Source organism: Coenobita brevimanus, chromosome 48 (genome assembly GCF_032717465.1).
Source record: "Coenobita brevimanus isolate Jiangsu-jjx chromosome 48, ASM3271746v2, whole genome shotgun sequence".
Taxonomy (NCBI): domain Eukaryota; kingdom Metazoa; phylum Arthropoda; class Malacostraca; order Decapoda; family Coenobitidae; genus Coenobita; species Coenobita brevimanus.
Genome location: NC_137001.1, coordinates 390,001 through 675,000, shown reverse-complemented (window position 1 = coordinate 675,000; position 285,000 = coordinate 390,001). Strand labels below are relative to the sequence as shown.

At 43.0% G+C, this 285,000-nt stretch overlaps 2 protein-coding genes across 2 annotated transcripts in view; both read right to left on the bottom strand.

The window, feature by feature from the left end:
* Nucleotides 1-61,937, bottom strand: part of LOC145399245 (potassium channel subfamily T member 2-like) — a 340,618-nt gene extending 278,681 nt beyond the window's left edge. The window contains exons 1-2 of the mRNA XM_080271933.1: nucleotides 61,786-61,937; nucleotides 905-984 (exon numbers count right to left, since the gene is read on the bottom strand). Of these exons, the coding sequence (XP_080128059.1) occupies nucleotides 905-984; nucleotides 61,786-61,937 (232 nt within the window). The remainder of the gene's footprint in view (nucleotides 1-904; nucleotides 985-61,785) is intronic.
* A 53,423-nt stretch (nucleotides 61,938-115,360) lies between these two features.
* LOC145399244 (putative neural-cadherin 2) lies at nucleotides 115,361-250,409 on the bottom strand. The gene is made up of 28 exons (XM_080271932.1): nucleotides 250,109-250,409; nucleotides 224,047-224,229; nucleotides 204,148-204,263; nucleotides 202,002-202,166; nucleotides 181,883-182,020; nucleotides 179,436-180,219; nucleotides 169,198-169,431; nucleotides 168,432-168,607; nucleotides 168,134-168,280; nucleotides 167,101-167,277; nucleotides 166,234-166,633; nucleotides 161,136-161,338; nucleotides 156,977-157,140; nucleotides 152,538-152,706; nucleotides 150,711-150,926; nucleotides 147,877-148,014; nucleotides 145,771-145,901; nucleotides 144,403-144,766; nucleotides 137,989-138,222; nucleotides 137,567-137,905; nucleotides 137,117-137,459; nucleotides 133,369-133,567; nucleotides 132,897-133,129; nucleotides 132,114-132,302; nucleotides 131,916-131,981; nucleotides 129,948-130,070; nucleotides 115,720-115,887; nucleotides 115,361-115,512 (listed from the first exon to the last, which is right to left on the bottom strand). The coding sequence occupies exons 1-28, from the start codon at nucleotides 250,407-250,409 to the stop codon at nucleotides 115,361-115,363; spliced, it is 6,252 nt and encodes a 2,083-aa protein (XP_080128058.1).
* Nucleotides 250,410-285,000: the final 34,591 nt, after the last annotated feature.

The window sequence follows — 285,000 nt, the reverse complement described above, 5'->3', positions numbered from 1 at the left end:
GGTAGGTAGGTAGGTACAGAGGTTTATGGTGGATGCTCTGCTCACATCTAAAAGGCATGAGTGCTTGAACACTGACTGGAATGCAAGACTGTGGCATGGTTGCTGTTCTTACAATTGTATCGTGATGATGGCTCCATACTGAGGTAATTGTAGCTGTAGTTGTGGTAGTAGTAACAGCTGCAGTAACAATAGCAGTAGCAGCACTAGTAGTGGAAGCAGCAGCAGTCTTGAAGTGGCAGCAGCAATCACTTGGCTTGAGAAGATGCAACAAGAACTTCTGCAGTTACTTACCAAGCTTACGTTCTGAGGCAAAACTTGGTTCGTCACCTCTGGAAAGCATCTCGCAACACCATAACGTACTGCGCTACACCATACCACACCATCCTACCGCGACACACCATAACCTCCCCTCTTTATAATCAAATCATACCATGACATCACACAATGTAATATTTTGATGAATTTACATATGTTACGAGACAGGCAGACAGTGACTGAAAGAGTGATACAAAACTGAAATACCACCAAACTACACCATACTACAGTATCTCTTTCCTCCCTATGGGCCCAGCAGACTCCATGTGGTGGCACCGATACAGCCGGGATGGCATTGATACAGCCGGGGGTTCTGCTGCCCAGTTATACAAATGTTCCTCAACTCCCTCCATATCTTTCAAAAGAAGGGTGCTGGATTGCTGGAGAATGGAATCTTCAACATGCAGCCCACCACGTTCACGTTTCAAATGGAACTGGGCCTGTAACAATAAATACTACTACTACTACGAGAGATAGGCTGACTGACTGCCAAACAAAACTGAAATCCCACCACATCACACCACACTACATTATCCCTCTCTTCCCTAATCAAACCACACTACACCATCACACCAACACCAACACTTACTTGATCTCTGGTTCTTCACAAAGTACAGGTGCAGTCTCTCCTTAAAGGTGTTCTCATTCACGTAATACTCAACCCGCACTCTGCAAGAAGAAAAAAGAAAGGTAAGTTAATGCATAGTTAGGGGAAAGTTAGAGTAATGAGGAGACACTACAATAGATGTCAGACGTTTGTTGAAAAATAGTGAAGAATGAGAGGTAGTGAAAACGGTTAGTGGTAGTGGAGTGCTAAGAAAAGACAAGAAAGTTAATGTGTGTGTATATATATATATATATATATATATATATATATATATATATATATATATATATATATATATATATATATATACATATATATATATATATATATATATATATATATATATATATATATATATATATATATATATATATATATATAATCCTTGTAAGACCTGGACGCCCAAATCCGGACACCCCAAGTCCCGGACATTTTGGGCTCAGGTCCTTGGACACTAAAAATGGCCGTTGTGACGGCACGCTAGTCGCCATGGCTGCCCATGTGCTCGCCTTTGTGGTGGTGCCCCACCTGCTGCAAGCCCTGTTGTTCCTCTGCTGCCTCTTACTTGTGTGTGTGACAAAGGCCCGACAAGTGGAACTGAGTGGTTCTGCCTCTGGAGAAGAAGAGGGAGATACTGGAGAAGGTGGACACGGGATGGTCGACGTCCCACATCCTCCAAGAATTCAACCTGGCTCGCTCTACAATACTGTACCTTGTTTGATATAAAGAAATCTCGGGACAAACTCACTCAGTACATGGCAGACCTCGCATCAGAGACCAAACGCAACATGCAGAGGAGGATTATGTACCTTCCCAGGTTTGCTGAAGTCAACCGCTCCACGCTGATTTGGTATCGTCAACACCGTGCTGCTGGTGTGCTGGTGCGTGGTATGGAGCTGAAGGCTGCTGCTGAAAAGTTTGCAAGGTTACATGACACCCCAGACTTCAAGGCATCTGAAGGGTGGCTCTTCACTTTCAAGTTACGACATGGATTTACCAACCGTAAGGCCCATGGTGAGGCTTTGGATGCCAATGAGGAGGGAGCAGAAGAGTTTTGGCAGAAGATGAAGGGTTTGATCGACAGGGAGGGCCTTGCTCTTGATCAAGGTTACAACGCTAACGAAACTGATCTATTCTATCGCTCGCTGCCAATGAACACCCTAGCAGAGGAGACGGAGTAGCGTGTACCTGGACGCAAGCTCTCCGAGCAGCGGACATCTGCTTTGTGTTGTGCCAATGCTAATGGCATGCATTGGCTCAAGCCCGTTATTGCTGGCCATGCAAAGCAGCCTCGGTGCCTTCGTGGGTTGATGGATGTCCTACCTGTCGTTTGGTACCGTTCTGTAAAGACTTGGTTCACAGCCAAGATCTTCAAAGACTGGTTTCACAAGCACTTCGTCAAGGAGGTCATCCATTATCAGATGAAAACACTGGGAATCCCACACAGCCAGGTAAAGGCTCTCCTTCTTCTGGACAGTGCATCTGGGCATCTGTCCGACAAGAAGTTGATCACTGAGAATGGCAGCATTAGGTGCCTGTTTTTGCCACCTAATACTACTGCTCTCATCCAACTGATGGACCAAGGAGTGATCACGGCTACAAGGAAATTATACTGTCGGAAGTACCTGGATGAGGTGATGGTTGTTCTTGAGGAGGAGGGGGAGCACTGGGAGGGATGGGACATGTCAAGCCAGCGAACTGTGGAAAACCTTTGCCACTACAACCGGGCCAGTGCATGGAGGGAAATCCCTCTCAAAACTCTGGAAGTGGTTGGTCTCGTCTGCTTCTCAGAGTTGATGTGGTGCACGACTTTCTGGGTTTTGACGTGGATGACTTCCATGTGCGTTTTTGTGCGGCTGGCTTTGAGGTGGATGTGGACAAAGTGCATGAATTGTCGGAGATGACAAGGGTGATCCTGGGTATCACATTATGTCTGATATCGAGGTCACATCTTCAGCTGCAGGTACAAGTACCCAGCTGGAAGATTCCAATGAGGACAGCGAGGATAATGAGGATTCCTCTCAGCGTGCCACTACTCCAGCCATCCCCAAGCTGAGCACACTCCGGGAGCACGTAGAGTTCATTCTGGACTACCTTGAGCACCAGGAATGTGACCGGGAGATGGGGCCACTGGGACTTGTGGAGGAAGTGCGTGCTTTTAGGCAGCGCATCATCAATCGCCAGAATCGACGTTCCTTACGTCAATCAACCACTGACACCTTCTTCAGGTCAATGACCCCCGCCTTGCCAAGCCCTGGCTCCACACCACTGCCTCACCAAGACAAGCCTTCCACCTCCGAGCTACAGCCCAGCACATTGGCCACGGTGGAGTCTCCTCTGGACGTGAGCTTGCGGCTATCTTTAGAGTCGTCTGCAGTGGGTAGCCCATAACCACATCCCAGCGACGTGCCCCTCAGCCGCCTACAACACTTACTCTCCGACTCTGACATTGAATAAACAGCAAAAACTTGCCACTAGACCACATAGGAATTTACAGTGTTGTGCAGTGTTAAGTAATTAGAATTCAGAGTGCAACGGATTAAGTGCAGAGTGCGACACTGGCGAGTTTCAAGTGCAGTGCAAGTAAGAACAGAGTGTGCAGTGTTAAGAAAATTAGAATTCAGAGTGCAAAGGATTAAGCCCAATGCAAAACTGGATTACTGTACATGCTTCAAGTGCACCTTCACCATTATCAGAGCCTGAGAGGAGACTGGTTAATCTTCACGATGGTCACAGATATGTCGTATGAACCCTGTACCTTACTAAATACTGTATTTTCCAAAGGCACTTCTAATTCCTCATTCTCTGGTTCCTTTTCATTTGTTTCATGGTTTCTGTCCCTTATTTGTGTGCACAGGGTCTTAAATAGGTGCTGTGCATGTCTGGTAAGGAGTTATTTAGGTGGCTTTCAAAGTTAGGTGGGGTTAAGGTCCATAAGTACCTGTCCAGTGGGCATTTTCCCAAGACCCAGACAAGACCAAGTCCTGGACATGCCATTAACTTTATTACGTCAGATCTTGGAGGGATTACTGTATGTATATACATATATATATATATATATATTGTTACGGTTTGCGCCAGCCCGGGGCTATTACAAAAAGACAACAAGTCAGCCTTAGATGATCGGCCTCCACTGCGTTGCAAAAATAACGCAGACCCCGGCACTGACACTCCGCAAACTAGAGAAAAACTGCACAACGGAAGTACTTACTTAAGAACGCAACACTCTGTACTTTGATAATAAAACGGAAGAGCCTACCTATAGATCTAGCCTACTATCGCCACTACCGGAAGTAATACCGCCCGAGACAGTATACAGGAACACCTCCCACTTACTTCCAGTGGTGACGACTTTCTACTTAACCCGTGTCCAAGGGGGAACGCAGTTGACGGCTCACGATAGTTCTCACTAGCCTTGTGCAAGTAGATGGGATTAGAATGTGTAGGGGTTAGGGTGTGTGTGTGTATGTACGTGTGTTGGGGAACGTTAATTAAGGCAGCGAGAGACTACGGTGAGCCAGACTGGCCCTCCAAAGACAACACGGTTACAAAAACAAAATAAAATAACTACTTCTCTCAGTCAGCAACAAAAGAATAAAAATAAACTTAAATGAAAACGCCAGCTCGGCAGAAAAATGACTGGGGAGAGAGAGAGAGTGTACAAGCACCCGATACTAAAGCTGGCTGGGAAGAGACTGGCCTACTGCTAGGCTCGTGTTCAGCCAAGCGCGAACGCATGAATCAAATTAATTAATAAGAACTTAAATTCGTGCCCCTCTCTCTCTACAATAAATTGGTACTTCTAATGCAAGCAAAACATCATTAAATATACTGGTAGCTCACATAAGACAATCAAAATAATCAAATGCATTCTCAGCATGGTATTAAATAAAATTGCCCTCAGTGGCAGGAACGAAAGAAACAAAAGAACTTGTAGCACTCGCTAATATAAACTCCGCGAATGACACGGATACATACTGCATAATCCCCCTAGCCCAGCTGTAACGGCTGCATCCGTGGGAACGGAAAGGCGGACAGCGTAACACGCCCTTCCCCAAGGGAAAATTTTGAGCCCTGGATCAAAATTTTCGAATCAAGACCCTGACCCCTCCCTGGATAAACAATCAGCAATTACGTTATCAATCCCCTTAATATGCCTAACTTCTAAATTGTACTCCTGCAAAAGCAAACTCCAGCGGGTCAAACGCTGGTTTTTGAATTTAAACTTGTTCAAAAACTGCAGGGGATGATGGTCTGAATAAATCTTGATCACAGGGCCAAAAGGGGGCAGGTAGGCAGCAAAGTGTTGTAGGGCCAGGATAATCGCTAATAACTCCTGCTCTATGACGGAATAGTTCTTCTGGGCTCTATTAAACTTCTTTGAGAAGTATGATATGGGATGTTCAACCTGGCCCTCATCTGGCTGCATCAACACTGCTCCTACCCCTACTCGGCTAGCATCAACTGCCAGCACAAAAGGTTTGTCAAAATCTGGTGCACGCAATATAGGGTGGTGGCACAGCAGAGACTTAACCGTAATAAAAGCTTGCTCACACTCGGCTGTCCACTGCCACTTCTTATCCTTGCGCAATAAGTCAGTAAGAGGGGCAAGCACTGTGGAGTAATTCCCAATGAATCTTCGGTAATAGCCGATCATGCCCAAAAATCGCTGGAGGGCACGGCGACACTGGGGTGCTGCAAAGTTGGAAATGGCATCCACCTTAGCCCGAGGTGGAGCCACTTGCCCATGTCCTACAACAAATCCAAGGTACTGGACCTTAGCACGTACGAACTCGCACTTGTCTAAGTTGACTACTAAGCCAGCTTCCTCCAACCGCTTAATGAGCATTTCCACATGATCAAGGTGCTCCTCCCACTTGGTGTCATACACAATGACATCATCGATGTAAACGACACAATTGGGTATGCCATCCACCACTTTATCCATAAGCCTCTGGAAAGTGGCTGGAGCATTCTTCAGTCCATAAGGCATCACCTGGCACTGATATACTGCACCACTGACAACAAAGCTAGCCACTTGTTTAGCCCGTTCCGTCAGCGGGACCTGCCAGTATCCTTTTACTAAGTCAAGTTTGGTGATATAAGTGGCATTTCCCACCTTGTCCACGGAGTCATCGACCCGAGGCAAGGGATAAGCATCGGTCTTAGACAGTGAGTTAACCTTCCGGAAGTCCACACACAACCTAACCTTCCCATCTGGCTTCGGCTGCAAGGTAACTGGTGAACTCCACTCACTGAAACTCCTCTTAATCAATCCATGGTCCAACATATACTTGATCTCATTATCGAGAGCTTTCTGTCTGATAGGGTTGATGCGGTAAGGAGCTAATTTTACAGGCTTACTATCCCCAACATCAATGTCATGAGTAGCCCAAGTTGTCAATCCCGGTGAATCTCCAAAAACTTTCGGATGTTTCCATAATCTGTTGCACAGCTCTTCTCGCTTTACTGGATCAAGGTGTCGCAATTTCTCCACCAGAGCTGCATAACCATTGCCCTCCCATAGGTCAGCTGGTAACATCTCACCACGACTAAACACTTCCTCCTGCTCCTCCAACTCACTACCAACCACCAAAACTACAGGAGCGCTCTTATCCCTGGTTCCCTCAACGTCCACTCCAAAGTCACCTTCCAGGAACTGTGGCTGTAACCCTGGTCCACCACTCACATCACCGGCACCAACAGCTCCCTCCACAGCACGTTCCCTTGATGCCACGTCCTCCCTTCCCCGTCCTTCACATCCCAGGTGAGAGACATCAGCAGTCATCCCACAATGAGAATCAACTGGGCGGTAGTATGGCTTCAACATATTAATGTGGCACAACTGAGTACTCTTCCGCCTGTCTGGGGTAACAATTAGATAGTCAAGTTCCCCAACTTTCTTCTTCACAATATAAGGACCACTGAATCTAGCTGCCAGAGGTTTTCCTTGCATGGGCAGCAGTGCCAAAACTTCATCTCCTTGCTTAAACTCACGACTTCTGACCTTCTTATCATAATGAGCCTTCATTTTCGCTTGAGCCCCGATTAGATGGTCACGGGCAAGCTCTAAGCGCCAATGCAGTCTCTCCCGAGTGCGGCAGACATAGTCAAGCATGGATTCCTGGTTGCCAGATTTGTTGTTACTCCAGGCCTCTCGCACCACATCCAAAGGACCACGAACTCTGTGCCCAAACACTAACTCATTGGGTGAAAACCCTAACGACTCAGTTGGTACCTCTCTCACTGCAAACATAACAAAAGGGTACCGCTAGGTCCCAATCCTTTCCACTATCATAGCAGAAGGTGCGCAGCATGGTCTTTAAGGTCTGATGATGCCTCTCCAGGGCACCTTGTGACTGCGGATGGTAGGCACTGGACAAAATGTGTTTGATGCCCAACTCTGTCATTGTCTGCTTAAACAAATTAGATGTAAAATTCACTCCACGGTCTGACTGCAACTCCTTGGGCAGGCCAAAATGAGTAAAGAACAGGATAAGTTGCTTGACTACTGACTTCGCCTGCATGCTTCTGATTGGTATAGCCTCTGGGTATCGCGTTGTAACATCCATTATGGTTAACAAATACTTGTTTCCAGCAGAAGTAGGAGGTAAAGGGCCCACGATATCAATGATTACCCGGGTAAACGGAGGTGCAACTGCAGGAGTGGGAGTCAAAGGGGCCACAGGAAGAACTTGATTAGGCTTGCCCACTATCTGACACGTGTGACAGCTCTTGATGTACGCAGCAACTTGTCCCGGCATACTTGGCCACCAAAAATTATATCTTAAGCGCTGCACTGTTTTTCTGTTTCCCAAGTGACCTGCTAAAGGTCCCTCATGTGCTAACTGTATTAACGGCACCCTATACTGCACAGGCACCACCACCTGCACTAACTCACCCACTCCTCCATCCACCGTGGCGCCAGTGGGCGTCCATCGGCGATGTAAAACATTGTCTTTAATCAGGAACTCCTCCTTACCACACTCCATACTTCTTTCTTCCCCTACTCGAGCAAACAAGGGCTTTAATGTTACATCCTCCTGTTGCTTCACCCTCAATTCTGCTGATCCAACACCCGCCAGCTCTACTGAGGACTGAGATAAGGGGCTGGCCGGGACACTGGATTGCGAAGGGCGATCAATCTCAGCGTCACCTCTAGTACACTCGACAGGGGGAGGAATGTCAGACTCCACACTGACATCATCACCTCTACCCTCAACAGTGACACTCTGTTCCTCAGGCGCGTTTGACGGTGGTCCTGCATCCCTGCAGTCGACCCCAGCGTCCTGAAATTCTTCTAATTCAGTCGGTGGGCTGGGTTCAGTCTCCACACAGACACACTCAGCACCACCTCTAGTGTCCTGAGTGGGAAGTGGGGCGGCGCCCATGCACGCATTCCCACTCTCCTCACCCACTACAGCAACACTCTGCTCACTAGGTTCCTCCATTGGTGGCCCTGCCTCATCACAGTCGACCCCAAGAACCTGTGACTTCACCAGTTCTTCCTCCCGGGCTGCAACCTGTGCCATAGATCGGGAACATGGCTTCCACTTCTGCATCAACTTCAATACCAATTTCTGGGGCGTCAAAACACTTCTCTGCCACAACAACTGGTGGGGGAAGAGATGGAAATACTTTCTCCCCAGCCAGGTCGTTCCCCAGCAGAAAATCAATCCCCTCTACTGGCATTACATCAGCAACAGCTACTTGAGCTGCAGCCTGAACAATGGGGCAATCGAGTTCCACATGAACATAATCATAGTATTCATCTGAGTTCATGCCCCTACACAGCACATACTTCCCTGAGTTTACAGGCCCTCCAGTCACGTTTCTGCACACAGACTGTTGTGCACAGGTATCACGAGCCACAGTAACTGGATAACTGATCCCATGAATTTTCACTGTGCCGTGACACATAAAAGGTTTACACCAGTCTAGGGACGATTTCTGAGGCAGTTCATCCGGAGGTGGCGTAGCATGTTGGGTAACTTTTTCAGCCTGAGCTGGCAGCGAGCACAGCCGGCTGCACTCCAGCTTTCCACAGACTTCTCCCTCACCGTTACCACTCTCCCAACTCCTCTCGTTCACCTGACTCGAACCTATAACTAGTGCCACTGGTTTGGCATTTTGGGAGGCCTTCCACTTAGGACAGTTAGGCTTGATGTGCCCACTCTGTTTGCAAAAGTAACAAACTAGCTTCGAACTGGATACAGGGCTCTTTCTCCCTGAATTCTTTTTCTCCTCTGAACTTCCCTTGGACTGATTCACGGGAGATTTATCCCAGGCAGGGCCACTCACAGTCCTCTCCCTGGAATACTGAAAATTAGCATACTTGACCCCCATACTCCGCAAGGCAAACACCCGGTCATCAGCCCACGTCGCTGCTTCCTTCACGGTCTTAAATCTCTTCTCCCTAATTTTAACACCAATTTCTTTGTCAGCCATGTTGGTAAAATGTTCCATCAAAAACAGTTCACGCACCTCGTTATACGAAGTGGCGCTCTCACTCAGCAACCACTCGTCTAACCTCTCCTCCAGATACCTAGCGTAGGCCATATAGGTGTCAGCAGGCCTTTTTCCGAGCACCACGGAACAACAACCGATAAGCCTCTGGTCTAAGTTCATATGCCTTCAGGATGGCTGTTTTAAATTCATCATAATCATCTACATCCTCAGGGCTCAACCTATTATACACTTCCAAAGCTTTTCCCTTCAGCACATTAGATACCAACCCCACCCAGCGCTGCCTTGGCCACTCAAACTCCCTAGCCTTCTTTTCAAATCTAACAAACCATTCTGTCACCTTCAACTCATCAAATGCTGGCACTAATTTTAGACTCCTTGAGAACCAACTCTCCCTATCCTCTGCACGGCCTGAGGTTTGGGTATCTGAAGTTGGTCTATTAGCAGTCAGCTCCAAGCGAGTCTTCTCCAGCTCAAATCGCATTTTTTCACTCTGCAACTCCATCTCCCTCTCTTCTTTTGCACGCTGCATTTCCCTCTCTTCTTTTTCACGCTGCATCTCCCTCTCTTCTTTTGCATGCTGCATTTCCATCTCCAACTTTTTCAACTCCAACTGCAACTGAGCCTCCGGTGACAAGGCTCCAGGGTATATGGGAGTGGAATGAACAACTCCAGGGAAAGCACTAGACATACCTGGGGGAACTGCTCTAAACTGGCTCGGCGGCATCATAGATGGTAATAGTGGGGTAGCGAAACGAGGCATTTCAGCACCATAGTCAAACTCAGGGCTCACACGGGGAGTACCTTTGCTATGTGCCTCTCGTTGTTCCATATCCACAGGTGACTCAGCACGTACGCGATCTGGTGTAGACACGCGTGACTCCATGGCGACAAATCAATGGCAGTACTAAATAATGAAATACTAGTGCTGACTGAGAAACTACAAAACACATCAACTTCACCTCAAAGCACAGAGAACGCCAAGGTAACGATATCCTAGCAAGAAGAAGGCACTGTTAGGATATCCTGATGCGAGGTCGCCACTGTTACGGTTTGCGCTAGCCCGGGGCTATTACAAAAAGACAACAAGTCAGCCTTAGATGATCGGCCTCCACTGCGTTGCAAAAATAACGCAGACCCCGGCACTGACACTCCGCAAACTAGAGAAAAACTGCACAACGGAAGTACTTACTTAAGAACGCAACACTCTGTACTTTGATAATAAAACGGAAGAGCCTACCTATAGATCTAGCCTACTATCGCCACTACCGGAAGTAATACCGCCCGAGACAGTATACAGGAACACCTCCCACTTACTTCCGGTGGTGACGACTTTCTACTTAACCCGTGTCCAAGGGGGAACGCAGTTGACGGCTCACGATAGTTCTCACTAGCCTTGTGCAAGTAGACGGGATTAGAATGTGTAGGGGTTAGGGTGTGTGTGTGTATGTACGTGTGTTGGGGAACGTTAATTAAGGCAGCGAGAGACTACGGTGAGCCAGACTGGCCCTCCAAAGACAACACGGTTACAAAAACAAAATAAAATAACTACTTCCCTCAGTCAGCAACAAAAGAATAAAAATAAACTTAAATGAAAACGCCAGCTCGGCAGAAAAAAGAGAGAGTGTACAAACACCCGATACTAAAGCTGGCTGGGAAGAGACTGGCCTACTGCTAGGCTCGTGTTCAGCCAAGCGCGAACGCATGAATCAAATTAATTAATAAGAACTTAAATTCGTGCCCCTCTCTCTCTACAATAAATTGGTACTTCTAATGCAAGCAAAACATCATTAAATATGCTGGTAGCTCACATAAGACAATCAAAATAATCAAATGCATTCTCAGCATGGTATTAAATAAAATTGCCCTCAGTGGCAGGAACGAAAGAAACAAAAGAACTTGTAGCACTCGCTAATATAAACTCCGCGAATGACACGGATACATACTGCATAATCCCCCTAGCCCAGCTGTAACGGCTGCATCCGTGGGAACGGAAAGGCGGACAGCATAACAATATATATATATATATATATATATATATATATATATATATATATATATATATATATATATATATATATATTACATCATCTCATCTCATCTCATCTCATCCAATCAGCCGTTTGAGTGTCCACTGCAGGATCGGCCTATCCAGACCGAAGTCGGGACAATACAGCCAATGTATCTCTACCAAGTGGCTTAGGCTGTCTGGTAGAGATTGTACGTAGGGTGAGAAGTGTTTGTAAATGTAATTGTAGTGTTGGAGTGGCTCTGGATGTGTGTGTAGTCTGTGAACCAAGTGTAGTCGGCCCGCGCAAGCCGACTGGGTGCAAGCATACTTTTTAGTATGCGACACTGGTTCAACCACAGCACCTCTTATGTCCACCAATGCAGTACGTGGGCAGAAGAACACTCCCAAAGTTTATTACCCTGGCGGGGCGCGAACCCTCGTTCTTCAGTGTATGAAAACGCACACTTTGCCATATACTATATATATATATATATATATATATATATACAGTAAGCTCCCACAGTGTGCGAGTGGATGGGCTGTCCTGGTCCTTGCTTACTGTGAAATTGTGCACTGTGAATACATAATCTTATGGGAAAAATTACATATGGGTGGTACAGTACCCCCTCATACCTTGACACTTTTTGACCCATAGAGACATAGTAAAGGGAAAATTCTTCAGACATATACTACAGATGTAGCTACAATAACAAAACTATGGTCGGTCACCTCAACAACAGTAGACAACAAGCTTGATGGACTTAAAGAACCGGGGTTCCGAGGCGTGGCAACACTTACAGTGCCACCCCCCCCCCCGCCGCACCAACACTTCCATCCTCAGACTCCTCCTGAGCACCTTCCTCACAAGCCTCTAACTCAGTCACTTTGGCCAAAAACCCCTTGAAGTCTAATGATGACGCAACTGACATTGCATCCTCTTCATCCTCTACAGGAACAGGATCGGATCATGTACTTGGTCCCTCACTTTCACTTTCTTGAGGCCGCTGTGTGTACCTTGATATAAGCGTCTGCCTCCTCCTGTTAATTTCTTGCCTGTGCCTGTCTGTGTAGACACAGAAGGCTTTGTCGATACTAATGAGAACCTCCTCCATTCTTTGTTGGCTGATTTTGTGTTCCTTCATTTCTTCTTTGAGCTTAGCCACAGCTGCAAGGATCTTGCCTATCCTTGACAAAGACAGTTCTGTGCTGCCCTCCATCACACTAGAATGTCCAGGAATTTCTGCACATCTAGATCACGACTGATGTCATGATGGACATACTGTGTGGGCATGGGGATCTCATACTCAGGGAAAATCGAATTTTTGTGCCATTCCTTGCCTCGGCCTCGCGTATTGTGGGATAAACTCACGCAATCAAGAATTTTAGTTATTATTTTTGGTCACTCACTTCTTATGCAATTCGCGCACTATGAGCTCGTGCACTACAGGAGCTGTCAGTACATTCAGGTGTATATATATATATATATATATATATATATATTTTGCCAGACGCCTCAATCCCGTGCGAGGTGGCCACAAACAAATCGCCTCCACGTCGCCCTGTCCCCCGCCATTTCACTGCCCTGCTCCCAACTCACCCCCCCCTCTCTCATATACCTCTCCACCCCATCCCTCCATCTCATCCTCGGCCTCCCCCTCCCTCTCCCCCCTCCACCTCACTCACATACACTCTCCTCATCAGTCTCTCACCTTCCATCCTCTCCACATGGCCAAACCACCTCAATGTGTTCCTCATAACTCTTCCTATCACATCCACACCACAATGCTCCTTTATATCCTCATTTGTCAGCCTGTCTTTCCATGTGACTCCACAGGCTCCTCTTAAATAACTCATTTCCACTGCTCTCACTCTTGACTTGTGTCCTTCCAACAACGTCCAAGCTTCACTTCCATACGTTAGAGTTGGTATCACAATACTGTCATGTAGTAACTTATTCACTTCCATGCTCACTTCCCTGTTTCTTTTCACTGCTTTCAAGGAACCAGCAACCTTCCTTCCTTGTACTCTTTCAAGCACTTCACCCTCCAAACTTCCATCCTTATTCATTACACTACCCAAGTACTTGAACATACTCAGATTTTCCATTTCTGCACCATCCAACCTCACTGTACAATCACTGACTTCACTTCTCTCAAAGACCATAACTTTACTCTTCCCTACATTCACCTTTAGATTCCGTTTCTTACATACTCTCCCAAACTCATCCACCAAGCCTTGCAGCTCCCCTTCGTCTTCACTCAACAACATAGTATCATCCTAAAACAACAGTACAGGGAGTTTCCAAACACTACCCTCTCTTACCAGGGCCACTCCAACATCCACTACCCTACCTTGTACCTCTTTTATTACCCCATCTATGTACAGATTGAACAGCCATGGAGACACACCTGGTAACACATCCCTGTTTCAACCCAACCTTCAAAGAGAAAAATTCACTCAGTTCACTATCCACACGCACTGCAGCTTTAGCACCATCATACATACTCTTCACAGCATTCAACAACTCCCATCTACTCCATATATTCTTAATACTTTCCACAATCCTTGTCTATCCACCCTGTCAAATGCTTTCTCCAAATCCATGAAAGCCACATACAACTTCTTTCCCTTCTCTAGAAACTTTTCCACTAAAGATCTAAGAATGATTATCTGATCTACACAACCTCTCCCCTTCCTAAAGCCTCCCTGTTCTTCTCCAACTAATTCCTCTGTTCTTTCCCTAACTCTGTCAATAAGTATCCTACCATATACTTTTCCTATTACACTAAGAAGACAAATGCCCCTATGATTACCACACACTCCTTTTTCCTCTTTTCCTTTGTACATGGGAATAATTATACCTGACTTCCCTCCTCCCAGGCCAATCTGCACATCTTCCACATCCATTCTACTACTATCTCTCCCCCATGCTTCAGCATTTCACCACACACTCCATCAATTCCTGGGGCTTTCCCCAATTTGACTTTCTTCATTGTTTCCACAACTTCTATCCTACTGATTTCTTCCTGTCTTGTCACCTCCCTCCTTCTCTCAGCCATCCCCCAGCCACTTATACTCGCATTCCTTCCATCTTCTACATTCAACAGTTCCTTAGTGTTCTCTCCATCTGCTCACTTTTTCTCCCTTCTCCACTAGTATTCAACCATTTTTATCTTTCACTCCCCTGCTAACTTCACTGCCACCCTGTCTTACTCTCTTCACCTCTTTCCAGAACATTTTCTTACAGTCCCTCCATTTTACACTCAAATTCCTTCCAAATTCCTCATCGACTCTCTTCTTACTCTCTCTTATTAATCTTTTCACCTCTCTCTTCTTTTCTACATATAACTCTCTCTTCCGCCTCTCAACTTCTTTCACGCCCCTATTTCTCATACTTTCATTGTATGCTTTCTTCTTTTGTGCCACAGCCTGTCTCCCTCGTCATTCCACCACACTGTTCCTTGCACCCCCCTTCGTCTTCTCTTCACCCCACAGACCACATTACATGCTGCATATATTTCTTCTGTGAATATCCTGCACACACCTTCCACGTCCCCCATCTGCTCCAATTCATATTTACCTAATCGTTCCACTACTTCTCTCTTATATATATATATATATATATATATATATATATATATATATATATATATATATATATATATATATATATATCATCATCATCTGCCGTTGAGTGTCCACTACAGGACCAGCCTTCCTACCGAAGCAGGGACGATACAGCCAATGTATCTCTACCCAGTGGCTTAGGCTGTCTGGTAGAGACTGTATGTACAGTAGGATGTCTGGTAGAGACTGTATGTACAGTAGGGTGAAAAGTGCTTCTGAGTGTGATTGTAATGCTGGAGTGGCTTTGGATGTGTGTGTAGTCTGTGAACCAACTGTAATCGACCTGCCTTAAGCCGACTGGGTGTAAGCATACTAGTATACGACACTGGTTCAACCACAGCACCCCTTATGTCAGCCAAAGCAGTAAGTGGCTCAGTGAACGCTTCTCAAAGTTTTTACAACTCTGGTGGGAGGCGAACCCGCCCCCACCAGCGTGCAAGACGCACACTGTACCACAGAGGCTCTCTCTCTCTCCAGTAATACTTCGATAAACAATACCCTTAGATGCGATTCCCCGGCTTTACAATGGGGGTAGAAATTGCACCATACCCTGCCTAACGATGACCAAACCCCGGTTAAACGATGGGTTTTGATTTTTCTTACCAATTTTGATTATATTTTAGACTAACATTGTGTGTTTAGGTTGATTTATAAACTGTTTTTAGACTTTGACTAATGTATTTTAACCATAGGTCGGGTGAATATCATCATTTGGGGGTACAGTTTACTAAGCTTGATTTTTTCCAGACTTATATTTGATGATATTCAGATGTGATTTGTTGGTTTTATTGATTTATTGACAGGTGTTTGGCTTAGATTAGCTTTCTTGACAGCTTTTAGGACATTTAGATTGCCTTTACACCTGATTTTGGGCTCATCTGGGTGGGGTTTGGACTTGGTTTGGGGGGAAACCCAAGGCTGGTAAACAGCCCACATTGAAATACATGTTAAAACTACCTCGATATACAATACCCCGCCTAATGATGGGGTATTACCTAACCAGTTAGATAATTAAACCAGGGTATGCCTCTGTGTGTGTGTGTGTGTGTGTGTGTCTATATATATATATATATATATATATATATATATATATATATATATATATATATACACAGTATATATCAATATATATCATATATATATATATATATATATATATATATATATATATATATATATATATATATATATATATATATATATATATATATATATATACACACACAGTATATATCACTGATTCTCAAACTATGGGTCACAACCCAAAAGTAGGTTGTGAGGGGAATATTGATGGATCGCAGGGACATTGAATAGGTTTAATGCTTTCAATGTATGTTATTTACTTAACTGAAATTGTAATTATCCTCATTACACTATTAGCATATTCATATTCATAAGGGAAGGACGGGAAGAAGGAGTATTTGTAAGGAGAGTGGAAAGGTTACAAGAGGATGAGAAAAAGGCAGAATATAAAAGTGGAGAAACAATTGGGCAAATATGAAATGGAACAGATGGGGGACGTGGAAGGTGTGTGCAGGATATTTACAGAAGAAATATGTGCAGCATGTGATGTAGTGTGTGGGATGAAGAGAAGACAGAGGGGTGTGCAAGGAACAGCATGGTGGAATGAAGAGGTGAGACAGGCTGTGGTACAAAAGGAGAAAGCATACAATGAGTGGATGAGAAATAGGGGTGTGGAAGAAGTTGAGAGGCGGAAGAGAGAGTTATATGTAGAAGGAAAGAGAGAGGTGAAAAGATTATTAAGAGAGAGTAAGAGGAGAGCGGATGAGGAATTTGGAAGGAACTTCAGTGTAAACTGGAGGGACTGTAAGAAAATGTTCTGGAAAGAAGTGAAAAGAGTAAGACAGGGTGGAAATGAAGTTAGCAGGGGAGTGAAAGATAAAAATGGTAGATTACTAGTGGAGAAGGGAGAAAAAGCGAGCAGATGGAGAGAACACTTTAAGGAATTGTTGAACATGGAAGTGAAGCGAATATAAGTGGCTGAGGAATGGCTGGGAGAAGGAGGGAGGTGAGAAGACAGGAAGAAATCAGTAGGATAGAAGTTGTGGAAGCAATGAAGAAAGTTAAATTGGGAAAAGACCCAGGAATTGATGGACTGTGTGGTGAAATGCTGAAGTATGGGGGAGAGATAGTAGTAGAATTGATGTGGAAAATGTGCAGATTGGCCTGGGAGGAAGGTACAGTCCTGGAGGATTGGAAGTCAGGTATAATTATTCCTTTGTACAAAGGAAAAGGGGAAAAAGAAGTATTTGGTAATCATGCGGGCATCTGTCTTCTTAGTGTAATAGGAAAAGTATACGGTAGGATACTTATTGGTAGAGTTAGAGAAGGAATAGAGAAATTAGTTGGAGAAGAACAGGGAGGCTTTAGGAAGGGAAGAGGTTGTGTAGATCAGATATTCATTCTTAGATCTTTAGTGGAAAAGTTTCTAGAGAAGGGAAAGAAGTTGTATGTGGCTTTCTTGGATTTGGAGAAAGCATATGACAGAGTGGATAGACAAGGATTGTGGACAGCATTAAGAATATATGGAGTAGATGGGAAATTGTTGAATGCTGTGAAGAGTATGTATGATGGTGCTAAGGCTGCAGTGCGTGTGGATGGTGAACTGAGTGAATTTTTCTCTTTGAAGGTTGGGTTGAAACAGGGATGTGCCATGTCTCCATGGTTGTTCAATCTGTACAAGGATGGGGTAATAAAAGAGGTACAAGGTAGGGTAGTGGATGTTGGAGTGGCCCAGGTGAGAGAGGGTAGTGTTTGGAAACTCCCTGTACTGTTGTTTGCAGATGATACAGTGTTGTTGAGTGGAGACGAAGGAGAGCTGCAAGGCTTGGTGGATGAGTTTGGGAGAGTGTGTAAGAAACGGAATCTAAAGGTGAATGTAGGGAAGAGCAAAGTGGTGGTCTTTGAGAGAGGTGATGTCAGTGAATGTACAGCGAGGTTGGATGATGAAGAAATGGAAAATGTGAGTACGTTTAAGTACTTGGGTAATGTGATGAGTAGGGATGGAGGTTTGGAGGGTGAAGTGCTTGAATGGGTACAGCAGGGAAGAAAGGTTGCTGGTTCCTTGAAAGCAGTGATAAGAAGCAGGGAAGTGAGCATGGAAGTGAAAAAGTTACTACATGACAGTATTGTGATACCAACTCTAACGTATGGAAGTGAAGCTTGGACGTTGCTGGAAGGACACAAGTCAAGAGTGAGAGCAGTGGAAATGAGTTATTTAAGAGGAGCCTGCGGAGTCACATGGAGAGACAGGCTGACAAATGAGGATAATTATAAAGAAGCATTGTGGTGTGGATGTGGATGTGATAGGAAGTGTTAGGAGGAATACACTGAGGTAGTTTGGCCATGTGGAGAGGATGGAGGGTGAAAGACTGACGAAGAGAGTTTATGTGAGTGAGGTGGAGGGGAGAAGAGGGAGGGGGAGGCCGAGGATGAGATGGAGGGATGGGGTGGATAGGTATATGAGAGAGGGGTGTGTGAGTTGGGAGCAGGGCAGTGAAATGGCGGGTGACAGGGCAACGTGGAGGCGATTTGTTTGTGACCATCCCTAACGGGATTTCGGCCTGGCAATAGATAGATAGATAATAACTACGACAGGCTATATACCAGTTATACTCTCTCTCTGTACCCTGTGGGTCGCAAAGTCTTGAAATATTCCAAATAGGGTCATACACTAAAAAGTTTGAGAATCACTGGTATACTGATTACAGTTCGCTCGCCTAGTGCACGAGCTCATTGTATGCGAATCACATTGTGCATGAGTGACCAAAAATCATATTCAGAAACTTTGAATGCGCGGATTTACCTCACGGAACGCGAGGCAGAGGCAAGGAATGGCTCAAGAATGCCATTTTCCATTAGTACATGACCCATCCCCACACACACGTCCATCATCACGTGTCGTCATGTTGATATGCAGAAATTCCCAGGGCACTCCACTGCGCAGCTTGGGGTAGGAGGCAGTGGGCGTGCCATTAGAGACAACGCTCTTGCACAGTTCAGATCCGCTCTCTCAAGCTAACCTGTCGTGTACAATGTGTGGCATTTTTTTGTTGCTCCATCCTGGCCTTTACTTCGCTGCACCATGCCTCCAGCCCCAAGAGTTAAGAAACTTCTGACACACGCAACCAAGTCAGAGAATATCAAGATGAATGAGGAGGGACAAGGAAACACCACTATCAGGAGAGCCATGGGACTGGCTGAATCAACAGTGAGGACTGTTTGGAAGAAACGTGATGCCATCAGGGCACTTGTGAAGACATATGGTGCATCTGAGCTTGACAGCCATTCCCGGATGGGAAATCGTGCGATGATACTTATGGAACGGTATCTTGCCACCTAAATTATGAGAAAGGAGAAGGAAGGTGTACCACTGAATGGCAGATTTATTCAGAACCAAGCCCAGCTATTTTACAAGGCGGCATCTCGCAAGTTAAATGTGGAAAAACCTTTCAAGGCATTGGTTGGATGGCTGCACTGATTTTTGAAATGCAAGGAACTCCATCACATCAAACTGTCTGGTGAACGTGCCTCTGCCAACAAGCTGGCCGCGAGAAAGTATCATGCGATATTTAGAGCACTAACTGAAGAAGGACAGTACACCAAGGACCAAATCTACAACATCAACGAAACATCGTTTTACTACAAGGCCATGCCCAAAGCGACTTACATCGCTAGAAAACAGAAACAAGCCCCTGGTCAAAAGCTCCAGAAGTGTAAGATGACAGTAATTTTCACTGTTAACTTGCCTGGGAGCCACAAGATGAGGCCAGTTATTGCACACACAGCTTCACACCCAAGGTACTACAAAAACCTTACGAACATGGACACAAGTGGTGTGTACTGGTACAAATCAGCAAATGGTTGGATGACCAGGAACATTATGGCAGACCGGTTTTCGAAGCACCGCATCCCCGATGCCAGAGCCAAGTGTCGGGAACTTGGCATTCCATTTAAGATGCTCCTTGTGCTGGACAATGCACCAAGTCACCATCCATACCTAGAAGATCTGTACAAGGATGGTCGGATTGTGTTTCTGACATACTGGACGATGTCACTCATGCAGCCGCTGGATCAAGAACTGATCGCCACTGTCAAGCACTTCTATCGCAAGCAACTATACGACTACCTACGCAGGAAGACTGACACAGAAGAAGAGCTTCATGCCCAACAAGATCACAACGAAGACCTCAATGAGGCAGGTGCTCCCATATCATCTCCGCCAGCGGCTGTATCCCAACCCGCCACACCTGACATGACTGTTGAGGCATTTTGGTGTTGCTTCACAGTGAAGGATGCAGTTAACTTTCTCATACAAGCCTGGCACCAAATTACACCTGCAACGGTCAACCATGCATGGCGACTGCTCATGCCTCACTTATGCCCGGAGCATGAGACGGCCATTCAAGCACTGGCCGAGGCTGAGGCAGCAACACTGATAGCACCACAAGCTGTACCAGGTTTTCAGGAAGTTACGTTGGTGGACATACGAGAAGTGCACGCTGCTACTGAGGAACAGCCTCCCGAGGAAGTCTTACAATGGATAGACAAGGCTGACACAGAGCCCGACGCCAGGCAGAGTCAAGCTGAGGAGCCTAGTGTGATGGAGGGCAGGACAGAGCTGTGTATGTCAAGAATAAGCAAGATCCTTGCTGCCGTGGATAAGCTCAAGGAAGAGGTAAAGGAACATGAAGTGAGCAACCTAAGAATGGAGGAGGTTCTCGGTGATATCAACAAACTCTTCCATTTCTACACAGATAGGCACAGGCAAAAAATAAACAGGAGAAGACAGACGCTAATAACAAGTTACACACAGTGGGCTCAAGTTAGTGACAGTGCAGAACCAGCGACATCACCTGATCCTATTCCTGTTGAGGATGAAGAGGATGCAATGTCAGATGTGTCAGCATTGGACTTTGAGGGGTTTATGGCCGAAGTGAGTGAGTTAGAGGCTCCTGGGGAAGGTGCTCAAGAGGAGTCTGTGGAGGGAAGTGTTGGTGCGGTGGGAGGTGCAGCAGAGGGTGCGGCGCTGTAAGTGTTGCCGTGCCCCAGAACCCCTGTTATTTAAGACCATCAGGCCTGTTCTCTACTGTTGTTAAGGTGACTGCCCATATTTCTGTTATTCTAGCTATATCTGTAGTGCAACGTCTGAAAAATTAAAATCTTTATTATGTCTCTAAGGGCCAAAAAAGGTCCAGGTATGAGGGGGTACCGCCTCATGTAATTTTTCCCATAAGATTATGTATTCTCAGTGCACGAATTCACACTGTGCGAGGTCGTGGACCGCCCAATCTCTCGCACAGTGCAAGCGAACTGTGTATATATATATATATATATATATATATATATATACAGTGGACTCGCCTACTGCGTGAGCCCAGAGTGCGCGAATCGCACTGTACGCAAGTGACCAAAAATCATAACCAAAAACCTTGAATGTGCGAGTTTACCTCACAGAACGCAAGGCAGAGGCAAGGAGTGGTTCAAAAACGCCACTATCCATTAGTGCGTGATCCCCCCACACACACACAATGCACCAATAGTGACCTAGAGGGTCATGGGAAAGTGCTCAAGAGGTGTTTACAGTAAGATCTCATCAATAACAACATCGACAATAACGTTTTCGGCAATAACAGTAAGTTAGAAGAGATACCCAGTTTCTATAATAATGACAGGTATTTCGCAATTACCAAGTTGTTATACTGCCAATACGTCCATAACAAGATGAGGAATGAAACAGACAAGCAAGAAGAGATGAAGGAAATTGCCAAAAATGTGAGCAGTAGCGAGGAGGAGAGGGAGGATCCTCCTCTCCCCACCTCCCCTGACTCACCCACCTCCATCCCCTCCTCCTCCACTGCCCCACCTGACTCACCAGCCGCCTCCCCCTTCACCTCCGTAGCCCCACCTGACTTACCTGCTTCACCTGGCATACCTGCAACCCCCACCATAATGACTGTTGCTGCATTCTGGAAGAAATGTAACATTCGACATAAATTTCTTCGTCAAAGCCTGGAATACTCGTAATACGACGCTGGCATCCGTTAAACAAGCGTGGTGCAGCTAGGGTGGCGTCGGGGGCACTCTAAGTGTGTTGCTGTGGCTCGAAACCCCTGTTATTTAAGTCCATGAGTCCTGTTGTCTACTGTTGTTAAGGTGGCTGCCCATATTTTTGTTATTGTCTATATCTGTAGTACAATGTCTGAGAAATGTGACCTTTATTATGTCTCCAATGGCCAAAAATTGTCCAGGTATGAGGGGGTATCGGCCATACGTTATTTTTCCCATAAGATTATGTATTCTCTGCGCAGGTTCACAGTGCACGAGGACCAGGACCGCCCAATCTCTCGTGTACTGTGCGAGCTCACTGTATACACACACACACACACACACACACACACACACACACGCACACGTGTGTGCACGCGAGCGCGCGATTAACAGAAACACATTACTGCCCACATAATACACCATCACATGACATGCCACACATTACCCTCTCTCTCTCTCGAAAGCCAAGCATCAAAGAAAATGGATACCGGTATGTGTACGGGGTACCGATAGCAGGAGTATGATCTTTTGTAAATTATCCTTCCGTGTCCAATTTTGGAGAGAGAGAGAGAGAGAGAGAGAGAGAGTGTGTACTAGTAAGAAGCAAATATGTTAGGCACCATAAGTTCAAAATCAAGGAGGCACTCAAGGAGAAAGGTTGAGAACGGTCTCTCTCTCTCTCTCTCTCTCTCTCTCTACCTACTACCTACCTAGGAACACACACACACACACACACACACACACACACACACCGCTTGCTGGCTCAATGGTAGCATTCTCGCTCGCCATCTGGCGGACAGGAGTTCGCGCCTCGCTCAGGTTGCGAAAAAGTTTCACTGACGAAGTGGGTGGTTACTGTCCCCCTTGAGCAAGGGGACGGATGTGTGCATATGTGTAGGTCACAGCCTTGCCCTTAGATCGGACTATATGAGGTCTCAGCTCCCTTCCGGGAGGGTAAAAGCTGACGATCACGACCATCAAGTGATCCTGACCAACCCAGTGATTTGCACACACACACACACACACACACACACACACACACACACACACACAAAAGGATAAAGGTAGAAAGCAGGATGATGATTTCTACCAAGAACTGGTTGAAATGGAGACTTACAATAAACAGGTGGAACGAGTAAACAGACTAGAGATGGCTATTCAGAATAAGATTGATAAAATTAAGCAACAGACGCACTTGCAAAATGAAGGAATAGAAAAATTAGGAAAGGAAGTCAACAAGAAAGACACAACAATAAATGAGCTGACACTAGAAGTGGGCTCACATAGGAGGAAAATTAGTGAGATGGCAAGTACAGTAGTCAACCACGAGAGTATTATGGAAGAGTTCAAAAATGATACAGAGACAATTAGGCAAGTAAGCAGTCTGATAGACCAGAGCAGTGATACTGAGAAGATAACACAGGTGAATGAAGCTGTGCAAAGCTACAAAAATGATGTGAAAACCACGTATGCTGAAATGGTGAAAGTAAAGAAAGACTTAGAAACAAGGGTGGAGGAAAAAAGCATTAAAAAGGAAGTGAAAAGAATAATCTAAAACAATCCTAAATTAATCAGAAATTCAGCAGATATCAACATATCTATAGTAATCACTGGTATAGAAGAGGAAGAAGTAAGAAACAAGATCTCAAGAGACAAAAAGGTGATGGCAAATGTAATGAGCATACTGAAGGAAGTATCAGAGGAAATCTGTAGTAAAGACATAGAGGAACAAAACGGTTAGGGAAATATGAGAGAAACAAGTCAAGGCCTCTAAAGGTAACCTTCCAGAATGTAAACACTGTGGAGGAGATACTAAAAAATGCAAATAATCTTGTGGAAAAAGAGGAGTTGAAAAATGTATGGATAAAAAGATGCCTAACAAAAGAGGAACTGGATTTGCTGGAAGAGAAGAGAGAGGAAACAAAAACAAAAAATGAGGGAAGATCAGAAGAGGAGAATACATTTTTCAAACAAAGTAATTGAATTGCAGGTAGGAAAGTGGTACGTAAACGGGTGGGAATAAAAAGGAGGAAGGTAGTAGAACCAAGTCATGACAAGTATATAAATAAGATGATTAAGTTGATGTACTCAAATGTGGATGGAATGGTATCTAAATTATTAGACATGAATGATTATATCAGAGAAAATGAATCACATTTAATATGCCTAACTGAAACAAAATTAACGCCAAGGATATAATGACATCCTAAACTTAGAGGAATACAATATATGGAGAAGAGATAGGACCTTAAAAAATGGAGGAGGAATTATAAAATTAACAAAGAAAAATCTAAAAGTCAAAGAAATAGAACTAGATATACCCTCACAAGTAGAACTGATTGCAGTAGAGATCAATACATCTGAAGGGAGAGTAATTGTAGCCAATTTGTACAAGCCACCCAGATCATACACATGGGAAAGAGGCGAATATGAGGATCTGGCTTAGAGTACAATTCGGAGTTTAAGATCATTACTACATAAAATGGAAGAGAAATCGGAAAGAATTATACTAACTGGAGATTTCAATACAAATATAAATTGGAATACTCTAGATATAATAAGCCAAGAAAGCTGTTGAGACCAAAAGCTCCTGGATCTCGTGCAGGAGTTTTTCCTAACGCAACGTGTAAGGGACAGCACCAGAAAAAGAGGACTCGATGTACCCTCAGTGCTAGATCTAATAATTACTAGGCAAGAAAACGAATACTGACAATTTATTATATCACCCTCCATTCAGCAAAAGCGGCCATGCAGTACTAAATTGCAACTTCAGGATTGCATATGACATAGTTAACAGCAATGAAAGTTACAAAAAGAGCCTAACTATAAAAAGGGACTCTATCATGACCTAAAGAAGTACTTCTTAGAAATTGATTGGGAAAAGGAGCTTAGAGGACAAGATATAAATACTATATATAAAAAATTCTGTGAACTTTATGAAATAGGAGTCCAGAAGTACATCCCACAGCACAAAGAAGCAGAAAAGAAAATAAAGGAATGGTTCAATACAGAATGTAAAAAATCAAAAGAGAAACGAGATTTGCTGTGGAATAGATACAGAAGACACAATAGTGAAAGGGCATATAACAACTATAAACAGGCAAGAAACGATTATACAAGAATAACGAGGGAAGCCCAAAAACGGTTTGAGGAGGATATAATAAATAAAAGTAGTGATAACCGAAGCTGTTTTACAGCTACATCAGAAGCAAAACCAAAGTAAAAGATAAAATACAATCCATTACGGATGAAGGAATCACCTTAACACGAGAGAAGGATATTTGTGAAGCACTAAATAAGAATTTCCAATCAGTTTTTACAGAAGAAAAAAATTTTGAGAGGGATTATGTGGAACATGCATGTCCACAGATACTACCAGATATACAAATATCAGAAAAAGTAATACAGGAGGAGTTAAGTAGATTAGACAAAGGAAAAGCAAATGGTCCTGATGAAATTTCATGTTGGGTGCTACGAGAATGTGCAAAGGAGTTAAGTAAATCATTATCTTTAATTTTCAAGAAATCCTTGAGACGAGGTAAACTACCTGATATTTGGAAGAAAGCAAACATCGTTCCCTTATTCAAGAAAGGGAATAGACAAAATCCACTCAACTACCGACCAGTATCACTGACCAGTGTTGTAAGCAAGGTATTAGAAAAGCTTATAAGAAAAGCGTGGGTAAATAATCTAGAAGAACACAATATGATAACAGAAAGACAGTTTGGTTTCTGAAAAGGAAAATCATGTGTCACTAAGCTGTTGAGCTACTATGACAGAGTAACAGACACATTACTAAAAAAAGAAGGATGGGTGGACAGTATCTATTTACATTTCAAGAAAGCATTTGACAGATTACCGCACCAAAGACTTTTATGGAAACTACCATCAAGGAGGAATCTGAGGCAAACTGTATTGTTGGATGCAAGATTTCCTCAGAAAAAAAACGAGAACAGTACTAAGGGGAAATTACTCATCATGGAGAGAAGTGACTCGCGGAGTTCCACAGGGCTCAGTGCTGGCACCAATCATGTTTTTAGTGTATATAAATGATATAAATAGTAACACTGGAAATGAAAGTTATCTAAATATGTTTGCTGATGATGCAAAAATACAAAGGAGAATTACGAACACAGACTCTTGTAAAGAGCTACAAGAATTCAATAAACTTCATGAATGGAGCAATACATGGCAAATGGAATTCAATGTGGACAAGTGTCATGTAATCAAGTTTGGTAAAAGTGGAAAAAGACCTGATTGGGATTATAAGTTTGGAAATAAAACCCTACAGACATCAGAAAGAGAGAAAGACCTAGGTGTGATTATCAATAACAGACTATCTCCGGCTGACCACATCAGTGAGAAGGTACGGAACATGTTTACACTGCTTGCAAATATGAGAATAGCATTCACATACATAAATGAAGACATGCTAAGAAGGATAATGACATCATTCATCAGACCAACCCTGGAATATGCATCAGTAGTCTGAAATCCTCATCTCAAAAAACACATAGACAAGACTGAAAAAGTACAAAGGGCCGCTACAAGATGGATACCAAGCTTAAGGGATCTAAGCTACAAGGAAAGACTAAAAAAACTGAATCTACCAACACTACAGGAGAGAAGGAAAAGAGGTGACATGATTATGCTATATAAATGCATATCAGGGAAGGAGAAAATAGACATAAATGATTACATAACCTATGGGGATGCATCAGCAAGAGGACACTGCAAAAAACTGCATAAAAAAAGAGGCGATAAAGACGTAAGGAAATTTAGTTTCCCAGATAGAGCAACTGATCAATGGAATGTACTGCCGAATGAAATAGTTTGTGCAAAACAATTCACAAATTTAAGGATATGTACGATAAAAATGGTTTAAGACACGGGACAGTACGAGCTTGACTCATTCCTGTAAAGATACAATTAGGTAAGAACAATTAGGTAAGAACACACACACACACACACACACACACACACACACACACACACACACACACACACACACACACACACACACACACACTCTGAGAGAGAGAGAGAGAGAGAGAGAGAGAGAGAGAGAGAGAGAGAGAATTATTTCCTTTCAATGTAAGGTATTTCTTTTGCGTGAAGTCCTCTTCCTTCGTTTCACTCCCGTGCTCACCTTCATGCACTCTCTCACTATTCACTTTCTCTCACTCCCTCACTTTCACTCGCTTACTTTCTGTCACTTTCACTTTCATTCGCCCACCTTCTCTCGCTCCCTGTTTTATTCGCTCATTTCTCTCTCTCCATCACTTTGCATTCGCCCACTTTTTCTCTCTCCCTCACTTTCATTCGCTTACTTTCTCACTCCGTCATTTAACTCTCATTCACTCATTTTCTCTCACTTCCTCACTTAAATTCAATAATTTTTTTCCACTCCCTCACTTCCATTCGCCTACTTTCTCACTCCCTCACCTTCATTCACTCCTTTCTCTCACTCGCTCACTTTCATCCGTTCACTTCTCTCACGTCCTCATTTTCTATCAATTGCTCACTTTCACTCACTCACTTGCCTACTTTAACTCAATAACATTCTTTCCCTTTATCCACAAGATCAACCACATTCACTCATTTACTTGGCCATTTCCCTGTGTTTGCTCTCTCTCTCTCTCTCTCTCTCTCTCTCTCTCTCTCTCTCAACCCTGTAATTTTCCAACATATATAATGGCCTTAGAGTTTATTTCTGTCTTGCTCACAACACAGTAAAAGCATTTACACAATTACACAATAACGGTTTGTAGTTGTGGATGAAAGGGTGGGAAGGGTGAGGATTGTACGAAGGAAGGAAGGAAGAGAGAGAGAGAGAGAGAGAGAGAGAGAGAGAGAGAGAGAGAGAGAGAGAGAGAGAGAGAGAGAGAGAGAGAGAGCACTGATCAGAAAACACACACACACACACACACACACACACACACACACACGATGAACGTATAACACCCACACAGAGATAAGCACACTAACTATTACCCCTTCACACACACACACACACACACACACACACACACACACACACACACACACACAATGAACGTATAATACCCACACAGAAATTAGCAGACATGAACTATTCACCCCCCTCCCACACACACACAGTCCCGGCTGAAGAACTGCACTATCGATTCCACAACAGAAGAAGCACCGTATTATCACAAATATTCCTACTAATGTACTGGTAATATCGCCTAAGAATATTCAATGTTGAGTCCAGCATAATAAATACCGTAATACAAGTGGACACATTCAGAGAGTAGAAAAAAAAAAATGCAACGCTTTGAGATTCTTGCGCATTCACCCTTCATATTATTCGTGTATTTGGAGTTAGTTAAATGCAATAAATAGTAGCACAGTATCCAACACGATATTACAGTACACGGTTACGATAATACAACAGTGTTAATAATATCAGTATTAACCCCTCAATCCAATAACGTACTTATTTATTTTATTCTTGTCATTTCCAGATCATTCCATTCAGCTTATTGAGACATCAGGCTATGAAGGGGTACATGGCGACTACTTCCAATCCCGTCATTAAAAATGGTCTTTACACAGCCGCATAAAATCGTTAAAAATTAGCAAAAATAAACAGAAAATTCGTCAAGGGATGTTTAAGGTTAATATTTCTACGACTGTGATATTATCCTCTGACAAAATTGAAGCTTGACTGCAACAGCAAATTACTCCATAGGTAGCTAACTCGAAAACGATTTACGTAACCTTTTTCAATAGTGCTTTTCATCAGAAGTACTTTCACTTCCTGCTCCTCCTCCTCTGTTTCCTCTGCTTCTTCTTCTTCTTCTTCTGCTACTTCTCCTTCTCCTCCTCTTCCTCCTCCTGCTCCTCCTCCTCCTCCTGTTTCCTCTGCTTTCTCTTCCTCCTGCTCCTCTTCCTCTTCCTCCTTCAGAGTACTCGTATTCTGAGTTGTGGAATATATAACGAAGAAAAAGAAAAAGAATATCTATCCTGATATTTCCCTTCGAGTATTATTGAATAAACTATGATTAATAACAGTATAGGACAAATTCTAATAGTACAAAATAACAGGTCACAAAATAAGTACAGGATGTAATATATACAGGACAAGACATAATACAACGGAAAAAAAAAGTCACTGCTATGACGGTCGGAACGTGGGGGTGGGTGTGAGCTCAAAGGTAAACCCCACTGAACATACTTTATCCACAAAATATACAACATTTACCTAGAATCATATGCCGTCTGAATCAAATATATTAAAGATATAAAACTAAAGTCAGAAGAAGACCAACAGTCAGAAAATAGGAAAGAATATTCAGATGTTCATAATCTTAAGGTCAATAAACAATAACCTGAAAAATTATATCAAAGAAAAAAATCATTTAATAAAAATCGCCTTTAAATCGCTGTATATACGTCACAGGAAAGACAAATCAAATAACTAGTCCTTTTTTTTTGTGTGTGTGCTCGTTTTGCTTGCTCCGACTCCCAATAGATGCAACACGAAAGTACAAGGTGGTCCAGCTATTGTGCGCCCCTATCGTGTATGCTGCGGGAACTGATCAGCCTGCAAGTGTAGGGGCGCGGACATTTTGGCTAATTCGTTAGGTCAGTAATCAGACATGGAATCAATTGACGTTAAACACACACACACACACACACACACACACACACACACACACACACACACACACACACACACACACACACACACACACACACACACACACACACACACACACACACACACACTCACACACACACACACACACACACACACACACACACACACACACACACACACACACACACACACACACACACACACACACACACACACACACACACACACACACACACACACACACACACACACACACACACACACACACACACACACACACACACACACACACACACACACACACACACACACACACACACACACACACACACACACACACACACACACACACACACACACACACACACACACACACACACACACACACACACACACACACACACACACACACACACACACACACACACACACACACACACACACACACACACACACACACACACACACACACACACACACACACACACACACACACACACACACACACACACACACACACACACACACACACACACACACACACACACACACACACACACACACACACACACACACACACACACACACACACACACACGCTGGTGCAGTGGTAACGTTCTCGCTTGCCAACTGGTGGACGGGAGTTCGCGCCTCGCTCAGGTTGTGAAAAGTTTCACTGATGAGGTGGGTGGTTACTGTCCCCCTTGAGCAAGGGGATGGGTGTGTGTGTGTGAAGGTCACAGCCTTGCCCTTAGATCGGACTATATGAGCTCTCAGCTACCTTCCGGGAGGGTAAAAAGCTGACGATCACGACCACCAAGTGATCCTGACCGACCCGGTGAATTACACACACACACACACACACACACGAAAAAGGAGTTACTGGATGTAGAAATACTAGAGGGTTGACTCTATTACCTGGCATTAGCACATTAGGCTAGTCACGAAGAAGTAATATAAGAAGGATGTACTGTCTGTAAATCCTCTTTTCCTACCACTGAGAGACACAAAAAGGATGAAAAGCTCCGCAAATGAAGGAGGCCGAGCTACAGTACAGTACCGTAATATTGACTAAGCCGTCCCCCCAACACACGAGAACTGGGAGGCGTATTACCTGTACCACCCCGCAGGAAAAGAAACAAAAATCGTACTCACCACCACCGCCATCTTCAAATGTATCGTCCTGTCAGCTTACCTGAAATAAAGAAAAATAAATAATGGTTACAGATTAAATATAACTTGATCTTATAACCATAAAACTAAACATCCTTTACTACTTTTTTATCCTTTTTATTTTAAACTTTTTTAACATTATCAGTTTATCTCACGTAGCTTCGTGGCTGAAAATTATAAAGCTCCAGTTGTACTAATTTTCACGGCACTTCTTCGTGACCAGCATTATATTCTAGTGTTACATTTTGCTACAAATCAGCATTCAAGATGGACAGATGACAATTTTGGGCCTGCTTAAATTAAGAAGAGTAGAGGTTCGCAACATATCTTTCTCGGCGATTGATTCTGACATTAACACGTTAGTATTATCCTTTGTTAGCTACTGCTGCATATATACCACAAAGGGAAGAAAATCTCCATCAGTTTAGTGAATCAACTAAACAGCAACAAAAACAGAAGACTTCCGAAAGGTAAGGTGTACTACGCAAAATAAATCGCTAAGGAAGGGGTGCTAGGAAGTCTGCGCCACCTACAATACGGACGGACCTCAATCTCCAGACGAATTAGTACACACACACACACAAACACACACACACACACACACACACACACACACACACACACACACACACACACACACACACACACACATTCTCTCTCTCTCTCTCTCTCTCTCTCCAAACCATTATCTTGTCAACTTGTCTTTCGTTAACATACAGATTAAAAGCCCAGGGTGATCTGAACGAAAGAACATGATTCTGGTGTTTATCTTGGTCCTGAGAGAGAGAGAGAGAGAGAGAGAGAGAGAGAGAGAGAGAGACAGACAGACAGAGACAGAGACAGACAGACAGACAGACAGACAGAATCCCCATCAATGTTTGGTTTTCGTAATGGACTCGACCACTAGAACAGCTGCTGACATAAAGGTAGATATAAAGATTGATAGATACAAATACATAGTGACGGACAGATAGACATATAGATAGGTAGACGGATGGACAGACAGGCCTAGAGAACACACAGATAAATGGACAGACGAACAGACAGATGGACATGAAAAAGAATATAAAACCTGCAGATGAAAAGATAGGGTGCTAGACTGGCAGCAAGAGAGATACGTATATAACAGATACAGAGTTAAGTAGGTACATAGATAAACTTGATATATACCTGGGCATATACACATGGAAGCTTAGGAATGAAAACTATGGATCGATAAATAGACAGGTAGACAAACAGATAAAATATAGGTATAAATTTGATGCAGTATGATCTATATATTGATTCATGGCCAAAGTGACATGGAAAATACAGACCAACACAGACAAATAGACAGGTAGATAGATAAATGTCCCGTGACAAGCAGACAAATAAGACTGACTGATCAGATAAAACTGGTTTATGTATATTACCTTGTTGAAAGTATGTAGATAATTCGAGAGAGGGTGACGGATATATGAGTCGATATATAAACGAGTGTCTGCATCCTACCTCATCTCATCCAAGGGTGGGAAATACTGTCTGCACGCTGATATTTCGAGTGCCGTGTTTGTAATGATGGAATAGTATCAATCCCGTAACTTTACTCGGGCGTAAAATTGCCATCTCTCCATTTAGAATGCTGAACTCGTAAAATATAACGATGTAAATTAATATAATAAATAATCCAAGGTTCGTATGTTTCGTCTGGACAACCATCGTGCTACATCAACAAATCCCCGAGGTGTGATTGGCCGCGGTGGTTGCCAAGGTGAAGCTTTCTAAACACGTCGTGACGAAATTGGTTCTCGTGGAGTTCGATGTGTGGTCTTGTATATGGTCGAATTATAAGTCGTTAGCAAAGACTGACTCTCTCTCTCTCTCTCTCTCTTATCCAGTCTTTCGTGTATCCACCCCCCCCCCTCTCGTAACAGCGGTGACAAGGTTGGAGGCGCCCGTCTGTCTGGCCACACACTGATATTGGGTACAACAACGGCAATACAGGGCCAACATCAGCCCTCTCATGGTGGCCATAACTCTTATTACAGCTAACTCCAAACAGTTTTGGCGAGCTGAGTCATAGCACTCTGAACGCTAACCTCTTCATTTTATCTTTCTGTTCTGATTAAATGGAAAAAAATGTAATCTTAACTCCAAAATAAATTACTCTGCAATACCTATACTTAAAAAAAATTGTAGCAAAAAATGGTTTGCTGTTCTTGAGTCAACCATCCAAGAGACAATAATCGGGTCTCTCTCTCTCTCTCTCTCTCTCTCACACACACACACACACACACACACACACACACAGGGTAGTCCATATATAACGTCCCTCTTCCATTTCCCTGGATAGTTTCTCACGTGTTGCAGAGACCGCTCAGTGGGCCTTATCAACGTCAACCCTAAATCACTTCTTTATTTCCTACTCCCACTGCCACACCCAAGTCCACACCAACAGACTGAACCGCCCCCAGAACACATAAGATAAGGCCAGGTGAACTTATAGTGAAGAGCTAATTACAGACACCCTATATATATAATCGTATGAGTAAGTACAGAAATATCCATATTAAAGCAAGACACTACACTAAATGTAAGATGACTCAGAAAACTCGCAAGGAATCACAGGACCAACTCTCTACCTGTCCATCATATGCTAAGAGTGTTAGACATCATGAAATCATATTAAAACACACACACACACACACACACACACACACACACACACACACACACACACACACACACACACACACACACACACACACTTAATCCAATATAATAGCAAAATTTTTAATAAACGGAATCGACATTTAACCCCAAACTCAACTAAATTCCTTACCTTGACACCATGTTATTACTGTTGCAACTGTCGCTGTTTTTGACGCCAGGGACGCCAGAAGATATCAGCCACAGCGACTCATCGTTCTTGTCATTCTCGTTCTTCTCGTCCTCGTCGTCTGTGTCAAGGGAGGCGACATCCGAGGGCTGGTCCTGTCCGTGGCCTCGAGGAACGTGGGACGCCACATTGGAAATTTCATACGTTCCGCCATCGCCAGGGGAGGCCGTGACAGTGACCTGGCCCAGGTGGGGAACTCTGTATGTTTTTGGATTCTTGCGGCGAACCATGGGGCGTAGACTTGCCCTAATTTCTTGAGCGCTAACTATAATCTGGGAGGAATATTGCCTGTTTCTGCAGACGCACAATATTAAGAGTAAGTGTCCGTGTGTTTCTTTGACTTCCTGGAGTTTGCTTTTCACTGGGAGGAATACTTATTTAAACTGGATGACTGTACAAGCTGTCTCAGTCTGTCGTCGCCCTTTTTGATGAGACCTAGCTTTAATTACGGAAGAATGCCTCTTGTGTTTTCTTTAATTTCTTGAAATGTTATATATTTAAGTTGTCGCATGCTTTTCTTCAGATTTGGCCCTGATGGGGAATTCTGTATATATATATTTTTTTACTATTTTTGCCGAACCATTGCACAGATTCGCTCTCATTTCTGACGAGCTAGCTTTACCTGACGGAATGTTTGCTGTGTCTTTAATTTCTTGTGAATTAAGAATATATCGTGGTGACCTTTCTACACTCTTGCTTACTTTCTCTGAGATGGCTTCAATTATACAGCAACAGTTGTCGTAGTTGATGTGTAGTTACGAGTGAAACTGCATTAATTTGAGAGGATTGCTTACTGTTTTCATTAATTTCTTAGCACATTCTGTTTGTTTTTTTAATTTCCTAAGGACTGTCAATAACATGGGTGGAATATTGCTTACTTTCATTCAGGGTCATCATCATCATCATAAGGTATTGGTATATTTCTTGACACCAGGTACAGGCGACCTCATTCATATTAATCAAATTCTTTTACTTTCCTCAACAGCATTTTCAAAAATTCTCTCGTATGATTTCCTTTTGTCAAACACATACGCACATTTTTTTTTTCTTCTATGCAATTATTTTTTACTGCGAAGAATAACTTATTTTCAAAATCACCATCACAACAATATACCCTTCCCCTCTCTCAATCCATCCGACACTCTCCGTCTCCTTTAATTACCTTCATATTTTTGTTTATATACAACTGCGTACATGTAAAAGCAAGAAATATTTATGTAAAAGACATTTCTCGACAATTTGGTCTCTCTCTCTCTCTCTCTCTCTCTCTCTCTCTCTCTCTCTCTCTCTCTCTCTCTCTCTCAAACAAACAAACAAAATCCCCATAAGAGAGAGTAACGCACTTTGGGGTCACTCCCTATATCTCCGTCGCTAAAGACAAAGCGACACACACACACACACACACACACACACACACACACACACACACGCTCACAATCACATTCGTCCACACATGTAGGCTAGATAACTATGCACTTAACTGCCTCTCTCTCTCTCTCTCTCGCCAAGCACCCAGGATCTATAATGAAGCTAAAACATCGTATATTTATTACTTTCAACTCGACACCATTCAATTCTGATTTTATAGCTGGACATGTCAGTCCTTAATGTCTATATTGGATGTTATTAACGGTGACAAGTGTTTTGTTGTGGTAAGAGGGAAAATTAAGCTTATTATTAAGATTAAAAATGTTAGTACTATCGGAGCTTGAATTAGTTGTGTTGGTGGTAATCAATGTACTGTGATGGCAGCAGCAGCAACAATAACAACAATAATAGTAAGAACATTAATAATAACAATACTGATAATAATCACTCATTCATTCCTCACCTAATCCTGTGGTGCTCCATGAGGAGGGTAGATGCCCGGGGACAGGCAAGTTGGTTCTAACATTTAAGATGAGAGCGACCAGCCTCACTCATCCCTGTGGCAATACTTGAGCAATAAACCCCAACCATCCCTTGGATATAAACCTGCACTGACTCAATCCGATTGGAGTGCCTTTATTACCCACTAAACCACCTGGCGTCAAAATTTGGTTATATGGTTACAACAGAGCGTCGTAAATGGTCTCCTGGGTTACAGGAAACCATTTGGCAGCAATACACAGAGTGGATGATGGGCGCCCTACAAAAAATAATAATAATAATAATAATAATAATAATAATAAAATTCCGGCACTGAGAATACTAATAAATTCAGTCCTAATAATAGTTCGAATTTTAACTGCAGCCTAATCATACCAGTATATGTGTCTCTGTTAACAGCATCCATTACAGGTATGTTTGAAAAACAGACTTGCATCGTGTCCACTGGATATACGGCATATATAATTGCAGGTCGTGGGCGTTAGCGGGGGAGAGAGAGAGAGAGAGAGAGAGAGAGAGAGAGAGAGAGAGAGAGAGAGAGAGAGAGAGAGAGAGCAAACATTAGTCACCATTAGGTCTGACGAGATTACTTAATAACAAAAACAACAACAACAATAATAATAATAATAAAAAAGAAATAATAATAATAATAATAATAATAATAATAATAATAATAATAATAATAATAATAATAATAATAATAATAAACATTAACAACTAATAAAGTTATAACAATAATAGTAAAATAATAACAAAATAACAGCAGTAGTAGTAGTAGTAGTAGTAGTAGTAGTTGTTGTTGTTGTTGTTGTTGTTGTTGTTGTTGTTGTAAAGTAATAATATTAATACTACTGCTACTACTACTACTACTACTACTACTACTATTATTATTATTATTATTATTATTATTATCATTATTGTTATGAACGATAATAGCCTAATAATAATAATAATAATAATAATAATAATAATAATAATAATAATAATAATATTCAGTAAAGCAATTATAATGCTGATGAGGCCCAGATCCTATTGAATAACAGAATGTGATGCGATTGGGTCTACCTTTTAATCCGCCATATGATACAGGAAACAATGTTAATCCCTAAAGCCTGTTACTGCTTGGTGATTCAGTTAATGGTACCCCCCCCCCCTCATTCTGACACTTTATATTATGTCCACCATGGCCTTAGCAAGGCCCTGCTTTGTGCCCTCTCTCTCTCTCTCTCTCTCTCCTTCATCTTAACTCTGACACTTTCCACCATGGCCTTAGCAAGGCCCTTCTTTGTTCTCTCTCTCTCTCTCTCTCCTTCATCTTAACTCTGACACGTTTGTGTCTACTATGGCCTTATGAAGCACCTTTATTCTCTCTCTCTCTCTCTCTCCTTCCTCATGTCTCTGACACTTGACACTTTTATATGTATACTATGGCATTATGAAGCACCTTTATTCTCTCTCTCTCCTTCCTCTTATCTGACACTTTATATATATATATATATATATATATATATATATATATATATATATATATATATATATATATATATATATATGTCACCACTTCGGCGCTAACACCCACCTTCCATACTAGATACGTGCTAGGGCTGTCTCATACAGGACTGATGTACTGGTATTAACGAGGGTACTTTTATGACATGTCGGCGGGTCATCCTGTATATAGATCAGAAAAGTCTGCTTTTTAAGAAATTCAAATCCTTAAATTGTTCCCTGACCCAGCTGGGAGTCGAACCTGGATCCATTAGGACTGCAGGCCGCCTCTCTACCGATTCTGCCACCGCCTCCCCCGTATGCATACTATGGCCTTATGAAGCACCTTTATTCTCTCTCTCTCTCTCTCTCCTGCTCTCCGTGTATTCACCTTATCACTGACACTTTATATAATACCTACTGTACTACAGGGACTTATGAATCTCTCTCTCTCTCTCTCTCTCTCTCTCTCTCTCTCTGTACTACATTCACAGCTACTAGAAACTAACCTCGCCTCCGGCAAGACGATACCCTATTTTCCCTATTTTCTCATTCTGATATCTGGCTATTCTTCTCTCGTCTTTATTGTTCTTTGATATATCCTCTACTCATTGTTCTTAATCACCCTTTTCTTGCTAGGAGCTTGTTTCATTTTGGTGTCGCGTCTTTTTCAACATATTTCTTACTCATTTTTACCTTCCTCATTATCTCCTCTTGCTAATTTTCTCCTTTCGCTAACATTTAATTCCTGATACACTCCAGTACTCTGTTTCAGCAACGCCAGACAATTTCATCCGCTGGGAGTGGGTCACGGGAGCCTCGGGGTAGTTACAGAGGTCACTGGCGACGAGGGGTGATTAGGGTGCGACACGGAACATGGGACAGGAAAAAGGAAGGACGAAAATTCGAGAATTTAAAAGGCAGGAAAATAGAGGAGAAATGGGAAGGAAGGAGGGAAAGCACTGTAAAGGGAGGAGATGGAAAAAGTAAGAAAAGAGAAAAAAGATTTTGATAGTAAGGTCTGAATATGGTGAAGAAGGAGGGAAGGCCATCATCATCATCATCATCATCATCAATCTTCATTATTAATACCACCACCACCACCACCACCACCACCACCACCACCACCACCATCATCATCATCATCATCATCAATCTTCCTTATCAACACTACCACCACCAACACTATAATCATCATCAGTCTTCCTTATTAATACCACCACCACCACCATCATCATCGTCATCATCATCATCATCATCATCAATCTTCCTTATCAACACTACCACCACCAACACTATAATCATCATCAGTCTTCCTTATTAATACCACCATCACCACCACCACCATCATCATCATCATCATCAGTCTTCCTTATCAACACCACCACCACCACCACCATCATCATGATTATAATTTTCACTTGTAATACATCCATGAAGGGAGACAAAAATAAAATGGGAAAGAAGGGTGAGATGAAAAAAATAAAGCAACGAAAGGAAGGAGAAAGAAAAGGATTCAAAATAGACAGGAAAAAAAGCGGAATGATATGAAGGAAGGAACTTGGAAAATGATAGAAAAAGGGGAAGAGAAAACGAGGGGAATGAAGAAGAAAAGGCGAAAGAAAAGGTGACGGAAGGGGAAAAGGAGGAAAGGCAAAAAGAAGTACATGGCATGATTATAAACAGGTCAGAGGAGAGTTAGAAAACAATACAAATGATAAGGTTACATAACTGTACCTGAGAGAGAGAGAGAAAGAGAGAGAGAGAGATTACAAGGGGTTCAGAAAGGGTTTGGAAATTTGCTCTCTCTCTCTCTCTCCCTCCCTCTCTCTCCCTCCCTCCCTCTCTCTCTCTAATACCCTGTGTGCTGGCTTCACTTCTCACTAATGATCTATTTTTCTTCCCTCAAATTTCCGGGGATTGAGAGAATGTGTGTGTGTGTGTGTGTGTGTGTGTGTGTGTGTGTGTGTGTGTGTGTGTGTGTGTGTGTGTGTGTGTGTGTGTGTGTGTGTGTGTGTGTGTGTGTGTGTGTGTGTGTGTGTGTGTGTGTGTGTGTGTGTGTGTGTGTGTGTGTGTGTGTGTGTGTGTGTGTGTGTGTGTGTGTGTGTGTGTGTGTGTGTGTGTGTGTGTGTGTGTGTGTGTGTGTGTGTGTGTGTGTGTGTGTGTGTGTGTGTGTGTGTGTGTGTGTGTGTGTGTGTGTGTGTGTGTGTGTGTGTGTGTGTGTGTGTGTGTGTGTGTGTGTGTGTGTGTGTGTGTGTGTGTGTGTGTGTGTGTGTGTGTGTGTGTGTGTGTGTGTGTGTGTGTGTGTGTGTGTGTGTGTGTGTGTGTGTGTGTGTGTGTGTGTGTGTGTGTGTGTGTGTGTGTGTGTGTGTGTGTGTGTGTGTGTGTGTGTGTGTGTGTGTGTGTGTGTGTGTGTGTGTGTGTGTGTGTGTGTGTGTGTGTGTGTGTGTGTGTGTGTGTGTGTGTGTGTGTGTGTGTGTGTGTGTGTGTGTGTGTGTGTGTGTGTGTGTGTGTGTGTGTGTGTGTGTGTGTGTGTGTGTGTGTGTGTGTGTGTGTGTGTGTGTGTGTGTGTGTGTGTGTGTGTGTGTGTGTGTGTGTGTGTGTGTGTGTGTGTGTGTGTGTGTGTGTGTGTGTGTGTGTGTGTGTGTGTGTGTGTGTGTGTGTGTGTGTGTGTGTGTGTGTGTGTGTGTGTGTGTGTGTGTGTGTGTGTGTGTGTGTGTGAGGTAGCTGTTGTTTGGTAGTGGTGGTGGTGGTGGCTGTGGCGGTGGGAGCTTTAGTGGTAGTTGCAGTAGTGAGAGGTGGTATTGGTGGTAGTTTACGTGGACTCCGGATCCGCCCGGATAAGACACCACGTGAAGGCGTCCCTCTCCAGCACCTACGTTCCTTGATAGCATTACACGGTCGAAAATCCATCAATCATCATTTGAGGATCGACCCTATGAAGGCTGTCACTCCGGCCGGGACACTCTAAAACTATCCCTCCAGGCGCCTGACTTTCCCTATCTGTGCTGTTTACTTATCCCCTAATTCTACTGACTATCAAAAATTCTTCGACTATCTTACTTCTACGATGGAACACATTCTATCCATTTCTCCTTTCTCTGAAATCTCCATTCTTGGAGATTTCAATGTTCACCACCACCTTTGGCTCTCCTCTCCTTTCACGGATCCACCTGGTGAACAAGCCTACATCTTTTCTATCCTTAATGACCTAGAGCAGCTTGTACAGCACCCTACCCGTATCCCTGACCGCCTTGGAGAGAGCTCCAACATACTTGACCTCTTCCTCACAACTAATCCTTCTGCTTACTCTGTTAATCTTTTCTCTCCGTTGGGCTCCTCCGATCACAACCTTATTACCTTAACCTGTCCTATCACTCCGGTACGGCCTGTGGACCCTCCAGTGAAACGTCGTCTGTGGCATTTTGGAGCCGCGGACTGGGAGGCCCTCAGGCAGTACTTCTTTGATTTTCCCTGGAATGATTATTGCTTCCATGGCCGTGAGACATCTGAGTGTGCCTTGCGCATTACGGAGGTTATTCTCTCGGGCATGGAAGCATACATTCCTTTCTCATATCCTTTGACTAATGCAAGAAAGCCTTGGTTTAATCACGCTTGTTCTAATGCTGTCCGCAACAAGGAGAGGGCCTACAAAAGGTACCGGAGCCAACCCACCCCTGAATCACACCATCTTTACGTTTCTGCCCGGAATCGTGCTAAGTCTGTTCTTCGCTCTACTAAAAATAATTTCATCCATACTAAATGCTCTCAACTCTCCGACTCGAATTCTTCCCGCTCCTTCTGGCATCTTGCCAAAAATCTTTCTAACAACTTTACCTCATCATCCTTCCCTCCTCTTTTCTACTCTGATGGTTCTGTAGCTATTTCTTCTACTGATAAAGCAGATCTCTTCGCACAGACTTTCTCCTCCAATTCTACCTTAGACGATTCCGGTGCTGTTCCTCCATCACTTCCCCCTCTGACTTCCTCATGGCTGACATTAAAATTTCTTCAGTTGATGTACTTTCTGCCATCACTGGCCTCAGTACTAACAAGGCATATGGGCCTGATGGGGTCCCTCCTGTTGTTCTCAAGAACTGTGCTTCTGTGCTTACATCCTGCCTAGGCAAACTCTTTCGCCTTTGTCTGTCAACTTGTACCTTTCCTTCTTGCTGGAAGTTTGCTCTCATTCAGCCAGTCCCAAAGAAGGGTGACCACTCCAAACCCTCCAACTATCGTCCAATTGCTTTAACGTCCTGTATTTCAAAAGTTTTCGAGTCAATTCTTAATAGAAAAATTTTAAGGCATCTTTCCTATCACAACCTTCTTTCCGATCGTCAGTATGGGTTCCGTCAGGGACGCTCCACTGGCGATCTTCTCACCTACCTTTCAGACTCCTGGTCATCCTCCTTTAGGGACTTTGGCGAAAGCTTTGCCATTGCACTTGACATCTCAAAGGCTTTCGATCGAGTCTGGCATAAATCTTTAATTTCCAAACTGCCCTCCTACGGTTTCTATCCTTCTATCTGTGCCTTCATCGCTAGCTTCCTTTCTGGTCGTTCTATAGCCGCTGTTGTAGACGGCCATCGTTCTTCTCCTAGATCTATCAACAGTGGTGTTCCTCAGGGCTCTGTCCTATCACCAACTCTCTTCCTTTTATTCATCAATGATCTTCTAAGCTGTACATCTAACCCTATCCACTCATACGCTGACGACTCCACCCTTCACCTTTCCATTCGGTTCCCGCAACGCCCATCCCAACAGTTACTTCAACAAGCAAGGGATGAGGCTGTGGCACACCTAATGTCTGATTTGGCTCGTATCTCTGACTGGGGTAAAAATAATATGGTTGTCTTTAATGCATCTAAGACTCAGTTCTTACACCTATCAACCCGACAAAATCTTCCACAGGTATACCCACTAATGTTTAATAATATTCAGCTTAATCCTGCATCATCCTTGAACATGCTTGGGGTTTCATTTACTCGGGACTTATCTTGGAAATATCATATTACATCTCTTGTAAAATCTGCTTCCAAGAGATTGGGTGTGCTAAGCCGACTCCGCACTTTCTTCACCTCTGCACAATTGTTGACTCTATACAGGGGTTTTATCCGCCCCTGTGTGGAGTACAACTCTCATGTGTGGGGAGGCTCCCCACATACAGCTCTTCTCAATAGGGTGGAGGCAAAGGCTTTTCGTCTCATTAACTCTCCTCCTCTTACTGACTCCCTTCAACCTCTGTCTCTTCGCCGCACTGTTGCATCTTTATCTCTTTTCTATCGCTACTTTAATGGTCACTGCTCCTCTGAACTGTCTGCTTGCATTCCTCCACCTCTACGACGGGCGCGTAGCACCCGTCTGGCAGCAAACTCTCATCCTTTTTCTGTCCAACTCTCTAATGCAAGAGTTAACCGTTACTCCCAGTCTTTCATTTATGCAACAGGTCAGCTCTGGAACTGTCTCCCTCTGTCTGTATTTCCTGCTGCCTATGACCTCCAGTCTTTCAAACGCAGTGTGTCCAGGCATCTCAAAATGATCGGATCTTAAATTTGGCTCTATATTGTATTTTGTTTTTCTCTTGGAGGGAACTGTTACTGCGGGCTCATGGCCTTTGGTTCGTTCTTCCTCGCATAAAAAAAAAAAAAAAAAAAAAAAAAACACAACTTCACACGTCACCACTGCACAAATAACTTTACGTACAGTAACTCAGTTTACTCCTAACTGCAACACACCTTCGCATGTCACCACTCCATAAATAACTTTACACATAACCCAGTTTACAAATTTGTACGGGAAGAGCAAAGAGGAGTAAGGCGCCCTCGTTACCATGGGAACTACCATCTTTGTTTACAGTTCCTGAATGGCCGCGTTTGGCGTACGGAGTTCAATGTTAAGTTCAGAACCTGATTTAAATAATCAGGGGCAACATGATCATTATGGATCGTGTTCGAGGGGAATGTTTTGAATTATACAGAATCGCATATCATACGCACGAATTAAATGAGAAACAAGTCATTGGACTGAAAGGGCTCACTTCTGCACCACGTTGATGTATTTTATGCTACGATCTGGTTACGTCCTGACCATCTATTCGGCTCAGGCCTTGCATATCGAAGACATATTTTAGTTGCTTTTTTAGTACCATTCTTGCTCCCTCCTGACGATTTCATTCAGCCGTATTGAGACTTTCCGAACTGGGAGGGTTAGACATGGCCGTCCTGAAATGCCTGCCTGAGATATATTCCTGTTCTAGCTGTTGTTGTTTTTGTTGTGGTACCAGGCCCATCTGAAACCTAGACCCAGTGTTAGAATGAAGCTGCTATCCTCTTGCAGTCGACCATCCTCCTTTCGGGGGAATAACATAGCCCAAGACAGCAAGAATAAAGAACAGCAATCTTCCACTGACTCGAACGTAATACCCCTCTCAGTGCAATGACTTCTTACATTACAGTAGTCTATTACGAGACGACTGTGGGAAGTGAGTAAATGGAGCTGTTTCACACACACACACACACACACACACACACACACACACACACACACACACACACACACACAGGCAGGCAGAATTAGGGTACAGGTGAAGGACGAGAGAGAGAGAGAGAGACGTAAAACTGTTCGTTCCTTGTTTGCACAGTTCCATTACACAAGTATGTGGGAAGCTGTGTGACACTATCTCTTGCCCGTAGGAGCTCTGCCGGGCCTCAGGGAAAGGGATGTCTATTCAAGGCCAGAAGTAAAATGCATAAACACACACACACACACACACACACACACACACACACACACACACACACACACACAGCCTAGTAGTCGTATTGCAAAACAAGGACGAAAAATTGCAAAAGAAAAATTTATTCACGCACGTAATACAAAACGAATGAATAAATTAGTCTTGTGAGCTGCCAAGGCCTTCCACCCCCGTTTATCTATCTATCTGTTTATCTATCTGCCTCTGTGTGTCAATCTCCACGCTCTGTGTTCATTCCTGTCTATCCATCCATCGAGCTGTCTGTAATTTGTGAATCTGTTTTTCTATTTATCTATCCGTTTCATTCTCTATCCATCTATATCTTGTGGTTTGTCTTTTTGTCTTCTGCCTATGACTATTTTTCGTCCTTTCAGTGTATCTACCTGTTTACATATCCATCTATTCGTCCATCTGTTTATCTGCCTATCTGTTTACTTCTCTTTCTCACACTATGCATATGTTCCTCGAGTTTCCTCTTTTCCAAAACACATCATGCATTCCTCACATTCGCTATCCCAAATTTTCCAGCTAAATACACATAAGTTTCAGAATTTTCCCCATTACATCAACGACCACTTTCTCCAGTGTTATCTACCTATCTATAGCCAGACGACTTAATCCCGTAAGGGGTAGTAGCCACATACAAACTGCCTCCATGTCGCCCTGTCCCCTACCATTTCGCTCTCCTCCCACAAATACCCACCCACCCCACTCTCATATGCCTCTCTACTCCATCCCATCTCATCCCCGGTTTCCCTCACCCTCCTCCATCTCACTCTCACTCTTCTAGTTAGTCTCTCACTCTCCATCCTCTCCGTATGGCCAAACTATTAAGCTGTATTATATATGCTTACCACAACACCCACGCCTCACACAGTACAGTACTGGATACAGTGATGGCCTCATGTTGGTGAAAAAGTTGGCTTCATGACACGGGTCGTATTTTTGTCGCGTAAGAAGGCTCCCTAACACCTCTTCCTAAGCGATTTATTTTTGGCTATGGCTGGGTGATATCCTTTTGTACGTTATTTATGCAGAGTTTGTCGATGTTCAAGGCTTTACATTATACGGAATAGGGTAGTAAGGTGTAACACGCAAAATAAATCGCATAAGAAAAGGTTGTAGAGAGCGTCCTTAATCGAGGAACACGTCACAATGGGTTTTTTTGCAGTCTTCGTAACACTTCATTTTTCGCGATTTATACTGCACCTCAATATCCTCTTGTACAAGTATATTACTGATGAGTACAAGGAAATAACATGCACAAGAACGCCGAGTTGCAGTGAGGATAATAAATCGTTAAGAAGTTACAAACAATGTGATTTATATCTTTCCAGAACTCTCACATACCACTGCCAGACTCTTTTTTTTTTTTTTACATAGATTTTTTCCATTCCATTTTTCAATATGCAAAAATTCTTCTATAAATGTCGCCTATCGTAACGTTCTTTGAGGTGGGCCGCGGTAATTTATTTATTTATTTATTTTTTTACCAAAAACATTATACAGTTTCTCCTTGTTTTCAGCTATTGCATATTATTATTATTATTATTATTATTATTATCATTATTATCATTATTATTATTATTATTATTATTATTATTATTATTATTATCATTATTATTATTATTATTATTATTATTATTATTCTATCTATCTGTCTATCTATCTATTGCCAGACGCCTCAATCCCGTTTGGGCTGGCCACAAACAAACCGCCTCCACGTTGTCCTGTCCCCCGCCATTTCACTGCCCTGCTCCCAGCTCACACCCCTGTCTCTCATATACCTCTCCACCCCATCCCTCCATCTTATCCTCGGCCTCCCCCTCCCTCTTCCCCCCTCCACCTCACTCACATACACTCTCTTCGTCAGTCTTTCACCCTCCATCCTCTCCACATGGCCAAACCACCTATTAATTTATTATTATTATTATTAATTTATTATTATTATTATTAATTTATTATTATTATTATTATCATTATTATTAACATTATTTTATTATTATTATTGTTATTATTATTAATATTATTATTATTATTATTATTATTACGATGATCCCTGACCCCTTTCAGCACAGTTGATGGCGAAGGGATGTCACACTGGAGGGGAATGATTTAACTGGTAACCAAGGGAACTCATTCATACACTATAACTAAGGTTCAGTAAACGCCAAGCAACTGCAACTTGGTAGTCAAGCTGTGTGTGACCCAGTTCCATCACATGAAAGCAAACCAACGATAGTTATGTGGAAAAAGGTGCAATATATGACGGAAAAAATTTCTCTTGTACTTGTCACTTCTGCTGGTTAATATTCCAAAGCTGAAAGAGGCTTGGTATGTTTTTCGAAGACTCCAAAGTAGGAAAAGGCCTGGCACGTTCCCCTCTCCATAGATCCACAAATCCACCTCATACATTTCCCTTCCCTCCTCACACTAAAACATCCAAGTTGAGAGGCTTCATAAGTTTTTCTGTCCACAGATACAAAATTTCTTGTCAAATTTCACCCTTTGTGCTGTTCATTTCCTTGGTCTCGCTCATATTTCTAGGCTGGGAAAGGTTTGGCATGTTTCCCTGTCCACAGATGACTCTCTCTGATTTGGTGCTTCTGGGAGGAAAGTGACGGACACGCCATAACTGTGAGGCAGACGCAGTGGAATGGTAGGCGTACTTTTGACCCTGACTGTATATTACTCCCTGGGGTGTTGTACAAACTTCACTCACTAGTTGTAACTCTTTTTTTTTTCAATGCTCTCTGCTTCACACCGCCAAAACACTGTTATATTCTAATTTAGAGCACTTTTCACGTTACATAATTCACTTTCCTTCTTTTCATTTGCCTACAAAACACGACAATTCTCCCTCCACAGACGGGATAAAATAGTATCACAAAACCATGCTGAAAAAAAATATATATGTATATATAAACAGACCGCAAATTTTTCCCGAATTTTCGCGGGAATTTTAAAGATTACGAAATAAACCCCTTCATACAAGAGAACGTAATTTTTTCTCATCATGCGAGACTATTTTATTCAGCACAGGAGAGCCACGTAAATGTGAGAGAGGGTAAAGTAATGCTATAGCTAACCCCTCCATTTCCAAAGTCTTCCCTGAGCTGAGTAAAATCGTCTGGAGGTAGCGAGAGAGACAAAGTTAAAAAAAAAAATCATCTGATAAAAGGAATTCAAGAATGAAGGAGAAAATACGCCACCGCAATGAAGGATTTAAAGGAAGGAAAATTAGTGATAGAGCCAGCATTCTCTCTCACTCTCTAGCCTTCCCGCACAACAGTCCCCCTCTCACTCCCACCACATACTAACAGCGTGTCCCTTCCAAGTTCCAGCCTCTCTTTCCTTCCCTCTCCCTCCCCCCCTCCACTCCTCCCTTTCTCTCCCCCTCACCTCACCTACTTCGCCCCCCCCCCCTCTCTCTCTATAACGTTATTGTTCGTTTACCACCACGCACAATGCATAGTTTTTGTCCTTCCCTCATCGCTCTGGTAAACTATTGGGATCATGAATAATGCCAGGGGACATTTTTCTGGGGAGAGAGAGAGAGAGAGAGAGAGAGAGAGAGAGAGAAGGGGTATTCATTTACCGATAATATTTTTTCTATTCCTTGATCTCTCTCTCTCTCTCTCTCTTTCCTTCCTCCCTGCCTCCCTGACGTTCCGCATTGAAGGTGGATGGTGTAGGTATACCAGATACACCATTTATACCCGTCAATACCACCTATGCCACTCGCACATATGTCGTACTGTATGTATACCACTTTCATATCAATTACAATCCATGTTATTTATGTGTCATACTATTATTATACCACTTTCGTACCAGCTTTACCAGTCCATGTCACGTAAAGTATTGACATACCAGTCTCTACCAGTTACAGTCTCAGTCACTTTACCATCACACCACTTACTGTTATACCACTCATACAACGGCATATTACTTGTGCAACTGTTATATTTTGCTTATATTAATATTATACCTTCATATCGTTGTCATAATTATCCTTTCCGACGTTATACCAGTTATACCAGGCGCTGATGTCTCATATCACTCATACCATATCAAGTTATTATTAGCAGCTATACTCACCAGTTATACCAACCCGCTATACCACATGCCAGTAATCATACCACTTTCATGCAATATATGTGACTGCCATACTTGTTACAACACAGTCATGCTATTATCATACCAGTTTCACAGCAATAAACTGAGTTATACCACCGTAAACCCGTTATACCAGCTCTTACCACATATACCACAATGCTAAAACCAAACTCCTTCACTATAATGTATTAAAATCTGCTTCTGTCTGTCCACTTGTTTTCATTCCCCTCGAGAAACTTTTATTTCTTTATATATTAACCGGTACTTAGTAAGGCCTAGAGGGTTTGATGCAGCCTTAAAGCACCATCAACACAACAGGCTTTTCCTAGTTTGAATAAAATCGTCTGATGTAAGAAAGAAATTAAAGATTGCCAACATTCCCAGGGGAATGTAAGATGGTCTCCACAGAGCTACGGTACACCTTACAAACTTAGGTGCAAATAGACATGATGACTGATGAATACAGAAAAAGTAGGATTACAAAATTTATGTGTGTGGTTGATCGTTGACCTCCAAAAGCCTAGTTGATAATAATAATCATCCATCTATCTATTGCCACACTGCTTAATCCCATAAACAAACCGCCTCCATGTCGCACTGTCTCCCGCCATTTCACTGCCCTGCTCTCAGCTCACATCCCCCTCTCATGTTATAATAATAATAATAATAATAATGACGAGTGACGTTGCCGATGATAATAATAATAATAATAATAATAATAATAATAATAATAATAATAATAATACATCATCCTGACCTCCTTTCCCACTCTTGGGCAGGGTGAGGAGCAGCAACGTCCTGACAGCCCCAGTCTGTCCAATCCAATGGGCCACGCTTCCATTCAAGCCCCCGGAATCCTGGCTATATCTGATACACCAAAAACATTCGCCACATTCTGTAGCTTCACATGAACGTATCCGATAGAGTCAATCCGGATGATGTCATGTTAAAAAGGGATACCAAATCCCTGATCAGGCACTCCTCACAACATTTATCCAGCCAACTCGATCTCTTGTCAGACCCCTAGTTTCATCGACTTCCATACCTCTTCCTCACACACACATCCACCATATCCCTTCACCTTCTCATTGGCCTACCTCGCCTCCTCCCTCCTTCAAATTCGCTCAGGTATACCTTTTTCACCATTCTGTTGTTATCCACTCTCTCCACATGACCATACCATCCCAGTACACTCACTGCGATTCTGGTGTCCACAGACTTCCTCACTCTGCATCTTTCACGAATCACATTATTTCGTATCCTATCCACTCTCTGTACTCCACATACATTCCTCAGCAGTCCCATCTCCATTGCTCTTACTCCTGACTTATCACTTTCATGCCACACCACAGTCTCACATTCATATGTTAAGTTGGCACTATCACTCCCTCATGTAAGCCTCGCGCAGCTGCAACACTCAAGCCTCTGTTTATTATCAAGGCCTTCATAGCACCAGCTACTTTTCTTCCTTGTGTCACTCTACTTTCCACTTCTTTTGCACATTTTCCTCTCTTTTCCATCACTGTACCAAAGTATTTGAACTCCCTCACCAATTTCAGTCTCTCTCCATTCACTGTAACATCACACTGGGAGTCACCTCTTCTCTCAATAACCATCACTTTACTCTTTTCTACATTTACTCTCAAGGCACGATGCTCACAGACATCAGCAAAACCCTGCACTAGTCTACCAAGTTCTTGTCCGGTATTTACAAGTAGTACTGCATACAACAAATTTGAGATATTCCACCCATCACCATTCATTACCAACGTCATTCCTCTCTCCATTACTCCTGTTTTTACTTCTCTCATCACCCCATTCCATATATACAGTATATTGGACAACTATGGGGACAACACACAACCTTGTTGAACGCCCACACTGATCATGAACCATTCACTTAGATGCTCATTTACCCATATACATGCCTAACTACCATCATAAAAACTCTTGACGGCACCTACCACCTTCTCATTTACACCGTACATGCGCAAAACCTTCCACACCCTTCCTCTGTCTACTCTGTCGTACACTTTTTCCAGATCCATGAATACCGTAAACACCTTATAGTCCTTCTCACAAGCCTTCACCACTATCTGTCTTACTGCAAATATTTGATCCACACATCCTCTGTCACTCCTAAAGTCACTCTGTTCATCACTCACTAGGACTTCTGATACCTTACTTTCTCTATAATAATTCTTCCATATACCTTCTCTACCACACTCAATAACCTTATGTCACGATAATTCTTGCACTCACTTTGCTCACCTTTATTTCTGTGCAGGGGTACAATCATCACAATCTTTTTCCACTCTGCTGGCACAGTTTCACTCATCCATGCCTTCTTACATATCTCCAACAAGCACTTCATTCTGCTCTCCCCACTACGCTTAATCATCTCTACATACACCTCATCAACCCTAGCTGCTTTCTCATTTTTCAGTCCCCTCACAGTGTTCTTTAGCCTTGCGAGTGTCACGTTTCCTGGCACTGCATTCCTTCTCTGTACACCTCCAAAACCAATCATGTTTAAAGCGGCCCTGCTCTCTCTATTCCCATTCATCAGGCTTTCAATATATTCTTTCCATCTGGTCCTTACTTCACCCCATGGGTTAATAATATACCACTATATCCTTCATACTTTCCTTCACACTTTCACATTTCTTTCCGCTGTCACTTCTACATTTCCGCACCTCTTGCCAGAATAACTTCCTATTTTCAGAATAATTTGCGTTCACTTGTCATCCTAGATCGTCATTTACCTCCTTTTCTCCTCCTCACTAGTCTCTTTACGTACTTCTTGTTCTCAGTATATTCGGTTCTTATTTCAACTGAACCCCTGTCCTGTACAGGAATTGGTGTCTAAGAGAATTTACCCACGAAACAATTGTGCCATGTCTGAAGTGAACTGGTGAGGAACTGAAGGAGCAGGACCGATGTGAAAAGTGTTTGGAGGAAAGAAAGAAAAAAAAAAGAAACCAGTAAATATAGTAGCCTACGTTTTCACTGTGATGTTTGCAAAAAAACAAAAAACAAAAAACAAAAAAAAGTCAGGATTCAAAAGGTCAGTCTCTTCATTCACCCGATGTAGTGCTACCTTTAGGTGACTACACTAAGTGACACACCTAATGGTTTCGTGTAACTCAGGAAACCATTTACAACGCTGGGTGGCAACCATATAACCAAAATATCGGGATGATGTGATGCCAACTATGGTGCCCCTGTTAACTAGGTGGAGTCACACAAATGCAGCGTCCGTCCAGGAACCAAACCTTTACCCTCTTCCCAACGCCTCTCTGTGGCGAGGCCCTATCCACCGCAAGGGAACGTCAACTCGCTAAGCGGGTCGGCACTGCAGGACGACTGCTTGTCTACGCTGATGGGCCTGCCAGACAGACCGGGGTTGTTCTACTATTAATTCGGTTTGTATTTGCTTAGTTAATGGCCAAGCATCTTCAATTAGACGATAAATTTGACTTCTAACCAAAAATAAATGGAATTTAAACAACCATGACTTAGTATTCAAGTTGCTAAGGGAGCTCAGTTCCGTCAAATGAAACCCAAGGGTACAGCAGGGAAGGCAGGTTGCTGGTTCACTGAAAGCAGTGTTGAGAAATAGGGAGGTGAGTATGGAAGTTAAGAAGTCACTGCATGATAGTATTGTGATCCCTACCCTGACGTATGGAAGTGAGGCGTGGACCTTGCAAGAGGGAAACAAGTCAAGAGTGAGAGCAGTGGAAATGAGTTACTTGAGAGGAGCATGTGGAGTGACATGGAGGGACAGGTCGACGAATGAAGAAGTGAAGGAACGCTGTGGGGTGGATGTGGATGTGGTTGAGAAGATTAGGAGAAATACACTGAGGTGGTTTGGACATGTGGAGAGAATGGAGAAAGAAAGACTGACTAAGAGGGTGTATGTAGGTGAGGTGGAGGCAGGGAGAGGGAGGGGTAGACCGAGGATGAGGTGGAGGGATGGAGTTGAGAGGTATATGAGGGAGGGGGACTGAGTTGGGGGGAGGATAGTCACTTGGTGGGTGACAGAGCGAATTGTAGGCGATCTGTTTGCACCCATTGCGGGATTAGGGCGTCGGGCTATAGATAGATATATTCCGACCGAAATGATACGCAGCCGAATTAGCGTTTTAAAATTATAAACTGATAAGACACGTTACACTTATCCTGATGATTGATAAGTCGGTGCAGGAGGAGGAATTTGAAAGATGAGTATAATGTGAATAAATGAAAGAAAAAAAGTACAACACAGTATACAAAAAAACGGTGTTATACAGGATACTTGCTATGACAAATAAGAATGCATATATCTGGCAAATACAAGGATTAATAAATCTGAGAAAATTTTGAAGGATACACTGAAAATCATACGAAAAGAAACCCATCGTTCAGACGTGTCTATACTATTTTTGACAAAGAAAAAAAAAAAAAATGTACATGGATACTTTACCATTCATCCGGGCTTCTAATATAGGTGACTTACCTGAAAAGAAGAAAGCTTTTATTAGTGATGGACATTTTTCTATGATATAGTTTTCCTGTAGATGATACACCACCACCACCACCACCACCACCAACAACAACAACAACAACAACAACTACGACAAGATCAAAGGCAACCACAATAACAGCAGCAACAGCAGCAGAAACAGCAACAGTTGTTTGTTTTCCTGATGTAATAATTCCATTCAAACAAAAACTAATAAGACCATAACTTAGTTTATACCTAACAGTGTGTAAAGCCTATGTCACTATATCTTGTAAAGCCATTATCTAGTAATGTGTAAGGCCTACGTGCCAATTCTAGTTTTGGTAAACAGGTGTCATTTAAAAAACTGTAATAACCACATGTCTATGACCCAGTAAGGGCAGCCGGAGTTCTCCCCTGCAGCCTCAGTGTGAAGCTGTTCTCGTAGTGACACCTGTGTTCTTGACCAAATAAACACCCATTAATTTGTACTGGGCCTTGGACTCACCTGTAATGGAAGTGACTGGTATGTGCTGATAATGGAATTACTACTACTGCTGCCACCACTACTACTACTACAAAAAAAAAAAAAAAAAAAAAAAATCAGATTCCTATGGTTCAGTATCTGTTGACTATAATCATCCGACCCTAACTGGTTGGTGGAGGATTAGTGCCCCTCCCTGTAGAACAATTAACTCTAAGCCCTTGGCCACCCCGTTTGGGATGCATGGCGTCTGGCAATGAATGAAAAAATGAATATATATATATATATATATATATATATATATATATATATATATATATATATATATATATATATATATATATATATATATATATATATATATATATATATATATAGTATATTAGAAATGTCACAACCATGACGAGTTATTGTGACAGTATTAACACCAACCCTTACAAACCCTCTCAGGTGATAAACTGTCTGGCGCTAACCGAAATAAGTAACTAAAGAAAATGTGGCCATGAGACACTATAGACTTACTCAAGGCTAAATAAAATAAATAGTCTGTTAGTGGCAGGAATATAATGATGGAACTGTCCTGGCCATCGGAGAGGTTAATGACGACCACGCTAACACTCTCAGGACTTCATGACTCACGCTTCGCTGAATCGCCTGCTATTAGCTGAAGTAAGAGACAAGAGTCTAGTTCCTAACAATCGAAGGCTCAGACGATATGTGAGTGATGGTGAGCGAAAAATCTAGTTATTTACCCTGTTACGATCGGGGCAGATCTCGTGGTGTATTCTACCTAAAATCAGACGGTTTTATTAAACTGAGGGTTACGTCATAGAAGCCTGAATGTTAAAGAGATTGAATATGTAACACACACACACACACACACACACAGCCTTGCCCTTAGATCGGACTATATGAGCTCTCAGCTCCCTTCCGGGAGGGTAAAATGCTGACGATCACGACCATCAAGTGATCCTGACCGACCCGGTGAATTACACCTTGAGCAAACCCTTATAACATCAACATTTCTACACAACTACCCTTTAAAAATGACAGAAAACGGTTAACAAAAATCAAAGAGAATGGGTACATTGCATCAAGGTATAACTAAAGCAACGATAAATGAGACGTGTATGGGAGAAGTAATATAGACGACAAAAATCAGGTGTGTAGGGGCCCAGGGCTAGGCTTCTCAGTCCAGACAACCCCTAGCAAAGGTACTTAACCCCGGATAGGTAACCATTTTTTGTTACTATATTAGGTAACGTGGGGTATGACGTATTCCACGGAAGAAAAAAAAAAAACTTCCGTTTGAGATATTTCAAAATGCTTCAATACAGAAGTAATTCAACCCCTTATCTTTAAACAGGGCCAGAAAAAATTAAGTTTAGTTGAAAAAATATATATACTTTTTAAAATTTATACAAAAATAATCATATATTAGGTATACAAATTTTAAAATTAAATCTTGCAAAACTGAAAAATAATATCATGATTCCTTAGGTGGTCTGCAGTATACCGATGTTGGGACCTTCTGTATACAAAAGGAGAAAGACAGCAAATTAAAATAAAAAAAATCACAAGAGGGCTCAACTGAGGTTACATTATCGGTAATTTGGGGTCTAACATACCCCAATGGCTCTATAGTGCAAAATCAGAGCCAGGTACAGCCATGACCCTATCATCCCCATGAAGAGCATCACTAGGCAGGAAGGTAATGAGACGGACAGATCTGTACACCTTATGCTCATATTTTTAAAAATTTAATTTCGTGGACTAGGGTTTCTGAGACCCTACGTTACCTATCTAGGGTTGAAGTGAGCATACAGGATAGAACTAGAACGAATGGTTTCAAACTAGAAAAATTCCGTTTCAGTAAGGAAATAGGTAGAAATTGGTTTGGTAATAGAATAGTAGACGAATGGAATAAGCTACCTAGTAAAGTAGTTGCTGCCTCTTCCATTGAGAGTTTCAAGCATAGGCTAGATAAGCATATGACTAATAAGGGGTGGATATAGAAAAAAAAATCTTATAACCAATAATTCATAAACTTTTCTTTTCAGGTTACACTATGATAGTCTCTATTCTCCTTTCACACTTTCCTGTAAAATGTCCACGCCAGTTTTTCTATACGGCGTGGTGTTCTTTCTGACTTTTTCCTGCCGGCTTCCGCTGGAGGGTTTGGAGGGCGGGGGAGAGCCTTCTTCTTTGCTATCCTTATCTCATTCTAGTAGTTCAGTTACTCTTCTAGGAGCTGCCTAGCACGGGCCAACCGGCCTACTGCAGTTATCCTCTCTTCTTATGTTCGTACGGAATCCACTGCCTTTATCCAGATAATTTCCTTCAGCTCAGGATATACTGTATATTCCGAGGCGCAGCGGTTAGGTACAGGGTCCTAATACAAGTGCCATTTGCAGATTTCGTAACACTTCTTCCTCGGCGATTTGTTCAGCAAATTGCGTCAGTATCCTCTTGTACGTTATTGACCTACATTATGCCTGTATTACAACGACATAAGTAACAAGTAGTTCAAGGGTGGGGTGTACTGTATATAATAAATCGCTCACGCAATGGGACTCATCGGGCCCTCAGCCTTGTTTAATCCAAGACTTAAGAAATCCGCCTGAAGGTCGCAAGAATATATTAAGGAAAATCATCACCGAACAGATACGATTAATTCTCCTCTACGTTAAAAAAAAAAAAAAAAAAAAACTAGCAAAGGATTGTCACCCCATTCTAAGAAGCGAGGCCAGACTGGAGGGTTCATTTGACTAGTAACCAAGGAGACGCATCCTACTCATTATCAAGGCTCATTAAATTTCATGCAACCACGACTTACTGTAGTGAGTGAATTTTTCTCTTTGAAGGTTGGGTTGAAACAGGGATGTGTCATGTCTCCATGGTTGTTCAATCTGTACATGGATGGGGTAATAAAAGAGGTACAAGGTAGGGTAGTGGATGTTGGAGTGGCCCTGGTGAGAGAGGAGAGTGTTTGGAAACTCCCTGTACTGTTGTTTGCAGATGATACTGTGTTGTTGAGTGAAGACGAAGGGGAGCTGCAAGGCTAGGTGGATGAGTATGGCAGTGTGTGTAAGAAACGGAATCTAAAGGTGAATGTAGGGAAGAGTAAAGTGATGGTCTTTGAGAGAGGTGAAGTCAGTGAATGTACAGCGAGGTTGGATGGTGAGGAATTGGAAAATGTGAGTACGTTTAAGTACTTGGGTAGTGTGATGAGTAAGGATGGAGGTTTGGAGGGTGAAGTGCTTGAAAGGGTACAGCAGGGAAGAAAGGTTGCTGGTTCCTTGAAAGCAGTGATAAGAAGCAGGGAAGTGAGCATGGAAGTGAAAAAGTTACATGACAGTATTGTGATACCGGTACCAACTCTAACGTATGGAAGTGAAGCTTGGACGTTGCTGGAAGGACACAAGTCAAGAGTGAGAGCAGTGGAAATGAGTTATTTAAGAGGAGCCTGTGGAGTCACAAGGAGAGACAGGCTGACAAATGAGGATATAAAGGATCATTGTGGTGTGGATGTGGATGTGATAGGAAGCGTTAGGAGGAACACACTGAGGTGGTTTGGCCATGTGGAGAGGATGGAGGGTGAAAGACTGGAGAAGAGAGTGTATGTGAATGAGGTGGAGGGGGGGAGAGGGAGGGGGAGGCCGAGGATGAGATGGAGGGATGGGGTGGAGAGGTATATGAGAGAGGGGGGTGTGAGTTGGGAGCAAGGCAGTGAAATGGCGGGGGACAGGGCGACGTGGAGGCGATTTGTTTGTGGCCACCCCGAACGGGATTCAGGCGTCTGGCAATATAGACGACTTAGCATTCAAGTTATGAATGGCCCAGTTCTCCCAGATGAAAACAGACTACTGGGGACTCAAGCTGAATAAAACTGTCTCTTCTGGAATAATATAGACAAAAGTGCTTACGTTTGTGCAGTTATACCTGATTTTTTTTTTTGAGCTATATGTTCATTAAGTGGACCTGAAATTGAAAAAGTCTGTCTTTCACGAAGAAGCAATGAATGGGAAATAGTTGTTAGGGAAATTAGGGTCAATAATTTTTTTTTTTCTTTTGTAAACTGCAGTCATGTGTGTAGTTTTACATACATACATGAATACGTACTATACACACAGATACATACAGACATACATACATGTGAAGAGAAATTAGCACAAACTGAGACATCCATGAACACACACACACACACACACACACACACACACACACACACACACACACACACACACTCGAGTACATTCTCTCTCTCTCTCTCTCTCTCTCTCTCTCTCTCTCTCTCTCTCTCTCTCTCTCTCAGTAGTGCTTGAGGACACTTACTCTGTTGGTCTTTCATTCTGAATGCTTATATCGGTGAATGCATTAAGTCTCTCTCTCTCTCTCTCTCTCTCTCTCTCTCCCTAATAACCAACACACATATACGGCAGCTAAATTGTCGGTCATTATGCCTGAGTCTAATTTTCTGAGTGACATCGTTTTTACCCAATTAGCTGCCTAATTGCCTCATATCAGATAAATGGTATAATTACCACACGTCTAAGTACTTGGTTATTTGCCTGCGTGTGTGTGTGTGTGTGTGTGTGTGTGTGTGTGTGTGTGTGTGTGTGTGTGTGTGTGTGTGTGTGTGTGTGTGTGTGTGTGTGTGTGTGTGTGTGTGTGTGTGTGTGTGTGTGTGTGTGTAAGTGTATTTTGCTTGTAAAAAGACATAAGTCTAATACTGTCGCTTAAAAAGACTGCATAATATTTCATGATTATGTTTCTCGTGAAGAATAATTATACTGATGATGACGATGATGATGATGATGATGATGATGATGATGTGAGATTTGAATGAGGAGTGCAAGAGGGTGAAGTAGTGAATGTGTTCAACAGTGCGAAGGTAAGGTGGAATAACATACTAGACTTGTCCCGACGATCAAAGGGTTTATTTGACGTATGAACACTGTCAGGCTCCTATGACTCACTCAGCTGGGTCAAATCGTCTGGCGTCAGCTGAGATAAACCTTCCTTATGCCTGTGAGTGGGTTGCGAGAAGGGCTTCAATGCTGGTAAATGCACAAGTACGAGAAAATACGCTACAGGGTACGAAGATACTCTCTCTCTCTCTCTCTCCGGGGCGCCATAAAGGAAGCGATAGCATCATTATCAGAAGCCGTCTCTCTCTCTCTCTCTCTCTCTCTCTCTCCTTCGACCGCTTTTTTCTCCTCAACACTTGATACGGTACATCATTTTGGCAATATCTTTGCCTAAAACTGCCATCTTTCTATCTTCAATGCTGAGCCGCAACAAGGTAACACTAAAATATGATGGCAATTATGAGGCAGTGCTGAGGCAAGTATGTTATGCAGCAGCTTTGGTTTTTCTAATAAACGTGAAATAATCTGCAATATAACTACATTCTGTGCCATGTTAAGGTGAAAGACCTACAGCGTCCACTTCCAGTAGCGCCAGAAGCAGTCCACGATGGGGGAGAGGGAGGCAATGTACAGCCAGTGAGAGTCAAAGTACAGATCGTTAAGATATCTACTTATCTACCTAAGTCTACGTATCTCTATCTATATTTATTCATAACTGTACACAGATCGATCAACAGACAGAAAGACATAGCTAAAAATATACACCGTATATGCAACTGATATCAGAGCTAAACTGTAGGTTCAGGTGTAAGAGGGACACCTCCCGTATGTTCGAAGGACCGTGTGAAATAATATATAAAAGATGGAATAGGGAGGAAGGCAGAGGTTATGGTGTGAAGATTACACATTCAAACAACAACTGGAGGCTATTCTAACATGTGGCCAACCTTGGAAGGAGTTCCCCGGGGAACGATGAATCAGAAATAGAGGGTAATTAAGATTCTAAATCACCCTCGTATTTATCATGACATTCTTGGCCATATAAGTTGTGGCTACCCCCAAAACTAACATACCGTCTTCATTTGCATCAACTGGGCAGATTATGGTATACTCATGCTATTGCGAAGAATAATATACCGTAGCATATGCACTGAAATCTGCTGTTAGTGCTGCGTAGCATATCTGGGATGTGTTCACGACAATACATAGGAAGGAGGGGAAAAACCCCATACTGCCTCCCACTCAAAATTCAGGAGGTGCAACTGACCCCCTGGCCTTCCCATCCCCACAGCCGGTGCCCTTTCCAATTTTTAAATGTTTCAGACTATGGACATTGCCTTAACATCGTGTTCTGCGTGGCCCACTAGTTCTCATTCATGCCTTACACCCTCACATGTCACCACTTCGGCTGACACCTACCCACCACACGTAATAAAGGCAAGGGTTGTGCCATTCAGGATTGGTGCATGATATCAGCAGGATAGTTTTTATGACATGTTACCACATGGACGCTACTGCCTACCGTCCATACCGAATCCATGGTAGGCTTGTCTCAGTCGGGCCTGATACTCTCGTATTAGCGACGATGTTTATATGACTTGTCGAAAGGCCTTGTGGAAGATCTGTAAACATTGATTCGATATTACGAAATTCATATGATCAAACTGTTCCAGGTCTAGGGCTGGATTCACGCTTGTGTCTATTCAGGTTGCTAACAATTACTTCTCTAATCATCTGGCTACTACCTATCCCTATAAATACCTCAAACAGATATGTAGTTTGTACACACCTTGCGATCCGTCCTACGTAACGATTCCTGTGACGTTTTTTCTCCTACCTGGAATGAAAGAAAAAAAGTGTTAGTACTTTATCAAGTGGCTATACTTTTAACACAATATTTCCAATACTTGTGTTTATCTGTTTCTCTCTCTCTCTCCTCTCTCTCTCTCTCTCTCTCTGGCTCCCCTTTGTTAAGCTGTGACTACAGATAGGAAGAAAAAATGGTATTTATCTGTTCTCCGATCTCTAACATTTTCATTTCTCACTTTCACTCTTCTATGGACACCTCTATCTTTATTACTTTCACACGTTCTCTCTCCCTTTTTTCTTTCACGAAGTACCATTGTTTCTTATCTCTTTCTCATTTTCTCTTTTTCAGTCATAGACGTTCTGACTTTCGTTTCCTCTCGCACTTCTCTTTTCTCCCTTACTTTCCCTCCTCCCTGTCAACCTCTCCGTTCTTCTGTGTCTCGCACCTTTCTCATGTCTCTTTAATTCTCTTCTTTTTCGCACACACACACACACACACACACACACACACACACACACACACACACGCCCGTTAGTTTCCTCTCATATTCTCCCTGACTTTGCTTTTCGTTTTCCAGTCGTCTTAATTTTTACACTTTTTTCGTTTCCCTCCCTCCCACACTTTTTTTTTTCCCAGCTATAGCGCGTTTAAACCTGACAAATATCCCCAGCCTCTTTCAGCTCAACTGATGGCCAAGTGTAGTCAGACTGGAGGGTTGGTGTAACTAGTAATTAAGGAGATTCATTTCCAGCTAATATATAATACTCGTCGAATCCCTTGCCATCAGGACGTAGCATTCAAGCTGTCTGTGACCCAGTTCCGTCAGATAAAAAAACGCCAACAACCAACTAGGGGCTCTCTTAGAAGACTAACTGATCCACCGCGATATCAGTGGAGTGAATGGCGCCGTGTTGACACATTCATTAAGAAAATTGTAATTCATTGTACACACACATACAAAATCTCTCTCTCTCTCTGGCGCTCCCATGTTTGTCACGGCTACAAACACAAAGAAAAATCCAGTGTTTGTCTTTTGCCCGGATCTCTCTCTCTCTCTCTCTCTCTCTCTCTCTCTCTGGGGGGCGCGGTAGCACAGTGGTAGCGCGCTGAGCTTGTGATCGGGAGGTCGCAAGTTCGAGCCTCGCCCGGGCTACCGTTGCCGGGTGGGGTAGCTCCCTCCTGTAACCCAGCGGGGCTATATGGCCTTAGTTGCCTAGCTCGGGGAATTCATTTCTCCATTCTCACTCTCTCTCTCTCTCTCTCTCTCAAAACAGGATACAGAGTCAATCTATCCAATCGACCTTAAGGGTGAAGATGCATCCCATTAAGCCGATATGAGGCCCATATTGGTGACTATGTCAGGAATCAGTACCACCATCGCCTGAGAGAGAGACAGACAGACAGACAGAGTCGCACCTACTCGCAATAACCCCTATTCTGTTCTTGTTTCTCTCTCTGTCTCTCTCTGTCTCTCTGTCTCTCTCTGTCTGTCTCTCTCTCTCTCTCTCACTTCAGTAATCTTAATCCTGTCCTTAGATGCCGAACACTTGCAGTCTCTGACATTTACCTACTAATCCCATTGCAATACTTTCCATAGCACTTCTTCGTGACAAACACCTTATTCCATTAATCGAATTGCAATTCTGGAAAAGCACTCTCCATCCTTCAGCACTAATGAAAGTCCTACACCCATTCCACAGCACCTCTTCGTGATTATCAAATATCCCAATTATCCCACTGTAATTAGGGAAGTCTCCATCCATCTAACCTGCCGAAAATACTACATTCTTTCCATAACACTTCTTCATGACTAGCACTTCTAAGATTACCCTCCTGTTCTAGCTAGATGGCAGAATGAAACTATACTAGGGCTCTATATCATTTCCAAAGCACCTCCTCGTGACTAGAATGTTTTTCACTCCAGCTTGGCCTAAAATTTTCCTTTCTACATCTTGAATAGCGAGTTGAAAGAAAAGATTGATACTAGATTATGGTGCTAATCACAAATAAGTGCAATGGGAAGTATGCGCACGCACACACACACACACACACACACACACACACACACACACACACAGGAAGACAGAAAAACACAATAATAAACTCTCTCTCTCTCTCTCTCTCTCCCCTACCTTAGCGTATCCAGGGCGGGCAGGAGTACGTGCGTAGAATCCACCTCGGAGTCGGACAAGCGAGGCACTCCGGACCATTTGCCTTTTCCATCTTCCTCCAGTACCTCCCCGCCAGAGCTGTCCACACTGTGTCTGGGGATTTGTTCCTCCATCTGCTCTCCCTCCTCCACCGTCTCCTCCCCCTTCTCCAAAGCCTCCTCCTTTTCCTCTGCCATGCTTTTTTCCATGTCATCAGAGGCAATCCTTTTCCATCTTATTAGTCTTCTCGCGACTACACTTGGGCTACGTAATTGGGTGGGATGGGCTAGAGCCTCCAGAATGGGCGTGGGTTTCCAGTATTCTCCGCCCGAGCCCTTTCCTCGCCCTCCTCCCCTCCCCCCACTCTCGGTGAGGGGGGTGGTGGAGGAGGAGGTGTGGGAGGAACGCCCAGTGGAGGAAGAATCACCCCCTCCCCCTCCTCCTCCTCCTCCGCCATACCCATGTTCACTCATCATACACACTTCATTCTGTATAACACCTGCGTAATTTTCACCTTTATCTCAACACTTCACGTTCTTTTTATTTATAACTATTTTCTTTTTCTATTTCCTCTTTAATATAGTTTCTTAATTTTTAACCTATACTTAAATGTCTCTTAATAATTTTCTTTCATATTTCTTTTACCTCACGTGCACATTTTTGTCTTCGCTAATTCTTTGTCTGTAACTGTACCTTTCCTTTTATTCCTTGATTAATACCTTTCTTTCTAGGTAGGTTTAATTATTCATTCTTCCGCGAGGCTTAATACCGTTCTTTTTAACGTATTAGGTCCTTATTTTCAGAGCCAAATAACACCAAGCTTCGGTTTCACCTCACAGTGTTCACCCTATCTTAATTGTACGTTTCACCGCTACGTAACCCCTGCCTTCTTGATTTCCGGGTCGTACAAAGGAACACGCAATGCAACACAACACGGAAAGAAAGACCTCCCCTTCTTCCCAGTATACGGGTCACAACAACTATATTATATTCTGATTATGCTTTTTTCTTATACAGCACCGGTAAGTAATAACAATGTACAGCTGAAACAATAGCACATTTTGGGTACACACACATTTCCTAATAGATTCACAGTGTATACAATTATGATTTTGATTTCCGTTCACCTTGAGTATATTTTACCTTTGCAAATAGCTTGGCACGGTTTACAATAATGTAATTTTGATTTTCGCTCAACTTGACGATATTTCGCTTCTCGTTAATGTATCAATTTATATACAGCATGTAAGAAATTCCACACATCTTTCATGACAGGCAATATATTAAATTATCTCCTGGGCAGTTCATATTACCCGGTACTTTTACTTATCATGTTCGTGACCACTTATGTCCATTATTTTTCTGCACGAACATACAGTTGTGCTATAAACCTGAGACCTGAAAGGGGGAAAATCAACTCACGAATATTTTGAAGCTAAACACTACTGCTGCATAAGTCTTACATTCTAACAGTGAGCAGTGGGTTTGATAGTGCCATGAAGCCCACTATTCTAATGGTTCTCTTTTTCATACCGTATAAGGGTCTGGTTAGTACTTGGATGGGTGACCGCCTGGGAACACCAGATGCTGTTGGCATCCCTACGTGTCAAGTGGGGTTGGTGGAGGATTAGTGCCCCTCCCTGTAAAACAATTAACTCGAAGCCCTTGGCCACCCCGTTTGGGATACATGGCGTCTGGCAATGAATGAATGAATGAAATAATCCTTATATCCTCTACATCATCTCTCCTCTCCATTGTTCGCCGTTTCGCTTCTTCCTCACCTGTCCGTATACCTTTGTTGCAAGTTAAAAATTTTCTGAATATTTTGAACACTGAAGCGATGAAAGATGGGAAAATAACTTTTGTGAATTACTGCCGCTGAGTGAGTGAGTAAGAGTAAATGAAATCCAATTGCCAGACAGCAAAGATCACATGGCACTATGTTATGATTTGAAGGTATAGCAAGGAGTAGGCAAGACACGGCAGAGGATAGTTAGAAGCTAAAGAGGGGAACTTAGATTAGGTGAAGGAGACGGAGCGTCAGTGGGAAGTCCTTAAACTAGTCACGTCATGAAACCAAATGTCTAGCCTGATAGGAGCTGACGGAAACGAAATGCCGGAGGGAAACATGGATATTATCAAGGAGAGGTAGAGCACAAGAAAAGAGAACAGTAAGTAAAGTTGAGAGGCCAAAAACCCCCTTTCGGTCGCCTCTTACGACAAGCAGGGATACTGGGGGAGTATTCTTCCCCCCTCCCCAGGGGGATTACTGTTGTTGAGGAATACGGTAAGTGTTTTTTTTTTCCTTGTATTAAATGTAGTACTTTCTAGCAGCTTCTATACATGAGTCTTCTCTAACATGAATTAAAATGGTCTACATATATACACACTACACTATTTCTACTTTAAGTTGGCCTGCAATTGCCATTTCCCCATCTTGAACACTGAGCAAAAGCTATAAATTAACATAAGATTATTACCCTAGTCACGAAGAAGTGCTGTGTAAGGCATGCAGAGCAGTAGCATTCTTTGGCTGCCAACAAGCTACGTGAAATAAGCTGCCAAATGGACAAAAATCTAGGCATAGTTTAGTTGAAAGATCTATAGTATTTGCGGAAACAACAAATACCATCGCCATCGTCCTCTCTTCCTTGTCCTTGGCTTCTTCCTCCACCTCCTCCTCCTGCTCCTCCTCCTCCTCTTCCTCCTCCTCCTCCTCCTCCTCTTCCTCCTCCTCCTCCTTCTCCTCTTCCTCTTCCTCCTCCTGCTACTAATACTGCTAAGCTGTTGACGACGACGACAACGACGACGATGATGATGATGATAACTGTAGCTGAGAGAGAGAGAGAGAAGGATAATGAGGAACCAAGAAAGAAATGAAGGAAAGAGAGGAAAATGTAAGGAAAAAGGGAAGGAATAAGGAGGGAAGCGAGCAAAGAGCAGGGTAGGAAAAGAGAAGGAAAATGACACGGATGAGGGAGAAAGGGACGATGAAGAAGAAAGAGAAACAGGAACAGCACAGAGGGAAAGGAGAGAAAGTGGGAGAAGACGAAAGGAGGAAGAAATTATAGGGGGAAATGGGAAGACAGGAAAATAAGGTTGGAGGCAAAGAAGTAAGGAAGAAGATAAAAGATGGAAGAGGAAGAGCAGCAAGGTGGAAATGGAGGAAGGGTAGGAAAGGAGGAGAACTAGGGAGGAGGAACGGGAAGGAAAGAGTGGGAGAAAGAAAAGCATGCAGAGGAAGGAAAAGGAAGAAGGTAGGGAGCGCGAAAGGAATGGAGGAGGGGAAGGAGGTAGAGATGGAGGAAGGGAGGGAGGAAGGTACGATGAGGAGGACACGGAGGAGGAGGAGGAGGAGGAAGGAAGGGAGTGGTGAGGAATAGGTAAAGTGAGAGAAGGAAAGAAGGACGAAAGAAGGCAGGAAAGGAGGAAGGGAAGGAAAAAATAAAATGAATGTATTTCAGAGAGGGACAGTAAGGCAGGAGAGTAAGAGGAAGGAGTTGAGGGAGAAAAGGAGAGAAAGAGAGGGAATATATCCCCCAGTAAACCTATCACATTCTTACCCTCACCTCTCTCTCTCTCTCTCTCTCTCTCTCTCTCTGACAGTGTAGTATTGATTGCAACCACCACTCACACACACACACACACACACACACACACACACACACACACACACACACACACACACACACACACACACACACACACACATATGCCTCTTCTCACAGACTCATACGAATTTCTCTCACAAACACTTTATACTCCATACTACAAAACAGCAAGAGGTCGTAAGCACTGGGAAAGAAGAAATGTATTACTCCATATCTGACCACTTGTTGTAGTAACTTGGCTGTAATAAACACATAATGGTATAACTCTGTGCTTATATTAATATGAACTCAGTGGACTACAGGCCAAACCTGCCCCTTCTTCTGCAATCCACCATCCTCCTTTCAATTGAGAGGGTCACTGAGGGAAGTCTGTGCAGCCGGGCAGCTCCAACCCACGGTCGTATAGGCACAACAATATGATAGCATCCTTTTCTAGCATCAATGAGGGATATTTCTTACCCCATACAGCTCGAATGGTTGAACTTAAGTTGCATAAAATTGTCTGTAGATGGAAGGAACAAAACAGATGCAACAGTACTTGGTGCGGAAGCTTCAGGGCCATTTAGTTAGTACCTTCGCTGTGGTGTGGCGTAGTGTGGTGTGGTGTGAGAGAGAATTTTTATTTGGCGAGGCGTGGTGTGGTGTGGGAGGGAAATATTGTTTGATGTGGTGTGGCGTGGTGTAGTGTGGGAGGGTAATATCGCTTAGTGTGATGTGGTGCTGTGTGTTAAGAAGCATCCGCAAATCGTAAGAGAATATAAGCTGGACAGAGCCACTCATGGAAATTCTCTCTCAGCCAAAACTGTCATCGTAGCCAGGAGATAAAAGGGCAGGGTGGGCAGGAAGAGTGTCCCAACACCAGTGACAAGAATTATTATGGGAAATTACTGCACGTGGATGAAAGGCAACATTGCGGCGAAGAGGCGGAAACTAAATAGATGTAGTGAGGAAATGAGATACGAGTAGGTTAACGGTGTGTGTGTGTGTGTGTGTGTGTGTGTGTGTGTGTGTGTGTGTGTGTGTGTGTGTGTGTGTGTGTGTGTGTGTGTGTGTGTGTGTGTGTGTGTGTGTGTGTGCACTACGGAGGCTTGTGTACGTATATGCTTGTGTATGTATAAGTGTTTGTTTAACGAACCACACACTTCACCTACCTTCTAGTTTATTCCTGTCTGTATACGTTCATGTGTGCGTATTTGATCGTGTACATCTGTGTGCATACACGTAACTGGTACTACGTGTCTCCTACTCGATACAATTAGGCCAATTTAGAGAGAGAGAGAGAGAGAGAGAGAGAGAGAGAGAGAGAGAGAGAGAGAGAGAGAGAGAGAGCAAACCTCACACATTGTGAGAGCTAGTTAAACAGATGGTCATTAGAGAGTAAAAGAGCAAGCAAATGGTAACGAAATGGAAAAAGAACGAGAGAGAGAGAGAGAGAGAGAGAGAGAGAGAGAGAGAGAGAGAGAGAGAGAGAGGAAGGGGGGAGAGCAAACTTCAAAACAATTCACGAAAAACCATGTACCACACACCAAGACTCTCTAAAAATTGCCACCATTTCAATTAAAAGTAATGGTGCCACATGTTAGCATAGAAGTGAGGCGTATTTTACCTTTATATATGCTTCCCTCTGATTACTGGTAGGTAAGGACGCCCACCTTCCACTCACTGGTACCGTCGTCTTCAGGTGCTAAAGCGACAAGCCGAATGATTTCCCGTAACCCAGGAGTGAATTTACAAGGTTCGGTGGTTACCATATAACAAAAACAAACGAGGTGTCCTGTTGCTTAAGGGGATATCCAGCTGACTGCGTTCCTGAGGGGTTTACATCCAAGGGATGGTTGGGGTTTACTGCTTAAATTATGTCACTCAGGGAATATGAAGGCTGGTCACTCTCGTCGTCGCCTAGTCTCCCGTCCTCTTTTCTCACTGAACGAGGAACAACAACATTCATCTGCATTTCATTCATGGTAACTCTCTCTCTCTCTCTCTCTCTCTCTCTCTCTCTCTCTCTCTCTCTCTCTCTTTCACACACACTACGCCTTCCAAAACACACCCAGACACACACATACGGCACCTAAAACACACACACACACACACACACACACACACACACACACACACACACACACACACACACACACACACACCTCAGCCTGCCAACTATTGATTACAGTACCTAGTAGAGAATGGGAAGCTGCCTGTGGTGCGTAGTGTAGTGTAGTGTAGTGGCTGGTGGGGGTGTGGTGACTGGTACTGGTGTGGCGTCAGTGGTAGTGGCGGTAACAGTGGTAGCAATGGTAGTAGTGGTCATGCAAGTTTGTGATAGTAACAGTACCAGTGACGGTGGTAGTGGTTACGGCCGTAGTAGTGGTGGTGGCATGTTTGTGGTAGTGATAGTGGTAGTGGCAGTGGTAGTGGTAGTGGTAGTAGTTGTGACTGTAGCAGTGGTGGCTCAGGAAAACCAAAGCCAGCATAATTAGCAATTCGCAAATCCGAGAAAACTTGCAACAATCAGCAACGCATTAGCGTGTGTGTGTGTGTGTGTGTGTGTGTGTGTGTGTGTGTGTGTGTGTGTGTGTGTGTGTGTGTGTGTGAGAGAGAGAGAGAGAGAGAGAGAGAGAGAGAGAGAGAGAGAGAGAGAGAGAGCACTGGGACCAAGGAAGTCACAGGCAATGTATATTAATGAAGCACAAATGAAGGCATGCATAGGCAAAACACACACACACACACACACACACACACACACACACACACACACACACACACACACACACACACACACACACACACACACACACACACACGCACACACACACACAAAACCAAGAAAAAAAAACATTAAATTATATCATCAATGTTTGTAGGGAATTAGCTTGTAAGTACTTAAGAATAACTGGTTAATAATAAGTTATTTGCTCATGGATAATACTGTATATTACACTGCTCATGTAGAGGGGAAAAAAACCATTGTTAAATATACAGCAACTAGACAGATGGACTGGGATAGTAGGATATAAATACCTCAGATATAATGCACCCTATATATACTGTAATTCAGATGTTAAGAAGAGATGGGCAACACAAACTCTCTCATTATTTAATGATAATGGTTATATGGACAACCAAAATTTAAAACGTGACTCAGATATTTTTGTTATGTGGAAAGATGAACTAGGATATAATTCAGAAAGCAAGAAGCGAGAAGATATATATATATATATATAACCTATGTAATTCTAGACAATTATTAGCTATGTGGACAACCAAAATTAAACAGAAAGAAAAGCATAAATGCCTCAGTGTTACAAAACATACTATTGTAAGAGAGAAAATTAGAACAGTGCACAGGAGTAACCTGAAATTATGGGGGCACTGAGAGAGAGAGAGAGAGAGAGAGAGAGAGAGAGAGAGAGAGAGAGAGAGAGAGAGTCCATTTAACTCACACCCACCTCACTAATGAAGGAAAACCGTCAGTGAGGGAGAGAACAAGAGCTTTAAACCTCTCTCATTCGGACCCTGCCAAGGGAGTAAGAGTGAGAGAGAAAGCGGTGAGGGAGGGATAATAGTGAGGTAAGAGTGACGGGAGTTGGGCGGAAAGTGGTGAGAGAGTGAGAGTTAGACAGGAGTGATAAGAGATATAGTATATATATGGGTGTGAAAGGTTAAAGTGAAATTACGTGGTGAGAGGATACAGAAATGAGAGAGGTGAGGGTGGGATTGTGTTGAGGTGAAAATGGCAGTGACTGGTGATGGAAGGACGGCATAATGAAGAACTGGAACGAAGGAATAACGAGAATTAGCGCCAAGCCATAATCTGGTTATATGGCACTAAGGCTGGCGCTGAAGTGGTCTTGGCGTGAAAGTGGTGTAAGGTAGAAAGGGTGAACGTCAGTGGGAAGTCCTTAACCAATTCCTGTCATGAAACCAAATGTCTAACCTGCTAGGAGTAGGCGGAAAATAAAGACCAGAAGAAACACGGAAATAACAAGGAGAGGTAGGTCAGAAGAGGAAGAGAGTAAGGAGAGAAGGATGGAAGACATAAAAAGCCCCTTTTAGTCGCCTCTTACGACAACTAGGGATACAGGGGAAGAATTCTTTCCCCTCCCTCCTCCCCAGGGGGAACTGACTGGTGAGACAAAGGGTGAGAGTTACAGTGATTGATAGTGTGAAAATGGCATATAAACTTATATAAGAGGTACAAAAGTGGTACGAGTGAACGTTGAAAGTGTAGTGGCGAGAGAGAGGGAGGGAGACAGTGACAAGCATACGGTGAAAGCAGTGGGGAGAAGGAGAATGAGAGCGAGGCTGAGTAGGAAAAGAGAGAGTTAGAGTGAGGTACGGCGATGAGAGAGAGAGAGAGAGAGAGAGAGAGAGAGAGAGAGAGAGAGAGAGAGAGAGGGAGGGGGGTCAGGAATGAGTATCGCTTTGTTATTTAGCACAACTAAGCACGGATTCTCTCTCTTTCTCTCTCTCTCTCTCTCTCTCTCTCTCTCTCTCTCAAAGTACCCACGCAACCAATACCTGCCACCATCAATTACCAGGTAGCATACAACTGGTCATTATCTCCCATCTACCGTACCATAGGGAGAATTATTGTAGTTTAGATATTGGCTAGAGTATTATTCACCTGGGAATGAGTTATTCGCCTGAGAGTGCTAAGAGTGAGAGAGAGAGAGAGAGAGAGAGAGAGAGAGAGAGAGAGAGAGAGAGAAATGAATTGCGATGAGCTGTATTGAATCCCAAGCATCTATGAGTTATGAGTCGACTACAGATACTCTCTCTCTCTCTCTCTCTCTCTCTCTCTCTCTCTCTCTCTCTCTCTCTCTCTCTATCTATCTATCTATCTGTCTGTCTCTTATACAAAGGAAGTTAAAGAAGACATTAGGATTAAAAGAACGAATTATGGTACTGGAAGAGAATCATTGAAAAGGGTGGCTTGTGTGAGTGCATGAGAGAGAGAGAGAGAGAGAGAGAGAGAGAGAGAGAGAGAGAGAGAGAGAGAGAGAGAGAGAGAGAGAGGGAGAGATGGGGGAAGGGAATAGGAAATGAGAAAAGGAAAGAGAGGAAAATGAATAAGAGAACAGGGTTAGAGGAAAAGGATGCTTGGGTGAGAGAGAGAGAGAGAGAGAGAGAGAGAGAGAGAGAGAGAGAGAGAGAGAGAGTGATTATAAAATGAGACAGGGAGAAAACTAAACATAAGAGTGTGAGGGGCGGAAAAAGGGACGATGGGGAGGGGGGGGGAGGAGAAGCCAGAGAATGAGAGGAAGAAGACTGGGAGCGAAGGAGGGAAAAAGGGAGACGCGAGGAGAGACAGATTGGAGAGAAAGAAAATTGAGATAATATTACCGATGTGAAGGAGGAAAGCGAAAGAGGGAGAGGAACATAAACTGAGTGCTTTTGTCTGTGTCCAGTTTGTAAAGTCATCTCTCTCTCTCTCTCTCTCTCTCTCTCTCTCTCCTTTGTGTATTGATTTTGCCTGCCTCGTGCACTGGAAAGAGAGAGAGAGAGAGAGAGAGAGAGAGAGAGAGAGAGAGAGAGAGAGAGAGAGAGAGAGGGGAGGGGGGGGATGGGGACGGGAGATGGTGCGTTAACGACTGTTTCCTGTAATTCTCGTCACGTAGTTTGTGACAGAAGTTTTTTTTCTAATATTGTACCTCGTCAGTTACTCATATTCCACAGCTGGTAACAATACCGATGGTGGCATGTCATAATTTTGCGCCATAGATGATATTTTGTGATACGATGCGTTATGGAGGAACGTGATGGAAGTGCCTCAAGTGTGATATAAGCACACTGTAATAGTAGGGAAAATTTTTGTGCCGGACTGTATGTAATTCATTCATTCATTGCCAGACGCCATGTATCCCAAACGGGGTGGCCAAGGCTTAGAGTTAATTGTTTTACAGGGAGGGGCACTAATCCTCCACCAACCCCACTTGACACGTAATTAGTTACATGTGATGGAGGGGGTCCCTAGGGCTGTATGGCTTTCCCTCCGTAAGACCTGGTAACATCTTCCTCCATTATATATATGTTGAGTATTGGTAAGGAAAAATATAGGTAATTTACTGGTCAGTCTGTCTCACTATGTGTCTGTCAGAGCGTCTTCTTCACCCACGGTCTGATATCTTGTATACGCAATGAGCAAACGGCTAACGTTATATAAGACGTAAAATATTGGCACTAGATATGGACTCCTACATCCCGTGTGAGACTAAAGTGTGAATTACTTGTTGCATACCGATGTTAATTGAAAGTCTGTACTTCCTTCCTTGAAATCGTTGATATATCTTTCATTTCATGTCATTCTTCATAATTCCAGGTGATTTTATGTAGCTTAGAACACATTGCCTAGTGGGGGAGGGGTTAATAACTGCAACACACTCCCCTCCGCTTCAAAATGTATCTCCTAATAGGATGAAAAGTGTCCTGAGTACAAGAACATCAAAGATACAATACGTAAGTCTGCCCTGCTTAGTGTACGGGGGTAGAGGGGTGCGGATTACAGGTTATTTTATACGCTTAAAGGAAGGTCAGTAATTAACAGGGCTGGAACCAGGGTGGATATGTGGCTGAGTACTGTTGTGACCATGCAAATGGAACGAAACTTCTGTAACGGTGCGGGGGGGGGGGTATCCTGGTTGTGTGTGTGTGTGTGTGTATGAGAGAGAGAGAGAGAGAGAGAGAGAGAGAGAGAGAGAGAGAGAGAGAGAGACTGCAAACCCGTGAGTGTTTGTTAACATCCTCATAGTCCTACAATTCACTCTTGGCCTGATTTACGTGTGTGTTGTTAGCTTCGGTCCTAAAGAATGGTAACTATACAGTACAAGCACTCTCTCTCTCTCTCTCTCTCTCTCTCTCTCTCTCTCTCTCTCTCTCTCTCTCTCGTCTTATTCGTTAATCTATTTATATCTCTAGCCATCAATACTACGGTATCTATTTACCTACCTATGTCTACCTCTCGTTCGGCCTATCTATCTATTTATCTATCAATCTATCACCCTACCTACCCATCTGTCAATCAATCTATCCACCTTTCAATCTATCTATCTATCTATTCCTCCTTTTCCTCTCCTTCTCTCCGTCTTAAGCCAAAAGTAATATATAAGAGAGAAGGGAGGGAGGAGAGGCAAGGGAGAGATGGGAGGGAGGGAGGGGAAGGAAAGAAGGGTGGGAGGGCGGGGAAGGAGAGAGGGAATGAAGGGAGGGGAGGGAGGAGAAGGGGTTGAGGGTGGGACGGATGTGTAAGAAGGGAGAAAGGGAAAGGAGGGAGGGAGTACTGAGTGAATGAGGGAGGGAGGGAGAGGAGGGAGGAAGGAAAAGGAAGGAGGAAAGGTAGGGAGGAGGAGAAAAACGGAAGAACTGAAGAGAGGGAAGGGAGAGGGAGGGTGCGAGTCTGGCTGAAAGAGGGGGAGAGGAGAGAGAGGAGGGGAGGAAAGAAAAAGTGATGGGAGAGAGTAGACGAGCATGGAGAGGGAGGAATGGAGGAAGGAGAGAGAAGAGAGAGAGAGGAAGGGCGCAGAATAGAGAAGTAGGAGTAGAATAAAGGATGGAACGGACAAGTAGGAATTTAAAAAATGGAGGGAAAATAGAAAAATTAAATAAAGGAAAGAATAAGCCAAGAAACCATTTACAACGCTGGGTGGTAACCATATAACCAAACCATATGTGCTCCCTACGTGTCAAGTGGGTTGGTGGAGGGTTAGTGCCCCTCCCTGTAAAACAAGTAACTCAGAGTTAAATGGCCACCCTGTACGGGATTATGGCGTCTGGCAATAGATAGATAGATAGATAGAAAGAATGAGCAGAGACACCGAAAGAGGTAAAAGAAAACTGCATGGGATGGAATGAAAAGGTACTGAGAGAGAGAGAGAGAGAGAGAGAGAGAGAGAGAGAGAGAGAGAGAGAGAGAGAGAGAGAGAGAGAGAGAGAGAGAGAGAGAGAGAGAGAGAGAGAGAGAGAGAGAATCTATTGCAACAGGATGCTGCATATTTCAGTGTGTTGGATCTGTCACTCATTCTCTCTGCCAGCATGCTGATGTGTGTGTGTGTGTGTGTGTGTGTGTGTGTGTGTGTGTGTGTGTGTGTGTGTGGTGTGTGTGTGGTGTGTGTGTGTGTGTGTGTGTGTGTGTGTGAGAGGGATATATATATATATACTTGTAGAGAGAGAGAGAGAGAGAGAGAGAGAGAGAGAGAGAGAGAGAGAGAGATGGGTTAATAACAGCATGCACACTTATAATAATAAATACTCAAAGACAGACTAAATCAGAACGATACTGAGCTATGGATCAGATAGAGTAAAGAAATAAACCCATGCTAGAGGATGCAGGGTACAGCTGGCAGGTGGCGTGATGGGGCTAATGCAGTGGAGGGGCAGGGGGGGCCAGGGGTGAGTGGGCGAGGTACATTGCGAAAGAAAAATCTGACTAATAATTCGTCTCTTTTGCTTGTGCATTTCCTCTGGTGGCTAATATTCCTAAGCTGATAGAGGGTAGGTGTGCCTCTATGCACCTAAGTACAAAAGTCCACCTAATATTTCATCACTTGACACTTTACTTGGGTTGGCTAATATTCTGAGAGAGGCTTGCTACGTTTTTCTTTGATATGATGCGTCAGGAAGGAGAGCAATGGGCGTATCGTAAGCGTGAACTACAAGCACTGAAATAAGCTAACTTTTGTGTCTGACTGTAGAAATGGGTACAACTGAATACAAAAGGAATGTAGCAAGCATCAGAACTAATGGACCTTTTGTGACTGTTACAGAGAATATGACTATGATATGCATTGTAGGTGTTTAGTAAAAGGATAGTAAAGCAAGAAGAAAGGTGTAGTGCAGGGTGAGGTAGAGTGAGGCAACGGTGGGATACGGATGAGGCAGGATTGTGCAAGGTACTGAGAGACTGACTAGAAGAGAATTGAATGCAGGGAAAAGGCACCGTTGTGTAGAGGTGAGGAAAGAGTGAGACGAGAACTGAAGCAGGGTGAGTCACGATAAGAAAGAAAGGAAAGGGTGAGACAGAGTGAGCTAAGGTGAGAGAATGACACATACAGGGATGAGGCAGGGCGACGTACAGGGAGCCAGGGTGTGGCAGGGTAAGACAAGAAATGAAAATGATATGGATGAAATACTGCAGGGTAGCATAAGACAGGGTGAGGCAGGATGAAGCAATATGAGTAAGTGAGGCAGGTAGGGATGAGGCAAGGCAGGGTAGGGTGAGGCAGGATGACCCAGGGTGAAGCAAGATGAGGAAATGAGGCAGGGCTTAGTGGCAGGTGACCCTATAATTAGGACATGATGAGGCAGGTATCATGCAGGATGCGTCTAATTGGGCCAGACAATTCACTCGGGGATGTACAAACCTACATAATAATGAACAAAAAACAACAAAATGATTAATAATGATTAAGATAATCATAATAATAATAATAATAATACCGGTAATTAATAATAATAATAATAATAATAATAATAATAATAATAATAAATACAGGTAATAATAACAATAATAATAATAATAATAATAATAATAATAATCCATCCATCCATCATCCAGTCCTACATTACCCCATAAGGAGCATAGGAGCCCGGGGCTAGGCAGTTGGTCCCAACATTTAAGATGAGAGTGACCAGCCTCACTCATCCCTGAGTGGCATTACATGAGCAATCAACCCCAACCACCCCTTGGATATAAACCTTCACTGGCTCAATCCGACTGGAGCGCAATAATTACCCATTTAACCACCAAGTGCCAAAATTTGGTTATATGGTTACCACATAATAATAATAATAATAATAATAATAATAATAATAATAACAGTAATAATAATAATAATAATAATAATAATAAATACCGGTAATAATAATAATAATAATAATAATAATAATAATAATAATAATATTATTATTATTATTATTATTATTATTATTATTATTATTATTATTATTATTATTATTATTATTATTATTATTATTATTATTATTATTATTATTATTATTAATAATCCATCCATCCATCATTCACCCCTATGTTGCCCTATGCGGAGCGTAGGAGGCCGGGGCTTGGTAAGTTGGTCCTGACATTTAGGATGAGAGTGACCAGCCTCACTCATCCCTGAGTGAGCAATAAACCCCAACCATCCCTTGGATATAAACATACACAGGCTCAATCCGACTGGAGCGCCTTAATTACCCACTAAACCACCAGGCGCCATAATTTGGTTGTATGGTTACCACCCAGCGTAGCAAATGGTTTCCTGGTGTACAGGAAACCATTTGGCTTGTCACTCAGTGTAGAGTCACCTACAGGCAGAAGGAAGAGGAAAGAATGAAGGAATGAAAGACAGAAGAGGGAGTGTAAAGTCACCTGTAGGCAGAAGGACAAGGAAAGAATGAAGGAAAGAAAAATAGAAGAAGATGGAAGGAAAGAAGGATGGAGGAGAGGACAGGGCAGACACCCGAGAGCAGCACTACATTGAGTGAGTGGATGGTGAGCTCCCCCACCTACCACGCAGTAAACCACCAGGCGCCATAATTTGGTTGTATGTTTACCACCCAGCGTAGCAAATAGTTTCCTGGTGTATAGGAAACCATTTGGCTTGTCACTCAGTGCAGAGTAATCCATGGGCTGAAAGAAAAGGAAAGAATGAAGGAAAGAAAGACAGAAGAGGGAGGAAGGAAGAGAGGAAATGGAAGACACCCAAAGCAACACTACATCGAGTGAGTGGATGGTGAGCGCCCTCACCTAACAAAAAATACAATAATAATAATAATAATAATAATAATAATAATAATAATAATAATGGCAAACATCTAATATTCCCATATATAATACAGTCACAAATAATTCGCCTTCAATATAAAATCCTTGTATTCTGACGCAGCTTTCGAGTCCAGTCATGCACTCCGTAGCACCTCTCCCTTAGCGATTTATAAGGCAGATTACCTACTGACTTCATCTTAATAATGACAGTTTACATTAGCAACATACAGAAGGATATTAACGTGTTAGTGCAGATCAAATCGCTAAAGTAGTGATGTTACGGAGTCTCCAAAGCCACTTAGAATACTACTACGACTCCTGATCCTTTGCCTCTTCATACAACTTCTTCGTGACTAGCATCACATCCCAGCTACTCTAGTCCATTCACTTTAACCTGACTGAGATATCTGTCTAATGGCTTACTTCCAGTAGCTCAATAACACGATAATAGGGATCTTCATCCTTTCAACAGCACTTCTTCGTGACTCGCACCATATTCGAATATTAATCTTCTGCTATAGGTCGGTAATCATGGCGGAGATAAGCATACTTTACGCCTGTACTCTTTCCATCATTAAACTTGATCAAGAGTTTAGTACTTTTTTCATTTGAATAGCACTTCTTCGTGACTAGCACCATGTTCTAGTCTCTCCTCTATAGCACTGCATTCAAGGAGATATGCAAATTTTACGCATGGTTAAAAATGAACACCACAGCCCTTCATGACGAGCACCATGATCTCCTGTTAACCTCTTGTCGCAGCTCGGCAATCACGGAGACGCTCAGCTTTTAAGCCAAGTTAACGTGGACAGCATATACCAGCAGCCATATTTATTTACTGAGCTTTTGAAAGGCCCCTGGTAGTGAAGGGGTTAATGAATTCCGTTTGTAACCCTCCAGTGGGTGTTGGAGCCTTCACGTAGTGTCACCGATATGGCCTTGCGGTGAAGCCCGGTTATTCAAACGCCCATCAGTCCCCTCCCTGTCCCCTGACAAGTGGATGGTCCACTGGGTTCACGTTCAGGATGAGCCTGGCGTTGCATCTACTGTTATTAACCTCTCCAGTTCCAAACGTTTCTCCAAGGTTCAATAAAACCGTCTGATGGAAGCAAATTATATAATAAACACCACGTCATTATATCTAGGAAGTTAATGTCTTCAATCCCATCACAAACTTCTCACTGTATTCCTGCGATATCAGGACGATTTTAAAACAAGAAGATTTTATGCAACTGTGGTCAATCCTCTCGCAGGGAACGGTCGGAAACCATGTAATTTTAATCCCTCCACTACAGTATCCCAAAATAATACAATCGTCTGGCAGCAGAAAAATTAGATTATATGTGCTCGATATAATCGTCCGGAATCAGTACGATTAAATCAAGAGGCACGTCATGGTGCTGAGGGAGCGAGAGAGAAGGACTATACACTGTGTCTGTCTGCGGAGCGAGAGAGAGCGTCCGTGCGTCTTACACTGTGGTTATTGCGTCACTGACAGTCTGCCTCACCCCTGCCTCTGCTTCACGCCTCTCCTTTGTCCCGCCTTACCATGATTCTGCTTCACTCCTGATTCTGCCTCACCCCTGATTCTGCCTCACCCCAACCTTGCCTCACATCTCTTCTTGGTCCTGGCTTACCCTGCCTCTGCCTCACAACTCTCTTTTGTCATGACTTACCCGAATTGTAGCCTTGTCTTACCATCCTGCCTCACCTCTGCCCTGCTTCACCCCTACCCTATCTCACATCTCTCCTTTGTCCTGTCATATCCCCTTTCCAACTCTGCCTTATCCTGCCTTTCCAACCATGCCTCACCCCCCTTTCTTGCACTGCCTTACCTCTGATTCTGCCTCAATCATCCCCTCCATTAAGCTGCCTTACCCAGCTGCTACTTTATCCCTTTCGGCCACTAACTCCCACATTACACTCGTGTTTATCCGTTTATATACCAGCCTAGCCTTGCCTACCCCTTCCTTCCTCACCCCCTTTCTGTCCTGGCTTACTCCCTTCCTAACCTGCCTTAACCCTCTTGCCTCTCGTACCCTGCCTTACCCAGCTGCTGCCTTACCCCTGTCCTCGGCCTACCACCAATAGTGCATTTGTTCTTATATATTAAACCTGCTTCAGTATTACATCTCTTCTGCCTTACTCTCTCCCTGCCTCATCCTTCTGTCTTAACACTCCTATTCCACCATGCCTTACCTACCTCCTGCCTTACCCTCTCCTCTACCCTCCGCTCATCTGTTCCTGAATCACCTCTTCTGTCTTACCCTCCTCTGCCTCACTCTTCTGCCTTACCCTCCCCTGCCTCACTCTTCTGTCTTACCCTCCCCTGCCTCACTCTTCTGCCTTACCCTGCCTCACCCTTCTGCCTTACCAACCCGTCTCACAATTCTGCCATACCCTCCCCAGCCTCACCCTTCTGCCTAACAGCTCTTTCTTTTCCCAGAATACCTTTCTCCTCTGCCTACCACCGTTAGTGCATTAAATTTCTCTCCGATTCACCCCTCTTTTGCCTTCCTATCTCCATCCACCTCTCTCTTCTGCCTTGCTACCTCCACCTACCCCTCACTTCTGCCTTCCTATCTCAACTACCCCTCTCCTCTGCCTTTCCGTCACCCTCTCTTACCATGCCGTGCCCAAATATTGCCTCAGCATTGTTTTACCTTCGTCATGCCCTCTCAGTTTCTCCTCTCCTTGTTAACTTCAGTCTTCATTCACTGTCAGCTTCCTTTTATTTTCCTTCTCCCCCCCCTCTCTCCCTGTGTATGTGTGTGTGTGTGTGTGTGTGTGTGTGTGTGTGTGTGTGTGTGTGTATTTCTCTCTCTAACATTAGGTTAACGTGGCCGAATAGCGGCATAAATATCACTCTGCTCGCTCGGGCACGTTACACATCGCCGGCTTGGACACTTGCTTTTTAATATCGAACACGGGTACACTGTTGGCCGATTCTACAACCAATGAATGTTTCAATATACCGCAAAACCTTTTCCAACCTTCCCCAGTATCAGTGCGAACATTCCGTGTCGAGCGATCGCGAATACAAGGCAATGTAAAGGGTCCTTGATGTGTGTTATACTCTTCTGCAACGCTTACTGAGAGAGAGAGAGAGAGAGAGAGAGAGAGAGAGAGAGAGAGAGAGAGAGAGAGAGAGAGAGAGAGAGAGAGGAGAAAAGCAATTCAGTTGTTCATGAATAACAATATTATCAAAAATAATGATAATAATAATAATGATAATAATAATAATAATAATAATAATAATAATAATAATAATAGGAGGAGAAGGAGGAGGAGGAGAAATGGGGAATACATAACAGTATCGCGAAAGAGGAATCGTTAATGAGCAGGGACGAAACGAAAAATAAGTAGCGAAAATACCCAAAATTTTACCAAATGAAACACACACACACACACACACACACACACACACACACACACACACACACACACACCGCTCGCTGGTGCAGTGGTAACGCTCTCGCTTGCCAACTGGTGGACGGGAGTTCGCGCCTCGCTCAGGTTGTGAAAAGTTTCACTGACGAAGTGGGTGGTTACTGTCCCCCTTGAGCAAGGGGACGGGTGTGTGCGTCTGTGAAGGTCACAGCCTTGCCCTTAGATCGGACTATATGAGCTCTCAGCTCCCTTCCGGGAGGGTAAAAGCTGACGATCACGACCATCAAGTGATCCTGACCGACCCGGTGAATTACACACACACAAACTAATAAATAAATGAACAATACGTTAATAAATATAAGTAGAATTAACGCAGTAGAAAATTGCATCTCGGCAAGTGAAAGGTCAGAGGCTCTGAATTTATCTATATTTTCCTATTCCTCCGGCAGGAAATGGCCCGTCCAGTTTGTATTTCATTTTTTTTTTTTTTTTTGAGCAGTCATGGGTCTTTTTCGCAGATTTTTTTTTTTCGTTTTTTTTTTTAAGCAATGCCATCCGTCTTTTTTCCGCAGCAATATATATTTTACCTTACTTGGATAGACTACAAACAGGATTTCAACACGATGAAAAGTATGTTGGTATACGTCAGACAAATATTTTGGTATAAAACAGAAATTATGTTGGTATATAACAGAAGAATATGCTAGTGTATAAATCACTTACTACGACTGACTGACAAGGATAACATCCAACGAACATCCCCTTAGAGTCAGGTAGACAACCGTCGTATTAACAATTTAGGTCCTTGTTTCAGTTCTATCCGGGAATTAGCTGGGGGGATGTGACATTCGTGGTTAGCAAAGGATCTGAAGCCGGGACCTCTCGACTACGGTCCCACTGCGCTACCAATTACGCCACCGCCATCACAAGAGTTAAATAAGACGCTGATATCCAGGCTGGTTCGAAAATAGCGCTCCAGTAGAATTTCACCTGGTAGTATCGTACGTGTTGCGGGGGCGGCCCAGTCTGCTGAGGTGGGCGTGAATGCGGCAGTGGGAGCAGGAAGTGAATAAATGATACAGGGTAGACACTGCTAACGGGAGATGTGACGGCGGAGTGCACCACCGCGTAGGTTGAGAAATGATATTGCGATACGGTACACAAAAGTGCCACTGCAATCATTCTACAATTACCGTACATTATTCGATACTATTAAATGATATTTCCTTTTGTTTTAATGCTGACTTTCTTCACTTAGCAGAGTTTCTCGTTCTAAGATGTATAAATGATAAAAATACGCATCATTTATTAAACGATTTATGAAGATTGTCTCACCGCCATCAAGGTCCAAGGAGAGAAGGTCTCTTCGTGCGCACATTCTGATGACGTCAGGTGGGAGATAAACGGGCGGCCGAAGGTGACTTCCGTTTTCTTTTAGGGTATACTGCTTTTTACTGAGGTAATATAATGTTATACAGCTTCGCCCCCAGAACTTTCAGCTGATCATATTATGGTTAAAATGTTTTCATTGTATAATTAACATTTCTACTAGTTAATGGGGATGTAACAGTTAACGAGAGAGAGAGAGAGAGAGAGAGAGAGAGAGAGAGAGAGAGAGAGAGAGAGAGAGAGTGTATAAAATAATGTTTTTTAAAGGAAGGGAGTGAGGGTATAGCTGAGAGGATAGATAGGCAGATATGAGGGAAGAGTGAGAGAAAATGGAGGAAAAGAAAAACGGGGGGGCAAGATGGAGGGATGGAGAGGAAGGGATGGATGGGCAGAGGAAGGAAAGTAGGTAATTGACTGAGGGATAGAAAGATTGAGGGAACGGGTGAGGGAAATTGGAGGGAGAGGAAAGTAGGAGTAGAAGTGGGAGAGAAGGACAGCTAGTGGAGGGAGGGAGGCATTAAGAAGAGGAGATGGAGGAAAACCTTGAGGGAAAGTTGGTAGAAGGAAAAGAAAAAATGGAGAACGAGGAAGGGAAAGAAGGGATGCGGTTACGGGAGAGTGGAGGGATTCGCTAGAAGGATAGATAGTTGGATGGAAGGAGTGAGGGAGGGAATACTTAAGGGATGGAGGGAGTGGATGAATGGAAAGAATTAGGGAGCAGCGAAGGGCGGCAGGGAGTGAAGGAATGGAGAGAATGATGGATGAGTGGAGGGAGAGAGGGTATAACGGAGGGAGGGAGAGAATGCATAGAAGGATGAAGGAATAAGTTAGGGAGTAATGGAGTGAAGGAATAGTGGAAGGAGGGAGGGAGCAGTGGAATATATATAAAGAGTGAGGGAGTGATGGAGGAAAGGAAAGAGAGAATGGAGGGAATAAAAGAAAGAGGGAGTACTGAAGGAAAAGGAGGAGGGAATAGAGGATGTGAGAGAAAGCAGTAACTGAGGGAAGGGTGGACTACTCCGGAGAGATGAGGAAATGGAGAGAGTGAGAAAGAAAGTGAAGAGAGAGAAGAAGGGGAATGAGGGATAAAACAGCAAAATGTAGACTGCAGACACGGGCTTCCTCTGTGTTAACCAGGTCTTGTCTCTTACACAGCTGGACCCATTTCTTTCTAGTGTCTTCATCTTGAGGGAACCTGAAGAATTTGATGTCACTGTCTTTTCTGCTGACTGAATAGCATCCAAATACTGCATAGTTAAGTGGCATCTTTCTGATAACTGTCCTAGTAGGAGATAAATATATGGGAACACCGAGCTCTCCACCATTGCGGACTAGGGAAACTAAGTGACTGAGTGAGTGGAGTGAGTAGCTGTCTCCCACGTGACGTCATGCGCCAACCAGGTTGAATTCTCGCCCGGGCTGGACAGACCTTCTATCCTTGGACCTTGACCGTCATCACCATAAGACCTGAACCGAATGAAAATTGTGTGGTGTTAGCAACAGTTCACTAATAATAGCGCCTCCATAATGAAACTTAATATCCCAATAAACTGTATGTCTTCTATCTATCTATCTATCTATTGCCAGACGCCTCAATCCCGTTTGGGGTGGCCACAAACAAATCGCCTCCAAGTCGCCCTGTCCCCCGCCATTTCACCACCCTGCTCCCAACTCACACCCCCCTCTCTCATATACCTCTCCACCCCATCCCTCCATCTCATCCTCGGTCTCCCCCTCCCTCTTCCACCCTCCACCTCACTCACATACACTCTCTTCGTCAGTCTTTCACCCTCCATCCTCTCCACATGGCCAAACCACCTCAGTGTGTTCCTCACAACGCTCCCTATCACATCCACATCAACACCACAACGCTCCTTTATATCCTCATTCGTCAGCCTGTCTCTCCACGTGACTCCACAAGCTCCTCTTAAATAACTCATTTCCACTGCTCTCACTCTTGACTTGTGTCCTTCCAACAACGTCCAAGCTTCACTTCCGTACGTTAGAGTTGGTATCACAATACTGTCATGTAGTAACTTTTTTACTTCCATGCTCACTTCCTGTTTCTTATCACTGCTTTCAAGGAACCAGCAACCTTTCTTCCCTGCTGTACCCTTTCAAGCACTTCACCCTCCAAACCTCCATCCTTACTCATCACACTACCCAAATACTTAAACGTACTCACATTTTCCAATTCCTCACCATCCAACCTCACTATACATTCACTGACTTCACCTCTCTCAAAGACCATCACTTTACTCTTCCCTACATTCACCTTTAGGTTCCGTTTCTTACACACTCTCTCAAACTCATCCACCAAGCCTTGCAGCTCCCCTTCATCTTCACTCAACAACACAGTATCATCTGCAAACAACAGTACAGGGAGTTTCCAAACACTATCCTCTCTCACCAGGGCCACTCCAACATCCACTACCCTACCTTGTACCTCTTTTATTACCCCATCCATGTACAGATTGAACAACCATGGAGACATGACACATCCCTGTTTCAAACCAACTTTCAAAGAGAAAAATTCACTTAGTTCACCATCCACACGCACTGCAGCCTTAGCACCATCATACATACTCTTCACAGCATTCAACAACTTCCCATCTACTCCATATATTCTTAACACTTTCCACAATCCTTGTCTATCCACCCTGTCATATGCTTTCTCCAAATCCATGAAAGCCGCATACAACTTCTTTCCCTTCTCTAGAAACTTTTCCACTAAAGATCTAAGAATGAATATCTGATCTACACAACCTCTTCCCTTCCTAAAGCCTCCTGTTCTTCTCCAACTAATTTCTCTGTTCTTTCTCTAACTCTGTCTATAAGTATCCTACCATACACTTTTCCTATTATACTAAGAAGACAAATGCCCCTATGATTACCACACACTTCTTTTTCCCCTTTTCCTTTGTACAAGGGAATAATTATACCTGACTTCCAATCCTCCGGGACTCTACCTTCCTCCCAGGCCAATCTGCACATCTTCCACATCCATTCTACTACTATCTCTTCCCCATGCTTCAGCATCTCACCACACACTCCATCAATTCCTGGGGCTTTCCCCGATTTAACTTTCTTCATTGCTTCCACAACCTCTATCCTACTGATTTCTACCTGTCTTCTCACCTCCCTCCTTCTCCCAGCCATTCCCCAGCCACTTATACTCGCATTACTTCCATCCTCTACGTTCAACAATTCCTTAAAGTGTTCTCTCCATCTGCTCACTTTTTCTCCCTTCTCCACTAGTAATCTACCATGTTTATCTTTCACTCCCCTGCTAACTTCACTTCCACCCTGTCTTACTCTTTTCACTTCTCTCCAGAACATTTTCTTACAGTCCCTCCACTTTACACTCAAATTCCTTCCAAATTCCTGATCCACTCTCTTCTTACTCTCTCTTACTAATCTTTTCACCTCTCTCTTCCTTTCCACATATAACTCTCTCTTCTGCCTGTCTTCTACGTTATATTTTCCATATCACTATACTGTATATAGTAAACACATTTTTTAAGCTTCATGACGATTCATTTCAATTAAAGAAAAGTCTTTCGGATTTCAAGGGCAAATTTAGGATGTTCTATTCCCTCCAGTTACAAATAATCTATCCAAGAATTAGGACAATGAGACAAAAAATAAATGAAAATGATATCCCCGGGCTAAATGGTTTATGCAGCTCAGTGATCGAGTTACTGAAGGACATAAATACTGACGAAGAGAGTGTATATGAGTAAGGTGGAGGGTGGAAGAGGGAGGGGGAGACCGAGGATGAGATGGAGGGATGGGGTGGAGAGGTATATGAGAGAGGGGGGTGTGAGTTGGGAGCAGGGCAGTGAAATGGCGGGGGACAGGGCGACTTGGAGGCGATTTGTTTGTGGCCACCCCAAACGGGATTGAGGCGTCTGGCAATAGATAGATAGATAGATAAATACCCCTCCAGTTCTAATTGCTACAAAAGCTAAATCATATATAGAGTCCGTTGGTTGAACAATATAAAGGATGAAAGACTACATACAACGGAGGGGTTCAAAGCATAACGAGAATTATAATTGGTTTTGTTAAGACAGGCATAATTCTAACTGCTCTCCATTTTAACATAGGATGGGGAGTGCGGTGTTCTCTCTCTCTCTCTCTCTCTCTCTCTCTCTCTCTTTAACCTTGCCTTTGCACCATCCAGTCAGCCAATTAGGGGCGATACAGAAGACGCGTATGAGTCATGTCTCGGACTAGCTGCTCTCTCTCTCTCTCTCTCTCTCTCTCTCTCTCATTTATTACCTCCGCTAAGGAAGTTATGTTTTACCCAGCGGTGGTTTGTCTGTCTGTCTTCCTGTCTGTTAGCAGGATTACTCTAAAAGTTATGAAAGGATTTTGATGAAATCTTGTGGATGGGTGGGCCGTGGGCCAAGGAAGGAATGAATACATTTTGGGCAGGATCCGGATCCGGAGTATCCCTTACAATATCTCCAAAAGTGCCCAATGAATTTCAATGAAATTTTGTGGAAAGGTGGGCCAAGGATCAAGAAAAAATTGATTAAATTTGGAGGCAGATCCGGACCCGGACCCGGATCCTATATCCACGGGTCCGAATCCGGACTCTTTTTCATGGCAATGGCATTGACGGAGGTATACGCTCTGTGGGAGCTTTCTAGTTCATGTCTGGATTCTATAATCTCACACTACGTCAATCCCTCGCCTGCATCTCTCTCTCTCTCTCTCTCTCTCTCTCTCTCTCTCTCTCTCTCTCTCTCTCTCTCTTTTACCCTGGCCTATTCTCTCACTATCTCAAACTCTCACTCACTTTCATCCTGCTTCAACACTCACAGATTTCCCCTGAGTGATGCGCTGACACTGTCCCTGAAAGAAGGAAGGAATGAAGGATGGAGCAAGGGAAGGAAATGGGGGAATGAATGAGTGACTAATGGAGGGAAGGAGGAACGGAAGGGAAGGGAAGAAAAAAGAAAGCAGGTACAAGAAAGAAAAAAAAGATGTATGCATGCTAAATAAAAGGGAGGATGGAGGGAAGAATGAAAGGAGGGGATGGAATGTCGAAGACCAACTGGGATAAAAGTAGAAAGCAAAGTAAAATGAAGGAATGCAATACACGTGGAATAAGGAAGGGAAGGAAGAAGTGAGGAATGGAAGGAAGACTAGAAGAAAGAAAAACTAGAGGTGAAAAAAGGAAGAAGGGATGACGGGAAAAGGTATTAAACATTTAGGGAAGGAAGGAGGGGAAGGAAGGAGAGGAATGAGGGAAGGAAGGAAGGAAGGAAGGAAGGAAGGAAGGAAGGAATGATGGATGGATGGAAGAAAAAACGAATGGAGGGAAGGAAGGAAGGACGGAAGGAAGGAAGGAAAGAAGGAAGGAAGGAAGGAAGGAAAGAAGGAAGGAAGGAAGGAAGGAAAGAAGGAAGGAAGGAAGGAAGGAAAGAAGGAAGGAAGGAAGGAGGGAAGAAAGGAAGGAAGGAGGAAATCAGTAACTGAAGGATTCTGTTGTTTTTCCCTACCTATTCTCTCTTATTTTCCTCCCATTTCACTGTTTCTTCCCCCTCCCCCCCTCTCTCTCTCTAACAAGCCGGATAAGAGCTTCTACCACAGCCTTTGTGTATGATACTGTGAGTACTCTAAAGCTTGTTTCGTAATTAGCTACTTGTGTCTCGTTTCAGGGTGAGAGAGAGAGAGAGAGAGAGAGAGAGAGAGAGAGAGAATTTATACTCGTGATCATTAATACTATTACCCCTTCAAAATTTCGCCCTCTAAATTAGATAATTACTAAATATTATGATTTGACTGAATGGCTTCATGAACTCGATATAAAATGAAACTGATCAATTATTTTTCTGAGGAACAAATAAATATATCGGTGTCCATTTCAAAGTTTAATCTGATTTTGCATTTTTATTAGTTGCAGGTGGGGGGAGGGAAGGCCTATCGTCCCCTCACTCGATGTAGTGCTGCCTTACTTGTACACCCATACTCTCATTGCTCGTGCCTTCATAACTCATTCTCGATTTCACATCACATTTATAATCATTCCCCGGTATTTCCGAAATAGTAACTTTTTTTTGTTTTTTTCGGAAATGCTGCGTCTCGGTAAAAACATAAGAACATAAGAAGAGAGGATAACTGCAGTAGGCCGGTTGGCCCATGCTAGGCAGCTCCTAGAAGAGTAACTGAACTACTAGAAAGAGATAAGGATAGCAAAGAAGAAGGCTCTCCCCCGCCCTCCAAACCCTCCAGCCGAAGCCGGCAGGAAAAAGTCAGAAAGAATACCACGCAGTATAGAAAAACTGGCGTGGACATTTTACAGGAAAGTGTGAAAGAAGAATAGAGACTATCATAGTGTAACCTGAAAAGAAAAAATTATGAATTAGTATTGGTAATAAGATTTTCTTTTTTCTATATCCACCCCTTATTTGTCATATGCTTATCTAGCCTATGCTTGAAACTCTCACTGGAAGAGGCAGCAACTACTTTACTAGGTAGCTTATTCCATTCGTCTACTACTCTATTACCAAACCAATTTCTACCTATTTCCTTACTGAAACGGAATTTTTCTAGTTTGAAACCATTATTTCTAGTTCTATCCTGTATGCTCACTTTAAGTACCTTGCTGATATCTTCGACTCAATATTAGTGAGTCAAGAAACAGCTGGTATTTAGCGCTGGCGATAACACGGCATTATGGTGAGATGATGGTGGTGACGGTGGTAGTGGTGACTGTGATGATGACGGTAGTTCCGGTGGTGGTGGTAATGGTGATTGTAGTGACTGTGGGTATGATGTAATTGTGGGAGTATTGCTCGTGGTTATGTGGCTGTGGCAGCAGTGGTGACAGTGGTAGCTGTGATTCCGTTTGTGGTAGCTGTGGCTGTAGTGGTAGCTGTGATGCCGGCTGTGGTAACTGTGGTACTGACGGGTTTGGTAGCGGCTGTGATTGTGGCAGAAGTAGTGATGGTGGTAGCTGTGGTGCCGGTTGTCGAAGCTGTGAGAAGGATGGCTGTGGTAGTAGTGGACAGTGGTGATAGTGGTAGCTGTGATATCGGTGGTAATAACTGTGGTAATGGAGGTTGTGGCAGCTGCGGTGACTGGTAAAAGTATTTGATGGTGATACCTGTGGTTTACGTTATAGTACCTGTGAAAATGACAACTGTGGTAGTAGTACTGATTGTGGTAGTAGTGATGGGGGTAGCTGTGGTGCCACTTGTACTAACTGTGATGATGACGGTTGTGGTAGTATTGCTGACTGTGGTGAAAATAGTAATGGTAGTAGGTGTGGTGACGGTTGTACTGGAATAACTGTGATAGTAATGGTTGTGGTAGGAGTAGTGATGATGGTAACTGTGGTAATGGTGACGGGTCAGAATTCTATAGTTCGAAAATGTGACCTATACAGCTGTGTAACGCTGTATGTAAGAATCAGAATACTGTGGTATGGAAAGGTGACGTTCACAGCTGTGTTATGCTGTGTGTATGGGTCAGAATGCTATGGTATGGAAAAGTGACCTAAAGCCGTGTAACGCTGTGTGTATGACAAGTCTCAAAAGTGTTCCGTGGCCCACCCCATAACCAGGCTTGCCCTTGGCCATCCCATTTTCAAACCCCTGGCTACACCGCTGTGACCGTAGGCTATAGCTGTGGTGTTAAGCCAGTGGGAGTTGTGGTGGAGGTGTGTGTGTTGGTAGTGGCATTCGTCGCTGTAGTGGTGACTGTGATACCTCACAATAATATATTAACACATTCACTACAATGAGGACTATGACAAACTGACAAAGGTAATCGTCTCCGTTTTATTTCGATGCGTTTTCTTCGAAGCGCCATGTTCGAAAACGGTAGCACTAAGACGTTATCTATTTCAAAAATCAGACGCCTTCAAGTAAAATTTTTTCATAAATTCATTTTTCCCCCTCTATCTTTCTATCTAGCAATAGCCAGACGCCTGAATCCCGTAAGGGTGACCGCAGACAAATCGCCTCCATGTCGCCCTGTCCCCTGATATTCTGCTGCCCTTCTCCAACTCACACACCCTCTTTCATATACCGCTCCACTCCATGCCCCCATTTCATCCTCGGTCTCCTCCTCCCTCTCCCTCCCCTCCGCCTCACTCTCCTAGGCAGTCTCTCACTCTCCATTCTCTTCAACGGGACAAACCACCTCACTGTATTTCCCTAACGCTTTCTATCACGTCCACATCCACACCATAACGCTCCTTCACTTCCTCATTTGCCAGTCTATCTCTCAAGTAATTCCACATGCACCTCTCAGATAATTCATTTTCACTGCTCTCATCCTTGACTTGTGTCCTTCTAACAAGGCCCAAGCTTCACTTCCATACTTCACCTAAAATTGCCCTCTCTCCATCTTGACGGTGAGCTGTAATTATAAATCAATACAGAATATGATGCTAGTTATTAAGAAGTGCTGTGGAAACAATGCAACACCGCAATACTGACTTTTTCTGCCAATGAACCACGTGAAATAAGCTTTAAAAAATTATCGATGAGTTACATATTGGCTTCATTAAACCCTTCGCGAAGCCGGAGAAAATCGTCTGGCAGCAGTAAGAACAGATCATAAAGACCCTGACTCAGTTGATTACAAAACGGTTATAAGTCTGGTACTGGAGAGGGACGCCTTCACGAGGAGGGATCGACACATTCCGGTGGTCGAACTGCCCGAGTACACAAAAAATCACCCAGATCCTTCCCTATCCCGCCACTCAGGTCCTTCCCTATCCCGCCACTCAGATCCTTCCTATCCCGCCACTCAGGTCCTTCCCTATCCCGCTACTCAGATCCTTCCCTATCCCGTTACTCAGATCCTTCCCTATCCCGCTACTCAGATCCTTCCCTATCCCGCCACTCAGATCCTTCCCTATCCCGCCACTCAGATCCTTCCCTATCCCGCCACTCAGATCCTTCCCTATCCCGCCACTCAGATCCTTCCCTATCCCGCCACTCAGATCCTTCCCTATCCCGCCACTCAGGTCCTTCCCTATCCCGCCACTCAGATCCTTCCCTATCCCGCCACTTAGGTCCTTCCCTATCCCGCCACTCAGGTCCTTCCCTATCCCGCCACTCAGATCCTTCCCTATCCCGCCACTCAGATCCTTCCTATCCCGCCACTCAGGTCCTTCCCTATCCCGCTACTCAGATCCTTCCCTATCCCGCCACTCAGATCCTTCCCTATCCCGCCACTCAGATCCTTCCCTATCCCGCTACTCAGATCCTTCCCTATCCCGCTACTCAGATCCTTCCCTATCCCGCTACTCAGGTCCTTCCCTATCCCGCTACTCAGGTCCTTCCCTATCCCTCTACTCAGGTCCTTCCCTATCCCGCTACTCAGATCCTTCCCTATCCCGCCAGAGGAGGATGTGTGTGTGATGGGGAATGCGCTGCTAATGATTAAAATATCGAAAAAAATAAAGTCACCAATGTAAGGGTTACGGTCGCTATAAAGGATAAAATTGAGAGCGCCAAGATTTGAAAATAAATAAATAAATTTCTGAAGCATGTGATGATGGTAAAAAATGTAATACGTTCTGTAACGCTGCTGACTCTTATGTAATGTGGGATGCAGGCTAATGGATCTACCAATGATGTGCGCTACAACACTGTATTTCTTTCTCCTCTCTCTCTCTCTCTCTCTCTCTCTCTCTCTCTCTCTCCAGTTCTCCGAAACTGGCAAAAAGACTTTCATCGAGTCAAATATTTCGTGGTATTGGAAATTTATGGGAACAATTGTTCAGAGAGAGAGAGAGAGAGAGAGAGAGAGAGAATCTAGCCTACTGCATATTATAATGGAATACCGTATATACCATACAGTACAGCGCAAACCCTATTCTCATTCTCCTCTTGTGATGCTTGCATTTTAACTCATATATTTCTAATGACACTATGAAGCTGAAGGGAAATTTAATATAATAATAATAATAATAATAATAATAATAATAATAATAATAATAATAAGGAAAGACTGTGATGACGATTATGCTGATGAATTAAGCTGGCGGTATATGGTAGTAGCACTGATGAGCAACGGTGGTGATAATTTTGTTACTGAGAAGGGACAGTTACTCACATAAATACCACTGTGGAAGACATATGGCATATGACACAGTATAGGAGGATATATATACATAAACACATAGACACAGATAAACCTACTGCGATATAGAGGTAAACGGAATTAAAGATGAACAATGAGGGCAGAATTTACCTTTATAGGCAGACAGACCTAAAGTTAGATAGGTAAGTAGACAGATCAAGAGACAGAGGGAAAGACAGAAAAAAATATACCGTATACGTATATGCAGTATATACATATTCGTATATCCTTACAGGCATGTAGGTATACAGACAAATATATAAATATTCACATATACCAATATAGATGTATGTTAAAAAAATAATCACGTAAGACTGAGATACTAAGTGATAAAGAATCATACACCACATCGTCGCGTCATCTGTGTGTGTGCGTAATAGTGTGTTGTGGTGTTAGGTTTACTGATGAGACAAGCAGGGTGATAAATGTGTGTGTGTGTGTGTGTGTGTGTGTGTGTGACCCAGATAGTTGTGCAAAATAGAGTTTGGTTTCGTGTTTTACTGAGTTCCATTTGGTTCAAGAAACACATTTCATGCCTCGTCTTTACCTACGTTCCCCCCCCCCCCTCTCTCTCTCAGCACCTCCTCCCCGCCTTCCTTCCTGTTTTTCACTTCCTCTTCTCTTTACTCTCTCTCTTATCTCATCTCCGCCATCCCTTTCTCGTTCTTCTCCTTCTTCTCTCCCCTACTGCTTACCTTCTTTCTCCCCTCCCTGTCTTCAGTCACCTCTTCCATCCCTTCTCTTCATGTCCTCCCTTCATCTTCCCTTCCTTCCTTCCTTCCTCCCATCCTTTCATTTTTCTTCCTTTCTCCCACCCTTTCTTCTTTCTTTCCTCCTGTCTGCTTTTCTTCCTTCCTTCCTGCCTTTCCTCCTCTCCTCACCTATTCCCTTTAACTGCATGACCCTCCCCCTCCCCCTCCCCAACCACTGGTTTCATGTTGTCTCTCACACTTCCCAATGTTTGCATAATTCTCTCTCTCTCTCTCTCTCTCTCTCTCTCTCTCTCTCTCACCCAAGCATCTTTACCTCTAACCCTGTTCTCTTATTCATTTTCCCGTCTTTCCTTTTCTCATTTCCTATCCTCTCCCCCCTCTCATTCCTCTTCTCATTTCTTATTCCCTCCCCTCCCTCTCTCTCCTCTTCTCTTTTCCTATCCCCTCCCCCCATCTCTCTCTCTCTCTCTCTCTCTCTCTCTCTCTCTCTCTCTCCACACACACACACACACACACACATTATATATATATATATATATATATATATATATATATATATATATATATATATATAAAATCTCCAAAGAGATATAAGCGAAATGGCATAGGTCCGAGACTGGAGGGAAGAGGAAGGAATGGAAGGCAGAGAGGAAAAGAATATATGGAGAGGAGAAAAGAATGACGGAAGGAGGGAAGGAAGATAGTGTGTGAAAAGAAGAGAAGGAGGGGTACAGTGGAAGCATGGAGGCGGGAGCACCCAAGGGGGGGGGGGCACGGGGCCAGGCCCCCCCTTAGCTCTGTGGGCCCTTTAAAAATTTATATATATTTTTATCGATAACAGCAAAACATGAAAAACTGGCAAGTACAAAGAGTAACACATGAGGCATCAGCTGCCTGATTGTTAACCTCCAGGTGACCTCCAGGTAATCATCGGATTACCTGACCTCGCCTCACTACCCCCCCCCCTTAGAAAATTCCTGGGTGCGCCCCGGGGGGGAGGGGAATGAAAAGAGTGAGAAAGGAAGAAATGGAAGAAAGGAGGAAGGTCGGGATAGCGTCGGGGAGGAGACGAGGCTTAGCCGTGGAGAACCTTCAATAAGTTTGGAGTAAGAAGTTAGAGAGAGAGAGAGAGAGAGAGAGATTTCAATACTAAAGTGGAACGTTCTAAACACACGCGCACGCAAACCCTCCTCTCTCTCTCTCTCTCTCTTTCTCTCTCTCTCTCTCTGTGCAAGTATTAACCATATACTTTTCAACCCAAGGGTAATTTGACCGATCCCATTAATTAACCAAAAATAAAAGGAAAGGAAATGACGATATAATGGATATATTGAAATTTTCTTTCATTTCCAAATCGCAAACCCCGAATGGCATAAGGGAAAGAATGAAAGAAACTAAGACTGGAAGAAGGAAAGAAAAAAAATAATGAAGGAGAAAGAAAGACGGAAAAAGGCAAAAAGAATGAACGAACGATTGAAAGGTCACCAGAGTTCACTTGAGGGCTGCGACGCCAGAGAGAGAGAGAGAGAGAGAGAGAATCATGTGACCAATATTGGCGCGCTGTAACCAAATCTCTCCTGCTCTCTTTCTCTCCCCATCTCCTCTACCCTTTGCAATTCTTATTACATCTTCACCCTCCTTTGCATCATCATCATCATCATCATTCTCTCTCTCTCTCCCTGGATGTGTGTGTGTGTGTGTTTTACAGAGAACAGTACATGAGTGTTTGTAAATAAATACTGCACGAGAGAGAGAGAATGGAGAAATGAATTCCCCGAGCTAGGCAACTAAGGCCATATAGCCCCGCTGGGTTACAGGAGGGCGCTACCCCTCCCGGCAACGGAAGCCCGGGCGAGGCTCGAACTTGCGACCTCCCGATCACAAGCTCAGCGCGCTACCACTGTGCTACTGCGCCCCCAGAGAGAGAGAGAGAGAGAGAGAGAGAGATCCACAGGGGCCTTGGGGTCTATGTTACGTGTGGATGGAAAAGAAAGAACGGCATGAACCAGGGGAGAGAAGGTGTGCAAGGAGGGACCGAAAGTAAGAAAAGATCAGGAGGGGGGGGAGAGGAAAATGAGTGATGGCTATAGAAAGAAGAGGAAAGGAACATATACGACAGGAAATCGAGAATGAAATGTGTGTATGGGGAGACAAAGGAAGAGGAAAGAAAAGGAAGCGAGAAAAGAGAAGGAAAGAGAGGAGAGAAATGTGATACGAAAAGAATCGAAACAAACGAAGAGGGATGAAAATGAGATAAAGGAAGGAGCACACAGGAAAAAATATATATAAAACGATATAGAACAAAGAAGGAAAGAAATTAGATAAGGGAGGAATGGGTAAATACAAGTTAATTATTAGTCCATGGGAAAGACGAATGTAAACAGAATATGAAGACAGGAGGACAGAAAACGGATAAAGTAAACAAACACAGAGGAGAGGTTAAGAAAGAAGAGAGGGGAAAAATACGAAGATATGAGGAGGAAAGAAAGAGGAAATTAAGACAACGAGAAAAAAAGGGAATGGAAGAAGGAAGAAATAAGAAATAAGTGAAAAGGCAAGGTAAAGGGGAAGAAAGGAAGGGAACTGGAGTGATAGAAAGAAAACGGAGAAAAGGAAAATGGGGAAGGACGCAAAACACTGAGGGAAGGGAAATGTGAAGAGGGTTAGAGTGTAGGAAAGGAAACAATAGGAGGGAAAGAAAAGAGATGGAACTGGAAATGGGCGGACGGACGAGATGGAGATGAGGAGAGGAAAAGAGAGAAAAGTATTGAGGGGAGAGGAAGAAAAATGAAAGAGAAAGAAGTGAGGAAGTACATTAACATCAAGGTACGAAGACAAAAGGAGAAAACAGAAGGAAGGAAAACTATAAAGATGAAACTAGAGAATAGGAAGGTTAAGAGGTGAGGAACAGAAAAAAACAAAAGGAAAAAAGAGGAAGGAAAAAGAGTTGAAGGGAAAACGTGAGTTAAAGAAAAGAGAATGTAAAGTCAGAGTGAGAAATATCAGTGAATGGAGGAAAAGAGGGAGGCAAAGAAAAGAGAGGAGAGAGAGAGAAAAGAGGGGGAACGTAGGATTCAGCAGGTAGGAGTCCCTATTGATCCTAGATCCTAGAGCCTACTACTGCAGGAGAGAGAGAGAGAGAGAGAGAGAGAGAGAGAGAGAGAGAGAGAGGAGGAGGAGTTAGGATGAAAAATTAGGAAGGTACTTGGTCCGTTAACTAGTCACGAATTCAGGTTACTGTCTTCAGGCATAGTAATTACAGCTGGCAGCAAAATCCCCCCATCCCCCCTCACTTTCTCTCCAAAGAAACCTTGCATCGTCCGTCTTACTGTACTAATCTTTTACCAGTAATGAATCCTCTCTCTCTCACTCTCCCTCTCTCTCTCTCTCTCTCTCTCTCTCTCTCTTTCCTGCCTAAATTTAATATACTATAGAAGAAGGGAAAATATCACCGTTTTCTCACATCTTCTATGTCTCTTTCTTTTACTACCATAGTCTTTGCTGTCTCCCATCTTTGAATACTTTCCATGAATATTGTGACTAAAAGAACTGCTTTACTAGAGAATGGTACATACTAAGGCGCAAATTTAAGGTTTTGTGTGTGTGTGTGTGTGTGTGTGTGTGTGTGTGTGTGTGTGTGTGTGAGAGAGAGAGAGAGAGAGAGAGAGAGAGAGAGAGAGAGAGAGAGAGAGAGAGAGAATGTGTAGTTCTGGTGTTGTGTGTGTGTGTGTGTGTGTGTGTGTGTGTGTGTGTGTGTGTGTGTGTGTGTGTGTGTGAGAGAGAGAGAGAGAGAGAGAGAGAGAGAGAGAGAGAGAGAGAGAGAGAGAGAGAGAATGTGTAGTTCTGGTGTTGTGTGTAGTTCTTTATGTGTGTGTGTGTGTGTGTGTGTGTGTGTGTGTGTGTGTGTGTGTTGTTGGTAGTTATTAATCATTCCAGTCAGTACGTGCACAACCAAGGACAAGCATCAATAATATCAACGCATACACTGCTTAAGACATGCTATTTATGCCTACACAGTTCCTTATTACCAAGGTGTATGTCGCTCCCAACTCAACAGGCTGCCATCTCTCCAACTCACACCTCCTTCACTCATATACTTCTCCACCCCATCCCTCCATCTCATCTTTGGTCTCCTTCTCCCCGTTGGTTCAAAAGAAATAAATTGTTCGCTCTGTGACTCTAATATTATATACATGAACGTGCCTAAGCTTTCATAATCGGCAAATAAATAAATAAATAATGCGTGTGGTGGACAGTTTCAATATATATGTGTGTGGTACTGAAGGGAGGCATCAGGTTCTGGCCTGCCCGGGCATACAAACGTCCCTCAACTCCTTCCCTATCCCACGAAAGGAGAATTCAGGGCCGCGGGCGAGGGACAACTTCAGCCTGCAGGCCACCGAGTTAACATTTCAGGTAAATATAGAGCCACATTACCACCACCACCAACAACAACAACAACCATGCGTGTTCTTTCTGTTCGTGTTATTTCCTGAGGCAAAAATTTCTGTTGGGACAGTGTTGCATGGAGTTCCGGGATCATGGCTGCACTCATCAGACCAGAACACTTACAATAAATGTTACTGGAGGATATTTTCAAACAATTCGTTCTCTGTTCAAAATGTGAATAGTGTACAAAAGACAAGCTGCTCATTCTGATCGGCTCTAAAAGGTGTACCACGAGTAAGCAAAAACAATAATGACAGTAACAATAATAAAATAATAATAATAATAATAATAATAATACCAGTGTTACATACCGTACCTCAACAGGGCAATCAGTGTCTTCCACCAACCTCGGAGGCGTTGTCTTACCTGTGGGAAAAGAAAGAATGAGTAATATAATAAGAGGTCATGTCAAGGAAAAGCTTACCATTCATATACAAGGGCAAAACACTCGGAAGGAAATATTTAACTCTATACAGGAACAAGGTATCGCATCTAGAAATAAAGACCCATAATAAAAATAACTACGCATCAGACCCTCCTAATGCACAAATTAACCAATGAATACAGCGAAACGATTATTTGTAACATACTACACTACTCTATTTTCACAAACAGATATAGATATAGACAAAGGTAAAGAGGCGAGGAGGAAGCATTCTACACCGTACAATCCCACGGACGTCCAAAAATATCTTGCTTTGTTTCAGCGTATAATATCGGAAGAAAGGCTGTTGCCATGGTAACATCTCCAACACAAATAGTGGAGAGAGAGAGAGAGAGAGAGAGAGAGAGAGAGAGAGAGAGAGAGAGAGAGAGAAAGAATTAGAGAATTACACCTAATGTTCTTCCTTAAAATTTATTTCTGCAAAGGTTGCAGTTTAAGGAAATTCTCTCTCTCTCTCTCTCTCTCTCCACGCTGACTCAGATGCCATAAATCTGAGCAAAGAAAAAGTATTCCGCAGCGGCTTTCGGTTCACCGATTAAAATGAGTTTCTGAAGAAGAGGAAAAAACTGCTACATGTTCAAGTGTGGTTGGAAATTTCTGAGAGAGAGAGAGAGAGAGAGATGGATTAATGGGTGAAGTATAGCCTCATCCATCTACTCATCTGTCAGTGGAATACAGCATCACCTGCCAACTCACCTGTCAGTGGGGTCAAGCCTGAAGCTAAGAAAGGAAGACCTCGACCCCCAGCCGGATATGGAAGCCTTAACCCTTGGCCTCAGGTCTCGGATGTCCCTGACCTCTATCACCTCCTCGGTGTCACTCCTAGCCATCGTGGAGGACGACCAAGAGGAGAGGAGGTGGAGGCGGAGGGCCGAGGTCTCCCTGATGCCGGGCCGGGATTGCAACCATTGACGAATAATCTTGATGGATTTGGATTCACTTCATCTTGTACTCTTATTATCAATGTATTTTAAATTGACTTGTACGATTAACTTTATTCCCTATTATTTACATTTTCAAGGAGCCAGTTTTCAGTCCCACTACGAATTACGTTAACAGGATTCAGTTCACTTCCCTCTTCGCCTCAAGCTCTCCATCGATGTTAGCTATTTGTAAATGATCTTTGCGATTAGTCTTGTCCTCCATTTTCCAAGCACCAATACTGAAGGCCCCTGATCACTGTACTGGATTACATAATTTATCTGCATGGATTAGGCTCCATTATAAGCGGTCGAAAAGATTATTTACATTTTTGTCAGGATGGTCGTTGTGGCGCAGAGTTTGGTAAAAATCCTGTGCTGAGTCCGTTGTAAATTGATATTAATGATTGTTTTTCAGCGGCAAACTTCCGTGCTTCTTTCTCGTTGAGCTGAGTCGGAGGGAAATGTTCCGACACAGTCGTGTTTCTGCTGCTGTTTCGATTTTCAATTCCAAATTCCTAAAACTGAGTTTTTCATTCAGCTCTGAAGATTCATGTGTCGTGTTTCCACATAATTATCTTATGGTTGACAAGTCGGTTTTAAACTGTACGGCTGACTCGTTTCTGAGATTCACTTAGTTGCTTTTGCTTGTTATTTTATTTATTCTTGGCTCGATGTTTTGCTTTCTTCCTTCCATAAAACACTATTGCGGTTAAGTTCTCTTTATCTTAATTAAATTGCGCAAGGTAACGGCACACCAGTTAAAAATACTAGGCTTGAGTTTCGCAATTTAAAAAAAAAAATAATGAATAAATAAACTTATGCTTTTCCATCATAAATTTCAGTAAATTTCAATCAATATGCCTAATAGTAAGACTAGTTATGACTGCGAAAACGAGTTAAGGTAGTGGTTTTAGTTGTAGCAGCAGCAGCAGCAGCAGCAGCAGCAGCAGCAGCAGTAGTAGTAGTAGTAGTAGTAATAGTATAAGCTGTAGTAGTAGAAGCAGTAGTAATAGTTGATGTTGTCGTGGTTGTGGTAGTTGTAATACTCGTGGCAATAATGGTAGTAATGGCAGTACTGTAGTGATAATACTTGTAGTGAAGTAGGTGTACTATTTATATTGTGGTACCTGACATTACAGTTGTAGTATTAGTAATAAGTTATAGAATCGAGCACACACACACACACACACACACACACACACACACACACACACACACACACACACACACACACACACACACACACACACACACACACACACACACACACACACACACACACACACACACACACACACACACACACACACACCAGAGTTGAGAATCGCGAGTCGCTAACGCACCACTTTCCCTCACCGTGTCCACGTCAGCACTGACTCACCCTAGCAGCTACGCCTACGCTGCCTGCTTGCCTCACCCCCTGCCTACCTCCCACCTCCTTACCACACTTTCCTGCCTAATTTCAAATCCTCCTTCACCCTCTCACATGCATTTCAAACCCCGACAAACTTATCTCGCTCCCTACCACACCATACCCTCCTATCTTATCCACAAACCATTATCTCACCTCCCACTATATCTTTCTGCCTTGCACAACCTGCCTCACCCCTATGCTGTGTCTGTCTGCCTCACCCCTATGCTGTGTCTGTCTGCCTCACCCGTATGCTGTGTCTGTCTGCCTCACCCTCTGCCTACCCTCCACTCACGTACCACAGCCTCCTGCCTAATTTCACACCCTTCTTCCTCACACTTTACCACGTATTTTCTACCGCTGCCTCACCCATACACAATCAGCCTGCCTGCCTCACACTCTTAACCTTTTTCCCCACAACTTCACCCCTACACTGCGGGCCTGCCTCACGCCCTGCCTAACCTTTTTTCCACAACATTCTACCTTACTCCTACATCCTGACTCTCCCTACACTACCTACTTGCCTGTCTGCCTGAACCCTTGCCTGGTCACATCTCACTACACGCCCGTGCCTCACTTCACGCCCCCTTCATAACGTTGAAGTTTACGTGGTGGATGTGCTATAACTGGATGGTGGAGGTGCCCGAGTATACAAACATCCGTCATCATTTTCCCTATCACCCCCAAAGAGGATGCTGAGCTGCAGGAGAAACTGCAACCTGTAGCCAACTGGGTTAACGTTCAGATGACCCTGCGGCTGCAACTACCACTCCAGTTCCCTTATTCTTACTACCTGCAGACGAGTTTATTCAGCCTAACCGATGCGTGTTGTAGTGCAAGGATGAGGGACACCTGTATCTAGTGCTTCGAGTGTGAAAAATCTGTCCTAAACTGAACAAGATCGCCTGAAGATAGCAAGACTTGTAGCAGTAGTATTTGTTGCTGTGGCCTCAGGTTCATCTGAATGCAAACCCAGTGGACTGCAGGCTGAAGTAACTCCTCCACTGCAGTTCACCATCCTCCCTTCGGGTGATAGGGAGAGGGGGGACGTTTGTACAATCGGGCAGTTGAGCCCCCGCTTGTACTGGTGATACCTTGTGAAGGCGTTCCACTCCAGCCATTGCACCGAAGCAAGAATGAAACAAAATACATCCTCAGACTGAAGGGTTAAAAGTCCCCCCCCCCCTCTCTCTCTCTCTCTCTCTCTCTCTCAGGTTAACGCCCTCTTCACCCTAACTCACAGACTTCCTGTCTCGTAGTCACATCTCCCTAAAGTCACATTCTCTCTCTCTCTCTCTCTCTCTCTCTCTCTCTCTCTCAAGGTTAACACCCTCTTCACCCTAACTCACAGACTTCGTGCCTCGAAATCACATCGTCCCCTTAAAGTCACATCATTCTCTCTCTCTCTCTCTCTCTCTCTCTCTCTGTCCTGCCTTCTGACCTACATTATCTCTTCTCATCTCCTTTCCGTGTCTCAGCGTCAGCCAGCCTGGCGCCACCATACGGTAACCTCACATATTCAGCCAATATTTTCTCCACTACTACCACCACCACCACAAAAATTATACCCTTCAACGAATATTATCCCCACCACCACCAGCACCATAAACACCATACCCTCCCACCACTAGCATGATCAACACCACTGTTATCATCATCAGTACCATCACTACCACCACCACCATATTTTTACCCTTCAATGTATTCTTCATTAATATTCGTTTAGTCTCCATCACCATCACTAGCATCACCACCATCACTAACACCATACTCTCCCCATCACTAGCATCACCACCATCATTAACACCATATTCTCCCCATCACTAGCATCACCGCCATCACTAACACCATACTCTCCCCATCACTAGCATCACCGCCATCACTAACACCATACTCTCCCCATCACTAGCATCACCGCCATCACTAACACCATACTCTCCCCATCACTAGCATCACCGCCATCACTAACACCATACTCTCCCCATCACTAGCATCATCAACACCACTTATATCACCAACATTAAGTCACCACTCCATCATCATCACCAAATTTTCTACCCTTATCCTATGCTCTCCATCACCACTGACATTATCACCACCGCCAGATTCTCGACCACCACCACCACCACCACCACTACCAACAACAACAACAACAACAACAACGTAGATATTAACGATTATAATAAGAGTAACAGATATATCACGAGACAAAAATTTGCTAGTGGAAAATTGCAGGAAAAAGTGCGTGAGAGAGAGAGAGAGAGAGAGAGAGAGAGAGAGAGAGAGAGAGAGAGAGAGAGAGAGAGAGAGAGAGAGAGAGAGAGAGAGAGAGAGAGAGAGAGAGAGGAAGGTAAATCAGGTAACGATGTCAGTGAGTGAAACTGAATGATAAGGCCTGAAAATATGAAACAAATAAGATATGGCTGGTCTAGCACTTTTTGAGGTACTGAGTGAAAACATCATATTATTGGGTATACGCTCTCATCATTTTAAATCGGCATTCTCATACAATAAATATAATGGTTATTGCTATAAATAAAATAATTCCTTAACCAAGTCAAGGCAGTTCATGACAAAGGACATTATATGGTTTGGGCAATTTCCACTCTACTGCACTTCCCCCCACCTCTCTCTCTCTCTCTCTCTCTCTCTCTCTCTCTCTCTCTCCAAATATATATATATATATATATATATATATATATATATATATATATATATATATATATATAAGAATTTGATATCCAATCCGATCTTGATGGATAACTGATGTAATTTTTCCAAGCTCCGGTAGGTACAGAGTGTCTGTCTTCCATATCTTGTAATCAGCACATCAGCAATGGACCCATGGCACCGTAACTTCCATAAAAGACAAATAAGGATGGAGATGACACCCGCCAGCATTTTCTTTCAATATATTTCTCCGAATTTTCGGACACTTCACGTGGCCATCATCAGGGTACATATGTGGGATCCTACCAAAGAGCAATACTCGTTGTACTACAACATATATGGATCTAAAGTTAATCATTTTCTATATACTGTATATATGTATTATTGAAATGAAGAACATGAAAAAAAATTATAAACTAACATAAACCAAACTTATCAAATCTATAGTCTTCGTATAGTATAAATAAAGACAAGAAAAGGAAACTACAGCAAAAATACACATATAAAATTAATACACAAAAGCAATGCACAAAAAATATAAAGCTCACCAATCGCAAAGTAAAGCCCCCAAGACACTAAGCTGAATAGAGCTCGTAAGGAACTGGTACAACTATGTCAAATGACAGGTCAGACATCGGCAACGGAACAAAGAGTAGTGAACACTGAAGCAGAAACAGAAACCTCATCAAACCACTAAGTATTGTTTACAATATTTAATTCCGGAACAAGCTTTTTAATTAACAGTTTTTCTCCCAATAATGCATCCCCATGAGTCCCAAACCTACCAATAATTTGAAAATCATTCAGCGTGAAAGGGTGATCATTGTTCAGTGAATGATCCCTAACAGCAGAGAAGGACATCTTATGCAAAAACTTTCCAGACCTGTAACTTTTCCCAATGTGCTCGAATACTCGTATTCGGAATGCCCTACTAGAGCACCCCACATACCTAGCCTGACAACTAGGACAAGTGAACTTGTAAACAATATTCGAGCACAGAGGGTCCGGCACACGATCCTTGAAGTTGAAAAAAGATCCTATTCTGAAATCGTTGGTAAAGATAATCCTAAAATTTACGGCAGGGAAACTATTTCTTAAAATGTTCAGAACTAACTTACGATACTCATAACTAATTTTACCATAAAATGGCATCTTAACATATTTCATCAACTTAGGTACATCACATTTCTTACTATAGTCCTGTGACAGCCTGTTGCTACGAAATTTCTTAAGAATACAGTCAAACAATTCTTGCTTATAGTTGTTACTTACAAAATAGCTTCTCAATTTACATATTTCCTCATGAAAAGTCATATAGCTGGAGCAGATATCATAGGCCCTATTTAGCAAGGTTTTGACTAAATTAATCTTATAGATTCGAGGGCAAAAACTAAACCAACTTAATCCAAGACCTGTGTATGTAGGTTTTCAATAGACCCCAGTAACTAACCCACTACCAGACTTTGTAATAAGAATGTCCAAAAATGACAGTGAACCATTATTTTCCTTTTCACACGTAAACCTTATGTTTTTATGCCTACTATTCAAATACTGGAAAAATCTACGGTTATCCTCCTCACATTTGAAAATTAGGAACGTGTCATCCACATATCTCCTATAATAAATAGGCCTAAAATCAATCGGACAATCCCTTAACCATTTAACCTCCTTATTACATAAAAAAGCATTAGCAAAAATTGGACCTAAGCTAGACCCCATGGTGACACCGTTAACCTGATTATATAATTTACTGTTAAAAAGAAAGCAAGATTCAGAAGTGGCAAATTTAAACAATCTCCTGATTAGCTCCTTACTTATATCGAAAAAGTCTGACGGTTTATAATTCTCCAAAATTATATCCAAAGTCTCATCAAGGGGTACATTTGTAAACAAAGATTCTACATCATAACTAGTTAATATATACTCTTTCGGTAACTTTAGTGCTAAAATTTCTCTAACAAAACTACTAGAATTCGAAACAGTGAACTCATTAGTCGTGAGTGGTATCACCAAAGGTTGTAGAAATTTAGCCAAGTTACAAACATGTTATGAATACGACACCATACCTAAGTTTCTGTATTTCAAGGTATACACTAAGGATTTCAACAAAAGTGGAATATATATATATATATATATATATATATATATATATATATATATATATATATATATATATATATATATATATATATATATATATATATATATATATATATATATTGTTGATTACGAAAAGGCTTTCGACTCAGTGGAGCACATAGCAATTATAAATTCATTGCGAGAACAAGGAGTGAATGAGAACATTGTAAAACTGCTCGAAAACATATATAAAGAGGGAACTGCTACAGTTAAATTACATAAGGACTCAGAGAAAATTAAGATTGAGAAGGGCGTGCGTCAGGGAGATACAATTTCACCAAAATTATTTACAGCATGCCTAGAAAGTATTTTCAGAAAGCTAGACTGGGTAAACAAAGGAGTGAAAATAGATGGAGAAAAGCTAAACCATTTAAGATTTGCAGATGACATTGTCTTAATCTCAGAAACAGCGGAGACATCGCAAGAAATGTTAAATGACCTGAACAGAGAAAGTCAAAGTAGGACTGAAGATGAACCGAAGTAAAACTAAAGTAATGTTTAATCCACAAACACCAAAGAGCGTTATCAGAATAAGCGATGAAATTCTTGAAGAAGTTAAGGAGTACAACTACTTGGGACAAATACTAAAATTAACGAACGATCATGATAGCGAAATAAAAAGACGCATTACAATTGGATGGAAAACTTTCGGTAAACATAGAGACATTATGAAAAGTAGCTTGCCAGTTTGTATGAAACAAAAGGTATATAACGAATGTATAATTCCAGCTATGACGCATGGTTGTGAGACCTGCAAACAGACAAAATCAATGGAAAATAAATTAATCCGTTCTCAGAGAGCAATGGAAAGGTCAATGTTGGGAATATCTTTACGAGAAAGGAAAAGATCAACTTGGGTGAGAATGCAGACTAAAGTCAAAGATATTATAGAAGTTATAAAAGAACAAAAATGGAGATGGGCAGGCCATATAGCAAGAATAAGAGATAACCGATGGAGTAAGAGGCTGACGGACTGGACACCAAGAGAATGTAAGTGTAGCAGAAAAAGGCCAGACAGGAGATGGAGAGGTGAGATAGACAAATTTGCAGGGAAAAGGTGGCAAAGATTGGCTCAGTCAGGGAATTCGTGGAAAAGTTTGAGGGAGGCCTTTGTTCAGCAGTGGACTAGTTATGACTGATGATTATATATATATATATATATATATATATATATATATATATATATATATATATATATCTATATCTATATCTATATCTATATCTATATCTATATCAATATATATATATATATATATATATATATATGTATATCTATATATATATCTATATATATATATCTATATCTATATATATCTATATATATATATCTATATCTATCTATCTATCTATATATCTATATATATCTATATATATATCTATCTATTGCCAAACGCCCTAATCCCATACGGGGTGGCCACAAACAAATCGCCTCCACGTCACCCTGTCCCCCGCCATTTCACTTCCTGCTCCCAGTTCACACACCCCTCTCTCATATACCTCTCCACTCCATTCCTCCATCTCATCCTTGGCCTTCCCCTCCCTCTCTTCCCTTCCACTTCACTCACATACAGTCTCCTCGTCAGTCTCTCACTCTCCATCGTCTCCACATGGCGAAACCACACCTCAATGTGTTTCTCCTAACTCTTCCTATCACATCCACATCCACACCACAACGCTCTTTCACATCCTCATTTGTCAGTCTGTCTCTCCAAGTAACTCCACATGCTCCTCTCAAATATCTCATTTCCACAGCACTCACTCTCGACTTGTGTCCCTCCAACAACGTCCAAGCTTCACTTCCATACGTTAGAGTTGGTATCACAATACTGTACTGTCATGTAATAACTTTTTCACTTCCTTGCTCACTTCCCTGTTTCTTTTCACTGCCATCAAGGAACCAGCAACTTTTCCTCCTTCTTGTACCCTTTCAAGCACTTCACCCTCCAATCTTCCATTTTTACTCATCACACTACCCAAGTACTTGAACGTACTCACATTTTCAATTTCCTCATCAGCCAACCTCGCTGTACATTCACTGACTTCACCTCTCTCGAAGACCATAACTTTACTCATCCCTACATTCACCTTTAGATTCTGTTTCTTACACACTTTCCCAAACTCATCCACCAAGCCTTGCAGCTCCCCATTGTCTTCACTTAACAACACAGTATCATCTGCAAACAACAGTACTGGGAGTTTCCAAACACTGCCCTCTCTCATTTGGGCCACTCCAGCATCCACTGCCCTACCTTGTACCTCTTTTATTACCCCATCCATATACAGATTGAACAACCATGGAGACATGACACATCCCTGTTTCAACCCAACCTTCAAAGAGAAAAACTCACTCAGTTCACTTTCCTCACGCACTGCAGCCCTAGCACCCTCATACATACTCATCACAGCATTCAACAACTTCCCATCTACTCCATATATTCTTAATACTTTCCGCAATCCTTGTCTATCCACCCTGTCATATGCTTTCTCCAAATCTATGAAGGCTGCATACAACTTCTTTCCCTTCTCTAGAACTTTTCCACTAAAGATCTAAGAATGAATATATGATCTACACAACCTCTTCCCTTCCTAAAACCTCCCTGTTCTTCTCTAACTAATTCATCTGTTCTTTCTCTAACTCTGTCAATAAGTATCTTACCATACACTTTTCCTGTTACACTAAGAAGACAAATGCCCCTATGATTAACACACACTTCTCTTTCCCCTTTCCCTTTGTACAAGGGAATAATTATACCTGACTTCCAATCCTCTGGGCTAATCTGCACATCTTTCACACTCATTCTACTACAATCTCTCCCCCATGTTTCAGCATTTCACCACACACTTGATCAATTCCTGGGGCTTTCCCCATTTTGACTTTCTTCATTGCTTCCACAACTGCCATCCAACTGATTTCTACCTGTCTTCTCACCGCGCTCCTCCTCCCAGCCATTCCCCAGCCACTTATACTCGCATTACTTTCATTTTCTATGTTCAACAATTTGTTAAAGTGTTCTCCCTGATCTGCTCACTTTTTCTCCCTTCTCAACTAGTAATCTACCATTTTTATCTTTCACTCCCCTACTAACTTCATTGCCACCCTGTCTGACTCTCTTCACTTCTTTCCAGAATATTTTCTTACATTCCCTCCACTTTACACTCAAATTCCTTCCAGATCATCCACTCTCTTCTTACTCTCTCTTACTAATCTTTTCACCTCTCTCTTCCTTTCTACATATAACTCTTCCGTCTCTCAACTTCTTCCACGCCCCTGTATCTCATCCATTCCTTATATGCTTTCTTCTTTTGTGCCACAGCCTGTCTCACCTCTTCATTCCACCATGCTGTTCCTTGCACCCCCGTTCGTCTTCTTTTCACCCCACACCACCTCACATGCTGCACATAGTTCTTCTGTGAATATCTTGCATACACCTTCCACGTCCCCCATCTGCTCTAATTCATGTTTCCCCAATCGTTCCTCTACTTCTGTCTTATATTCTGCCTTTTTCTCATCCTATTGTAACCTTTCCACTCTCCTTGCAACTACTCCTTCTTCCCGTCCTTCCCTTCTTCTATTTCTCCATCTTATTTGGGTCTTGATTCTAGCCACCACCAAGTAGTGGTCAGAAAGTCCACTCCCCCAACCTCTATAAACTCTTGCATCCATTACACTTCTTCGCATCTATTCATCCACACCCACATAATCAATCATTGCCTTCCTTTCATTCATTTCACCACCCACCCTTCTCATCACTCGCCATGTATATCTGTGGATCATTTTATGCCTGAAGAGGGTACTGGCTATCACCAACCCCCTCCCAGCACAAATGTCCACTAACGCACTGCCATTCTCATCTATCTCAGCAGGCACATCCCACTCACCAACTATTCCATCCACCTTCACATTCCCTACTTTACCATTCATATCACCGATCAAAAACACTCTCTCATTCCTTCCAAACTTTTCCATGCACACTTCCACATTTGTCCAGAACTCTTCTCTCACTCTGCTTGCACGATCTTGTGTTGGCGCATACACGCACACAATCGCCCACATTTGTATTCCAACTTTCAATCTTACCCACACAATCCTTGAGCCAACTGATCCATACTGTCTTATGCTCTTCTTCCATCTTTTACTCACAACTATACACACTCCTCCTTTTGCCCTCTCAGTCTCACCTACTCCTGCACATATACCCCATCCATACTCCCATTCTCTCACACTCTCACCTCACCATTTAGCTTCAGTTACTCCACATATATCAACTTTTGCACCCTCAAGCACCTGGACAATCTCTCTTTCACCTCATCATTCGCACGTCTTACATTGCATGTTGCAATTACCATGTCCTTTGTCTGGTCCTTTGTCGTCACCTTTTGGTCAGTCCTTGTCCGAGGCTTCTTGTTCGTCTTTTTAGTGTAATCATTTTTTTTTTTTTTTTAACTTTACCACACGGGCCCGGCAAGTCCACCTGTCATCTTACACTCCCACATTCTTGAGGAAAATAAGTTTTGTGCATTATGCAACACAAAGAATTGCTTCTCGATGTTTGACTACAAAATGTACTGTACACAAACAAATATCACGTATTTTAGGGTATTTAAGGAAGCTGTGTGGCTGCTCGCTGCAGCTTGTTCATTGACGATATTGTCAACCTAACTTAACCTAACTTGGTGGCTCCCACTCCCTAACTCCCTGAGGTTTACCCACCTGGGATTGCCATTAAACCTAACGTTGGGAGCCCCTAGTTCCTATCAAAACAAATCTTCTGACTAAACCTGTCCAAAACAAACTGTATTCATATGAGTAAGAAAACTGGAAGACATGCTCCCGTGAGGTCAAGTAGCCTGTTGTTATTATTTCTTTATGCTGTTACCTTTCGTGAAGAAACAAAATTATTACAATATTTAGTGTCGTATTATGAAATTCATTGGTTATCATACTGCACTTTTATGTATAAATATTGTCCGGACATGTATTACCAGCTTCGTTCATTTTTAATTCATAGGGATAATGTAACGCATTTTAGTTATCAGCTGGAAAAATAATTCGCGTTTTTCTTAACATCAGATATGGATGGCGTCAAAATACAGAACAGTGTCTTACTAAATATCTCTCAGGTTCACAAACATTTCAGTGTACCACAGTATATCAGGACATGGATCGTTTTCTCAGACATAACCTCGAACTTTTGAAAGAAAACGGCTATATTGTTTGCAGTCCAGGGGTGACATTCGCACACTCAAATAGTGCATGACCGCTCTCTCTCTCTCTCTCTCTCTCTCTCTGGGGGGCGCGGTAGAACAGTGGTAGCGCGCTGAGCTTGTGATCGGGAGGTCGCAAGTTCGAGCCTCGCCCGGGCTACCGTTGCCGGGAGGGGTAGCTCCCTCCTGTAACCCTAGCGGGGCTATATGGCCTTAGTTGCCTAGATCGGGGAATTCATTTCTTCATTTCTCTCTCTCGCTCTCTCTGTCTAGTATCAACTTTCGTCGGAAGTGACCAAACGGCGCAATACTTTTCCTCCTTGCACTTTATCGCTGACGGCTTTGCAAAAATACTGACCAATTCTTACTGGCAATATAGCTGTATTGTATTGCTGAATAAATGTGTGCAGACATATCAGGACAAATACTTATGAAGAGAGGAAATAACCAGCTGAGTTACAATGGATAGGGAAGCAAGAACACAGGTGAACTGGATGGGTACATTTTTGGTGCAGGTCTATGATGTAGAAGGCTGAATGACGTGAATTTAAAAGCTACAATGAAGATAAAACTGAGTGGAAGTTTTTACATAAAGTTGAGTCACCCTGGATGATAATGCGACATCAGATTTATCTTGATAATATTATAACGGACACTATTTCGACCTGTGTAAGTGATTATAATAATGACGTCAATAAAGAATTAGCCAAGTATGCATTTTTACACTTCAGTATGCCAACGTTGATCATGGCACAATGCTCAGTCGGAATCAGCGAGTTAGAGTGTCAAACTCAGTATAATAATATTTGCCATAGTGTACGCTCGACACTAGAAGTACTTTAATACATACTGTAGAGAGCGTCCATATTTTATTATTCTATATATCTATCTATTGCCAGACGCCTCAATCCCGTTTGGGGTGGCCACAAACAAATCGCCTCCAAGTCGCCCTGTCCCCCGCTATTTCACTGCCCTGCTCCCAACTCACACCCCCCTCGCTCATATACCTCTCCACCCCATCCCTCCATCTCATCCTCGGCTTCCCCCTCCCTCTTCCCCCCTCCACCTCACTCACATACACTCTCTTCGTCAGTCTTTCACCCTCCATCCTCTCTACATGGCCAAACCACCTCAGTGTGTTCCTCATAACGCTTCCTATCACATCCACATCCACATCCACACCACAACGCTCCTTTATATCCTCATTCGTCAGCCTGTCTCTCCATGTGACTCCACAGGCTCCTCTTAAAAAACTCATTTCCACTGCTCTCACTCTTGACTTGTGTCCTTCCAACAACGTCCAAGCTTCACTTCCATACGTTAGAGTTGGTATCACAATACTGTCATGTAGTAACTTTTTCACTTCCATGCTCACTTCCCTGTTTCTTATCACTGATTTCAAAGAACCAGCAACCTTTCTTCCCTGCTGTACCCTTTCAAGCACTTCACCCTCCAAACCTCCATCCTTACTCATCACACTACCCAAGTACTTAAACGTACTCACATTTTCCAATTCCTCACCATCCAACCTCGCTGTACATTCACTGACTTCACCTCTCTCAAAGACCATCACTTTACTCTTCCCTACATTCACCTTTAGATTCCGTTTCTTACACACTCTCCTAAACTCATCCACCAAGCCTTGCAGCTCCCCTTCGTCTTCACTCAACAACACAGTATCATCTGGAAACAACAGTACAGGGAGTTTCCAAACACTATCCTCTCTCATCAGGGCCACTCCAACATCCACTACCCTACCTTGTACCTCTTTTATTACCCCATCCATGTACAGATTGAACAACCATGGAGACATGACACATCCCTGTTTGAACCCAACTTTCAAAAAGAAAAATTCACTTAGTTCACCATCCACACGCACTGCAGCCTTCGCACCATCGTACATACTCTTCACAGCATTCAACAACTTCCCATCTACTCCATAATTATATTCTTAACACTTTCCACAATCCTTGTCTATCCACCCTGTCATATGCTTTCTCCAAATCCATGAAAGCCGCATGCAACTTCTTTCCCTTCTCTAGAAACTTTTCCACTAAAGATCTAAGAATGAATATCTGATCTACACAACCTCTTCCCTTCCTAAAGCCTCCCTGTTCTTCTCCAACTAATTTCTCTGTTCTTTCTCTCTGTCAGTAAGTATCCTACCATACACTTTTCCTATTATACTAAGAAGACAAATGCCCCTATGATTACCACACACTTCTTTTTCCCCTTTACCTTTGTACAAGGGAATAATTATACCTGACTTCCAATCCTCCGGGACTCTACCTTCCTCCCAGGCCAATCTGCACATCTTCCACAGCCATTGTACTACTATCTCTCCCCCATGCTTCAACATTTCACCACCCAGTCCATCAATTCCTGGGGCTTTCCCCAATTTAACATTCTTCATTGCTTCCACAACTTCTATCCTACTGATTTCTTCCTGTCTTCTCACCTCCCTCCTTCTCCAAGCCATTCCCCAGCCACTTATACTTATTATTATTATTCGTTATGCGTAATGTAACTCTCAAATGATTCAGGAAACATGTTATGGATCAAACATCGTATCGTATTAGCAGACCACCTCTCCGTTAGCTATAAATGTGGCATTTTTGATCTTAGTAACATACTTAAGTTAATAATACAAACTATATACTGAAAAAGATGAAAAAATGAATAAAACACAATATTTCAGTGTAATCAGGAAAATAAATCGCTTAAAGAGTGGTGCGAAGTCTCCCATGTCAGATCTAATGGATCACTGATGGAACAACACACAAAATGATGACCTATTACGATTAGACCATACCTGACATTTTTCACCCCCCCCCAAAAAAAAAAAGGAAAGAGGAAAACTTCGGAAGAGAATGTACTGATAGGAGCAGATGGATAAACTTTAATCTAAACATCATTATATGGTACTGACTGCAGACCAAGTGCACTCATTATGCGCCATTCCTTCTCATATCATCATCATCATCATCATCACCCTCTTCATTGTCCTCTTCCTCATCATCAGTATCATGATCATCACCATCACCCTCCTCCATCTCCTCTTCCTCCTCCTCCTCATCATCGTCATCATTATCACCCTCCTCCTTCTCATCATCATCATCATCATCCATTTAACTCTTCCTGCTGGTACATGAGTCTCATAGGATCCAAAAGCAGGAAGAGAAAAGCAGAGTAAAAGAATTAACGATTACCACCATCCCCAAGGGAGTGCAGGATGGTCTCCATGCAGCTACAATACACTGACACTTCTCTGCAAATTGCCGTGATCATTAATAAACTTACAAAACCAAGGCTCCGCAAATTTTCGTGTTTGTTTGGCTTGACCTTTGACCCCATTAACTTCGGATCAGGCCTATATCCCCAAATGGAAGCCGTGTCTGTGGCGTACATGCCCAGGGAACAATTGTACCAGGCTTAAACGGAATTTGTAAAGAAATGAAAAACCAAGACCAAACTGAAAGATGTTTGGGATAAAGAGGAAAGACGAGGAAACTGTACCAAGTTTAAAGTGAATTTGTAAAGATATGAAAAAACGACACCAAACTGAAGAATGTTTGGGATGAAGACGAAAGAACTGGGAACTGAACACTTACAGTCGGTCTCCAGCTTAGTGTACGAACATATATTAATCAACAGAGTGTCACGAATGATGGACCAAACATGCCCAAAAATGTTTACAGAAGCTTTTTCCCTCTCGTGAAGTGTCATGAATGTTGTCAAGTCTTTTGAAAATCGACTTAGACAACAACAGATTTAGTCTCGTCGTACATGTTCAGTATATCGTTGAAAAAGTCCAACAGATTTGTGAAACAAGAGCGATTTATTCTGAAAACCATGTTGTGCATCATTGATGAAATTGTTTCTTAGTGCTTCACAAACTTGCCTCTGATAATAGTTTCAAGCAATTTGCAAATCACTGATGATAAATTAAGTGGGTGGTAGTTTTTTTTATTGTGCTTGGTTGCCCTGTTTGAATACCGGCTTTACATTTGCAAGCTTCCATTCTTGTGGCAGATTACTGTTCTTTATTGAATAATTAAAAAGGTGAGAGGAAGGCTCTAATATTCCATTCTTTAGTTCCTTTAATACACGTGGAGATACTTTGTCTGGTCCTGGTGTTTTATTCTCTTTTAATTTGCTAATTGCAATAGTACATCACTATCACTAACTGTAATATTAATTCTATTCAACAGACATAATCTTCCCGCCTCAGAAACCTGTTAGGATTAATTGGATTCTGATCAGCATACTGGGATCGTCAGCAGCACAAACCTCGGCAATTCTCCCCCGAAAATGACGAAGTTCCTTTTTTTTTTATGTGACGAAGAAGGAACCAAAGGCCACGAACCCGCAATAACTGTTCCCTCCAAGAGAAAAACAAAACACAAGAGAGAGCCAAATTCAAGATCCGATCATTTCGAGATGCCTGGACACACTGCTTCAGAAAGACTGGAGATCATAGGAAGCAGGAGATACAGACAGAGGGAGACAGTTCCAGAGTTAACCTGCTGCATAAATGAAGGACTGGGAGTAACGGTTAACTCTTGCATTAGAGAGTTGGACAGAAAAGGGATGAGAGTTTGCTGCTAGACAGGTGTTACGCGCCCGTCGTAGAGGTGGAGGAATGCATGCAGACAGTTCAGAGGAGCAGTTTTTACAGCAAACGCCTCTCTAACGACCACTAAGAAGGACTTAATCCATCCTTTGCCAGTGCTGATACAATTTTTTGCCTGTAAAGTAAAAAAATGTTATATTATTGGTTTCAGACTTTTTGCACACTCGGACATCCTGTATTTATTTCTGTGTAAATGGTTTTCCGCGGCGCACAAGAAAGCGCCCTAACAGGAAAGGAATTAATGAAGGATATATGTAAAGAATCGGGATGTGTAGGCGGGAGGTTTCCTCAGTCTGACCAGTAGCTACCCAGCGTCTCTGGTCTCTAATTAGCTTATTTTATATGTTACGTGTTATGCTTCAAGTAAAACAAGGATTAAAACTATAACTGTACGAAGTGGAGCGAACAGTAGCTGCAACTCACCACGTCCGTCCCTGCACACGACTGACTCCCAGCTGCAGTGCACACACCATGAACCAAAGCAACCACACGCTCAGACCAATGTGTTTGACACACTTTGCTCGGTTTGTGTGTCAGAACCCTTAACGTTAGGGATAATATTAATTCAGTTGTAGCAGCACTGCAAAAAATTAGTACATACATTTAGCTTAAAAGTGCCATGTTACTCAGGAAAGTGGTCTTATCTCACGGACTACTGAATCATTTCTTTAACCTAAAAGCTTTACCTCTTTAATGTTAGTTTCTTCTTCTGAAGCTTATATGCATATATTTAAGAATACTGTCCGCATACTCTAACCCTCTCTTTCTAAAGTGATACAGCAGATTATTAAAATGCTTGAACATACGTAACTGAAGTAGTTTACTATTGCATACTGAGACTTTACTGTTTACAACAGGTTCATAGGTAAAGAAAAATGAGCACTTTAAAAATGTATTTTATATAGTCTATAAATGTATAAAAGTTAGTACATGAAGAGTTCAGGCTGATGATACAATAGGAAGTTAAGTAATTTGTGAGTTTCTAAAATATTCAGAGTCAGATTTTTATTAGAAATGTAAAGACCATGAATTTTGTTAACATTAAGGAGGAAATAAAATGTAGTTTAACAGATTGATCCCATGTCTCATTCCTGCTGCCAAGGTTCATCGCATGTAACGGGAAAATATCTCTGAGAGTGGATACCTCCACACCAGTCAATTTTACGTTCACACACACACACACACACACACACACACACACACACACACAATTACGTACAATTCACGCACTCTAACGAAGTCACCAACTTTCACGCTCCCCCAAATGAAACTATATCCAGCCAGCCAAAAGCTACTATGATATTCCCTGAGCAAAGCCTTTTCTGGACGACAACACCAGCCTCATTTCATCGTACTAGGCAGCTTACACGTGTTTTACTTTGATTACTTCCACATCCCATTTACCTCGGGTTCTTGTCTGGTCAAGAATGTTTTTCATCGAACCGACACTTTCACGAACCAGTATCTGTGTTTGTGTGAATTTACTTGGGTTAGCTGGCCGTGGTCAGCTCGTGTCTGTGTGTGATGTGTGTGTAGACAACTCAGCTGGCCGTGGTCAGCTCGTGTCTGTGTGTGATGTGTGTGTAGACAACTCAGCTGGCCGTGGTCAGCTCGTGTCTGTGTGTGATGTGTGTGTGTAGACAACTCAGCTGGCCGTGGTCAGCTCGTGTCTGTGTGTGATGTGTGTGTAGACAACTCAGCTGGCCGTGGTCACCTCGTGTCCGGGTGTGTGATGTGTTTAAACTCTGCTGGCCGTGATCTGCTCGTGCCTGACGGTGAGGGGGGTTGGAGGTCCTGTGACGAAAGAGCCGTAGTGGTGGACTCAGGTGGGGCGGGGACAGGCCCAGGGGAGGAGGAGGGGCCTGGTGGGAGAGGCGGGTGCTTATATTAGTCAAGATGAACAGGATCCGCACCAGATAATTAAACAGAGATGTGTTAGTTTTTAAGAAAGTAAGCGATCTTTTTATATTACCATGCACAGTCAGATCGTGCAAACAGATTATGATATAATTAATACAATAATCGATGACATAGATTACGTTTTTAATATCATTTTTGCTAAGACTTACCTTCCAGAGTCTTTCCCTTGCTGGAGTCCTGCATAATATTTGGTGGTTTTGGCTTTAGCGCAGGCGACCTGGCAGCCTCAGGCAGGTTTTGAAGGATGTCTATCACTTCCTGGAATCCTGGCATCACCTGATTCACGTTGCCGCGATCAAGAAATTCCTCCTTTACACCTGCGGGATACAATAACGTAATGTGAGCAACAGAGCCATACTTGCACTCAATGTCCTCTACAGACTTAGCTCACTTCCAGGTATTTCACATTTTATTTGCATTCTCTGTGTGTGTGTGTGTAGGTGTGTGTGTAATATTCCACACACACACACACACATTACACACACACATATATATATATATATATATATATATATATATATATATATATATATATATATATATATATATATATATATATATATATATATATATATATATATATATATATATATATATATATATATATATATATAGGCTGCTTCCCCCAAAGAAAGGAGGGTAGCCGAGACAGGACATCACACTCCCAATTTACTCATCCACACACACACATTTATTCGTATCTTAGCCCTAACAGAAGAAGGAACAGATCCTCACCACACTACACTGCATGAGGGTCAACTGTGTGGTGCAATCCGCAACAACGTGGCAGGGCCCAACAGCAGAGCTGGTTTACCCCTGCCACATCATAATGGACCCATCCCCTTACCGGCACCTGACCTGATCAGTTGATAAGACCAAATGCGGAAGGATATCCCCTCAGGGCCTCGTCACCATTTATTCATTCACAATTTCTCTCCAATCATTCCTATCATGCGCAGCCACTCTTCCTTGCTTTACAGACATCTAACGCTCTCTTCACACTGTCCATCCATCCTATTCGTGGTATTCCTCTCAGCCTTACACCTCTCACATCTGATCCAGTTATCTTTTTCACCAAGCACTCTTCATCCATTCTCTCCACACATGTCCAAACCATCACAACACTCTGCCCAACTCAATCAGCCATCTCCTGAACAACTCCAGTTCTCCTTCGCACTTCATCATTTCTCACTCGATCCATACACATCACACTTACACATACTCCTCAGACACCTCATTCCCATTACATTCAAACTTTTCCTCTCTGCTACACCCGTATTCCATGTTTCAGCCCCATATAACGCAGTCGGTACCACAACACCCTCATAAAGTATTCTCTTTACATTAATGGTAAGCGAACGACATCTATACACTTTTTTCATTCATTCCAGCACCTTTCCTACTTCATTCCTTCTAAACTTCATTTTTACATCTATTCTTCCATCCACAACAACATGTGACAATAAATATATATATATATATATATATTAAAAAACAAAGGCAACTATCACACATCCCTGTCGCAGCCCCACTCTCACGGGAAACCAATCACTCACAGCATTTCCCACTCTTACACACGCTCTACTATTTACATAAAAACTTTTCACTCCTTTTAACAACCTACCATCAAGTCATTACAATCTTAAAACAGTTCACAAAGCCTCCCTATCAATTCTATCATACGCTTTCTCTAAATCCATGAATACCCAAAACACATCCTTGCCTTTCGCTAAATACTTTTCAAACACTTGTCTCACAGCAGACACCTGATCCATAAATAATATATATATATATATATATATATATATATATATATATATATATATATATATATAGATAGATAGATAGATAGATAGATAGACAAGAGTGAGAGCAGTGGAAATGAGTTATTTAAGAGGAGCCTGTGGAGTCACGTGGAGAGACAGGCTGATGAATGAGGATATAAAGGAGCGTTGTGGTGTGGATGTGGATGTGATAGGAAGCGTTATGAGGAACACACTGAGGTGGTTTGGCCATGTGTAGGGGATGGAGGGTGAAAGACTGACGAAGAGAGTGTATGTGAGTGAGGTGGAGGGGGGAGAGGGAGGGGGAGGCCGAGGATGAGATGGAGGGATGGGGTGGAGAGGTATATGAGAGAGGGGGGTGTGAGTTGGGAGCAGGGCAGTGAAATGGCGGGGGACAGGGCGACTTGGAGGCGATTTGTTTGTGGCCACCCCAAACGGGATTGAGGCGTCTGGCAATAGATTATATATATATATATATATATATATATATATATATATATATATGTGTGTGTGTGTGTTATGCCACGTACTCAGAGATCAACTTCTTGCTCTCTGAGTATGTAGGTCTGATATTGGGTTCTTTCTAAGACCGGGTCCAGATCATGCAGCCAAAGGAAGAGGGCTTAAAAAGTCTTACACGTACATTACCCTCAAAGAATATAGTGACAATATGATATTTTACACACGCTATTTGAATTATAAGGATCTGGCTGGGACTAGTGGGCTGGTAAGATAACTACAGGTGGCGCCCAGGTGTTGGAGGTGTTTCGTCAAGTGTGCGCTCTCTGAAAGGGCGCAGGACCACTATTTTACTCCTGATCATCGGGCGAGAGCTGCTGGATGGTGTAGAGGGAAGCCTTTCACTAGAGGGGCCTCCGTCGGTGTGTTGGCCCTCGGGGCTGGGGCCGAACAGGTCTAGTAGGTGCGCTTCTTTGCGCCTGCCCTTGGTGGAGGAAGGTTCACTGGTTTGTCTAAGGAGGTCTCGGCCGGGAGTTCCGGGGGCATCCCTCTTTGTCTGGTGCCTGTGGTCTCAACTTCATTGGGAGTCCGACAGTGCTGCCTGTGGTCTCTCCTTTCCAGGGAGCCCGTCAGAGGTTTTCTGCATTCTTGCCTCCTTCAGGAATCCGACAGTGACTGGTGACTTAGGGGCACTGGTTGTAATGAGTGTACCCCAGGACTCACTATAGCGCCACTCCAGACCTCATCCAGCAGTGACTCCACTGGAGAGCTGCTCTGTCCCCTGTGATGTGGGAAGAGCAAGAGGGACGTCCCACTCGGCCGCTCGAGGTGTGAGGCAAGCCGAGGGCGTGACCAGCTCCTCCTCTGGAGGAGTGAGGTAAGCAAGGGCCATGACCCTGTATAGGTGCCGAAGGTTCATCAAATGAGGACCGCACGGTAGGCGGGGCCTCCCCGGTGGGCACGGTGGGTGCCATCGTGGTTCTGCCTGTAGGGTAGTGTGCTCGAAAGGCACGTCCTTTCCTCAAACCTTCCCCTGCTGTCCTAGGCCTCACAGGCGGGGTCTGTACAGTGGATGATGCCTCCCCGACTGGCATGGTGGGTGCAGCTGTGGTTCTGCTAGGCACTGGGACTGCAGGTGGGAGGAACACGGTGGGCGTCCTCTCCCCAGCGAGCATTGTGGGTGTGGTCGCGGTCCTACTGGGGGCTGTAGGCAAAGGGAGCACAATGGGCATCATTTCCCTAACGAGCACAGTGGACGTTGTAGCAATCCTACTTGGGGAGTCTGGCAGCACACAGATCCTGCCCTGATTCCATTGAGTGCTGGTCCAGGTGGAGGGTAATGTGGTAGGGTGACGTACCTCTAGTTGATTCCATTGAGGGAAAGAGGGGCTCGTGGTGGCTGGGGACGTATGTCCGTCTTGTCCCGAACACTCGTTCTCTTCTTGCACCCCATATGGTCTCCCCTTGGTACTACCACATACCCATCTTGTATTTCACCATCGCAACAGCTGAAGAAGTCACGTCCTTGTGACTGGAGGTGGTTACATTAGAGGTAGAGGTCTGGCAGGCTGGCATGAGGTGTTGGAGGAGTGAGATCCAGTGCTGAGTGGGTGTATTTGGCTCATTGTGGGGTTGGTACACTATCTCAAGGATGGAGGCGTGTGTGGTCTTCCACAGGAGATTCAGAAGTTGTGGTGTCCCTTGGAGGCACTGTTCGTTTCCCTGGGTACAGGTCCAGAGCACATGCTTGATCTTCGTTTCTGGAAGTGCTGTGTGTAGTGACTGGCCTGTGACTCTGGGCTGAATGCTGGAGATGGATGAGGCGACCTGGGTTTTATGAGGTCATGCAGGTGGAAAAGCACTGGATTGACACACATTATTATCCTGGTTGGTCTGGCCACCGGAATTTTATTTCCTGCCTGATGCATTTTGAGGTTTATGGAGAAAGTGTTTGGTGTGTGGGAGCTGGAGGTGGTTTCTCTGGGTGGTGTTGGAACTGGTGGAGGTGGGGGTGAGGGTGCTGGTGCATATCTTGCTGGTGGGTGAGAGAGACGGCCGGATCTAGTAGTGGTGGTGGTGAGGACAGGTGTAGGTGGTGAGGAGCGCGGGTCACGAGGTGAGGTGGCTGGGTGTCGGTGGGGGGTTCCTGGGTTGGGTGGCGATGCCTTTGTGTTTGCTGGTGGCGATGCAGCGGTGGTTGGTAGTTGTGATCTGGGAGGTGAGGTCACCGGGGGTGTGTGGGGGGGTCTGTGTGGAGGATGTGGAGTTGGTTGGGGGCATGGTGGAGGATGTGAGTGTGGAACGAGGAGTGAGTGAGGGTGAGGAGTATATAGGTGTGATGTAGCATGTGTATGAATTAGTCGTGTTGGCAGGGGAGGTGAGTAGTGGTGCGCCGAGCTGGGTAGGAGATTGGGTGCAGCGTGCGGGAGGTGGTGGGTGAGGTGGGTGGTGAGGGGTGGAAGAGATGCACGTGGAGATTCCAGTATGTGCGTGGTGTTGTGATATTGGTTGGTGACCTGGTAGGGGTTGGGAACATTGATGATTGTGTAGGGGTCTGAGAATTGGAGTGTTAGTTTGTTAAGGATGGTAGTTGGGGCACCATAACTGAGTTGCCAGATTTGTACGGATTTATGGAGCTGATGTCAGGCTGAAGGTCTTGTTGGTTTTGTAGGTGATGCAGTCGGTGCCTAAGGTGGTGAAGGGGGTCAGATGTGGGGGATGAGGAGGGGTGCTGTAGGTGCTGTCGGAGTGGTAAGAGAAGGAAAGATTCTCCAAACACTCGATCATGAGGGGTAACGCCATCTTCTCTGGGACAGGTGTTCATCCCCGACTGCACAATTTTTACGTGGGCTGGCGAGTCTTCCTTTTGTGTTTCTTCTAACCTGGTTCATACTCGGTTGAGGAGGATATGGTGACTTCTTTCACATATCCCGTTTCCCTGTGGCCAGTATGGGGAAGAGTGAAATAGCTTGTACCTGAAGATGGTGCCGAGTTCTTTCCATATTTTGCTGGTAAACTCTGGGGCATTGTTGGAGTGAAGGGCCTGGGGAATGCCGAAGTATGGAAAAACGTGGCAGACGAGGGTGTTGGCCACGGCAACGGCGTGGTGTTCCTTGGCCGGGCAGGCAATCAGGAATTTCAAATAGGCGTCCACGAAAGTTATGATGTACTGGTAGCCTGCTTTTGGAGGGAGGGGCCTGACTATGTCTATGGACAAAAGTTGCCACAGCTTGTGAGCAATGATGTTTCCTGAATGGTCTGGCATCCGTGTTACGTCTTTTCCTAGCTCACAAGCGCAGCAGGCCTGTATGACTGATTTCGCCAAGGTGGAGTGGCCGACTGTCCAATACAATTCATTAAATACTTGTAGGAGTTTCTTGGTCTCTAGATGTATGCCGTTGTCTGAGTGCGAGTAATCGTTTCTAGGGCGGTGTCAGGATCGAGCTCTATATGTCCAGTATGGGTTAACAGGTGGTTGACCTGTCGGTGTAGCTTCGAGAAAGTTTTTGGTGATATCCAGTTGGGGCGATCTTTGCTTCGCCATTTTTGTAGGAGGCTGGTGGCAATGCTGATGGCATTGATGGGCTGCCAGGACAAGGCGTTGGTGTTTGCATGTAATTTGCCAGGCCAATACGCTATATCAAAATAAAATTCTTTGAGGCTTTTTCTCCATCTGGCTAACTGGCTGTTGTGGGTCTGATACTGGTGTAGCCACTGCAAAGACTGGTGATCTGTTATTATAGTGACGTGAGTGCCCGCTGGATAGGCTCAAAAGTGGTCCAAGGCCCAGATGATGCCTAGTCATTCTCGTTTGGTGGTGGCATAGTTCTTTTCTGCTTGACTGAGAGTATGGGTGGCACAGGCAATGATGTTCTCATCCTTCCTGGACTTGGGCAAGGAAGGCCCCGATTGCTACTAGGGATACATTGGTATACAGGTGAAAGGTAGGGTGTAGTCAGGCCATGCGACGATCGGGGTGGTGATGAGCTTGGTCTTGAGGGTGTGGAAAGCGTTGATGTGACTGTCTGTCCACGTGAAAGTTTAGCCTATTTCAGCCATGTCATGGAGGGGCTTTGCGATGTTAGCGAACCACATTATGAAGCGTCGGTAGTAGGACGTCAGCCCGATAAAGGTATGGACTTCGTGAACATCTTATAGTAGGAGGAGGTCTGTGATAGCATGCAGATTGTCAGGATCAGGTGCTATCCCTTCCTTGGAGATGACATGTCCTAGAAAGGAGAGAGACTGTTTAGTCAGGATGCATTTTGATAGCTTGAGCTTAAGCCCTGCCTGTCGGATCAGAATGAGGACTTGTTTAAGGCGCTGGAGGTGATCAGCCCATGTTCAGCCGAAGATGATAACATCATCTAGGTATGCCAGGCAGATTTCCCAGGTGAGGCCACTGAGAACTGTTTCCATCAATTGCGAGAATGTTGCGGGGGCATTGCAGAGTCCAAAGTGGAGGACATTGAATTTGTAATGCTTTCCGTTGCTAGTCGAGAAAACTGTTTTCCTTCTATCCTCTGTGTTTACAGGGACCTGCCAGTATCCCGATTGGAGCTTCAAGATGGAGAACCAGCATGCTCCGTACAAGGAGTCGAGGGAGGCATCTATCCTGGGTAGGGTGGTGGCATCCTTTGTGGTCACGTCGCTGAGGCGTCGGTAATCCACACAGAAGTGCATGGTGCCATCTTTCTTCTTACCTAACACTACTGGAGAGGATGGGGCTGGTGGATGGGGATATACAACTGACATCAAGCATTTCCTAGACCTGCTGGTATTCTTCAGCCCACTGATTAGTGTTTTTCCTCTGAGACAATTGGTGAATCGGTGGGCTTGTGTGTGGATTTCGTGTGTCAGGTACGTGGTGTGACTGATATCCACAGGTTCTGCTAAGAAAAGGTCTTTAAAGTCCAGGAGGAGGCGTTGGAGGCTGTTGGCTTTGTGTGGTGTCAGGTGTTCAGGTAGAGGAGGAAGGGTGACAGGAGAGGAAGGGGGGGTGTGCATGGTTCGGCTTCTTCCATTTCACTGACCACTAATCCTTTAGGGAGGGTGAGAGCGATGGTGGAAATGTTGGCGAAGCTTACCACCCCGAGGTGAGGGGGAGGAAGGTGGGAGACAGTAGACAGGTGGAGATGGTTGCAGAAGGCAGGTTAGGGGAGAATAAGATAGAGGTTCCAGTGAGCCTGCTAAGGTGGAGACAGGTCTTGTGCTGAGGAGGGATAGTAAGGGAGGAGGCGATGGTAGCAGGGAAAGTGGTATGCAGAGGAGCGGGATGGTTAGGAATACAGGAGAGTAAGGTAGAAGACAGTGGGAAGAAAGTGAGATGAGGGAGAGGGTGTGGGAGTGCACGTGCAGTGTGGCTGGGGGTGGTCTTGAGACTTCTGGAAGTGGAGACATCGATTGTGGCAGTTGATACTGGTGCGTAGTTTCTGCAGGAGGTCCAGCCCTAGGTAGGCATCATAAGCATAGCAGACTGAGTCAAAAATGAATTGAAGTTTGGCTGATACTTTCTGGTGAGTGTCGGCTCACAACACCCGAGTTTCCCCTCGGATAGGCAGGGGACCATCTCCTGCACCTGCGAGATGAGCTGAAGTGGGGGGAACCGGGCCAAAAGCCGAAGCATGACAGAAGTAAGAATGGTGGTAGAGGCAGGATCTGGCTACTCCTGTGTCAACCAGTAGCCTCACTTTCACCCCAATCGGTCTCATCTTATTGTAGACTGGGGGGCAATATTTTGGGGAGGTGGCCCCTGCCACCGAGGGGAGGTGTGGGGACAGTCCTAAAAATCCAGTTGTTGTGGGGCATCCTCTTTGTCCGGGCCTTCTTCACCAGGGTCCGAGTACTCGGCAGAGGGTGTGTTGTCTTCGTCGCAATTATCATCTATAAAGGAGGCCTTGTGGCACCCTTGGGTAGCTGTCTTTCATTGGTCAACTTTAAGTTGTTCCTGTATGTTATGAATGGGGCACCGGTGAATGAATGCTGCAAACTTTCACGGATTTATGGAGACCAGGTTGGTATTTTCCTTGGGAGGGGGGACCCCTTTTGGTGGGGAGTGCCCTTCTCATACTGGTGGTGAAACGGTGTGGGTGGGGGGTGTCCATGCTTTTTGTTGTTGTACTTTATGCTTTGGGATTCTGCTCATTGCACCGATGTGTTGTGGGGCGATGCAGGCAGCGAGAAGATGCCTGACTAGTTGAATATCTCTGTCATAGTCTCCCATTGGGTCATAGATTGTGAAATGTTCTCTTACAGTGCTGGGGAGGATCCTTAAGAGTGTTGAAAATATGTTGTTCCCGGGTGGCTGCATCGGCCTCTGGGTAAGCGGCCGTGACTAGTCACCTAGCCTGGTTAAGAGTGTTGTCCAGGTGGCCATCATAGGTGATGGCATCAAGCTGGGACAAGGCTACTACTTTTCCCAGTGAAGGTGTGACTGCTTCTGTCACAATTCATGTAAATTGTGCTCATGTCAGCTTGGGGACGATCTTCGTGGCAAGCGAGACAGCTTTTCCCAGGTGGGGTAGTGTTACTGCCATCTTTTCTTTGTTGTGTTCAAATCCAGTATCCAACAGTGGTTTAATGTTACACATGTGTCTATATCGCACTGTTCAGGGTCAAATTTTGGTAATTTAACAAGTGGTTTGGCTCCCATTTTGTCAGATATTCCCTTTTAGTTCCTAGTTGTGCTTTTTCGTGACCGGATCTAGAACCACCAATGCCACCAGTGTTATGCCACATAATCAGAGATCAACTTCTTGCTCTTTGAGTATGTGGGCCCGATATTGTGATCTTTCTAAGACCGGGTCTGGAGCATGCAACCAAAGGAACAGGGCTTATAAACACAGACTAACCAGTCTGAAACGTATATTACCTACAAAGAATACAGTGACTTGACACAATACAATATGACAGATTACACACACTATATGAATTATAAGGATCTGAGTCTGGGACTAGTGGGCTGGTAAGATAAGTGCAGGTGGCACCTAGGTGTGGGAGGTATCTCATCAGGTGTGCACTCTGTGAAGGGGCGCGGGACCACTATTTTACTCTTAATAGTCAGGTGAGAGCTGCTGGGTGGTGTAGAGGGAGGCCTTTTACATAGAGGGGCCTTCGTCGGTGTGTCAGCCCTCTGGGCTGGGGCTGAACAGGTCTAGTAGGGGTGCTTCCTTGTGCTTGCCCTTGGTGGAGGTTGGTTTACCGGCTTGTCTAGGGAGGTCTCGGATGGGCGTCCTGGGGGCATCCCTCTTCGTCTGGTGCCTGTGGTCCCGCCTTCATTGGGAGTCCGACGGTGCTGCCTGCTGTCTATCCTTTCCAGGGAGCCCTTCAGAGGTTTCCTGTGGTCTCGCCTTCTTTGGGAGTCCAACAGTGACTGGTGACTTAGGGGTGCTGGTTGTAACGTGTACCCCAGGACTCACTATAGGTCCACTCCAGATGTCTTCTAGCAGAGACTAAGCTGGGGAGCCTGCTCTGACCCGTGAGGTGCAGGGAGAGCAAGAGGGACGTCCCGCTCGCCTCTGGAGGAGTGAGGCGAACAAGGGGCACGACCCACTCATCCTCTGGAAGAGTGAGGCAAGCAAGGGTCGTGACCCTCTATGGGTGCCGAATGTTCAGCAGATGAGGCCTGCATGGTGGGTGGGACCTCCCTGGTGGGCACGGTGGGCACCGCTGTGGTTCTGTCTGTAGGGTGGTGTGCTCGAAGGGCACGTCCTTTCATTGAACCTTCCCCTGCTGTCCTAGGCCTTACAGGCAGGGTCTGTACAGTGGATGGTGCCATCCCGACTGGCATGGTGGGTACAGCCACATTTCTGCTGGGAACTGGGACTGCAGGCGAGAGAAGCACAGTGGGCATCCTCTCCCTGGCAAGCACAGTGGGAGTCGCCGCAGTCCTACTCAGGGCGGGGGCTGCAGGTGAGGGAAGCACAGTGGGTGTTCTCTCCCCGACGAGCTTGGAGGGCATCGTCGTGGTCCTGCTGGTAGCTGCAGGTGCATGGGGCACGGTGGGCGTCCTTTCCCTGACAAGCACTTTGGGCGTCGTCACGGTCCTACAGAAGGCACTAGGTGAAGGGAGCACGGTGGGCATGGTTGCAGTCATACTGGGGGCTGTAGGCGAAGGGAGCACAGTGGGCATCCTTTCCCCAACGACCATGGTGGGCATCGTCGTGGTCCTACTTGGGGAGTCTGCCGGCACACAGATCTTGCCCCGATTCTGTTGAGCGCTGGTCCAGGTGGAGGGTAATGTGGCAGGGTGACGTACCTCTAGTCAATTCCATTGAAGGGAAGAGGGGCAAGTGGTGGTTGGGGACGTATGTCCGTCTTGTCACGATAGCAGATTTTCTTCTCGTGCCTCTATATGGTCTCCCCTTGGTACTACCCCATACCCATCTTGTATTTCAATATATATATATATATATATATATATATATATATATATATATATATATATATATATATATATATATATATATATATATATATATATATATATATGTTTTTTGTATAGTTTATAAAGGCTCCAATATGCATGCATGCATTGGCCCTGGTCACCTAATGGCATCTAGTAACGGTGCTCGATCTCCAGCAGCCTCCCTATATGTTCCCTTATCCTTGAGGTCACACTCTGTGACCTTGTCCCAAGTCTTTTTTGGTCTGCCTTTCATAACCTTACCTCACCGTTCCCACTTCTCACTTTCTGTACCCAAATCTCATCTCCCATGCCCTCCACATGCCCAAACCATTGCAACCTACCCCTTCTCATCACAACACCAACACATTCCAGTCCAATCCTTCCTCTCAACTCTTCCTTCGTAAGCTTAGCCCCCAGGCCCCACATTCAAGGGCACACCATTGTCATTTCTGTACATCTGAGCCTAAGAATTTTCTCTTTCTTTACTGCCCAGGTCCCACTACCATACATCACATGCCGCATCCTTTGGCACAGAGGGAGAGCCCTCTCAGTTTCAAAAGAGGCAACAGGTCCCTGAACATCTTTCAGCTCTAGCCACAGAGCTAGCTCCAGTCCCACCTCCAGCACATAACATGTTTCCCAAGTAACAAAACTTTTCCACACACTCAAGAGACTCACCAGGAAGATCAATTCTTTCACACCTGACAATCTCCACATGCTCTCCCCGACGCATCACACATACTAAATGAGCATTGTCCTGCAGTCTAACTGTAACACCACTACACCTCTTATGCACCCACTTATCACAAACGCTGCACAAGGTGGAATTACTTCCCACACCCTTGTGGCAAACCACACATGGCCACTCTCCTTGTTTGACAGTACCACCACCAGTCCTAGATATCATCACTTTCGTTTCATCTGCACTTACTATGAAACCCTTGTGCCTCATACCATCTCTCCACTTACTAAATCCTTCCTCTGTCTCCCTTTCATTCTCAGCAATTAGTACCAGCTCATTGGCATACAGCATCTCCCACATGAGTCCATTTCTGAAGTCACGTGAAAGGGCTTCACGCACCATGAAAAACAATAAAGAGCTCAAGACTGACCCCTGATGCACACCACCCTTCACGGAAAACTCATCACTCAAATCTCCATTCACTCATGCGTGGGTGCAGGCCATACCCACCCTAACCAGCCACTCCTCGATCCCGAGCTTTCTCATTGTCCACTTCACCGCCCCCTTGGGACCTTGTCAAAGGCTTTCACCAAATGAAAAAAAACAAGGTACTTTCCCTTCCTATATATTTTTCCTAAAGCTGTCAGTGAATATGGCATCAGTGATCTCTTTGCCTGACATAAACCCAAACAGCATCTCATCAATATTTACTCATTCTTTTATCACACTCTCTAGAACTCTCTCCACTATCTTTATTATCTGGTCCAAACGTTTTATGCCTCTATAACTTCCTCTTTCCAGAGCATCACCCTTCCCCTTGTACACATTTACGATCGCACTTTACTGCCAGTCATCTGGGACAACATAGTCATTAATAATCGTACTTACCAAATTACTAAATAACTCCACTTCTATTTCTCCTGAGGTCTTCTGCATTTCAGCAGTCAACCCAGACACACCTGCCACCTTCCCACCTGCATTCTGCCTATTACCCAGTTCATAGTAGCAGCATCAATCAAAGGCCAAGGGCATTGAACATACTGGATCCATTGACTCCGAACCTTCCCTGTTCCAGTCAAATTCCTCATTCAGCAACCCGTTACGCTACTCTCTCCAGGCATCGTTAATTGCCTCACTGTTCACCACTACCTTCGCTTTATCATTCTTCACACACTGCTCACCTATGATAGCCCTGTTTTCCCTCTTCATCTGATTATATTTTTAAAATAACAGAACAGAGGAAGGAAAAACAAATGATTAAAAAAAAACTAAGCTAAACCATACACCAGATTACTGGTGTCCTCTGTTCATAAAGTATCTGTAACAGTTAGACTTGAACAGCTGTAGGTTCAAGTTTTGAGGGACACAACTCTGGGGGAGCGAGTTCCAGAGAGATGCAGTTCGGGGAATGAAAGAATTCTGATAGGTAGAAGTTCTGCAATATGGCTGAGTGACATTCCAGTCATGAGCGCTACCAGATGCCCGTGTAGCACGAGGGAAGGCATGGAGAGGTGGCACAATTGACGCAACTTCGTCTGAGCATTTGCTATAAAAATATCTGTAAAATAATGCAAGGGAGGCAACATTCCTTCTTTCCTATAGGGGAGGTAGTTTATTAGTAATAGCAAGGTTATTAATAATTCTAACAGCCTTGTTCTGAATTTTGTCTAGTTGTTTTAATGCAACCTCTCCACATCCATTCTACAAGGGTGAGCAATATTCAAGCTGAGAGCGCACGTGACTCTTATAAATCATAGCTAACTGCTCGTCAGTGAAGAAGTTACGGACTCTGCACAATAATCTAAGTTTCTTTGAGGCGGTTTTAGCAAGAGATCTGACGTGAGAGGTCCAGCTGTGGGCATTGTTAAGTGAGACACCGAGAATTTCAATGATTTTGGAGATAAGAATATTTGTAGCACTAAAGGTAATAAACAAATCTGGCAATACCTGTCTATTAGTAGAGTGTATATATTTAGTTTTACTAGCATTAAATGAGACAAGGTTGTTTTGTCCCCATTCACTGATCTAAGATAGGTCGTGATTTATGGAGATGGCTGTAATGAGCTTAGAGTTAGAGATATCAGACTTTGGAAATGGGTGTCTGAGTGTGAATGAACTATGAAGTGTTGAGTCATCTGCATATGAACGGATGGGATTGTGGGTGATGGATACGAGATCATTAAAATGAACCAGGAACAGGGTTAGCACAAGAACTGATCCCTGCGGCATGCCTGCGTTATTTGAGTGGAAATTGGAATATACATCATCTAATTTTACTCTTATTTTTCTGTCACTGAGATATGAGGAAATCAAAGGAACAAAAGACTTTAGTCCTTAGCAAGGGAGTTTGAATAGCAGAGAACGGTGACATACTCTGTCGAAAACTTTAGAAATATCAAGGGCTACTGCATGAGTTCCTCCATGTAGGTCGATTGATTGATGGATGGTATGAGTCAGGAGATTATGTCAATGGTGGATCTTTCGTGGCGAAAACCATATTGTCTATCACTAATTAAGTTGTTGTATTCAAGATGTTTAACCAAGTGCTTATTAATCAAAGTTTCAAATACCTTACCAAGAGAGGATGTGACAGCTATTGGTCTGTAATCAGAGGGGTCAGAGGTACTTCCTTTCTTTGGAATTGGGTGGATACTGGCTTCTTTCCATGAATTAGTAAATGATGAAGTACGTATGCATAGTCTAAATAATTTTGCGAGAACAGAGGCAAGTTCTGGGGAATACTTTCTCAAAACAATTGGCAGAATTCCATCTGGGCCTGGAGCTTTGTTGGTAGGTAAATTGTCTTGGATGGATTTTATGTATATTGTGTGTATTTTAAGTGGAACAATTTCAGGATTATATATATATATATATATATATATATATATATATATATATATATATATATATATATATATATATATATATATATATATATTGTCCTGTTTTTGCCTTATATAAATCCAATGTTAGATTTTAAATGTTTAATGGGAGTTTTAGGCATTAAAATAGATATATATATATCATTACAGTAAAGATACTAACCAGACTGTGCAGAGGACAGGGATTCAGCACTGGACCCGTCCCCCCCATATGTGTATGCCCTGAGGTCCTCCTTGGCTGGTAGGGGATCTGGCCACGTTGTATTTCTCTTCACGTCAGCAACACCTGGAGTAGGGTGGAGTAAAAAAACTTTTTTTTCGATTTCCAAAAGGCCTGGATGGGGAAAAGTTGTGGGTTCATAATACAAATACTGTGTTAAAATTATTTTCCTCTAAGATAATATTTGGACTATGCACACTGAGCTTTAAGTTCTTCGCTATGACGCTAATTATGACGCGTTATTCTTCCAAATGCGCCAGGTATCTGTTGTCAACAACTGTTGTGTAAAATAAGATATTTTAACAACTAAATGTGTAATAGAAATAATAGAATGAAAAAAGGCATTTGTTATCTACTGTCTCTTCAATGTAATGTAAACTAGTTTTGTAATTATTTAAACATATTTTCCTTTTCAGACAGAACTAGAACAGGTACCTTGTCCCATTATGGCATTTAAAACTCGAACTAGTCATTGGTGCTCTATCCTAGGAACTTCAGCTATACTAAAAGAAACTCAGTTACCTACAACTATTGATGTACTGAAATACTGCCTTCATGTGAATAATGAAATGAGATGTAATGGTGATCAAAATCCTTTGTTTAATGCTATTGCTGATTTAGTTGCATTCAAAGTTGAAAACCTTTGGGATAAGGCTTCAATCCCACATCTGTCACATCAAAGAGTTGTTGAATTAATCAAAAAGTGTAATGAAAAATATAAGAAACTTTTGAAACAACCAGTGAATAGAAAAAACAGTCCTTCTTACAAAACACGTGTGGAAGATTTTCTGAAAACCAATGCTGAGCTTTTTGATATTGCTGCATGCAAATGCCGTACCTCCTTAGAGTGTTCGTGTGAGAAGCAACACCAAGTGCCCAAGGCTGAAAGAGACTTCCTAACTGATCAAAGAAATGAGAGAAAAATGATGATCACAGGAATTGACAAGAAGGCAACCAATAAGATGAAACAAAAACTGATGAGAATGGAGGCTGAGAAAGAGCGCAAGGAAAAATATTTTGTGACTCATACATGTGATCAAAGTGTTATGCATATTGTGACTGACGATGCAGAGGAAAACAATGAAAGTACTGATAGCAATGACAGTGAATGGTCTCCACAATTCAAGAAACAGAAGTCTGAAAATATAGAACCTAGTACTCGTACATCACAAATGCGTCTAAGCCTTTCAACTGTAGCAAGAGAATGTGATAGGTATGGTATCTCAGACAGAGCTTGTGCTTCAGTAACAACAGCAGTATTGCAAGATATTGGGATCGTTAGCAAAACTGATTCCACTAACGTAATAGATCGGAGTAAACTGAAACGTGAGAGGAAAAAGCAAAGGAAGGAGGTTGTAATTCAAAGCAAGGAAGACCGAGGTCCATTACATGGCTTATACTTTGATGGGAGGAAAGACCAGACACGTTCAATTAAAAGCCATGGTAGCACTCAGTATCCAATTTCTTTTGTGGAAGAACATGTGAGCTTAATAAAAGAACCTGACTCAGAATATCGTGGTGAGTTCTGGGTGATTTGGATAATATGAAAAGTACAGAAATATTATTCAAATTAGCGAAGAGCTGCATATACTGTATGTCTTAGAAAGCATTTTGGTATGAAGAGACAGAAGATAACAAATACCTTTTCTCATTCTATTATTTCTATTACACATTTAGTTGTTAAAATATCTTATTTTACACAACAGTTGTTGACAACAGACACCTGGCGCATTTGGAAGAAACGCGTCATAATTAGCGTCATAGCGAAGAACTTAAAGCTCAGTGTGCATAGTCCAAATATTATCTTAGAGGAAAACAATTTTAACACAGTATTTGTATTATGAACCCACAACTTTTCCCTACCCAGGCCTTTTGAAAATCGAAAAAAAAGTTTTTTCACTCCACCCTAACCTGGAGCCTCTATGATACTGGCCACCTGGGTCACTTTTTCACTCAACCCAATCTGCACGTTTTTCCCTAACAACAATAAGAGTAGTTGTGTTAGTGGTTTATCTTAGATATAAATCTGATAATCAAGATGTGGAGATGATTTTGAAGGTTACGTTGCATAACAAGCTCGAGTTAAATAGACTCATACTAGATCTGCACCTTGCTCCTGGCTGGAACTGGCTGGAGGAAGTGTAAGTCTCTCTAGCAAGGCATGGTGGCGCTCATCTCCCTGCAGGTTGGTGTCGCCCTCCTGACCCGCCTCTTCCTGCATCTCCCTGGGAATGTTTCTGTGTCCTCTCGTAAACCACTGCTGTCGGAGCCTCAGCGAAAGCACCACACCTGCCACCACTGGCGATAATGTAAACAAAATTCATATCACAGGACAAACTGTGATGATGTCACTGCAAGGAGTGACAGTGTTATGGACACAAGATATGTGACATTGGCAGAGGTAAAACACTCAACATGGGTCAATGCAAATGTAACAAAGATTATTTTAATATACGTCAGTGAAATTTTTTGTAGAAATTTGCACAGTTTAACTGAATTTTGCCACACTAGTTTTCATCTATTTTTTTTATCCCTCATTCCAATAATCTATGGTACCTCTATGCCTTCATCACTATTTCATTACTGAAAGTGTTTCTGGCCCTGAAACAGATACCGGACTCGGGTGTCCAAAATACCTCACTGGTAGTACAAGCAGCTGTACGACTGGCTTGTAGGAAAGTGTCTGTGACAAATATTCAGTATGACGTAAATATAGTAATATTTTCTCTGCTCTTCTATTTAGGATGTTGCAGTTTTTTCTGATGCACTATGTTCACATTGGCTATCTGTAAGCTTTATCAAGACTAACTTAAAAGACCCGGTAATTCTCCTTACTGCTAGTCAAAATATATCAGTTATGAAGCATGTATAGCTTGCTAAACCATATCTTACCAAGCATAAGAACTGATAACGTGAATGTAGCAATGGCGAGTGGAGCAGTGAGTGGGTGTGGTGCAGTTGTGATATGTGTCCACTGGCAGTGGTCCCCAGTGTGGGTGGGGCTGCACACACACTGGTAGCCGGGCTGCAGGTTGTTGCAAGTTCCGCCGTGCAGACATGGCTGCAACAGGCACTCGTCCACGTCACGGCAACTGTGGCCCACCACATGACGCCTAGGACCACAGCTGCACCATGGGAGCAGAGTAACACTAGGTCATTCATGGACATACCTAATTCCCCTTGAATAGAAGTTTATCAAACTGTCTGATAATAATACAGCAATCAAGCTGGATAAATGAGAGAGAGAAAAATCCACAATTCCTTTCTCTATACAGTAGTAAAGAACTAAGACTGTCGATAAGACAGGGTAAATTATACTAGAGAAAAAGCATGAAGCAAATTATGAAATCAATCTGTAAAGTACCTGCAGGTGGCAGTGCCCCAGGTGGAGATGCATGTGAGAGGTGGGTGGCAGGTGGTGTTAAGACAAGCATCAGGGGCAGAGCAACCAGACTCCAGACCCTGCCAGCTGGTCACCTGGCCCCACCTGCTAGTGTTCATGATGGGGGGCAGCGGCATCCCGTGCCCACACACACGCACGTCATCAACACAAAATATTGAACCTAGTGAGAATTACATACAGTATCATCAGGTAGGAGCCATTATATTATGGCGATATATTATCAATATACTCAAACAAAATTCAGTGAGTGGAAGGTTTAATCATTCTACTCAACTGAAGAAATATTAATGATTCTTTGCTTCTGTCACTTGGTAGGTTCATCAGTGACTGCATTAGTGAAGAATGTTTTTAACCTCTTCATCAAGGTGGGTCTCTCCTATGGTGAAAAAAAAAGAATCCATAACCTACTTCGGAGTAGGTTAAAAAATATATTTCGACTCAGATAAATATATTCATTCAGCTGAAGGAAATCTTTACTTTCCAAAGCCATCCATAAAACATTATCTGACTGATGAGGTTTGTAAAAAAAAAAAAAAAAACTTGTAGATTTTTTTAATAAACTAGTTATAGTTCACTGGCTGCTTTCATTATTTTTGCGAATTCACTTTCAATAGATGTACATTTATCTATCTATCTATCTATTTGTATTTAAAGATATATAGATACAGGTAGAGACAGATGGTAAGATATACAGATAAAAGATGGATTAGGTTTACATTTTTTCACGCTCGAAAACAATGGTAAGTGTGGTGATTTAATGTAGCTAATATCTGTGTTGACGTAGCAGCAATACAGTCTGCATACTGTTGGAATCCACTCACCTCGTGACTCCCTGGTGCAGTCTATGGGCTGTGATAACGATGAATTTCATAGTATAGAATATCATATTACCATAAATGGCAGGTGGAGATGAAAAAAACGATGTGACTACCTGCAGACTATCATGTTTTTTCCTGTCTTTTTCATTTAAAACTTCACATGATTCCTTCCTTTTTGCCGCACTTTCTAACCATCTAGACTCTTGTTCCAATTCAGCACTGGTATTGCGATTCAGTTATTCAAATAATATGACAGTTCTACTTTTGTACCCCATGTTAACCTGGCGCTATGGCTGAGGAGTGGGAACTCGCTGTCTGAATTCACCACGATCCACCATCACTCTAAATTCCTCGGCCTAGGCAGAAATAACTTAAGGGTAATATTCATCTACTGCTCCCTAATACTCAGAAGAAGAGTGAAACAAAAATCACAGGAGCAGTTCCTTAACCCTTCAGCCTAAGCACGTAACTTTCATGACATTCTAGCTACTGTCACACGAATTTAACAAGCTGAAGAGAGACTTTACGAACTGGAGAGGTTACATAATCCTACACTAACTCTTGCAATATGATAAGTCTCCCCTGAGCTGAACAGAATCAACTTGAGGTAGGAAGAATAAACAAACAAGACATCATTAAAGTGAAAGAGTCGAATTCAAAACCGTCTGAGCACAGCCTTTCATACCTACCACTGTTTCACAATGGGACCCACTTTGGAGCCACTTGTAGTCCATGACAATCCGCACCACTGTGCCTTCACCCATACTGTGGTCTTTCCTTTCACTTGCACCTCAACTCCCCAAATACTGTTCCTTTCTTCCTAGCCTTTGTTCCAGACTTTAATCTGTTGCTACGTCAACAACCAAATATTTAAGCACTTCTCCGGCTCCAAATCTTCCTTATTCGATTTACTTTCATATCGCTGTGCTGTCTCTATACAACTTTTCACCACCTTGCCATTTTGTCACAATCTCAGTTTCCTCCTCACATAAACTCTTTGAAAAGCACTTACTAACTGCTAAACTTTATTTTGAATGTGTATTCAATTTTGTATCATTTGCACACTTCCCGGTCTCTCTACAACCCTTGAACTTTCCTCTCCTCTCACCTCAAAACCTTTATATCTATCCTCCTCCTCATCCCATTAACAAACAAATGAAGCCAGGGAGACATCACACATATCCAATGCACCTTATTTTATCCCAAGACCTTCACGCTTCTCGTTTTTCAGTCACATGAATGCTCTGTTTCTTTAGTGAAAACTATTCACTGCTTTTTGGGTATTTCTTGCCTACCCCTAACATGTGAAACACTTGCTGTAAAGCATCTCTGTCATGTTTGTCATACACCTTCCCAGGTTCATGAAAGTGACAGACTGATTCCACCCCTTTTTTGTATATCTTTCATGCGGTTCTCAAGGCAAGCTGATCCGTACACTTGTTGTCACACTTGAAAACTCCCTGTTCCCTCCTAATATGGCGTTGTGTACGATGCACTGAACTTCCCATCACCGATCTCCCACACACCTTAACTGGTAGGCTCAACAGTGACAGACTGATTCCACCCGTTTTCTATATATTTTCCTAAAACTTGAACATTATTTTTTATTTCACATACTTTTATTCACTGTATTCACTCTGCCTCTCCTCGGGTACCTTACTTCAGAGAAAGTATATAACCTTATTAAAGGTTTAATCAAGCACTTGCAACATTAACCCCTCCCCTCTCCCAACTCTCTGTAGACACTCGTCACTGTGCCGCGTTCCCACACATATTCTGTAATGCTTCTCTACATCTTGCTTTTCTTCCCTATCACACCCATTGATCTCCTCCCCATTTCAATCTGCACAAGGAAGTTTTCCATCCATGCTATGTGGCAATTTACATTCAAAATCTGTAAAGAATACTCACACCATCCCTTCTTCTCAAATGTCTATTGCCGCTTTTCCATTTGTCTCCTTTACTGCTCCACCCATTATATCATTCCCCTTCTTGAAAAAAACAAAAAAACAAATACATGTGGCAGGTTGCAAGCACAGATATAGTCTTATGAGTGTTACATTTCATCCCAAAAGGCATTTTTTTTCTTGCTTACTTTTCAAGGTGACGCAGGTGGATGAGAAGGTGCATGGCTGCTTTTCTTTTTTCTTTTTCTTTCTTTTTTATCGTCCGCCTTTAGCATGGTAAGGCAATATACTTTTTGTTAGCATGTGCCTGTGTGCATGTGCATCTGTTGCAAAAGCATCTCAAAAAGTTGTGGACGAATTATCACCAAACCTTCAGGAAACTTCAACTAGGTGGAGGTCCAGAAGTCTATTACTTCGGTGAGGATTTGATCAAAGACGATCGAATGACAGCAGTCATATAATCTTTTTACTTTTTGTGAAATGCGGTGACTGAACTCTGTAGCGTTTTGTGAAATTTCTTCACATTTGGCTTGTAGGTAGTCGGTACCTTAGCAAACAGCTTATTTTGGTGGGTGATTAACATTCATTTTTAAAAATACTGTTAATGAAAAAAAAAATGATACTTTCCACTATGGATGTATTGTGGATATAATCATGTTTTCTGTGGCAGTCAAGACTACATGTACAGAATGATGCTGGACATGGATTTTCCCATTTCTTTCGTAACACAGGAACATTAAATTCCTATGATTGTGGATTCTTAAACAAAGAATTTGTTTGAACGGAGCAATATGTACTATTTTCTGTTTAGTAAATGATCTATTATGGAAATATGAAAATGATGAAACCACTCTCACAAAGTGCCACCTTAGACTGAACTAAAATGGAGAAAATATTACATGATATAGTACTACTGCCCTTCATTGTTGCGTCATAATTTCAAAGTTATTCACTAAAAGCATATTCAGAGGAAACAGTACTTACTGTCCTCATCTTCTTCAGTTTTGTCAACAAAGTCTGTTCCCAACAGCTCAGAACTCCCCTTTCCCAGCATCACACCATCATTAGTGTCCACGTGCAGGGTCAGCGGGGAGTGACGTGGTGGGCCTCCCAAGTGCGCCTCCTCCCCTGGGGCAGCCAGAACAGCGAGTGACTCATTGCGGTGCCATCCATCCCCATCATCGACGGCCACCACCAAACTGTGGCCATGACGTTCACCTCTGACCGTGTGCCACTCTCCATCACCCAGCAGCTTACCCTCAACACAGGCAGTGACTTCTGTCCACCCTGTCCCCGACACCCGCACACATGCCACCCCCTCCTGCAGCTAGGGAGAGCCGTGAATGATATAATGATTACTAAAAGCATATCTAACTGAATAACATGGCAACAACTGTGCTCATAAGCAAAATTTACATCAGTAAAACTACTTACATAAAGTGTAAAAGCAGCATCATTCTGGTGTGCAGCCAGGCTGAGCAACATTATATTCTTGGCTCCTCTAGTCCTTAAACGCAACTGCACTGTCACCACCTGCGCCGCTGGCGTGAAGGTCAGTGCCAGCTTGATGTAGGAAGAGTAACTGAAAGTTGCTGGGAGGGTGGGTGTGTCACATCCTGACCCCGTCCACCCTGGGTCACACTCACACTGCGGCTGGTTTAAGCCACCCACACACTGGCCGCGGTGTCCACAGCCACCCTCACATGCCCTTTCCTGGGGTTGGCAACCTCTCAAGCCGCCTCTACTGTGGGCAGGTTCACCCAGATCCACCAGCTGCAACAAAACTGAGGGGCAGTAATGGTTGCTGTGCCTGGGACATAGTAAAGCTGACACACGTATATTAATCAACACCTCACCTGACCATTGATGCGCAAATGTGATATGCATCCAGTAAGTGGCCTTCGTGTCGGCGCCTCCCTCCACCCATGGTCAGCAGAACTGGGTGGTGTATGAGCCAAGCCACCCACTTGCAACAGCCATGGTGCCAGGCCTTTGGGACTACTCCAGGACGCCCTTGCTGCACAATGGCCATCATCCACAGAAGTGTTATGGTACCCACGGCCACATAGGTCCACCACCATTGCCACACCCTGTATATAATCATTAATATTATTTTCTTCCTAACCTACTACTTGCGATATTCATCATCGCCCATATTCACCATTCGAGCATTAGATACTTTCCTTATAATTAAAATATGGTCATCCTATTCCAATCTGCAAACCCTGGGGCTCTCGATTTCATATCATAATATTATTTTCTTACTAACCTTCCACAAAAGATATTCGTCATCGCTTACATTCACCATTCAGGAATTAGATGCTTATTTTATCATTAGAATATGGCCATCCTATTTCAATCTGCAAACCCTGTTGCTTTGATTTCATAATTTCATTCATAAAAAAAAAACATTATTACTCACACACACACACACACACACACACACTCATATATATATATATATATATATATATATATATATATATATATATATATATATGGACCCTGGTGGTTTAGTGGGTAATTATTGCGCTCCAATCGGATTGAACCGGTGAAGGTGTATTATCCAAGTGGTGGTTAGGATTGATTGCTCACATAGTGCCACTCAGGGATGAGTGAGGTTGGTCACTCTCATCTTAAATGTCAGGACCAACTGCCTAGCCCAGGGCTCCTACGCTTCTCATGGGGCAACGTAGGATTGGATTATGGATGGATATATATATATATATATATATATATATATATATATATATATATATATATATATATTGTTACATAGCCTATGATTTCATCATCCTTTGTGTAATTTTAACGCACAGTTGCTGCATGTTTGATCGCGAGCGTGTTCTGCCTCAGTCCCCCCCTTCTACCGTTATAGTAGAGTAAGTCGTTCTCTCTGTTATACTTTGCGGGATTTGCAGCTCTCTGTCCCCATGGCTTCATTTGCGTGTCCCTCTTACAAGTTGTATCAGGCTCTGCTGGCCCCTATATAATGAGCTCAGTCTCTGCATCATTGCCACTTAGATCTGCTCCTCATTTTGTTCACATCTCTGTCCTCCCCTGTACAGATATTATTATTGTGAGTGCTCAAGAAGTCTCCAACCATCTAGCAGCTGTGTGTAATTTGAGTATTACTGTTATTGCATTTTTTCTTGTACTGTATAGCATAAGTTTAATTTGTAGGCCTAGTGAAGTTTTTGTAATTAATGTTGGGTTTTATGTCAGTCACTTTTGATAATAGTTTGTATCTGTAATAATTTATCTGGCATTCACTGAGTATTATCTGGTATCTCATTTTATCAGGGCTGACTTAGATAAATTTATTCTTGCTAATTTCGTGTTAATAGAGGCTATTGCAGTTAACCATATATTTAACCTGTTTTTGCCATTACATTATCCTCATGAGTCCTGAATGTTTTGTTGTTAGTTTGTGCATTAAACTTTAACTTGTAATTTTACCTAACTCTTTTGTTTTGAACCTGGAACTTTACGGGACAGTAGTGACTCTTAGTATTCTCACTTAAAGTGTACGTTATCTTTCTCTGTTCCGTAACATAAATTTGGCGACCTCATATCAGGATATTCAGGATATTATCATAAGGATATTGTTTGATATTTTGTGACTGTTTCTTATTAATTATGTCTACTATTACCACACTTGATGAAGCCAAGGATTTTTTGTCAAATGTGCAAACAGTGTGTGATATAGAAAACAGAACAAAGAATGAACTTAAGCTTGTTGCTCAACAATTGGGAATTGTTGTTCGCTCTCATCATTCTAAAGATCAGATTGTTGACATGATTAATGAAAGCTTGTTTAGTGTGACTCCTCCAAATGAGCAAACGCAGATTGAATTAGCTAAGTTACAGCTAGCCCTGCAGGAGGCCCGTTCTAAAGAGGCTGAGGCACAAGTTGAACTTGCCAGGATTCAGGCAGACCATGAGTATCGCATGAAACAAGGTGGAACTGGATCATCTAGCTCTTATGATTTTGATGTGGCTAAAAATGTTAAACTTGTCCCTCCTTTTAATGAATCTGATTTAACAAAGTATTTTCAGTTGTTTGAGAGGGTAGCTACAGGTTTTAATTGGCCTAAAAAGTATTGGCCAGTACTCCTTCAAACTGTTCTCACCGGTAAAGCTCAAGTAACTTATGCATCTTTGCCTCAGGATCAGTCTGATAATTATGATGTAGTTAAGAGCTTGATTCTTAAGGCCTATGAGCTTGTTCCTGAAGCCTATAGAGTAAAATTTAGGACAACTTACAAGCAAGATAAGCAATCCCATGTTGAGTATGCAAAAATCAAAGAAGATTTGTTGGAGCAGTGGTTAAATTCTAAGAATGTGGATTCTGATTTTGACAAATTTAAGCAGATGATTTTGCTGGAGGATTTCAAAAGGTGTATTAGTAAAGATGTAAGCCTATATCTTGATGAGAAAAGAATAGATAATTTGTCTGATGCTGCAGTTTTAGCTGATGAGTATGTTCTCACTCACAAGAGATAGTCTAAAGAAAAAGGGAAAGCTGAGAGTAAGTACGTTGCCTCTACTCAGAGTACAGGTAACAGGAAAGAGAATAAGGATGATGTTTCTCAGGAAGTAAATACCAGCTTCACCTCTAGATTTCAGAAAAGTAAATGTACTTATTGTAGTAAGCTTGGTCATACTACGGAGAGATGTTTCAGGAGACAGCGTGATGTGAACAAAAAGGAGTCTTTAAATATTCAGTCAATTGGTCTAGTGTCCACTCTTGAGAGTTCCCAGAATTCTTTAACTGAGTTAACTGAACCTGCTTTGAGGGGTAACTTAAATTCTCATGATGGAGCTCCTCTTTTGAGCAGTAACGTGGGTGACACTCTCAAGAGTTCATGTGCTAATTTCCTGTCTGATGGTTTTGTCAGTCCTCTGGACAGTAATGACAGGAAATCAGTTCATATATATCGTGATACAGGTGCTTGCCAATCCCTTATGCTGACCAGTGTTCTAGGCTCTAATGTTAATTCCTCTGATGAAACTGTAATCTTACAAGGTGTAGGGAATAATTACTTCTCTGTTCCTCTGTGCAGAGTGAATTTAGAGTCTGGTTTTGTTAATGGTTCTGTTATGGTTGGGTTGGTTGAGACACTCCCAATGTCAGGTGTAACTTTCTTACTTGGAAATGATATTGGTGGAAGTCAAGTGTGTCCAGCTCCTCAGTTGTCTAGTGAGCCAGTGGCTGCGTCCCAGGATTGTGATGTCCCTGATGTGTTCCCTGCATGTGCTGTCACTAGGGCTAAGTCTAAAGTTACTGGTGATTTAGAGGATAATGATGATGATGATGTTATCCTAGCTGACACTTTTCTTGCTAATTTGGACCACTCACCAGATGAGGCAGTACCCCGTAGTGTTGATAATTTGTCTCGTCAAGAGTTGGTTGAGTTGCAGGTTGCTGACCCTGAGTTGAAAGGTCTAGCTAACTCTGCTTACAGTGAAGAAGAGTCAGCCGGTGCTTCTACTTGTTATTATGTAAAGTCAGGAGTACTTATGAGGAAGTGGAGACCCCCAACAGCATCAGCCGACTGTGAATGGGAGGTTGTACATCAAGTTGTCATCCCTCGGGTTTGTAGGCAGGATATCATTAGAGTGGCTCATGATTCCAGTTTGGCAGGACACCTTGGAGTGAGGAAGACTGTGGCACGCATTTTGAAACACTTCTACTGGCCAGGTATCTTCAGGGATGTTTCCTGGTATTGTAAGTCTTGTCACACCTGTCAAGTTGTGGGGAAGTGTAATCAGACCGAAAAGGTTGCACCTCTAGTTCCCATTCCTCCTTTTGAGGCGCCTTTCACCCGTGTGTTGGTGGATATTGTGGGCCCTCTTCCTAAGACTTCTTCAGGATTTTCTTATGTGTTGACCATGATTGATATGGCTACTCGTTATCCTGAAGCCATTCCACTTAGAAATATCTCAGCAAAGAACGTGGTTAAGGAAATGCTAGGGTTCTTCACAAAGTTTGGTCTGCCCAAGGAGGTACAGTCAGACCGGGGAAGTAATTTCATGTCAAACGTTTTCAAGCAGACTTTGAAAGAGTTGGGCATCACCCAGATCACGTCTTCAGCTTACCATCCCCAGACCCAAGGAGCGTTGGAGAGATATCATCAAACACTCAAATCGATGCTCAAGAAATACTGTTTGGAACATCAGAAAGACTGGGATAAAGGTCTTCCATTCGTTGTGTTTGCTGCAAGAGAATCTCCAAATGAATCACTGGGCTTCTCACCTTTTGAACTACTGTTTGGCCATGAAGTAAGAGGACCCCTTAAGCTACTCAAGGAATGCTGGCTGTCGGAGGAAGATGACGTCAACCTGCTGGAGTATGTGATGAAGTTCAAAGAACGGCTGTCCACTGCTTTACAGCTGGCGAGAGAGAATTTAGGAGCTGCTCAGGAGAAGATGAAGACTTGGTATGATAAGAAGTCCAGGTTGCGCCACTTTCAGCCAGGAGATCAGGTTTTGATTCTGCTACCAGTTCATGGGCAACCTCTTCAAGCCAAGTTTAGTGGCCCTTATTTCGTGGAGAAGAAACTCAGTGATGTCAACTATGTCATCGCCACACCAGATCGTAGAAAGAGGAAGCAACTATGTCACATCAACATGCTAAAGTCATATCACAGGCGGGACGAAAATAATCCAGTCTGCACTGTAGCTGTTCCACCCGAGTCTGCAAGTGAAGCTCTCCCATGCAGTATGAGCCTGAGTGATAGTTTGGGGAAGAATCCTGATATCATGAATGATCTCCAGACTAAGCTTTCTCACCTACCTCCCAAGGAAAGGCAGGAGTTTTTGGCATTACTGCAGGAGTACCCGCAAGTGTTCCGTGCTACTCCAGGAAGAACCACTGTGTTGATGCATGATGTCGATGTTGGAGACGCAAAGCCAATTAAATTGCCTCCTTACCGTGTGAACCCAGTGAAAGTTCCTCTCATCCAGAAGGAGCTTGGCTTCCTGTTGGACCACAAGATGATTGAGCCCTGTCAGAGCGAGTGGAGTTCTCCTGTCACTCTGGTCCCTAAGCCAGGTGGGTCACAGCGGCTTTGCATTGACTACAGACGTGTTAATCAGATAACCAAAACAGACACTTACCCTCTCCCTCGCATGGAAGATTGCATAGACAAGATTGGAAAGGCCAGGTACATAAGTAAGTTTGATTTGTTAAAGGGATACTGGCAAGTACCTATGACTGAACGTGCTAGGGAGATCTCATGTTTTGTAACACTAGGAAAGGCTTTTGCATGGTCTGTAATGCCATGTACAGATTGTTTTAGAGTAATAAGAAATTTCCTTTGTAAATTTCTTTTTTCTTTGTGGGGAGGTGTTACATAGCCTATGATTTCATCATCCTTTGTGTAATTTTAACGCACAGTTGCTGCATGTTTGATCGCGAGCGTGTTCTGCCTCAGTCCCCCCCTTCTACCGTTATAGTAGAGTAAGTCGTTCTCTCTGTTATACTTTGCGGGATTTGCAGCTCTCTGTCCCCATGGCTTCATTTGCGTGTCCCTCTTACAAGTTGTATCAGGCTCTGCTGGCCCCTATATAATGAGCTCAGTCTCTGCATCATTGCCACTTAGATCTGCTCCTCATTTTGTTCACATCTCTGTCCTCCCCTGTACAGATATTATTATTGTGAGTGCTCAAGAAGTCTCCAACCATCTAGCAGCTGTGTGTAATTTGAGTATTACTGTTATTGCATTTTTTCTTGTACTGTATAGCATAAGTTTAATTTGTAGGCCTAGTGAAGTTTTTGTAATTAATGTTGGGTTTTATGTCAGTCATTTTTGATAATAGTTTGTATCTGTAATAATTTATCTGGCATTCACTGAGTATTATCTGGTATCTCATTTTATCAGGGCTGACTTAGATAAATTTATTCTTGCTAATTTCGTGTTAATAGAGGCTATTGCAGTTAACCATATATTTAACCTGTTTTTGCCATTACATTATCCTCATGAGTCCTGAATGTTTTGTTGTTAGTTTGTGCATTAAACTTTAACTTGTAATTTTACCTAACTCTTTTGTTTTGAACCTGGAACTTTACGGGACAGTAGTGACTCTTAGTATTCTCACTTAAAGTGTACGTTATCTTTCTCTGTTCCGTAACAATATATATATATATATATATATATATATATATATATATATATATATATATATATATATATATATATATATATATATATATATGTAATACATTGGCTTTATCAACTATTCATGAATAAAGTATAGTGACAAACCTCTGTGCTTAACCTGAGGTGCAGGGCGTGCCAGTCGCCATCATTAACTGCAGTAGAGACCTCTAGGTTTATGACCCCAGCAACACCTTCTACCAGCAGCTGTGGGCGACCGCACCACAGCTGGAGAGCCAGCATGGGCGTGGGCGGGTGATTGGGGTGGCGTGCCATGGGCGCCAGGGGTCCTGAGTAGAGCACCAGGGCGTGGGGGCGGCGGGTGAGGAGACGGAGGGAGATGGTCAGGGGAAGGCAGGGGGGCAGTGGTCGCACCCAGGCCCAGTCCTTCCCAGAGAACGTACGGCTCAGGATCTTGCACTGGGGCCCCCACGACCCACCGGGACACACACACCTGACAACCACATGATTCCTTAAACCATTCACTGTCCTTCCTGCAAACAGTCAGACAAAATAATTCTCAGGTATCCAAAAAGCTTGTCAAGGGCAAAAATTAGTGGTCACAGTGTAAATAACCTCACTTTCAAACCCACATTAAAGCCTCACCTGTCACTTCAGTGGAGTCTCCCCTACAGCCTCACCCAAATAAAGTGTTGGGGGTACTGTATAAGGGAATTTTGTGATACTTTCTCTCTCTCTCTCTCTCTCTCTCTCACCCAAATAAAGTGTTGGGGTACTGTATAAGAATTTTTTGATATTCTCTCTCTCTCTCTCTCTCTCTCTCTCTCTAGATAGATAGATAGATAGATAGTGTGCGTGCGTGCGTGCGTGCGTGTGTGTGTGTGTGTGTGTGTGTGTGTGTGTGTGTGTAGTATAATGAAGGGATATTTTTGTCACTTGCTGATTAAAAACAGAAAATAGGGCTTTAAACTCTGCACTGTATTTCTTACGTCTACACTGTTAATAAATTTGTTGCCCTATCCATTACATTTTTTTGTGTTGGACTCTGGGCTCAGAAGATACAGTCCACTGCCTGAGGCCCAGCAGTCCTCCTTCATGCCATACACCTTCACAAGTTACTGTGTGGCACATCGTATCTCTGCGATTCAATCAGCTGACTGTACTTTGCTAGTCCTGTTACAAAAACAGCTGTTTTATTAACCAAAAACAAACTGATAGCGCATTTCCTAATGTCTTGATATATCTTATAGGGGATTAGGGCATACATGGTAATTCATAATGCAATGGGTTGTTTTTAATTTTATGTACTGTACATTTATGCAAAGAAAGTACACACAATGAAAAGACACACACACACACACACACACACACACACACACACACACACACACACACACACATTTTTAGCCTTACTTTCCAATCACTGAAATGAAGAGCATTGCCAAAGTTTGCTTCCCTTTACTTCTCTCTCGACCTCAACCGTACCTGCCATTCAAATGTCTATGGACCTCTTACCCGCCGCTTGGGAGACAGCGTCCACCGTTGTGGCAGGAACTTGGTGTGCAGGTCTGGTGGTCACGGTAGCTGCAGTCCTGCGCACGAGTGAGGCGTGGTGTTACCAGAGCCGTGGAGTTCGTGTCCACAACCTGCACACCACACAGCATGACTTTGTTTACTATCTATACTGATTATCAGAATTTGGTTAACACTTGCTGCTGTCCTATCCATGACACGTAAATATACTGTATGCATTACGTCAGCACCATGGCTCTACATTACTGCAATTGCCCCAGTTGCAATCATGTTTAATGATGCCTGCTTATGTTTGCCATAGGGAGAGCATGTGGACATTGTCAGGCGCGAAAGAATTGATCTTGCTTGTGAGTCTCTTGAGTGTGGGGAAGAGTTTTGTTACTTGGGAGATATGTAATGTACTGAGGGTGGGGCTGGAGCTAGCTCTGTGGCTAGTGTGAGGATTGCTTGGAAGTAGTTCAGGGACCTGTTGCCTCTCCTGAACTGAGAGGGCTGTCACTCTGTGCTAGGGGACCTTTGTATGCAGCATGTGTTAGGAGTGTAATGTTGTATGGTAGTGAGGCCTGGGCAGTAAAAGACGATGATATTTGTAGGCTCAAATGTACAGAAATGACAGTGATTAGGTGGATGTGTAGTGCATCCTCGAATGCAAGGCCTATAGGGGGCTACAGTAGGTTTACAACTGCAGAATTGACAGGAAGGTTAGGACCGAGTGTACTGGTGTTGTAATAAGGAGATAGTAGACTGAGATGGATTGGGCATGTGGAGAGGATAGTGGATGACAACTGGGTGCAGAAAAAGAGAAGTGTGAATATCGGAGATTGGATTGCGAAAGGCAGACCGAAAAAGACGAGACGAGGTCACAAAGTGTGACTTCAGGGGCAAAGGATTGATTAGGGGGGTTGCCAGAGATCGAGCAGTGTGGAAAGTTGCCATAAAGTGACCAAGGCTGACTCATACATGCATGTTGGAACCTTTGTAAATGAAACAAAATGACGAGAGTTCATACTTTGCCAAAGTAATCGATACATTAATACCAAACATATGGGAAAAATTAATCATTTGCATACAGCTTGAGCTGGGTTTTATAAAGCAATAATGAACCATATTAGTTAAGATCTCACATAATCTACAGCAGTGTTCTACAAGTATAACCTCCAGTATGCACAGTCTTCTTTTTACTGTTATTACTCCCTCTCTGCCATACAAATGACTATACAGTACTAGATATGAGAACTCAGAATTTTTACTATACCGTGAAAACTAAACTAAACTAAAAGAAAATAACATAAAATAATAAGTGTCTGTGTAAAAGAAAATAAAAGTGATGGTAATTGATGAAGATATTACAAGCAATGATGTTGTCTACTTCATACACTTCCTTTGGGAGACATACTGCCATTATCGAAAGACAGGAAGAACTTAATGAACTATGAAGACGCAGTCTGCTAATATTTTTTTTTTAAATAGTTCTAATTTAGCTGTTAGTTTAGGCATTCTTAAACTTTTTCTTACCACGTTCTTCCTGAGTTATCAGATAATTGTCTGTACCTCCATTAATGAGGCACTGAATATACATTAATGCTCCATTGACATTAATCCATAATGGAATGGTAAAACACTTTTTTTTGTATAATTACTGAAACAGTAATTACTCACTACATTGCTGCAACACTGTATCAGTGTACAAAGTAATGGAATGATGAAAAAAACAATATTTCATCTGAGTAAGAAGGATATTACATGCTACAAGAAAATAAGTTTTTCATTTCTCAATTATCATTTCATGACTTACATTGGTAAAATTAGTATAATCATCTGCCCCCAAAGTACCCCCTGGGAACCCTCTTAGGTACCCAGTGGGTTTCACACACCCCGGTTTGAGAACCCCTGTATTAGCTGAACAAAGGCACACACAGATAATGAAGTAGAAGAGTAAATTCCAGGAAGGAGGTGTCAGGCTTCTTCACAAGACAAGTGTTATCAAGAAGTCCTTTACACATTACATGTGAAATTATGGAGCTGTACACAAAAGGAGTGATAAAAAAAAATGTCATACGGTACTAGACACCATGGAATGATGACTACCTGAAAGGGCAGTGATGTGGAGGGACAGGAAGCTGCTGGGGGGCCCAGAGGGCTGTCGTGGATTTTCTGACGACTTTCGGGGTTCAACACAACTGTTGCTGCTTCCATCACTACTGTCAAGTTGGTAGCTGCCTCTAGCTAAGAAAACAAAAGCAATATCAAAATTATGAGTATCTATATTGGAGCCTGGTGTAATACAGTGTACAGAAACCCTGACTGGATACGTGTGTCAGTCCTCATTAATCTAATAGTAATCTCTCGATTATCCGCACATTCCGTATACAACATGCTCCATATCCGATCATTAGGCCTTGGCTCTATTACGTCGGTATTCGGATTTATTTGTCCATATCCAAACATAAAATTTTCGACATCATCGGTTGGGTAGTCTACAAATTTTAAATATCAGTTTGGTGGCTGGCTGGCCTCTCTGGCCAAGCGCAGGTAATAGATCCTAACCCACAAGCCCAGCAAATATGGCCGTCTGGCTCCTCACCGCACAGTCAAAGTCACCCAGTTGCCAGAATCACTTGGATCGCTACTGGCCATGTATGAGTAATACAGACCCTAACGCACAAGCTGAGCAAGTATGGCCATCTGCCTCCTCACCAAAAGGTCAAAGTCCCCTGGCCTATCAGATCACTTAGAGCTAACAACCGTGTGCGAGTATTACAGACCCTAACACAAAACCTGAGCAGAAATGGTTACTGAATTCACCTGGCCCCCCCTCTTGAGCCGAGCCACGCGCTGGTAAAAGAACATAACCCACTACCTGAGCAGAAATGACTCTCTGCCTCCCTACTGAATGATCAAAGTCGCCTGGCCGGCCAGTAGAGACATGGAATCGCTGTGTTCAGTGGTGGTTACCATACGTCCCCACCACTTATTGTCCAGCTCCAACGGTTGGAGAAGGACAGTTTTTCTGGCATTTGTTTAGTAATTACTAGTGATGGGCAATACCAGTGATTAAATTTAGATACAACAACGATTCCTTCATTGGCCAGTATGGGTGGTATCGATTACTGATACCGATACCTAGATAGTTTCGTAATTAATACTTTTCCATTCTGATGAACTACCAAAAAAAAATTGTAATTACTGACCGGGCTCAGTCTGGGTTAAAATAATTATATTGCCACTATTTTAGGGGAACACGAGCACCAAAACTGCCATCCAATGCACTAATAATCTTAAAATCATCACTTCCCAACGAAATAGTATTTGTGAAATTACGTGTTCAATTAATTGGAAAGTCTATTTTAGTATCATAATAATCTCTATCTTGCCACCAGTATCAGTACTTGCAGATAAACAGTTAGTATCAGAAATATCAAAATTCTTGTATCGATACGGTCACCACTAGTGATTACGTTAGCCAGTAGACTACATGGGATTACTGTACACCAACTAGAGGCTAGCGGGTTACGACGCCTGCCCACCGTTCACTGAGTGGTTAGTACTGTACTTTATTAAAATTCTTTTTGCAACCTTAGCCTTCTTCCTTTATTTATATGTGGATTTTTGTTGTTTATGCATTGTTTTCTTAGTGTATGGCATTATACTGGATATTCTCATGTGTGTTTTGATGTTTAAATAACTGAACACTGCCACAATTAGGAGGGGGACTGTACGTATAGTTGGGTATTTGTGGAAATTTTGTTGTTTATGCATTGTTTTCTTTGTGTCTGGCATTATATTGGATATTCCCATGTGTGTTTTGATGTCTAAATAACTGAAAGACCGAAGAACACTGCCACAATTAGGAGTAGTATTGTACATTTATGTAGGGTATAGGCAGAGTATATGATGGGTAAAGGTTGGTAGGGTATTGCTCTGTATCCGGATACACCGATGTCTCTATTAAGTCGGATAATCGAGGGATTGCTGACACCCATAATCCCTTCCATTCATATGCAGATGAGTCAGCACTAAACAGTTCATTCACTCTTCCATTCACAAAGTTCAGTATCTCTAACTAACAACTCAGTACAGCAATCTCCTCAAATCAAGACTTAAATCACTGAATGGGGACAGAATATCATTGGCTCATTTAATGCTAGAAAAAACAAATATATACAGTTTACTAATAGACGGATATTGCCTCATTTCCATATTACCTTCAACGCTACTAATATTCTTACCTCTAAAAGTATTGAAATTCTTGGTGTTTCACTTAACAATACTCTCAGCTGGACCTCTCATGTTAGATCACTTGCCAAAACTGCTTCAAAGAAACTTGGAGAGGTGGCACTAAAACAACTAGACAAAATCCAGAACAAGGCTGTCAGAATTATTAATACCCCTGCTACTACAAATGAACTACCTCCCCTTTAAGAAAGAAGGAATGTTGCCTCCCTTGCATTATTCGATAGATACTTTTATGACAAAAGCTCAGACGAAGTTGCATCCATTGTGCCACCTCTCCATGCCTTCCTTCGTGTTACACGGGCCTCTGGTAGCGCTCGGGACTGGACTGTCACACAGCCATAGTGCACAACTTCTGCCTATCAAAATTGTAATACTCCCCGTGCTGCATCTCTTTGGAACTCGTTTCCCTAGAGTTGTTTCCTCCCAAACGTCAACCTACAGCTGTTCAGGTCCACTGTTACAGAATTTTTATGAATGGCGGACACCTGTAATTTGGTCTATGGATTAGGTATTTTATATTCATTTTTCCTTCCTCTCTTCTGTTATTTAAAGAAAAACAAAATAAATTACTAAGCTGTAGGTCTGATCAAGGTCACGACGATTTAAAAAAAAAAAAAATAGTGCAGATTATGCACTCTTCTGAAAATATGAAATTATGCTACATAAGAAAATGCGAGTTCACGGACCTGCTTGGCATGCAGTGCCAGAAGTCCCCGCAGCTTGACAGGGTCCATGTAGCCAGTGTCTGACACCTTGACACTCAGCCACACGGCAGTTACAGGGGGTGCCACTGAGTGTAGGGCAGGATGGCCCTCCACACTCAGCACCTCCACGGTGTGAGCAACACCACCCAGCACCCGCAGCACTCCGTCCACAACCCGCCCCAGCCCGCCCCTTCCGTCCTGCAAAAGAAATACTCATTTTCATACGGCATGCTTTCGTTGTTGAACTTCATAGTACAAGATTTTAAAAGTCACAAAGTCTGTCTACTATGGCCACAAAGCAATGGAGTCGCCAGTACCGCAACACAATAATTTTATACGCCACTCTATCACAACATAAATATTTCAACATAACCTGAACCATTGATCTTTAGGAGCAACCCTTGTTGGTTTACTATGGTACACTGGGTTCACATCCAGTCGAGCCTCGAGTTGTAACAACAACAATTTAAAACGACTGGAAATTATCACCTATTATTGCGTTTATCTGCCTCAGATCTGATGCCAGGGTAGACTGTGTGTGTAATTCACCGGGTCGGTCAGGATCACTTGATGGTCGTGATCGTCAGCTTTTACCCTCCCGGAAGGGAGCTGAGAGCTCATATAGTCCGATCTAAGGGCAAGGCTGTGACCTTCACACACGCACACACCCGTCCCCTTGCTCAAGGGGGACAGTAACCACCCACTTCGTCAGTGAAACTTTTCGCAACCTGAGCGAGGCGCGAACTCCCGTCCACCAGTTGGCAAGCGAGAGCGTTACCACTGTGTGTGTGTGTGTGTGTGTGTGTGTGTGTGTGCGCACTCTGCATCTTGTTCTGTAACCCTGTATACACAAGCAAGGTACTAAAGAGAAGTGAAGCATGAAAGAAAAGTGAAGTATGAAAGAAGCCAGATTATTTATTCATGTCTGAAGACAGATAAATGACTGCGTTGGTCAGCAACACAAGAGTTGACAAGATGGAGGTGTGGAGGATTGTCTAATCATGTATGAATGTAATGCATTAAGTGAAACTGAGAGTTCCTCAAAACACTGAAAAAACATATCAGTGGCTGGTGAAACAGAAAACAATAGTGCAGGGGGAACTAATGACACTGAATGAGAAAAAAGTCGTGACAGATATTTGTGTCAGGAGAAGTGTTTTATTACCAGTGCCATAACTAGTCGTGGTGATTCAAGGATAGGATACGAAGTACCTAAGGGAGAGGATGTGGCGGGGTTGTATTCATGCTGATAGTGATGAAGATACTTCAGTGTCCAGGTTGTGGCGGGTTGTATTCATGCTGATAGTGATTAAGATACTTCAGTGTCCAGGCTGAGGAAGTTGAGAGATCCAACACTACAAGCCATTAGGGGCATAAGAGTGTAACACTGACCTTACCTTCGAAACTGACATAACAGTGGAAACTGATACTGCTCATACAAACTGAAGGTCACCTAATGATGTGGGACGGACTTCACTACCTGACAGATGCTTTTGGAATGCCTGACTGTTACTTGGAAGACAAACTTGGTTAGTATCAGGATGTAACATCAAGTTGTACAATTCTAAAGAAACTGTGTTGCCAATGAAACATTAATGTGCATAGGGAATGTGATGATCTCCTGTGATGGCCTCGCGCTGCCTGAGGGGTCCATTCCCCCCCCCGCCCGTGTGAGTTCCAGCTCCAAGGGGTGAGGGGGGAGATGCTAGGGGATCCACCCGGGGGGTTGACACCTGAGGGATCCAGCCCCCCAGGGATGGGCAGTCGTACCTGAAGGGTCCATCCCCTGGAATAGTATGAGTGTGTTACCTGGGGAGTCCATCCCCGGGTGAGGGCCTCAGGCGTGGTGGGGGTGAGAGTGAGGGGGGCAGCGTGGGCCACGGCGTCAGGGGGCAGCACCCGCACCACCACCGTCACATTGGCACCCACATCCTTCTGACCCCACAGTCGATCACTCACCGCCAGACACAGCTCGTACCTGCATGTACACACAAGCAGCTGCAACTCATACCTGCTTTACACACACCTCAGATATAGCTCATATCAGCATATACCCACTCAGCTACACTCAGGGATGGCCCGAGGAGTATGTGATTGGGGGGAAGGGTAAGGACAATTTTGACCAACTTGACTCGTTAGGCGTCACGGTTTGACCAACTAAATAGATATAAACAAACCAAATTTATAACCCCCCCCTCCTCCTTGCCACCGTTCCATGGGTGAAGGGGGTCCAGGTCCAGTGACCATGATTAATTACCGTATGGTTCTTGATTTTGGCTTAGATTATTCCCCTGACAGGTCAGGAAGGAAACTAGAGTATTTTGTATTTTGTCCTCTCTCTAGATAGATAGATAGATAGAAAGATACATAGATAGAAAGATGGAGAGAGAGAGAGAGAGAGAGAGAGAGAGAGAGAGAGAGAGAAAAACGTAGATTAAAAAATGTTTTGTACTCTTGGACAACTCTCCTTTTATGTAAAAAAAAAAAAAAAAAAAATCTGCACTATCATTTTTTGACCAAATCAGTAATTTTTTGACCAACTCATAGCACACATTGGGGTGGTGATCCCCCCTATGCTCCATTCTCAGGCCATCTCTGGCTACACTGCATATATGATGGCCTGCAGTCTCAGATTGGTTCATCTTGGAAGGTATGCTTACAGGTCAAAGGCAACTTGAAGTGACACACACTCAGGTCAGGCACCATACATCTCATGCGTGCACTTATGGATGCTACAAAATTTATCTGTCATGCTGACTGTTTTTTTTTTTTTTTTATGAGAGGAAGAAGGAACCAAAGGCCATGAGCCCGCAATAAGAGTTCCCTCCAAGAGAAAAACAAAATACAAGAGAGAGCCAAATTCAAGATCCATTCATTTCGAGATGCCTGGACACACTGCGTTTCAAAGACTAGAGATCATACGCAGCAGGAAATACAGACAGAGGGAGACAGTTCCAGAGTTGACCTGTCGCATAAATGAAGGACTGGGAGTAACGGTTAACTCTTGCATTAGAGAGTTGGACAGAAAAGGGATGAGAGTTTGCTGCTAGACGGGTGCTACGCGCCCGTCGTAGAGGTGGAGGAATGCATGCAGACAGTTCAGAGAAGCAGTGACCATTAAAGTAGCGATAGAAAAGAGATAAAGATGCAACAGTGCGGCAAAGAGACAGAGGTTGAAGGAAGTCAGTAAGAGGAGGAGAGTTAATGAGACGAAAAGCCTTTGACTCCACCCTATTGAGAAGAGCTGTATGTGGGGAGCCTCCCCACACATGAGAGTTGTACTCCAAACACGGGCGGATAAAACCCATGTATAGAGTCAACAACTGTGCAGGGGTAAGAAAGAACGGAGTTGGCTTAGCACACCCAATCTCTTGGAAACAGATTTTACAAGAGATGCAATATGATCTTTCCAAGGTAAGTCCCGAGTAAATGAAACCCCAAGCATGTTCAAGGATGATTCAGGATTAAGCTGAATATTATTAAACATTAGTGGGTATACCTGTGGAAGATTTTGACGGGTTGATAGGTGTAATAACTGAGTCTTAGATGCATTAAAAACAAGATTATTTTTACCCCAGTCAGAGATACGAGCCAAGTCAGACATTAGGGGTGCCATAGCCTCATCCCTTCTTTGTTGAAATAACTGCTGAGATGGGCGTTGCGGGAACCGAATGGAAAGGTGAAGGGTGGAGTCATGAGCGTATGAGTGGATAGGGTTAGATGTACAGCTTAGAAGGTCATTGATGAATAAAAGGAAGAGAGTTGGTGATAGGACAGAGCCCTGAGGAACACCACTGTTGATAGATCTAGGAGAAGAACGATGGCCGTCTACAACAGCGGCTATAGAACGACCAGAAAGGAAGCTGGCGATGAAGGCACAGATAGAAGGATAGAAACCGTCAGAGGGCAGTTTGGAAATTAAAGATTTATGCCAGTCTCGATCGAAAGCCTTTGAGATGTCAAGTGCAATGGCAAAGCTTTCGCCAAAGTCCCGAAAGGAGGATGACCAGGAGTCTGAAAGGTAGGTGAGAAGATTGCCAGTGGAGCATCCCTGACGGAACCCGTACTGACGATCAGAAAGAAGGCTGTGATAGGAAAGATGCCTTAAAATTTTTCTATTGAGAATTGACTTGAAAACTTTTGAAATACAGGACGTTAAAGCAATTGGACGATAGTTGGAGGGTTGAGAGTGGTCACCCATCTTTGGGACTAGCTGAATGAGAGCAAACTTCCAGCAAGAAGGAAAGGTACAAGTTGACAGACAAAGGCGAAAGAGTTTGCCTAGGCAGGGTGTAAGCACAGAAGCACAGTTCTTGAGAACAACAGGAGGGACTCCATCAGGCCCGTATGCCTTGTTAGTATTGAGGCCAGTGATGGCAGAAAATACATCAGCTGAAGAAATTTTAATGTCAGCCATGAGGATGTCAGAGGGGGGGAAGTGATAGAGGAACAGCACCGGAATCGTCTAAGGTGGAATTGGAGGAGAAAGTCTGTGCGAAGAGATCTGCTTTATCAGTAGAAGAAATAGCTACAGAACCATCAGAGTAGAAAAGAGGAGGGAAGGATGATGAGGTAAAGTTGTTAGAAAGGTTTTTGGGAAGGTGCCAGAAGAAGCAGGAAGAATTTGAGTTGGAAAGCTGAGAGCATTTAGTACAGATGAAATTATTTTTAGCAGAGCAAAGAACAGACTTAGCACGATTCCGGGCAGAAACGTAAAGATAATGTGATCCAGGGGTGGGTTGGCTCCGGTACCTTTTGTAGGCCTCTCCTTGTTGCGGACAGCATTAGAACAACCGTGATTAAACCAAGGCTTTCTTGCGTTAGTCAAAGGATATGAGAAAGGAATGTATGCTTCCATGCCCGAGAGAATAACCTCCGTAATGCGCAAGGCACACTCAGATGGCTCCCGGCCATGGAAGCAATAATCATTCCAGGGAAAATCAAAGAAGCACTGCCTGAGGGCCTCCCAATCCGCGGCTCTAAAATGCCACAGGCGATGCATCCCTGGAGGGTCCACAGGCCATACCGTAGTGATAGGACAGGTTCAGGTGATAAGGTTGTGATCGGAGGAGCCCAACAGAGAGAAAAGATTAACAGTGTAAGCAGAAGGATTAGTTGTAAGGAAGACGTCAAGTATGTTGGAGCTCTCTCCAAGGCGGTCTGGGATACGGGTAGGGTGCTGTACAAGCTGCTCTAGGTCATTAAGGATAGAAAAGATGTAGGCTTGTTCACCAGGTGGATCAGTGAAAGGAGTGGAGAGCCAAAGGTGGTGGTGAACATTGAAATCTCCTAGAATGGAGATTTCAGAGAAAGGAGAAATGAATAGAATGTGTTCTATCGTAGAAGTAAGATAGTTGAAGAATTTTTGATAGTCAATAGAATTAGGGGATAAGTAAACAGCACAGATATATTTAGTCAGAGAATGACAGGAAAGCTGAAGCCAGAGTGTAGAGAATGCAGAGGAATTGAGTTCAGGAACACGAGAGCAAGATAAGTCGTTGCGTATATATACACAACAGCCACCTTTGGCTTTGAAATGAGTATAGAGAAAGTAGGAGGATACAGAAAAGGGTTTGCTGTCAGTTGCATCAGACAGCTGAGTCTCCGTTAGAAAAAGAAGGTGAGGTTTAGAGGAGGAGAGGTGGTGCTCAACACAGCGAAAATTAAAGGAAAGGCCGCGAATGTTGCAGAAATGACTACCAGTAATATACTGTAATAGTTAGTATACCTGATGCACTTCACATTCCAACATCTCACTGAAAAAAAGTGAAGTAAATGTGAGATACCGCTTGGCATGAATTAATTATACAATTAGTATGCAAAAACAAATAAACAAACTTTTAGATACATGGTTTCGTGTGTGTGTGTGTGTGTGTGTGTGTGTGTGTGTGTTTATGTGTGTGTGTGTGTGTGTGTGTGTGTGTGTGTGTGTGTGTGTGTGTGTGTGTGTGTGTGTGTGTGTGTGTGTGTAAAGTCTTGAAAATCTCTACTACTGGAGTTTTTACCTACAAAGATTTGGAGTAAAATTGGTAAGAGGAAATAGTTTTCTCTATGGATGACATTACACTGTACAGTACTTGTGATGAACTGCCTTTTTCACACCATGGAAGCTTATATGAAGAGACAACTACCGAACGCGACGACTTTGAGATTCATCATGCATCTTTGATGGCCTAATGTGACCTATGAATATGCCAATCCAGGTCAATGAAAAAAAAAAAAAAAAGTTGGTGTGTGTTGTAACTCACCTTCCCTCCCTGACCTGGCTGGAGGCCAGGAGGTCACCTGTGCGGGTGTTGAGGGAGAAGAGAGGGTGTGGGGAGCCAGCCCAGCTGTACGTCTTATCATTCAGGTCCCAGTCGTCTGGGTCCTCCACAAACACTCGCCCCAGCGGGGCTTCCGCTGCACCACCCTGACAGGTTTGATGTGGTTAATTTGTTTACTGTGTGTTGGAGGTGCCGTCCAAGTTTCTAGATCTGTCCTACACTAAGGATATGTAACATATCACAGACAAATCAATGAAAATATACGAAAAGTACACCTTTGGCTTTTGCCCTATTTTAAATGTTCTACAAAGCCATCCTCTACCTCATCCTTCAAGAATCTGTGTACATTATTCATCAATTTCTTTGGTAGGCTACCACTATGAATGCCTGCTCTCTCACCTGCTTATTTTATCAGCTCAATGCCTCTAGTCACTTACTGTCGCTAATCTCACGTAATCTAGCACGTAGTCTTTAGTCACCCTCAGAGTTTCTCGCTATTCCACATCATTTACTACCAGTACAATTAAATTAGTGAAAAGGATGAAGAAGAGAGGGAGTCTTTCTAGAATGATGTTGATGAGCGTCTGCAGAGTTTTGGAGCGAATGTGAATGTGGTAATGATGAGAGATCTGAATGCTAGAGTGGGAAATGTAGCAGTTGAAGGTGTAGTTGGTATGCATGGTGTGCCTGGAAGAAATGAAAATGGGGAACGAATGAGAGGGATGTGTGTTGAGCGAGAGATGGTGATTGGAAATACGCTGTTCGAGAAGAAAGATATTTATAAGTATACATGGGTGAGACAGGAGGGTGGAATGGTTGTGGATAAAGCATTGATGGACTATGTGGTTGTGTTTAGGAATGTGATAGGAAGATTGTTGGATTCTCGTGAGAGTTCTGAGAGGGGAGGGTGGAGGTATGTCTGACCACTACCTGGTGGAGGGAAAGTTAAGAGTAGGTAAGAGATGGGTGACAGCTAGGAGGGTTAGGTGTGGCAGGGAGGTTTTGAAAGTGAGTGAGTTGGATAAAAGAGAGAAAATGATAGAGTATCAGGAGAAATTGAAAGGTGAGTTGACCGCAGTGAAAGATCAGGAAAATGGTAGTGTGGAGGCAGAATGGCAGTTGTTTAGAGTGCTGTGGTGGGGCATGCAGAAGAGCTGTGTGGTGAGAGACTTGTGGGTGGTGGTGTAAGAAAAGGAAGTGAATAATGGTGCGAGGAAGTAAGTATGGCTGTGCCTGAGAAGAGACGTGCATATGAAGTGTGGCTGCAGAGGAAGGATGAGGTGTCATATGAAAGGTATAAGGAAAAGAGGAATAGGGCGAGAAGGGCTGTGCGTGATGCTAAAGTGGCAGCAGATGAGAGGTGGGATAGGCGGCTGACTGAAATTTTTCAACAGAATATGGAAATTTTCTGAAAAGAGATTAAAAGGATGAGAAAGGGAGAGTCTGGGAAGGAAGGACGAGTAAAAGCAGAAGATGGAAGGAAGTTAAATGAGGTGGATGCAGTAAGGAAGAGATGGGCAGAGTATTTTGAAAGATTGTTAAATGTAGAGGAGGAAAGGGTGGCTGAGATTGTGGCGGATGGATGGGTGCAAGGAATAAATGTGTTGGGAGAGTTGAATGATTCTTTGATCACGAAGGAGGAAGTGGAGAGGGGAGTAAAGGAGATGAAAACAGGGAAAGCTACAGGTATGGATGGGTGTGCTGTGGAATGCCTGAAGGGTGATGGAGTGACTATTGTTGACTGGTTTGTAAGATTGTTGAATGTGTGCTTTGTGAAAGGTATGGTGCCAATTGACTGCGCAAGTGCTTGTGTTGTTCCGTTGTATAAAGGCAAGGGTGATAAGTATGAATGTACCAGCTTTAGGGGTATAAGTCTGTTGAGTGTTGTAGGTAAGGTGTATGGTAGAGTGTTAATTAAGAGAGTTAGAGAGGGTACAGAGGGAGTGATTGGTGATGAGCAGTGTGACTTTAGGAGAGGGAGGGGATGCGTGGATCAGGTGTTCACTGTGAGACAAGTTTGTGAAAAGTATTTAGCGAAAGGCAAGGATGTGTTTTGGGTATTCATGGATTTAGAGAAAGCGTACGATAGAATTGATAGGGAGGCTTTGTGGACTGTTTTAAGATTGTATGAACTTGATGGTAGGTTACTAAAAAGGGTGAAAAGTTTTTATGTAAATAGTAGAGCGTGTGTAAGAGTGGGAAATGCTGTGAGTGATTGGTTTCCCGTGAGAGTGGGGCTGCGACAGGGATGTGTGATGTCACCTTGGTTGTTTAATATTTATATGGATGGTGTTGTAAGAGAGGTGAATGCAAGAGTTTTAGGTGGAGGTCTGAGTCTGGTGAATGTTGATGGTGGAGAGTGGAATCTGAAGCAGCTGCTGTTTGCAGATGATACTGCATTGGTGGCTGATTCAGAGGAAAGACAGAGACAGTTGGTAGAGGAGTCTGGAGGGGTGTGAGAAAGGAGGAAATTGAAAGTACATGAGAATAAGAGTAAAGTGATGAAGTGTACGAGGTTGGTAGATGGTAGGGGGATGAATATAGTTTTGAATGGAGAGTTGCTTGAGGAGGTAGAGTGTTTTAAATATTTAGGGTCACATGTTGCTGTGGATGGAAGAATAGATGCAGAAGTGAAATTTAGAATAAATGAAGTAGGTAAGGTGCTGGGAGGAATGAAAAAGGTGTTAGATGTCGTTCGCTTAGAATGGATGTAAAGTGAAGGCTGTATGAGGGTGTTGTGGTACCGACTGCATTATATAGGGCTGAAACATGGAATATGAGTGTAACAGAGAGGAAAAGTTTGAATGTAATGAAGATGAGGTGTCTGAGGAGTATGTGTGGAGTGATGCGTATGGATCAAGTGCGAAATGATGAAGTGCGAAGGAGAACTGAAGTTGTTCGGGATGTGGCTGGTAGAGTTGAGCAGAGGGTGTTGCGATGGTTTGGGCATATGGAGAGAATGGATAACGAGCGATTGGTGAAAAAGATAACTAGATCTGATGTGATAGGTGTAAGGCTGAGAGGAAGACCACGAATAGGATGGATGGACAGTGTGAAGAGAGCACTGGGTGCGAGAGGGATGTCTGTTGAGCATGGAAGAGTGGCTGTGCGTGACAGAAATAAATGGAGAGAAATTGTGAATGAATAAATGATGACGCAGCCCTGAGGGGATATTCCCACATTCGATCTGATCAGCTAGTCAGGTCAGGTGCGGGTTAGGGGATGGGTCTATTATGATGTGGTAGGGGTAAACCAGCTCTGCTGTCGGGCCCTGCTGCGGATGTCACTGATTGCACTGCGCAGTTGACCCTTGTGCAGTGTGGTGCGGTGAGGATCTATCCCTTCTCCCCTCTGGGGCTAAGATGCGAATGAATATGTTTGAATGGATGAGTAAATGGGGAGTGTGTCGTCCTGTCTCGGCTACCTCCTTTTCCTTGGGGGAAGCAGCCTAGTTATATAGATAGATAGACAATTATTCTTCCTGACACAATTATTCTTCCAGCCCTTTGTCATCATGTTAGAGTTAGACCCATCTTTAATGTTCCTTTGGCTTCTTCGAGCAGTAGGCCAATATTCAATCCTAGTCAACAAAATCCTAGTCAACAAAAATGTTTCATTCATATTGGTCTGATTCTGTGGAAGATGACACCCAGGTGCTACTGGTTGAAAATTTGCTTATACAGAGGTACAGGTCTGGATTCACTCAATATTCCTGTGACCATGTTCCGTATCAAGAAGTATTAACCGTGATCATATGTGAGCTAATCACCACAGTCCATTCTAAATAGTACATATCTGAGCTAATGACCACAGTCCATTCTAAATGTAGTACAATAATATACTTTTATTGAGAGTTCAACAGGTAGTATTTAAACGAGAACAGTTCCCGAAATAGGAAGATACTCCCAGCTTTAATCAGTGAGTCAACATCCTAAGCTTTTCTAACTGAACATCATTTCACAAACCTTTCACAATGTGTAATGTGCACTCTGTCTTATACTTTTACCCACGCCTCCTGACTCATATCACTTTAAAATTATTGTCTTAAGCTGAAGTAAATTATATAGGTCATTATTCTTGGGTAACGGGCAGACAAACTGCAGTCTATTCAATATTCAGTCAAGATGATGCCAGAACTCACCTGAGGCTTCCACAGGTAAACGGTCTTTGTACCCGGCTGCATGGGATTATCATTGATGTCATCAACAACGACAGTGACAGTGTGAGTAGCGGTGAGGCCGCCAGCATCAGCCACAATCACTGCCACCAGTAACTGGGGATACTGCTCGCGGTCCAGTGTGGCCGCCGTCCGCAGTTCGGCTCCGCCTCGACCACTGTCAAGATCTGTTGCACATGATTACCATAGAATGTCACGTTATAGTGGATATATGAAGTGTGGCAAAGAAGACTGGCAAGAATAATGATACATGAGGATGATGCAGAGAAAGGTGAGCTAAATGATAAAGAGTATGATCTCTGATGATAAAAGTCATGAATATCTGTAAGCACATCCACAGAAAAACAGACCATACAGAGTTTTCTGTCACTCAGATTATGCTGGATAGCTTGCTTTCGTTTTTCATGACAAGCCATACTTTCCTGTGACTGACAAGATACCTCAGCTATGAAGTTGGTTCACGTCTACACAATGTCTCGTACCTTCCCTGACGTATACAGTACCGGGACATGTAAACCTAGTGTTCGTTAATGATTAGCTAAACACTTGCTGTATCATAAAGCTGTCAGGTAAATATACTATGATGCTGTGCCGATGATGTCGGTAAAGTGAATGGGCAATTACAATTTTCTTCGGAAAATTAGAATAAGATTGTGGATCATGGTCGCCATAATCATTTATAGTATTCCACCAAACACACATAGGATGCAATAGTCTAGGAACCAGAGTAGGAAACGCGGAAGTAGGTACAGCCAAGTAGGTATCACCAAATCCAGTGAGTAACATCAAACAAGAAATCCATCAACCTAGGCCTACTCTATAAATTTTTGAAAATTTCAATTCCGCATTCCAGTCACAAGGCAGCTCCATAGCTATTTCTGAAACCATCAAATTAGAGACATTTCCACTTCTTGTTATGTGCATGACACACACGACATTCATTCCAGTCTCCATTAACACTTTCGGGTACTCAGCTTTCTTACCAGGTTTCTTACTTTTTGCCCCACAAAGTGCCATGTATTCATCTGATCACTTTCGTTGACATCACCCATACCCTCAAACATTCCTGTTATCATCGACCCTATTCTCATTTTTTTTTACCATCCCAGTCATCCCATTAAGCTGCATGAAGACCTACAAGACTGGCAGGCAGACTGTTTTGCACAATAATCCAATTATTTTCACATTCCATGTTTTGGGGAGCTATCGATGGTTCTTATTTGGTTTGTTCTATACACACCTAATTAAAGATAAACTTGACATTTCAGAAGTCCTCTTTTGCCACCCAGGACAGTAGTTGTTCCAGACTCTGTGATGTAACTCACAACCAGAACTTTCATAATTAAATTCATGTTAACAATGAACATTCCAGGGAACACTATTCACCCTTGTTTGGCCTGGGCAGTGATACCGCATCGTTCACTAAACCTCTGTTCACTCTCACACATTTTCTTTGGTAACAATGGAAAATTTAGCATACAGCACAATTATTATAATTTACACCAGGAAACCATTTACTACGCTGGGGCCGGATGCTCAAAACTGGTCATATCTCAGTCCCGCCGTCGGTGGTCGCTCCTCTAGTCCCGTCTTAAGTTATTCCCGCCTTATGACTGACCACCTCCACCAATGTTCAAACGAGAAGCGGTCAGTCGTAGGGTGGGTATAAGTGTTAGTCCCATCAAGCGGCAGAGGGCAGGCAGTTCGCCAGGTGATCTGATAGCAACCAATGAGAATCAGTGTAACAAAAAAAGGCACCCAATGAGAATCAAGGGTAAATTTTTACTTTTACTCCCGCACGCCATTTTTGTATGGAATTTTCATTTTCCTAGTATTTTCAGTGTAATTCATTTTAATTTGACCTTCATTTCTGTCGGAAATCACTCGTTTTTGAGTTACACCCCCCCACCCCCAATGTTTCACTGTTGAACAGGAGGTTCTGGCAGGTTGGATTACGCAAAAACGAGTGATTTCCGACAGAAATGAAGGTCAAATTCAAATGAATTACGCTGAAAATACTGGGAAAATGAAAATTCCATGCAAAAGCCTTACCTTGTTGAAATAAACCTAACCTAACCATACTTAAACCGGTAAATTTTTACAAGTGGACAATACACCCCCTAGGTAGTGCAATATATTTTTCTGGCAGTTTTTGACGCGATATCGAATGTTTCTGACTTTCATTTTCGTCGGAAATGCCTCATTTCCCCTCTTTTCCAATCATGAACTTTGATTGGACAAGTTGGTGAAATCAAGCATTTTCCCAAAAAAGTGAAGTAAAAAACAACTCAAATCGCATCAAAAACCACAGAAAAATATAATATTAAGCTTCTTATCGACCTCGTGTGTCCTAACTGGGGGGCTCCGCCCCCCAGACCCCCCAGCCTGGCCGTGTTTCCTAACTGGGGGGCTCCGCCCCCCAGACCCCCCTGACATTAACCTAACCTAACCCAACCTATCCTAGGGGTATGCTTACCTAGAGATACGAGGGTCCAGGACGAGAGTCGTCCGTTTCTTTTCTTGGTCTTATTCAAATAAAAAGTATGCCTACACCGCCAGATCTTGTCTTTTTCTCAAAAAACTAAGTCTGTATTATGTTCTGGGCACTTTGGAACTGTAGATCTAATTACTCCATGGTCTTTCAAGAACGATATGGCACTATCTTCGTTTTCATAAAACGTAGCGAAAGCTTTCATGTAATTTATCTCGCACCAATTACAGACCGCCATAGCGCAATGACTTAGTTCAGGGGACTGACGAAGTTTCAAAATTTGAAATTCGAGGGGAAATGAAAAGGATGCACTTGATTGGCTATTGTCTATTGAATGTGATTGGTTGAAGCCGACTTACATGCCCAGTTCCACCCACGCAGCGGTAATGCACGTACTAACACACACCCTACCCTTGCAAACGCACGCACGAACACACATAATATCCTAGCTTCCACTCCGTCAACATGTCCGCCCGCCTCTGCCAGGTACATTAGTTAGTGGTTAATTAAACTAGTAAAATGAAATTTTGCGACGAGTAGGACACACTCTGCGTTGCTAAGTATCATATTCAAAGTAAGATAATGGAAGAAAATGTGCCCGGTGCTGTACGGGAGTAATTATACAATAATACCAAATCAAGGAGGTTGTTTCTAAACAGACAACTCGTGCATGCTGGTAACAACAAATATCACCGCCACAGTCTAGATACTCGCCACACGCCTGTCTGTCTGCTAATACTAACCTACTTCACGATGGAAGGTGAACCTAAAGCCAAGAGACCTCGGCGCCCAAACTTTACTGATGCAGAGCTGCTGGCTATGGCAACATGTGTTGCAGAGAAGCAAGACTTTATATTGGGAAAATTTTCATTTGACAGTGCCTCAACAGGAGTCAGGATGAAGGCGGCAGCTTGGCAGTATGTTACTGATGCTGTCAATGCTGTCAGTCGAATTGAACGTGATGTTTCGGACGTAAAAACTAAATTCAAGCATTCTGTTTAGTCAATAAACTGGAATTTTTTTCCTTAAGACCTGTTTTGCAATGTTTTTCTTTTCTAACTTATAATCTTTGACAGATTTTATATTTGTTAATAACCGTTAGGCCCATCCAACAAAGTTTTAGCCCCAATCTAACCTAATCTACCTAAATTAACTAACCTAACCTAAACCCCAAACCTGCTTGGAGGTTGTCAAGCCAAGGCCTCATGATTACGGTGATAAGTTGTTTTTAGGTCAGTGGGGTCCAGTTAAGTAATGTTAGGTTAGGCTTCTAATTAGACTAGGGTGGGTTAGGTTAGGTTTTAAGCTAAGTGCAAAGTGGTGGTGGGTTTTCGTTAATATCTCAAAGACTTATTTTACCATGGATGAATTAGAATGATTTGACGCAGACATCAAGATGTACCTATTGAGCTATATCAAATTCATTACCATAAGGCAGGTGCACTTGTAAACATTTACCCTGTACTTACCTAAAGACCCTAACTTATCACTTCACAGCACATACTGGGCATAATAAAATTTTGAGCTAATGAAAGTCCTTAAAGGGGAAAAAAAAAAAAGGTAAATTAACAGTTTAGGACACCTTTGGAATTCAATATGCATACTCCAGAGAATGGAGGTTAAAATGTGAAATTCCAGTAGTGTCCTAAACTGTAATATACCGGAAAAAATACCAAATCTGCCCACATCTAACTTAGAACGAGGGTTTGTAGAAGAAAAGCAGTTCACATGCCATACCTAATGAAAATATATGAGTAGCCTACATTTTATAGCAAGTATGTGGCATCATAGGGAGGCTTTCACAGTCTCATGAGATAAAATTATGCTGCACATCTACAATTCATAAGAGGCCTCAATAGCGTCACTTAAAACTCGATAACCAAGCACAAATCATGCATGAGAGAGTTCCCTGGGATCCTTGCCATAATAGAATACCGCTTTATGCTTGTATGTATTACAGACACCTTAACTAATGTTTTGAGGGGTAGATAACGCTGATCAGAGGCTCAAAGCTTCCTTACGACCGTGCTGAATGGACTTTAGGACTGCTTGGTACCAGTCGTAAATTTTGATGGAGTTCCGACCAGAGATAGTCCCGCTGACGTCACAACATGGCGCCCATACTGTTTTGAACATCGCAGACGGCAGCCATTGTGAACACAGGTGATGACTTAGTCCCGAGCTGGCGAGCAACGACCGGGACTAAAGTTTTGAGCATCCGCACCCTGGGTGATAACCATATGACCAAATTTTGGTGCCTGGTGGTTTAGTGGGTAATTATAGCGTTCCAATCGGATTGAGCCGGTGAAGGTTTATATCCAAAGGGTGGTTGGTGTTGATTGCTCATGTAATGCCACTCAGGGATGAGTGAGGCTGGTCACTCATCTTAAATGTGGGGACCAACTGCCTAACCCCGGGCTTCTACGCTCCTCATGGGGCAATGTAGGATTGGCTGATGGATGGATGGATTATTTGTACTTGCTGCTGATAGTTAATTACAGTATATCACTGGGTAAAAGACATTTCACATAAAGACAAATGCATGTGATGAACTTACCGTCTAATACTTACGGGAATCGAAGTCAAGGGCTATGTTGTCCAAGATATGCTGTGGGTTGGTTGGTGCTAGAGACAGTGTGAATGGCGGGCCATGGCCCAATGCCCACACGTCCTCATCAGTGGCCGTGAGGACCCCCAGGCGGGTTGGGGCTGCATCCTCAGTGACGTGGAAAAGGGTGGGTGGCAGGAGGAGGGGTGGGGTGTCGTTCACGTCGGTGAGGGTGATAGTGAGGGTGGCAGTGGCGGTGAGGGGTGGGTGGCCACAGTCCACGCCCAGGATCCTGGCCACACCCACAGCGCCATCAGGAGCCTCACGGTCCAAGGCACTGTGCAGGCTGACTCCACCTGCAGAATCCACACTGACAGCGCCCCACCCACCCTCCACACGATAATCAACTTCCTGATGCCCACCCTACAAAGCCAAGGGATAAAAATTCATTTCTCATGAAATTCTAAAACTAACTCTTTCATTGACAGGGGCTTCGAACAGCTAAATTTACTTGTCTAGTGGTGGCGAGAATAAAACACTTATATGGGTACCTGCTTTCTGAAAGGCTAAGCAGATATCAGCCTTTAACAGTGTCCATTTCTTGACTGACAGCAATGAAATACTATTGTAGTTTTCATTTGGTACAACTCAGGGACAACTACTAAATTTCTGTTAAGTATGAAGACAAATACCGACCCTACAACATACTGATGGAGTACACTGTACTGAGTACACTATTATATATACCGGTACATAAATAAATAAATATAAATATAAATATAAATAGAGAGAGAGAGAGAGAGAGAGAGAGAGAGAGAGAGAGAGAGAGAGAGAGAGAGACAGTATTCCAAAGCTACACAGAATGGGTGTTTGACAGCCAAGTGACTTACGTCATCTGGGTCTTGTGCAGGGAAGGAGGCAAGGAGGGTGCCAGGTTTGGCGTCTTCCCTGACAGTGATGTGTACATTCTGGCGGGTGAAATGCGGTGGGTTGTCGTTGACGTCCCTCAGCCGCACCACCACCCACGCAGAGTCCAGGTGCCGGGCGTCCTCCCACCCACCGCGACCCTAAGCAACAGATCTCTGGTGAAATCATGAGACAGAGGGCGGTGTCTTGGGGTTCACATGGTTTGTAGTGCCTCTTCCTAAGCAATATATTTTGCTTATTGCAAGTTACAATCCAAATCATTTTAATGTCGGCATACTTTGCACAAATAAAGCACACCAGTATCTTAACCACACTGATGCAAAAATATATTAGTAAGGAAAGAGGTTTAAAACATTTTAGTTCACAATGATATGGGTCCTCGAGTGAGAACTTTTTTCCCTCCTTTCCTTCCGTGACTGCTAGTGGTTCTCTGGGATGCAGCAGTAATGGTATATGCAACCAACTTTGACCCAATGATGTGATCAGTAATCCCTAACATTAGATACAGTTAAAAAACAAAAAACTACTGGCGCACATTTGGTATGAATCAATATGACGCCACTGAGTACTGAAAAAAAGCCCAATAATTTTACTCATCGCTGGTACACCTGCTTTGATTAAGTTGCTATACATGGTGTGGTTGTAACAGTGCTTGGGTATAATTACTATAATCATGCTTAGATGATAATAGATAAATCTTCTTTAGAACCTGCAAGCAATACTCGTCATTTCAGATATCACTGCACCCCTTCTGCATGATTCTTTTTTTGAATCGACTGCACATGGTAGCCCATATTTTACAAAATTATTTACAGATTGAATGGAGGTTTCTGCTAGAGGAAAATTCAGATGTTGTTTGGCATTTGGCTTAAAATGAGAAAGGTTTAGACTGTCGTCAAAACTGCGATATTGTAATCGAGTAAAGGAACCCTCAGCAGTGATGGACTTTGACATGCTGAACTACTGTTGATGACCCTTAGCCCAAGCAACACACACCCTGTCAGTGACCTGCACCATGAAGCGGAAGCCCCGGCGGTGAGCTTCATCCTCGTAGTCCAGTGTTTGGTGGGCGTAGATGTGACCCACGGCACCCACTGACCTCACACCGAAGTGCTGCCAGCCCCACCCACTGGCATGAACAACCTAAGGCAGACACAGATTACAGTGCCATGAAACACTTGTCCTCCATTATATGATAAATAAATATTAATTCAAGGATATATTATGGCCAATAATATTTTCTATCACTACCACATGGTATCACTGGTTCTGTTTGTGAAAGAAGGTAACTCACTCGGTAGTGGAAATAGTTTGAAGTGTCTGGGTCAAGGACGGAGATCTCGAGGACTGTGGAATTATCAGGGGGACCAACACCCCACGTCTCGTCCACCTCCACCTCCCACAGCTTCTGCTCCAGCTGAGGTGCGTTGTCGTTGACGTCAGCCAGACGCACCACCACCACACCCGTTCCTAGGATCAGAGGAGGGATAAACACACACACACACACAACACACACACACACACACACACACACACACACACAATCTGTAGAAGGTGATCCAGTAAAAAAAAAAAAAAATGCTTTATCAACATGGACTCAATTCTCAGCCTTTACAGTTGCCAGTTACTGATGACCTTATGGGCAAGAATGGTTTCCCTCAAAAGTAATTCCAGAAGGACATCAGCAACTGTTGCTCCGGAACAGCTTAGAACTGGACCCATACTGGCAAAGTATTTTCTACTCAAAATCAGCCGTAGAAGCACCTAAAGTTGGTGCATCAAGTCCCATATCTATCTATATCTGTGTATCTATCTAATACTGATATAGACAGAGATAGATAGACAGATAGATAAATAAATACATAGATATGGGACTTGATGCACTACCTATAGGTCATTCATAACATGATTACTTGGTGTTGACTTTGGGATGACATCCTCAGCGTTAATATAATTATGTTGCAGTCGTAATCATGTAGCATTCATTATGGAGCCAGTCATCTTCCCCAGCCACAGCTTGAACTGCTGCTGGGTACAAGCTTGAATTAACCATTACTCACCCTGCAGGCCACCACCATCTGTGGCCACCACCTGGATTTGGTAATGGGTCGTGGTTTCTCGGTCCAGACAGCAGACAGCCGTCCGCACCAGGCCGGTCTTGGGGTCTATGGAGAATAAGGGCTCTCCTGTGCGTTCGCACATGGCATTTTTATGGATACCATAGGAGACCCTGGCGTTGGAGCCTTCAGAGTCATCGTCAGCGTCCCAGGCCGCCACCTGTGCCACAGATAAGTCTGGCGGAAAGCAGGGGAGGGAAACTTACGATCACAAGCATCATAACAACGTCTTTCTATCTCTAGCCAGACGCCTTAATCCCGTTAAGGGTGGCCAAAACCAAATCGTTTCCATGTCGCCTTGTCCCCTGCCATTTCGTTGCCCTTCCCCCAACTTACACCTCCCTTTTATATACCTCTCTACGTCATCCTCCATCCCATCCTCGGTCTCCCCCTCCCTCTCCCCCTCCACCTCACTCACCCTCTTGGTCTCTCATGCTCCATCCTCTTCCCATAGCCAAACTACCTCAGTGTATTTCTCCTAACGCTTTCTACCACATCCACATCCACACCACAACGTTCCTTCACTTTCTCATTTGTCAGTCTGTCTTTCATACGTAACTCCAAATGCTCCTCTCAGATGACTCTATTTTGTTTCCTTCTAAATTTTCACTTCCATATGTACAGTAAAATGGTAAGTTGAATAATAATGAATGTTTTATATCTACTCCGTTTGCTGTGAATGTAACTAAATGTGTCCAGAGAATAATAATTGTCCACACTTCAAACACTGTCATGTTTGCCAAATCATACTGAACACCTGTTGAACTTTACTGAACACGTGCTGAACTTTACCGAACACGTGCTGAACTCTACCGAACACGTGCTGAACTCTACCGAACACGTGCTGAACTCTACCGAACACGTGCTGAACTTTACCGAACACGTGCTGAACTTTACTGAACATGAACTGAACTTTGCCGTACATGTGCTGAACCTTATCAAACGTGAACTGAACTTTACCGAACATGTGCTGAACCAAAGTCATGACAAAGAGATACAACGGAAGATGTCATTGTTTACAAGGGTGGCAGGATTCCTAAAAAGGGAAATAATAAAACCCTTTGAAGTTTCCTGTATTAAAACGGGAAATAATAAAACCATTTAAAGTTTCCTGTATTAATAAGGGAAATAAAGAAACCGTTGAAAGTTTCGTGTATTAAACAGGGAAATAATAAAACCTTTGGAAGTTTCGTGTATTAAAAAAGGAAATAATGAAACGCTTTGAAGTCTCGTGTATTAATAAGGGAAATAATAAAACCCTGAACAGTTTCGTGTATTAAAAGGGGAAATAAAGAAACCGTTGAAAGTTTCGTGTATTAAAAAGGGAAATAATAAGACCCTTTAGTTTCGTGTATTACAACTCCTCCGTCTGAGATCTGAGACATTATCAAATCCATGAGCGGTATATAACACAAAAGTAAAAATAAATTACGTACACTTTATTACGTTAAACTATAATAAAGCAGATGTCTGGCTTTACTGAAGTGAAATGGGTTAAACTATATATATCACATTCCCTGGAATTTATGTGTAACTGAGATTAAATGACTGAACTGTGTGGAAATGGAAGTGCTAGAAACAAAAGGAATATATGAGAGGATTAGTGTGTGAGGAAGACTTAGAGAGGAAATAATGCAGTAGAGGACAGGGAGAGAGAGAGAGAGAGGGGGGGGGGAGGCGGTAGTAGTAGTCTATGCGAGAGTAACTGTACAAGAGTGAGTAAAGATGTGAAAATATGTAAGACTTTGTAAAACTGAGTGTGAGAGTAAATGTGACAGGGAATGAGTGAGGGAGAGGCAGAGTAAACAGGAGCATGAGAAAGTGACTGTGTAAGTAAATGGGGGTGTGAGACGGTGAATGTGTTTATGTGAAAGAGTGACTGTGCCAGTGGCTCAATCGGTAGAGACGTGGCCTGCCGTTCTAACGGACCCAGGTTCAAATCTCCGCTGGGGCAGGGAACAGTTTAAGGATTTGAATTTCATTAAAGCAGGCTTTACTGATCTACCAGAAGACCCGCCGACATGTCGTAAAAATACCCCCGCTAATACCAACACACCAGTCCTGTATGAGACAGCCCTAGCATGTATTCAATATGGACGGTGGGTGTTAGCGCCGAAGTGGTGACATGAAGAGGTGTATGGTATGTACGAGGACTACTGGGCCTTGATAGCAGGCTGTGAAGCCTATGCCCAGAGTCGAACACATAAAAAAAAAAAAAAAAAAAAAGATGTGGATTTGAGAATAAGCGTGAGGGACTCTGAGTGAGTGAGATTGAGAGTGTGTGGGTGTATATAGGAGTGAATGTTGGTATTGCAAACTGGGAAAGTGTAAAGAGGATTGAAAGGAAGAATTCAAGTCAGTGAAAATAGAAGTTTGACTGAGAAAATTTGTGCATGGCTGCAAGAGTAATGAGACTGAGGGAGGCCAAGTGAGAGAGACAGTGAAAAAGAAAGAGTGAGTGATAGAGTCAGTATGAGTTGATAACTGAGTGACTGAGGGTGAGTGAATGAGGATAAGGAAGAAATTAGACCGAGTGACTGTGAATGTCAACAATAGTGCGAGACTGGGTGTGTAAGATTATGAAAGTTGAGGGAGTGCGAGTGAGTGAATGTGAGAGGCAGTAAGTGTGAGGAAAAGTGTCAGGGAATGAGAGGGTAAGGATTAATATTTATTAGTGGAGTGAGAGTTAGATAAAAGTGTGAGAAAGTTAGTGATAATATGCAGATGTGTGAGAGCAAGTGATAGATGGAGTGTGAAACAATGAGTGAGTGAAAAAGAGAGTCAGGATGTGAATGAGTCAGAGAGTGAGGAAGTGAATGAGTGAGAAAGTGAGTGAGTCAGTGAATGTGTGAGAAAGTGAGTGAGGAAGTGAATGAGTGAGAAAGTAAGTGAGGAAGTGGATAACTGACAAAGCAAGTATAAGTTAGGTACACAAACAATGCATTACTTATAGTCTGAGTGTGAAAATGAATATAAGAGTGTTGCAGTGTGCGTGGGAGGATGTGAGTGAGTGTGTTAGTGCGAGGGGACGAAAAAGTGTGAGTGACTGAGTGTGGATGCGAGTTAATGTGTGTGAAAGAGATAGCATGAGGATGACTGAACGTGTTAGTGAATACGAAAACAAGAATACAGCACTCAGGGAGCGCATACCTCCACCAACGCTTACACCAGACACCTCAGACCACCACAATAATTTGAGCAACTCATCTTTGGCCCATGATGGATATTCCCAAAATTTCGATGAAATCCATCAGCATTTTTTTTTTAATAGATATCTTGTGGACAAACAGACAGACAAACAAGGATGAATACATAACGTCCTCAACTCCTTCGGCGGGGATAATAAGTGACACTGACAGAGTGAGGGAGTGAAAAACTGAGAGAGAGAGAGAGAGAGAGAGAGAGAGAGAGAGAGAGAGAGAGAGAGAGAGAGAGAAACCTAACATCTTAAAACGTCAAAGGGAAGGACTGGCTGTTTAGCCTGACTAAAAATAATGCCAATTCCCTGTATACTGCAAAATGAACATTTGGGAAAGTCTGACCTCAGCCTTGGACCTTAACTAAAATTTAATCATTCAAAAATCCTCCAGATAATTTAATCTGGCTGTGAACCTCCCAACAATATTTGGTTAATTTCTGGGAATTGCCACTGGCTGTCTTTTGTGAGGGTTGTAAGAAGCGGTGGGGAGAGGGCTCAAGAAGGATAAGGGCGATAAGGGTGGGGGTAAGGAGGGAGGGGATATGGAGGTTGGGGGTAAGGAGAGTGGGGGTAAGAAAGGTGGAGAAGGGGAAAGTCTATGGGTGAAAATCTATATAATATGACATATACTCGAGTTTCTTAATTGAAAATGCATGCTAACTTTTATTATTCTGTCTATGTATGATGCTCGCTTAAAATCTGACCATGGTAATATCAGTATGGTTGTAGGGTACGCTCCGACAAATGAGGCTGCTGATGAAATGAAGGATGACTTTTATGAGAAGCTGCAGGATGTAGTGAACAGAGTGGCAAGACATGATGTGTTAGTTTGCACTGGTGATTTTAATGCGATTGTTGGCAGTAGTAGGGATGGCTTTGAAGATTGTATGGGTAAGGAGGGTGTTGGTATAAGAAACGAAAATGGGGTGCGACTTGCAAGCTTTTGTTTGGCAAATGACCTTATAATTGGTGGAACTATCTTTGAGCATAGAAAAATACATAAGACTACTTGGATTTCACCATGTGGTAAATATTGTAACCAGATTGACCACATTGCAATTAGCAGAAGGCATAGAAGTTATTTGCAAGATGTTTGCGTAAGGAGGGGGCAGATATAGGTAGTGATCATCAACTTGTTGTGTCAAAGATTAAAATAAAACTTAAGAGAAACGTTAATGGTAATTGTACAGGAGGTAATAATTATGATTTTGATGAGCTGAGAAGTGATGAGAGCACGAGGGAAAAGTTTCGGTGCGAATGTAGAAATAGGTTTCTAGTCCTGCAGACTTTGATGGAATCTGAAGACAATGATATTAATCAAATGTGGAGAGAGGTAAAAGAGGTTTTGCATGAGAGTGCTAAGGTTACTATTAAGAAAAAGGGAAAAGCGAGAAGGAAAAAGTGGATGTCAGATGAAACATGGAATGTAATTCAGAAAAGGAAAGAGGCTAAGTTAAGAAGTGAAGAACAACATGTTGATGGCCAGGTAGTTGAAGTACTTAGAGCAAAGTACTGGAGTTTACATTCTGAAGTAAAAAGACTCGTTAGACGTGATAAGAGGAGACTATATGATGAAAAGGCGACAGAGACAGAAATTAAATTAAGTAAAAATGACGGTCAGAGCACAAGAGTAGCGTATCAGGCCATAAAGGAGTTAACTGGGACTGAAAGGAGAAGGAAGGAAATACCTGTACGAGATAGAAATGGCAATTTGATGACTAAAGATTTGGATATAAAAGGAAGATGGAAAGAGCACTTTGAATCTGTTCTACATAGACCAATCCCAGCTGAAGAGGACATTTTGCCAGCCGAGAGAGATTTGCAGATAGAAACAGGGGATATAACTTTGGAAGAGGTAGCAAAATCTATAAAGGAGTTAAAGAATTTTAAGGCACCAGGTGAGGATGGAATATTCCCTGAAATGCTTAAGGTGGAAAATGACGAGTTGATGAATGCGCTTTTGAAACTTTTTAATGTGGCTTGGGATAATGGTGGAATTCCAGAAGAGTGGAAAAATGGAGTGATTATAAAAATACCAAAAAAGGGAGATTTAAGTGTGTATGGCAATTGGAGGGGGATAACTTTGACACCTGTAGTTGCAAAAGTCTTTTCCAAAATCTTGTTGAACAGAATAGAGCCAGTAATTGATAAAATTTTAAGAGAAGAACAAGCGGGATTTAGAAAGGGTCGAGGTTGTAATGATCAGATTTTTATTGTAAGGCATCTAATGCAACAAGCTAATGAGATGAAAATGCCACTTAACATGTGTTTTGTGGATTTTGAAAAGGCGTTTGATAGTGTTTCACGTGGAGCTATGTTGAAAATTATGAGATTCTATGGTATACCAGAAAAGTTTGTAAATATTATTAGAAGCCTGCATGAAGGTACTTTTTGTAAGGTAATGGTGGGTGGTTCTTTGAGTGATCCATTTCAAGTTAGGTCAGGAGTGATTCAAGGAGGAGTTCTTTCGCCATTGTTGTTTGTTTTGGTTATGGATTATGTTATGAAAAAGGTTGTAAGAACAGGTGCAGGAATTAACTGGACAGAAAATAAGAAGCTGATGGATTTGGACTATGCTGATGATATTGTACTGATTTGCGGAAGTATTTACGAGATGCAGAGGGTGCTCGATTGTCTGGTGGAGGAAGGAGAAAAAGTGGGATTGGTAATAAATTGTGGAAAGACTGAAATTATTAATATGAACGTGGAGAACCAAATCGATTGTGTAATTGGGAATAATGTGGTGAAGAATGTAGAAAACTTTAAATATCTGGGAACGATTGTATCATCTAATGGATCATTAAATAATGAAACTGAGGAGAGGATTAGACAGGCTTGGCGAGCTGTTGGAATGTTGAAATCTGTTTGGAATAATAATATGCTTTCGGTACATACTAAAGTGAAAATTTACAAGTCCATGGTTAGACCAATTTTAATTTATGGGCATGAGTCATGGTACAGTACAATTGCAACAGATCAGAAAGTATTAGGATTTGAGAATAAAATACTGAGAAGGATTCTTGGGGTAAAGTGGCAAGACAGAGTTACAAATGAAAGAGTAAGGGATATTACGAGAGTGGAACCAGTTAATGAATATGTGAGACTGTCTAGCTGGAAGTGGATGGGGCACATATACAGAAAAGAAGGCAGTTTAATACAGGATGTGCCGGAGTGGACTGCTAGAGGAAGAAGAGGTAGAGGTAGGCCGAGGGAAACCTGGTTGAGGACAATGAAAAAAGAAGCAGGAGAGGAGTGTTGGTGGGACCTGAAGGAGATGGCAAGAGACAAATATTGGTGGAGAGAGTTCATTGAGGTCCTATGCATCCCGTGGGGTGCCACAGGAAATGATTGATTGATTGATTGATTGATGTATGATAAGATTATTTCGATGACGGTCCTGCAAGTCCATCAACTGGTCCAGTTAACCTGGTGGAATACATAGACACATATATGATGGCTATATTGCCTAGCCAGAAAAAAAATAAATACAGAGTACAGTGAATCATATTACAATAGCTTATGCAGAGTCGGCATAATAACTCCTGTCATTTCTTCTGCCTGTCTCTCCGCTGACCTCGAAAAACAGTGTGGTGGAGATGCAGCAGACGACACTTATGACACTGATCTCAGGCCAAATGAAGTCATCAGTTCTGGTTGCTGTGATTTCATCACACTGATTTTTAAACTGCATGGGGAAAGAAGCAGAAGAGGCGACAATACTTCTGATACCGACTGTACTTTCCCCACAGAGCTTACGAGTTATGCTCGAATTATTCTCTTGATAATGGACGTGTTCCCTACATGACAACAAGTGGGTTGGTGGAGGGTTAGTGCCCCTCCCCGGAAAACAAATAACTAAAAATACGAACAAGACACCTGGACTCACCAAAAGGTGACGACTAAGGACCAAACAAAGGACATGGTGCGGATAGCTACATGGAATGTAAGGGGTGCGAATGATGAGGTGAAAGAGAGAGAGATTGTCCAGGTCTGTGAGGGTGCAAAAGTGGATGTATGTGGATTAACTGAAACTAAATGGTGAGGTGAGCATGTGAGAGAATGGAAGTATGGATGGGGTATATGCACGGGAGTAGGTGAGAATGAGAGGGCAATAGAAGGAGTGTGTATTGTTGTGTGTAACAGATAGAAGGAGAATATAAGACAGTATGGATCAGTTGGCTCAAGGATTGTATGGGTAAGATTGAAAGTTGAACTACAAATGTGGGTGACTGTGTGCGTGTATGGGCCAATGCAAGATCGTGCAAGCAGAGTGAGTGAAGAGTTCTGGACAAATGTGGATGTGTGCATGGAAAAGTTTGAAAGGAATGAAAGAGTGTTTTTGATTGGAGACATGAATGGAAAAGTAGGGAATGTGAAGGTGGATGGAATAGTTGGTGAGTGGGGTGTGCCTGCAGATATGGATGAGAATGGCTGTGCTTTAGTGGACATTTGTGACGGGAAAGGGGTTGATGATAGCCAATACCCTCTTCAGGCCCAAAATGATCCACAGGTATACGTGGCGTATGATGAGAAGGGTGGATGGTGAACTGAATGAACAGAAGTCAATAATTGATTATATATGTGTGCATGAAAATATGCGGATATATGTAATAGATGCAAGAGCATATAGAGGCTGGGGAAGTGGACTCTCTGACCACCAAAATGAAGAAATGGAAAAAGAGAAGGACAGGAGGAAGTAGCTCATACAAGGAAGGTGGAAAGGTTACAAAAGGATGGAAAAAGGGCAGAATATAAAAGGGAAGTGGAGGAGCGATTGGGTAAATATGGATTGGAGCAGATGGGGGACGTGGAAGGTGTGTGCAAGATATTCACAGAAGAAATCTATGCAGCATGTGAGGTGGTGTGTGGGGTGAAGAGAAGACGAAAAGGGGTGCAGGGAACAGCATGGTGGAATGAAGAGGTGAGAGAGGCTGTGGCACAAAAGAAGAAAGCATATATTGAGTGGATAAGAAACAGGGGCGTGGAAGAAGTTGAGAGACGGAAGAGAGAGTTGTATGTAGAGAGGAAGTGAGAGGTGAAAAGATTAGCAGGAGTACGAAGAGAGTGCATTAGGAATTTGGAAGGAACTTGAGTGTAAAGTGGAGGGAATGTAAAAAAATGTTCTGGAAAGAGATAAGAAGAGTTAGACAGGGTGCCAAAGAAGTTAGTCGGGGAGTGAAATATAAAAATGGTAGATTATCAGTGGAAAGGGAGAAAAAGTGAGCAGATGGAGAGAACACTTTAACGAAATGTTGAACATAGAGAATGAAGGTAATGCGGTATAAGTGGCTGGGGAATGGCTGAGAGACGGAGGGATGTGAGAAGAGAAGAAGAAATCAGTAGGATGGAAGTTGTGGAAATGATGAAGAAAGTTCAAATGGGGAAAGCCTCATGAAATGATGGAGTAAGTGGTGACATGCTGAAGCATGGGGGAGAGATTGTAGTAGAATGGGTGTGGAAGATATGCAGATTGGCCTGGGAGGAAGGATGAGTCCCGGATGATTGGAAGTCAAGTATAATTATTCCCCTGTACAAAGGAAAAAGGGGAAAAAGAAGTATGTGGTAATCATGAGGGCATTTGTCTTCTTAGAGTAATAGGAAAAGCATATGGTAGGATACTTACTGACAGAGTTAGGGAAATAACAGAGGAATTAGTTGGAGAAGAAAGGGGGGTTTTAGGAAAGGAAGAGGTTGTTTAGGTCATATATTCATTCTTTGATCTTTAGTGAAAAAGTTTCTAGAGAAGGGAAAGAAGTTGTATGCGGCCTTCATGGATTTGGAGAAAGCATATGACAGAGTGAATAGACAAGGACTGTGGTAAGTATTAAGAATATATGGAGTAGATTGTAAGTTGTTGAATGCCACCTCCCTTTCACTCTCCGCAGTCAACAACAAATCATCAGCATACAACATCTCCCACGGAAGTCCATTTCAGAAGTCACGTGCGAGGGCTTCAAGTACCATGATAAACACCAAGGGACTCAAAACTGACCCCTGATGCACACCAACATTCACGGAAAACTCATCACTCAAATCTCCATTCACTCTTACCCGGGTGCGAGCACTCACATACATGGCCATAACCTCCCTAACCAGCCACTCCTCCATCCCAAGCTTTCTCATTGCCCACTTCACCACCTCTCTAGGGACTCTGTCAAAGGCCTTCTCCAAATCAACAAAAACAAAGTACAGTTCCCCTTTCTTTCCTCTATATTTTTGCTGATGCTGTCGAACAATGAATATGGCATCAGTGGTGCATAAACCCAAATTGCATCTCATCAATATTCACTCCTCTAATCATACCTTCTTGAACTCTCTCCATTACCTTCATTATCTGATTTAAAAGATTTATACCTCTATAATTTCCTCTTTCCAGGGCATCACCCTTCTCCTTGTACACATTTACAATTACACTCTTCAACCAATCATCTGGGACAACACACTCATATATAATCATACTTGTCAGGTCAGTGACTAACCTCACTCCTATATCTCCTGAGGCCTTCAACATATTAGCAGTCAACCCAGACACACCTGCTGTCTTCCCTACCTGCATCCTGCCTATTGTCTCACTCACAGTAGCAACGTCAATCAAACTCCAAGGGCCAAGCACTACTGTAGATCTGCTGGCTCCAAACCTTCCCTGTCCCAGTCAAACTCCTCAAATAACAACCGGCTATAATGCTCTCTCCATGCATCTTTAATATCCTCACTGTTCACCACTACCGTACCCTTCCTTCACCATTCTTCACACACTGCACACCTATAATATCTCTTCATCTGATTTACCACCCTAAAATATATAGTAGCTTAGAAGACCCTTAAGTTAAATATACTTAAGATTATTTTTCCAAAGATACAGAGCTAACTTACCATAAATCGTGAGTGATTCTGACGAATGATCAGTTACCTACTGAATCACGGCTCAGGATTTACTCACCGATATCCATGAGTAAAACTGTCCCTCCATATGGCAACTCACCGATGGGTCCGTTCTCCTGCACCAGACCAAACATGGTTGTGTTGGGGAAGACGGGTGGGTTGTCGTTGACGTCCTTCACTCTGATGGTGACCTCCGTCTCGGCTACGTGTACCAGCGATCCACCAAGGCCATGCAAGCCCCGACCTGCCCCAGCCTGACGTCCACCCTCGGGCTCAGTTACGTTGCCTCCACATAAGTCACGTTGTTCATCCCCCACCCACTCCCTGAAGATCCTCGCTTCCTCCCCATCCTGATCTTCCGATGCCCATTTCATAAAGTTTTTCGCTTCCTCCTCATTCTTGTTCTCCTCCACACTCTCGCTAAATCTCCTTTTTCCTTCACCTGACCTCCTGGCCCTCTGGCCCCTCGGGTTGGCCTCAACACCATACTCCAGCTGGGTGGCCTCTTTGTTCACACTTGCTATGGCCTGGCCACGGAGGACTCCATCTGGGCTCTTAGTTGCGAGCTTACTGTGTTGATTTTCTCTTCCAGTGTATGTTTCATTTCTTGTTAATAACACGTGCTTCCTTTTAGTCCAGCCGTATCTCTTCCTCATGCCATACACACCATATGATTTCCTTCCACTGTTTGCACTGAACACAAAGTCACGCGCTGTTCTTCTCTGTTGCCTAGTGTTATGGTGTGTAGTGGTGGTGTTTGTGGCCTTGGCCTTGTTAGCCAGGTAGCGTTGCATGGCCTGGCGGCTCCACAGCGCCTGCCCGTCCCTCACCTGCACCCGCACCTTCCACACCGCCTTACCTCGCGGCGGGTCGCGATCCAGCGCCTGCAGGGAAAAGCAAAGGGCACATCTTGAAATAAGTACTATATGTTTCACATTGACTGAAGTGGAAAGAGGAAGAAACTAAATGAACTTTGGATAGGACTAAACACAGTAAAGATAAATGGACAAGGCTAATTACATAAAGAATCTAAAACAAAACAAAATCTTATCAGTGTGTAATGGAGGCTGTGCTCGCATTTTCGATGAATGCCAGAAATGATATGAAAAGCCACTTATGCAAGAGGTGGCAATCTTGATGAAACTTGGGATGGGGATGCTTCCTAATGTACACGAAATTTGACGAAATGTTAAAATACTGGCGAGAGACTGTAGTCGCCTGGTTGCAGTTTTTAAAATATCATAGGAACAAGAAAGGGTGCTTTATAACAGAAAGGAAGATAAAATTATATCGTTATATAATAGGAAGGAGAGGATAGAAGAAAGTATGTAAATTACAGTGGTACTAATCTGTTCAGTGCAGTAGGGGAATGTGTGTGAAAGAATGATGACTGATGAAGAGACTAGCCAAGAGGAGAAAGGGGTGAGGCTGGCAATGGGTAAGGATGTGTGGACCTTATTTTTTTTCTCTTTTTAGGAATGAGTTATTACAGTATATAAGCATGAGCAGGAAGCTACATGTAACATCCATGAATCTATTAGAGACTTATAACAGGATAAAAAAAAAAAAAAGGTATATGCTTTGTGAAAAGGAATAAGAATCTATGCAGCAAGTAGCAGACTGCCGAATGCCATAAATAATGCACACAATGGAGCAAAGGCAATAATAAATGATAATGGAAAGTTTACTGAGAAATGCGATCTAAGGTTAGGTCTGATATGGAGGTGTGCGATGTCTCCTTGTTGCTGGATCTGTGTATTGATGAAGTAATATGGAAAGTAAGGGAGAGGGTAGTGGGCACAGGGGAGGGAAGGAGGTGATGCACCTCGAATCTTAAAAAGGGGAGGAAGAATTTAATACCATTCTATATGTAGGTGATGCTGGCAATGAGGAATGAATGTTGAAGACCTTGCTTTGTAAATTTAGGAGGGTGCAAAGGCAGAGAAATTTCAAAATAAATGCGAGAAAAAGCAGTCATTATGTCATTTATGACAGAGGCACTGATAACTAGAGATATTCTGTAAACTGAACGGTTCAGTGATAAGTGTGTGATGGAGACTGATAACCCTGGAAGTCTATTTAAAAGAGGAAGTCTGATAGAGTGACCAGGTAATTAAAGCAATCCCTCTTCAACAGTATGTTGGTGACAATGCTGAATTGCGGATGTGAAAAGTGAACAATGATACTGACAAGAGCCTTGACTGAGAACAGTAAAAATGCTTTCTTAACCTAAAGAGAGCATGTGGAGGGACGTAAACAGATAGATGGACTAAAAAACATTATACAGATGGAAGTAACAGATTTAGTTAGGAAAAAGTACTGTGAGTGCCTCAACATATGGAAAGAATGAAGAATGCATAGCTCACAAAGAAAAGTGTATGAAAGCAATTCTGATGGGAGAATGAAGAGAGACACACTAAGTACTAAATGAAAAAAATGCAGTGGAAGACTGTTTAAAGGATGACGGGCAGAGAAGTAAGAGATAACTGAGGCATTACGGAATCTGGTACCTGACATCTTACAGTTAAATATTCTATTTCAACTTACTCTGAGCTGGATGAGTTCGCCTGTGAGTGAGTTGATGGTAAAGAATGCATCGCCAGGGGCATACCCGTCCACACCGTCACCTCGCACCGTGTACAGCAGCCCGTGGTGGTCCGTGAAGTCTTGGTCCTCCGCCACCACCTGAGAGCAGACAGGCGGGGCACTTCACATCAGGTATTGAAGCAGGTTATTCAAGGATCTGGACTTCCAAAGAAAGCTATTCATGGCTTTACACCGCATTCTCGGAGTTAGTGATGGCTTCACACTGGATTCTCTGAAAGTTATTCTCAGTGAGGAAGGGATATCAAACAGTACCAAGCATGGAACTGAAGTGTTTATCTTATCAGACGCGTGAAGATTCGCAAATGCAAGGATCAAAGGATTCAAAGAGGCTCTTCACTGTGAGAGGCAACGGTAAAAAACTATAAAGTTTAATGAGTTGGAGTGAGTCATTCCTCATAAACACTGGATTTTGTGTGTGTGTGTGTGTGTGTGTGTGTGTGTGTGTGTGTGTGTGTGTGTGTGTGTGTGTGTGTGTGTGTGTGTGTGTGTGTGTGTGTGTGTGTGCGTGTGTGTGTGTGTGTGTGTGTGTGTGTGTGTGTGTGTGTGTGTGTGTGTGTGTGTGTGTGTGTGTGTGTGTGTGTGTGTGTGTGTGTGTGTGTGTGTGTGAATAGGAAAATTAATGACACTGACAGCAGAAGTTGTGACATTAACATTATATATGAAGTGGCACTTACCAGAATCATAGGTGATACTGATATAATACAGGGGATGACTAAAAATATCTGATGACATTAATAAAAATTACCCCTGGTATCATAATATAATACACAAAAATGATGACACTGATACAAGCACCCAACAGAAAAACAAAAAATGGTGACACTGATACAAATACCACGGGTAACTAACAATGATGACACTGATACAAACACCACGGGTAACTAACAATGACGACACTGATACAAACACCACGGGTAACTAACAATGATAACACTGGTACAAACACCACGGGTAACTAACAATGATGACACTGATACAAACACCACGGGTAACTAACAATGATGACACTGATACAAACACCACGGGTAACTAACAATGATAACACTGATACAAACACCACGGGTAACTAACAATGATGACACTGATACAAACACCACGGGTAACTAACAATGATAACACTGATACAAACACCACGGGTAACTAACAACGATAACACTGATACAAACACCACGGGTAACTAACAATGATAACACTGATACAAACACCACGGGTAACTAACAATGATAACACTGATACAAACACCACGGGTAACTAACAATGATAACACTGGTACAAACACCACGGGTAACTAACAATGATAACACTGATACAAACACCACGGGTATCTAACAATGATAACACTGGTACAAACACCACGGGTAACTAACAATGATAACACTGATACAAACACCACGGGTAACTAACAACGACGACTACCAACACCAGCATATCTAACAACGATAACACTGATACAACCACCCAGCGTAACTACCATAAACGTTATGGTGTACAGGCAGAATTAACCTCCTTACATGGGCAAGCACACGAACGCAAGTGGGTAAGTTATTAGGTAAATGAAAAGCTGGCAATGACGGGGATCAAAGAGACGACTGGGAAACCTGACCGTGCCAGGCTCTGACAGGAGACACCAAGCGGCAGTAATTACAAGGCGAGATTGTGGGTCAGCCCTATTACCGCAAGACCAATGCTCTTCAATTTTTTTTTTTTTTTTTTTCAAGTTCCTGGGCGCTATGTTTGAAGTGATTTTATGCCACGCGTAGCTTCAGGAGCGTTTCTTCTCTGCTCCAGATTTCGGAGTTTCGTGGAGAAGGTCTAGAACAAGATACCTAAATACTCCGTCAGACACACTGGGTCAAAGGTGAGGCTGGGTTACTGAGATGCATGGTGAGTTGACTGTGAGACTGGATAGGAGTGCATGACGGTGTAATTCACCGGGTCGGTCAGGATCACTCGATGGTCGTGATCGTCAGCTTTTACCCTCCCGGAAGGGAGCTGAGAGCTCATATAGTCCGATCTAAGGGCAAGGCTGTGACCTTCACACACGCACACACCCATCCCCTTGCTCAAGGGGGACAGTAACCACCCACTTCGTCAGTGAAACTTTTCGCAACCTGAGCGAGGCGCGAACTCCCGTCTACCAGATGGCAAGCGAGAACGTTACCACTGCACCAGCGAGCGGTGTGTGTGTGTGTGTGTGAGAGAGAGAGAGAGAGAGAGAGAGAGAGAGAGAGAGAGAGAGAGAGAGAGAGAGAGAGAGAGAGAGAGAGAGGGGGGGTTAAAGCTTCACACACAGAATTCAGTACAAAGCATCACAGGTAAGAACACTGTTTGTAAGGTGTGGGGAGGTGTACTGGGCATGGGGGAGGAAGTAAACGGCTCTGGATGGCTTGTGAAGACGTGCATAACATCGTCCAGCTGAGAGACAAGCATAATATTGGAGTCCGAGGCAAGAAATAAACCTCATCTCCCTATAAAATAAAACTAGCGTCCCTGTACAATATTCATAAATCGCCGAATCAACAGAGGGAAAAATGATCACAGAATCCTGGAAATCTATCTATCTGTCTATCTATTGCCAGACGCCTCAATCCCGTTTGGGGTGGCCACAAACAAATCGCCTCCAAGTCGCCCTGTCCCCCGCCATTTCACTGCCCTGCTCCCAACTCACACCCCCCTCTCTCATATACCTCTCCACCCCATCCCGCCATCTCATCCTCGGCCTCCCCCTCCCTCTTCCCCCCTCCACCTCACTCACATACACTCTCTTCGTCAGTCTTTCACCCTCCATCCTCTCCATATGGCCAAAATAAATCTGTAAAAAAATACTGGTGTTCCTGTACGGTATTCACAAATCGCCGATGCAACAGAGGAAAGAAAATCACGGAATCATGAAACTTAATTCTTAAAAATAATACTAGTATTCCCGTACAATATCCACAAAATCCGAATGAAAGAAACTCAGGGAATAATGGAAAATAATACTATTCGTAGTTTTCCTGTACAATATTCACAAATAACTAAATCAACAGAGGGGGAAAAGCTCACGGAAACCTGAGAATAAATACGTAAATGTAATACCACCGGTAGTGTTCCTGTACAATATTCATTAATCGCCGAATCAACAGAGGAGAAAATCACGGAATCATGAGAGTTCGTAAAAATAATCCTAGTGTTCCTGTACGATATTGACAAATCACCGAATCATAAGAGGGAAAAACCTCACGGAATCAGGAAAATAAATTCGTACACAAAAATGCCTGGCACATCAGCGTGGAAATCGTGAAAGGCGCCCCTGGACTAGAAATGTAGAATGAAAGAGTCGGCGGCGGCGGTAAAGGGATTTGTGACAGTCAGGTATTACGACCGAGGGACTGAATTTATAAACTCTCTTACGCTTAACCTGTCCTTCCTGAACTCTCCTACGCTTAACCTGTCTTTCCTAAACTTTCCTGCGCTTAACCTGTCCTTCTTAAACTCTCCTACGCTTAACCTGTCCTTCCTGAACTCTCCTACGCTTAACCTGTCCTTCCTAAACTCTCCTACGCTTAACCTGTCCTTCCTAAACACTCCTACGCTTAACCTGTCCTTCCTAAACTCTCCTATGCTTAACCTGTCCTTCCTAAACTCTCCTATGCTTAACCTGTCCTTCCTAAACTCTCCTAAGCTTAACCTGTCGTTCTTGAACCCTCCTACGCTTAACCTGTGTATAAGATGGCTTGTAAAGATGCATGACTTCACTCACACACACGCCATACACTTCACAGCCAAACCACATTGAGTATATATTACATAGGGGATAAACGAAAAATAAAATGGTATGATAATCCTTAAGTGTTATCGTAGGAACTAATTAGGGACGTTAGTATTCAGCCAAATTAGACTGAATATTGAGCAAAAAAAAAAAAGTGATTTGATAAAAGTTAAATGTTATAAAAAACTTGTACACCTTATGAATGGGTCAAGATCCTTTATATACACGATTTTGAGTCCGTTCAAAAAACCTAGAGTTAGACGAGGCCAAGTGAGCGAGTACCAGGTGGGTGCATGGCTGACCTGCACTCCCTTCACTTTAACTTGGCCTAAAATTGCCAACGCTCCAACTTTCATGCTGAACGGTATCAAGGGAGCAACAATAGAGTATGGTGCTAGTAACCAAGAAGTGTTGTGGAAAGGATTTAGGGACGAAGCACAGTCTTATTCTATGACTGAAATGGTGCTAGTAATGAAGATGTGCTGTGAAATGAAGGTAGGGACTTAGCTATGCCTTATTCTGCCACTGAGCTATTACCAAAATAACACTAAAATACGGTGCTAGTAACAAAGAAGTGCAGAAGTAAGCATGTACGACCCATGCACTGTCTTATTCTGCCACTGCAATAAGGGAAACAAGTTGCAAAAAGACGACAAAACCGGCCACTGAGCTGTGTAAAGAATAAAACAAGATTAGGGTGCTAGTAAAGAGGAAGTCCTGTGGGAAGGATGTGGGGATGTCGTATATTTATTCTTTCATTAACAGCAAGATATTAATACTAGCACACAGTGCTAGTGACGAAGAAATGCTGTGGAAAGAATGAGACGTCGTAACTTAGTCCTACTGTGTCACTGACCACCTACGAGAGATTTAAAACAAGAATAAGGTGCTAGCAATGATGAAGTGCTGTGGAAGGAATGAGCAGCCATATACTGTCTTAATCTGCCACTGAGGTACATGGAATAAGCTGCAAATGGACGAAACCCTCCGCCAAGTTAAGATGAATGAACTGTAGAAATGAGTGGTACAGATCAAGGTCTGAGAATTTTAACTGAAGAATACAGTGCTAGCAACGAAGAAGTGCTGTGAAAGGGGTGTGGTGAACTGAGTGGGTTAGTTTGAGGTCTGGGGGGCCGGCTGCAAAATCATTTAACTCCTCCTGATAGACAGCGTCATTTCCACATTACTATTGCTCTCCAGACAATTTCATTTAGCTGAGGAAGACTTCTGATCTGCAGGACTGTAGGTGTTAGATAAAGCATTCAGACGATTTCATTCAGTTTTTGGATAGACTCTTAGAACGATAGGTTAGAATCATCTATCGCTAACCCGTTCCTTGATAAGTATCCTTGCTAAAATTTAAAAAAATCGCCTGTAGGTAGCAAAAATAAAGGGGAGTCGTGGCTGAGTTGGTTTGGGTCTTGGAGCGTTGTGTGTAGAGACGATTAACGCCGGTGATCACCAGGAAGTAATTTTTGTTTTCAGGTTTTCCATCTCCGGACGAGTTTTTAGTCTTTCGAACTTAACTTGAGTAAAATCGTCAGAAGGTAGGAAGAATGTAATAAAGGGAAGACTGCTATGTTTGGGAGCAAAAGGTAAACGAGCATGAGAGACGCAGCCAAATGAGCGGGTTCAAGGTGGGTGTGTTTGGGTTTAGGGGAATGAGTGATAGTTCCATCTGTATCATCAACTCCGGGTCATTTTTGGGGGCAGTATATTCTTGCTGTCACCGCGCAATTTTATTCAGCTCTGTGATAGACCTTTTGAACTAAAGGGCATAGTACGGATTTTAGTAACTACTTTACTAGGCTCCAGGAGGCCAGATGCAGATCCTGTTATTCCGTAAGAGTCATATTTTATCCACATGTCACAGGAGAATTTGTAACATCTCTGTCATGGCAATTTATTCTGCACATTACACCTCAACATCCTCCTGTATGTTACTGATGCCAGTGATGTTAATATTAAGATGACACAGTTGGCAGAAGAGAGAATAATAATGTGTAATATACAAAATACACTGCAACAGGTGTTACAAAGCCACTCACGCTACCTACAAAACTTCCAAGGATATCGTTGCTATTCATGTACTGCCAATTATAGCTGATTTTATTACGATCACACTTGCTTCCCAAGCGGAAGTGCTGTTTTGATTGAGGCGCGCCCACGAGTGTGTGTGTGTGTGTGTGTGTGTGTGTGTGTGTGTGTGTGTGTGTGTGTGTGTGTGTGTGTGTGTGTGTGTGTGTGTGTGTGTGTGTGTGTGAACAAACTAATGCGGAAGTGCTGTTTTGACTGAGGTGCGCGCACGTGTGTGTGTGTGTGTGTGTGTGTGTGTGTGTGTGTGTGTGTGTGTGTGTGTGTGTGTGTGTGTGTGTGTGTTCAAAGTTACAAAGATAAACAGACCACACGTCTCTTCGTTTCTAGGGGGGCCAGGCCGAAATATCAACAGAAAGAAATAATTTATTTTAACTAGAAAGCAGTCACAGAGTACATACTTGGGTTTCAACACCAATAATATTTATGATCAACTGCGTAATTCCTCGTTCCTACCTGACGGCTTCTTTTAGGCCCCACATAATTAGTTAATTCTACTATATTAGTATGCCCTGTTACACAGAATCAGGGAGTGCAGTCTCCACCAACATCTATAAAATTATTTGCTTATTCCTGCATCCAGTGCCGGATCCACTTTAAAATCTCATATAGATAGATAGATAGATAGATAGATAGATATAAATATAGATATAGATACAGATAGATAGATAGATAGACAGATATCATCATCATCACCATCATCAGCCATAACTGCTGAACAAAGGCCTTCCCCAACCTTATCCACGAATTCCTTGACTGAGCCAATCTTTGCCACGTTTTCCCAACAAATTTCTCAATCTCATCTCTCCATCTCGTGTCTGGCCTTTTTCTGCTACGCTTACAATCTCTTGGTGTCCAGTCAGTCAGCCTCTTGCTCCATCGGTTATCCCTTATTCTTGTTATATGGCTTGACAACCTCCATTTCTGTTCTTTTATAACTTCTATAATATCTTTGACTTTAGTCTGCTCTTTTCCTGTCTCGTAAAGATATTCCCAACATTGACCTTTCCATTGCTCTCTGAGAACGATTTAATTTATTTACCATTGATTTTATCAGTTTCCAAGTCTCACAATCATACGTCATAGCTGGAATTACACATTCGTTGTATACTTTTCGCTTCATACAAACTGGCAAGCTACCTGTACTTTTCATAATGTCTCTATGTTTACCGAAAGCTTTCCATCCAATTGTAATGCGTCTATTTATTTCGCTATCATGATCTTTCGTTAATTTTAGTATTTGTCCCAAGTAGTTGTACTCCTCAACTTCTTCAAGAATTTCATCGCTTATTCTGATGACGCTCTTTGGTGTTTGTGGATTAAACATTAGTTTTACTCTGGTACCACCCTGGGGAGTAAGGGAGTTCAAAGGATACTCCCCAAGTATCCCTGCTTGTCGTACGAGGCGACTAAAATGGTTGATCGTGGGTTACTGCCCCACTCCGTAAAAAGAACTAGTTAAACAAGCGAATAAAGTGCCTCGGACCAGGACGGACCATACGTTGACGACTAAGGAATGGATAAAGGACATTCTAAGGGTGGGGATGTGAGAGGAGTGAATGATGAAGTGAAAGAGAGAGAGATTGTTCAGGTGCTTGAGGATGCAAGAGTGGATATATGTGGATTGACTGAAACTAAATGGAAAGGTGAAAGGGTGAGAGAATGGGAATATGGTGTAGGTTTATGTGCGGGAGTCAATGAGAATGAGAGGGCAAGAGAGAGAGTATGTCTGATGATAAGCAAGAACTGGAAGGAGAATATAAGAGAGTATGGAACAGTGGGTGCAAGGATTGTATGGGTGAGGATGAAAGTAGGTATACAAGCGTGGGCAATTGTATGTGTGTATGCTCCGACAGAGGACCGAGTGGCAAGAGTGAAAGATGAGTTTTGGGCGAGAGTAGAAGCATGTATGGACAAATCTGAGAGGAGCGAGAGGGTGCTTTTGATTGGAGACATGAATGGCAAAGTTGGGAATGTACGAGTGGATGGAGTGGTTGGTCAGTGGGGTGTGCCAGCTGAAGTAGATGGGAATGGTAGTGCTTTGGTGGACATCTGTGCTGGTATGGAGTTGGCAATAGCCAACACCTACTTTCGGCATAAGATGATCCACCGGTATACATGGAGAATAATGAGGAGGATGGATGGTGATCTTGTTGGACGAAAGGCAATGATAGACTACGTGTGTGGATGAGCGAATGAGAAGACAAGTGTTGGATGCAAGAGTGTGGAGAGGGTGGGGGGAATGGAGTCTCGGACCATCACCTAGAGATGGCTAAGGTAAAGGTGCAAAGAAAGTGGCTGAGGAGACAAAGGGGAAGACAGGAGGAAACAACTCCTGTGAGAAGAGTGGAGATTTTGCAAGATAGTGAGAAAGTGGCAGAGTATAAGAGCACAGTGGAAGAAAGATTGGGAAGGTATGAGCTAGAGCAGATGGAAGAGGTGGAAGACGTATGTAAGATATTTACGGAAGAGATAGGCGCAGAGTGTGAGGTGGTTTGTGGAGTGAGGAGGAGATGCAAGGGTGTGCAAGGGACAGCATGGTGGAATGATGAGGTGAAACGAGCTGTGGAACAAAAGAAGAAGGCATATAGTGAATGGTTAGCGAGTGGAGGTGGGGAAAAGATGAGAGAGAGAAGAGAGAGGTATATGTGAGCAGGAGAAGGGAGGTGAAGAGACTGGTGAAAGAGAGTAAGAAGAAAAGTGAATGATGAGTTTGGGAGAAATCTGAGTGTGAAATGGAGGGAGAGTAAGAAATTGTTTTGGAAGGAGGTAAAGAAAGTAAGGCAGTGTGAAAGGGGAAATAGTAGGGGAGTGAAAGATAGGAATAACAGATTGTTGGTGGAGAAGAGAGAGAAATTGAGGAGATGAAAGGAGCACTTTGAGGATTTGTCGAATGTAGAGAGTGAGAGCAGTGCGAGTATAAGTGGTTGGGGAATGCTGGGAGAAGAAGAGATGAGAGGAGGGAGGAAGAGATCAGTAGGGCGGAAGTAGTGGAAGCAATGAAGGAGATCAAGTTGGGAAAGGCCCCAGGAATTGATGGAGTGTGTAGGGAAATGCTGAGGTATGGGGGTGAGATTGTTGTGGAGTGAGTGGATATGGAAGTTGTGTAGATTGGCTTGGAAAGAGGGAAGGGTTCCAGAGGACTGGAAATCAGGTATAATTGTTCCTTTATACAAAGGAAAAGGGGAGAGAGAAGTATGTGGTAACCATAGGGGTATTTGCCTTCTTAGTGTGACTGGTAAAATATATGGTAAAATACTCATTGACAGGGTTAGGCATATGACAGTGGAGCTAGTTGGAGAAGAACAAGGGGGATTTAGGAAAGGAAGAGGGTGTGTAGATCAGATATTTGTTCTAAGATGTTTGTGAAGAAATATCTAGAAAAGGGAAAGAAAGTGTATGCTGCCTTCATGGACTTGGAGAAAGCTTATGACAGAATAGATAGGCAAGGTATGTGGAAGGTATTAAGGATATATGGAGTGGAGGGGAAATTGTTGAGTGCTGTGAAGAGTATGTACGAAGGAGCTAGGGCTACGGTGTGAGTGGATGGTGAGCTGAGTGAGTTCTTTGATCTCAATGTAGGACTGAAACAGGGTTGTTTGATGTCTCCATGGCTGTTTAATATATACATGGATGGGGTTGTAAAGGAGGTGCAAGGTAGGGCAGTGGATGTGGGGGTGGCTCTAATGAATGAGGGTGAGATTTGGAAGATTTCGGTGTTGCTGTTTGCTGATGATACAGTGTTGTTGAATGAAGATGAACGGGGGTTGCAAGGTTTAGTGAATGAATTTGGGACAGTGTGTAGGAGGAGGAAGCTGAAAGTTAATGTAAACATGAGTAAAGTTATGGTGTTTGAGAGGAATGAAGCCACAGAATGTACAATGAGGTTGGATGGTGAGGATATGGAGAAAGTGAGTGCAATCAAGTACTTGGGTAGTGTGATGAGTAAGGATGGAACTTTGGGGGATGAAGTGCGTGAAAGGGTACAACAGGGAAGGAAGGTTGTTGGTTCACTGAAAGCAGTGATGAGAAATAAGGAGGTGAGTATGGATGTTAAGAAGTCACTGCATGATAGTATTGTGATCCCTACCCTGACGTTTGGAAGCGAGGCGTGGACCTTGCAAGAGGGGAACAAGTCAAGAGTGAGAGCAGTGGAAATGAACTACTTGAGAGGAGCATGTGGAGTGACATGGACAGGTTGACGAATGAAGCAGTGAAGGAACGTTGTGGGGTAGATGTGGATGTGGTTGAGAAGATTAGGAGAAATACACTGAGGTGGTTTGGACATGTGAAGAGAATGGAGAACGAAAGACTGCCTAAGAGGGTGTATGTAGGTGAGGTGGAGGGAGGGAGAGGGAGGGGTAGACCGAGGATGAGGTGGAGGGATGGAGTTGAGAGGAATATGAGGGAGGGGGGGGGTGAGTTGGGGGAAGGGTAGTCAAATGGTGGGTGACAGAGCGACTTGGAGGCGTTTTGTCTGTGGCCACCCTTTGCGGGATTAGGGCGTCGGGCTATACATAGATAGATAGATAGACATCTTCAGTCCTACTTTCAGACTTTCTCTGCTCAGATCATTTAACATTTCTTGCAATGCCTCCGCTGTTTCTGAGATTAGGACAATGTCATCTGCAAATCTTAAATGGTTTAGCTTTTCTCCGTCAATGTTCACTCCTTTGTTTTCCCAGTCTAGCTTTCTGAAAAAAATTCTAGGCATGCTGTAAATAATTTTGGTGAAATTGTATCTCCCTGACGCACGCCCTTCTCAATCTTAATTTTCTCTGAGTCCTTATGTAATTTAACTGTAGCAGTTCCCTCTTTATATATGTTTTCGAGCAGTTTTACAATGTTCTCATTCACTCCTTGTTCTCGCAATGAATTTATAATTGCAATATGCTCCACTGAATCAAAAGCCTTCTCGTAATCAGTAAAACCTGAGCACAGTGGTTAATTATACAGTATTCTGTAGTTTTCTCAATTAGCTGATTCACTGAATGTAGATGATCGGTGGTTGAATACCCGCTTCGGAATCCTGCCTGTTCACAAGGTTGGTTTTCCTCCAAAATTGTTGTTATTCTGTTCGTAAGGACTTTAGTGAAGAGTTTGTAAATGACTGATAATAAGCTAATGGGTCGATAGTTACTAAGATCTTTCGTGTCACCTTTTTTGTAGAGTAAAATAACTATTACATTACACCATGTTTTGGGAATTTTCTTGTTTTATACAGTGGGTAAATAAGTGAGCAAGCCTATTTTGTACTTCTGCATCCAACAGTAAATCTGTTACTATTCCATCTTCTCCCGGACCCTTCCCTCTTTTCATATTTTTTGAGAGAATCATCTGGTGTTACCTTAGGTATTTCACTTGTGTCAACTGAAAAGTTAGTTGTTGGTACTATGCATACAGTTCTCTGTTAAATTCTTCAACTCTCTTCACCATCTTATCTCTGCATCTAATGATTTCACCGTTTTTGTCTTTTAGTGACGTCATTTGTTGCTTTCCTAGTGTCATTTTACTTCAGACCTGTTTCAAACTTTTTCCATTTTTGATGGTTTCTTTGATCTGATCCATGTTTCTCTTTCTTTTTTTCTTCTCTTTGTCTTTTGTTGATAAACTTATCTAATTCCGCTCGTTCTATTTCGTCTTTCTTTGTTTTTACTTTCATTTCCATTCGTTTTCTCATAGCTCGAGTGTCTTTTCTGAATATTTCTTGGTTTTGGTTGTATTAGGTTTTCCTACTACCTCCGCTGATTCTCTTAGCACTTGTGTCAGTCTGTCATTCAGCTCATCAATGTCACATTCAGCATTACTTAAAGCCTGAAATCTGTTCCTTATTTCCAACTGAAAGGCTGATTTGTTTTCATTGACTTTTACTGGGCATATCTTTTTATCTTTAATCATCTTCTTTCTTTCACTTCTGAAATTGAATCTGGCTGTGCAACCCACCATTCTATGATCACTACCTATATTTACTTTGTTGATAACTGTGACATTTGTGATCGTGTTATTCTTATCTGCTATAATGAAGTCGATTTCATTCTTTGTTTCTCCATTTGGGCTTCTCCAGGTCCACTTTCTCCTTGTTCTTTTGTGGAAGAATGTGTTCATTATTCTCATGTTAAACATTTCAGAAAAGTTTACCAGCATTTCGCCTCTTTCATTCCTTTCTCCCACTCCAAATTTTCCCATACATGCTTTTTCTATATTTCGACTTTCCAACTTTTGCAATGAAGTCTCCCATAAGTATAGTATATGTTGTCTTTTCTTCTTCCATAATCTGGGAGATGTCATCATAGAATGTTTCTATTTCTTCACCTGGGCTTTGAGAAGTTGGTGCATATACTTGTATTAGTTTCAGGGTATATTATATATATATATATATATATATATATATATATATATATATATATATAATTCACGCCACACAGACTTTACATAATCCCTGGCAGGCTCGGGTACCTCACGCCTTCTCGTCAGCGTTCCATCCGCTTCCACAGTTCTGGTGCTGAGGCTCGAAGCGGGTGGGGCAAAAATTGAGAGACTGTGGTGGCCAGTGAGGGAAAGGTGAGCAAGGCAGGGGAGAAGATGAGAACAAAGGCAACAGGAAGACAACAAGGATGGGAAATCTGAGCTGAAAGAACAGACATGGAATGTGTGAGAATGCGAATCCCGGCAAGAGAATAATGGCGAAATAACAGTGAAGCGCAGGGAAAAGTTGGTATGTGAGACAGACTAAAGTGCTGATGTGTGGAGACCGGAAGATCCGGGTTGGGAATATAAAGAACAGAAGTCAGAGACTGAACGAGAGAGTAGAAGCAAGTGAACAGAGTCGAGAGAAAAGAGTGAAGAGCGAGGATAGAAGAAGACATATGTGTGAAAACTGGAAGATCATGAATGTGAATACAGAGAGCAGATGTGAAAGACAGAGTGAGTGAACAAAAGCGGGGAAGTCAAGAGCTCATGGGGAAGCGGCATTATGACGCTGGATAATAAGTGTTGGGAAAAGAAAACACAGGTGAAAGATGAAATGGAAGAACATTAGTTAAAGGAGAGTCAGAAGGACAGAGAGATGACGCATGAGGTCAGTGGAGATTGGAAGATCAGTACTGTAGTAAGAGAACAGTTATGAAGGAAGAGTGGAGAGAAATATATAAAGAGTGGACTGAAGAAACAGAAAAAGATACGAAAGATAAAAGTATATACACAAAAACTAGAAGAAAGGTAAAATGAGAGTGATAAGGCAGATGCACAGATACTAGATTATCAGTGTTAGAAAGAGAGCGAACAGAGATGAAAGAGAATATGGGAGAACAACAGTACGAGAGGAGTGTACAGAATGTTAAGAGAATAAAGCTGGACTGAGAGAACAGGAGAATGGACGCAAGAGGATGAAGGGAAGAGGAGAGAGATGTGAGGACAACGATGGAAGCACAGACGGGAGGACAAGAGACAGCATAGAGTGTCTCTGGCTACGTACTGCAGAGAGGGACATATTAAGACGTGCGGTGAGGTGTGGTGTGGTGTGGTGCGGTGTGGTGTGGTGTGGTGTGGTGTGGTGTGGTGTTGTGTGGTGTGGTGCGGTGTGGTGTGGTGTGGTGCGGTGTGGTGCGGTGTGGTGTGGTGTGGTGTGGTGTGGTGGTCGGCTTTTGGAATCCCGTTAGCCTCCTCCAGAGGCACAGGGACGTGAAGCTTATTAGGAATATCAAGGTGAACGCGCCACGAGGACGCTGGGTTTATGTGTGCTGATGAATAATATACGATTATATGTCATTAACTGATTACTATGCTTTTAATTTTTGCCATGGTGACTCTTAGTTTGCAGATCCGTATGTGAAAATTAAAAGATAATCATACAGTATACACGAATATTATCAGAGAATTTGAGTATTTTGTGCGAGGTATGAAAAGAAAGGGATAATTCGGAGTTCATCTGAAAACAGAAATCTTAAGGCAGATTTAGGAAAGCTTCGAGAACATTATGCTCAAGATATGTAAAGGTAGATATCTGAGTGAGACGGCCACCAGGCATGAGAGAATATACAGCACATGGTAGTAATGACCGAAAGTTACTTATATAACCACAAAAGGGCAGGACAGAGAATAGAGTTTGAAAGGTAAAACAATGAGAGTACCGTTTATGTACAATAAATAAACCATAAGGATAGTATCAGTACACTTAAACAGAGGGGGATCTCATGTTGACGAGTGATAGCTGTTTGGTGAAGAACACACAGATGTGATGGTGAGTCAATGCTGAGTTACTGAAGCAGCTATATCGTCAGCAAGCCAAAACTTCTGGTTTACTGATGCAGCTATATAACTAACGCCAAAACTAAGATCAGCAAAGTCTTCAAAGGGGTTCTGGAGTTCTTGATCATTTCAACGTTATTAATTAAACTGTATTTCGCGTGGTAATCAATAGAGTTCTTTGTCGAAGTTGTATACTGCCACTCCTTCGAATGACTGGTGTAAGTAACTAGAGAATTTGTCTACAGTCCCAAACGCGAATTCGATTCCCACATAAACTCATCCTCCCACACAACACCAAACCAAGGGCGATAACGGACGGGCCCTGAAGTTCCAGCATTTTCGTACTTGATCCATATGCAGCAAACTTTTCATTATCAAATATCAAATTTGTTTAAAAAGTCAGCATCTTTCACACACTCACCGACAGGTCATCCGGACATCCCCGCTAATACCAATCCTGAGAGGACAGCCTTGTTACATGTATATGTGGATGGTCGGTAGTAGCTCCCAAGTGCTCTCTCTCTCTCTCTCTCTCTCACCATGCTAAGGGTCACACATTGGATCCCACCCAGGGGAATTTGCTGGGCGGTAGGCAGGGCAACCAATAACAGAGGGGTAAGCTTCAATACAGCCCTCCACACAGCAGCGTGCCAGCCGCTCAAAAGGGATGTGCAAGGCAGAATATTATATGCAAATATACAGCAGAGTCCAGATGTCCTGCCCTATAGGAAAAGTATTTGTAATTCACCTACTGTAACGTTATCATCCACTGTTTTTTGTTGTCACTTCAATATATTGTACTTTTTCTCCTCTTGACAAACTGACTACAAAATATGCCCCAAACACAAACAAGTCATGACACTTTATAAGTAAGGGGTCATTCACGACATAAGGCTTACATGCCTCCCTCAACAAAGCAGTGCCAACAACGTCTACTAAGATTATAGCAGCGACATGGTTATTTAAAAATAATACATTTTAGACACACTTGGAGAGGTATTTGAAAAGGTGAGACAAATCTACACACCTAAGAAACGATAACAAAGCATGAAAGTCAAATATGGTTTGAAAAAAAAAAAGAAAGAATGCTTATAAAGTATGTAAGTTGGACACTACATACACTCACATACATATAAAAATATATGTATATGTTTATCTATCTACGTATGTACAGTATGTACGTAATGCGTATACATACATATATATATATATATATATATATATATATATACAATCCTACATTGCCCCATGAGGAGCGTAGAAGCCCGGGGCTAAGCAGTTGGTCCCGGCATTTAAGATGAGAGTGACCAGCCTCACTCATCCCTGAGTGGCATTACATGAGCAATCAACCCCAAACTTCCCTTGGATATAAATCTTCACCGGTTCAATCCGATTGGAGCGCAATAATTATTCACTAAAATACCAGGCGCCAAAATTTGGTTATATGGTTACCACCCAGCGTAGTAAATGGTTTCCTGGTGTACAGGAAGCCATTTGGCTTGTCACTCAGTGTACAGTAGAGTCACCCACAGGCAGAAGGAAGAGGAAAGAACGAAGGAAAGAAAGACAGAAGAGGAAGTGTATAGTTACCCATAGGCAGAAGGACAAGGAAAGAATGAAGTAAAGGAAGACAGAAGAGGATGGAAGGAAAGATTGGATGATGGATGGATGGATATATATATATATATATATATATATATATATATATATATATATATATATATATATATACATTATATGCACCACATACCATCTCTCTACCTGCTCTTGGGAACGCCCGCTGTGCTACACAGTATGGTCTCATTTCACTCCCAGTCAAATATCCAGTATCCCTCCTAGGACCGCTGTCTCGCATCTCCCTTACTCTCAACCCATTCATATCGTGACGACGGTGGAGGGTTGGTGGGGTCCCTCTCCCTGCCTACCCAGCTACCGTGGTGATGATAGGAGGAAAGTGATGGACATATACCTTGTCCTTTGCCCTTCTGCTTCTCTCACGCCCTGCCATGAAGGTGACAGTGGTCTTCACTGCTTTACTCTGGCGAGTGTACTTATTCCTCTCTCAATTAACAGTGACTTGTGACCTACTGCTGTCCTGGTCCCTTGCGACCTACCATGACCCGAGCCCCTCGCTACCTACTATGGATGTGACCACCTGGCGACCTGCCCTGGTCTTGGTCCCTCATGACTTATAATGATCCTGTAATGTTCTGAGCCTGGTCACCTACCATTTTTTTTTTTTTTTAATGCGAGGAAGAAGGAACCAAAGGCCATGAGCCCGCAATAACAGTTCCCTCCAAGAGAAAAACAAAATACAATAGAGAGCCAAATTCAAGATCCGATCATTTTGAGATGCCTGGACACACTGCGTTTGAAAGACTGGAGATCATAGGCAGCAGGAAATACAGACAGAGGGAGACAGTTCCAGAGCTGACCTGTTGCATAAATGAAAGACTGGGAGTAACGGTTAACTCTTGCATTAGAGAGTTGGACAGAAAAGGGATGAGAGTTTGCTGCCAGACGGGTGCTACGCGCCCGTCGTAGAGGTGGAGGAATGCAAGCAGACAGTTCAGAGGAGCAGTGACCATTAAAGTAGCGATAGAAAAGAGATAAAGATGCAACAGTGCGGCGAAGAGACAGAGGTTGAAGGGAGTCAGTAAGAGGAGGAGAGTTAATGAGACGAAAAGACTTTGACTCCACCCTATTGAGAAGAGCTGTATGTGGGGAGCCTCCCCACACATGAGAGTTGTACTCCACACAGGGGCGGGTAAAACCCCTGTATAGAGTCAACAATTGTGCAGGGGTAAAGAAAGAACGGAGTCGGCTTAGCACACCCAATCTCTTGGAAGCAGATTTTACAAGAGATGTAATATGATCTTTCCAAGATAAGTCCCGAGTAAATGAAACCCCAAGCATGTTCAAGGATGATGCAGGATTAAGCTGAATATTATTAAACATTAGTGGGTATACCTGTGGAAGATTTTGTCGAGTTGATAGGTGTAAGAACTGAGTCTTAGATGCATTAAAAACAACCATATTATTTTTACCCCAGTCAGAGATACGAGCCAAGTCAGACATTAGGTGTGCCATAGCCTCATCCCTTGTTTGTTGAAGTAACTGTTGAGATGGGCGTTGCGGGAACAGAATGGAAAGGTGAAGGGTGGAGTCATGAGCGTATGAGTGGATAGGGTTAGATGTACAGCTTAGAAGATCATTGATGAATACAAGGAAGAGAGTTGGTGATAGGACAGAGCCCTGAGGAACACCACTGTTGACAGATCTAGGAGAAGAACGATGGCCGTCTACAACAGCGGCTATAGAACGACCAGAAAGGAAGCTAGCGATGAAGGCACAGATAGAAGGATAGAAACTGTAGGAGGGCAGTTTGGAAATTAAAGATTTATGCCAGACTCGATCGAAAGCCTTTGAGATGTCAAGTGCAATGGCAAAGCTTTCACGAAAGTCCCGAAAGGAGGATGACCAGGAGTCTGAAAGGTAGGTGAGAAGATCGCCAGTGGAGTGTCCCTGACGGAACCCGTACTGACGATCGGAAAGAAGGTTGTGATAGGAAAGATGCTTTAAAATTTTTCTATTGAGAATTGACTCGAAAACTTTTAAAATACAGGACGTTAAAGCAATTGGAAGATAGTTAGAGGGTTGGGAATGGTCACCCTTCTTTGGGACTGGCTGAATGAGAGCAAACTTCCAGCAAGAAAGAAAGGTACAAGTTGACAGACAAAGGCGAAAGAGTTTGCCTAGGCAGGGTGTATGCACAGAAGCACAGTTCTTGAGAACAACAGGAGAGACCCCATCAGGCCCATATGCCTTGTTAGTACTGAGGCCAGTGATTGCAGAAAATACATCAACTGAAGAAATTTTAATGTCAGCCATGAGGAAGTCAGAGGGGGGAAGTGATGGAGGAACAACACCGGAATCGTCTAAGGTGGAATTCGAGGAGAAAGTCTGTGCGAAAAGATCTGCTTTATCAGTAGAAGAAATAGCTACAGAACCATCAGAGTAGAAAAGAGGAGGGAAGGATGATGAGGTTAAGTTGTTAGAAAGATTTTTGGCAAGGTGCCAGACGGAGTGGGAAGAATTCGAGTTGGAGAGTTGAGAGCATTTAGTATGGATGAAATTATTTTTAGTAGAGTGAAGAACAGACTTAGCACGATTCCGGGCAGAAACGTAAAGATTATGTGATTCAGGGGTGGGTTGGCTCCGGTACCTTTTGTAGGCCCTCTCCTTGTTGCGGACAGCATTAGAACAAGCGTGATTAAACCAAGGCTTTCTTGCGTTAGTCAAAGGATATGAGAAAGGAATGTATGCTTCCATGTCCGAGAGAATAACCTCCGTAATGCGCAAGGCACACTCAGATGGCTCCCGGCCATGGAAGCAATAATCATTCCAGGGAAAATCAAAGAAGTACTGCCTGAGGGCCTCCCAGTCCGCGGCTCCAAAATGCCACAGATGACGTTTCCCTGGAGGGTCCACAGGCCGTACCGTAGTGATAGGACAGGTTAAGGTAATAAGGTTGTGATCGGAGGAGCCCAATGGAGAGAAAAGATTAACAGAGTAAGCAGAAGGATTAGTTGTGAGGAAGAGGGCAAGTATGTTGGAGCTCTCTCCAAGGCGGTCAGGGATACGGGTAGGGTGCTGTACAAGCTGCTCTAGGTCATTAAGGATAGAAAAGATGTAGGCTTGTTCACCAGGTGGATCCGTGAAAGGAGAGGAGAGCCAAAGGTGGTGGTGAACATTGAAATCTCCTAGAATGGAGATTTCAGAGAAAGGAGAAATGGATAGAATGTGTTCCATCGTAGAAGTAAGATAGTCGAAGATTTTTGATAGTCAGTAGAATTAGGAGATAAATAAACAGCACAGATATATTTAGTCAGAGAATGACAGGAAAACCAAAGCCAGAGTGTAGAGAATTGAGAAGAATCGAGTTCAGGAACATGAGAGCAAGATAAGTCGTTGTGTATATATACACAACAGCCACTTTTGGCTTTGAAATGAGTATAGAGAAAGTAGGAGGATACAGAAAAAGGTTTGCTGTCAGTTGCCTCAGACAGCTGAGTCTCCGTTAGAAAACGAAGGTGAGGTTTAGAGGAGGAGAGGTGGTGCTCAACAGAGCGAAAGTTAGAGGAAAGGCTGCGAATGTTGCAGAAATGAAGAAGAAGCGAGTCAGACAGTGGTTCCAGGCACCTCGAGTCATCACCGGGAGAGGGGCGGATGGGGGCATTTATGGTCCCCCCCCCCCTGGGGACTCCGAGGCTTGGTGAAGAGACGCCATTTTGGTTGAATTTTAAATAGGAAGTGTAGTGTGTACTGTGCATGTAGTTTGATGTAGATAGGTAGAGAAATTTGTACTGGAGAGCATGCTGGCCTACTCTCTGTGTAACTAAGACACTGAAAAAGTTCAGCAAAGGGGGATGGTCAGGAACTAGTCCTGAGGGCTGATGAAACGGGAGCTCCAGCACTCCCTGTCATCAACTTTCCATCCACCTCGGGAGTACTGCCCTGCTCGACTGGTGCTACAGTCTGGTTACCATGACCGTGGGCCTGGTCACCTACCATGGTCGTGGGCCTGGTCACCTACCATGGTCGTGGGCCTGGTCACCTACCATGGTCGTGGGCCTGGTCACCTACCATGGTCGTGGGCCTGGTCACCTACCATGGTCGTGGGCCTGGTCACCTACCATGGTAGTGTGCCTGGTCACCTACCATGGTCGTGTGCATGGTCGCCTTCCGTAGTCGTGGACCTGGTCACCTACCATGGTAATGGGCCTGGTTACCTCCCATGGCCGTGGGCCTAGTCACCAACCATGATCATATATTTAGTTACCATGGTCGTGGGCCTGGTCACCTACCACGGTCGTGTGCCTGGTCACATACCATGGTCATGGGCCAGGTGACCCACTATAGTCCTGCCAATTGCTACCTACCATGGTCGTGGGGGTGGTCACGTACCGTGGCGATGGTGGCGGGCAGGTGGCGGTGGTCCTCCTCGACGACGGTGACCTCTGGCCGCGGGTGGAGGAAGTATGGCGGGTTGTCGTTGACGTCGGCCACCCTCACCTGCACCAGCGTGGTGGCGCCGCCGCCCCCACCCTCACCCCACACCACAAGCTCATGCTGACACAGGGACCAGAAAATGTCAATATTAGTCATCGCAGTTCTCAACGGTTCTCTCAGTGTTACCGACGCCTTTGCATTTATCTTCCGGTACAGCTTCATCATTGCAATTTACCTTTTAGGCAGTCGCGATGAATAGATGCCTGCATATCCACTACGAGTCTGCATTACTTTCGTTAGTCCTATTTTGACCCTTCCCACACGCCACTGATTGTCTCCCACAAGTTCCATATCACGTTTTCTTTGTCATGCTAAGTTGGTGCAGAGTCACAGTGAAACTAACAAGTCGTCCCCACAGCCACACACTGCACGTTTTACTCCCCCTATCTCCCTCTCACATTACCTATCGATGTATCACAGTGCCACATCTTGACTGTCACTGGCACAGCTTTAATATAACCCTCTGAGCATCCCATTTCCCTGTATTGCACTGGGACTGCATTCGAATATGAAAATCCAGTCCGGGTGCAGCCAGGCCCTCACATTACAGCATAATCAAACCTTGCTACCACACTCTGTCACGCACTCACATACGCCCCGTGAATATTTGAAAGGAGAAATTGCTTGTCACACTGTGCAGTAAGTATCGCATGTATACCTAACCCCATCGATCAAATGTTTATTGCGACTGTTTCCAAACGATCTTCACTAGTTTCGGATAATACCCTTAGGGATGAAGGGGTTAATGAAATTACAACTAAATCTCCAGTTAAAAATTCACCGATTATGTCATGTATATGCCTTATTGTATAGCTAGTTGTATGATGCATATGTAGGAATGCACTTTATATCTCTTAGGAAATAGGTTGTGGCTAAGTCAGGATTGTTTCTAGCTCTGCCCTACACCAGCAGCAGCTTAGATTTTTGTTTATATCTTTACTGAAACACATAATGAGAGAGAGAGAGAGAGAGAGAGAGAGAGAGAGAGAGAGAGAGAGAGAGAGAGAGAGAGAGAGAGAGAGAGAGATTCTATAACTTTGTCTCACAGGTGTTTCAAGTCAGAAACACCTGTGAGACAAAGTTATCAGGTACAAGCATCGGGTACATGTAGGTCAGTAAATGGCGCTCCTCTAGTAATTCGTCTGGATGTACTTTACGTGTTGTGGTTCGGTCTGCTGGTGTTGGCATGGCAGTGGAAGCGGGAAATGAGTAAATGATACAGGGTGGACATTCATAACGCTGACTGAGCCGTCCCAGTAACACACAAGAAGTCGCCCGGCGGAGTGGAAGAGAGCATTATTTTTCACCACTTTAATTCAATATTTTTAATTTCATTTTTGTCACCTTCAGAAAAGTATATACCTGCTTTGGGCAGACGTGTGGAGAAGGTGTGGATTTGGAGATTTCGTAACACTTCTTCCTTAGCAATTTATCTGCTATATCCTAGTGTGCATGATTGATTCAGACTGTGTCGACATAATAAATGAAACAGAAAACAAACATTAAGGTGTAATAGGAAGAATAAATCGCTTAGGGAGAGATTATACGACACATGTGCAGCTTCGAATACGACACTATATCTATCCCTCCAAAATTCCCTCCAAACTTAATTGTCTAGATATAAGAAGAATAACTAGAAGAATTTGTGCCCCTTCTCATCGTGGTATATGATGAGATTAAATAGAATTTGATGCCCTTCTCACCGTGGAATGTGTTGAGAAAGAGTATAAGAATCTGTGCCCCTTTTCACAGTGGTATGTGTTGAGAATAAATTGAAGAATTTGATCCCCTTCTCACCGCAGTATGTGTTGAGATTAAGTAGAAGAATCTGATCCCCTTCTCACTGTCGTATGTGTTGAGAATAAGTATATGTAAGAATCTGATGCCCTTCTCACTGTGGTATGTATTGAGAATAACTATAAGAATCTGATGCCCTTCTCACCGTGGTATGTATTGAGAATAAGTATAAGAATCTGATGCCCTTCTCACCGTGGTATGTGTTGGGAATAAGTACAGTTCAAGAATCTGCTGCCCTTCTCACCGTGGTGTGTGTTTCGTGGTCGAGGGCTGCGGCGAGGGTGATGATGCCGGTGTGCTGGTCGATGGTGAAGAGGCCGTCCCTGTTGCCGCCCGTGATGCTGTACCGCACCGCCGCACCTGCCACACACACACACATTAATACTCCACTACACACTTAACAATGCACCAAGGTGGCTGATTTTTCTTGGTTTATTTGTGCTATTTTCAGACGATTTTATTCAGCTCTGGAGAAACTTTTACGAATTGGAGAGGGTAGGGTCTGTAATTACACCTAGGCTCGTATTCTCGTCGGTTATGGAAGTTCCCTAACACCTTTTCCTACGCGAATTATTTTGCTTGTTACGCCTTGCCGTCCTCTGCCTTGTTACTTAAATCATTCTAATATCACCATAACCAGCCGTATCCAAAAATAAATCGGTAAGGAAGAGGTGTTAGGGAGCCTCCTTACCCAACGGGAATAAGGTCTTCAATGATACACGAAGATGGTAGTTTTATTCTTCGTTTATTTTTGCTATCTTCAGACGAGTTTATTTAACTCAGGAGAAACTTTTTCCGAACTGGAGAGGTTTGGGTCTTTAGTTACATCTAGGCCAGTACTGTCATTGGTTAAAGAGGCTTCCCAACATCTGTTCCTAAGAGATTTATTTTGCTTATTACACCTAGCTCCCCTGTTGTGTGTTATGTAAGTCCATCTAACAACGACATACTCTGGAAAAATAACGTAACAAAAGTATTTTAACCAGCCATATCCAAAAATAAATCGCTAAGGAAGAAGCGTTAGTGAGTCTCCTTACCCGACGAAAGTACAGGTCTTACACTACGGAGGGTCTGCCAGAAGCTGAATAAAATCGTCTGGAGGCAACAAGAATAAGTTAATCAAACACGTGATGGGAGTGTTGGTTGATGCCCCTGTTGTCTTCCGTGATCCTGTAAGCTCCCGCATCGTTGAAACTACTGAGGCATATCATTTCAACCCTTTCACTCCGAGAACCTTGTCATTTTACCTTCGCTACTACCAGACGATATAATTCAGTCTTCAGGGAGAGCTTATGTGGTTAAGGAGAGTGAAGGATACAGTTAACCCCTCCACGTCCAGAAGTCTAAGTCTAAATAAAATAATTTGGAATAATGAGAATGAAATACAGAATGGGTCACGCGATTCACGAGGTTATTTATCCTCCCAAAAACTACACGCTACAACGAGTCTTTATTCTCAGACTCACAGAGAAACTTTACTCTTTATTATCCCTTCCTGGCAGTCAAGTGTGACGTAAGTGCATCACCTTAAACCTCATTCATATATTAATGCCCAGATACCTTAACCTCACACAGCGCTATTAATTTTCAGTCTATGCACAGTTTTTTCCTTTTTCATCTCAGATAAGTTCCAAACTGATACTAAGTCATGTGGAAATCAACATACAATATATACTCTAAATCATGACAAAAACTTTTCCTTTGTAAATAATCATGACCAGTTTTCCTCTCTCGTTACCCCTCTCCCTCTGCCCTACCATTACCATCACTCCACTTTACCTAAGGGGATCTAGTACCATATTCACTTTTCAACCTTCAATCGCCACTGTCACCGCACCAGTTATATTATGCATTTGCAAATAAATTGGGGTACACTTTTTCATCAATATATCCTTGGAGTGATGTATCTATCAACGCACCTACCTTCCTACCTACCATATCTATCTGCCTGTCTATCTAGATACTCGCTGATAGGCAGACAGACGGCGATAGATAAAGACAGATATAGACATTTTCACACACACACACACACACACACACACACACACACACACACACACACACACACACACACTAGAGAGAGAGAGAGAGAGAGAGAGAGAGAGAGAGAGAGAGAGAGAGAGAGAGAGAGAGAGAGAGAGAGAGAGAGAAACAATTACAGTGTCTGCGCTTTATCTTAAAGAGGTAAAAGCAGTTAGTCTAAATATAATTCTAACTGACCATTTACGAATTTTTGGCAAATATACTGCTACTGCTACTACTACTACTACTACTACTACTAATAATAATAATAATAATATTATTATTATTATTATTATTAACAAAAATAAACCGTTTATCACTTCACTCCAGTAACGTACTCTCCACTTCACTGTAGCTATTTAGTCGATTTTATTAATCTTGGAGACATACACCTGCAGGTGTTCCGTACAGCCTTCAATAACCCTTATATTAATCACGACTCTTCCCAAGCACAATAAAAGCGTCAGTAGGAAGCAAGAATTAATCAAGGAAACTGGCTAAATTTGGCGGGGTCCTGAGAATGGACGGTGAGAAAAAGGCTGTATTTTCGTGCGATTAGGAAGCTTACTAACACGCTCTTCCATACCGGTTTATTTCTTATCCTAATCCGTTACTATATTCTTGAGTTATATTCATACAATCTAGGTCGACAACAGAAAGAATGCTGAAGTAAAAAGGAGGATACTAATGGGTGGTTTCGAAAATAAATCTCTAAGGTAGAGGTGCTATGGGGAGCTTCCTTGCCCGACGAGAATAAGGGCCCAAACGAGACGGATCCGGGTCTCAAGTGATAAATTCGAGTTACCTTGCATGCCTAACTTCCTTCTATACTCCTTTTACCTTAACTTGGCCCAGATTTATATCCTTCTGCATCCTATTTCATGTACCTCAGTGACAGACAATACCATGGCTCCATATACCTTCCATTCCTCTTCTTCATGACTAGCATCGGAAGCTCGTGTTTATTTTATTTTATTTTTTTTTCGACTCGGTATTCAAGATGGAGATGGCTTCCAAGTTAGAAGGTCAGTGACAGGATAAGCCAATGCCGAGGCTGCACATCCTTTCCATATCGCTTCTTCGTGACTAGCATCGTAATCTCGTGTTTATCTGTCTTTGCGACCTATACTCCATTTTTTTTTTTTTTTAATCGAGGCGAAGATGCAGTTGACAGGTTGGTGATGACTGGCTGAATGCAACATTATTTCATAATCTCTTTGCTCGTTAGCATTATTAATTGACAACATACATCTGAGGGAGCAATTCGGACATGTTCCTTTCAGCCAGTCATCACCAACCTGTCAAGTGCATCTTCACCTCAATAAAAAAGAAAAAAAAAAACTGAGTATAGTATTCAAGATGGAGATGGCAATTTTGGGCCACGTAAGAACCTCAAATATAGGATTAGATAATACTGTAGCTCCACATCCTTTCCTTATCGTTTCTTCGTGACTACCATCATTATCTGTGACTCAGTATTCAGGACAGAGAGATGGCATTTTTGGCCAAGTTAGTGTAAATACGGTAAAACATAGCCAATCGCTGTAGAGGGTTGAAGTCTTTTCACTGTCGTATATACACTTTTGTATTTCATAAGGGCTAACTACACAAGGTTTTCGTTAGCTGAGAGTAATCTTAGTTTTTTAAGTTTTCGAAATCAATCTCTAGGAACCGTTTCTCTTCCGCTGGTACACCAAGAATTTTGTTTAGGCTGTTATCTTTTTTCAAAACTGCACCCAAGAATTACATCTAGTTTATTAAAAATTTCACAGTACATCTCGAGGAACAGTTTCTCTTCTGCTGGTACACCAAGAATTTTATGTAGGCTGTTAAATTTCTTAAATTCTTCATCAAATAACCCTCTCTGCTAATGGTACACCCACGAATTTTACTGAGGCTGATAGATATTTCAAAATCTACATCGAGGATCGTTTCTGTGCTACTGGTACACCCAAGAATGGCAGTCACGGTTTTCAAAGTTTATCTCAAGGAACTGTTTCTCTGCTTTTATACTCCTTTTACCTTAATTTGGCCCAGATTTTCGTCCTGTTGCCAATTATTTCACGTAGCTCGGCGACAGAATAAGATAATGCTACAGTCCTACACCTTTTCCACAGCACTTCACCATGACTAGCATCATAATCTAGTGCTAATCTGTTTCTACAACTGGCCATTCAAGACGGAGGGACGGCAGTTTTAGGCCAAGTTAGAGTAGAAAGGGCACAGTACACCTAAGAATGTTGTCAAGACCAACATCTTACAATTTCCTTCAACTGTCAAAAATTCCCAGTAGTCAGTGCTATTTTCTTAAGCTGGGGTGACGTTCTCTGGCTCGAAAAGTATGTCCAAAGATAAAATTGAAAACTTCCGTAACAAGGGCGGCACCTGTTGTTATATCAAATCCCAATATGCAGTTGACACCATTTTAAACTTCACGTCACACAGTTTTTATCACTCGTTGTATAAACTAAATTGTCAAAAAATTACCAATTACATCTGTGTAGTTTATCGCTCCCCCAATGCTTTTTCTGAACCCAGCATATTTGATTCCATTTCCACACAGTTGAGTAACCTTCATCTTGCCCTTAACACCGAAATTACCATCTTGGGTGATTTTAACATACATAATGTTGAATGGTTATTCCACTCTGCCAGGACTGAGGATGCTGGTCTAGAGTGCGAGCTGTTTGCAGAATCGTTTAATCTCACGTAACTGGTAAAGCAACCAACCAGAATACCAGATAATCCTGACCATAATGCCCCTCTTTTGGATCTGTTCCTGACAAATAATCCAGATCAGTACAAGAGAGAAGTATTGTCTCCACTTGGATCCTCTGACCACAATCTCATCAAAGCCTCATTAGTTAGCCCCCCCAGACCTCCCCATTCTGAACCTATCAGGGTGACCAGATGGCACTTTGATAGGGCAAACTGGGATGAATTTAGAATTTATCTTGCTGACATTCCATGGCAGTCTTTCTTCTCTAGTGATGTCAATTCAATCCAGTCCCACATCTGCGATTAAATACTAGCTGGTATGGATTTATTCATATCAAGTCAACAGTTCACTAAAAGATCGAACTCTCCAAAATGGTTTGATAGTAACTATGCCAGAGCAACAGCTTAAAAGTCATCAGCATATAACTATTACTTGAAATAAAAAACATCTGAATCACTCTCTCAATTTAAAATTGCTAGAAACCATTCAAAAGCTATAATAAATCTTGCTAAATCAAACTTTCTTCAAAACCAAGCATCAAAACTACTTAACAACCCTAATGACAATAGAATATTCTGGTCAACTCTCAATTCTTTCAATAATAACTTTAACAAGTCATCATCCATTCCCCCACTAAAATCTTCACATGGCAACATTACAGATGACCCGGTGGGAAAGCAGATATCTTTGCCAGTATATTTGCCAGAAATTCTACCTTAAAGGAAACCAGCCAGAATGTCCCAGCACTAGAACTTGACTCTCCTGACATTGTTCTACTTAAAATACAGACAAGGTACGTGAAATCCATCCTAGACAATTTACCTACCAACAAAGCTCCAGGCCCAGATGGAATTCCGCCAATTGTTTTGAAAAAGTGTTCCCCAGAACTTGCCTCTGTTCTTGCAAAATTATTTAGACAATGCATACGTACTACTTTATTCCCTAATTCATGGAAAGAAGCCAATATCCACCCAAATCTAAAGAAAGGAAGTTCCTCTGAGCCCTCTGATTACAGACCAATAGCTGTCACATCTCTTGGTAAGGTATTTGAAACTGTAATTAATAAGCAAATAGTTAACATCTTGAATCCAACAACTTAATTAGTGATAGACAATATGGTTTTCGCCAAGAAAGATACACCATTGACATTCTCAATCTCCTGACTCATACCATCCATCAATCAGTTGACCTACATGGTGAAACTCATGTTGTAGTCCTGGATATTTCTAAACCTTTTGACAGAGTGTGGCACAGTTCCTGTTGTCCAAACTCCCTTGCTATGGACCAAACTCTTTTGTTCCTTTGATTTCCTCATATCTCAGCAATAGAAAAATAAGAGTAAAAGTAGATGATATATATTCCACTTTCCACTCAGTTAATGCCGCCGTGCTGCAGGGATCAGTTCTGGCACCAACCCTGTTCCTCGTTCATATTAATGATGTCTTATCTGTCACCCACAATCCCATCCATTCATATGCAGATGACTCAACACTTCATAGTTCATTCACACTCAGACATTCATTTACAAAGTCCGATATCTCTAACTCTCAACTCAGTACAGCCATCTCTTTAAATCAAGACTTATCCACGATCAGTGAATGGGGACAAAATAACCTTGTCTCATTTAATGCTAGTAAAACTAAATATATACAATTTACTAATAGACAGGTTATTGCCATAATCGTATATTACCTCCAATGCTACAAATATTCCCATTTCCAAAAGTATTGAAATTCTCGGTGTCTCGCTTAACAATGCCCTCAGCTGGACCTCTCATGTTAGATCACTTGCTAAAACCACCTCAAAGAAACTTAGGTTATTGTACAGAGTCCGTATCTTCTTCACTGACGAGCAGTTAGTTATAATTTATAAGAGTCATGTGTGCTCTCAGCTTGAATACTGCTCACCCTTGTGGAGTGGATGTGGAGAGGTTGCATTAAAACAAGTAGACAGAATTCAGAACAAAGCTGTTAGAATTATTAATAACCCTGCTATTACTAATAAACTACCTCCCCTACAAGTAAGAAGGAATGTTGCCTCCCTTGCGTTATTTTACAGATATTTCTATAGCAAATGCTCAGACGAAGTTGTGTCCATGGTGCCACCTCTCCATGCCTTCCCTCGTGCTACACGGGCAGCTGGTAGCACTCATGACTGGAATGTCACTCAGCCATACTGCAGAACATCTGCCTATCAGAATTCTTTCATTCCCAGAACTGCATCTCTCTGGAACTCGCTTCCCCAGAGTTGTTTCCCTCCAAACTTCAACCTACTGCTGTTCAAATCTAACTGTTACAGATATTTTATGAACAGAGGACACCAGTAATCTGGTGCATGGATTTGTTTGTTTGTTTTTTTATTCATTTGTTTTTCCTTCCTCTGTTGTTATAAAAAAAAAAAAGAGTCAAGAGAAAAATACGTCATTGAACTACAGTGTTTAAGAGGCACATGAACATATCTACGATGTGCTGAGACTTGGACTTGTTTTTCCAGGAGGGACGAGGAAGAGGGGGAGAACCAAGTCTTCCCATGTCCCACGTTCCTCCTATAAAAACCAAATTTAAGTTGCGAGAGAGAGATTATCGTAGGTTCTATCTACATTAGGCAGGATGAACAAGGAAAGACCAGTGTATAATATCCCCATACCTCTAGGTCTTCAAGCAGTTGCACAGCTAAGTTTCGACAGGGATTCGATCGTATATATGTTCTGGTTTCCCACCCCTGGCTTTCCACTGGCTCACTACCTCTCCACAAAGGGCAATGTTTTATAAACCCTCCTAACCATAAGATTTTTACAGATTTGTCTGTTTGTGCCTTTGCCGTCATTAACTTACATATAAAATTTTTCAGTCAAATCTGAGTTGACATTAAGGTAAAAAAAAAAAAGAAAACGAAAAACAACAGTGAATATTAAAGCAAAAATAAAAAAAAAATCAAACTTAATTGTACAGTTAATATTAAAGTAAAAAATAAATTAAAAGGAAACTACCTGTAATAATAGGTAATTATAGAAAAAAAAAAAGAATTTCTCTGCACAGAGAATACTGAATTTAAAGAAAAGGCAAAAAAGGATGCTATCTGTAATAATATGTGACTACCATGGAGGAGTAAAAATGTATTCATTTGTAACTATCAAAAATTACGGAAAAAAAATATCTGGCCAGCAAATGTTAAAAAAAAAAAAGAACATTGTAATACTATTTAGCCATCACGGAGAGAACAAAAACGATGAAGGAAACTATCTGTAATAACTTGCAAATCAAAAATATGAAAAACGAAACTTACCTATACAGCGAATATTAATGTAAAAAAAATAAAAACGAAAAAGGAAACTGTTTGTAATGATATATAACTATCACGAAGACTACAACAACGATAAAAGAAACTTATACTTATGTAACCTTCACGAAGATTAAAAACATTAACAACACGAAAACTACCTGTAACAATACATACCTAATAATATGTAACTATTCTGGACGAAAAAAAGGAACTCTTCAAAATATGTGACTATCATGGAGACAAAATATATCACGGACAAAAAAGAAGAAAAAAAACTTGTTGTAATAATATGTTAACTATCATGGAAATTTTTAAAAAGAAAGAAAACAAAACAAAAAGGGAACTATTCATAATACATGACTATCATGGAGGAAAAAACAAAACTGTCTGTAATGATACGTAACTATCGTGGTGGTTATCTTATCCTGCGAATTGTTCAGGATCCATTATGAACACAAGTCCGGCTCTTCTCGCGCAGTTCAAGCTGGACTATTACACTATAGTCCTTTCACATCAACCTGGTCCAGATTATTGTCTCTGTAGATTATTTCAGGTAGCTCAATGGCTGAAAAAACAATGATACGGCTTTTCATACTTTTCATAGCAATTCATCGTGACTAGCATCGTACTCTGATATTAATCTGTTGCTACAGCTCAACAATAAAGATATTCAAATGGTAGTTTTAGCCCGAATTAGAATAAAAAGGTATAATTATGTCCAGCTTGCCGCTTCATCGCCGCCTATCTCCAGGATGTGGCTGAAGGCAATTTGAGGAGAACTCTGTGTCGAATAGGCTACACAGGTAGTTTGGCCAGAACAATGGGATGAAATTCTCGGCTCCATCACATCTAGGTGTCAAAGCGAAATGGCCGAGACACGGGATAAGCAGAAGTACTTTTTGATCATTCTAGTCCTTGGTACAGATGCAATATTTCCGCAGCAGAATTAAAAAGTTAACTCTCATTATTGTTCGCTAGAAATTATAAGGGGCATGAACGCTGACTAATTTCTTTTAACTCCAGGAAATTAAGTGATTCAGTAAATCCTTTTCTTCCCTTCCACAACAGTGATAACCAAAAAGCCCTTAGAGAGCGCATACCTCCGCAAACGCCAGTCGTATTTAAAACTTGTGGCTGGAATTCCTCTTTACTACCAGACGAATAACCAGTCAATTAATTCCACGGTTTTAGTGTTTCCTATTAATGAAATGCATCGATTACCTACCTCCGCTGATGCCAATGAAATTTATATATGATTTATTCCTGCATCCATATCCCGATCCACCTCAACATCTAACTCATCCTTGAACCACTGCCCACATATCCACCAAATTTAATTGAAATCCGAGAGCAACTTTTTGTACACAGACAGACGCGGATGAATACATAACCTCCTCCAACTTCATTGGCGGAGGTAATAAACTGTTCACATGTAAAATTACTGGATTTCTGTGTTAAGATCTTGGAGGTCCAACATCACAAAGTACTTATATTTCCTTTTGAGAAGCCATAACTCTGACCACATTATAAACATATTTTATTATTTACTTGATATTCTGAACCCCTGAACCTGTTGTGCTTTTCCTTAAACCCCTTGAGCCCGGGCGTTTCACCACCTGTACTCCACTCCCGCACCAGCTGTGAGAACGGCCGCGCTTGTCGATTTGAAGGGCTAACTCGCTCAAACTTAGCGACTCACACACCCCGCTCCAAATTGTTTGTCTGTTAGTGTGTTTATATATCTATTGATCTGCATTAATTTTCCTCATACAATAAATGCATTATCCCACTGGCGTGAGGTAACATCACAAGGATATAAACGAAAAGCAACATTTGCTGTATATATCTTCACAGTGCCGTGAATACTGAAGAATGAAAATTATACCCACATACTGAGTAATGTGTACATTCATGCACTAGTGCCGTAAAAAGTGCTTCACACCAGCCAGCTAAATAATTTTCATCTCTCTCTCTCTCCCTCTCTCTCTCTCTCTCTCTCTCTCTCTCTCTCCACATACTGAGTAACGTGTACATTCATGCGCTAGTGTCATAAAAAGTGCCAGCTAAATAATTTTCATCTCTCTCTCTCGTATTGAAATGAAGAATGAAGAAAATAATGCACTAGGAGAGAGAGAGAGAGAGAGAGAGAGAGAGAGAGAGAGAGAGAGAGAGAGAGAGAGAGAGAGAGAGAGAGAGTTATCCTACTGAAATGAAGAATGAAGCAACTACTGCAATAGGAGAGAGAGAGAGAGAGAGAGAGAGCAGCAATAAGTATATTTTCAAGTAACGGACCTAAAGCTTTGTAGTGCACCTGGGCTCATCCAAAATGTCGTCACTCCTCCCCCAAAATGAGGTGAGGTGAATGAGACAAAGGAGTGAGGTCAAGTGCTCGAGTACTGTCACAAGCTGCACTTCACCATGGCAACTTCTAAAGATGTTACAGAATTCGAGGCTGAAGGTTTTTCTTCTGTGATACTTAGTGAGACTGAAGTCAAAGTGCCTCAGTACTAACAAGGCATACGGGCCTGATGGGGTCCCTCCTGTTGTTCTCAAGAACTGTGCTTCTGTGCTTACACCCTGCCTAGGCAAACTCTTTCGCCTTTGTCTGTCAACTTGTACCTTTCCTTCTTGCTGGAAGTTTGCTCTCATTCAGCCAGTCCCAAAGAAGGGTGACCATTCCCAACCCTCCAACTATCGTCCAATTGCTTTAACGTCATGTATTTCAAAAGTTTTCGAGTCAATTCTCAATAGAAAAATTTTAAGGCATCTTTCCTATCACAACCTTCTTTCCGATCGTCAGTACGGGTTCCGTCAGGGGCGCTCCACTGGCGATCTTCTCACCTACCTTTCAGACTCCTGGTCATCCTCCTTTCGGGACTTTCGTGAAAGCTTTGCCATTGCACTTGACATCTCAAAGGCTTTCGATCGAGTCTGGCATAAATCTTTAATTTCCAAACTGCCCTCCTACGGTTTCTATCCTTCTATCTGTGCCTTCATCGCTAGCTTCCTTTCTGGTCGTTCTATAGCCACTGTTGTAGTCGGCCATCGTTCTTCTCCTAGATCTATCAACAGTGGTGTTCCTTAGGGCTCTATCCTATCACCAACTCTCTTCCTTTTATTCAGCAATGATCTTCTAAGCTGTACATCTAACCCTATCCACTCATACGCTGATGACTCCACCCTTCACCTTTCCATTCAGTTCCCGCAACGCCCATCTCAACAGTTACTCCAACAAACAAGGGATGAGGCTATGGCACACCTAATGTCTGACTTGGCTCGTATCTCTGACTGGGGTAAAAATAATATGGTTGTTTTTAATGCATCTAAGACTCAGTTCTTACACCTATCAACCCGACAAAATCTTCCACAGGTATACCCACTAATGTTTAATAATATTCAGCTTAATCCTGCATCATCCTTGAACATGCTTGGGGTTTCATTTACTCGGGACTTATCTTGGAAAGATCATATTACATCTCTTGTAAATTCTGCTTCCAAGAGATTGGGTGTGCTAAGCCGACTCCGCTCTTTCTTTACCCCTGCACAATTCTTGACTCTATACAGGGATTTTATCCACCCCTGTGTGGAGTACAACTCTCATGTGTGGGGAGGCTCCCCACATACAGCTCTTCTCAATAGGGTGGAGTCAAAGGCTTTTCGTCTCATTAACTCTCCTCCTCTTGCTGACTCCCTTCAACCTCTGTCTCTTCGCCGCACTGTTGCATCTTTATCTCTTTTCTATCGCTACTTTAATGGTCACTGCTCCTCTGAACTGTCTGCTTGCATTCCTCCATCTCTACGACGGGCGCATAGCACCCGTCTGGCAGCAAACTCTCATCCCTTTTCTGTCCAACCCTCTAATGCAAGAGTTAACCATTACTCCCAGTCTTTCATTTATGCAACAGGTCAGCTCTGGAACTGTCTCCCTCTGTCTGTATTTCCGGCTGCCTATGATCTCCAGTCTTTCAAACGCAGTGTGTCCAGGCATCTCAAAATGATCGGATCTTGAATTTGGCTCTCTATTGTATTTTGTTTTTCTCTTGGAGGGAACTGTTACTGCGGGCTCATGACCTTTGGTTCCTTCTTCCTCGCATAAAAAAAAAAAATCCTGAGGCTGTCAATACACTTCAGTCTATCCTGAGGTTGTCAATACACTTCAGTCTATCCTGAGGTTGTCAATACACTTCAGTCTATCCTGAGGTTGTCAATACACTTCAGTCTATCCTGAGGCTGTCACTACACTTCAGTCTATCCTGAGGCTGTCACTACACTTCAGTCTATCCTGAGGCTGTCATAAACCTCACTATTTCCTCCCCTGGGGCCCGGGCAGGTCTCACTATATCCTTGGCCAGAGGGCGTCGCCAAACATCACTGGGCCTCACCATAAATCCCGCTACTGAACCCGACGCCAACTGAGTCTCATTCCGCTAAAAAATATCCGCCATCACTCTGCCTCAAGTTTAACACTGACGTGAGGCTGACTGGCGTCTGAGACCAGCGGGGTGAGGTGGAGAAGGGTTGGGTGAGGCAGAGTGAGGCTGGGTGGCATGGCTTGAGGTAAGGTAGAGTGGGAGGGGATGGGTGATGTGAGCTGTGGTGAGGCTGGGTGGGTTAGTGACGCCTGCACTGCAACATGTTGGTGTCATGTACAGTCGTGGCCATAAATAATCACCTATCCTCCTGTACTCCTTGCCTCAGGCTGGCTCCCTTACGCGCGGCAAGTCACACTGGAATAAGAGGGTCTGAGAGAGGGAGGGGCCAGAGAGAGAAGGGAAGGTGGGTGGGGGGACGAACAATGGTGCTTGGGTGGAGTGATGGAGGGGAGGGAGGGTAGGTAGGGGAGGGAGAATGAAATGTAAAGTTGTGGCCACATAATCTGTCTATTTTCTTTCATTCAGGGCATCATATAAAAGTTACTATTCAGTAAAGCTGCATTACACCTTCTATTGCGGCGTCAGATTACAAACTTCAGGTAGGTGGTGATAACAAGGACTGGCTCGTGAGAGAAGTATACTGACGTGACAGATCAAATATTAGTGCAGAGACATCGAGATTGTGTGGGCCCAGATTGTCAACGCGTGGACAAGGCGACCAGAGTCCTGCCTTTAGGCGGGACATTCTCGCTTTATTATTATTATTATTCTTTTTTACATTTGTCTCGCGTTTTTAATTGTGACAAAAATGTCCCGCTTTTTGTGCAAATCATCTAAAATGTCCCGTTTTTAGAAACTTACTGTTAGATTAGAAATAATATGACTTTCTTTTATGAAATTATGATGAATTTAGTAAAATTATGCATAATCCAAACCAAATTAAATACCGAATTATTAATATAAAATCTGTAATACTAACTGGTAACTTTGGTCAGCCCATTCACCATACCGTACTGTATATTGGTCATTGGAGTTCGTTTGAGACGTTAGTGATTAGTGTTTGATTAGCAGCCCCTGGGTGAGGTGTTGCGTAGCAGTCTTCGCTGTCACTCGCCTAAGTCTCTCTCTCTCTCTCCACACACACACACACACACACACACACACACGTGACAATGTCCCGCTTTTAGCTCCAATAAATCTGATCACCTTAAGCGTGGAAGCCAGAGAACGAGAGGACACAGCCCCGCCTCCTCCAGCACACCAAAGACGAGTGGGAGCTGTTCAGACGAAACCAGCAAACCATCAACAACACTGTTTCCCCTGTGCCGCGACGCCTGCATGAGGTTTTTAAGGCATGAAGCCACTGGACTACTTAAGGCATTCCTGGTTGTTTCGGCTTGACTAGTGTTGGTAAACACTGACATAGATATATTTTGGGAGTTTGGGTAGGATTTTGTTTCATTTTCCCTCTAACAGATTATGAGAGATACCGTTACCATATCCACCCATGAGCACAGACATCAAATTTATTTACCCCTTCTGCACAATTATTTTAAACAGCCTTTTCATATAGAGATGTCATTAAATAATTACTAAATTGACATTATGGTGACTGTATAGAGGGAGTGTATCCCGCGAGGGTGATCATATTTACTGTGGACACAGCCATGTCAAAGGTTGCATATGATATTTAGTTCCAAAAATTTAATTACATCGAAGGATAGAGGACGTTTCTTACACAAACATTACAGAAGTCAAAGCCATCCAGATTCCTTTCTGCGTCAGAAGTCAAAATACACGGATAAACATAAATATCTGGCTCCGCACAAATGATTGATGTCACGTCAGTATATTTCTCTCACGAGCCAGTTCCTGAGATCACCACCTATTAAAGCTTGTTATCTGACGCCGCTATACAAGGTGTAATGCAGCTTTATCTGCCGAATAGCAACTCTTTTATATGATGCCCTGAATGAAAGAAAATAGACAAATTATGTGGCCACAACTTAGCATTTCATTCTCCCTCCCCTACCTACCCTCCCTCCCCTCCCTCACTCCACCCAAGCACCATCGTTCGTCCCCCCATCCACCTTCCCTTCTCTCTCTGGCGCCTCCCTCTCAGCCCCTTGTTCTCCAGTGTGACTTGCCGCGCATAAAGGAGCCAATCTGAAGCACGGGGTACAGGATGATGGGTGATTATTTATGACCACGATTGTACATGTTAGCGCAGCAGTGATGGTCGTAAACATCACAGTCACCGTCAGGTGCACTACTTGCCTTGTGGCTGCAGAAGTTGCCACTGTGAGGGTGGTGGGTGGTTATCACAGGCTGCCATCACCAGCCTGGATCCGGGTCGTTAGCACAACAGCAATTTATCATCACCCGAGTAACTTTATTGCTTTGGGAAAGGAAGCAAACAGTGAGTGGTCAGCTCCGTGCCACCTGGCAGACAGTCATAAAACACAAAATGAATCTTGGTGGACCTATAAGAAAGTTGAGTTAAAGGTGAATGTTGGTAAAATTGCAAGGGATGATGAACTTTTAACGGTACGAAGAAATTCACAGCGATCTACACAGACGAAATAAGTTATGAACCAACGCACTGTGGAAGCTGCGAGATCTGATGATCGGTGAGGAGGAACGTAACGTACTTGTGAGCTCAGAGTGGATGTAAGATAGTAATAATGCTCGATTTACAAAGCATACTGAATAAACCTCTAAACTACAGGTCTTCGATGAGCTCGGTGCAAGTGAAATCAGCTAGAAGACTTAATGTAGCTTACTACAAAGTTAATTAGTGATACTATATATATATATATATATATATATATATATATATATATATATATATATATTTTGTCTTTCGTTTATGAGAACAAGTGAACTCCTACAAGAAATAGTTGTACATGCAGCCAATCATACTCAATAAGCAGGTCACTTCCTACACAGTTATATGAAGAACAGACATCATTTTCCGGGAGAAATAACATCATGCGAGGGAAAATTTGAGCAGACCCGTCTAGGAATTAGCAAAGTAAGAAGACTTATCCTGGAATCGGGCAGGCAGCTGGAAGGGTCTCGGCGAGGAAATAGGAGGACTGGTAGGAGGACTGACTGGATTAGACTCGTCCTTAGACGGGTGGGGAACTGTAGCACCAGTCGAGCAGGGCAGTACTCCCAAGGTGGATGGAAAGCTGATGACAGGGAGAGCTGGAGCTCCCGTTTCATCAGCCCTCGGGACTAGGTCCCGACCATCCCCCTTTGCTGAACTGTAGCACCAGTCGAGCATGGCAGTACTCCCAAGGTGGATGGAAAGCTGACGACAGGGATAGCTGGAGCTCCCGTTTCATCAGCCCTCGGGACTAGATCCCGACCATCCCCCTTTGCTGAACTTTTTCAGTGTCTCAGTAACACAGAGAGTAGACCATCATGCTCTCCAATACAAGTTTCTCCAACTATCAACACCAAACTACATGCACAGTACACACCACACTTTCTTTTCAAATTTTTCAAAAAATGGCGTCGAATAACATAGCCCCGGAGTCCCCAGGAGGGGGGACCATAAATGCCCCCACCTTCAGCCCCTCTCCCAGTGACGACTCAAGGTGCCTGGAACCACTGTCTGACTCTCTTCTTCTTCATTTCTGCAACATTCGTGGCCTTTCCTCTAACTTTCGCTCTGTTGAGCACCACCTCTCCTTCTCTAAACCTCACTTTCTTTTCCTAACTGAGACTCAGCTGTCTGAGGCAATTGACAGCAGACCCTTTTCTGTATCCTCCTACTTTCTCTATATTCATTTCAAAGCCAAAGGTGGCTGTTGTGTATATATACGCAACAACTTATCTTGCTCTCGTGTTCCTGAACTTGATTCTTCTGAATTCTCTACACTCTGGCTTCGGCTTTCCTGTCACTCTCTGACTAAATATATCTGTGCTGTCTACTTATCTCCTAATTTTACTGACTATCAAAAATTCTTTGACTATCTTACTTCTATGATGGAACACATTCTATCCATTTCTCCATTCTCTGAAACCTCCATTCTTGGAGATTTCAATGTTCACCACCACCTTTGGCTCTCCTCTCCTTTCACTGATCCACCTGGTGAACAAGCCTACACCTTTTCTATCCTTAATGACCTAGAGCAGCTTGTACAGCACCCTACCCGTATCCCTGACCGCCTTGGAGAGAACTCCAACATACTTGATCTCTTCCTTACAACTAATCCTTCTGCTTGCACTGTTAATCTTTTCTCTCCGTTGGGCTCCTCCAAACACAACCTTATCACCTTAACCTGTCCTATCGCTCCGGTACGGCCTGCGGACCCTCCAAAAAAACGTCGTCTGTGGCACTTTGGAGCTGGGGACTGGGAGGCCCTCAGGCAGTACTTCTTTGATTTTCCCTGGAATGATTATTGCTTCCATGGCCGGGAGTCATCTGGGTGTGCCTTGCGCATTATGGAGGCTATTCTCTTGGGCATGGAAGCATACATTCCTTTCTCATATCCTTTGACTAATGCACGAAAGCCTTGGTTTAATCACGCTTGTTCTAATGCTGTCCGCAACAAGGAGAAGGCCTATAAAAGGTACCGGAGCCAACCCATCCCTGAATCACATCTTTTATACATTTCTGCCCGGAATCGTGCTAAATCTGTTCTTTGCTCTGCTAAAAATAATTTCAACCGTACAAAATGCTCTCAACTCTCCAACTCGAACTCTTCCCTCTCCTTCTGGCACCTTGCCAAAAACCTTTCTAACAACTTTACCTCATCATCCTTCCCTCCTCTTTTCTACTCTGATGGCTCTTTAGCTATTTCTTCTACTGATAAAGCAGATCTTTTCGCTCAGACTTTCTCCTCCAATTCCACCTTAGACGATTCCGGTGCTGTTCCTCCATCACTTCCCCCCTCTGACTTCCTCATGGCTAACATTAATATTTCTTCAGCTGATGTATGTTCTGCCATTGCTGGCCTCAGTACTAATAAGGCATATGGGCCTGATGGAGTCCCTCCTGTTGTTCTCAAGAACTGTGCTTCTGTGCTTACACCCTGCCTAGGCAAACTCTTTCGCCTTCGTCTGTCAACTTGTATCTTTCCTTCTTGCTGGAAGTTTGCTCTCATTCAGCCAGTCCCAAAGAAGGGTGACCATTCCCAACCCTCTAACTATCGTCCAATTGCTTTAACATCCTGTATCTCAAAAGTTTTTGAGTCTATTCTTAACAGAAAAATTTTAAAGCATCTTTCCTATCACAACCTTCTTTCTGATCGTCAGTATGGGTTCCGTTAGGGACGCTCCACTGGCGATCTTCTCACCTACCTTTCAGACTCCTGGTCATCCTCCTTTCGGGACTTTGGCGAAAGCTTTGCCATTGCACTTGACATCTCAAAGGCTTTCGATCGAGTCTGGCATAAATCTTTAATTTCCAAACTGCCCTCTTACGGTTTCTATCCTTCTATCTGTGCCTTCATCGCTAGCTTCCTTTCTGGTCGTTCTATAGCCGCTGTTGTAGATGACTATCGTTCTTCTCCTAGATTTATTAACAGTGGTGTTCCTCAGGGCTCTGTCCTATCACCAACTCTCTTCCTTTTATTCATCAATGACCTTCTAAGCTGTACATCTAACCCTATCCACTCATACGCTGATGACTCCACCCTTCACCTTTCCTTTCGATTCCCACAACGTCAATCTCAGCAGTTACTTCAACAAACAAGGGATGAGGCTACGGCACACCTAATGTCTGACTTGGCTCGTATCTCTGACTGGGGTAAAAATAATCTGGTTGTTTTTAATGCATCAAAGACTCAGTTTTTGCACCTATCAACCTTACAAAATCTTCCACCGGTATACCCACTAATGTTTAATAATATTCAGCCTAATCCTGCATCATCCTTGAACATGCTTCGGGTTTCATTTGTTCGGGACTTATCTTGGAAAGATCATATTACATCTCTTGTAAAATCTGCTTCCAAGCGATTGGGTGTGCTAAGCCGACTCCGTTCCTTCTTTGCCCCTGCACAATTGTTGACTCTACACAGGGGTTTTATCTGCCCCTGTGTGGAGTACAACTCTCATGTGTGGGGAGGCTCCCCACATACAGCTCTTCTCAATTGGGTGGAGTCAAAGGCTTTTTGTGTCACTAACTCTCCCCCTCTTACTGACTCCCTTCAACCTCTGTCTCTTCGCCGCAATGTTGCATCTTTATCTCTTTTCTATCGCTACTTCAATGGTCACTGTTCCTCTGAACTGTCTGCATGCATTCCTCCACTTCTACGACGGGCGCGTAGCACCCGTCTAGCAGCAAACTCTCACTCCTTTTCTGTCCAACTCTCTAATGCAAGAGTTAACCGTTACTCCCAGTCCTTCATTTATGCAACAGGTCAACTCTGGAACTGTCTCCCTCTGTCTGTATTTCCTGCTTCCTATGATCTCCAGTCTTTCAAACGCAGTGTGTCCAGGCATCTCGAAATGAATGGATCTTGAATTTGGCTCTCTCTTGTATTTTGTTTTTCTCTTGGAAGGAACAGTTTTGCGGGCTCATTGCCTTTGGTTCCTTCTTCCTCACATAAAAAAAAAGAAAAAAAGACAGGATCAGGGTTGACAGGAGGGGGACTTAGACAGGAAGAGGGTAGACAGGTGGGTGACTCAAGACGAAGAGGGTAGATAGGAGGAGGAGTAAGACTGGAAGACGGTAGACAGGAAAGGGGCTTAGACAGGAAAGGGGCTCAGACAGGAAGAGAGCAGACAGGTGGGGTGGCTCAGACAGGAGGAGGGCAGACAGGTGGTGGACTCAAGACAGGAAGAGGGTAGACAGGTGGTGGACTCAAGACAGGAAGAGGGTAGACAGGTGGTGGACTCAAGACAGGAAGAGTGTAGACAGGTGGTGGACTCAAGTCAGGAAGAGGGTAGACAGGTGGTGGACTCAAGACAGGAAGAGGGTAGACAGGTGGTGGACTCAAGACAGGAAGAGGGTAGACAGGTGGTGGACTCAAGTCAGGAAGAGGGTAGACAGGTGGGGTACTCAAGACAGGAAGACGATAGACAGAAGGAAGGTTAAGACTGGAAGAGGGCAGGCAGATGGGAGACTCAAGACAGGAAGAGGGTAGACAGGTGGGGGACTCAAGACTGGAAGAGGGTAGACAGGTGGGGGACTCAAGACTGGAAGAGGGTAAACAGGTGGAAGACTCAAGACTGGAAGAGGGTAAACAGGTGGAAGACTAAAGACAGGAAGAGGGTAGACAGGTGGGAGACTCAAGACAGGAAGAGGGTAGACAGGTGGGGGACTCAGACAGGAAGAGGGCAGACAGGTGGGAGACTCAGACAGAAGCACGGCAGACAGGTATGAGACAATGACGTAAATGGGAGACTGGCAGGAGAACTCACTGTCCTAAATTCGTATATCGACAAGTGGGGGAGTCGGCAAGGAAGAGGACAACTAGGCTGAATTAACAACGGCGGTAAATATCGGTGTGTAGATGGAGTCATTGTGAAGGAAGACTTACGGACATGTCTAACCATCGGTGGGAGAGTACTTAAGAATGAACACACACCCACTCTAGGTACCTCAAACTTTACCTCTCAGTCTAAGCCAACCATGACCTTGCAAAAGTAGGTGTGGATGAACTTTAACTTTGTAAAGGGAACAGTTATACTGAATTAATATTTGTGTATGCACAATGCGTCCAGGAATACATATTAAGATAACGTATACTGACTGCGTTGTACAATAGTACGATGAGTATGTGTGACTGACCTTTGGAGTGTGTGGCAGAGACGGCGAGGACGGTGGAGGCGAGCTGTGAGTCTTCAGAGAGGACGGCGCAGTAGCGAGGCTCAGAGAACACCACCAGAGGCCCCCCAGACTCAGACACCAGGCGTGTCGCTGAGAAAGGCAGACAGGCACGGGTTAATAGCGGGCACACCGATATATGGGACGCTAAGTAATTAGGGAAACAGTTTATCGAGAAAAAGACTAATAACGATCCTAATATTCTCTTTCATAGCTGAGCTGCAAGACTGACACAGATCTATAAAAAAAAAAAAAAAATCCAACTGGAATATACAACACGTGAATGACAAATTTTCCTACATGCCATTCCTCCAACATTTCGCCTTAGTTGAGACGAGCCAAGGTCAGACTTATGAAAAAGTTTAGTTTCAGTTGCTTTTATGCTCTTAACTGCGGGCTCATCAAGAACACTGTGAACATCTTACTTTTTCATAACACAGAAAATGCAAAATAAGGAGAATCTACTTAAATTTACCTATAGGCTTCTGTAATGTCAAGGCACACCTCCAATCACTGCCACTAAGTCACGGATGTAAAAACAGAACACTTTCGCGAGAAACTTTAAACGTGGCCACAGAATAATGGCGAAGAGCACTGAAACTTGAAACTGACTTACTGAACAACGGCACAAAATAATTCCATGAGACGTGTACCTGCATCAATAGTTTAGAAGAATTACCATTGACACCCTTCCATCACGCCCTTCATTAGCCTCTCACAGCCGCTACAAAATGCTAAGCGCTTCAAACTTCCCAATGTTGTAATTCAGTATCACTCAACACTATAAAAAATGGGGAAGGTTTGTGTGTCAGCTAAAAAATATATCCAATATGAGACGACCTTTAGGTTATTTAATAATAATAATAATAATAATAATAATAATGATAATGATAATAATAATGATAATGATAATAATAATAATAATAATAATAATTCCACCACCACCACTACTACTACTACTACTACTACTACTACTACAACTACTACTGCTACTACTACAACTACTACTACTACTACTACTACTACTACAACTACTACTACTACAACTACTACTACTACTACTACTACTACTACTACTACAACTACTACTACTACTACTACTAATATAATAATAATAATAATAATAATAATAATAATAATAATGTGGAAATATACGGATACAACGAGACATCTTCAACCACAGGTATTTGACACACCTTTTCAACCCAACATAGTATTTTTTTTTTCATTCTTACAACCTCCTGAGAAAGAGACAGTATACCCATATCTCACCTTTTGGCTACAAGAGTTCTCCCTCGGACAAATAAACTAATCTGGAGGTAGCCAGAATAAATCTATAGAATACATCAATCTTAATCAAATTTTTATCTTCGGTCTTACGAAACATTAGTAAAGGAAGCCGACAGTGGGGCCTCTCATAATTAGAAATCAATTTCTCTCTCTCTCTCTCTCACACACACACACACACACACACACACACACACACACACACCTTTCGTTTAAAAAAAGTTTAGCAAATTACACTTACAGATCAACAGGACGTCTGGAAAGTTAAATCTGTTAGTCTTTTTCCGCCATTTGACTGAACAAGGGTTTTAAGGGAAATTTACTATCTTTAAGGCAGAAAAATCACCCTTTAAGGCAGAAAAAACGCTATATTCATAGTAGAAAATCACTGTCTTTAAAGCAGAAAAATCACTATCTTTAAGGTAGAAAATCACTATATTTAAGGCAGAAAATAACTATCTATAAGGTAGTAAGTCACCATCTTTAAGGCATAAAATCACTATCTTTAAGGCTGAAAATCACAATATTTAGGGCTCAAAATCAATATCTTTAAAGTAGAAAATCACTATCTTTAAGGCAGAAAATCACCATCTTTAAGGTAGAAATTCGCTGTCTTTGAGACAGAAAATCACATCTTCAGGGTAGAAAATCACTGTCTTTAAGGCGGAGAGTCTATCTATCTATCTATATACCTAGGCTGCTTCCCCCAGGGAAAGGGAGGTAGCCGAGGCAAGACGACACACTCCCAGTTTACTCATACACTGAAACATATTCATTCGCATCTTAGCCCCAAGGGGAGAAGGGAAAGATCCTCACCGCACCACACAGCACGAGGGTCAACTGCACAGTGCAATCAGTGACATCCGCAGCAGGGCCTGACAGCAGAGCTGCTTTACCCCTGCTACATCCTAATGGACCCATCCCCATACCCACACCTGACATGATCGCCGATCAGACCAAATGCAGGAGAATATCCCCTCAGGGCTGTGTCAGCCACTCTTCCTTGTTCAACAGATATCCCTCTTGCATCCAACAGTCTCTTCACACTGTCCATCCATCCTAGTCTTGGTCTTCCTCTCAGCCTTTCACCTCTCACATCCGATCCAGTTATCTTTCTCACCAATTTCTCATTATCCATTCTCTCCATAATGCCCAAACCATCGCAACATCCTCTGCTCAACTCGATCAGCCATCTCCTGCACAACTCCAGTTCTCCTTCACACTTCATCATTTCTCATTCAATCCATAAGGTCACTCCACACACACTCCTCAGACACCTCAACTCCATTACATTCAAACTCTTCCTCTCTCTTACACCCATATTCCATGTTTCAGCCCCATATAACGCAGTCAGTACCACAACACCTTCATACAGCCTTCTCTTTACATCCATTGTAAGCGAACAACATCAAAACACTTTTATAATCCTCCCAGAACCTTTCCTATTTCATTCATTCTAAACTTCATTCTGCATCTATTGTTCTATCCACAGCAACATGTGACCCTAAATATTTAAAACACTCTACCTCCTCAAGCAACTCACCATTCAAAACTACATTCATCATCCTACCATCTACCAACCTTGTACACTTCATCACTTTACTCTTATTCTCATTTACTTTTAATTTCCTCCTTTCACACACCCTTCCAAACTCTTCTATCAACTGTCTCAATCTCTCCTCTGAATCAGCCACGAGTGCTGTATTATCTGCAAACAGCAGTTGCTTCAGATTCCCCTCTCTACCATCAACATTCACCACACTCAGACCTCCACCTAACACTCTTGCATTAACCTCCCTTACAACACCATCCATATAAATATTATCCCGCCGACTCCCGATGACGTAAATATACATCCATACGTCTTGTCACTGTGACTCCCGTTGATGTATAAAAATGCGCGCAATTGCAAGGTCCCTAATTTGCACAATTTTCATATTTTGTGTGCGATTTTTGGTACGTATACACGGGACACCTTTCTCTACAAGATGCCAGGCAGGGTCAATGCCTTACCCCACATGACGTCCCCTCCCCCACACGCCATTATCTCGGCAATTCACCTGTCACCAGTGACCTGGCCAGTAAAGACATGTCGTGCCACATTACAAAATTAAAGGCCAGAGTGATTCCCCAGTCAATGACAATGTGGAGGACAAAGTTCACGTAGCATTAGAGGAAGAAACAATCAGAAATGATTATCAGGTAATATCGCCAAAAATGATCAGGTATGTTTGATGTGTTTTGTGAGTGAAACAATGCTTATATTGCCTATATTACTGTGTGAAAACCAATATACTCTCATACTACATATAAATTCGTACCAAATAAATAAATAAATACCGTTTATGAGTGCTGTGGAATACTTACCCTCCCATAGAACTCGTTTTCTTTGGAGCCAGCCTGATAGAAAACCCAGTAAGGTAAGGGGAACTGCTAATTGTATTCAGTATTTTAAACCTCAGGTGAGCAATTTCTCTATGAATTTTCGATGTTTCTCATCAAAAGCGGAGGTTTGAGCAAAAAAAAAAAAAAATCCAAAATTGGTCGGGATTGGGGGGTGTCAGTGGTGGAAAATCGGTCGGGATGGGGAGGGTTAAATAACAAAGGCAACATCACACATCCCTGCTGCAGCCCCACTCTCATGAGAAACCAATCACTCACAGTATTTCCCACTCTTCTACACGCTCTACTATTTACATAAAAACTTTTCACTCCTTTTAGCAACCTAGCATCAGGTCCATACAGTCTGAAAACGGTCCACAATGCCTCCCTATTAATTCTGTCATACGCTTTATCTAAATCCATGAATGCCCAGAACACATCCTTACCTTTCGCTAAATACTTTTCACACACCTGTCTCACAGCAAACACGTGATCCACGTATCCCCTCCCTCTCCTAAAGCCACACTGCTCATCACCAATCACTCCCTCTGTACCCTCTCTAACTTTCTTAATTAACACCACCATACACCTTACCAACAATACTAAACAGACTTATACCTCTAAAGGTGGTACATTCATACTTATCACACTTACTGTACCTTTATACAACAGGACCACACAACCACTTACCCAGTCAACTGGCACCATACCTTTCACAAAATACACATTCAACAATCTTACTAACCAGTCAACAATAGTCGCTCCACCACCTTCCAGGCATTCCACAGCACACCCATCCATACCTGCAGCTTTCCTTGTTTTCATCTCCTTTACTGCCTCCTGCACTTCCTCCATCGTGATCAAAGAATCATACAACTCTCCCAACACATTTATTCCTTGCACCCTTCCATCTGCAACAATCTCACCCTCCCTTTCCTCCTCTACATTTAACAATCTTTCAAAATACTCCACCCATCTTTTCCTTACTGCATCCATCTCGGTTAACATCTTTCCATCCTCTGCCTCTACTCACTTTTCCTTCCCAGACTCTCCCTTTCGCACCCTTTTCACCTCCTTCCAAAACATTTTCTTTTTCTGTTGAAAATTCTCAGTCAACTGCCTACCCCACCTCTCATCTGCTGCCACTTTAGCATCACGCACCGCCCATCTCACCCTATTCCTCTTTTCCTTATACCGCTCATATTACACCTCATCCTTCCTCTGCAGCCACACTTCATATGCACGTCTCTTCTCAGCCACGGCCATACTTAATTCCTTGCACCACCAATCACATCCCTTTCTTACACCACCACCCACTCGTCTCACACCACACACCTCTTCCGCGTGCCCCACCACAGCATTCTTAAACAACTGCCATTCCTCCTCCACACTGCCATTCTTCTGGTCTTTCACTGCGTTCCACTCATCTTTCAATTTCTCCTGATACTCTATCATTTTCTCTCTTTTATCCAACTCACTCACTTTCAAATCCTCCCTGCCACAGCTAACTCTCCTAGCTCTCACCCATCTCTTACCTACTCTCAACTCTCCTTCCACCAGGTAGTGGTCAGACATACCTCCACCCTCCCCTCTCAAAACTCTGACATCCGACAATATTCCTATTACATTCCTGGACACAACCACATAGTCCATCAATGCTCTATCAACAACCCTTCCACCCTCCTGTCTCACTCATGTATTTTTCTTTTTTATGCTAGGAAGACGGAACCAAAGGCCACGAGCTCGCAATAATTGTTCATTCCAAGAGAAAAACAAAATACAAGAGAGCCAAATTCAAGATCCGATAATTTCGAGATGCCTGGACACACTGCGTTTGAAAGACTGGAGATAATAGCTAGCAGGAAACACAGACAGAGGGAGACAGTTCCAGAGTTGACCTGTTGCATAAATGAAGGACTTGGAGTAACGGTTAACTCTTGCATTAGAGAGTTGGACAGAAAAGGGACGTTGGAAGAATCTGTTTTCAGGAAGTTTCTCAACAAACCGCTTCCTGTGAAAGCCTGAACTGAACTAGCGTCTTGTCGGACAACAGACCACAATTTTACCCAGTATATATCGCAGATCTATCTATCAATCTATCTATTTATGTATATTACCTTGCCAATGAGAGAGAGAGAGAGAGAGAGAGAGAGAGAGAGAGAGAGAGAGAGAGAGAGAGAATCAGAAATAAAAATAGGGTTTTATGTCTACCGCCTGTACAAAGGTTATAAAAGTGGTCATTCTTTCACTACTAACTCTCAGCCTTCCTTTACTGCATGAACCGCAAGAGCCAACGTTACTTCCACGTGCCCTGCACTACTGGGTGAAGGATAAAGGAGGGAACCAATTGCACCCAACATTCTGTCCGGTCCGTGATTCAAACCAGAGCTCTTCCAGCTGCGAGAGGAATGTGCTAACCAGTGCATGAACAACTGTTTTTTTTATTACTGACTCGTGACTCACTCTCTCTTCTTTCCTTTTCTTCCTAGTGCGCGAGCTAAGTTTATACTCCCTCTGCCCCCCACCTCTCTCTCTCTCTCTCTCTCTCTCCAAGTTAATGTTGCGTCAAAATTATATCGTTACAACCTGACATACCAAAGTCTATAATTAACCTACTGCACGTACCCTGACAATTACTATACTTACAATGCACATGTGTATTAGTGAAAGTTAATATAACATATACTGATACGGTAGTTTACTAGCCACAGTAAAGACATTGCATATTCTTACAATGTGTCTCTGAAATGTTTGGTCAAGTTAGTAGCAGCATCTGAACACCTTGGCTACTACCGTGTCGCGGGCTTGTATTCTCGTTGGGTAAGGAAGCTCCCTAACACCTTTTCCTTGGTGATTTACAGTGTTTATTATACCTTACAGTCCTATTCTGAGTTATATAAGTCATTTCAATATCGCTATACTCTGCATAAAGAACGTACAAAAGGATAATAGCCACTTAAATCAAAAAATGAATACGGGCCTGGGTGCTTCATCACTAGTAGCCGAGGATCATGAACTGATTGGACTTTTTAAGGAGCTCTTCGGAAATTTTAAGCCATACCTCATGGTCGCTGGTGTCACGACAATTTTGTGATGGGAAATTACTGCTATGATACGTAACAGTGATCGTACACAAAATAGATGTATTGTACTTGTCCTATATAATGCGCGTTTATGCCCACTCAGAAACACATGCCATGGTAAGGCAGTGTTGTGTTTATGGGACAGATGCACAAATGACCCCATATAAACACGCTCAACATAGCAAGTAAATCTGGACATACATACATATCATTCTATACATACCACCACTAAATTCACAAGCAGTCTCACACGTTACCACTTACATAGGCAAGTACATAATGCATGGACAAATACTGTACTGTACACATTCTCTCCCTCCCCCTCTCTCCCTCTCTCTCGCTCACATAACAGACGCACACACGAACAAAGATACCGACCAATCTGTTGCCAGCACAATGCAGAAAAGTCGAAGCCACTGTCAGGTACACCGAGAGGACTGGCAGGTGTGCTGATGCTTCACGAATATCAAGTGAGGTTTGCAAACTTTTTTTATCTATGGTTTCAGGGAAGGAGGGTTGTAATGTGTGTGTGTGTGTGTGTGTGTGTGTGTGTGTCTGTGTGTGTGTGTGTGTGTGTTCTGTTCTTTTGGTAAGGTGAATACACTCGATGTGTGTGTGTGTGTGTGTGTGTGTGTGTGTGTGTGTGTGTGTGTGTGTGTGTGTGTGTGTGTGTGTGTGTGTGTGTGTGTGTGTGTGTGTGTGTGTTTAAGGCCATACTGATGCTTTCACAATTAATGTTAAATACTTCATTCCTGTGACGTACTTTTGATTATATTCTTCACATAACCAGATGATTTTATTCAGATTTAGGGACAAAGGTCTCTCTAAAGCTGAATAGAGTAGTCTGGCATTACCACCAATAAAACAGAAAATTCCATATCATAGTTAATGGATTAAAAACCGAGCAGCAGTGATTTCTTCTGTTAATATGTAGTGGACGGATACATGTTCTCTTTAGAAATATCTTGTGATGGATGGTAGTATTTAATTTACACTTTTACAGTACCAAAAAGACTTATAGATAAATGTACGAAACGCCTAATTTATTCCTAAAGCATCCTATTGAAACCTCACTTCTGCTTCAACTTCTTTGTCCACTCCCTCTCCATATATCTCTCAGCTGACTCCCATATCCCGTCTTTAGCCACCCCTCTTGAGACTCCAAAGGAAATACTCAGTTTTCACCCCATTCACTTGTGAGTTTGGTTTACTGCTTTCATACTTCTTGCTTACTTGACGAATTGCTTTACGTAGAAAATAGCCAATGTACTATTAATGGAAATGCTGTGGACACAGTGGTGGCGAAATGCTGTGGTAAAATATTTCTGGCTTGTCTTCTCCTTTGTCATGTGGCAACGCTGTTATGTTCACTGAAGCCACACCAAACATGGCAGGAAGTTTTATCTTATTTCTGAAATAATATGGCTTACTTTTCACCCACATATTCAAGTCTTTGAGGATGGAAAGCTACATCTAAGCTGAATAACATCATCTGGTGTTACCAAATTGAAACATTTAAGACTTCTGATGTACTGCAGATTAGTATAAATTCTTTTGAGAACTTAAAGCTATAGCAGAATTAAATCATATAAATGGTAACAAGAATATAGCTCATTTCAGCAGACGTCAGGTCCAGTAATATCCACTCAGACAGATATTCATTGATTCAAGTACGGTAATGTCTATGGAATTCGGCACCAAAAAAAAAAAAAAAATCTCCATTGGTGGAATGGTTTAAAGGTATGCAATATCGGAGTTCTCAGCTTCTTTCAGATCGCCTCAGGCCCCTCCTGGCTAACAGAGATCGGCTAGGGTAATGGAAATAAAGTTTGTAATTAGTCCTATACGTGCTGGCTTGGAACAGTACTTGGCGCTGAGGTGAAATTTTAAAAAATGAGGAGATGGGTGTGTGAGGTCGATTCTAGAGACACGTGATCGGGATGAAGCAACAAATTTGAGGCGTGTGCACAGAAAAATGATAAGGACTGATATGGTATACTCATTTTACTCTAACCTGGTACATATTTTAGACCTTTTGTAGCTTATTTCACGTAGTTCAGTGGCAGGAAAAAGGCTATCTTACTTCTTGACATCATTTCCACAGCACCTCTTCGTGACTAGCATCATATTCCAGTATCAGTCTCTTGCTACAACTCAGCATTCAACGAGGAAAGTTGTCAGTTTTAAGCCAAGTTAGAGAACATGGTATAGCAGGACGTAAGGCAAAGGGAAACGTTTACATCCTGTTAGTAAGGGTACTTTGTGAGGAGCGGGGTTCGTAATGGTAAGGTTTCAGTCAGAGATTTAGCCTGAAATCACGATGGAGGTTGTAAATAATGGGTGGATGGGGAAGAGAGATATGAGAAGGACTGGCAGGGATGGTGGTGAATGGGGGAGCAAGGCAAGAGGAGGAGGAGGGGACTGGTATGCTCCGTGAAGATGTGCGTTGAGGAGTGGAGAGTATAGACGTGGCAAAGGTTTAAGTTTTTTCCTTGAGACCAAAAACAAGAAATCTAAGAAGGAGAGAGAGAGAGAGAGAGAAACAATCTGCGTTCCCTTATACCCAACATCATACGACATATGGAAGGAAAGTGAGGATAAAATTTTTCAAATATCAGCACTGAGTTTTTGTGAGGCTGGAGGTACGCTAGGAATGTACCGCTATTTCTTGTACCCTTTCTTTTGAAACAGTTTGAATGTTGTCAAGACGCGGACATACAGAAAAAAATAGACCGGAAGGACAGAGGAAGAGATATACAAAAACAGAGACCAAGTATCCTGAAAACAGAAAATGGAAAGGGAAGAGAAAATGAAAAAAAAAAAAGGGCAACTGAAGGCATTATTTATTGATTTTTATTTGTGCTTTTTTCATGCCTGGCCTGCGAGGTGTGGGAGGAGGGCTGTAGTTGGTTTGCTCGTTTCCACCAGTGTCCAGTCTCTGTTGTGCCTCAGTCTGGCGCACCAGTTCTCCCACGAAACTAAATCAGACGAGTATTGTGTTATTGATCATATTATCATGACCTTTTGCCCACCCAAGGATAAGGTGAGAAGGATACTGAACAGGACAGACTCGAATTTCTTCCCTCAAACTCATTCATCTGTCTCCACTGTCCTACGCGCTAAATTAAGGACACTAATTTGTAGCATCTGAAAAGTGAGATGTGGCAGCACCTACTCCAGCTCCTAACAATGAAGGCTTTCTCTCTCTCTCTCTCTCTCTCTCTCTACCTACCTACCTACCTACCTACCTACCTACCTACCTGCCTATCTACCTACCTACCTAGCTAAGTCAAATCGCTTGGAGGTATCTATATAATAATTAATGTTAGCTTTCTCTGTCTGTCTGCTTGTTTTATGTGACCGCTATGCACGGCCACAAGTTATAAGCTACACACATCGGCTACGGAGGCTCCCTAACACTTCTTCCATAGTGATTCATCTTTGGATATGGCTCAATAATATCATTTTGTACTTTTTTGATGCAGAGTATGGCGATGCTTGAAGGATTTGTATAACACAGAATAGCACAGTAAGGTGTAATAGGCATAATTAATCGCTTAGGGCAAGGTGTTAAGGGAGCTTCTTTAACCGACAGGAATATAGGCCGCTGTCTCTATGGCCCGTATTCTCATCTGATAAGGAGGCTTCCTCTTCCTGATCAGTTTATTTTGCTTATTACACCTAATTTACCCTTTTCCCTGTTATATCAATTCTTATTTCGCCATACCCTACATAAACAATGTACACAAGGCTATGAATCAGCCACATCCAAAAACAGGGATGAGGTGTTAGGGAGGCTCCTTAACCAACGAGAATACGATCCCACAATGTTATGAGCACCAAAACGACGTCATGCAGGCCTGGCACCAACCTCGACCCTCAGCCAAAATATAACACACACACACACACACACACACACACACACACACACACACACACACACACACACACACACACACACACACACACACACAGATAAAGGCAAGAAATCCACTGGTACTAAGGAAAATTTGCGGTTTGATGGAGGGAGGAGAGACCCCAGCCCTCCAATCCCAACCTGTCGAGAGAATATCCACAGTTTTTATAATAAGGGATCAGAATTATTGATGGATATATTTCCAGGATTAATGGGGCATATGAGAGTGTGGGGTGTGAGCTGGGGAGAGCGCAGGGAAATGGCGTTGGACGGGGCGACATGGATTTCTTTCTTTGTGGCCACCCTTTACGGGACTGAGGCATTTGGCAATAGATAGATAAATAGATATAACGGGGTTATAGGCAATGCAAGGAACAGCAGCTGGGGGTTTGGGAAGGAGATGCAGCGCCTATTATCAGCTCTGAAGACAATGTCCAGAGTCTTCAAGATAAAGATGATTCGTGGATGTACAGAAATAAGGCCAAGCAGGTTATGATCACCATAGGAATTGAGCATAACATGTTGGCAAGGAATGACCACCCGACTCCGACCCCCCCCCCCAAAAAAAAAGTGTCATGTATAGTGTTTGTCAGTTTTTTTATTTGATTTTCGTTATTCCATTCATCTTGTGTAAAAATAAAAGTTGTCCATAACATAATTTGGTTTACCCGACAAACGTCATTTACCACGACTGGCCAAGGAAAAAAATGGGAAGAGCATCAGTTAACAATATGGATTGATGGAGATTGTTCCTGAATATTGACGAGGAAGTGTGTGTGTGTGTGTGTGTGTGTGTGTGTGTGTGTGTGTGTGTGAGGGCAAGGGTAGGCTGTCAGGGGTTATGTGAAAGGAGAAATTTATTATAGCATAAGACGGAGAAGCGAACGGGAGACGAGCGTGCATCAGAAGGATAGGGTGGCAATGTGGGTGGCTGAATGGGTGGGTGACTTGGTGGGTGGGTGGGTGAGTGGGTGGGCGGAAGGATACACAAGACTAGGGGATGAAGAAGATAGAACTGGGGTGGAAATGGGAGAGAAGTGGATAGAACTGGGGAGACAGAGAGCCAGAATATGGACAAATGAGGGGGATAGGGAAGGCGGATGAATAAAGAGGATGAGGGAAAGAGAGAAAGTAAAATGGAAGATTAAGAGGAAATAACAGATTGGAAGTGAAAAAAAAAATAAGTAGAATATCGCTAAGTGCAAGGATAAACGGGTCAGAAGCAGAGAGAGAGAGGGAGAGAGAGAGAGAGAGAGAGAGAGGGAGAGAGAGAGAGATTACCGGTAATGAAATGGCAGAAGGATGATAAGACACCAAGGAAGCCTGATAAGGAGACTGATGATAAACGAGAAGACGAAGCTGCCTGAGACCTGGCAAGGAAAACTTGGAGGAAAGAAGAAGAACTCGAGAGGGGAAGAAAAAGGAAAGAATGGAAATAAAGGGAAAGAAATGGGCAAAGATGGAGGCAAACTAAGCAGACTGGATGGAAGAGTTTAAGAAAAAATATGGAAAAATACTTTGTAAAATAAGGTGTGAGGAAGAGGGGCGAAAACAAGTGAGTGTCGAGTTTAGCATCATGTGAGGGTCCTTGGAAGACAGGGTGAGGGGAAAGAAGGGAGAGAAAGACGGATATAAGAGATAGAAGGGCAAAGATGGGAATAACACACACACACACACACACACACACACACACACACACACACACACACACACTCACACACACACACATGGAAATGGGGAGGAGCCAAGGAATATGAACAGTGAATCTGGTGAAGAAGAGGAGAGAACAGCGAAGACGTGGAGATGGAAGAAAAGGGGAGGGAAAAGGCACGTTGAACTTATGGGAAAAAAATATATATGTAAGAAAGAGACACGAGGAAAAGGAAAAACAAAAAAGACGTGGAAGTAGAGAAAGCAGAAAGGAAACAACAGCAAAAAAAATATATATATATATATATACGAAGAAAAGTGGAAATATGAAGATAAAAGAGAAGAGGAGGAAAAAAGCAAAGGAGAGGAAGAGGAGGAAGACTTGGAAGGAAAAGGCAAGAGTGATGAGAAAAGAAAAAGACAAGGAAGGTGAGGGAAGCGGCAAGAAAAGAAAAGCTAGGAAAGTGAGATGGAATGAAGGACGAGGGAAGAACCAAGGAATACAACAGAAAGGAAGGAGGAAGAAGGAGAAATGGGGGAGAGGACGATACAGAAAAAGTTAAACGAGGGGGACGAGAGAGAGAGAGAGAGAGAGAGAGAGAGAGAGAGAGAGAGAGAGAGAGAGAGAGAGAGAGAGAGAGAGAGAGAGAGAGAGAGAGCAGTAAAGATAAAGCAAATAGATAAAAGGTAAAATATGAGAGAGAGAGAGAGAGAGAGAGAGAGAGAGAGAGAGAGAGAGAGAGAGAGAGAGAGAGCAGTAAAGATAAAGCAAATAGATAAAAGGTAAAATATGAGAGAGAGAGAGAGAGAGAGAGAGAGAGAGAGAGAGAGAGAGAGAGAGAAATAAAGATAAAGAAAAAAGATAAAAGGTAAAATATGAGAGAGAGAGAGAGAGAGAGAGAGAGAGAGAGAGAGAGAGAGAGAGAGAGAGAGAGAGAGAGAGAGAGAGAGCAGTAAAGATAAAGCAAATAGATAAAAGGTAAAATATGAGAGAGAGAGAGAGAGAGAGAGAGAGAGAGAGAGAGAGAGAGAGAGAGAGAGAGAGCAGTAAATATAAAGCATATAGATAAAATGTAAAATATGAGAGAGAGAGAGAGAGAGAGAGAGAGAGAGAGAGAGAGAGAGAGAGAGAGAGAGAGAGAGAGAGAGAGAGAGAGAGCAGTAAAGATAAAGCAAATAGATAAAAGGTAAAATATGAGGAAAAGAGAGAGAGAGAGAGAGAGAGAGAGAGAGAGAGTAAACAGAAGGAGCCGGGAAAGAGGAGAAAGAAGAGAGAACAAGAGCTTTAGGTGATTAAGAGAACTGAGAGAAATTACAAGAGAGTTTAAGAGCGAGAAAGATTAATAAAACTGAGCGAGATAAAAAGCGAGTTTAGGAGCGAGAGAGAGATGGATGAGAGGCAGGCGGGGACGACCAAGAACCGGTGCAATGAGCAGAAAGCAATAACTGGGAAGAAGAATTATTACTGGAGATTAAGTAGATATGAAAGCTAATTATAATGGATTTTAAGAGAACCGGATAGAGGAAGATGCATACGGTTCGTGTTACTGGGTTGAGATTTAATTGCTGAAGAGCAGGGAAGAGGAAAGTAAGAGGGAGAAGGGGTGAGAGGGAGTAAGAGGAGGGCGAAAATGTTAAGAAATGATGATGATGATGATGAGGAGGAGGAGGAGGAGGACTGGCAGACAGGAAAGGGGTATGAAGCTGCTGAGAGAGAGAGAGAGAGAGAGAGAGAGAGAGAGAGAGAGAGAGAGAGAACGATGGAAGTAAATATGAACAGGACTATGAAGACTAATGAGACAGACCAAAGTGAACACCGTTGGATATTTGGACTGAAAGGAAAAAGAAACGGGTAGAAGCGGGAAAGAGGAGAGATATAAAGTTAGTGTGTCACTGCAAGGAGAAATGACAGATAAAGACGTTGAGGGAGTGTAGAGGTGAGGAGGGTAGAGGTTATGGGGTGAAATGAAACACACTGGAGGGGAAGGGTAGATTAAAGGAATGCGATGGAAGAAAAAAGACAGAAACAGGCAAGTAAAAAGATGTTATTGTTGAAGGAGTGTGGCGCTGACAGAAACAGGGAGAAAGAATATACGACACATAGAGGCTGAAGGAATGTCAGGATGAGGAGGGTGGAGAATGAAGCAGACTGGTGTGGAGAGGGAAGGGAAAGAATGGGTTTGTGAGGGCAAAGAGCTGTACGCCCTTGTAATGCTTACTTCGTGGCATTCCTTCGTCTGTATTTCCTGTGAGAAGGAAAAATAATCTATGTTTGTTCTTTCCATCAATCAAGGCGTTTTTCTATTTCTTTTCTACCCCCACCCCCCTTTTTTCCCGGAGTATATGGACGGGGAGAGCGTTCCTCTTTTCTCTCTTGTTCTAAAAAAAGCTGACTTAATATTTTGCGGAATTAGTTTTGCCCCCAAACAATTTATCTTGCTACGGACCACCAGGTCTCCTGTTATCTGTAATTTATATGTACTCCTAGGTAATCCTATCCTAACCTAAACTGACCAAACATAACATATCCTAACTTAACTTAACCTAACCTAATAGAGCATACCCTACCTTATTCTCCCATCCTATTCCCTCTCACCCTACCTTAACCTGACCTACCCTAACCTAACCTAACAACCTAATCTGACCTAACCTTTCTTATCCGATCCTGACCTAGCCTAACCTAGAGGGAAGAAGTTACTAGCGGGGCTCTATGGGTATCGCTAGCTACCGTATCGCATAACAGGCCGGCCCAACTCTCCAGATACCGACACTTGATCCACGTTAACGGCGTCACAGGAGAGCAGCTGATGGTCCCATGTTATATCTCCACCAACGAGGCTTGACACAACACAACTCTCCTCGTCTTGAAAGCAGGGGCTCAGCCAGAAATATAATTCGTGGGGGGGGGGGCCATAAACCTAACACCCCTCCCAAGCCTCGCACTTAAAGGACGCACTGCATTATACATATTCCGTAGTTAAGAGTTCCACTAAGTTGCCTGTAGCTATTAATGCTGAAAAATTTCACTGAGAAATATGCTTTTTATAATCATGAAAGGCTTTGTCCACCTCTTGCATCGTAAAAGGTACAGTTCCTGCTAATAAGACAGGTCCACCAATGATATACTGCCGAAAATCATCATCAGTATACAGTATATCATCACAAACTGGCCAGTTGCATTTCTCAGTTCCTCTCCTTTCCAAAAATTTCATTGTTCAACTCTTTTTTCCCTACTTTTAACATCATACCAATATATGCTTTTTTTGCCATAATCCACATCACAGTATTTTCTTTCTTTAGGGCATGCATGCAACTTGAAAATGAGAAATATCTACCTGTTGACACCCAAAACCACCATAAATACAGCAAACTATATAATATTGTAGCATATAATGCATAGAAAGTAGGTTTTTCCTTGCAAAAACCACAAATGAAACTGTTTTCCCAACTCACCCTGGGTTAGAAAAAAAAAATGGTGAGTGAGTTGGGACAATTGTCTATTAATCCATCAGCACTGATCTGTAAAAATGCATTTTCTGGATAAATCATAATAACACTATAACACTGAAGATTTCACCCGCCAAAAGGTAGAACTGTGGGAGAGGAAAATTGGCAAATTATGTGTATATTCAAAAATGGAATTCTACAATCTTATTCGTATTGTCTCCCCCGCCCCTGTGGTGGGGGGGACACAATCTGGCCGCACTATGGGGTGGTACTACCACTCTGCGGCCAGGTTGTATTAGGAAGAATACTGCCACCGTATTCCCTGCGTGTTGTAAAAGGCGACTAAAAGGGGCGGGGTGAGGGGACTAGGGACCCCCTCCTCTGTTATTTTAGTTCATAAAAAGAGACAGGCCACAGAAAGTGTTGGAGGACTGAGTTATCCCCGTACCTTGAAGATTGGGTCTATGAATGTGCGTGGATGTAGTACGATTGAGGCTAAAAGGGAGGCGATTGAGAGAATGTTTGTGAGAAGAAAGTTGGATGTGTTAGCTTTGAGTGAAACAAAGATGAAAGGGAAGGGTGAGTCTATGTTTGGAAGTGTGACTGGATGATTGTCTGGTGTTGATAGAGGAACGGCAGGAGAAGGTGTGGCCTTGTTAGTGAGTCCGGAAGTACAGCAGTGTGTGATTGAATGGAAGGAGGTGTCATCGAGACTGATGTGGGTGAAAGCGAAATTTGAACGTGAGTTGTGGGTGTTTGTGAGTGCATACGGGCCTGGTAGTGAAAGGGATGAAGAAGACAGGGAGTCATTCTGGAATGATGTTGATAAGTGTCTGCAGAGTTTTGGAGCGAATGTGAATGTGGTAATGATGGGAGATCTGAGTGCTATAGTGGGAAATGTAGCAGTTGAAGGTGTTGGTATGCATGGTGTGCCTGGAAGAAATGAAAATTAGGAACGAATGATAGGGATGTGCATTGACCTAGAGATGGTGATTGGAAATACCTTGTTTGAGAAGAAAGATATTTATAAGTATACATGGGTGAGACAGGAGGGTAGAAGGGTTGTTGATAGAGCATTGATGGACTATGTGGTTGTGTCCAGGAATGTAATAGGAAGATTGTTGGATGTGAGAGTACTGAGAAGGGAGGGTGGAGGTATGTCTGACCACTACCTGGTGGAGGGAAAGTTAAGAGTAGGTAAGAGATGGGTGAGAGCTAGGAGAGTTAGGTGTGGCAAGGAGGTTTTGAAAGTGAGTGAGTTGGATAAAAGAGAGAAAATGATAGAGTATCAGGAGAAATTGAAAGATGAGTGGAACACAGTGAAAGATCAGGAAAATGGCAGTGTGGAGGCAGAATGGCAGTTGTTTAAGTGTGCTGTGGTGGGGCATGCAGAAGAGGTGTGTGGTGTGAGACGAGTGGGTGGTGGAGTAAGAAAAGAAAGTGAATGGTGGTGTGAGGAAGTAAGTATGGCTGTGCCTGAGAAGAGACGTGCATATGAAGTGTGGCTGCAGAGGAAGGATGAGGTGTCATATGAGACGTATAAGGAAAAGATGAATAGGGCAAGAAGGGCTGTGCGTGATATGGCAGCAAATGAGAGGTAGGGTAGGCAGTTGATGGAGAATTTTCAACAGAAAAAAATGTTTTGGAAGGAGGTCAAAAGGGTGCGAAAGGGAGAGTCTGGGAAGGAAGAGAGAGTAAAAACAGAGGAGGGAAGAATGCTAATTGAGATGGATGCCCCGGAGTCCCCAGGGGGGGGACCATAAATGCCCCCACTATCCGCCCCCCTCCTGGTGACGACTCGAGGTGCCTGGAACCACTGTCTGACTCTCTTCTTCTTCATTTCTGCAACATTTGCGGCCTTTCATCTAACTTTCGCTCTGTTGAGCACCACCTCTTCTCCTCTAAACCTCACCTTCTTTTTCTAACTGAGACTCAGCTGTCAGAGGCAACTGACAGCAAACCCTTTTCTGTATCCTCCTACTTTCTCTATACTCATTTCAAAGCCAAAGGTGGCTGTTTTGTATATATACGCAACGACTTATCTTGCTCTCATGTTCCTGAACTCAATTCCTCTGCATTCTCTACACTCTGGCTTCGGCTTTCCTGTCATTCTCTGACTAATTATTCCTGTGCTGTTTACTTATCCCCTAATTCTACTGACTATCAAAAATTCTTTGACTATCTTACTTCTACGATGGAACACATTCTATCCATTTCTCCTTTCTCTGAAGTCTCCATTCTAGGAGATTTCAATGTTCATCACCACCTTTGGCTCTCCTCTCCTTTCACTGATCCACCTGGTGAACAAGCCTACATCTTTTCTATCCTTAATGACCTAGAGCAGCTTGTACAGCACTCTACCCGTATCCCAGACTGCCTTAGAGAGAGCTCCAACATACTTGCCCTCTTCCTCACAACTAATCCTTCTGCTTACACTGTTAATCTTTTCTCTCCATTGGGCTCCTCCAGTCACAACCTTATCATCTTAACCTGTCCTATCACTCCGGTACGGCCCGTGGACTCTCCAGGGAAACGTCGTCTGTGGCATTTTGGAGCCGCGGATTGGGAGGCCCTCAGGCAGTACTTTTTTTATTTTCCCTGGAATGATTATTGCTTCCATGGCCAGGAGCCATCTGAGTGTGCCTTGCGCATTACGGAGGTTATTCTCTCGGGCATGGAAGCATACATTCCTTTCTCATATCCTTTGACTAATGCAAGAAAGCCTTGGTTTAATCACGCTTGTTCTAATGCTGTCCGCAACAAGGAGAGGGCCTACAAAAGGTACCAGAGCCAACCCACCTCTGAATCACATTATCTTTACGTTCCTTCCCAGAATCGTGCTAAGTCTGTTATCCGCTCTGCTAAAAATACTTTCATCCATACTAAATGCTTTCAACTCTCCAACTCGATATTCTTCCCGCTCCTTCTGGCACCTTGTCAAAAACCTTTCTAACAACTTTACCTCATCATCACTCCCTCCTCTTTTCCACTCTGATGGTTCTGTAGCTATTTCTTCTACTGATAAAGCAGATCTCTTTGCAAAGACTTTCTCCTCCAATTCCATCTTAGATGATTCCGGTGCTGTTCCTCCATCACTTCCCCCCTCTGACTTCCTCATGGCTGACATTAAAAATTTCTTCAGCTGATGTATTTTCTGCCATCACTGGCCTCAGTACTAACAAGGCATATGGGCCTGATGGGGTCCCTCCTGTTGTTCTCAAGAACTGTGCTTCTGTGCTTACACCCTGCCTAGGCAAACTCTTTCGCCTTTGTCTGTCAACTTGTACCTTTCCTTCTTGCTGGAAGTTTGCTCTCATTCAGCCAGTCCCAAAGAAGGTTAATCACTCCCAACCCTCCAACTATCGTCCAATTGCTTAACGTCCTGTATTTCAAAAGTTTTCGAGTCAATTCTCAATAAAAAAATTTTAAGGTATCTTTCCTATCACAACCTTCTTTCTGATCGTCAGTACGGGTTCCGTCAGGGACGCTCCACTGGCGATCTTCTCACCTACCTTTCAGACTCCTGGTCATCCTCCTTTCGGGACTTTGGCAAAAGCTTTGCCATTGCACTTGACATCTCAAAGGCTTTCGATCGAGTCTGGCATAAATCTTTAATTTCCAAACTGCCCTCTTACGGTTTCTATCCTTCTATCTGTGCCTTCATCGCTAGCTTCCATTCTGGTCGTTCTATAGCCGCTGTTGTAGACGGCCATCATTCTTCTCCTAGATCTATCAACAGTGGTGTTCCTCAGGGCTCTGTCCTATCACCAACTCTCTTCCTTTTATTCATCAATGACCTTCTAAGCTGTACATCTAACTCTATCCACTCATACGCTGATGACTCCACCCTTCACCTTTCCATTCGGTTCCCGCAACGTCCATCTCAGCAGTTACTTCAACAAACAAGGGATGAGGCTATGGCACACCTAATGTCTGACCTTTCTCGTATCTCTGACTGGGGTAAAAATAATCTTGTTTTTAATGCATCTAAGACTCAGTTCTTACACCTATCAACCCGACAAAATCTTCAACAGGTATATCCACTAATGTTTAATAATATTCAACTTAATCCTGCATCATCCTTGAACATGCTTGGGGTTTCATTTACTCAGGACTTATCTTGGAAAGATCATATTACTTCTCTTGTAAAATCTGCTTCCAAGAGATTAGGTGTGCTAAGCTGACTCCATTCCTTCTTTACCACTGCACAACTGTTGACTCTATACAGGGGTTTTATCTGCCCCTGTGTGGAGTACAACTCTCATGTGTGGGGAGGCTCCCCACATACAGCTCTTCTCAATAGGGTGGAATCAAAGGCTTTTCGTCTCATTAACTGTCCTCCTCTTACTGACTCCCTTCAACCTCTGTCTCTTCGTCGCACTGTTGCATCTTTATCTCTTTTCTATCACGACTTCAATGGTCACTGCTCCTCTGAACTGTCTGCATGCATTCCTCCACCTCTACGACAGGCGCGTGGCACCCGTCTAGTATCAACCTCTCATCTCTTTTCTGTCCAACTCTCTAATGCAAGAGTTAACCGTTACTCCCAGTGTTTCATTTATGCAACAGGTCAACTCTGGAACTGTCTCCCTCTGTCTGTATTTCCTGCTGCCTATGATCTCCAGTCTTTCAAACGCAGTGTGTCCAGGCATTTCAAAATGATCGGATCTTGAATTTGGCTCTCTATTGTATTTTGTTTTTCTGTAGGAGGGAATTGTTACTGCGGGCTCATGGCCTTTGGTTCCTTCTTCCTTGCATAAGGAAAAAAAAAAAAAAAGGAAGAGATGGGTGGAGTATTTTGAAAGACTGTTAAATGTAGAGGAGGAAAGGGAGGCTGAGATTGTGGCAGATGGAAGGGTGCAAGGAATAAACGGGTTGGGACAGTTGAACGATTGTTTTGATCGCGAATGAGGAAGTGCAGGAGGCAGTAAAGGCGATGAAAACAGGGAAAGCTGCAGGTATGGATGGGTGTGCTGTGGAATGCTTGAAAGGTGGTGGAGTGACTATTGTTGACTGGTTAGTAAGATTGTTGAATGTGTGCCTTGTGAAAGGTATGGTGCCAATTGACTGGGAAACTGCTTTTGTGGTCCCATTGTATAAAGGTAAGGGTGATAAGCATGAGTGTACTAGCTTTAGGGGTATAAGTCTCTTGAGTGTCGTAGGTAAGGTGTAAGGTAGAGTGTTAATTAAGAGAGTTAGAGAGGGTACAGAGGGCGTGATTGGTGAGGAGCAGTGTGGCTTTAGGAGAGGGAGGGGATGCATGGATCAGGTGTTTGCTGTGAGACAGGTGTGTGAAAAATATTTTCCGAAAGGTAAGGATGTGTTTTGGGCATTCATGGATTTAGAGAAAGCATTTGATAGAACTGATAGGGAGGCTTTGTGGACTGTTTTAAGATTGTATGGACTTGATGGTAGGTTACTAAAGGGGGTGAAAAGTTTTTGTGTAAATAGTAGAGCATGTGTAAGAGTGGGAAATACTGTGAGTGATTGGTTTCCCGTGAAAATGGGGTTGCAGCAGGGATGTGTGATGTCGCCTTGGTTGTTTAATATTTATATGGATGGTGTTGTAAGGGAGGTGAATGCAAGAGTGCTAGGTGGAGGCCTGAGTCTGGTGAATGTTGGTGGTACGGAGTGGAATCTGAAGCAGCTGCTGTTTGCAGATAATGCAGCATTTGTGGCTGATTCAGAGGAGGGATTGAGACAGTTGGTAGAAGAGTTTGGAAGGGTGTGTGAAAGGTGGAAATTGAAAGTAAATGAGAATAAGAGTAAAGCGATGAAGTGTACGAGGTTGGTAGATGGTAGGAGGATGAATGTAGTTTTGAATGGAGAGTTGCTTGAGGAGGTAGAGTGTTTTAAGTATTTAGGGTCACATGTTGCTGTGGACGGAAGAATAGATGCAGAAGTGAAGTTTAGAATGAAAAAAGGAGGAATGAAAAAAGTGTTTAGATGTCGTTTGCTTAGAATGGATGTAAAGAGAAGGCTGTATGAGGGTGTTATGGTACCAACTGCGTTATATGGGGCTGAAACATGGAATATGGGTGTAACAGAGAGGAAAAGTTTGAATGTAATGGAGATGAGGTGTCTGAGGAGTATGTGTGGAGTGACATGTATGGATCGAGTGAGAAATGATGAAGTGAAAGGAGAACTGGAGTTGTTCGGGAGATGGCTGATCGAGTTGAGCAGAGAGTGTTGCGATGGTTTGGGCACATGGAGAGAATGAATAATGAGCAATTGGTGAAAAAGATAACTAGATCTGATGTGAGAGGTGTAAGACTGAGAGGAAGGCCACGAATAGGATGGATGGACAGTGTGAAGAGAGTGTTGGATGAGAGAGGGATGTCTGTTGAGCAAGAAAGAGTGGCTGTGAGTGACAGAAATAAATGGAGAGAAATTGTGAATGAATAAATGATGAAGCGGCCCTGGGGGAGATATTCTCCCGCATTTGGTCTGATCAGCTAATCAGGTCAGGTGCGGGTAAGGGGATGGGTCTATTATGATGTGGCAGGGGTAAACCAGCTCTGCTGTTGGGCCCTGCTGCGGATGTCACTGATTGCACTGCGCAGTTGACCCTTGTGCAGTGTGGTGTGGTGAGGATCTGTCCCTTCTCCCCTCTGGGGCTAAGATGAGAATGAATGTGTTTGAGTGAATGAGTAAATGGGGAGTGTGTCGTCCTGTCTCGGCTACTTCCCTTTCCTTGGGGGAATCAGCCTAGGTATATAGATAGATAGATAGTTTTCCGGGGAGGGGCACTGACCCTCCGCCAACTCACTTGCTGTCACGTAGGGAACTCGTGTCGGTTGGTTAAGTTATGGTCTTCGAGAGAGGGGAAGTCAGTGAATGTAGAGTGAAGTTGGATGATGGGGAAATGGAAAATGTGAGTACGTTTAAGTACTTGGGTAGTGTGATGATTAAGGATGGAAGTTTGGAGGGTGAAGTGCTTGAAAGAGTAAAACAAGGAAGAAGGGTTGCTGGTTCTTTGAGAGCAGTGATAAAAAACAGGGAAGTGAGCATGGAAGTGAAAAAGTTACTACATGACAGTATTGTGATACCAACTCTAAAGTATGGAAGTGAAGCTTGGATATTGTTGGAGGGACACAAGTCAAGAGTGACAGCAGTGGAAATGAGTTATTTAAGAGGAGCCTGTGGAGTCACATGGAGAGACAGGCTGACGAATAAGGATGTAAAGAAGCTTTGTGGTGTAGATGTGGATGTGATAGGAAGCGTTAGGAGAAACACACCGAGGTGGTTTGGCCATGTGGAGAGGATGGAGAGTGAGAGACTGACAAGGAGAGTGTATGTGAGTTAGTTGGGGGGGGAGAGAGGGAGGGGGAGGCCAAGGATTAGATGGAGGGATGGAGTGGAGAGGTATATGAGAGAGGTGTGTGTGAGCTGGGAGCAGGGCAGTGAAATGGTGGGGGTACAGGGCGACATGGAGGCGATTTGTTTGTGGCCACCCCGTATGGGATTAAGGCGTCTGGCAATAGATAGATAGACAGAAATTCTACAAAGGTCAAAATGCTACCCTTTCATATTTGCACATTTTTCATGCAGTATTCGTGGTTCTATAGAAAACTAGTATTAATATTTGTAAAGTTGGGACAGGGCTATTGAATGGGCGCATAAAATGGAAATGTCTTGGCATTTGGCATTGCAGTGCCCACTGTTCCAACTCACCCCGTGTCCCGCACTGTCCCAACTCACCACACTCAACGCTTATGTCTATGAAAATCCATCGTCTGTTAAATATTTAACTTAGTTCATTGATGATTAGTTTACTTCAGTGATGGTTGCCACACAGGGCACAGGTAGCTAAAGCCTGAAATATATCACAAGGAAAATCTTAAGCAATCATTGGCCTCCAGTTTCTGCGTGCACCTACACTTATGTAGAGCTCATGGCGTGACATTATCATTTGTTATTATTGCTGGCAGTAATAATGTACTCTACAATGTAATGCATTTACTGAACATATACTAACCTTTTAGAACTTGAACTCATGAAGTCCAATATACTTGACTGCTGCGGCTGCTTCCGTTTCATAATAAAGTGATCCAGGGAAACTCAGGGAACAGGTCTTTTCACTTCTTGTCACAGTACAGCGTGCAAGTAGCGTAATTAGCAAGTTGTATGGACTGGTCACTGGTGCAACACGATATGATGAGAGTTGACATAACTAATGGCGCAGGCAAGTGGTGAGCAAGTGACACTCAGCTGATGGCTGGTAAACATTGCAAAGATAGTTTATTTTTCTTGCCAATTCTGCCACATGTAGGCCTACATGCCCACAGGTACTCCCAACTATTTCATTAAAACATATTAGTAACGAAGCTTCCCGTTTTGAAGATAATGTGTCATAAGGTACATAAAAAAACTGAAATTTTCGCAGAGCGGCACACGTTTCTTGCTTCCTTTCCTGCTCCCTTTCCTCACCTGTACGGGCGCCAACGGCTCCCCGTGCGTAAATTCGAATATCTGTCTCGCACCTAAAGTAAAGTAAGTCTTAAAAAGTATATGTGTATACAAGACTTTTTACTCAGAATTACATATTTTTTCAGTTCTCCAAATATGTGACATACCGAGTATTACACCCTGGATTAAACAAGTATTCGACATTTAAGATTCGCAGTCTATTCTCGAACACACGTAGAAATTTCAGGGGGGAAGGGGGGGCTGACCCCCGTGCCCCCCCCCCCTCCGGCTGCGCCACTGCTTGAAAGATACAACACCGAGAATCTGAGTGAGGCTGGGAAAGACGGGGGAAGAGGGCGAGATTAGAAAGATTCCAGTGAGACTCTGCTCACTTAACTCGGTCTAAACTCGTCATACATCTGCTCTGGATACATGGCTGTAGCAAGAAATAAACACTAGAGTACGATGCAAGTCACGAAGAATGTTATGGACGTGATGTACAGCCGAAGTATTGTCTTATTCTGCCACTGACTCATGGGAGAGAAGCTAAAAGTGGACGAAAATTACCGAGTTAAAGTTTATGAATTATTGAAGACGGTACAACGAAAACTATATGATACATCTAGGACAATGAAATATCTTAACAACACATGGTCGCCAGTTCTCTAGTGTTTTATTGCAACGAACACCAGACGATTTTTTCTTTTCAGCCAAGAGTGGGGGAGAGGCAGCTTGGGATGTGATAATACTGCTAAAATTAACACAGGAGTCGAGGCTGTATTGGGATGTGATAATACTGCTAAAACTAACACAGGAGTCGAGGCTGTATTGGGATGTGATAATACTGCTAAAATTAACCCAGGAGTCAAGGCTGTATTGGGATGTGATAATACTGCTAGAATTAACACTCTGCTATTCTGGACAACTCTAGTACCTTATTCCAGCTAACAGCACGCGAACATATCCATATAAGTGTGTGTCACAGCAACCAGGGTGAAAAGAATGGAACGAAATTAGCCCTCAAGGTGATTTCTTCCAAAATTATGCATTTTGTTCCTTTATAAAACTGCTGAAAACAAGTATAAAATCATAAATAACTGATGTATATAATTATGAGAGTGGTTATCGTATACTCAACAGCACTTAAAGAACCAGTTTGATTTACATTAACCAAGCGTGGCCCGTAAGTTTTGTGCATGGTGGCTGATGAGAGTGGGGAACTGACAAAGGACAGATATGGCTGGATGAATTTTGTACGAGGGGTGCATGACAAGGGTTTGGCATCCTTTTTAAACTTGACAGTCGTCGGATTTGACTCTTCTCTGATACGTAAAAATGAAGCTACGTGTGGCAAGGTGTACATCTGAGGCTGAGCCAGGATTCCGGGTGCTTGGATGGTGGATGAATGGAAGTGTGGCTTATTTCATTAGGTATACTGTTGATTATATCTCCTACTATAATATACTTTCCTTTTCACTGCTTTCTAGCATCTACCTCACCCCAAGTGCAGCTGGGAAAAACATGTGGGATAAAAATTTTCTATATATCCACACACACACACACACACACACACACACACACACACACACACACACACACCTTGCCTAATATGCGTCAAGATTATTTATGTAGGCGTCGAAAATTACAAAAAATTTCATTCTTTTGTAACATCACTTGCTGAGTATAAGACAGAACATTTTATTTGTGTCTCATGTACATCCCATCCGGTTCAAATTCATTAATATATTACGTTCCAGCATTCCTTCGAAAGTTTGTAACCATGGATCTGATCGAGCTGTTGTGCTTGTCTCCTACATTTTCCTTCCTTACATAAATTCGATTCCATCCTAACCGTGAGAGGGCCCCTTGCCATCCGCCTCCCTAGGCTCCCTGCCACCACTTGTCATCCCTTGTCTCTTTCTGCCGTGTCTGCCACTGCCTGCCGCCCCCTGCCACTGCCTACACTCAACTCCCCCAGCCCCCTGCCCCCGCTTGCCATCCCGTACCGCCGCCTGCTGTTCCCTACCATCTCTTGCCACCCCTCTCGTCAGGCCCACCCGCTGTCTGCCGTCTCCTGCCGCGTGGAGCGACCTCTTACAATATGTCAGGTGTGCTGCCTGCCGCCTCCTGCCTTCCATCTCCCTGAGCCCCATGTAGCCGTATGCCATTGTCTGCCGCCCTCTGCCTATCCCTACTGTGCCATGCCGCTGCCTTCCTAGACGCCCTACCGCCACCTGCCGCTACCGCTCCCTGTCCCCCCGTGTCAGGAGGAATGACCTTGTACCATAGGTCACGTGTGCTGGTGCAGCCTCAGTCCAAAGCCGCTGGTCCAGCTTTAAGAAAGGCTGTGCATCCAGGCATTCCGCATCTCCTAATGATGTCGCCACTTGCCATGAACGTCGGCAGTTACCTGGGAAATTAGAAGCTTCCTGAACATTACATCGACCCTCCAGGATTTCAGGGTTTGGTATGAGTTCGTAAAAATGCCAGGGTTTCCGCAGCTGACAAGGAGGTTGTCACAGTTACTGGATATTTTACATTTAGTTGCCTTCAACCTGCCAAGTTCGACCCAAGACTCCTCCGAGTATCACGTGCCATATTTATAAACTTTCTAGAGCTATGGTTATGCATAAAATTTCTTGTATATATTTAGCTTCAGTCTTACGGCTACCAAATACTTCACAACCAATTCAGTAATTGTTAAAGTGAAATGATGCGACCAAACACAATGACTCCCGATAATAACTGCTACAGAGATTCTTTATCGTGAAAACTGCTTAGGATCTTCTATAAATACGACTCCAGGACCCTACCCGAAAGACACCTAGACAATGTTATATCGGAGACTGTAGCAGACCTGCACACCTTGTTGGAAAACTTAGGAAGAATGTAATGAATGTTGAAATTCATCACCATCTTGCTAAACAGTATATATATATTTATATATATATATATATATATATATATATATATATATATATATATATATATATATATATATATATATATATATATATATATATATATATATATATGTGTGTGTGTGTGTGTGTGTGTGTGTGTGTTAATAAATAACAGAAAGGCTAAATTGGGCAAAAAATTACAATGATATGTGATCTCAGAAAATTACTGCAGCTACAGCAGGTGTACACATGCCATTAAAGAGCTCATGGAAAAGAAATTGGTGCTAATTACGGGCTCTTCTTATAATTAGCCACTATAATGATTTTAAAGTGTAGAAAAATGTCAGATCGCGCACCAAACCTTTATTATCTCGAAAACAATTAATACCACGGCGAATCTACCCATATCGTTGGAGAGTTTATGGAAAAGTAACACATGCTATTTAAGCGACTTCTCAAAATTCGCTAGCATATCGTAGAGGGAAAAAAAATAGAAATCACCAACCTGAGCACCAAAATTCTGCTAACTAGGAAACAGATTAAGCAACGGTAGAACTACTGTTATCGAGGAAAACTACTGATAACAGGAGTTTCATAAGTAGTTATTCTCAGCATATCAAAGTGTCCATTAACGCCCGAACACGTTCCTCACTTTCAAGTATGGCGCCTATAAGTACATATTTAATCCCTAACCCTCGAGGAAGACATTATTTTATTGTAGTTACCACCAAACATTTCATTCGTCCCGGGGGAGCCTCTCGAGGTCTGAGGGTTAAGTGCTATGGAAATGTGGTGATCGTCAATACACTACTTTCACACTAGCTTGGCCCAGATTTCCGTCAGCTTATTTCAAGAAGCTCTGTGGCAGAACGACACAGCAGACCTACATAGTATCCATGGCACTTCTTCGTGACTAACATCATGTTCTTGTGTTAAGCTATTGTTACAACTCTGCATTCAAGATGGACAGATGGCAGTTTTTTGGCCAAGTTAAAGTAAATAGAGTATAGTAAAGATTCTTCATGAATACCACCTCACAGGTAATTTGAGGGCTAGGCATCCTGACACACCCCTCACTGTTGCAATGGTCTCAGGCTCATCCGTACCTGAACACGGTGGACGGCAGGCTTTAGTTACCCTTCTGCAGGCCACAATTATCCTTTCGATAGGGAAGAAGATAGGGACACAACCTGGCAGTGGAGTCACCCGATCAGTGCCACCACGTGAAGGCGTCCGTGAAAGATATAAATAGCTCACGTGACACCCCCCAGGCCGGCCACAGCTTTGACAGTATAAAATACAGAGCCATGTTTTAGCACTTTTCGGACAATTCATTTTTATTCAGCCTTTGTGGTGTGTGTGTGTGTGTGTGTGTGTGTGTGTGTGTGTGTGTGTGTCCTTTTTAAGTCGTGAAACCATTAATCCCAGCTGAGACCTACTGTGGCGACAAGTGTAATAAATTAAAGGAAGGGGCATTTCAGTATGATGGTGCGACAACTAGTTTTGTCCTTTTAAATAATTAGGATGAGTGTTAAAATTAATTAGATTGGAAATTAACTTAGTAATTATATCAGGAATTCTCTAGGACGGGTTTCAGTAGTGACGATGTGATTGCTTGTTCATCTCTCCAGTATATGGAAGTCTTGTTACATCCGCGCTCATGATGGATAGGTATGTTATGTTTGATTCAGTGTGTGTGTGTGTGTGTGTGTGTAACAAAATTACTCAAACTTCTATCCAGTTTTAACCAAGTTTGATGCAAGGGTTGAGGGTTAACCAAGGGACTGACCTGTCAATAAATCAAAGGTGAAGCTCATACACAAAGAATAAACAGTTTTTTTTTTTTTTTCCGAGTTGAAATGAATGGATTTAATTGTCAAAACAATCCGTCAAAGATGAGGGTATCTGGATAAGGTCAATGTCCGAACCTATACCCCACAGTTCTGATTTGATGTCGACCCAACTTGCTAGAAGGATTGAGAGTCGGCCAAGAACGAAGAGATTCGGCAGTGAAAACAACTGGTGGAGTAGACTGTAGCACCAGTCGAGCAGGGCAGTACTCCCGAGGTGGATGGAAAGCAGGGAGTGCTGGAGCTCCCGTTTCATCAGCCCTCAGGACTAGTTCCTGACCATGCCCCTTTGCTGAACTTTATCAGTGTCTCAGTTACACAGAGAGTAGGCCAGCATGCTCTCCAGTACAAATTTCTCTAACTATCTTCACCAAACTACATGCACAGTACACACTACACTTCCTATTCAAAATTCACCATAATGGCGTCGATTCACCAAGCCTCGGAGTCCCCAGGGGAGGGGGACCATAAATGTCCCCGCCATCTGCCCCTCTCCCGGTGACGACTCGAGGTGCCTGGAACCACTGTCTGACTCTCTTCTTCTTCATTTCTGCAACATTCGCGGCCTTTCCTCTAACTTTCGCTCTGTTGAGCACCACCTCTCCTCCTCTAAACCTCACCTTCTTTTTCTAACGGAGACTCAGCTGTCTGAGGCAACTGACAGCAAACCCTTTTCTGTATCCTCCTACTTTCTCTATACTCATTTCAAAGCCAAAGGTGGCTGTTGTGTATACATACGCAACGACTTATCTTGCTCTCGTGTTCCTGAACTTGCTTCTTCTGAATTCTCCACACTCTGGCCTCGGCTTTCCTGTCATTCTCTGACTAAATATATCTGTGCTGTTTACTTATCCTCTAATTCTACTGACTATCAAAAATTCTTCGACTATCTTTCTTCTACGATGGAACACATTCTGTCCATTTCTCCTTTCTCTGAAATCTCCATTCTTGGAGATTTCAATGTTCACCACCACCTTTGGCTCTCCTCTCCTTTCACGGATCCACCTGGTGAACAAGCCTACATCTTTTCTATCCTTAATGACCTAGAGCAGCTTGTACAGCACCCTACCCGTATCCCTGACCGCCTTGGAGAGAGCTCCAACATACTTGACCTCTTCCTCACAACTAATCCTTCTGCTTACTCTGTTAATCTTTTCTCTCCGTTGGGCTCCTCCGATCACAACCTTATTACCTTAACCTGTCCTATCACTCCGGTACGGCCTGTGGACCCTCCAGGGAAGCGTCGTCTGTGGCATTTTGGAGCCGCAGACTGGGAGGCCCTCAGGCAGTACTTCTTTGATTTTCCATGGAATGATTATTGCTTCCATGGCCGTGAGCCATCTGAGTGTGCCTTGCACATTACAGAGGTTATTCTCTCGGGCATGGAAGCATACATTCCTTTCTCATATCCTTTGACTAACGCAAGAAAGCCTTGGTTTAATCACGCTTGCTCTAATGCTGTCCGCAACAAGGAGAAGGCCTACAAAAAGTACCGGAGCCAACCCACCCCTGAATCACATCGTCTTTATGTTTCTGCCCGGAATCGTGCTAAGTCTGTTCTTCGCTCTACTAAAAATAATTTCATCCATACTAAATGCTCTCAACTCTCCAACTCGAATTCTTCCCGCTCATTCTGGCACCTTGCCAAAAATCTTTCTAACTACTTTACCTCATCATCCTTCCCTCTTCTTTTCTACTCTGATGGTTCTGTAGCTATTTCTTCTACTGATAAAGCAGATCTCTTCGCACAGACTTTCTCCTCCAATTCCACCTTAGACGATTCCGGTGCTGTTCCTCCATCACTTCCCCCCTCTGACTTCCTCATGGCTGACATTAAAATTTCTTCAGTTGATGTATTTTCTGCCATCACTGGCCTCAGTACTAACAAGGCATATGGGCCTGATGGGGTCCCTCCTGTTGTTGTCAAGAACTGTGCTTCTGTGCTTACACCCTGCCTAGGCAAACTCTTTCTCCTTTGTCTGTCAACTTGTACCTTTCCTTCTTGCTGGAAGTTTGCTCTCATTCAGCCAGTCCCAAAGAAGGGTGACCACTCCCAACCCTCCAACTATCGTCCAATTGCTTTAACGTCCTGTATTTCAAAAGTTTTCGAGTCAGTTCTTAATAGAAAAATTTTAAGGCATCTTTCCTATCACAACCTTCTTTCCGATCGTCAGTATGGGTTCCGTCAGGGACGCTCCACTGGCGATCTTCTCACCTACCTTTCAGACTCCTGGTCATCCTCCTTTCGGGACTTTGGCGAAAGCTTTACCATTGCACTTGACATCTCAAAGGCTTTCGATCGAGTCTGGCATAAATCTTTAATTTCCAAACTGCCCTCCTACGGTTTTTATCCTTCTATCTGTGCCTTCATCGCTAGCTTCCATTCTGGTCGTTCTATAGCCGCTGTTGTAGACGGCCATCGTTCTTCTCCTAGATCTATCAACAGTGGTGTTCCTCAGAGCTCTGTCCTATCACCAACTCTCTTCCTTTTATTCATCAATGATCTTCTAAGCTGTACATCTAACCCTATCCACTCATACGCCGATGACTCCACCCTTCACCTTTCCATTCGGTTCCCGCAACGCCCATCGCAACAGTTACTTCAAGAAACAAGGGATGAGGCTATGGCACACCTAATGTCTGACTTGGCTCGTATCTCTGACTGGGGTAAAAATAATATGGTTGTCTTTAATGCATCTAAGACTCAGTTCTTACACCTATCAACCCGACAAAATCTTCCACAGGTATACCCACTAATGTTTAATAATATTCAGCTTAATCCTGCATCATCCTTGAACATGCTTGGGGTTTCATTTACTCAGGACTTATCTTGGAAAAATCATATTACATCTCTTGTAAAATCTGCTTCCAAGAGATTGGGTGTGCTAAGCCGACTCCGCTCTTTCTTTACCCCTGCACAATTGTTGACTCTATACAGAGGTTTTATCTGCCCCTGTGTGGAGTACAACTCTCATGTGTGGGGAGGCTCCCCACATACAGCTCTTCTCAATAGGGTGGAGTCAAAGGCTTTTCGTCTCATTAACTCTCCTCCTCTTATTGACTCCCTTCAACCTCTGTCTCTTCGCCGCTCTGTTGCATCTTTATCTCTTTTCTATCGCTACTTTAATGGTCACTGCTCCTCGGAACTGTCTGCTTGCATTCCTCCACCTCTACGACGGGCGCGTAGCACCCGTCTGGCAGCAAACTCTCATCCCTTTTCTGTCCAGCTCTCTAATGCAAGAGTTAACCGCTACTCCCAGTCTTTCATTTATGCAACAGGTCAGCTCTGGAACTGTCTCCCTCTGTCTGTATTTCCTGCTGCCTATGATCTCCAGTCTTTCAAACGCAGTGTGTCCAGGCATCTCAAAATGATCGGATCTTGAATTTGGCTCTCTATAGTATTTTGTTTTTCTCTTGGAGGAAACTGTAACTGCGGGCTCATGGCCTTTGGTTCCTTCTTCCTCGCATAAAAAAAGAAAAAAAAAACATGTCAATGCCAGAGTGCAAAGTCAACCCAGTTTTGATCCGATTTGGACCAAAGGTGGTGGAATGGTTGAGAGTAGGGCAAGAACGTGTTAAGTCGATTTTGAGAACAATGGATAGAAGGTCAAGGTCCACAGGGCAATGTCGTACGTTCGACCAGTAGATCAAGTGTACAGTACCGATGGTGAAGTCTTGCAGTGCTCCGTTCTGTATTTATTTATTTATGTATTTATCTGTAGACAATTTTATTCAGTTTCCTAAAGGAGGTGTTTTTCTAACTGGACGGATCAGACATAGACTCTTTAAATCCATCACTGCCAGAGGGCTCTACTAACAGTGAAAGATTATCTAATGGTAGTCTGATTAAAACAGAAATAATGTTGCACGGAATTGGTTATTTGCCTAGACAGTGTACTTAGTTAATGGGACTTGTAATTGTTAGGCTTTATATGGATGGAGATATCTTTGGGAGGTTCCAGTAATGATGAAATGAAACGTAGACAGCCTTGCATGTCAATATTAAGGGTGAGAGTTACATAAATGATACTTGGAATTATGTTAGGCTTTATGAATGAACGTATCTTGGATGTACAGTTAGGTACAGTGTGGAGGCTGCCGAGCTAGTTATAGGCTTTATACCTGAAGATACCATGGACGTTAAGTTAGGCACAGTTTGAGGCTGCTGGATTAAGTATATTATATTAGGTAACAAAATAGCCCCAGACACTGAAAGCCTTCAACTCAACAAGTCAACAACATAAGTTATCTAAACCCCCACGACTATAATCTTCTGGGAGAAGAGAAAAGAATCGGTTTGCATCATTCGTTCCGCTTCTCTCACCCTCCCTCCATTCATCCTTCACATTCCTCTCAACCTCCCCCATCCGTCTCTCTCACCCAGCTAGTATATACGCACATACTTCGTTTCAATCCACACCTAAAACGGAGCCAAGTCGGAATGAAACTGCTGTATTTTCCTAATAAACAACGTTTTCAGATGATGATATACCTCTTTCAAACAGCCAGTATTTCCGTCTTCTGGCTGTCAAGGGCAGCTCTCGAGTTGTCTGCCGTTATTTCCCTCGCGTTCATCATCGACGTTCGCGATCACCTCCTCTTATTTTTCTTAACTTTGCACACATACCCCAGATAATCTTAAGAGCCTCCATGTCAATTGCTAAATTTCCATGTTACGTCCATATGGTGCTCGTACCCAGCCACCTTTAGCACTAAAAATTATTCAGAAATGTACGAGTCAATATTCTTCGTTTCCAGCCTCCGTCCTCTTGGTTCGGTGCTGGACCCATGTTTCTCCCAGCTTATCCCATTTAGCTCCACTGGATGTCAAAATGTTCAATCACACCCTGCTAAGTTTTCGATCTGGAGCCTGTTGATGAAAAGGAGGCACGGCTGAGGTTGTGAACAGTGGTGATGGCGGTTTTGCAGGTGGCAGTGGTGGTGGTAATGGCGAAGGTTTGTGTGTGTGTGTGAGAGAGAGAGAGAGAGAGAGAGAGAGAGAGAGAGTGGAGGTAATGGCGACTGTGGCTTTGGGAAGAGTGTGATAGTGGTGATGGCGATGGTGTTTGTGGGAGATGGAAATAGTGGTAGCAGCGATGGTGGTTGTGGGAGATGGAAATAGTGGTAGTAGCGATGGTGGCTGTGGGAGATGGAAATAGTGGTAGCAGCGATGGTGGTTGTGGGAGATGGAAATAGTAGTAGTAGCGATGGTGGCTGTGGGAGATGGAAATAGTGGTAGCAGCGATGGTGGTTGTGGGAGATGGAAATAGTGGTAGCAGCGATGGTGGTTGTGGGAGATGGAAATAGTGGTAGCAGCGATGGTGGTTGTGGGAGATGGAAATAGTGGTAGTAGCGATGGTGGCTGTGGGATGAAGGTTATTGTGGCAGTGGTGGTGAATGTGTTTGTGGGAGAAAGGGAATGGAGGCCCTGATGGTGGCTGTTGAGAAAGGAGTGATGGCGTTGGCGATAGCGATGATGCCCGTGGGGGAAAAAAAATGTGAATAGTAGAGATGATGACGCTGATTGTGTAAGGAGACTGAAGGGCGTGAAGGAGTTGGTGATGGTAATGGTGGCCGGAGAAGAGGAATAATGGTGTTTGTGGCAGGGGTTGCGGAGATGAATGTGATATAGTTGGGGTGACAGGGGCTTTAAGGAATGAGGCCGAGGAGGGTGTAATGATGCTAGTGATGATGCCCAGAAGCAGGATAAGAACGCAGGGATGACAGTCACGGTGAGATGATGGCAGAGCAGAGGAAGGCAAGACCATGACAGAGGATTTGAGGAAGGGGGAACATGGAATATTATAAGCGATATGGATCTTGTGTGACAGCGGAGGTTGTGGCTATGGTGAGATGAGGGGAAGGGTGTGGGAGATGAGGGGAAAGCTGTGGGAGGTGAGGGGCAGTGGGAGACAAGGGGAAAGCCGTAGGAGATGAGAAAGCTGTTGGAGATGAGGAGAAAGCTGTGGGATATGAGGGGAAAGCTGTGGGATATGAGGGGAAAGCCGTGGGAGATGAGGGGAAAGCTGTTGGAGATGAGGAGAAAGCTGTTGGAGATGAGGGGAAAGCTGTTGGAGATGAGGGGAAAGCTGTGGGATATGAGGGGAAAGCTGTGGGATATGAGGTCAGACAGAGGGACTGGGGGGAGGACGACCATATCACGGGGAAAATGAATATAGCGTGATATTAGACTATTTTACTTCCTTACTATAGACGATTTTCTTGTTCTTTTGGGAGTTTTCATAACACATCTTCCTCAGCGATTCGTCTAATACCCCTTCACGGTTCCAGCCCAAGGCCTTCCTCTATATTCTTTCCTTGTTGTCTCCAGACGATTTTACTCAGCTTGAGATATTTAAATTCAGAGGGTTAAATGCAGTCTTCATCAATCCCTTCAACAAGAAACGTTTATGAGTCAAATCGTCTGGAGGTAGTAAGAATGTCATCGTAGTGAAAGGGTCAGAATCCTGTGTTATGTGACTGCTGTAAACTATGTACATACTGAAAAGGTTCAAAAAAAGTACAAGAAATTATCAATGCAAGATGAGGAAAATAAATCGCTTAGGAAGAAATGCTAAGAATTCTCCTACGCAACATGACTAAAATTCGACATCCCACGATACGACTGTTGTCCTTATTGTCGTCCGGTAAGAAAGCTCCCTAACACCTCTTCCTTGGCGATTTCTTTTGCTGGTTACTCTTTACTATCCTCTTGTGTGTTATTTAAGGAGAGGTTGTTAGTAATTGAAACCACATGTTAACACTTTTTGTATTTTCTCCTTTATTTTTTGATCAATTTCTACCATTCAAACGCCATTTAGTTCCGAATTTCAAGAACAGCAAATTGTTGGAAAGCGTTTTTCTTACAACCCTTTACTTTAGGGGGAAACTTAGGAAATCTCTAAAAGTGTAAACAATCACTATATTTGTAGAAATAGGCCAGAAAGTATTGTATTTATCCAAAATCCATTTCCAACAAATTATCCAGCATAAAATTCTGAACAAATTGCTTTTATACCGATCAAAATCAGTCCAGAAATAAGCGAGAAAGTACTTTTTTTTTCCCCCAAAAAAATTCGTAATTGTTTACAGTGCGGCACTTTGAAAGCCGGAGTACTTCACAGACCTGTAACTCTTGATCCACTTGTCACGGGTACCCAAAATTTTGTCATAAATTTCACTAACATATGACCAGGATCTTCAGGAAGTCTCAAAGCTCTAGACACAGAATTACCCCTGGTTTTTTCCGAAAACTGCATCCCATATGTAGCTATTCTGAGTATCGGAATACTGGTCCAGTACTGTAATTCATAATCCACTGATCACAGGCAGCTGAAATTTTGACAAGAATGATTAAAATGTACAAAAATTCATAACAATCCTTTATTGCAGGTATAGAGCCTTTAGAAATTCCATGCCGCTGGTCCTAGGCAGCTGAAATTTTTGTATAAATTATCAAAACGAAAAAAAAAAAAAAAATCAATTAAAATAAATTTCGCCTGTTGACATACAGTTTTCTCTTACTCATGTGTCAAAGAGAACGGCAAAGGGCTAGCTAAAGGAAATATAGCTGAAACAAAAGACTTATTTCATTCGCTCCTCCATCCCCCCGATGGCGTACGGCTCTATGCCCACCCCCCCACTCCCGCGATTCGGGTACGAAAATGGGCCAAAACACCTCATTGTAATTGAAATAATGACAGTAATATGTATCACATATGTGGGCCAGTCACAGACGAATCAATTGGGCACAAAAAAAAACAAAATGAATTTTGGTCGAGAACTCGCTAACACCCCCCCTTAAATCATTCAAGTACCACCCTTGTCGGCTTACAAAACATATAAATTGATACTAACTAGTCTATATATTTATCTATTGCCGGATGCCTAATCCAGTAAAGGGGTGATCACAAACAAATCGCCTCCTTGTCGCCCTGAGTCCTGCCATTACGTTGCCCTCACCCCAGCTCACACCCATCTCTCCCAAATTCCTCTCCACTCCACCCTTCCATCGCATTAGCCACATCCAAAAATAAATCACTAAGGAACAGGTGTTATGGAGTTACTTTAACCGACATGTACATGAGCCTGTAAGTTCAACCCCATTACACGAAACGTAAGATTAGCTCATTCTTGTGGCTGCCAGAGAAAATTTATTTATTACAGAAGAATTGCCATCGACAGGAGAGGCAGTAAATAAATTCTATAAGTAATTCCTGGTTAGATTTTTTCTGCAATAAATGAAATCGCGTGGAAGCAGCAGTAATAAAAAAAAATGATTTACTGAGGCAGAAAAACTTTACCCCGCTCTGTGGCCAAGTCAGTAGAGTCAGCCTTGCAACCATCTCCACAACACTGGCCACCACCCTCTTCGGTACTGTGTGTCGGAACTCTCACTGGCAAAAACGCCCCTACCCCCACCCTCAGAAAAGTGGACAGCAGTTTAAGTAATGGCATTATAAGCTGGCAGAATGGAAGCTTAGTATTTTGCCCCCCGCGTCCTTTTGTTGCTGGGGAGAGAAAGGTAAATAATGGCGTTTTGGTCCAGTGGTACACACACACACACACACACACACACACATACAGAATGAGCCTGGGCATGTCCATCTCGGCACCCATGTCTCAACAACTTCATACCTATGCGGAAAACTGCTGACTAGTGTACTACTGTGCCAACTTATATAGCATGACATGCATTCATTGATGGGGCACCGGAAATAATGAAATGCTGTACTTGTGTGACCTAATGCTTTATGTACAGAAAAAAATTGTGGACTTTTGCTAGGTGTAAAAAGAGAGAGAGAGAGAGAGAGAGAGAGAGAGAGAGGATGATTTGAAAATGGAGTAAGGTGAAAGTGTGTGTGTGTGTGTGTGGCTTGGGGTACGAAAACATTGGAATATTCTAATTTATTCGCAGGAAAATAACGCGACACGTAATTTCACACTAAGTCATTAATTTACCTCTTCAACTTGAGCACTTTTTAACTCTATTTTTTTCAGGCTAACTTATTACTCAGCTCAGAAACTGCTTTTCATTATCACGGTGTTCTTGATAGCAGTCATTAGCCACACGCACATATACGCACACAAACTCTCTCTCTCTCTCTCTCTCTCTCTCTCTCTCTCTCTCTCTCTACCTACCTACCTACCTACCTACCTATCTATCTATCCCTTTCTCTCTCTCTCAGCTAAATGATATCCCAAAGTGCTGTTTTTAATTAACCTTTCAGCTTGATCAGGCATGTGTCCCTTAATTACATTCAGGTATTAACGTGGTAAATATCTTCAGAATAAGAAGGTCCTCTACCTGTATAAGCCTAAGTAAATGCTATATCTCACATTATCAACTTGAAAAATTATCCTGAAGTGAATATATATATATATATAAAAAAATCGTCTCGAGAAGGAAAGAAATGAGCCACGGATCATCGGACTGAAGGGCTGTATAAATATCTTTCTAAGGTTCGAATTCTCGTCGGTTAAGGAATCTCCCTATCACCTCTTCCTAAGCTATTAATTTTTCTTATTACTCTACTATCCTTTTCTGTGTCATTTAAATCCTTCAAGTACCACCATACACAACATACAAATTGATATTTACAAGCCGTATACAAAAATAAATCGCTAAGGAGGAGGTGCTAGGGACCTTCGCTAACTGAAGAGAATAAGGGACTAGGCTCTTCTCTCAACCTAACCTAAGCCTCTGTTTCTGGGCAGGTGTGGGGGAAAAGGTCTGGGTACTGTTTGTGTGTGTGTGTGCGTGTGTGTGTGTGTGTGTGTGTGTGTGTGTGTGTGTGTGTGTGTGTGTGTGTGTGTGTGTGTGTGTTTTGGCACAGTAAACAATGTCAAAAATATACTTGATAATGCTGATGATTACAATAATACGTAGCCATTTAAATAATATGCAGTGAAGGCTTAACATGTTTCCATTATTATTATCATTGTTACTACTACTACTACTACCACCACTACTACTACTACTACTACTGCTACTACTACTACTACTACTACTGCTACTACTACTACTACTACTACTACTACTGCTACTACTACTACTGCTACTACTACTACTACTACTACTACTACTGCTACTACTGCTACTACTACCCTCATCATCAATATTAACAGATTATTTTTGTGGCACCATTATACTGAATACGCGGTGTATGGTGCATGTATTAGTGGGTATATGGGTGCGGGGGTGGGGGAGGCTGCGTTGGAGTTATGTATGGGTAGTGTGAGTTAATGAAGCTGGAATGTAGATGAGAGAGAGAGAGAGAGAGAGAGAGAGAGAGAGAGAGAGAGAAGCTAATACGTAACATAAAGGCCTTCCTGTAGAGAAGACAAGGCAGGATTAACAATTAACGGCGCGAAATCTGAATGAAAGAATGCGAGAATAATAAAGAAAAAAGGAAAGTAAAAGAGTAGTTACGTGTACATATTTTAAGTATCATTGGCAAAAGAAAAAAGTCCCAAGTTAGTTCATGGCAATAATGCGTGTAGTACAGTAAGTTTACATGGAATCGTTATCTGCACCCAGTTACAGTAGAATCGTTATTTACACACAGTTTTATCCCAGTTTCCAATACGCTTTACCATCTGTCAGAGGATGTCGATGGCGGTACTGCCCCCCGTACTAACTGATATGGTCCTGAATTCCTACTTCTTTTGTACTGTACAATATTTCTAGTATTTTCTATCCTTCCTCCCAATCGCTCAGTGCAGTTTCATGCTCATTTGCACATTTCTCTCTCTCTCTCTCTCTCACACACACACACACACACACACACACACACACACACACACACACACACACACACACACACCAAAACACACACAATCTTACATCTTATCCTAAAACCTGCAGGATTAAAAGTTTCCCTCTCTCACAAGACGCCTTTTTTTCCTTTTAGTTGCACAAACTCTTAAACAATGCCTGTTTTTCATTTCGTGCTCCTCACAACATCACTTCAGCTCTTCCACTACGCTCACTCACTGACATTCCTTCACACTGCAAGCTGTACCCTCTCTAACTCACTCCCTGGTGCCTGAGATGGACGCCTTCATGTGGTGGCACTGATATGACTGGTTGGCTCTGGTTGACTTGGCTGCCGGGCCATACAGACGTCCCTCACTTCCTTCTCTAACCACCAAATGAAGGATGGTGGACTGCCAAGGTTAAATTCAGTCTGCAGTCCACTGGGTCCACGTTCAGATAAGTCCGAGGTTGCAACTACAGCTGTTGCTACCACTACTACTATTACTGCTACTACCACTACTACTGCCACTACTACAGCAACTAAATCACTCTCCTTTATGTCTTCACTCTCTTCCTTTCCTCACTTCCCTCCCACTCACCTTTCGCCTGCACATCTCACACACTTCAGTGCCTCATTTCGCTACAACGCACTTCACTGTAATTTTCTTACTTCCCCTTCCTTACCTCTCTCTCTCTCTCTCTCTCTGTCTGGACTCATTTTTTTTTTATCCCTTGTCCTTCATATATAGTTTTTTTGCCCTGACGCTCTCCCTATCTCCTTTTCCATCCTTCCTCCTCCATCAACCTCTCTCTCTCTCTCTCTCTCTCTCTCTCTCTCTCTCTGTACTGTTTCTCAGTTTTTCTGTTATCCATACCGTCTCTTCTTCCCTTCCATGACGCTTCTTCTGTTCTCTCTCATTTTCCTCTTTCATCTACCTCTATGTGTTCCTCTTCCTCTTCCCTCTTTTCTAGTTGTTCGTTTCTATTTCCTCTTCTTTACACCCTCCCTCCCTCCCACTCATGCTCTCTCCACCTACTCCTTCCCGTTCTACCACTTCCCTATGTCCCTTCCTGTTCCCTCTCCCAGCACTTCCGTTCTTCCCCTTTCCCTGTCTTTCTAATTCATCCATGCACCCCACCTCCCTCCTATCCCATCCTTCCTCCTGCATCGACTCCTCCTGTTTCTCCTCCACTCCTACCTTTATCCCCTCCGTGCCTCCTCCCACTTTTCTATCCCCCTTCCTTCCTCTTTCCTTATCTCTTCCCCCCCACCCCTTCTCTCCTCCCCAGTTCGCTTCCCTCATTAAGAACAGTTTCCCTTCCCCCTCTTCGCTCACATCTTTCCTCCTACACCCACCTGGCTCTCTTGTGTTTTATCTTCTTCCTCCACCCGCCTCTCCTCTCCCTCTTTCCTCTTTCCTGTTCTACCTCTTCTCCTCTCCTTCGTCCCCACTTCTATCCCTCCAGTAACAATCACTTCCATCTCTACCATCGTTCCACCTTACCCACCTCTCCACCTTCCTCTTCTCTTCCAACTTTCCTCTCCCCCTTCTCCATCCCATCGGTCCTCCTACCTGTTCGTATTTTCCTCCCTACTTTTCTCCCCATTTCCCTCCCTCCTGCACTGCTCTCCTTCCTCTGTATCTTCACCCCAACCTTCCTCCTTTACCCAGCTTTCCCTCTCTCTTCTCTTCCTTCAGTCCTCCTCCCTATTCCTTTCCTCTCCCCTCTTTCCTCCTTCCAGTAAGACACCCCCAGCTTCGTCCTATCCAGTGTTTTGTGGACGTCCAACTGGATTACTTCACCGGTAATGCAGCGCCGCGACCCCACTTATCTCTTTTGCACCACGTTAAGGACTGTGGACTGGAAGGCGTTACTGGCCCTTAGCGTCTTCATGTTTTGGGACGAGCAGTGTGAAGGTTGGAGGCGAGGCGGGGTCTTTAAACCTGCGTGGCTGTGTAGTTGGGTTTCTCCTTTGCCGGGAAGCTTCGTGTGGGATTTGGAGTGTCTCTGTGTGGGAGGTGTTGGGATGTGTGATCGTGTGGAAATTTGGCTGTGTGTGTGTGTGTGTGTGTGTGTGTGTGTGTGTGTGTGTGTGTGTGTGTGTGTGTGTGTGTGTGTGTGTAGCTATATACATGAGCGTGGGTACGTGTGAATGTATAATGTCTAAAAGGCTTTTACACATCATTCTTTTTTAACATGTATTTATTAGCAATAATTATGAAGCTATGTGAACTAATTACCTGAAGTATTAAAACATATGTGTACTACTTATGCTTACTGCCAGCCTCTCCAACACCATATCCTTCCAAAACATACTAATCCCCCCTCTTCATTGTTATACCTTAATCCCCCCACTTCTTCGTCATATCCTAATCCCTCTTCTACTTCGTTACACCCAATTACCTCCTCTTCTTCGTTATACCTTTCCCTTCTCTCATTCCTCATCTTAACCAGACACAAACCTACACCATCACTGCATCTTACCTGGTACATCGCGGGCAAAGCCTATAATCCCTGTACTTCGCTTCCAGGACCCCTGTCACAAATTTATCGACTCCTGCCAAAACTCCCGCCCCCCTCTCAGCTCCCCAAATCCCTAAAAAATTATTGGTTTTAGTTCCCACTCCTCCTTTACCAATTCACCTCTACCTGTCATAATGCTTTCATTTGGGAGACTTAGTTCTGTGTGTGTGTGTGTGTGTGTGTGTGTGTGTGTGAGAGAGAGAGAGAGAGAGAGAGAGAGAGAGAGAGAGAAGGGGGGGGGGAACTCGTACTGGAGGGTATTAAATCTATACCTCATTTCTCCAATTTGAAAAGTCGCCTTGAAATTTGAGCAAATTATCTGTCGGTAGCGAGAGCAAAACAGAAATGACGTGCTCGTACTGAGAGGGATAACCCAGAACAGTATGCATGTCGGCTAAGGAAACTCCCTAACACTTCCTTCTTACCGACTTGTTTTTGGACGTAGCACGCTGGTATTCTCGTGAATATTTTTTATATCGTTGTTAATATAAAGCAACAGCAAAAGGAAAATTTATATGCAGTGTGGCAAATAAATCGCTAAGGAAAAGTTTTTAGGACGCCTCTATTACCGTCGAGAATCCAGGTCCTATCATCTCCATCAGCCCACATTTTCTCCGGCAAATCACAGGACTCTGTTTCTTCCGATCCCTTTTTAAGCTAACGAATCCCTTTATCCTCGCTGTAAACTCCCCATCCATCCCCGTCTCTATCTCTTCTCATCCTACTTAACCCCGTGGCTCATGTCGCGTTGTTGAGGGAAGCTCCCTGACACCTCTTCCTTAGCAAATTATTTTTAGACGTGGCTGGTTAATATCCTTTTGTATGTTATTTATGTGGAGTATGAAGATATAGGAATAATTTATATATAAGAAGGGACAGCAAGGCATAATAAACATAATAAATTGCATAGGAAAAAGTGTTAGGGAGCTTCCTTAACAGACGAGAATGCGGGCCTGTGTCTCAACCCGCACTACCAGCTTCTAATACGGGATGGTCTGTATATAGCTCTCCACTAGACTCACATGGCGATAACGTGTGTGCTGCGGAACGGCTCACTCTCCTGGTGTGGGCGTGGGAGTGGCGGTTGGAGTAGAAGATGAATAAGTGAAGCAGGATGCACTGATGACAATACTGAGCCGATCCGATAACACACAAGAAATCACTAGGTAGAATGGAAGAAGAATGTTGTGGACGACCCTGTATGGCGGGGCAGTGTGTGGAAAGCCTTCACAATACGATGATCATTTCTGAAACATGTGGTGATGCTACAGTATGCGTGACCTTCCTGACTAACTACACTTTGCAATGCAGGACCCAGATACACTTTGCGATGCAGGACCCAGATACACTTTGCAATGCAGGACCCAGATACACTTTGCAATGCAGGACCCAGATACACTTTGCAATGCAGGACCCAGATACACTTTGCAATGCAGGACCCAGATACACTTTGCAATGCAGGACACAGATACACTTTGCAATGCAGGACACAGATACACTTTGCAATGCAGGACACAGATACACTTTGCAATGCAGGACACAGATACACTTTGCAATGCAGGACACAGTTACACTTTGCAATGCAGGACACAGATACACTTTGCAATGAGGAAAACATGTGGGGTTTTAATACACTTTAAAGTACTCAGGTACGTATTCCCGTTGTTTAAGGAAGCCCCTTAGCATCTCTTGCTTAACGATTTATTTTCACATATCTCTGGTTAATATCCTTTTGCACGTCATGTCTGTAACGTCAGGCGATATTAGAAGAATGTATGTAACGCAGTGGAGGAGGGTACAGTGTAATAAGCAGTGTAAATCGCTAAGGAACAGGTGACAGGGAGCTTCCGTAACGAGCGAGAATATGTGCCTCAGTCTTCATAAAGCGGCCGACAGTTGTATTTTTTGAGTTCCAATTTTGCAGACAAGTCTCAAGTCGCTCCCTGTTAGTCACCACCCCTCTCTTTCATAACACTTTATTTCGTCATACCAAATCCCATTCTAATCCCTCGCCTCTCCCAGTCCCCAGGCTTTTGTTGTGAGATCCCCACGACACACTATCGCAAACCTTTCCCCTTTCTCGTCTTTGCCTGTTTTAACTTCTTCAGCCGGAGTTACGTCATCTAAATTGTTTTCCTGTTTTTGCAACACGATTTTATTCAGCGCGAGAAAGCCCTCAAATGATAGTGTCAAGGAAGGCAATAACTAACCTTTGCAAATCGTCTCTGTTGAACTTCATGAAATAAATAAATAAAAAATTGCAGGGAGAGAAAGCGGGAATAAATTGTAAATATGTCAACATACTGAAGGATTTAACCCACCCTTCGGTAACCATCCATTCCATAACGTAACTTTAGCTGTGTTACTATCTCGTATATACAGTTGGCCACACATGAACCTCGGACAATGTCAGTGTGAAGTGCAGATGTAACTACTATTTTAGACGTTCATGCAACACAGTCATTTCCTCATTTCAACTAATATTTGACACCTTCCTTCCTCCATGTAAGTGCCACCAACAAACATGTACTTATGTCAAGACTGTCAAGTGTAGCAAATGCTAATCTCTGCCACACACTGATGCTGTCCCAGGTTCACATACTACCAAGTGTACGTCCCAGAACAATACCATTAGTTTTTAGTCAATCTCTGTATTAACTTTACTTTCTAGCTTCCCGTACGTCACCCCGTACCGTAACAAGCACATAAAAATCGCTATTAACCCTGGAAATTTACGTTGCATTTGTTGCCGCAAATTTCCCACTCCTTTGTCTGCTGCAATATTTATTAACCTATCCAATCCAAATTTTTCTTCTCGTCACCTCCAGATGGCCGTAATAATCTCGAGACAGGCTTTCTTAACCGGAGAAGTTTTATATAGTCTTAACAGACCACTTCAATGCTAAAGGTCCAGTTCTATTTGATGTTGTTGTTGTAATATTCTCCCCACAACTATGATGGGGAACGGGCAAACAAAGAGCCCGTCAGGGAGAAATGCAGAAAAAAGCCCTCCAATGAGGGCGTAGCGGAGACAACGAGCTGGCAAACGAGGGAAAAGGCAGCAGAGGCAGGGGAAGGTGCGATGGCTGGTGGTGAGGTGGGCTGCCAGATGTACGACGAGGCAGGGCGAGATGGAAGACGGCGGTGGATGGTAAGCCGGCTGCACGATGGTAAAACGAGGGCAGGGAGGGACGAGAGCCAGGTAGACAAAGCGGCGCCGATGGAAGGGGCGCCGACAAGCTCAGATAGACACGCCCCGACACTGCCCTCAACGCCCTTCACTCGCTCCGGCTCTCCACAGCAGCAGGTGGATGCACAAAGAGGAGGCCCAGTCCAGGTAGTCACGAGGGCACAACCCCGGTCCTGGTGGTAACAGAGGGAAGCGTCGTCGGCCGGGTAGATAAAGGGTGGAGGAGCCTGGGCCTCCTGGTGGACCGACCACGGCACTCCCTCTGATGGAAGGACAGGCCCGACCCCGTCGGCTGAAACGGCTGCTGTGGAGAGCTGGTCCCGCTGGGAACAGCGGTGGAGGTGTTGCCTCGGCGAGAGGTGGGCTGCGAGTGATCCTCTATTTGATATAACTCGCCTGGGAGAAGAATGAATTAAAAAAAACAGACTCAAAAGGTTTCAAGTCATAACTTAACCTTCGTCCTCACCCTAACTTTCACCAGATCTCCCTAAAAGGCCATTAGGTATGACTTATGTATGAACTCTGTGAACAATGTGAGAAGTGTGTTAATACCTTCGCACCACTATGCCTCGCACGGAGATTTGACACAGCCTCTCTTGTGAAAACTATGTCGATAATAACAAGATATAAAAGACACATTAAAGATTGGCAACATTTACAGGTCAGTGCGAGATGGTCTTTACACAGATGCAACATTCTAACATACTTGTGTACAAAGTATCATGCTGTTTAAATGAAGATATAAGAAAATAAGAGGTGTCATATGAGATGTATAAGGAAAAGAGGAATAGGGCGAGTAGGTCTGTGCGTGATGCTAAAGTGGCAGCAGATGAGAGGTAGGGTAGGCGGCTGACTGAGAATTTTCAACAGAATAAGAAAATGTTCTGGAAGGAGGTGAAAAGGGTGCAGAAGGGGGAGTCTGGGAAGGAAGAGCGAGCAAAAGCAGAGGATGGAAGGATATTAACTGAGATGGATGCAGGAAGGAAGAGATTGGCAGAGTATTTGAAAGATTGTTAAATGTAGAGGAGGAAAGGGTGGCTGAGATTGTGGTGGATGGAAGGGTGCATGGAATAAATGTTTTGGGAGAGTTGAATGATTCTTTGATCACGATGGAGTAAGTGCAGGAGGCAGTAAAGGACATGAAAACAGGGAAAGCTGCAGGTATGGATGGGTGTGCTGTGGAATGCCAGAAGGGTGGTGGAGTGACTATTGTTGACAAGTTAGCAAGATTATTGAATGCGAGCTTTGTGAAAGGTATGGTGCCAATTGACTGGGCAAGTGCTTGTATGGTCCAGTTATGTAAAGGCAAGGGTGATAAGTATGAATGTACTAGCTTTAGGGGTATAAGTCTGTTGAGTGTTGTAGGTAAGGTGTATGGTAGAGTGTTAAGAGAGCTAGAGAGGGTACAGAGGGAGTGATTGGTGATGAGCAGTGTGGCTTTAGGAGAGGGAGGGGATGCGTGAATCAGGTGTTTGCGGTGAGACAAGTGTGTGAAAAGCATTTAGTGAAAGGCAAGGATGTGTTTTGGGCATTCATGGATTTAGAGAAAGCGTATGATAGAACTGATAGGGAGGCTTTGTGGACTGTTTTAAGATTGTATGGACTTGATGGTAGGTTACTAAAAGGGGTGAAAAGATTTTATGTAAATAGCAGAGCGTGTGTAGGAGTGGGAAATACTGTGAGTGATTGGTTTCCCATGAGAGTGGGGCTGTGGCAGGGATGTGTGCTGTCACATTGGTTGTTAATATTTATATGGGTGGTGTTGTAAGGGAGGTGAATGCAAGAGTTTTAGGTGGAGGTCAGAGTCTGGTGAGTGTTGATGGTAAAGAGTGGAATCTGAAGCAGCTGCTTTTTGCAGATGATACTGCACTGGTGGCTGATTCAGAGGAGAGATTGAGACAGTTGGCAGAGGAGTTTGGAAGGGTGTGTGAAAGGAGGAAATTGAAAATAAATGAGAATAAGAGTAAAGTGATGAAGTATACGAGGTCAGTAGATGGTAGGGGGATGAATATAGTTTTGAATGATGAGTTGCTTGAGGAGGTAGAATGTTTTAAGTATTTTGGGTCACATGTTGCTATGGGTGGAAGAATAGATGCAGAAGTGAAGTTTAGAATGAATGAAGTAGGAAAGGTGCTGGGAGGAATGAAAAAAGTGTTTAGATGTCGTTCGCTTAGAATGGATGTAAAGAGAAGGCTGTATGAGGGTGCTGTTTTACCGACTGCAATATATGGGGCTGAAACATGGAGTATGGGTGTAGCAGAGAGGAAAAGCTTGAATGTAATGGGGATGAGGTGTCTGAGGAGTATGTGTGGAGTGACACATATGGATCGAGCGAGAAATGATGAAGTGCGAAGGAGAACTGGAGTTGTTCGGGAGATGGCTGATCAAGTAGAGCAGAGGGTGTTGTGATGGTTTGGGCATATGGAGAGAATGGATGAAGTGCGATTGGTGAAAAAATACAGGTAAGTGGATCTGATGTGAGAGGTGTAAGGCTGATAGGAAGACCACGAATAGGATGGATGGACTGTATGAAGAGAGCTTTGGATGCGAGAGGGATGTCTGTTGAGCAAGGAAGAGTGGCTGTGCATGACAGAAATAAATGGAGAGAAATTGTGAATGAATAAATGATGACGCAGCCCTGGAGGGATATTGTACCGCATTTGGTCAGATCAGCTAATCAGGTCAGGTGTGGGTAAGGGCAGGGGTACACCAGCTCTGCTGTCGGGCCCTGCTGCGGATGTCACTGATTGCACTGTGCAGTTGACCCTCATGCGGTGTGGTGTGTTGAGGATCTGTCCGTTCTCCCCTTTGGGGCTAAGATGCGAATGAATGTGTTTGAGTGGATGAGTAAATGGGGAGTGTGTCGTCCTGTCTCGGCTACCTCCCTTTCCTTGGGGGAAGCAGCCTAGGTATATAGATATAGATAAGAAAATAGGATCCCAAAATTTATGTGTTTACATGGCTTGACCTTTGACCTCGTGAAACAGAGAGAGAGAGAGAGAGAGAGAGAGAGAGAGAGAGAGAGAGAGAGAGAGAGAGAGAGAGCAGGTTGAAATATGTTTCAAAAGCCAAAATTATTGACAGAGATCGCGCGCGCGCGCGCGTACGTGTGTGTGTGTGTGTGTGTGTGTGTGTGTGTGTGTGTGTGTGTGTGTGTGTGTGTGTGTGTGTGTGTGTGTGTGTGAATGGAAATGAGGAGTGACGCAAAAGAGAAAAACTAAAAAAAAAAAAGTGCTACTTATCTTTCAGGGATATTATAAAACGTGCACCCAGAAGCTTTTAAGCAACATAACATTGTTAATTATATATTCGTAAAGTTTGTCATTAATAAATCATGGTCTGGCAGTATGTTCAGTCGTTACAGAATATTTCCAGGAGAATGACTTACACCGACTATTAATTACAACGGCAATTCCCTATGCCTCAACACACACAGCTGCCAGTAATAATCATCATCGAGCCTTTAGTAATGAGAACCACTGCTTGATGATTATCAGCAGTTTTCTGCTACAAATCATGCTCTTGTCGCAGTCATAGATAGTTTTAAGTAGAGGCAGATGGGGGAAGAGTCTGTGGAAATAATGAATATTATAAGAAACTGAATTTACTAAACGAAGAAGGAGTGAAAATATTGGTGTGGACCGTATTCGACCGTGCAAACTTGCTGATGTTACTAATTTAGTTTTTCACTGATGTGTGTAGGTCAGCAGTAGTTTTAAAATTTATCGAGATAACGCACGTCTGGTTTTTCAACTTCAGGAACACGGAAGTGAATCTTGAGAAAAGCCATTTGAGTAACACCTACTACTTGTCTATAAGCTTTCCATCGATGTGCGTCCGTCCGCTGTGGCTTTAATAGTTTCCAGGATAATACGCATTTAGCAAGGAGAGAGAGAGAGAGAGATTGTTTCCGGGATAAGGATTTAGCGCACAGTTGGGCACTTTCTACATACTTAAGCAATACTGTGTTGAATTTTTAGTAGTCACCTAAGTCAACACCTCTTACCCTTTCATAAACTTTCGAACTATCCACATAGAACCGATGTAGCTTTAATCGTGTCTAATATAACACATTTTTTTTTTTCCACTTTCTGGCTTTCTCAGCAACCTATTACCCTTTTTATTGTTTTTCTCAAGTGTTTCAATGATTAACGTGTATCCTCTGTAGCTTTAATAATCTATGAAGGAATAAATTTTGGTTCTGAACTCCTGACCGTTGTTTGGGCGTCCAACGTGGCACCCTCGGAGCTTTATTATGGAGCCCGCGGAGAGCCTTGGAAACTTATATATCTCATTCTTTCTCATATATATATATATATATATATATATATATATATATATATATATATAGACAGATTGATAGACAGATATTGATGTAGATATAGATAGATAGATATAGATATAGATACAGGTGTGTGTGTGTGTGTGTGTGTGTGTGTGTGTGTGTGTGTGTGTGAATTTGACTTTTTTTCTGGCGCCCTCCACTATACTAACATTGGTAAATGTGGCCCCAAGCCTACAAAAGACTGAGGACCACTGTTTGGTAGTTTCGCTCACTCGCTGGAATACTGGTCTGTTCGTCCAATAAAGGTACCTATACCCTCAAAACTCAAGAGTTCTTTTATGCCCTGTAAGACAAAAAAAAAAAAAAAAAAAAAATCCAGAGATGTATCACTGCTCCCTTCACCATACCTTAGCCCAGCTGTTCGTCCTCTTGCAGCTTAATTGACGTAGCTCAGTTGCAGAAAAAGAAACTAATATGGCTCTACATCCTTTCCATAGCACTTCTTCGTGACCAGCATCACATACTAGTGTCAATCTCTTGTTACAGCTCAGCATTCGCGATGGGAAAATGACAATTTTAGGCCAAGTTGAGGTAAACAGAGTATATATAATCATCTCTCACTTCTGCTACTACAAACTCTCCCCCATATCATTTCCTTAACCCCTTCAGCACAATGACGACTTTTACAATATATCCTCGCTGACCATATCCCTGTCACTCTAACATGGCCTAAAATTGCCATCTCTCCGTATTGAATACTGAGTCGTAGCAAGAGATTAACACTAAAAATAATGCACGTCACGAAGAAGTGCTGTGAAAAGGGTGTAGAGCCACAGCACTGTGTTTTCCTACCAGTGAGCTACGTGGATAAAGACATAAAAGGAGGATAATCTGAGCCAAGTTAGGGTAAAACGGGTATAGAAACGGATATATTCAGGTCTGGAGAGATTTTACCAATAGATGTTAAATACGGCAAAGATTATCCATTATTTTAATTCAGGTTCTCAGAGGGAGTAGGAGGCCGAGGATGAGATGGAAGGATGGAGTGGAGAGGTATATGAGAGGGGTGTGTGAGCTGGGGGGAGAGCAGTGAAATGGCAGGGGACAGGGCGACACGGAGACGATTTGTTGGTGGCCACCCCTTATGGCATTAAGGCGTCTGGCAATAGACAGATATATAGGGTCTCATGCTGAATGTAATCATCTCATGGCAGGAAGAATAAAAAGTGAAAGTTTAATTTACCCTTCTATCTCGCGACAAGACAAATTTCCTTCACTTTCCCATTAAACTCGCTGCTACAAAAGCCATCTGATTAATATAGTTCATTTGATTTACATTAATATATCGATGAGAAGTGATTTTTGCATAACATTGTGCCAGTAACATGGAATGAATCATATTAACATGAGGAAAAGTGTAACTGAGTGAGAAAATTATGTCTATAAGCCGTGTTAATAATTCTCTCTCTCTCTCTCTCTCTCTCTCTCTCTCTCTCTCTCTCTGCGGTTCAACATTCTTCTCACGTAAAGTTTTATGTTCCGTCGCAACCCTCCCTCTATATCCCCAACAGCTCTTGGCAAAAAATGCTTTCCGAATTACATACACACATTCGCTTTCACTTTGTTCCCACTCTTTCTTCTTCCTGTAACTCAGCTCTTTCTCCCTTTTTCCTATTTCTCTCACTTGCTCATTTCTCTTTCCAGCTTCCTCTGTGTTTCTCCATTGGTTGTTTGTAATATTTCTCGGTTTTCTTACTAACCCTTGAGACGGCAGCCTAAAAGACGGGGAAAGGAGATGACATTTTTCGTTGGCTGCTGTGTAAAGTTATGGCCAGAGATTACCTGATTAACCCCTTCAGTCCCAGGCCGTAGTGTTTCTTATTTATTCTTGCCACCATTATGTGATGTTATTCAAGTTGGGGAGAACGCAAACGGGGTGACACTGGGACAATTCATAACCCAGCCACTAAAAGTACCTTCAAAATAAATAAATAAATGAATTTAAAAAATATCTCATGGCAGAAAGAATAACTAAAACAATGAATCTTTGCACTGTAATTATTAACAACATTTGCTTTTAATAACCTAAGGTAAGTATTGGTTGAGGTGATTTAGTACCTGAGCAGGTGAAGGGTATGACACGAACATAACTGGTGTGTTTACTACAAGAGGTGTCTCCCAACCTGAAGAGTATCGCTTTAGTTGTCTTATATAAATGTGAAAAAGCAACTGCGTTAAATAAATTAATAATATATTTATTTACACTTCTATCTACATACTATCCACCCGACTCTGGGCATATATTGAACAGCCCATTCTCTCAGACCCAGAAGTCCTCCTACATACCATACACCTCCACATGTCACCACTTTTGTGCTAACACCGAAGTGGTGACATGGAATGAACTGATCTTGAATTTGGCTTTGTTATCTTGTTTCTGTTTTTTCTTAGAGGGAACAGTCTTGGGGGTTTCTGGCCTTTGGTTATTTCTTCCTTGTATTAAAAATAAATGAATAAGTGAGTAAATTCATGTCCCTGTTGAATACAAGCCAAGCTGCCTCATACAGGACAGATGTATTGGTATTAACGGGGGATACCTTTACATGTCGGCGGGTCGCTGGTGATAATTCTGGTTTATTTTAGCGAAATTCAGATCCCTAAAAACGTTCCCTGTCACAACCAGGATTCTAACCCTGGTCCATTTAGACTGTGCACCACCTCTTTACCGACTCAGTAGTGTGTGTGTGTGTGTGTGTGTGTGTGTGTGTGTGTGTGTGTGTGTGTGTGTGTGTGTGTGTGTGTGTGTGTGTGTGTGTGTGTGTGTGTGTGTGTGTGTGTGTGTGTGTGTGTGTGTGTGTGTGTGTGTTTGTCCCCTGATCACAAGTACCTTTGATATGGAGGTACTCACTCACACACTCCATTAGTTCCTTCTCCTCTTTCCTTCTTTTTCTTCACGATTCTCTCTCTCTCTCTCTCTCTCTCTCTCTCTCTCTCTCAATTTCCTGTCTGGTGCGTCATTTTCCTTTTATCTCTGTTTCTGCATCCTCCAAACCTCTCTCTCTCTCTCTCTCTCTCTCTCTCTCTCTCTCTCTCAATTTCCTGTCTGGTGTGTCATTTTTCTTTTAGCCTTTTCTGCATCCTCCGACTCTCTCTCTCTCTCTCTCTCTCTCTCTCTATCTCTCAGTGTGTGTGTGTGTGTGTGTGTGTGTGTGTGTGTGTGTGTGTGTGTGTGTGCGTGCGATTTATTACTTCCCCTTTCCTTTGTCTCAAATTATAAAGGAAGTCCAATAATGAACGATGAAAATAAATTATCAGCCAACTGTCCACAAAATAATGGTAAGCTATGACAGGGGTAGAAAGGTAAGCTAATACATAATTTATTAACAAGAAGCGGTGCCAAGGTACAGCAAACCCGTCCCCGGCAGTCATTTTACTGCTGACGTATAAACACAACAGGATATCTAGTCAGAGATGTAACATATCAAATTTGGAGTAAATCGGGTGAAAATTGACAATTTTATGCCCATTTGAAATTTTGGCCCTATCCGCCTGACACTGACCCCCCTACCGCTAACTGGGGGTGTGACCCCCCCTGATGTAATGAGACATGTTATAGGATGCAGATTTGAAAGATGCACATTTAAGGTTTGGTTTCATGTCGATATGACGATTTTGAAGGGAGATATGGCAGAGAAAATGACTTTTACCCGTCCCCCCTCCCTCCCCCCCTTTTTTTTTTTACATTTTGACATTTGGGGGCCTACGGCCTGGGCCTTGGCCCTTTTTGGCCCAAAAGTCAGTCAGTTGATCGGAAGGTTATAGCCGATCATCCCTGTAATTTTAGTCAAAATAGCACCAGTAGTTTTCGCGTAAAGTTGTTAAGACAGACAGACAGACAAACAAACAGACAAACCCAGGGGCAATTAAGTACTGTCCAATGTTTTATTTTTAATTCCAACTACATCCAGACGATTATTATTAAGCTTAGGACAAACTTCTATAATCTGAAGAGGGAGAGTTAGATCAAACCTTCATTTATCCCCTTCAGTACGAAAGTTCTCCACCAAGGTGAATAACATTGTCTACATGTACATAAAATACACAATAAAAAATAATCAGGCACAAGACAGTGTGAAACTGATAAAAAGTGAGAAAAATAAAGAGGGAAGTCTCTGTAGAAGGAATTTTGAAGATACAGTATAGCCTATACAGTACTGAATACAGGAAAATTATTGAGCACGGCTTGTTTCCTTAGCCTCTGGTTTCGCTTTGCTTAGTTTCTCCGTGCTCTCTCTCTCTCTCTCTCTCTCTCTCTCTCTCTCTCTCACACACACACACACACACACACACACACACACACACACACACACACACAATATGCACTTCTTTATGTGAAAAAATATAATTAGTATTTGATAATGCTGGATAAATATTGACAAAAACATTTAACAAAAACAACATTATTTTTAAACCCCTGAATACGAAGCCATCATTACAATTATAATTTTGTTAGAACCAAACAAAATTATTTAATCTAGGAGAGACCTTCGGTTCTCATATGATAAAATATCAATATCCCCAACGCTCTTTTGATATGATTGTGTGTGTGTGTGTGTGTGTGTGATTGCTTCTCGGTATTTTTGTCCTAATGTAAGAGGTAACTGTCAACCAACTCTCCACAAGAAACAAAAGGAAATTGAAGACAGGGCTAGATAGATAAGCTAGATCATAACGTCAATCCAACGCTGTATTTCTTATTCTAGCCATACCCAATCAATTATTATTAAGCTTAGGACAAACTTCTAGACTCGGGAATGTTAGATTAATCTTTCATTTACCCCTTCACTATGAGAGTTCTCTACCCAGGCGAATAAAGTTGTTACAAATACCCGAAATAAAGTAATATGTATATGTCATCAGACTGAAGGGGGTAACAGCAGCCACGAGTTATTGAGAAATTGATGAAACTTGAGAAAAATATAAAGCGTAGTCTTAACAGTAGGAATTTGAAAGACATAATATTTAGTGCGGTACAGGAATATTATTGAACAAAGCTTCTCATGTTTCCCACATCTCGTTTCACTCAGCATCTCTCTCTCTCTCTCTCTCTCTCTCTCTCTCTCTCTCTCTCTCTCTCTTTCAAGTATTTTTCCCTCCTTCTCATCTCCTCCTACTCCTTCCCTAATCCTCTTTCACGGTCTTTCATCCTCGCATCTTATAAAGCATTACTCCTCTCTCCCCTAACTCTCCCTCCCCCCCTGCTTCTCTCTCTCTCTCTCTCTCTCTCTCTCTCTCTCTCTCTCTCTCTCTCTCTCTCTCTCTCTCTCTCTCTCTCTCTCTCTCTCTCTCTCTCTCTCTCTCTCTCTCTCTCTCTCTCTCATATCCCTTCTTCCTGCCGTCCAGTCTTCCTTGCTCTCCTCATTTCTCTCCTTTCCCCGTCTTCCCCGTGTCGTCCTCCTCTTCCTCTTCATTTTCTTAACATTTTCGTCATCCTCTTATTCCCGTCTCATATCTTATCCCTCTTACCTTCCTCTTCTCTGCTCTTCAATTTTTAAGTCTCCACCCAACAACACGGAACCTTATGCATCTTCCGGTATCCGGTTCTCTTAGAATCCAGTGTAATCAGCTTTCATCTCCATTTAATCACCAGTAATCATCCTTCTTCCTCATCTCCCTAGTTATTGCTTTCACGCTCAATTCACCGCTTCTTGGTCATCTCCCCTGCCTCTTGCTCTTAAACTGGCTTTTTATCTCAGTTTTATTCTTATTCTCTCGCTCTCCTAAACTCTTGTAATTTCTCACCCTTCTAAACCAATTTTTTATTTTCGTGTTCATTCTCATCTTTCCCTTCTCCTTATACTTACTCTCGTCTTATTCAATCCTTTACACTCTTCTTCCTCCTCCTTTGCGCCTCCTCCTTCCCTCTTCCTGCTATCTGTCTTTTATACACCCTTTTTGCACCTTGAGCCTCATGCTTACGCGTCCACCTTTCCTGGCTTTTCTAATCCCTTGCATCTTTTTCTCATCCTTTTTTTTTTCTCCCTACGTCTTTCACTCCTAATCTTTTCCAGTCACCCATCTTACCTTGCTCTCTCTCTCTCTCTCTCTCTCTCTCTCTCTCTCACACACACACACACACACACACACACACACACACACACACACACACACACACACACACACACACACACACACATCCTTCTTTCCGTCCCCTTCATTTTGCTTTTATTTATTGCCCTATCCCTGATTCTTCCATCTCTCCCCTTCTTTTCGCTTTTATTCCCTGCTTTCCCCCTCATCCTACATTCCACCTCCCTTTTCCAGCTTTTCTTTTCTTGCTGCTTCTCCCACCTTTCATGTCTAGTTTTTTCCCTTGTCGTTTCCTTCCAAGTCGTCCTGTTCACCCTTTTCTTTGCGTTGCCCTCCTCCGTCCCTTTATGTACATGTTTCCACTTTTTTGCTTTCCATCTTCTCTTTACGATTTGCTTTCCAGTTTCCTCTGCTTCCACGTCCTTTTTTTCCCCTCTCTCTCGTTCCTTCTTCCCTCTAAATTTTTGTCTCTGTCTTCCCCCCCCTCCTTTCTTTCCACCTCCATATTTTCTCTGTTCTCTTCTCCTCTTCTTCCGGTCCACTCTTTTTTCTTGCTCACCCCCCATATCCGTGTGTGTGTGTGTGTGTGTGTGTGTGTGTGTGTGTGTGTGTGTGTGTGTGTGTGTGTGTGTGTGTGTGTGTGTGTGTGTGTGTGGGTGGGTGGGTGTGTGTGGGTGTTATTTCCCATCTCTTTCCTTCAGTCTCTTCTTTCCGCCTTTCTTCCCCTTGTTTCCCCTCACCCTGTCTTCTAAGGACACTCACTTACTTTCGCCCCGCTTCCTCACTCCTTATCTTGCTCAGTATTTCTCCTTGATTTCTTTTCTACCCTTCCCTCCAGTCTGCTTATTTTTCTTCCTGCAATATTCCTCTTTTATTGTTTTCCCTCCTAATTCTCTTCTTTTCTCTAGGTCTTCCTTGTCATGTCTCAGGTAGCTTCGTCCCCTTGTTTATCGTCAGTCTCCTTATCAGGCTTCCTCTGTGTCTCGTATCATCCCTCTTTTATATCTTTACTGGCGATCTCTCTCTCTCTCTCTCTCTCTCTCTCTCTCTCTCTCTCTCTCTCGTCTTGCCAGCCCGTCTCCAGATTCTATCATCATCTCTCTTATTCATTTTCCTCTCGTACGTCTCTCTCTCTCTCTCTCTCTCTTCTTTCATTGCCATCGTTACTGTAAAACACTTCTGGTCTTCCCTCCTTCTTGCATGCTTGGCTGTTCCTTGAGACTTTTACCTTCTTTATCCACTTTTCCTTCGTTTTCCTCGAGACTTTTACCTTCATCTATTTTTTCTTAAATCTCTTCGCCTTTTACCTCCTTCATTCACTTTTTTTTTTCATTTCCTTCGAGACCTTTAGCTCCTTCATCCAGCCATCTTCATTTCTTCACTGACAAATTAATACCTTAATATTTTCATCCACTGTTTCTTCATTTTCTCCACTCAATAACTACTAATATATTCTTCCACTTTTTCTTCACTCCCTTCACTCAAAACAATAACTACGGTATTAATATTTTCATTCAGTTTTATTTGTTCACTCAACACAATAACTTTAACATTTCCATCCACTTTTTCCTTCATTTTGTTCACTCTCAGGACAATAAATAATAATACTTTCATCCATTTCTTCTTCGTTTTCTTCACTATCAATACTTTAGTTATTAATATACCGTAACTCACGCTTCCGTAGGTCAAAAATATACTCTTCCAAATGTCCTGTTAATCGCCCAATCTCGCAGTTTTATCACTGTCTCCATGAAGACAACTTGAGGTCAAAGAACGCTCTTTATATGCTCTTAAAGACCATTTTTATTTAAAACTTTTCAATTTCTCGATGTAATCACGAGTGCAGTATCAGCAAAATAATAATAATAATAATAATAATAATAATAATGATAATAATAATGAAACAATAAGTTCCCTCCCTCTATCAGACTTCATGAAAAAATCTTTAATAATGCCACTATTTTTCCTGTGATGTCAGTGTCTTCAAGATCTCGATATAAATAGGAAAAAACGACAGCAAACCTTCTTAGGGTGCGGCCACACTTGCTTCAAACATGCGACTGTCAAGAGGAAGCAAGACTCAGGGGTCCGTTCAACCTTCAGACTCGGATATTGCAGTACAGGCAGCCCTAACCCGGTGCTTCGTTTCATCTTGTCGATCATATGTTTCAAACAGGTGTGGCCGCACCCTTAAGCAGCGGGAGAAGATGCTGGAATATTGCCGTGGCGTTAATACTCTGCGTCAGTGCGGTTTAGAGCTGTGAATTAATGGGAATTTGGCAAAGGCGTATCCGATCTCACTCTCCCTTAAGGCCTTCAGGTCCGGGGGTCATTGTAGGAATTAATCTTACTGTTCCTAAGACGATTTCATTCATCTTACGCAACCCATCCATCTGCTTAAGTTGAAGGGACATTTGTGAAGGTGTATAGGATTGTTCTTTCCATTATGCTTAACCCGTTCAGACCGAGGACATGATCTCTATTTATGATGCTTCCTGTCCATTTTACTCACCTCTACGAGAGAGAGAGAGAGAGAGAGAGAGAGAGAGAGAGATTCAATAACCTCCTCACTACGAAGGAGTTCTCCAAATCTGAAAAAAAAAAACCTTCAGAAATATAATTACGTCATCATACTGAAAAGGTTAATCTCTCTCTCTCTCTCTCTCTCTCTCTCTCTCTCTCTCTCTCCTCTTATATATATAGTCTATGAAACACTAACTTCCTGTTCTTCTATCCTCATTTTCCGGCAACACTTACCACTCGCATCAGTTCAGAGAGCTAAATAATTCTTATATCGTTTCTTAATATCATTTCCAAACAGGCAAACACCCATGGAGGAATGAAAGTCAGGTTCCTGCCTAACACACACACACACACACACACACACACACACACACATTTCCTACTCCTCTACCCACTCTCTCACTTATTTTGGTTCATAATACAAGTTTTCAATTGTTTTTCAATCATTTCCAGTCCATTTATCGTGAGAATCATTTGGCTCCCCCGTTCCTTCAGCGAGCTAGTTCGGTATTTAACAGAATCCAACAGAAAATAAATTAACACGTATATCCAATAACAAAATGATTACAAAAATTGATGATGATGATGATGATGACGAAGAGGAGGAGGAGGAGGAGGAAGAGGAGGATTACACAGGATTACACAGGAAAGCAAACAGCAAAGACCTTATGGTCCTTTCGAGGCTGCTTGTTAGAGAAAACTATGGCTACAAGATGTAACTCTACATGCTGAAGGATAAGGATAGTAAAACAAGAAGGCTCCCCCCACCACCAAACCCTCCAGGAAAAAGTGAGAAAAACCACCATGCAGCATGGAAAAACTGACATGGAAATTTTATAGGAAACACTGGAAAGGAAAAGTCACATTCTATAATACTTTATCTATAAGCTACCCGATAGAGTAACCTGAAAGAGAAAGTAAACAAATAAAATAATAGTTACGGCATGACATTATAAACCGGTACATTGAGTTAATGGGAAGTCTGTGGACATAACGTGGAAGCTACACACTGCACAGTGTGGATGTTTAGGGGTGGTGCGGCAGCCTTGCCTGGCTCTTTTAAGGTAGGCAGCAGTCAATCAGGCCCTAGCTCCGTTTGCTCGACTGAGACAAGGAACTCTCCCATGTGGGACAAGTACACAAGTTTCATCCTGAAGCAGTGACCCCTGGTACATTAAAAAAATCCCGATGGTGGTCACTCGACTAACAGGGACCCTCAGTGATCCACAGCCCATCACAGGTCGAAAGTAAGAGTAGTGACCGTTAACTCCGGATTATCTGTGCAGATCCTAATCTGTGCTTATATTGCTTTCTTTGCATTGGGGAGATTGAAAAATATATAAGACGGGTGTCTTAGATAAAAGGGGACTGCACAGTGCACAGTGTGGATGTGCAATGCACAAAGTGGATGTTTAGGGGTGGTGCGGCAACCTTCCCTGGCGCTTTTTAGGTAGGCAGCAGTCAATCAGGCAATAGCTCCGTTCACTCCACTGAGACAAGGAACTCTCCCATGTGGGACAGTACACAAGTTTCATCCTGATGCAGTGACCCCTGGTACATTAAAAAAATCCCGATGGTGGTCACTTGACTAACATGGATCCTCAGTGATCCACATCCCATCACAAGTCGAAAGTAAAAGTAGTGACCGTTAACTCAGGGTTATCTGTGCAGATCCTAATCTGTGCTTACTGTATATTACCTCATTTGCTTTGGGTAAATCGAAAACGTATAATGACGTGACGTGACGCTATGTTAAGTTTACGGGGTGTCCTGTAAACACGAGGGGACTGCACAGTGTGGATGTGGGGAGGAGGAGGAGGAGGAGGAAACAAGAAAGTCCTCCAAGATCAGGTACACAATAGTAGCACCAGTGTGTTTAGACTTACCGTAACTGAAGCATTGTAATATAGAGGTGAAGATCTGAATGCTACAAAACATGTGAAAGGAGGACGGGAAATAGTAATAAATAAATACGTGAACAACAAATCAATAAAGGTAATATGACAAGGGAGGATGGGACGAGCAAAAATATCATCATCATCATCATCAAGGAGGTATAACACCTGGAAGGCCACACAAAGCAACTACAACGAAGACTCGGGAGTGGATTTACAAGACAAAGTTTTTCTTGAAGGGACGTAAAGAAAGACGAAGATGCTTGGACAAGATTACAGAGAAGGCGAGCTAAGTAAAAATAAAAAAATGAAAAAGTGTACTATCTGATATTTAATAAAGCAAGAAGAAAACGAATTCGAAGAGCTATCCGTTTAGTAAAGAACTGAAAGAAGTAAAGACAGAAAGACGTGATTAAACCATTCAACCTGAGGACGCCTTTACTATGGTTGTTTCTCCTTAACTTGGCCCCGATTCTCGTCCTTCTGTGGATAATTTCATGTAGCTCAGTAGGAGAAAAAAAAAAAAAAACTACAGCTCTGCTCTCACTTCATACCACTTCGCTATGACTAGCATCTTATTCTAATGCTCATCCATTGTTACAGCTAAGACGTTCAAGAAGGAAAAATGGCAATTAGGCCAAGTTTGAGTGAAAAGAGTATTGCTTATTTTTGCTACCTCCATATGATTTTATTTAATTATGAATACATCTCTCGTAGTGATGC

Bases quoted from the DNA above. Each gene is read 5' to 3' on its own strand.
- LOC145399244 (XM_080271932.1), bottom strand. From the start codon at position 250,409: ATGGGGCTCAGGGAGATGGAAGGCAGGAGGCGGCAGGCAGCACACCTG. The intron at 180,220-181,882 runs GTAAGTTGAAAT...TTTTCCCTGCAG, and splicing joins GCGAACTCATCCAGCTCAGA to GCGCTGGATCGCGACCCGCC. The intron at 168,281-168,431 runs GTGAGTTACCTT...TGTCTGCCTTAG, and splicing joins CAAACTATTTCCACTACCGA to GTTGTTCATGCCAGTGGGTG.